At 41.3% G+C, this 288,358-nt stretch overlaps 1 protein-coding gene across 2 annotated transcripts; it reads right to left on the bottom strand.

The window, feature by feature from the left end:
* Window positions 1-55,281: 55,281 nt before the first annotated feature.
* Window positions 55,282-240,436, bottom strand: Bckdhb (branched chain keto acid dehydrogenase E1 subunit beta). Of its 2 annotated transcripts, none has more exons than XM_048435762.3 (11): window positions 240,213-240,436; window positions 230,614-230,691; window positions 229,055-229,123; window positions 195,553-195,686; window positions 195,183-195,338; window positions 192,946-193,054; window positions 175,753-175,850; window positions 173,627-173,737; window positions 109,841-109,927; window positions 57,163-57,311; window positions 55,282-55,550 (listed from the first exon to the last, which is right to left on the bottom strand). In XM_048435762.3, the coding sequence occupies exons 1-10, from the start codon at window positions 240,400-240,402 to the stop codon at window positions 57,171-57,173; spliced, it is 1,173 nt and encodes a 390-aa protein (XP_048291719.3). In that variant the 5' UTR covers window positions 240,403-240,436; the 3' UTR covers window positions 55,282-55,550; window positions 57,163-57,170. The 2 variants fall into 2 exon arrangements, with proteins under 2 accessions (XP_048291719.3, XP_087761572.1); XM_087905446.1 differs by lacking the exon at window positions 240,213-240,436 and adding an exon at window positions 240,091-240,127.
* Window positions 240,437-288,358: the final 47,922 nt, after the last annotated feature.

Below are 288,358 nucleotides of genomic sequence, written 5' to 3'. Positions count from 1 at the left end.
AAGGTATGATAGATATGAAGAAAAGTAAAGATTTTTCTAAACTCATATTTCTTTCTGTCCCATATCATGGCTCTTGACATGAGACAGAAACTCCAGAAACTCTGGGTTTTTCATTTAACAACAGACTTGGAATTAGAGAAGGACTGAGCCAGAGTCCAACTCCAAAACCAGCTCTATAAATTTAGAAATATGATTTAGTATATTGTACTTACAGAACCTATTCAGTTTTCTTGATAGTCCCTATTGGGCCGTTATTTTCCATCTGTCAGTATTCAAATATCCAAGGTCCCTTGAACTTTTCAAAGATCAGTGTTTTCCTGTGGAGATAAGAACAGAACCCTGCCCCCATTCTATATGTTTTTCTTACCACCTGTATGATTATCAGCATTGTAGATGAGCTCTCATTTCTCCTTTCCAAGAGGTTTCTCCTCTTCAGATCGAACCTTTATTAATTTTGATGGTACCCACAATTTTTCTTCTTCTGTAGAAACAAGAGGAAAACCCCTTCCTCAATGTAGCACATCTCCTGGCTTCCACTGAGAGGTCAGCACGTCTTTGAAATAAACAGGTTGGTTTAGTTCAGAAGTTTTTTCCATTATCCAATGCCTCTCTGCTGCTGATGTTCCTTTCTCATTAGCATTAAGAAAATTCAAGGTTAATAAAGCATTATGCAATCTATTTTTGGGGGTATCTTTCGTCCCTTTCTGTTTGTTTAGCATATCCTTTATAGTACGATTTGATCTTTCTATAACTGCCTGACCTGTAGGATTATTTGGTATACCTGTAACGTGTTTTATATTATAATAAGCAAAGAAGCGTTTCATTTTCTTAGATACACATGCTGGACCATTGTCTGTCTTTATTTGTGCAGGTATACCCATGATGGCCATAACTTCTAATAAATGTGTGATTACTGAATCAGCCTTTTCTGAGCTCAGCGCAGTTGCCCATTGAAAACCTGAATACGTGTCTATGGTGTGGTGTACATATTTTAATTTACCAAATTCCATAAAGTGGAACACATCCATCTGCCAGATTTCATTCCTTTGAGTACCTTTTGGGTTACTCCCTGCAGGCAATGGTGTTTGATTATAGAAAGAACAAGTAGGACATCTCTTTATTATGTCCTTAGCTTGTTGCCATGTAATGGAAAACTTTTTCTTTAAGCCTTTACTATTGATGTAATGTTTTTTATGAAATTTTGAGGCCTGCAGAACGCTTCCAATCAATAATTGGTCAATTTCAGCGTTACCTTGTGCTAGAGGGCCAGGCAGACCGGTATGGGACCGGATGTGTGTTATGTACATTGGACAAAGCCTATTCCTAATTATGTCCTGTACCTGGATAAACAATAAAGTCAACTCTGTGTCATCTGGTATGAATTCAGCGGTTTCAATATGCAAGATAACTCTTTCTGCATATTGTGAATCTGTAACTATATTAAGAGGTTCTTTAAAATCCTTTAGCACCATAAGAATGGCATATAATTCTGCCTTCTGGACAGAATTATAAGGGCTTTGTTCCACCTTACTCAATTCTTCCAATTTATAACCTGCTTTCCCTGATTTATTTGCATCGGTATAAAATGTCCGGGCTCCAGTTATTGGAGCATCACGTACAATTCTAGGAAGAATCCAAGAAGTTCTCTTTATGAGGTTAAGTCTATCACTTTTGGGATAGTTGCTGTTAATTTCTCCCAAAAAATTAGCACAAGCTCTTTGCCATGGTTCATTATCTTTCCATAACTTTCTTATTTCCTCAGTAGTAAAAGGCACTATAATTTCTGCTGGGTGTATACCTGCTAGTTGACGAAGTCTCAGTTTACCTTCTATAATTAATTCAGAGATCTTTTCTATATAAGTTTTTAATTTTTTACTTGGTTTATGAGGTATAAATATCCACTCTAAAATAATATCTTCCCTTTGCATTAAAATCCCTGTAGGAGAAATTCTGGAAGGCAGTATGACTAGGATGGAACTAAGATTCGGGTTCACCCTATCCACATGTGCCTCTGGTAATTTTTCCTCAATCATTGTCAGTTCCTTTTCTGCTTCAACTGTCAATTTTCTGGTACTATTCAAATCTTTATCACCATCTAAGGTTTTGTTTAAATGAAATATTAGTACAGGTGTTATCCCAACAGCTGGTCATAGACTGGAAATGTCACCTAACAATCTTTGGAAGTCATTAAGAGTCTGTAACCAGTCTCTCCTAATTTGTGCCTTTTGCGTTTGAATTTTCTCTAACCCTATTCTGTAACCTAGGTAATTAATAGAATCTCCTCTTTGAATCTTTTCAGGGGCAATTTATAATCCCCACCTAGGCAAGACTTTCTTTACTTCTTCAAACATACTTTCCAAAATATCTTTATTTGAATCAGATAATAAAATGTCATCCATGTAATGATAAATTATGGACTTGGGAAATTGCTTACGAATTATTTCCAATGACTTATTAACAAAATATTGACATAATGTGGGACTATTGAGCATCCCCTGTGGGAGGACAGTCCATTGATATCTCCGAGTAGGCTGAGAATTATTATAAGTAGGCACTGTAAAGGCAAATTTTTCTCTATCCTTTTCTTGCAAAGGTATAGTGAAAAAACAATCTTTCAAATCAATAACTATAAGAGGTCATCCTCTTGGTAATAGAGAAGGCAAAGGAATTCCAGATTGTAGCGGACCCATAGGTTGAATTACCTTGTTGACAGCTCTTAGATCTGTCACCATTCTCCATTTACCAGATTTCTTTTTTACAACAAACACAGGCGAATTCCAAGGGCTGGTTGATTCTTCAATGTAGTTAGCATCTAGTTGCTCTTGTACCAGCTGTTCCAAAGCCTGTAATTTACCTTCAGCTAGAGGCCACTGCTTGATCCAGATTGGCTTCTCAGTTAGTCATTTTAAAGGTAGGGCTGTTGGTACCTCTAAAGATTTGCTACTGGCTGTATGTTCTTGTACAGCCTGAATGGCTGGTGACCTTTTCCCACAATACCTCATTATATCTTTCCCAGAATTGTGAGTTCCTGGAACTACAGGAATGTTAATCTGGGTATTCCATTGTTGTAGCAGGTCACGGCCCTATAAATTTATTGCAATGTTGGCTATATATGGCCTAAGTCTTCCTATTTGCCCTTCAGGCCCTATGCATTCCACCCATCTTGTGCTTTGTTTTACACGAGATAGGGTTCCAATTCCCAGGAACTGAACATCTACCTCTTGAAGAGGCCAATTCAGATGCCAAGATTCTGGAGTAATGATACTTACATCTGCACCTGTGTCTAATAAGCCTTCAATAAAAATGCCATTCATACAGACTCTTGGCTTTGGTCTTTGATCGTTAATAGAAGTTTGCCAAAATATATGTTTACTCTGTCCTACTGAATTTTTTGACTCATTCTTCACATGTAATTCATCATTTAGACCAGTATTACTTTTTACGGCAGACACTGGAGTTTTCAATTTTCTTGGTGAGACACATTTTCCACTGTAACTGGGAATGACTGGGTCACTTTTGGCTTGGGGGTCTGCGAGAGGCCCCTCAAGGAGTTTCCCGATGGTATCGGGTTGCCTTGTCTGTCTGTTCTTGACTTGCATTCGTTGGACCAATGTCGGCCTTTACCGCATCTCCTACATATACCTGAAGGCTGAGGTCTCCTACTTTTGTCATTCCCAGAGGAGATATTATTCCTAGAATTTCTTTGCCTGCAATCCCTTTTCAGATGTCCTAATTTACCACAATTAAAACACCTGATAGTTTGATGTCTCCTCATAGCTTTGGAAATCACTTCTCCTACCCAGGATTCATCATTATAGCTAAACGTCTCAACATTCATCATATGTTGTATCCATTCTTCCATAGGTGCTGATCTAGATCTTAAAGGCCCAATTATCTTTTTACATTCGGTATTTGCATTTTCAAAAGCTAGAGATTCAAGAAGTATTCGTCTAGCTTCTGGGTCTGTTACCCCTATGTCCAGAGCCTTAATTAATCTTTGCACAAAGTCAGTAAAGGGTTCTCTCTGTCCCTGCCTAACCCTGGTATATGATTCGACCCTTTTTGCTGGATCTTGTATTCTATTCAAAGCATTCAAGGCTGCTTTGTGACATAAGGACAGCACTTCTTCGTCATAAAGAGCTTGGACCTGTGGATCAGCATATGCTCCTACACCAAGAATTTGATCTTGGGAAACCTCCACACCTTTTGCTCTTCCTTGCTGTTCCATATGTTTGGATTCTTCTCTGAAATAAATTCCAAACATCAAGGAAGGTCCATCATCTAAAACTGCAGACACTAGCTGAGAGAAATCATGGGGGGTAGCTCTGACATTAGAAGCCCAAGTCCTTATCATTTCCTTAACAAATGCAGAGTGCAAGCCATAATTAATGACAGCTTGCTTAATTTCTTGTAAATCATTCATTGCTATTGGTGTCCTTCTAGCTTCTTTAACTCCCTTTGAGCTTTTAGAAGTTGACCCTTTGTCAGAATAAATTACAGGGTATGTTGTTAGAACCCTGGGTAAGCCAGTTCTAACAGCTGGTGGTGGCATTGTATCCTGTCCTTGTGCCTTCTTACCCTGTTCACCAGCTCCAATAATTTCTTCAATTATTTCTAATCTTTTTATCATTGTCTCCCTTAAATCTTGAATCTCCTGACCTACCTGTGTTTCTAGGAATTTCACTAAGGTATCAGTTTTTTGGTTCCCATTCTGGAGGTACATTCTATCTGTTACCTTATCAAAACTTTGTGGTAATGTCTGAACGTCAAATTCAACCACCTGAACCCTTTCAGGTAACTTCCTAGTACCCTTGGACATGGAGTCAATTTTGTCTATCATAGTATCCACTTGTTCAGATAACCCCTGATTTTCAATAATTTTAATCCTTTCAACTAGTTGCTCATTATTAGTCCATAAATATCGTGTCTTCCTTACTGATAAAATATTGAAAAGAAAACTGAAACCTAGTAACAAGCAAATTAATGTATCCCCATAGTCATATAAACCTTGCATGACATAATCCATCGTATTAATAAAGAAAACAGTAAAATTGGCGTTGGAAACAAAAACTGCCATATTACCTCTTGTCTAGTGGGTGGCGCTGTTGCCAAGTCGCGACTAGAACCACTGCAAAGGTGACGGAAACAGGGTCCTGTTTCAGTGTCTGCCTTAGTATTTGTTAAAAACTAGGAGATATAAGTTGCTCAACAAAGAAAATGTAATTAAATCAATTCCATACACGGAACCAGAAACCCAGAATCCAGGGTAGAAAAGAGCAACCCGGAAGCCGCGTATGCCTCCATGTGACTGAGTCGTTCTGATTCATGCCACTAAAGCGCGGCACTTACAAGGAAAATTTAAAAACAACTCAGAAAAGAGCAAACCAGTCAGGCAGAAACTGTTGCGAGCCTGTGGAGCTTGGGAGGCGTGGGGTTTAATTGAACTGCTGGCTCCATACACAGGGCACAGGCCGCAGCTGAGGGAGAGCTTGTGAGTAACCGAGCTGGTGGCAAGCAGTTGAGTGGGGGGGAGGGGAGGTTCTACAACCAAACGTGGGGCGCCAGATGAAGGTGTAAGTCACAGACAATACCACACCAGTTTGGAATTATGATTAATAGAATGGTTATTTATTCAAAGGGGAAAATGTTACAGATTACCGTCCCAGACAACAGCCCCTCCGGCGAACAGGAAAGGAGTCTAGAAGCCGGAAGCAGAGCCAGAAGCCAGAGAGGGAGAGGAGGACAACCACTGCTTTTTTTTAAAGCAAGAGAGAGACCATGCCCCAATGGGCTGGTAACTCAGCAGCGATTGGCTGAAGGAGTGGAAGGAGCTCCCGCAGCACACAGAGGTCTACATCAATTATAAATTGATTAGCCCAGTATCTCAGGCTCTTCTTATTAACTAATTCTTATAACTTTTATTAGTCCGTAATTCTTGTCTATGTTGGCCATGTGGCTTGGTGCCTTTTCAGATGAGGCAGTCACATCTTGCTTCCTCTGAGCCTGGGTCACGAATGGAGACTGAGCTTCCCTCTTCCCAGAATTCTCCTGTTCTTATTGTCCCAACTCTACTTCCTGCCCAGTCGCCCTGCCTATACTTCCTGTCTGGCTACTGGCCAATCATCATTTTATTAAAAATAATACAAGTGGCAGGATAAATGACCATTGTCCCACAGCACCTGTTCCTTACAACCCCTCCCCCCATCTTTATTCTCAGAGACACAGTAGTGGTTAAATTGATAAAAATTATTTTTGAAACTTTCACACAACAGTTTAGGTTTAAACATTATTTTTCTTAGAGAAAGAAAGAAAAAAGAGAGACAAAGAGAAGGAAGGAAGGAAGGAAGGAAGGAAGGGAAAGAGAGAGTGAGAGAAACATAAAAGAAATTTGTCATTTTGAAGCACTGTTGGTGACTTTCCTGTTTTTGCCATGTCTTTTGCAATCTTCATCAGCTGAGGTTTTCCATGAGCAGACTGAGCATGATGTTCTCACATTCATCAGGTCTTTTGCTATTAGATCCAAGAGCCATTCCTCAGTCCCTAACATACAAGACTTCTACCTACAAGGTATCAGGCTATACTAAAAGGCAGAACAAACACTGTGGAAAAAAATACTAAGTCCCTCAGCTAGTGGAGTTAACTGTGAAAACCAAAAATGATTCTCTGATAATAATGCTATAAAGAATAAATGTGGTCTGCAATGATGACCTAAAGCTGAAAATTTTATCTGGTTGAAGATATCAGAGAATTTTCTCTGAAAAAAATGTTTCCAAGTTTAATATTTAAAGTTTAATTGTTTACTAAAAGCTGATATACAACAATGTAGGTAACCTATCTCTCATTCAATCAAAAACATGAACCAACCAGTATGTTCACAAATACAACCCACAATAAGTTAATATTTAAATGTTTCATTGCATTTTGTTTATGTATTTTATGTGTGCTGAGTGTGCATGGGCATACTCATGCCATGGTGCTTGTGTGGAAGTCAAAGGACAACTTTGGAGTAGGAGGTCACTTGTTTGCTCCTGGCTGCTCAGCCCCAAAATAACTACATAGAAACTGTTACAATTAAACCACTGCTTGGCCCATTAGTTCTCGCTTCTTGTTGATAACTATTGCATCATACTTTAACCCAATATGTCATTTCTTTATCTGATAATGACAATGATATTTTAAATAACCATTCTAAGCATCCATGATTACCTAGCATATACTAGACATTGTGCAATGGACTTTTACCACCAATTGTTCAATCTCTGTAACAATGTGAGTTAATTTGTTACTTAGCTTGTGTTACTAATGAATCACTCTAAATGATTGGAGTGTTACAGTGAGTTTGAACAGCAGACATACTTTAACTACCAGTTAGGCAGGGTAATCATGTAGACTGAGTTCTGGCTTCAACCTATCTCAGTAGATCTCAGGTGTATAAACTGAGCACAGTGTATGATATTAAATAGCTTGTGTATACAATGAGGCCCATTTCAAGGGACATTGAGTACAAGAATAAACAGGGCCTCCAACTACCATCTCTCCCATTATGTAGGGTGCCATCTTCAAGCCTAATCACAGACAGACAAAATAATTCCAAACTGTGAAGAGGAGATCAAAAGGTCCTTAAAGACCAGTTCAGAACACACAGTGGTGTAGGAGGTCCTTCTGTTTATGTGTTGCTTTCATTGGTTAATTAATAAAGAAACTGCTTGGTCTGATAGGGCAGAACTTAGGTAAGTGGAGAACACAGAACTGAATGCTGGAAGGAAGAAAGCAGAGTTAGATAGCCACCATGGAGCTGCCAGGTCAGACATGCTGAATCTTTCCCAAGAAGCCACAACCTCGTGGTGATATACAGATTATTAGAAATGGGTTAAATCAAGATGTGAGAGTTAACCAATAAGAAGGTAGAGCTAATGGGCCAGGCAGTGTTTGAATGAATACAGTTTCTGTGTGATTATTTCGGGTGTAAGATAGCCAGGTGGCCAGGAGGTCAAGCAGTCCACTCCCTGTAACAACACAGCTCCCACTTCGTACCTCCCACCCCCTGCCCTCCACCCTCCTACCACAGTACATCTACTAGTTTGGGACACACCACCTTACTCTGACCACAACACATAGCCTGTAGCCAACCACCAAAGTCTGAGCTTGATGAGTAAAGGAATGAAGTCCTTATGTTGAGAAGTTCTTTGAGTCACATTTCAAGATCATTAGAAAAGTAGAAGAAATCACAAACATTTTTCACAAGATACCATGAAGTAATACGATTGGGCTCTATTTTACAAATTACAAACCAAGACTGAAGAATAGCGCATAGTGTTCAGCACAAAGCATATGTTCAATGAATATTATAAAAATAAAAGAATAAGGTTGTGGGTTGAACAATTAATGAATATTTAGATGGAGCTTTGATTCAGGCCTGGGTTGCCTGTGTCCATGGATGGATACCTTTCCTTTATTTTACTCTATCCCAAATATAAACTTAAACAGAAAATGAAAGTTGAGGAATACCAGTTCAAAGCCAGCAAAATCTGATTCTCCATAGCTGGCTTCTCCTGTTGTTGGCCTTGAAAGATCTATGAATGATGAGATGACTTTAAGACATGTATAGCCATCTCTCCAGCTTACTGTCTAGAAATAGTTTCCAGTCTATAGTGCAAAGAGTCTTCCTATGTGAATATCAGATTACAAAAAGGCCAAGATAACCACAATCGATAGTCAAAATATCTGAATAGGAAAATTTGTTCAGAGCCGAGAATGATAGCTATAATACCAGCACTTGGAGGCAGTGGCAGGGGAATGGCAAATTCAGCAATAAATAAACATGTGGAAAGTTGCACAGAAAGAAATCTCTGATTATCTATGTAAAATATAACTTTGTGTTTTTGATAAATATATATGTGAGTACAGAAACAACAGCAACAGCATCAAAGAAAGCACCCAAATCCAGAGCAATTACCACTGAAAAGCTATAGAATGACCAAGTAGTAGAGCAGAAATGGGGTTGAGTGCCTTTTCCCATCAGTGTAAGGCCCACATAACAGAAGGGAAAACATGCCTAGTACTATAAGCCTAGTCAGTTATCCAGGGCTAGTGAGGTCATGGATTTGAGAAGAGAATCTATCGCTGCCACTATTCTAGACCAGCATAATCCCTTTTTACATTCTAAATTTTAAGCTTATCCCCACAGATAAATATAGCTACCATCCCTCATCAAAGAAACTACTCTTTACACAGATAGAAAACCACAACTAGACACAATGCAGAGATCAATGGATCTTGGAAGCCTTGTCCCAGTGGATACATCTATAGCAGAGCTCCTGAAGTTAGTGCTCAGTGAACATGGGAGAAAAGGTCTGCTGTGAAACTGGCTATCTTGGAAATGGCCGGTGAAAGAAGTCCTGAGCAATGCAGATACCAATAGACATGTCAGCACTGGAAGTGTATTTTATACATAATGTTTATATGTATATCATTTAAGGAAAAAAACTAATGAGGACAGAAATGGAATCTTTAGGAAATAATTAGATGCTGAAACCAGTAAACACATGGGAAAAGATAAAATTCTTTTGATAATATTTTTCTTACTGATGAAGCTATTTAATAGAAAAATTTAGTACAAAATCAGCAATAATATGTAAGGGTTGTAATAGAAGTAAAGTATCTGAACATGATATGAAAATACTGGGAGGAAAAAGATGAAAGGATACTTCTATGTCTTTACATTTGGGTCTGCTACGGTGCCAAAAAATCTTTTAAAAACTATTCATATAAAATATGTTCCTTGATCTCAAGATAACAAAACTCAAAACTGATAACAAAATTAACTTTTTATTTTTATTTTTTTAAAAAGAAAAACTATCTTTTTTCATTATACATACCAATTCAAGTCCCTCTCCTCTTCCCAGTCCCTTCACTTACACACCCACCACCCAACTCCTTTCTACTCCACAGGGAGGGTAAGACACATTGCTTTGTGGAATGTCCAAGGCCCTCCTTACTATGCCTAGGCTGAGCAAAGTATCCATCCAAAGAGAATAGGTTCCCTAAAAGCCAGTACAAGCAGTAGGGATAAATCCTGTTGCCATTGTAAGTGGCCCTTCAGTCTGCCCCAACCATACAACTGTCAACCACATTCAAAGGAGCTAGTTTTGTCCTATGCTTGTTTCTTCATAGTTCAGCTGGTGTTGGTGATCTCCCATTAACTCAGGTAGACTGTATCAGTGGATGAACCCTTCATGGTCTTGACCTCTTCACTCATATTCTCATTCCTTCCACTCTTCAGTTGAACTTTGGGAGCTCAGTCCAATGATCCAATCTGGGTCCTTGTCCCTGTTTCCACCAATTTCTGGATGAAGTCAGACCAGATATTCATCAGTCTGACTACAGGGCATAGCCAGTTCAGGTACCCTCTCCTCTATTGCTTAGGGTCTTAGCTGGGGTCATCCTTATGGATTCCTGGGAATTTCTCTAGAGCCAATTTTTAAAAGCCCCCAAATACTTGAAAATTTATAAAGCATGCTTCTAAATAACTAAAGCACAAAAAAACACAAATGGAATTTTTAAACATTTAGCTTAATTAAAATACAATATAGTAACCTTTGTGGGATGCAGCTAACAAAAGTATTAGAGGGAAATTCATAGCATTGTACTTATATTCAAAAGAAGTTTTCAAATCAAACATCTAAGCTTACAACTTAATAAACTTCAAAGAGAATAATGAAGTAAGCTGAAATTAAATAGAAAGGTACACTATAAATGTTATAGGAGACAGGAACAGAAAAACGTTGAAGTAAATGAAACTGAGCTCTCGGTTTCAGATATAATTGCATCCAGCTCACAGCCAAATGAATGCATTCTCCAGACATGTTATCAAGTCATGTTCATGTAACATCATCACTAATTACCAAGGGGTACTCTTGGACAATGTTCTCCCCATTTACCCTTATTTGTAAGAGAAAATCCATTTTTCTTTCTGTTTAAGGGAAAAGCCAGAACAAAAAAGAAGCCTGTATCCTCTAAGACAACTGAAAAGTAGAACACTCCGCAAACAGGAGCTTTCTGTGGGATACATACTTAGCTTTCTGTGCTAAATACAGCTTGCCTGGAAAAGGCTGAGCCCTTGGGGACCATGTAGGTGATGTCTTTGCCTGGGAAGTCTGAAATGAAGCAGAGGACTGGTTCTGCCTTCCATCTGAAAGCAACATTTTATCTCAGTCTCCATGCATGTAACTAAAGTCTCTTGCGGCGCGCTTCCTGACCAGCAGGAATGAACGCCACGAAAATGAGAATTCCTTCCCTATCACGTCTTTATTCGGAGCACTCGATTGAGGAAAATTGGGGGAAGGGAAGAGAGAGAAAGGACAGAGAGAAAGCTTAGAGAGAGAAAGATGAGAGAGTGCAGGGACAAGAGAAAGATTTAGCCGGAGAGAACCTAGACAACCTAGAGAGAAAAAGTCAGAGAGGAAGAAAAGGCCAGAGAGGAAGCAGAGCCCAGAGGCAGCTGCTTTTAAACAGTGGAGAGGCTTGAATGCTGTCCTGATTGGTTAATGCCATTTGCTGGTCTGCGCATGTGCAGGCAAGGGTTCTCAGCCCCACGTGGCTAAGCCAGGTATGGACTTGTATACCTCCAAACTGCAGGACCACCTGTGCTTCCAGGTGGCTCCCTACAGTCTCTCACTTTAAAAACTGTTTGAATGAACCATTTTTACACTTAGAAAAAAAAAGCAGGAAACATAGACTCCAGTCCAAACACCTCAGTGGTGTTTTTAAGATCATCATGGGTGCTTGTATGGAGATGGTCAGTTCTCTTAAGTTTCACTGTCTCATCTGCTAAGTGACTAAGCACCCAAAGCTGTTAAGTTCTCCTTGAGAACAAAAGAGCCTGTTCCAACACACACTATTTTAAGATCCTCTGTACATGCTTGTGAAAAGCTTTTATTTCCAGACACTCCAGCTGGAAATCTCCACTGACCACACAGTGGTTCACTCTGAAAAATGCTGTCAAGAGCAAATTCCTTGAATCTATATTTCTTCCCTCGACAAGACCGAGTTGTTATGATTTTCTCAGTGAGGTGTGGCAGCTGCATCTGTACCAAGGCACAACCCGAGGAAACTCACGCAGCTCAGTGGTTGCACAGTTTATACTTAACCATTGAATAAGTTAAGCATTTTAGTCTTGAATTCCAGTGTGACCCAAGGAATGTTAGCTGTCTCTTTTTCCAAATCTGTGGCGTTCACACAACCCAGTCAAGTCCCTTACACTGGGCTTCCCACGTAGTTGGAGAATGTTCCGTGTGTGGCAACTTGGTAAGCTCATCACTGTTTGGCTTGTTCCAAGCTGTGCTTTGTTAAGTTTCATATCAGTGACTTGTTCCACTTCTTCTGTCTCAGAGAAGTCTTTTTCAGACAGCCCTCTGAAATTTTGGCTATTCTTTTTCTTTGCGTAAATACAATTGAATTAGTAATAAATACCACAGGGGGGGATTCATCCACACTCAACAGCTTCAAACTAAGGAAGGCGATGATGACCTTCCCTGGACTGGTTCTCCACTCCAGCTACCCCAGAGCCATTTGGAGGACTCAGCCTTTAATTCCTTGGTTATGACATTCTCTTCAAACATAGAACCACTACAACCTTTGCTAAATAAGCTGATAGCTTCCAAGACCTTCAGACATGTATTGAACTGACTGGAAACAATATCTCCCATACTACTAACCAAAAATGACTTCCTATTTCTAAAGGAAGACTGATGGAAATCATGGTGTTTCCTCCAGAAAAAAACCTTTCATGCTTGCACGAAAGAAACATGTATCCCATCTTCAAATGTGACCTTCAGTTAAATACAATGAGAACCAAGCCCAGCAGTTCTCTCTGTTACTTTTTGGTATCCCAAAGCTATTTCAGAACTTTATACCTCTATTTTGTCTATAACTCTAGTCTGATGAATAAAAATTCAGTCATTGAATGAGTGAAATTTATTATTTTGAAAATGTGGTAAAATATTCCTAGCATACAACTCTTCTTTCTTTTCTATGAATTTGACTCCTCTAGACACCCCCATGTAAGGGAATGATACAATATTTGTCTTTTTTGACAGGCTTATGCCCTTTAGCATAATGTAATATTTCACTAATATTATACCATGTGCCATGGTTCTCATTTTTTTAAGGATGAATAACGTTTTTGTAAACCATACATTTTTGGTTTATGTATTTATCAGTGATAACATGAGTTGTAAGAAAAAAGTTTTTATTATCTTACTGTTGGTGGACTTGCAAATGAGATTTTCTGCTTTATAGTAAAATTACCTTGAGGCTTTTAAAAATGTGAAGTCCTACAATCAAACTCAGAACTACTCAATAGCAATACACACAGTAAATAGAATCAACCATCTGTATTTTCAGAAAGCCAGTATGGTATGATGGCTTCCAGGGAATTGAACCTGCCTGGGGTAATGAGAAAATAAAGAAAAGACAGATGCAGGCAAAAATAAATAAAAAATTAAAAAGTGGTATTGGATGATCTTGTCTTTCTGCTGAAGAGACCACAGCAGTCTAAAAGCTCAGCATGCTTATTATATGGAGTTTTATGTAGGAGGGTCTTCTGTCTTTGTGTTACTTTCATTGGTCAAATAAAGAAACTGCCTTGGTCTTTTGATAGGACAGCAGCTTAGATAGGCAGAATAGACTGAACAGAATCCTGGGAGGAAGAAAGCAGGGTCAGAGAGAGCCGCCATGAAGCTGCCAGGTCAGACATGCTGAATCTTTCCCGGTAAGCCACTGTCTCATGGTTCTACACAGATTATTAGAAATGGGTTGAATCAATATGTGAGAGTTAGCCAATAAGAGGCTAGAACTAATGGGCCAGGCAGTGTTTAAATGAATATAGTTTCTGTGTAATTGTTTCGGGTGTAAACTAGCCGGGAGCTGGGCAGCAGGAAGCAGCCCATCGCTTCACATTACAACAGGAGTTGAACAGGCAAGAGGGATTATTACCTACAACTGAACCACAAGGCAAGATTATTACGTACAGATAGACACAGGCTTAGCTAATCTCAGTAGGACCAGTCTCTGTCAGAGAGCAGTCTGCAGGCCATAAACATCCAGATGAGAAAGTTATGGTGGACACTTCTGCACACACTGTCAATATCCAAATATGAACCAGAAGAGAAGACTCCCTTTCCCTCTGAGCCTCACTCTGGGGAAAATACTGCCATTTTCTGCATAGGTCTAAGGTTCTGGGCTCCTTACCTTGGGAATGTCTATGTCAATAGCACATATTTATTCAGGATTCCACTTACCCAGGGCTTTTTTTGCTCTGTACAGCAGTGGCCCAAGTCCATATCAACATACAACTGTATTGTTGTTATTACCTTTGACAAGGGCACTATTAGTGAAATGACCGAAGCACTCTCTAGTCACTGCAACATCAATATGTGTTGGGCCACTTGTCTTAGTTAGAGTTTCTACTGCTGTGAAAAGACACCGTGACCATGACAACTCTTGTAAAGAAAACATTTAATTGGAGTGATTCTCTTACAGTTTCAGAGGTTCAGTCCATTATCATCATGACAGGGAACATGACAGCAGACAGGCAGACGTAATACTAGAGAAGTAGTTGTGGGTCTTACATCTTGCAGGCAACAGGATGTTGACTGAGACACTGGGCAGTATCTTAAGCACAGGAAACCTCGAATCCCACCCTCACAGTGACATACTTCCTCCAACCCACTCCATACCCACTCCAACACAGCCATCTCTTCTAATAGTGCCACTCCCTATGAGATTATGGAGCCCAATCACATTCAGACTACTATACCATGGGAAATTGCATCATGAAGAATAAAACAGGGCATGATGAAGGGGCATGTGTGAAGAAAATGGGTGAATGGTTCGTTCTGAAGCATTGCATCTGATGTGGCAATAAGGAAATCCTGGTGGCAGCAGATGTTAGAACAGCATGGCTTCACAGTGTTTTGTATGTTTGTTTATGTTACTACAAGCCCAGGAAATGCTAGAAGGTGAGTACTGCTTCTTAATTAATGTCTCTGGAAAGATTTTGAGCATACAATAAGAATAGAACTAGAACAGCCAAGTAAAAACAAGGACTAAGGCCTTGTGTAGACAACTTCTCTGCTGAATAATGTATTCTTCACAGATAAACAGAGAGACATTTACCATAGATTTTCACACTGCACAAGAGAAAGGGAAGGTCAAAAAAGACTAAGATGGTACTCAGGGACAATTAGAGAAAAGTGACCACCTCAAAAGGATACCAAAAACATGGACTTTATAATCAGAGGCCTCAAAGTATAATTAACAATTTGAATACAAATGTTAATTATAGAACTACTCCATGACAAATTAACTCAACACATATCAGGGGATCAAGAAAGTGAATTCTTCTCAGACCCATGACTCTGAAACAGAAGTTTCTAATTAACAAGCATTTCTCCTTCACCCAGTCATTCAGGGAACCATAACCTACTACTACTGTCCCATCACAGCTTCCACAGCATGGGAGCCATGGGAGGAGCATTTTTTAAATTGATTTTATTGAACTATGCATTTTTCTCTGCTCCCCTCCCTGCCATTCAACCCTCTCCCATGGTCCCCATGCTCCCAATTTACTCATGAGATATTGTCTTTTACTACTTCCCATGGAGATTAGATCCATGTATCTAGGAGGAACATTTTTTATGAGCCAAGTCTGGAGGTGATTTCAATTGTTTTTTTTTAAATATTCCACCAGCAAATGTTGATTGTATGGAAATATGCAGCTTCAAAGAGGACTGAAAAAAATATTGTCTCCTTGATTTAAGAGAAAGGTAAAATAGGTTAGAGAACAAGCAGTCAGTGTCCAGGAGAACGAGTTAAAAGTCATAGAAAAATACAAATAAAGTTGGGTGCATGAGGGAGGGAAGATGTGGATGTAAGGGGAGATGGGTAGAGAGAAGGGAGAAGGGAAGGATTCAGGAGAGCTTGGGGGAATGGGATGGGTGGAATGGAGGAAGGGTGGACATGGGAGCAAGGAAGTAAATATCTTAATTAAGGGAGCCATTTTAGGGTTTGCAAGAGACTTGACTCTAGAGGGGTTCCCAGGTCCAAGGAGAGGTCCCCAGATAGTTCCTTGGACAGCAGAGGAGAAGGTGCCTGAACTGGCCTTGTGCCATAGCAACACTGATGAATATCTTGCATATGACCATAGAACCTTCATCTGGCGATGGATGGAGATAGAGACAGAGACCCACATTGGAGCACTGGACTGAGCTTCCAAGGTCCAAATGAGGAGCAGAAGGAGGGAGAACATGAGCAAGGAAGTCAGGACCACGAGGGATGTGTCCACCCACTGAAACAGTGGGACTGATCTAATGGGAGCTCAGCAAGGCCAGCTGAACTGGGAGTGATGGAGCATGTGATCAAACTGGACACTCTGAATGTGGCTGGCAATAAAGGCTGACTGAGAAGCCAAGGACAATGGCACTGGGTTTTAATTCTACTGCATTGACTGACTTTGTGGGAGCCTGGTTTGCTTGGATGCTCACTTTTATATACCTGGATGGAGGGGGAGGACCTTGGACTTCCCACGGGGCAGGGAACCCTGGCTGCTCTTAGGACTAGAGAGGGAGGGGGAGGTGGGGGGGGGAAGAAAGGCGGGGAGGAGGTGGAAATTTTTAATAAATAAATAAATTAATTAATTTAAAAAATACAATTATAGTAACTTGGAGACAATAAATGAGTGAGAGAAATAAGAATGGAATAGACATACCAGCCACAGACAGTGAAGATAAAACAGAAGCATGTAACTGGGATGCCTCCTATTTTCCACAACACTGAAGAAAGTTCTACCAAGGGGCCAGGTAGTAATGAAAGAGGTGGGGATCAGGAAATGAGGAAGGATAATGTGTGGGTATCGACAGGCAGTATGGGGTTTATGAGAATTTGTGGTTTTGGGATGTATGTATTGTGTTATGTGTATGTCTGTAGGTGTTTGTGCATGTAGTATGTGTGTATGTACTATAAGAGTTTGTGAGGGTTTGTAGTGGGGTGTGTGTGTGTGTGTAATGCAGTGTGGAATGAGTATGGAATGGTATGGTGTGTCTAGTGTAGGGGCAAGTATATACAGATTTGGGAGCTCATACCTGCCTGTGGAAGCTGGAGAAGTCCTGCTCTATGATGCTTTAATTCTTTACCTTGAAGCAAGGTCTCATTGAACCTGAAGCTATGCAAGTGGTCAGCAAGTCCAGTAATTTTTGAGGAAGTATATGTTTATCTGTTGTTTGAAAAAATGTTTTCAAAAGTAGAAACAAAGGAAAATATAGAAAATAGCAAATGCTTAACTAAATTAAAACAAAAGATATAAGTAAGCAACCAAATGTGAAGTCAAAACCAAAGTCAAAAGTAAATGCAATAAAAAGATACCCATGCCTAAGAAGTCATAGAATTACTTTGCAATTTGAAGGATAAATATAAATAAGGTATTCAAGACTGAATACAAGCAGGTCAATAAACAATAGATTTTAAAGAAATCAAAAATATCATTCTAACAAACATTTTTTTTCTTCTACAACATGATATAGCAACAGATCTTGTGGTGACATCTTGAAGAAAAATTCTACAAGAAGAATCAACTCATAGGTCTGGAGGAATGGCTAAGAAATTAAGAGCATTTTCTGCTCTTCAGAAGACCTGGTTCAGTTACTAGACCCCACATAATGGTTACAAACACCTATAACTTTAGTTCCAGGTGATCTAATGACTCCATCTGGTGCCTACATGTATGTGATGTACATGCACATACTTAGGCACACATATGTAAGTATAAAAATAAAAATTGAATGATTTAAAAAAGAATCAACTAATCACTCGTATGAATTGAAAGAATAAAGTCCTCAGAAATACAAGAATTCAGAAATATTTGGCTCAAGTAGAACCTCACAAAAAGAAATAAAGAGCAGAAATAAAAATGTTCCATGTATTATACAGCTTAATGATTTGTTAAGATGGCAGAGCTTACTAAAAGGTTGTGATCACAGAAAACCATGGTAATCATCATCACCATCATCACTATCACCATCATTATCCTCATCACCACCGTCATCATCACTATCATTGTCGCTGTCATCATCATTGTCATTGCTATCATCAACATCATTGTCATTATCATCATCATTACCATTGCCACTATCACCATCATCATCATCACCACCACCATTATCACCATCATCATCACTGCTGTCATTATCATCATCACCACCACCATCATCACCACTATCACCATCATTATCATCACCACCACCATCATAACCACTATCACCATCATTATCATCACCACCACTACTACCATCAGTACCACAACCACTATCATCACCATCATCATTATCATCACCACCACCATCTTCATCACTATCATCATCACCACCACTACTACCATCAGCACCATAACCAGTATCATCATTATCATCACCATCATCATCACCATCATCATCGTCATCACTATCATCATCATCATCATCATCACCATTAGCATCACAACCACTATCATCATCATCATCATCATCATCATCATCATCATAATCATCATCATCATCATCACCATCACTGCCATGATTATAAGGAATAAGGGAATTTTTTAGAGATAATGGATATTGCAGTAATACTTTCAAAAATAAGTAGTTATATCCAAATTTATCATATTATATGCAATAAAAGTGTACAGATTTTAATACATTAGTCATATGTTAATGCCATGATACTTTAAAAAAGAGAAACCTCCAAAATTTCTCATTTCACAGCATAGTCCACATAAATGGGAATAAACCAAAATTCTCAAAAGCGGGAATCTGGGTCAATTTAAAAAAAAACAGTGCTTAAAAATAAACATTGACCAGACTTTGTTAACACCCCAAGGAGGCCTTACCTCCTCTGAGTGGATGGGGGACTGGATGAGGAGGAGGTGATGGAGGGGGGAGAAGGGGAGAGAGGGGAAACTGGGGTTGGTATGTAAAATAAAAAATTTTAAGCAGAAAAATAAGCATTGACACATGAAGCACAAAAGAATTTTAATGTGAATATTTATAATAGTGAATGAAAGTATCAAAAAATAGTTAACCTTAGTAGTAGATGATGGTTACAAGAATAAACAAGTTGGGATACAAATAAACATATTTGGTCTTGACATTAGCAAAAAACATTTGAGAGTTATAGGCTGAGAAGTCTTTATTAAGTTAACATTTTTATAACTGAGCCACTTGTAACCTTATGGAATGCAATGTCTTGTCCTGACTCAAGTGTACATTAGGCAATGGTCAAACCATTCGACACCTTGAATCTTGCTGTTTTTCTTACAGTGCTTCTGCTCACAATCCTCTCTGCTACAAGAGTCTTGATGCGTTATTACTAATTATGTTCACCTTATTGTGCTATACACAGACCTTATTCAGTGGAAATAATGAACATAGTATCCATTAACCAACTTCTCGGAGTGACCAACTTCTTTGAGCAACCAACTCCTCTGAGCGCTCCTCTATCCAATTTACCACAGTGTCTGGTTGAAGTTTCAAGTTAACCACAAGAATATTTACTAATGGGACATGAATTTGAGCTCTAAGGGAATCCAGATGGCAACCCCCAATCATCTTAGCTCAGCTTCTCACTAACAGCTGCAAGAGAAAAAAAAATAGAAAATTCTCAATAAAGTAGAAGAGACTGGATGATAATCACAACGTAAGAAGAATTAGCCCTAGCTAAAGGCAGTTCATAGAGCTATAGTTTCTGAGATGCTAGCTTTGCTCCATGCAACAGAATTGCTAACAATTAGTCCCAGAATTGATGCCAACCAGGAAACTAAATTATCTGCTTCTCCTATAGCAAAACAATTTCTAAATCTGAGTATCCTTTGTCTAACTCCAGATACTGCACACTCCTGAGAGACAGCCAGGCACAAAGCAGAAGCTCATTGCTAGGCACACCACATTTTTAAGGGCAGATAGAATTCCTATATAAAGTATTCGGTGGGGAAGAACAAATGAACCATAAATTAGTATCTACTACTTTAAATTCACACAAATAAGAATTGAATTTGTGTGACAAAGAAGAAGAAAACCCAGAAAAGAGTAGAACACCCAAGGACCCCATAAAACAGGTAATATGGATCTATTGTTCATTGGGGACTAGCCTGCCCTGAAACAATGTGAAGACAGCGGAGTGACTTTGTGACTTAATAGACTTCACCAGTTACAAAACACAAGAGAATATTCTAAGACAAAGCTCCTTATGGTGTTAGCCATTTCAGGACTGTGCTTTTGGTCTATGTTTTACCACATAAAAGTCACTGAGAAGGTAGCTGCTGCTGTCAAATGCAAAGTACATTAACACTGAATTAGTAGGACAGAAATCAACTTTTATTGTGCAATGGAACACATATGCAAAAATGAAGACTCATTAAGGAAAAAATGGCATTTAAACTATGAAAACAATGGCATAAAAGGAGGGAGAATCTAAGATGCAAAATTCTAGAGTTTTTTTTTAAATCTGCAAACAAAATTAAATTATCAACCTAAAGTGGGCTTTTATAGCTATGAAATGTTTTATGTAAAACTCATGGAAGCCACTTAGTGAGACCAAAAAAATAAAGGGAAAGGAACTTGGACTCAGCTGTTAAAGGCTCAGCACACAACTGAAAATAAAGAGAAAGGAACTTGGGTTGGGGAGATGGCTCAGCCGTTAAAGGCTAAGCTCACAACCAAAAATATAAGAGAAATGAATTCAAAGAATACTACTACAAAAAAAGAAAGGAAGAGAAAGACAGAGGATATCATAAATACAGGAACTACAAAACATCATCTTTATCAGTAACTTTTTAAATATAAGTGGGTCAAGGCCTCAAGGAAACAGTATTTTACAAGTCTATTTTTTAGAATATATTTTTAATTGAAATGGAATTACACTACTTTCCCTCCTCTCTTTTCTCTCTCCACCCCACCCATGCCACTTTTCAAATTGATAGTCTCTCTTTATTTATTATTGTATGCACACGTATGTGTAAATACAACCTGCTGAATCCAATGTGTTGTCTGTGTATATATGATTTAGGGCTGACCACTCTGCACTCAACAACCAATAATGGGGCTCCTCCATGGGAGAGGCTATTTGCCTTCTTCTAGAAGTCTAGAGTTGCCTGTAGTTCTTTTTCTAGTGATGGAGCCCCATGAAAATTTTCCCATTCCACATTAACATTGCTGTTCTTATTTCCACATTCCAATATTCCACACTGATGTTGTCATTGTTCTCATCTTGGTTTTTGCAGCCATTTCTAGGAGAGACAGTTTCACAGCAGACTTCCTGGCATTCTGGCTCTTTCAATCTTTCAGTCTTCTCCAGTGTTCTTCCCTGAGCCGTAGATGAAGGAGCTGTGTGTGTCATAGATGTATCTGTTGGGGCTGGGCTCCCACAGTCCATTGATTTCCGCATTGTTTCCAGCTGTGGTTTCCTGTGATCGTCTCCATCGGCTGTAAAGAAAAGCTTCTTTGAAAAGGGGTAGTAGTTACATTTCTCTGTAGGCATAAGATTCAGACTATATTAAGGAATTATACTAGTCTAGCAAAGAGGTGACAATAGATTCTTTTCTAAGAACAATGGCCATACTTACCTTAGGAAACTGGCTAGGTTTTCAGTACCAGGCATGATTTCCCTTCAGCTGAATAGACCTTAAGTTCAACTAAACCGCTATTGCTTACGTGTGAATGCTACTTATTGCACTGGCATATATTGCCCTGTTGGTCACTGTCATGGTTCAGGGGTGTTGCGGAAGGGTAGGACTGTCTAATTGCTTCCTTCCCTTGGCAGTGCCATTGTATTTTCCAGAACCATGGAAGCCAGACCTTAGGAAAGAGGATTTCTGTTAGATTGAGAGCTCATATCATCTGAGTCTTATGTCCTAGTTATATTGTTTGCAGCAACATGAGCCCACCTTCGACCTCTATAATCTATATTGTTTTAGGAGTCACATGGTCTACCTTGGCCTACCATTCCAAAGAATGTTTCTTGTGCCTGGTACTGGGGTTTTGTTAGTTTATGGTTCTTGTGGACAGCATTGTCAGAAGAAGTGACTTAACTTGTGTGTGTGTGTGTGTGTGTGTGTGTGTGTGTGTGTGTGTGTATTTGTGTGTTATGGGTTGTGTATAATTTTAGGTAAATATAAAATAACCTGATTATTTGAGACTTTACCAAACAGTGTTGATATTCTTCATCTCTTCTCCCTCATTCTGCTTCTATATTGACCTCCATCCTGCCATCCAGTTGGGTCCTCCTATTATTTCATTTCCCCCTTCATATCATTTGTATAGTGCCATTCACCTCCCAGGTACTCCCCCGCCTACAGTCTCTTTATACTTGCCTGGGTTCTAAGGTTACATCATGTTACATACTTACATCTGAGGATTTGGAGTTAAAAACCACAAATGAGAGATCATATAGTGTTTGTCTTACAGTTTCCTCATTCAATAGAATCTTTTCAAGTTCATCCATTACCTGAAAATGAATTTGTTTTTCCTCACAGCTGAGTAGTATTCCATTGTGTATATATACCACATTTCCTTATCCATTCATGGATGGAAGGACATTTATTTTGCTTCAACTTCCTTGATATTGTGAGTAGGGTGAATAGGAACCTTGTTGAGCAAGTATTTGTGGAGTAGAATGTCAACTTCTTTGGAAGGAGTGGTATAGCTGGGTCATATCGTAGATTTACTTTTTAAGATTTTTGAGGATTCTCTGCATTGCACAGTGAATAATGAGGGTTCCTCCTTCCTGCAAACATCACAAGAAACTACATAAATAGGAAAAAGTGGGCTGTTAAGATGGCTTAATGGCTAAAGAGACTAGTCACCAAGACTAAGAACCCAAATTCCATCCCCAGACCCACATGATGAAAAAAGAGAACAAATTTCATTAAGTTCTCCAGTGACTTCCACCTGTGTGCACCGATGTCCTGCAAATTAAGAAATGTAATTTTGGAAAAGAATAAAGCAATGTCTCATGTAGTGCATTTTTATACCTCCAGGAACTTGAGAAAATAAACCAAACTACAGCCAATGTCAGCCAAGAAAATGAAAGACTAATTATGAGCATTGAAAGACATGAAACAGAGAAGAAAATCAAACAATAAAAGTGAACAAACTCAGTTTATCTTTTTTAAAAAAAATAATTAAAACTGGAAAACCTGCATTAACTAAGAAAAAGGAAAAAATAGATCATCCCCTGTAATTAGATTGGTGAATACCCCAACTATCATCATAAAGCCTTCTTCCAGCAACTAACGGAACCAGAGGCCGAGATCCACAGCCAAGCACCAGGCCAAGCTCCGGGAATCCAATTGAAGAGAAGGAGAGGAATATATGAGCAAGAGAGGTCAAGGTCATGATAGAGAAACCTATAGAGACAGTTGAACCAAGCTTTTGAAAGCTTATGAACTCTAGACTGACAGCTATGGAGGTTCCATGGGATTGAACGAGGTCTTCCATATGTTGGAGACAGTAGTGAAGCTTGGACTATCTCAGGGGCCTCTGGCAGTAGGACCAGGATCTATCTCTTGTGCTTGAACTAGCTTGTTAGAACTCATTCCCTATGGTGGGATGCCTTGCTCAGCCCTAATGTAGGGGGCAGAGGCTTGGTTCTGCCCCAACTTAAGGTGCCAGACTTTGTTGACTCCCCATGAGAGTTCTTACCCACTGTGAAGAGTGGAGAGGGTGGGATGGAGAGGAGGCAGAGAGGGCAGGAGGAGAGGTAGGGAGGAGAACTGTGGTTGGAATATAAAAGGAAAGTTAAAAAATAAATTAAAAAAAAATCACCCACCAGAAAAAGGCCGCTAACCTATTGAACTCACTCCTGAATTCTAACAGTGTTTGAAGATTTAATGCTAATCCTCACCACACTCTTCTCAAAATAATTAAGAAGAGAAGCCACCTCTAAATTCCTAATACCAGGCCAGCATTAGTGTGATACCAGAGTCAGAGGATGTCTTTATAAGACGTGAAAATTAAAGGCCAATATCAAAAGAACACAAATGTAAATATTCCCAAGAAAACACGAATAAGCCAAATTCATCAATATATTCATAAGCTCATACACCATAAGGAAGCATAATTTATCCCTCAGGTGCAAAGATAGCTCAATATACCCATAAATTAACCTTGTGGGCTGGGGCCGAGTGCAGTAATTGAGTACTTGCCTGTCACATACAAGGCTCTAAATTCAACCCCCAGCACTACTAAGTTACATAAATCAATAAACACAGCAGGCAATATTAACAGGAGGGAGGACAAAAACTACCACACTGTCATCTGGAATATCACATACAAGCAATAATGACCAAATCTGACATCCCTTCAGGGCAACAAATCTAAAAGAAAAATGCAGGACTGACAGAAGAGATGTACACTCACAAAATTATTGTAGCCACATGTGAGGTGTCTGCAGCTCACACAAGTAATACGGAAGAACTGAAAATCTTCCCTCCAGGATTACGTAGACAGTGATGCCCACTGCTGTTTCAACTCAGCACCATACTAGAACTTGCAGCCAGAGCACTTAGCCCCAAAAATGAAATTAAAGGCGTTAATTTTGGAATGGAAAAATAGTAAAGTGGTCTCTTTGCTGATAGCATAAGCTTATATATAGAAGCCTCTAAATATTTAAAAAAAAAAATCTGTAACTAGATTGGTGCCTGACCCAGTTGTCATTAGAGAGGTACCATGCAGCAACTGATGGAGACAGATGCAGAGACCCATAGTCAAACATCAGGAAGAGTTCGCGAATTCTTCGGAGGCAGAGAAGGGACTATAGGAGCCAGACGGGTCAAGGACACCATAGGAAGATTCACACACTCAACTAACCTGGGCTTATAGGAGCTCACAGAGACTGAATCAGTAACCAGGGAGCCTTCATGGAACTAGGCACTCTGCTTATATGTTACAGTTGTGTAACCTGGCCTTCTTGTGGGACTCTCTAACAGTGGGAGCAGGGGACGTTTCTGACTCTTACTGGCTTTTGGGACCCTACTTTTCATACTGGGTCACTTTGTCTAGCCTTAATTCACGGGGAAGTGCTTACATGGCATATCGAGCTTACTGCGCCTTGCTATGTCATGTTTTACTGAGACCTGCCCTTTCCTGGATGGAGACTGAAGAGCAGAGAACTGGGGAGTAGGAGCAGGAGGAGGGAACGGGAAGGGAGAACTAAGAGGGAAGGATGGGAGAGGCTTCAGCCAGGAAAGAAAATAAATAGATGAATATTTTTTTTTATGTCTGGTAGAGTTAAGAATAGTGGGAAATTGCAGGGTATAAAATCAACTTACAAAAAGTTTTATTTCTATACACTACCATTAACTGTATGAAAAAGGAGTTAAGGCCAGCAACATGGCACAGTGGGTAAAGTGCCCATAGCACACAGCACAGGACTGACTAGCTTTCATTCCCCCGAACCCAAGCAAAAGGAAAGAGCAAGGGTAGCCTTCTGAGGGCTGCCTTCTGACCTTAACATATGCACTTTGGCATGTGCATGTGCACACATGTGTACACACACAAATAATAGATTAAATATTAAATGTCTCATATCTTAAAAGAAATTAATAAAACAGTCCCACTTACAATAGCATCCAAAAGTTAAATATTGGGTATAAACTTAATTAAGGAGGTAAACAATTTTTAAATTAAAAAACTAGAAAACACCAATGCAAACAATTAATGTTGACAAATATAAATGGATTGATACACCATTCTCATGTGTAAAATTATCAGTATTGTTAAAATATTCATGCTAATTGAGGTGATCTGCAATACACTACTATTTCCACCAAAACAGGGCAACAAAAGCAATTCTAAGATTCGCAGGAAACCACAGGAAAATCTAAAATAAACAAGATAGGGTTGCATAAGACAAAAAATTGCTACAGACTTCTGACTTTCTAATAAATTATACTGCAAATATCTCAGGAAATCTGGTATTGTACTTTAGAAAAGACACATAGGCCAGTGGACTTGAAAGGAACCCCTGAAATAAGACAATGCATATATATGTTTGGGCAGTTTTTGAAAAAAGAATTAAAAATTGACAATGGATAAAACAGTTTCTTCAATAAACATCATTGGCAGACCTGGATATCCACATGCTAAAAAGGAAAAGTATGAACACTTATATCAAATTAAAAGCCAAGCCAAAATAGACTAAATTTTAAATGTAAAACTAGAAACCACAAGCCCCTGAAGGAAATAGGGAAGACACTCCTTCACATTGGTCTAAGCAGTAACTGGGGACAGGGAGCCATAACACCAAAACAAAAGAGGTAACTATGGGAAAATGATGAGTGAGAAAACTCTGTGTGTGTGTTTGTGTGTGTGTGTGTGTGTGTGTGTGCGCACGCGCGTGCACGCGCATACGCATACACACTACAGCATAGAGAAAGGTTGTGTTACCTTTTAAAAAAAAAGCATTGGATAATGAGAATAACAATGTCCAGAGAATACTGGACATTAATAAGTTAACTCTGAGCTTTTATAGCTTGAGATTGGCAGTTGAGACTCAAAGGCAGAGACACAGTGTTATTCTTCTTGCCAGGACCGTGAAGCAGCTGTAGCAAACAAGATAGCCTTGGTGGCTTAGAACCATGGACATCCTTTCTTTCGTAACAATGGAGGCCAGGACTCCAGAGTTAAGGTCTCCACAGAACTGCATCACCCACAGAGGAATCCATTCATTGCCTCTTGCTTTCTGCTAAAGCCGCGTGCAAACCCCAGCAAGAGCAGATAAGTGGGTGGCCACATCGTCCAAACTCAGCAAGCTTCTATACGCACTGAAACTACTGTTGTTGCTCTAAGAAAACACTTAGAGAAATCTGGATTACTTTTCCCATCCAGATTCTCAACTGAATCTCACATCCATGTGCTTTGTCCTTTCTGCTACAATCCACCCATTGTATTGCTTTTGGAGCTCAGGGGAAAAAAATCTAAAGAATGAAAAGCTTACTTCCAGATGTTAAAGGAAGAACTCATGAATGAAAAAATAAAGGTATAAAAAGTATTGGTTAAAATATTGACAGATAAAATATTTTCTAAATATTTTTTTTAAAAAAACTTTTTAAAATTTTTTATTCATATTTTTTATTTAAAAACCTTACTTTTCATTATACATACCAACCCCAGCTTCCCCTCCCTCCCCTTCTCCCATCCCCTCACCCACTTCCTATCCCCAATCCACTCTTCAGAGAGGGTAAGGGCTTTCTTGGGTAGTCAACAAGGTCTGGCATACCAATTTAAGGCAGGACCAAGCCTCTCCTCCTCCGTCCCCCACCCTGTATTAAGATTGGGCAAAATATTCTACAATAGGGAATTAGCTCCAAAAAGACAGTTCATGCAGGTCCTGGAGTCACTGCCAGCCACTTCCCAACCTCCGAACAGATCTAGCCACATAACTGCTACCCACATTCAGAGGGTCTAGTTCAGTCCTGTGCAGGTTCCCCAGCTGTTAGTCTATAATCCCTGAGTTCCTACTAGCTCAAGTCAGCTGTTTCTGTAGTTTTTCCCATCATGGCTGGAAGACATGGGTTTGGCTGTTAAAGGGTGGGCTCACAACCCAAATTATTTTTTTTAAAAAACCCTTCCTATTCAAGTAAATACAGAATAATTATTCTCAGTATAGGATGTTGAAAATAACCTACACTGCACTCACATCAGTTTAGGACTAGCTATGGGGTGGGGCATTTAGAATGAGGAGATAAGCTATGTTCCCTGGGAGTGGCTCTGTCCAGGATTAGCTCTCTTCATGGCTTATGATGTAAGGTACAGGAGGAAAAGTGCCAAAATTTTCCACCTTTTGATTTTTGAGGTGTGCATATGAATGTACAAACTGGTCAAAATCATTAGATTATTTTTCAAAAGAGAGGCTATAACAGAAACTATTTCAAGGGGAGGAAAATCCTTATATCTATACCTAATGTCATAAACAAAAGGTTTAAATATACCAAATCGAGAAGCATAAAAGTTTAAGCTATGGAATATTTAAAAATGACTAATGAGCTGATGGACTTCACTATGCACAATAGTGTCTGTACCCTAGGCATGTGGAGAATCCTTGAATCATTTATGTAATTGCTATTTATGTAATGGCTTCTAGAAGAGCTCCGATTCCAACCGAAAAAGCATGAACTTCTCCTGATATCACTTAATGCGTCTCACATCTGGACGTTCAGTAATGTGAATGCTTCAGTAATTGAAACAGCATGGACCTGGCATACAAAAGACGACAGCAGAGCAGTGTATCACAAGAGAGAGCTTAGAATGGAGCTGCCAAATTCATACAGTCAACTGATTTTCAACAAATATGCAAAGAACACAATGTAAAGAAGGAACAAATTTCTGAGGAAGAGGGGCTACGATAGAGGATATCTGCATTCACAAACGTGAAACAAGGCCTCTAACTCTCATCAGCTACAATAATCAACTCTAAACAGACTAAAGACTAAAACTGAATACTTGAACCTATGAAATTCCTGGAAGAAAGACTATGAATGCTTTTGAATAGTGAAATTGGCAAGAACAGAAAATGAAGGCAAGCAAGAACAAGAACATATATTAAACCATAAAGGAAACAGGAGTCAAAGCAAAGGAATGACCAACAGAATGAAAGTATTTGTCATCTATATACATGACAAAGGGTTAAAATCCAGAACTCCAAAAAGTTGAGAATAATAATATTTTATTAAATAAATAAATTAATTAAAATAACCTCTTCTAAAAATGGCCAATGAGCTCAAATTCCCTCAATAGAAGGCATACAACTGCCAGCAGGTATTTGTGTAATATGCTCAACATCACTCAGCATCAGGGAAACAACAGGTCAATGTTGTAAGGAGGCCATTGGCTTGTTTTCCAGTCACCCAGTAGCTCAGACCCAAAATAATTACACAGAAACTATATTATTGAAAAACAAGCCAAGTGAGCTGTGGTGGGAGACTTCTGGGCTGTGGCCTGGTTCAGCCTTTAAGCCGGTCAACCCGGTAGGTGTGGAGTTCCGATTCACATGGGCGCCAGATGAAGACGAATTGCAAAAAAGAAATATTTTACCATGAGGTCTGTGACCTACCAGCAAGGTTTCAGTGTGTCTGTCTCTGGCAATGGCTCCATGGCTTCTCTCTGACTCCACCCTTCTTTCTCCCAGCATTCAGTTTAGTTTTTCCTGCCTAGCTCTGTTCTTACCATATCAGGTCAAGCCAGTTTCTTTATTAACCAATGATATTCACAGCATACAGAGGGAAATCCCACATCAGATCAAAACCACAACAGGAAATGATTTCCAATCAGTAAGAATGGTTTTTATCAAAAAGAGACATAGAAGTGATAGCAAGTACTAATGAGATTGTGGAGCACAGGGAACCCTAACACACTGTTTGTGGAAATACAAATTAATACAGTCATTGTGCAAAATATCACTCAGTATTCTCATAATATGTAAACAAAGACTCCTCACTTATTTCCTGGTTGCCCAGGCCTGAATAATCACACAGCCACTATATTAATTGCAACACTGTTTTGCCTATTAGCTCAGACTTCTTATTAACTGACTCTTACATTTTAAATTATCCCATTTCTATTAATCTGTGTATCGCCACAAAGTTGTGGCCTACTGGTAAGATTCTGCAGCATCTGTCTCCTTTGGCAGTTATATGGCATCTCCCTAACTCTGTCCTCTCTCTCTCTCTCTCTCTCTCTCTCTCTCTCTCTCTCTCTCTCTCTCTGTATCCCTTCCATCCTGGCTATATTCTATCTTATCATAGGCCAAAATAGCTTTACTCATTAACCAGTAAAAGCAACACATATACAGAAGGACACCCCACATTAATATTATGGAAAACAGAACTATCATATGACCTACACTCCAACTACTGGGTATAGTATAAAGGACATGAAATCAACGTGTAACTAAAATATCTGTACTCTTATGTGTATTGAACTGTTATCCACAATTTTCAAGAAATAGGAATACATAAAGTGTCAATTAACCTGTAAGGAGATAAAGAAAGGTACATATACATAATAAAATACTATTCAGTCACAAAAGTGAAATCTTAGAATTGGCAAGATGTCTCAATTATTAAGAAGGCTTAATGTTCTTGCCGAGGATGCACATTTGACTCCAAGTACCTACTTTCAACAGCTAAACCACTTGAAACTCCACTCTAAGCCTCCTCAGGCGCCTGCACACACACACATAGCACACACACATTCGTTATGGTACACATATGTACACATAAACCTAAAAGTAAATCCTTTTATTTTCCTGGTTTCTGCAATAACTCTATGTTATCTACTTACATCTGAAGACTTAGAGCTAGGAACTGTTAGTGAGAGAAAACATGTGGTGTTTGTCTTTCTGAGTTTGAGTTACCTCAGTAATCTTTTTTAGATTCAGCCATTGACTTTTCATAATCAAAACAAAAGAGGGTATCAGTTTGAGAGGGGAATATGGGATGAGTTGGAGAGAAAAGGCATGGAAGGGGCTAGAGCATTAAAATAGTAAAATTATTAGAAATAAATTTGTCAATGAAGGGAAAATAGTTTGAACCCTGTAAAACACTGAGACAAAAGCTAAGTAAGTAACAAAGCAATGGAAAATTCCCATGTACATGAACTTCTAGACTTAACCTTGTTAAGATGAAAGACTCCTCAAACTAAGATGCAGTCCACGTCAGCATCATAGCTAATTGCTTTGTGGAAATGACAAGCTTATCCTAAAATCTGATTGTATTGCAAGAGGCTCAGAATAACTTTTTAATTTTTTACATCTATTTTGGTGTGTGAGAAGATGACGCAGGCATCATGGCCATGTGGCGGTCGGAGGGTAGCTTGCAGGAGTTGTCTCTCTGCTACCATGGCTTTCTCCTCGTGGTGCCAGGAATTGAACTGTGGCAGCAGGCACCTTCAGAGAAGAGCAAAGCAGGGTCCTTAAACATTCTAGTTTCCTAACTGACAACAAAGCAGAGGATTCACCACTTATGATGTTGTCATAAGGATCTGATATGGAACAGGGAATCAAAAAGAAGTCAGAAGCTTGGTTGTTCCTGCCTCCAGGAACAACAGTACATCACGTCCACACCTCCAGGGCCAGTTGATACTTGACAAGTGTGCTCGGGCCATGAAGTGGTAAAACAAACAGTGCTGGTCAACTCAAGAGCTACACACAGTAGGGGACAGCCTCATCCAATAGCCTCACATAGTACACAAAAATTAATTCAAAACAGAATCAAGATGGAGATGGGAGCACTTAATTAAAACTTTTAGAAAAACACAGGAGGAATAGTTTATGACCTCGTTTTGGCAAAGAATTCCTATGACATCAAAAACATAAGTAGTGAAATAAGAACATATTAATTAGATTTTAAAAAAAATCTTTCGTACTCCAGAGAATACCATAAGCTTGAGAAAGTGCTTAGGTGCCCCCCTTATAGTTATTTACTATTGATAGATACAGGAAGAGGGGGATTGTTGCCTTTCAACTCTGTTCCCACTGGTGACCCACCAAGCTTTAATGGAGATGGCCCTGATTATAATAAATGGATCACAAAAACAACCCAAAAGTCATGAATCTGATAAAGGGACTTATAGAGATCAGAGTGGAGTTGATAGGGCTGGGAGGGAGAAGAGAGAAGGTATGGAGGTAAGAGTGATCAGAAAACGTTGTATGTGTGTATGAAACTGTTCACCAACAATATGATTTAATTAATATGTTCAAATGAAAATATTATACATGATGAAAACTTCTATTTACACAGGGTTCCTGTTATTCAATGTAGGAAAACAAATGCACATTTAAAACCTAGAGGACACAGGTATATTTCTCTTATCCCCTCAGCATCTCATTACCCTTAAGAAGCAAGTTCTTAAAGACAAGCTACTCTTCAAAGTTTGTAAGTCCCTTTGTAATGGAGTATGACCCAAGTCTTCATTACTCCTCATAGCATCATCTATGCAACTGAACGTGCTTTCAAAGCTAAAGAAACATGAAATAATATACAGAATCATCAATATCTGAATCTTCTTGCATAACTTATCTTGCAAAGGTCCTCACCACCTTCCAAAGAGAAAAGGCCCCCGCTCCCCCTCGTCTTGCTTGCTTACTGCTCGCTCACTCTCATTCTTGCTCTCGCTCTCTTACCCACTCTCTTTCCCTACACAGGGCTCCAGTTTCTTCCATCTCTAGTCACTCTCTCTTGCAGAGCTACATTTTATGCTGTGTCCTCCCTTAACTACTTATATGTATATATTCTTGTTGCCTTAAAACGGTTTATCTTTTGAAGGTGGGAGTTGCTCATTTTACTTCTGCTTTAAACTTTAAATGTATCAAGTGCACCAAGGAAATCAAAGTAATCTTTGATCAATATACTACGTGTTTGGCTTTGATGTTGTCTAAAAGAATGTCACTGAACTGTTAGTAGTATTTGAAACAGTGCTATGAAAGAGATCGCTTTTAATTACATTATTACTATAATTACCAATTTTTTAAAACATAAAAAAGTCTACCAGAGAGCAGTTGGATGGAGAAGTTCATCATGGATTCTAAGCTGGATTTCTATTTCTTGGACATAACATTTTCTGGGCCACTCAGGCGGGGTATGCTATTTTGGTATGTCTTTGGATTTATATTACAAGAAGTCCACTGTTTTCAGTGTCTGGGCCATCTGAAAAAAAGGAAAATTCTTCTTTGGTGTTACAGGCAGTTAGTGACTGAATGGGCATAGCCAGCCAGGACAGCAGTGTTGGTGTTCCATAATGCCAAGCCCAAAACAAAGATTTGGGAACCTGACCCGGAAGGTGATCCCCAAATAAAAACCAAACTAAACCTCACTTGAATATAAACTATGTAGCACCATGAGGTGCAAAATTCCCTAAGCCCCTCTCTTTCTTTATAAACTCTGTTTGTCTTTATTTTTATCACTGTTGTTTTTAATACCCTTTGAGTTTTCCTAGTTCCGATTTTAAATTAAAAGTGCCAGAAAAATACCACAAATACTGCCACTGTACTTATGGTTTAACCAGAAGTAGTAAGCAGTGGAAATATCAAGACACCATAATTAAAGTCTGTCAACTTACAGTACTTGCAGGATACAAACACAGCAGTAGCCAACGTGGCCTTAACACAGACTGAGTGTAAGGCCCTGGGTTAAAGTCTTGGGAAAGTACACATATATGGAGAGAGGGAAGAACTGCGAAGAAGAAAGGGGAAAGAAAAATAGGAAATACAAGTGTATATTTGTGGATGATTGAAAGAATCCATTAGCTACTAATATCAGTGCTTTTCCTTTTACACATTTTTTTTTTTTTTTTTTTTTTGGTCAGCATTGGGTAGAAGTGGAGTTAAATTTCGCTTTTATTCCCTGCCTCCTCTGTCCAGCATCTTAAAGATTATCATAAAAAATAATTTCGAAGCATATCGTCAGGGCCTAGATGGAGAGATGGCTCGGTGGGAGCACTTGCTGCTCTTCAAGAGGACCCAAGTTCGGTGGCCAGCATGCACACATCAAGCTGTTCCCACTTACTGTCCAGCTCCAGGCCATCCAATGCCCTCTACTGCCCTCTGCAGGCACCTGCACTCCAGTATACAATCCTTCTCTCTCTCTCTCTCTCTCTCTCTCTCTCTCTCTCTCTGTCTCTCTCTCTCTCTCTCCCTCCCTCCCTCCCTCCCTCCCTCCCTCCCTCCCTCTCCCCCCTCACAGACACACACAATAAAAAAGAATCTTTTTTAAAAGGTATCATCAATACGACAGGGCATGGGAAATTCACAGCAAATATCAACTTAGAACTGATTAAGAGTGAATCCTAGCAATCTGTGGCTCCAGGCAGATTTTTCAGTGTGGCGAATAAACCAGGGCACTCAGCACTTATTGTGCTGTCAGCATCCTGATGTCTGTGACCCCAGTGACAGAGGATTTGGGTTCTAGAAACTAAACCAGGAAGAACAGATTTAGGGGGGGATGGCAAGTTTTATTTCAAACCGGGTATGTATTAAAATGTGTTCAGCATGCGATACGATCGTCAGAGACTGGGAAAACCTTGGGAGCACAACGGGTGTGAATTTACTTCATAAAGGTAAATGAAATCTGGGGGGAAGATGCTGGTAGAGCCGCCATGACAGCTGTCAGGTGGATGGGGTGAAACTAAGCAGCCACAATGAGTTCGGGGACGGCTTCATGAGTGTGAACCACTGCCATGCAAGGCTCTGTGCTCATCAGTGCTCTGCAGTTCTGCTGTGCTTTGGGTGTCCTCCAACAGTGTATGTGTGAAAGACTCAGCCTCTATGGTGGGGGCATTGGGAGGTGAGAGTGGTGCATATAACAGAAATTTAGGACATTGAGAACACCCTCGTAAAGAGTTAAATAGGATTATGGGACACCACACACACACACACACACACACACACACACACTTTCTTTTACTTTTTGTCTTCTGTGTAGTAAGGTGTTTGTTTACTTCTTTTTTCCTAGCACACACTCCTTCCATACGTTGCTGCCCCAGGGGCCAAAGCAGTGAGACTGCTTGACCACACACACTGGAACCTGTGGAATCAGGACCTGAAGAAAACCTTTTTTTTTTTTTTGCAAGCTTATAGTTTCAAGTCTTTTGTTACAGTAACTGTAAGCTGACTAATACAGAAAGCTGGTAGCCCATAATAGGATCATTGTTGTAACTATGATTCCTTATAATATATAGATAGGCAAGGCCGTTAGAGACTACTGAGTCATCATTCGAAAAGGCCCAGCTACAAGTGGCATCTCAAGGCACTGTCCAAGTCATGAGGATTTTACAGTCATGAAAAATGCAAGATTTGGGGGACTTGGATGCTTCCAGAAGAACACATGGATGTCAGGAAATGTGCTGTTATATCAGAATCCTTGCAAACTGCCAAAGCTGTAGTGGAGACCCTGGAAAGGAAAAGGAGCCAGAAACACTCAATGCTCACAAAGGAAAGTGGAGACAACAGGCAAAACAATCTCAAGCCAGTTAAGTGCCCTGTCTCCATGGCTGTAAAGCAGAGCTACCCAAGCCTTTGGGAGCCCACATCTGCCACAGTGTGTCCAGATGCTGGACATGGAACTTGACAATGTAATCTGCCTGGATGTTTTGGTCTTGCTCTGAGCTTATCCTATTCCCCCTGTTTGTATTGTGCCGCCATTGACTTTTATAAGCATTCATCTTTCTTCTGTATCTTCCCAATGGCTCTCAGCTGTGTCCCCTTGAGTCTCGGACAGATGGCAGTTCGACTGTTGAGAGATGCTGGAGCATTTAGTAGTTGGATAACTCTTGGAAATGTAATGAATGCACATTGCACTGTGATATAGACATGACCCTCTGGAGCCAGGGATGGCACATGATGTTAACAGGCCCCCAATTTTCATGTGTTAAAGGCTTGGTGCCCAAGTGGCACTACTAGGGCAGAATAGAATGCTTGAGAGGTTGAGAGGTAAGCCCTTTCTAGTAGGTCCCTAAGTCACTGGAGCTGTACTTTCACAAGGCATTGTGGCTCTCCAGAACTTATGTATGCCGCCTTTTGCTGTCTAGATGATAAGGTAAGCAGTGCTTCTTTGGCCACCATTCCCTCCAGGAATTTCTGCCTTGAAACAGGACAAATGCAAAGCATCTTGATCATGAACTGGAACCTTCAGACCTATGAGCCCAAATAACCTTATTCTTTTTAACAATTAAGCATCTTGTGCTGTTGTAGTGATGGTTACAAGTCTAGAAGGGTTAATAACTGTATCTCTGAGTCTGTGCTTTGTAAGTAAAGTTGCATGATGCGATGGGGTGAGCATGTGAGGAAAAGAATCACCTATATGCACATCTTTGGTTCTTGTCTCCCTAGTCAGGTGCTGATGCACACTCATAATGCTTCAAGCTTAAACTTCTAGTGAATTCACTGTGTGAGAAGGTAGCAATGATACAACACAATACAAATGTTTTCTATTTTAAACTGAGTAAGGGAAGAGAAAGGAAAAGACTAATGGCCTTTAGAGGCCATGTTACTGTTCAGTTTGCAGGTGCTGGTTAGAGCAAAATCAGTCATAAGAGAAGAATGCCAAGAAAACCAAAAACTTTTTCTTAGTCCAGTTGCTTCTTTATAGTAGCAAAACACTTAGAAAGAGATGGGGATGGAAGAGAGAACAGGGCAGTGTCAGGCTCTTTTCCTCCTAATCTTCCATACTCATCAATAAGCTAGCTACATTGCTGGTTGTGTGTGTGCATATCAATTCACACATGTGTAATATATACAGATGAAAAGCACAACAGAGCATGAATTTGCAGTGGTCCCCACTGTTCTGGTAGCAATAGAACACAGACTTTATGAGGTACACAGTAAGAGGTTTCTGAATTGAAATATTTTAGAATTTGAAATTAAAGCTGACATTGTAATACAACAGCGTAATCCAAACTCCATGCTAGTAATTTGCAATTTTAATTATTTTCTTACTTAGAAGGATGCTAAATAGCAAATAAAACGCTGCCAAGACAAGTGGAGAAAGAAAGGAGAAGCATCATTTTTAGTGGTAACTTAATGCATTTTAATAGAAGCACTTGCGCTTCGAATTTACTCTGGGCTCCCAATCATGGAGTCAGACCAGGGAGGGTTATTAGCACAGACTGTGCAAATACAGTTCTGTTCCTGAGATGGAAGGCTGGACTTTCCATGTTTGCCCTCCCAACCGGCAGAAGACTAGGACTCTAAGGAACATTGCTCACTTCCCAAGTCTGCCCTTCTTGATGCCTATGCAAAGACCGAGGACTGAAGAAAGATGTTGAATACGGGGGCAGAGTTGGCATGAGCTGTCTTGAAGAAAGAATATGTGAAGAGTCACTAGTGGGAAGCCAGGTTTCAGAAGGTCAGGGAATGAGCAAAGAGAAGGTTAGTTGCTAAAGGGTTATTTCACCATCAGAAGCTGCTGGGCGGACTGACAAGCCCATGGAGATGACGTGTATGCCTTGCTTTCCACTGTGTGTACAGTATGAAATGTGAAATGAAGAGATTGTTAGCAAAGAGAGCTCAGGCTGGTGGTGTACAGTTCAATGGTAGAGCACCTGTCTAGAATACACAAGGTCCTAGGTATAAGTTCCATTACAAAACAAAAAGACACATGAAAAACCAAGACTAATACTCAAAATCTTGTGCAAAGCACAACAAAACCTCCCTTTAGGATAGATAGTAAACTTGAGCAGGACCTTCTAATTTTTTTCCTTTCTTTTTGATTTTTGTTTAGAATTTTCTTTATCATTAAGGAAAAATGCTGCCAAATATGTCAATGAACACCACAGCAGGCTATCCTTGGCACTAAGGCAGTTTTGGTCTTATTTCCAGGTGTAGTTGTAGGCCATAAAACACTAAACACCTTCAGTATGACCTTGAGATCATATTGTATAATATGATAGACAACAGCCTGTTGCAGCCTAGAAATGGGAATTCTGCCTGTGTCTTGAGAAACTGTCTCTCAATCACAGGCCAACCGGCCCATATGGGACTCGGGTCTACAACCCCTGCTTCATTAGCAGCTAGTAAGTAAAAAGCTCAGAACCAGAGAAAAGGGAAATTCCTGCCTTTATGATCCGAGACTCAAGGTTAAGGCATTAGTTTAAAGAGTGAAACTGGCTTGCAGAAAACCAAAGCTCACCCTGCACTAATAAAAACAAACTGCACAAACTATGAGACATCTTTGAGTGATTATACCTAAAAACTAATACCGTTTGTATGGAGCTCATTAGATTTCCAAATGTTTCCCAGAGTGTCATATTATAGCCTCCTACTCAGAACTAATTCCTGGATGCGGCTTTGCCTTTCAGCAGGTTTACTGATCGCACAGGCAAAGCCAGAGCGGGAGCAAATTTGTTTCTATGAATTGCCAGCACTGGCAGCCATGATCAGGAGGCTGTTTCTACAGTGTGAACAAGTTGGGATTTTATCTCAGCTGAAAGCCACAGAATTTGATGCCCTTGACAAATGAACCAGCTTAGTCACTCTGGTATAAGTTGGAGTCAACAGATTTAAAGAAAAAAAAAACATTGAGGGAAACATTGTTATTTACATCTGAGATAGACTGGGAAACTCATTTGACATGCACGAGAACACTTGGCTCAAAATTACTTGAAAAATCAGGGTATCAGGCATGGTAGGTCATACCTGTAATCCCAGTACTTAGAATGGCAGGGGGATCAGGAGTTAAAAGTCATGTTTGACTATACAGCAAGTTTGAGACCAGCCTGGACCATGTGAGCGTATCTTAAAGAAAAAAAATCAGAGATCAGGAGACTGTCCTTTCATTAGCACCTCTTGCTTAATAACCTGATTCAAGGGAGGAACAGACCTCCACCCTGTCCACATCCCTCAATGCCCTTTCCCTAGCCACCAGCAAGGCCAGAGTCAATGATCTGGTCAGCTCTATAAACCTCCTGTATTCCAGTAGTCTGATCCAGAGCCCTTGTTGTTTGCCATGTTTGTCAGAATGTTGGTTAGATGTTTTCTCTGCCATAGTGGGTCCTACTAAAATTCAAACTTAGGATAATTACATATTTGATTATAAGTGAAAATATACATATGCAAGTAACATCTACTGTTCAAACTCTATTGCACATGAATTATACAATCACATCAACAGAGAGGAGGGGAGAAGGGAATGGAGGAGGAATGAGGGAAGGTTGGTGGGTTGTAGAACACCATCTTGGGGTGTTAATCTGTCATTCCAAATTTTCTAAAGAGTGTTGTGGGCAAGTTCAAGTATTTGTGAACTGTTGCTGTTGTTTATCACACCACCCGCGTCTCCCTATGCATGGAATAAAGAACATCAGAAGCCCACCAGGCGTGGTGGCACATGCCTTTAACCCCCACACTCGGAAGGCAGAACAGGTGGATCTCTGTCAGTTTGAGGCCTGCATGGTTCACACAGTGAGTTCAATACCAGCCAAGGTCATCTCAGAAGCATATCAGGAAGACTGTCTTTAGGATTAGTGCCAAACCACAAAATCTCCAGCAACATTGGGATTGTACAAGCGTGCCACTCATAAGCCACTACACAATTTTCCATGTTAATATGGATTTTATACTGCTAATCAATTGATATTTTTAGTGTGGATCAACTTAGACTTAAGAGAACCAAGGACATTTTAAAGGAAAGTGTTAAGGTGCAACTGTGCTTCAATCTCAAAGGACTGTGTCTTAGAAAGTATAAAATTTAACCTTGTCTATATTTCTGTAATTTCATGGGTCCCTGGCCCAGTGTAATGTTTATACTGATAAAGTCCATACAATGCTCATGGAATGGGCTCAGCTTTTCTGACCTCACAGGTCTTAGCACATGAATAGTTTCTACACAGAAGGTCTAAACAACTCAAAATTTTGTGTGTATGAGAGAATGGGAATAAGAAGAAACAAACAAATAAACAAACAATATGACTTCAGGCTTTGTCATTCTGTAAAATCTACGTGAAGAGAGAAGAAAATGAACATTTGCTAATGAAACATTCTTGGAAATACTGTTGCTTGTAGTAAGAAATATTAACTTTCAGAAAGGGGTGCCTTGTGCAGCCTTCCAAAGATGCTCACGTCAAGATGCTTGATCAAATTCTTATTGAAGGTTGGGTGGAGAAGAAAGGACAGGACAGATGGACAAAGCAGCGGCCTTCGTGGAACCAGTACCGTTTGTGCTCAGATTGAGGAACATTCCCTGTTTTCTCTGCTATATTTTTTTCAAGTGCCATCAGACTGAGAACTGGGGGCATCTTGTTTGGTTGTGAGTAAAGGGTAATTACCATCTGTACCCCATAAATGTGAGTTAGCCCGCACAGAAATGAGCCACCCAAGCCCATGACGAACGTCAAAATTGTAGACATACGGAGCAGAGCAGAAAATTGTAGCGTGACAAAATAGCTACATTTAATTATGTGAAATTACATAGAATTTTCATCTTCTGTAGAGGTACTTTATTTAAACTTACATCTAAAGGCACGTCTTTTGGGTAATTCAACTTTCATTGGATGTGAGGAAGTTTATAGAAAGGAACAGGACTCACGGTTTATATCACAGTTTCTAATACTTAGCACTTTTCCAAAGTTCTAGACTCACCTCTTCCCTTTGTGAGAAAATACTTAAAACTCCAGGCCACCTGATATTGTTTTCTTGCATCCAATATTTCTTGTCTTCCCCTCTTTAGGGAGGAATTTCTGTGCTTTTCTGCAGAGTAAATGTCAGTCTTGAGTTCCAGCTTCTACGGAAAACTTTCACTTCTGTGGAACATCCTAAGAGAAGGTATCCCTCCATACATGGCAGGGTGAGCTCCTGAAACTTCACTTGGCAGCCCTGATAGCTGCGTCATCCCAGAAGAGGGACAATGTTGACCCAGTATATTCTTATCAGGACAGCTGTTCTCTGCGGCTGTATAGCAGCAGGATGGAAACATCAATGACATCAACTGCACAACTCAGTGAGCATCATCACATAGCAGCTCCCATGATCCCTTGCAGAGAAAAACATCAGCATGCTTTCTGTGATACAATCTCTGGTCTTCTGCCAACAAGACATTGACTGAATCAGGGACTGGGAACTTAGGGTCACTCTGAGGCAAAATGTGACTTGATTAAAAGTAAACTCACAAATAGCTAAAGAAACAGGAAAATAAGATTGAGTTGGGCATCAGAAGAAAGACAGCAGGAGTTACTGCTTTCCCAGTGTCTCCACACAGGCTTCCTTGGAGTGCATCTCTGACTTTGGAATCACCTGTGATTTCTCTCTGATGCAGAGACACATTTCAAAGCAACTCAGAAAAGGCTCAGCCTACATATGATAACTAAATAAATTTACAATAAATTAAAGAAGAACTGCTTTAATTATGCATCATCTAAGACCCCTCTACATATGGTGTGGGACAATTCTGTATTCTGTCAATTGTTTTAAATAAACGCTGATTGGTCAGTAGCCAGAGTAAGTATAGGCAGGACAACCAGACTGGATGTAGAGGTGAATCAAGAAAAACAGGAGAATTCTGGGAAAGAGGAAGCCCATTCCTCTGCAGCCCTGTCCAGACAGCGAAGAAGGAGGATGTGACCCGTCCTGCTGAAAAAGGTACCTAGCCATGTGGCTAACATATACTAGAATCAATGGGCTAATATGAGTTATAAGAGTTAATAAGAAGCCTGAGCTAATGGGCCAATCACTTTATAACTTATGTAGACCTCTGTGTGATTTTCTTTGGGGCTAAATGGCTGTGGGACCAGGTGGGAGGACAGAAACCAGGCAGGACAGACAATCTCTGACAACATACATATTCTGTGGGTTTGCTCTGTAGAGCCACTCTAGACTCCACAACAGGCCAGGGGCTTGATATTGTAGACAAACTGGATCCCTTCTTTTCTTCCCATTTGTATCCATGACGTGTGATCTGTGTGCAAAGGAGAAGCATCCCAGAGACACAAATTCACCCAGTTCAGCTCACTTTCAGCTTCTACGCCTTACTGTAACAGAGGCTCAGTTTTCCAGACTTGCCGTGTAATGGTTTTGTTAGTTGGCTGTTTCTTAATGATCATTCAAGGAATTTTCCTGAAGCAAAGAATAAGTACTGTGTCTCGTGGGTGTGACTGCCCTGTTTGATGACAGAAAAGGAACAGAAGAGAACTCCTATTGCCAGCACCAATTGTTTTCCTTCTGCATAGTCTTCTAAAGAACACGTGAGCCACACTTCATCTTGGCCTTCGTTGGTAAGCTAGATAAGACACTTTCTTAAGAAGAAACAACTACCTCTTTCAGGGAAAGTGACTTGACAAGCATACCTTGTGGAGACACCACCTCTCTCCAGTCCTCCCCATGCCAATATACCTACATCTATTTCTGGTTCCAGTCATGGACCAGGAGAAGGAGCCTAACCTACGCTGGATCCATTAGGCCCATTATTCTCACTGTGGGAAACCTGGAATTAGATAGACACATACTGAGCTTATTAGTGATGGGAAACAAAGTAAGAAAGTCACTCTTCAGGGAGCAGAGTGCAAGGCAATGAGTGGCTAGAGAAGTAGTTGGCAGTGGGGGGTGGAGAATGAAGTTGGCTTGCAGTGCAGAGGAGACATGGAAGGTCCAAGAGCTGGAGGGAAGGCCAGAGAGGGAGAAAGCAGAAAGATTACACGGTGACTTTCTCCTTTATCGGTCTTAAAGTTCTTCATAGAACTGGATGTTTTAGAACAAATTTCACCTTCCTGAAACCAACACGAGTGGACTTCTCGTCTTCACAGTGGAAAGTTCGCGTAGTCATCATTTCTTTGAATAAAAAAGGGATGACTGAACAGCTAGGTGTAAACATCAGGATGCTAACTTGACTCACAGCTGGCCCTCAGCTCTAAGGTTGATTTACCACCTTGTTTTATTTCATTCAAATTATAATTGCTGTTGCAGGAAGGCCCAATGTTGCTCACTGTGCCCACGGTGATGAGTATATCAGAACTTCTTCCTCCTGAGAACAGATGACGCAAAAGATGATGACAATATCATGAGAGAAACTCGGCACAGAGGCACAGGCTCTTTACAAGAGGCTCCTGGAGACACGGTCTTATTTAATTTTCACTTCGGTCAAAGAGAGTTATAATTACTACCTTGTAAAAAAAAAACGATCACACGATACAGTCTAATTTCTGTAATTCGGAATGGAAGAATGAGAACATAAAGATTGTTCATTGGATACATAATCAGGACTTAGTAGCACTGAGTCCCCTTTCAGAGTCTTCTTATCTACCACCAACTCCTATCCCTTCTCCCTTGCCAGCTAAAAGCCAGGTACATGGAAAGACTGGGCAGTCAACCAATCTGGCTGGAAACATGGGTGGGTGAGACCTGACCTTTGGGCAGCAATCTTTTGCTCTCAGGTAAAATTTCCAGGGACAAGAATTTCTAAGTAATTAGCACAGCATTTTAACAAGAGTCTGGAGCCACACAGGCTTGTCCCTTCCCCTTCCTGAGGAGACATGATGATCACAATGGAGAAAAGGGTTGCTTTCAAGTATAAAACTCAAAGACAAAACTGAGGAGCACACAAGGGTATGGATCAAAAGTTAAGAAATGAGAAGCTTTTAGGGGAATAAGTCCCAGTCTGTGACATAAAGGGAGGTGGGGGAAACATGGAGAGGGGCCAGGAGTCAGGGGTGTATTGTTCTGTCAAACCTTCTGCGAGGCTGACTGCATCATTGAGGGAAGGGATGAAGGGCAAAGAAAGGCAAGGAGTGTCACTGACCTATGGAAGGTGATGCTGCCCAGTCAGAAGGTAGAGTGGAGCCATAGGATCAGGGAAGCCAAGTTCAGACAAATGAAGAACCCCAGACCATGCCAGGCTCTACAGCTGTGCAGGGCTTAATGACACAGCCTACTACACTGCAGAGGGAGACTGGGATATTTTCTTTTGCAACAGTCAGGAAGGAGTCCCCTCACTATAAATATTGAGGTGATCTTAGGGGACAGGGCTGATTGTAAAATATTTGAAAGAACAAATAAAAGATTTAGACAAGCGTGGTGAGGGAAGCAATAACCGAAGAATCCTGAGAATAAGAAATATATTTCTTAACCAAATTATTGCCCAAGGACTAGAGTCAAGGTTTTCTGACATGAACTCTCTCCGAGAATGCACTTCTTCCAACGACACTGTAGAAATCTACTGTGTGTTCCAGCAGAGTGACACAGTAAATGGAGACCCAGCAAGCAGCTGCACTCTAGTGGAGCTGCCCAGTCCCGCACTGATGGCACAGCCAGGTATGTTTTTGTTTGTTTTGTTTTTTTCCATCAAGAATGGGAACTGAGAACCAATGTTCAAAGAGCTATAGAAGACCCTGCTGGCAACTTCCTCCAGCAAAACAGACGTTTCCAGAGCAAGGGACGCAGCAAGAAGGATTCACAGGCCAATGAAATGATTCTGCTGATAAAGCCTGGCAGCCTGAGGTTGGGATTCCTGAACCCCAATTTAATGGAAGGAAGAAAAAAAAAACCAACTTTCACAAGTCGTTCTTTGTCCTTACAGGTGTGCTGTGGCATGACCCCACCCCACCCCAATTTAAATATAACTTCAAAATAAATAAAAATGATCCATGGTATCAGCAGGTTTAGAACAGTGAGTCTGTGGTCCTTCGGGAGCTCCTTCCGCTCCTTCAGCCAATAGCCTTTAAGATACTAGCCCACTGGGGCGTGGTCTCTTATACTTTAAAAAGCAGCAGGAACAGGTGCCCTCTCTCTTGCTTCTGGCTCCTTTCTGGCGACTAGACTCTGTTTCCTATTTGGGACGAGAGGACTGTTGTTTGGGACGGTGATCTGTAAGTTTTCCCCCTCAAACAGATAACCCTTTTTATTATCCCTAATTCTTAACTGGTGTGGGATTGTTTTGCGGCTTCACTGTGACTGAGCAGGTACTGACATCGGCCATGCCCAGTTTATTCTCTCTTTACCCTTCAAATCCATCTCTAGCCTGCCCAGCCCTGTTCCCAGAGAGTCTGACATGAAGGGACAGAATCACCAGGCCTCATGGCTTCCATATGCAGACGAGTTAGTCCAATGGGAAGCACCGGCAGCCTTGAGGAATTAAGAGGGAGCCCCAGTGACACAGACCCTTCCCGGCCAATCTGTTTCATTGGTTGTACCTTGTCTTTGTGATCACATCTCATCCGCAGCTTTTCCCTCTTCCAGGGTCCACTGTGGCTTCAGGCTACGGGGCTCTTTCCTGGGTGCTCCAACTTTCCATTCCTGTTCCTTTAACCTGCTTATGTCTTAGCCCCTTATATCAAAGCCCCTTTATTAAGTTCCATTCAATTAAAACTATGAGTGTGACCTTTCCCTTGTGCAGTGATCTTAAATAATGAACATTTGCATCTGAGTAGAATGGGCTAAACTTCCACAGCGTCTGCTTTCGTATTCTGTAGAAGGTGAATTCTTTCTGGGACTCTCCCTTCTGAGTTTCTCTAGCAGACTTCTGTAGGGTGTATATGCATGTGACAGTAAGAAAACTATTGTGTTTTATTTACTGTTTTTGAAAAAAAGACATGGAAAACAAAAAGATTCCCTGGTGCTGGTGTTCACTGACAGCTCCCTTGAGGATCAGGAAATCTATGCAATGGGAAAAATTGGCAATATTGGGTAAAGTATATATTAGGAGGTACTCCATTCTATTAGTAACATACATGCTAACAACTGAATCGTGTCTTAGTGTGGAATTGCTCGTGTATGTCCTCTAGCACAGCTGCTGTGCTCTCAGGATTCCTTTACAAGGAAAGTCATAAGTAATAATCACTATAATCACAAGAAAGAGCAGTTATAATCAATATACACATATAATTTTGAAGCCTGATTTTTTTCCACTTAAAGATACATAATGACCATGGTTTCCATGCTTCCACATAATTTCCATAATCATTACTTGCAAATTCTGCATCGTATCTGACCACGTGACTACATCATGAATCACAAACCACTACTGTTCTATTTTTTTTTCTTCCAAGCAGTTCTTCCATAATCTATATGAAGTTTTGCTGTGCACAAAATAACAGGACATAAACTGAATAGGTCTGAGTTCTTTCCCTAGGGGATTATGCTAAATTGGGTCTTTGTTGTAGGATCAAGCTGGCCTCTAGGATGAAGGAGTCCCATAGAGAAGTCTCTTCTCCAAGAAAAGGGAACTGGAATCCAAGCTCAGCCCAGTACCAGTACCTGTGCCCCAGAGATAGGCAGAAGTTCTGATACAACAGTTGACAAGTTACTTAATGGTCATGACATACAATTCTATGAGCAAATACCAGTGAGGCTTTTGGGGAAACGTAGTTCACTATTTGGGAGCCGTTTGTCTCCATGGGAAGAGAATGGGTTCTTCTGTTCTGGAGACCTCCACAAACCCAGCAAGAACTAGTGTCAACCAAGCTCATCCTGTAGGCAGATTGGAGGGCTGCTTCAGGGCACCGCACTACAGTGGTCCTTGTGGCAGGAGTGACATGCGGTGTATGTCTATAGCTGCAGACGGTGTATATTTCTGAAGACAGAAACAGAGGGAAGCATGAACTCAGTACATCTCAGACGCCAGGGCATGAAATTCCCCCAAATAACTGTGGAAAAACCCTTGAGGAGTTAGCCAGCTCTGGGGACAGATCCCAGTGGGAAAAACCTTGTGAGGTTAGGTAGCTGTAGGGACAGAATTTTTTTTTAAAGTACCACTTATGCTAACAATGGGGACTTAACTTCTCTCTGCATAAAGGAAGGCTGGGAAGATAAACTGTGCTGTGAAAGTTTTACACTAGGTGCTGGGAACACAGGCCCTTCTTTGTTCTCCAACATTCTGAAATCCTCCTTTAAAAAATAAAGACATTGGGGTGAGACTAACCATTCAGTTCAACAGAAGGTGGGGCAATCAGAGTTTACACAAAGTTTGTTAGAGACTTCATACTAAGCTGGCAACATTAACATTCTTTGCAAAACAAAATGTCCTAGGTCTGCGTTTGAATTCTCTGTTTAAGGTTAGCGACCGTGCTAAGATCTCATGACTGCAGTAAGGGACGTCACGGGAACAATCATCAATCAACATGGTCTCTAGAGGACAGCTGTTCACTTCCGGGGGCGGGGGTGGGGTGAGGAGGGCAGAACGCAGCACTCCAGGTCACAGTCTGACTTCACTTATTTGATGGCGAAGACTCTCAACATTCACAGAGTATCTGCAGCTAATTTGTGTGTCACAGATACAAAAAGAAAACTTAAGCACAAGACAAAACTAATCCCAACGGCAGAGGATTTCCCCAAATGTACATGATTGAAAACACGTGGGCTTCCCTCTTTGGTTTCCATGTGTGCTGAATTGCCAGGATGGTTGTTGAATCAGGATGCTCTCAGCTTGCAAGCTACAGAAGCCCAACTTGAACGAAGGTAATGATGACTTATTACAAAGACCTTGATGTGACCCCTCAGAGAACGTAAGCATGGAACACTTCTGGGTGATCCTGTTAGAAGAGGAGCCAGCCTGGAGAGCGACAGCCGCCCCTTGCCCTGTCACTGGAGTGTGACAGATGCCACCTTGCCCTGCTGCTCTTGCTCACTACAGTACAGGTTCCACCCCAAGGCAACTTATGGAAGAGTTTATTTGGCTTTTAGTTCCAGGAGGATAAGAATCTACGATCGGGGAGTAAAGTCGTGGTGGCAGAAGCAGGAAGCTGAGGGCTCACATCTTGAATCACAAGCAAGAAGCAGAGAGTGCAAACTAGAAACAGCTTGTCTTTAAACTCTCAAATCCTGCCCCAATGCGGGCTGTACTTTCTCCTACAAGGCCACACCTCCTAAGTCTTCACAAATACCATTACCAATTGGGAAGCAGGCACTCATATGCCTAAGACAATGGTGGGGGACATCTTATTCAAGCTACCACAAGCCTCTTACCAGAATAGTTTTGAAGATTCTATTTTGCCCACATACATACGCACTTTTTTTTTTTCTCAAAGGAACTGTTTACTATTCCTTTATTTGAAGGAACTTGTTTTATAAAGACTGCACTCAGCAATCAACCACCTGTGTCTCATGATGAATGACTGGATAGATAAAAGATGCAAAGTTTAAGCTGTAAGGATCTGTCTTAGGTAGGGTTTCTAACTGCTGTGAAGAGACACCGTGACAACTGCAATTCTTATACAGAAAAACATTTAATCGGGGCTGGTCATACGTACGCACTTTTAACACACAGGGTTGTCTCAGAGCCCTTTAACAAATACACTTCTTTGTTGTTGTTGTTTTTGTTTGTTTTTCGAGACAGGGTTTCTCTGTAGTTTTGGAGCTGGTCCTGGAACTAGCTCTTGAATATAACAAATACACTTCTAAATCTATCTGACAAAACAAACTGGAAACAGAGAGGAAACAGTGTCCATCTCCTGGGGATTTCCAACGGAGCATCTCTGTGGGGCCTGAAGGATGCTGTGGTTCAGCCGCGGGTGGAGTCTGGTGCCACACTGATGAGTTAGCCTGAACATGCATTGTTCACTGTATCATTTGTTTTAATAATAAGATATGGCTCACTGTATTTATAAATTAAGAATCAGCAAAGACGGCGAGGCCACGTGGGCATGGGCTGTCCTCCTGGATGACAAGGGTCCTGGTACCTATGCTTTTTGAAGGCTCAGTGGACGTATTTTTACTCACCCCCCTAAAGCCTAAGTTACTTTTAGGCTTTGTGTATGAGGTGCATATAAAATGTAAATGAATGCTGTGTTTCAACTTATATTCCCTGCTATAAGATATCACCTATTTATGAAAATATTTCAATCTCCCAATGTTTTGAAATCCAAAACACTTAGGGTCTCAGCATTCGAAATGAGGAATTGATAGTTTCATTCTTCTGATGGAATTAGTGGCAAGTGCTCTGGAAAAAGACACAATGTCAAAACATTAAATCGATTGTGCACTTTAAGCACAGGGAGTCAAGTGCTACTTGGGCGCACGCTTACATTTCCACTCTTATTCGGCCAGTAACACCCCGAGAACCTGGCATGATTCTAGGCCACTCCAGGCTTCTGTGGAACCACCAGCAGCAAGGTCATACTGTAGACTCTGCCCTTCTGGAACCCATAAAACTCCTGGGTCTGGAGGAATGGGATAAATCCAATGATGAAAAAAAAGTGTGAGTGTGTGTGTGTGCGCGCGCGCACGCTCATAGATGTGCCTGTGTGTAGAGGTCAGAGGCCAAACTTGAATTTTATTCCCCAGGGGTTTGACACAAGCTCAGTAGGCTAGTTTGGCAGGCTGGTAAACCTTGGCCACCTACCTCCACTGCAATGGAATTCCGCCCTGGTGCCACCATGCCAGACTTTGGTTTTACACAGATTCCGAGGGCTGAACTCGAATCCGCATGCTTACACAGCAAACATGGTATAAACTGAGCTGTGCCCTGTCTCTAGGCCCAAGAAAACAGTTTTGAATCAATTATTCTCTTTATAGTTTCTGACTATGGTGAGAGCTTTTAGTTCAAGCAGAACTCCATCGAGAAATTAAAGAATTTTTAGCAAACCAATGCCCTGGTAAGTCGTTTGATTAAAGCAGTGGGGTGTGATACTCTAGTAATGAAGACCTAGTGTGGCAACACTAGGCGGCAAAACTACTCAGTTTTGCAAAAGTATTCCCTCACCCCTAAAGAAAGAACCCAGGCAGTATAAGTATTCATGGCATTATGGAGTCCTTAGATGTACATGCCATGATTACACTAAAATAACTTTACCATCACAGGATAAAATAAAATGAAAAAAAAATTAACTTTATATTCCCTATTGGAGATTTCTACTTTTAGCTTTCTTTCTCTGTGCTCGTCTTTATTCTTTATTTTCCAAGTCTTATGATTCCAGTTTTCTATTTGAAAAATTTCAAGCCTATGAATTTACTGCCCCCAAATCTCAGCTGACCCATCTGTGAGCGAACACTCTAAAGATCTGGTAACTGCTTTCCATTTCCGTTTTGGTTTCACAGTTACTAAGCTGGGTGCTTTATTATTTCCAAGAAGCTGGAATATTTGCTACTAATTTGGGCTGTGGTGAGAAAATAAGGTGCTTTTTCATATGCTTTCCTTTGGGGAGCATAGTGCTACTTTCCTTTGTGCCTTGGGATGTGATTAAACGCTTTCGCTGCCATGCCCCCTTGAAAGGCTTTGCATTTTATGTGAAGACACACAGCTTAACTATGCAGATTTACCAACCAACCTTTTACTTATCCAACTGAAATTTGTGTACGTTTTCTTCTGACTGTCTTCTGTCCAGACCTTCAGTATTTATGTCTTTCTTAATTTTTTAATGTTACCCTTTTAGAATATAAAGGATTTAACTGTCACACCTTCCCTGTGGTATAGTCCTTGTGTCAATACTGAAAATATACTTTCCTTTCTCTACTATTTTGATTATTACTAATTTTGTTGAAAATTTTCACCTTACCAGTGCATGCATGTTCTTATGTGCAGATGCATGTCAACACGAGGCAGCTTCCTTCCCCTCTCACCCAAATTTTGAGACAGTCTCTCATTGAACCTGGAGCTCTCTGAGATTCAGTGAGACTGGCAGGCCAAGTAGCCTCAGGCTGTCTCCTCTATCGGCCTCATCAGTGCTGGTTTTATAGGCGCACACCAGCATGCCCATACTTTTACACGGGTACAGGGATCAAACTTGGGTCTTCGTTCTTGCCGACAGCACATCACCAACTGAGCAATCTCCCCAGTATTCTATGTCAACGTTTTAACCTTTCTACATCAACTTTAATGAAGACTTTACCAGATAAGCAGCCTTTAAATGGGTTTTGTTTCTTAGCCCAACCTAAATTCTTCCTGATTAACCAGGAGTGTATCCGATTCCATCCATTGTCCTATTATTTCCTGTGGTCTTTCTTTATATCCCCCCATCCCCTTTTTCTCTTGTACTTTTGTTGTTGTTGTTGTTTTTAATCGAGATTGTGTTTTCTTATAGAGATTGTTGCTCTGTTAACTTTGCATTTTAAACTGTAACCCAGTGCCTGGCTGTTGTGCAACTCAACTCAACTCCTGGGACAACATGAAGAAACATCTACTCACCCTAGAGAGGGAATGAACAGACGACAGTAAAGATACTGCTACTGTCTAGTTTAGTGAACCAATACGTTTTATTGGGTTATCTGAGTATGGGTGAGGGGTTACTTACAGGAACAACAGAAATAACACAGAGATAGCTGGGTGACCCTAACTTGGGTGACAGCTCATAAGAGCTAGAAGCATGAAACACACTGCAACCCGCAGGCATCTGCACAAGCCGGAGAGTAACTTTTCTAAGTAATTCAGTTGGTTTGAGCCTCTTTCCCAGTTTGAGTTTCTTCTAGGTAGCTCAGATACTCTGAGAGTCTTTGTCAGTAATTCTTACAGTTTATATATGCGAAGGCATAGGGGGTGGGAGCTAAAAGAATCCAGTCAGTTTCAGGGATTCCTAAAGCCTCTGAGTTATGTATGTTATGCCTATGAGCTTAATAGGCTTCCCTGTGGGATGCAATGCTTCACCTCCCCTCCACCACATGGAATAGCCAATGTCTTCAGCAGCTCCCTGCAGGATGGGGTGTTTCACCTCCCCTTAGAACATCCTTTATCTTAACAAGCTTCCCTCCAACAAGGATGGTTTTATTCCCAAGACATTACTGCTACCCAACACTGGCCCAGTTCACACACCTACTATACATTTATGGAAAATTAATAAAATATAAAATATGCAATGATGTGTAAAACAATATACTGGTTCAAATTCTATTTGTGGTTAGTTATTTTTATTTTACTGAAAGTGGACTTTTTCCACACAATACATTCTAATTACAGTGTCCCCTCCTGCAACTCCTCCCAGTTCTTCTCCACCTCCCCAGATCCAGTCCCTTTCTATCTCTGTTAGAAAACAAAGCAGCATCTAAGTAACAATAATAAAACATAAGATAAAACAAAACCAAACCAATAGGAATAAGACAAAACAAGCAAAAGGAAAAGGGTTGGTGAAAAAGCATAAGAAACACATGGACACACACACACACATGATCATATACACAGGAATTCCATAAAAACACAAAACTGGAAGCAAGGGACCTGTAAGGTTAAAGAAAAGACACAATAATAAAGACAAAGAACCTCCAAAGGTGTTGAGTCAGTTATCTGTGGGACACCTACTGCGGGACATGGTCCCACCCTTAAGAGTAGTGTGTTTCTCCACTGTGACTCCTTTGCAGAATACTAATTGTTTCATTTGCAAGTGGTTGTCAATTGGAAATAGCTTCTGGATTAGGGCTGGGAGCATGTGTCTACTTCTTTTGGCTCAAGAACCCCATCTGGTGCACACCCATGCTGACCCTGTGCATGGTGCCCTAGTTTCTGGGAATCCATAAGTGCATTGATCCCACTCTATAGAGAAGGCCTTGTTTCCCTGGTGCCCTCCATCTCTGCTAGATCTTACATTCTTCCAGCCATGTCCTCCACAGGGTTCCCTAAACCCTGAGGAGAGGGATTGGATAGAAACATCCTGTTTAAAGCTGAGGGTTTCAAGGTCTCTCACTGTCTGCATAACGCCTGCTGTGAATCTCTGTATTTTTTTCGAATTGCTGGAAGAGGAAGCATCTTTGATGATAGCTGGGCAAGGCATGGATCTCTGAGTATAGCAGCATGTCACTAGGAGTCATTTTATTGCTATGTTCCTTCAGTAGAACAATAGTACTTGATTTTCCCCTAGGTCCCTGGCCTAATGTACACAGGTCTGTTCCCCTACACTGTCTATCAATTTTGTAACGCATTTGTATTATATATTTCTATTTTTTTTAGATTATAATATAATTACATCATTTCTTTGCTTTCTTTGAAATTCATGGCCTCTCTTTCCCTTCATTGTTTTGTGTGTATGTGTGTGTGTGTGTGTGTGTGTGAGTGAGTGTTAGTTGGGTCTACACATCCACAACTCTCCATTTTGATTAATTGTAGTTTCATCTTATAATAGTCTTATCTGTTACAAAGAGAAGTTTCTTTAACGGGTGTAATGACTATACTTATCTCTGGGTGATTGGGAAAATATTTAGAACATTTAGAATGTAGTTAGGATGTATGCTTGTTTAGTAAAGTGGCAGTTGTAGGTTCTCCAAGATCCATGACTTCACTAGTCCTGGGTAGTTAGCTAGGTCTCCCATACCTAGCATAAGCAGGTCTTAAGTCTAAACAGAGAGCTGTTGATTACTACCAGAGTATGTGTGCCACTATTACACCCTTGGGGTTACTGTTCCATGATGGCTGCTGTTGTGGATCATAGGATAAGACTGTTGATTGCTTTTATCCTTTGGGAGCTTGCATGGTGCCTTCAACTTCCATAAAAGCTAGTCCTCAGGAAAGAGGCATTCATGTCAGTTCCAGCCGAGAGGCCTCTGGGCCCAGGGTCTGAAATGCATGGTGTTTTCAGCAATAGGATATTATATTTTAAAAAAGACTAGATCAATTGGAACTATGAGAGGTTAAACTAACATATATAACCATGCTGTCAGAGGGAGCAGACTTATGCATAAGATCAGTCTACAGTAGTGGGATTGGCATTTGTTTACTACCCCAAGTGCCATCTTGACACCATTCTCCTTGCTTGTACAATATAGAACATTTGTTTTGCAAAAAAAGTGATTTTTTTTTTTTTTTTTAGTTATATGGTGATGTGAGATTCCCCTTTGTATGCTACGAATATGTTTAACTACCATTGGTTAGTAAAGAAGCTGCTTTGGCCTATAGTAGGGCAGAATATAGCCAGGCTGGAAGAGATATAAAGAGAAGGTAGGTGGAGTGAGAGAGATGCCATGTAGTTGCCAAAGGAGTCAGATGCTGGATTCTTACTAGTAAGCCACAGCCTCATGTCAATACACAGATTAATAGAAATGGGTTAATTCAAGATTTAAGAGTTACAGGGCTGGAGAGATGGCTCAGAGGTTAAGAGCATTGCCTACTCTTCCAAAGGTCCTGAGTTCAATTCCCAGCAACCACATGGTGGCTCACAATCATCTGTAATGAGGTCTGGTGGCCTCTTCTGGCCTTCAGGCATACACATGGACAGAATTATGTATACATAATAAATAAATAAATATTTTTCTAAAAAAAAGATTTAAGAGTTACTTAATAAGAAGACTGAGCTAACAGGCCAAGCAGTGCTATAATTAATATAGTTTCTGTGTGATTATTAGAGTCTGGGAGGCTGGGAATGAACGAGCAGCCTATGCTTACAACATAGATATGTTTGTTTTGAGCTTCAAATTGAATATCATCTGTTACAGCTAGGGCCTGCACGGCTAATTAGAGGAAGGATGGTGCTCTCAAATATCACACTTAGTACACAGATTGTCCCCAGACTCATCCTGTACTTTCCATTTCTAAAAGAAAAATTAGAAGAAATTAAAACTTAAGTAGCTAAGGGAAAATCCTCAAGTCTCTACCAGTGAGTAGAGACATTAGTATTAAAAAATATGGTAGCCAAGTAACTAATAATAAAGAGGTTCACGTTATCCCAAGTAGCATCAACTGAGGAAACAAGCTCAACTGGAGACATCCTGTTCTCATAGGATGTACTTAGGCAAGATGTAGCTGACTGTGGCACATATCTTGTTCTGCTGGACCAGGGGAGTAGAGGAGGCCTACTCTTGAGCCCGTGGGAGAATAAAGAGCAAAGCCAAGGTCTAAACAGTTTTGGCATCTTAAACCCAGAACGTCCTGCTCAGCAAGCCAACTGGACTTTCTCTTATCCAAACTGTGGCTGACAACCTGCACTGCTTCCCATCTTATCTGCACAGGGCTTGCTATTTTTAACCCAAGGAAAGGGCTTTGTTTTCAAACCTAACAAACTACTGGTCCATTGCACAGAACCTGTGGTACTGCCTTTACTCTACCTCCAAGTTAGTAACAATCTACCAGTTACCTTCCGTAGCCTTCTCCAATTATTGGCAAAAACAACTAGGGTGCAACCTTTACAATTACAGTCCTAAAGAAAAACACATATCTGTAATTATAAGGAAATATTCAGTTTTCGAAACAGGACAATCCAGTTTCGCTGCTTTGTCATGGACCTTTCTGCCAAAACTTGAATGGGGCAGTTGTTTGGGGACTATGGAAGGGAAGAAGAGTCAAACTGCTCAATTTCCAAGAGCAGGCCAGGGTGATGACTCTGTGGGGAATTCCTGAGGCTGTGTTCAGATCTTCTAGAACTATGAAGAGGGGCAGAGAAGGCAAAATGAGGCTTGGCCAGTATCCCCAGGAAAGGGCCCAGCTGACAGAAGACATCGCTGCTTGCTAACACTTTCCTCTTATCTACACAGAAATAGAAATAGGAATAAATAAAAAATAGAATTTGTTTTGCGAACTCTTTGGGCAGGGGAAACACCTACAATTGTAGCTAGAGCTTAACAATGTGATAGTAAGCAGGAGAATGCTCTACTGAGTAAGGAAGTAATACAGAGATGATTCAATCCCTCTAACCCAGAGGAACCAGGTCCGCAAGTAACCTTGTTCAACCAAGACGGAGCGATGGAGAAACACATTCCAAAAGTTTTGCCAACTCAAAACCATCCTGACCATAAAGAATTAAACCAAGTACAATAAAGAGGAAACGTCAGCATTTCTAGAATAAATATTTTACTTTAACTCAAATTCAGTTAGCAAGGTAACAACCCATTATTCTGCAATGAGAATCCTTTTTAACCAACTGAAGAAGACACACACAATTTGAAGGCAATGTGATTTTTGCTTTATTGAATACAACACTACCCAATATTTATAGTTATGAAACAATTACAAGGCCACCCACGAAGCTCTTTAACACGCTCAATCCCCCCAACCCACTCATAATAACACAATAAGTGATTTGCAGCTCTTCAGCCAATATCCATCATAGTTCATTTCAGAAAATGTTATGTAAGAAGAATGAAGTCTAAGGAAATATAAAAAAGTTCAGAAAAATATCTCCATATCTAGTCATAATCTTCCAGGTTTTCTGTAAAAGAAATCAGTAACAATTATAAGCATTCTTAGCTCCGTGCATACTTACTTTCCTTAGTAACATATTTAACTTTCAACACAGAAAAGCTATTTTATTCCTTTATCACATTGTTAGCATAGGCTAACATATTTTGTTTACACTTAAAATCAAATGCGCAAGCCGAATTTAAAGACAACAAAATTTATTTTAAAATATTTTAAAACTAGCAGTAAGTCAAATGATCACATTTCCTTGATTTTCCAGCACAGAGTCCATGGAGAGACTCCCCCAGAGAGGATGAAAATCTCCAAAGAACCCTAGGGGCCACTGACCACAGAAACCCAATACTTTCATGGCATCAGAAATGCAGGCTCTGTACCTACAGGACTGTGTAGTCAACACCTCTAATTGACACCTGGAACAATAGTCTCAAAACACAGCTATGAGACTGTGGAGACTGTGGGAATGTAGTAACAAAAGGGGACCTTATTTAGATAAATTCTTTCTATGATCGCCTACAAGCTAGCTCCGTAACCCACGAACAAAATTTAAGAATTGCATCATTCCGTATTATTGCAGGAAAAGGCTGTTGCCACCATGCCAAATTTATTTTCCTTTTATCTTCTGAAAAATCTTGGTCCCTCAAAGTGCATTATTATTACTTTCTGGACAACTAAGATATTAAAATATAAATTCTGCAATCTCATCTCCTCATTTTGGAACACATTAAAAGCAGGGTGTCAGTGTTGGCAACTTCTATATTAAAAAACTTGAAAACCAAATAATTCTTAGCAATATTCTTTTTTTTTTCTTCCTAGAACAGCACTGCTGACAGGCTTGGGAAGGCCAACCTAGAAAACACTGAACAAATAGGATCTCTCATCCAGCTCTCACAAGACACTCGCAAGCTGGGTGTGGTGGCACACGCCTGTGAGTCCAGCACTTGGGAGGCAGAGGCAGGATAATAGGAGACTTTAAGGCCAGCCTGAGCTGGAATTAGATCTTGTTTCAAAACCAAACAGGCCCTCCCTCCCACCAATGAAAACATTCACTTGTCAAAAAATATTCCGCAAACAGCAGTAATGCTAGGTTTTTTTTCTTTCGATTTGTTTATTTCTTAGTAAAAATTTCTCTATACTAGATAGGCTTTCTTGTAAAAAAAGAAAAGGAAAAGAAAAGAAAAGAAAAGAAAAGAAAAGAAAAGAAAAGAAAAGAAAAGACTTCTGGATAAGATGAAGATAAACCTCTGAGTGTCATTTAACACATTATGAACAACTGGAACCTGATCTGGGAGAGGTCCCTTTCAATAAACAGAAATCACTTTCCTACATAGGCAATCTTCAAAAGCTGGAACAATAGAATATGAAGGGGAAAACTGGGACCAGAGTAGGAGACAGTGTATCTGATTATTTAATACCAGCACACTGATGCCGCCTATAGATCTTACTACTCTTGACACATGCCTACGGGGTGTAAATGTGCTAGCAGAAGTTTGAGCATTTCTTATGAAGTAAACGCTTTGCTATCAGGGTTACTGTTCACCAAAATAGAAGACACAGGTGGCAGTTGACCCTGGGTAACAGGGCACAAACGCCATCTGTACACATCAACAGAAGGTAACACCTACCTCTGTGGTCAATAGTTGATCATCTTGCGAAGGGCGTCATAGCACTTCCATTTGTCCGGGATATAAAATGGCTCAAAAATGTGAGGAAATGGGGTGTCATATCCACACACTCTAGATATTGGAGCCTCTAAGTTCAAGAAACATTCTTCCTACAGAGAAAGAACAAAACAGGCGACTGTAACATGTTCCCTCTCACGGAAATAAAAACAATTGCACTTAAAATAACTCAACTATGTAAAACACAATTACTGCTACGGATATCAAAATGTCTCAGCATGTTGTCACTTAAAAGCAGGTATGCGTAGCATGTTGGCATGATCCCAACTTTCCTTGAAATGTTTTCATATATGCATGTGCTGCTATTGCCACATATAACTAACTATCAGTAGCACCAAAGTAGGCTCATAGCAACCATACTCCAGCGAGTATAAATGCCGAGCGACACCACACAGCAGATTCTTATAGCACTTACCCTGCCGCTTGAAATTAGTGATGATGTATGCTTTCTCATGTTGCCCGTACTTTGCTTTAAATTTATAGAATGGCTGGGTATTGCTTTTGTAAGTTCATGTCTGGGGTTGCTGCTGTGCACCAACTATCTATCAAGGCACTTGACTATCCTCATTACTCTCCCAACCTGGCTTGTGAAGATGCTGCTGGCCCGTGGCTACTCATGGTCCAAGTCCACTACATGACTGGTATGTGCTAACCTCTCAAGTGTTAACTTTGAGACTCCTCATTGGGACAGTCTCTTTTGACTATAATTTCTCAATTACACACGCAGGTGACAGAGGAATTTCGGCCCTGAGCTCCCAAAGTGATAACCTAAGCATGGCCCGTGGCAGTATTCAACTTCTTTGTCTTGGGTAGACATCTAGTGCAAAAATCACAAAATCTAAATTCCTGTAGAACAAACAGTGCACAAAGTTATACTTCAGTGAAACTGCTATTTAATTTTTAAAAATCAAATTTGAATAAAACGTTAAAGATGAATGATAGAAGATGTAACAAAACTACTCTGGAGAAAATATCATTAATTTTACTAGTAGCCATTATCTGAAATAAAACCCTTGGATTTAAATTAAAATAGTCGCACACTGAATTGCCTCCCATAGGATCGGTTGAGTGCTCATTATTCTTACATGTCATAGTGTTTCTAAATTATCTTCTGAACAAATATTTTATATAAAGATACCATGAGACCATATTCAGTCTGTATCTATCATGGAAACTATTATTGTCAGTACAAGTGCTGACAGAAAAGACGTGCAAATCAGGTAAGTAAACTTCAGAGAGAGCTAGCTGGACATGTACAGACCTCTCCGGGGTCCCATTAGCCACAACAACTTCAGTAACAAATGCCAAACCAGTGTTACATTTCCGGGCAACAGGAATCTTCATGAACAACCCTAGAACTTCACCACATAAGCCTACAGAGTCTTTGAAGAGGTCCACGGACAGCAATCAAACCAGGAAAAAAAACAGGGTGGATAGTCCTCCACTGGCTTCAATGCAACAAGGAATTTTAAAAAGGTTTAGTTTGTCAGTTTGGGATGGACTCAATTTAATTTAGAGGACTCCGACTTGAATACTGCATTCTTTGTAAAAAAAAAAATAGCTTAGGACACAGGATGGAATTGAAAATGAAAGACAAATCATGTCACTAACCGCCTTTGATTTCACCCCTGTTGCAACCGGTGACTTACAAAAAGTCACTTGTCAATGTTACTAACATTGCTCCCTTTTGCATACCGACAATAGCAAACTTTATTGTTCTCAAACAGCACGGCTCCTAACTCAAGAATGTGATCTTTGATTTTCCCAGGAAGTCATCTATGCTTTTACATGAGCACAGACAGAAAAATCTACCACCCAGTCCTACTGGAACTATAAATGGTGTGCCCTCTGAGGCTGGGAACAACAAGGAGGGAAAAGATTTCACTTTGTACTTTATCAGATCTATTTCAGGTTTTAGGAGACAACGCTGATCCTGCCACCAAGCAACAATGAACAGAAGAGTAAAGAATCAATTTCCGTCTGAATGAAAGTCCCTCTTTTAGATTTCAGAGATTTGCAATTTTATGCATAGCTTTTCCTCACCTCAGAAGCCACGCTGTAAGTTAAGTGAAAAGGAATTAAATGATTATATGCATAAAACTGCTCTCTACAAATCATGGAAGAGAGTTCAAGGATTTTGAGCAGAAGACTACAAACGGAGCTTTCAGTGTAGTTAGCATGTGCCCTACGGAGGTGGTCGAGTTTGAATTCTACCTTTTTTTTCTAAATAAAAGACATTAACCAAGACCCTTTAGCTATTTCTTCTACAGACTTCAAGTGGAACACATTGTAAAGTAATTGGAAATAAGATGTCTGGATCAATCAAGGAGCTGGGCTGGTGCCCAATGACCTGGCTTATATGCAAATTACTTGTACCACTATATTCCTTTAAACTCCATCCAAACAGCACAACCTTGGTCAGTACCCGGCTTTTCATGAATCTATATACACATGCCAACAGACAGAGGCAGACACACATGTGTGCACACGCAAACACACACACACACACACACACACAGAGAGAGAGAGAAGAGCGTTTTGGAAAAGAAATGCCTGAATCTCATTATCAGACATACAGGCTAATGTATGAAACTAATCCTTCAAATCCTCTCTCTCCATTCTAACCATACAGATACCACCATGTGTGCTAAATTTTCAAGACAATCTAAGTTAATTACATTTATCTGTTCTATTGGCTACTTAAGTACAATTATTTTTTTTTGTTTCATTTTACTCTACTTTGGTTCTTTTTTTTTTCTTTTTTCTTTTTTTTTTTGAGCCAGGGTCTCTCACTGGGCAGCCCAGGTAGGCCTTGAACTCAATATATAGACCAGGCTAATCCTGGACTCTTGCCAGGCCCAAGTGTTAAGATTACAAGTATGAGATGCATGCCCAGCTTAAGAAAATACATATTGAAAAATTATATTTGCTGACATTTAATTCAGCAATAGTAAGTGCATAGAGTGAGGAATTAAGTAATGGCCTAGCCCACGGGGCTGTAAAGAAGGTTATATGTAATGTCTAGGGCATGGCCAGAGCTGGCCTGGACCAGTATTTTGTCTTTCTCCTCAGAGAGAGCAGCATGCATGGACTGGCAGCATCCCGTTCCAACACGGTCACCACGTAACAAGGGCCAATAAAGAATCCACACAGGAGCCACAAGAGGCTTTCCTCAGGCCATCGGAGGTCCAGTGGGAGAATGGACGTGAACCCTGATGTCATACAGTGACAGTTGCGTACTGTTTGCTCATGGTGAGTCCTTCTAGAAGACCTGCGTGAAACTCCAAAACAGCATGTGGATTTATTCTGAACAGTGCTCTTGCAACTGTGGGGCTTCCCCCCTCAAAATATGTTAATAATAACAGTGACAGCGCTCACACTGTGCCAGGCTCTGTGCTTTATCTCCCTTTTATCCCATTTCCTGAGCGAGGAGACATAGGAAACTGTCCGAGGTCAAATATTTACTTGCACCGATAAGCAGAATCCAAGCGCCGCGGCAAAGTCTGTGGTCTCAGTCTCTCCTCTTCAAACTTAGAGTTATTACTTTAAATTTTTTATTAAAAATTTATGTTGGAGGGATTTTCGTGCCACAGAGTGCACATGGAACTCTGAGAATGACTCTGGGAGTCGATTTTCTCCTCCTGCCACAGGTTCTGGGAAGTGAAGGCGAGTCATCCGGCTGATATGACAAGTGCCTTATCTGCCGAGCCATCTCATCAGGCCTCGATGGATTAATTTTGAGAAGAGAATAACGACAGAAAAAAAATGAATTAGGAATGCATTCTAAAAGGTAAAATTGAAGACAGCTTGGGTTACACAGTTTTACAAAAGAGTCCTAAATGGTGCAAGGCGTTAATAGTGCCAGACAGGCTTGGGAGTCTCTACCTTCATGTACGAAGGGTGAAGACCATGTAACGTGAAGAAAATGAAAGCACAGCATGTGTGAAGGTAAAACACAAGGCAAGAAACACACGTCCTGGGACTGGGAGCCTCTGAGCTCCTAAGAGATCTGAGCAAGCACGGTTCCTGTTGTTTATGTATTAGCCATCTGGATTGGTCTGCACACCACAGCCAGGAAGGGAAGCAAGCACTCAAAAATAATTCCAAATCACTAAGATCATGGGCACAGGCAAAATCCGTCTTCATTTGCCCAATTCCTATAATATAAAATACACGTTTATTTCCTTGTTTTGTTTTTGGAAAACAAACATCATGAGATTCAGAGATAACAGAGATTCTTCAAAGTTTTAGGCAGGTAAGAAAAAACAATTATAAATTCATGGAATTGGGTCCATTACAGTTTAAGACAGAGAAAGTATTACTGAGGTTTTAGCTATCCTGCATTTATGTCTGTATTTTGCAAGTGTATTTTGTAAGTGCAATAACTTGAGTGTGTCCCACATTGGAATCTTCCTTAGTTCCTATGTCAGCTTTATTTGGACTTGGAGGTTTGGGAAGCAGACTAGGGTTAGATGAGGTCATGCAGATAACCCCCTCATGGACCCTTTGAGAGCAGCAGTGGCTTTAGAAAAAGAAGAGAGACTGAACATAGCGCTATTGCTAGGTGTAGCCATGATATCCTCCAAGATGTTATGTCATAATAATGGCCCTCAGCAGATGCCCAAACAATGCAATTAAACTTTCCAGCCTCCAGAAACAAGAGCCACTTTATCTATTCCTATAAAGTCAACGGTCTCCAGTATTTTGTTACAGCAACATTAAAACAGACTGAGATAGTAATAAATATTTGTGTGTGTGTGTGTGTGTGTGTGTGTGTGTGTATTTGCATAAATACATGTTAGGGCTTTCATGGAATCCCTCGAAACCTCACAATAGACGACATCACTTTCTCCATTAAAAAATTAAGTTCAGCAGCCACTGATTTTCCTGTCTCACTGAAAAGACTATTTAAGCGTTCCAGAACACTGTGGCTACTTCAGTAGACCTCAGCAAATCTTTAAGTTGTTTTTATGGTAGGGTTGCATAATCTAATTGACATAGCACGGAATTTGGAATTGTATCTGGAGAATCTTTATTCTAATATGATTTAATCTTTTCAAGTCTCCATAAGCAAAAGCAAAATTAAAATCCTTTGTATTTTCGCATTACTGTAGTTTTCTAACACTCTGTAACTCTTGTCTATGTGCCTCTTTAGATGTGCGGTACCATATGAAAGGTTGCCTATTTTCAGGCCTGATACGTCAGAAAAATCTCTGGGTTTTTGTTTTCCTCTTAAGATTTTCCAAGGTAAAGAAGTCCCTTGTTTATAATAAAGCAGGGATTTCAAACAGCATTGAAGAAATATTCTGCTATGCAAACAGTCAAACCTGAATTGTGTCAGCCACAAAAGCACACAGCCCAGCAGCTCCTTGCAAGGCCTTAAAACACATAAGAAATCACCCCAAATACATTAAGAGGCCCATGAAGAGGGTGAAGGTAGCTATGCTGGACCACTGAACAGGCTGCACTTAGCCCACAAGTCAGGGTCTAGTGTTGCCACCTTGTGGGGAGCATAGATCCTGGCTACTAATTGCTAGGCCCTGGAGCTAGTGACAAATCAAAGTGTAGTGAGACAGGTAAATCAAGACCTCAAGAGATGGTTAAAATATCCTGCATACCAAAAGAACTTCTCTCCGCATGGTGAGGCCATGGAAACGTGATGTGTCACCACACAGATGGTGCAGTCCAGTGGATTAGAGGGTGTCATGAAGGCTAGACACTTGGAAAACTAGTCAAGAGGACTATACAATACTATTCAGTATGTCTTTTACACACCGCTTTGGTTTTTGTTTATATTTTAATTCAAGGCCATTCCAGGCTCACATTTCTTTCTAAGAGGAATTCTGGAATAATGTGGACTCAGTTCTTTTGGTGATAGAAACTTGGATGTAGCCCATTGTGCAAGACTCACCACCGCCAAGGGCTGGAAAGCTGTGAAGTCAAGTTCAAAGGGAGCGTAGAAACTATAGGCCTTTCCTATGTGTTTTGCTTTCTTGCAGCTAGTATGCTGGCACCACCAGATAAAATTGCTGAACAAGAATTAACTAATTTTTCTGCGCATTTAATCGAATTTGAGGAAAGCAGAAACAGTGGGGAGAAACAACTGGTTACGTCAAATGGACAAGTGTCACTGGTCGGGTCTAATGGATCAGGCTTCCATATTCTAATAAGAAGAAACGTTACTCTATAACCTAATTCCAAGGGAAAGACAGAAGATTTCATCTTAATTGGCTTTGTTAACAAACCAGTCCAGTACAGATGGTCCCTCAACAGCACCCATGTCACTGTAACAATTTAAACTATAGGTTATATCTCATATGAGGGTGGGAGTAGATAAAGTTGCGGCTGTCAGGAGCACTGAATGAGGCAGACAGATCAAAGAAGTACGACCCATTTCTAGGAAACTGTATTCTGAAACAGCTTGAAGTGATTTGTGAGTGTAGTGGCGTTCACACTTACGCCCTAATATCATTTGGTCCATGCTAATTTACTAGTAAGTAAAACAACAAATTTCCTCTAAATAGTGCTAGTTGTTTAGACACACATAATTAGAAGCACAAGGGTTAAATACTAAAAACACAACAAAGACTAAACTAGTTTTCCAAAACTACATGTAGTGGATAGCCTGAAAGTCCACGAACTTTATATTAATCCCAGTTATGTAAGGCTAGACATCACCCAGCTTCCAAATATTATCACAGAATATTTGTTTTAAATCTGCCATGAAAACTTGCCCACAGTCAAAACATGAGTTTCAGCAAATGAGAGCGAGGACTCTGATGTCTTGAATAACACTTCCCCAGCACATGAGTCACGGGGACCTGCAGAGGGCCCTGTGCCAGCAGCTCCAAATTACTGAACTAAATAAATGCAATTGCACCAATGTTCAGTTAAGCTAAAACTTTAAACACTGTGCATGATGTTTTTAAAACAGAGCTTAAACTACATATATGCTATAATGTGCCAATTTTCCATGGGATTAGGCATGAAAGTCATTCTTCAGTAGTCACAGGGTCCTGCCCTAAACCCAGGTCGGCAGGATATCCTCAGAAATTAGACATATATGTCATTGTCCCAGTAGTATGCACAGGTGATGCAGACCACTAACACCAATACGACTCAACAAGACAGTGTACGAACAATATCATTTTACCCAGATTTATAAAATGCTGAAAAATATTACTGCTAAATTAAACTATTTCGACAAAGTTTCTAAAGTGTAAAATTATAGTTATAACTAAATTCGAATCTGATGTCTCTAGTATATAAATTCACTGACATATCTTTGATGTCTGCCATTAGGACTCCATTTCTTCATCTTTAACACAAATCACTGGCAGTTTGATATGAAATTTTTCAGCATTCCTTTTAGCTACTTAAAGAACGCAGTGAATCCCAAATTAATGTTTTTTATTTGATATCTCTCTCTCTTTCTCTCTCTCTCTCTCTCTCTCTCTCTCTCTCTTTCTCTCTCTCTCTCTCTCTCTCTCTCTCTCTCTCTATCAGAGAGATATATAAAGTATTCTACTTAAATTCCAAATATACTTTTAAAATGGAATTGGGTGTGGTGGTACACACCTTTAAGCCCAGCACTGAGGAGGCAGAGACAGACGGATCTCTGGGAGTTCAAGGATAGCCTGGTTTACAGAGAGAATTCCAGGACAAAGATATACAGAGAACCTGTCTCAAAAAGCCAAAAGTTAAAAGTTTTAAAACTAAAAGAAATAGAGGTTAAAATAAAGATGGAAAATACACAGAGAATCTTGATACTGTATGCTATTATGCTCTCTTTAAATTGTTTAAATGCTGAGGAAGGAGCAACAGCTGCTAAAAGATATTTGCTTATAAATGCTGAAGCCATTTTCTGAAGCTGGAAACATACTGTTTCAGACACCCTGGGTTTCCCTGGATACAGCCAAGCTACCTAACACCCAGTTGGAAATGACATTAAATAGGCAAAGAAATGCTTCGCAATTCAGAGTCACAATATGCCACAATATTAACATCATAATATGAAAATCTCAGTGATTCTTGATGTATTGCCTGTACAAACTGAAGTAGTACAAATTCTAAAATCACCATTATATATTAAATCAACGCCTCACATACTAATATAAAAAGTGTTGTTTTGGAGAGTAGCTTCCTGCTTTTCAAAGATTGTTTTTAAATTTTGCTATTTAAAGTAAGAGCTGATAAAAACAAGGCTATGATAAGCCACTCTTTCACTTAGAATATATCTAAAAGGATTTTTAAAAACATGACACCATACTACTATGGTCTAGGGACCCAGACATTTTAAAATATCAGCTCATTTTAATTTTCATGAATTCTAAACCAGGCATCACAAACATAAAACCTAGCACCTCACCAATACAACTTCGGTTTCCTAGTTAAAACCTGCAAAGGTTTTGTCCGACTTCAGAATTCTCCCTGGAGTCCCGAACTATGACCTGGGACGCTCACCATTTTCAATAAATGACAGAGTAAAAATAATGACTTAAAATTAATTTCATCATTAAATCCTCCTGCAACAAAGTTACAGCCTCTGTGGCTGCTTTGGGGCTTCACAATTTCTCAGCTCAAGCCCGAGACTCCTTTGAGATAAACTATGTGCAATTTGACATGTAGAATGCACTGGGATGCAATGCTTTTGTTAAAATATGTTATATGCGGAAAGGGGGGAAGGCAAGGCTCTCAAATTTCTACAGACGCCAAAGCTTCTCAAATTTTATAGTTCAAATTCTTCCTATAGAAAAGAGCACGAAAGAAGCCAGCAGCGGCAAGAGGAGGCGGAATTTCCTTAGCATCGGACACATAATGATAAACATAAGGGAGCGGCCGTCCGGAGTCTCTCCGGGAGCAAACAGCTCTGTTCTTCATAAGGTAGGATTCCTGGTGTGCTTGGCACCTGGAAATTAAAATCCTCCTCAAAAGTGACTCTGGGTGATCTCAGAAAGCCATGCTTCTGCGGGTTTTTCCACAAAGGTCTTGGTGTCGCAGTCTACAACCGCCAGATGTTCAGAAGTCGGGCTTTAGACATCATCCCGCTAAGGCGACCTTTGCCTGAAAGGAGATGCCTTGCTTAGAGTCTGGCTGCCGAGTAAGTTAGGAGTTGTCATTTCTCCACTTCTGCAACCTGTCCTGAAGTCTCAAGCCTAGCCATAAAGTGAAACTAAAAGGAACAGATGGATTCTTCTCCAACTGTCCCCGGTTTTGTAAAAAGAAAACCTGAGAAACTGGATTTGTTTTTTAAAGGTGGCTAAAATAAGTTATTTCAAAAATTAGACTTGATAAAATATCAAGGTTTTGAAAAGCTATTTTTTCTTTTCTTTAAACACATTGAATTTCTACATTGCTGTTTATGTTTAAACGAGTGTGAAAATAGCTTGCTAAACATACACACGCAGAAAGCAAGCTGGGGGAGAGTGACCACGTAACACATATGCATGATGCCAACAGACAATGTCAATGTTTTATGAAATGAAACACTTTTCTTAAAAATTACGGGTGCCATAGCAACGTAACCTTTCCAGTTTGATTTTGCTGAATATATTAGGCCGAGCTATTCTTCAGCAGCTTGACTCTAGCCACTAGATAGATTACTTTAATTTTAACAGTAAAGCGTAGCAGAAATAAATGGTACATGTTGTTATCCATCATTTGGAAGATATTTGGTCGGAAACGTGATGCTGTTCTCGTCTGTTGCGACTCGTAAAGTTGTCTTTGTCCTCACGAAATTTAGTCACTGAACGAGTAACAAATTAAATTCATGGCGGAGATCTGTGTCAAGAGCTAGAAAGGGGCATGGGAAACCCTCACCCTTCAGACGCATCTGACTGCAGTATCATGCTAAGCTTAGCGTGTTCACGAAAACAAAGCCAGCAATTACAACGGTTGCTAGTATCTAATTCAAATGAGATGTGGGATTCCAAGTGCATTTTCTCCCCCACAGATGTTTCTGCCTTTACAATTGGTTATATCTTTCAACAACACTTTTCAGGTTGAATGCCTGTGCATTTCAAACACATTTTCCTGCTAGTACTTCAGGAGTCAAGAAAGGGTTCACTTCCATGTCATTCTGGACCCCCGTGATTGAGAAAATTGGGTGCTGATAACATGATTTCGGCTCTGCACACAGCCTTACGGAGGCCGTACTGCATGCTCAGGGCAGATATATGTCCAACGAAGAGGATAAGATCGAGATTTAACAGAGGGGCGGCGGGCGACTGACATCAGGCTCTCTTAACACTTTCATGACGGAAGGCGCTGTTAACAAGGGGCTTGAGATGACCTAAGTTAGTAGCGATGTAAAGGCTAACATTCACGTGTTTCTCTTTAGATAGCTCAGAACATTTGCTTACTGCCATCTTTGTCTTTTAAAACTGCTTACTTACTTGGAGCTGAGTTCCAGGAATTAAATCAGGTCCTCTAATGACAAAATCATGGCTTAGGTAGAAAATACTGACCCACTGCCACCCCAGGGGCCACAGGGGTTCACATATTGGTCATATGTCAATGGCTAATGATGTACGTAAGCACCAACGGCCTCAAACAAACAATCTGGCATATAACCAACACATGCAAGGAGCAGCCAGAAAGCCAACATGGAGAAATACAGAGAGGAAGGAAAAACGAAACTGTCGATGTGCCTATGAGTTCGAGGGAGGAACATGCATATAAACACGTAGAAGCAGGCCTGCCACCAACTAACCCAGACTAACCAGTGACTAAATGGATGCTCCTCCTCGATAACAGGTTAGCATTAACTACCTATACAGTCTGATTTAATCCTTCCATCATCTCTATGTGCTGTGAGTAGAGTTGATCTGGGGGAAGCAGAGGAAAGAGCCGAGCTCACACCGGCACGCACACTGGCGATCTGAACCAGTGGCGCACACCTATCACAGGGGCATCAAGAGAGATTCAGGTAGTCAAAGACCCTTGCCCAAAGGCATTCTGTCGATACTGCAACTACCGCACCTGTGAACAGGATTCATGATTTCTTTCAAGTTGAACTGGGATCATTTTATTTTCTTAAGTTTTCTAAGAAGCAGAAGAGTTGGAGGCAGTTGTGGGGAAGAGAGCTCAGACAGTGGGAACTCGACAGCACTCTCATCAGAACTGCAGCAAGCCAAGCTTGAGTTTACAGGCTAGGACTTTTTTTTTTTGAAAAGGCTTTCTGAGAAGATGAGTATGGGAGGAATTTGTTTGTAGTCAATTCTGAGCAGGTTGCATTAATATGTGAACGTGAGAGCTCAACTTGATTTCAGTTTCTGGCCGGCCATGGAAGTTTGACAGTTCCTACAGAGCGTTTCCAATCATTAAAGCACGCCATAGGAAAACGAAATCTGTCCCCTTTCATTTATTTCCTCATTTACAAGACAGTCTGGAGAATTTATGTAACTAAGTGCTTTGATTAAACTATGACACCTTTTTGATAGGCTGGTGAAATACTTTAAATGAGCATAGTTTGCAAATCTTACCTTGGCATCACCTTATATCGGGGAATAAAATTTAATCTCCTCATAGTAAATAGTTTATAGCTGTTCTCCACAATTAACTCACTTTTTTAGGACTCTACCACCGGAGAATCAAATTTCTAAATTATTTTAATAAATAAGAATTAAATTAAATGCTCCCCCTTTTTTTCTCAATCAAAACAATGGACAACAGAACAAGCCACTAAAATTGCAATCTTAAACCCAATGTAAACGTAAGTATGACACAGGGTCCCTGTCTCAGAGTGCATACGCCAGTCACAGTCCGGGCTTATTGGCACAGCCCCACGGTGACACTGGGTGTTTACTAGGGAGCTGTAGGTCCCCCTTGGCAGTGGAAAGCTGCCTGAACATATACTTAAGTTTCATCTACTGGACACTGTCATGTGCAGATGGAACCATCCCCAGCATTAAAGCAAATAAATCCTAGTTTACTGAATGGATACTCCAGACAGCCCTGGAAGAGTTTCACTTCTAAAAGTGTTCTCTCTTTGAGTGTGTGTATGTGTGTTGTGTGTACATATGTATGCATATACACACAAACATATACATGTCCACACATACATGCATGCATATATGTATACATATATATGTGAGTGTGTGTATGCATGTGTATATGTATCAGAGTTTCCGATGCATTCGAGTCACATTGCCTTCAATTCCCAGCCCCCAAAAACGAGCATGCTTCCATTTGATAATAACAAATCGCTAACCCACAAGGATTTTCCCTAGGTTTCCTCCAAGGCTAATTACGTAGCCAATCTAATTAAGTTCATATGATTCATCTCAGCAGCAGGTACTTTAGTTACTTCAGTCCTGCCAAGAGGGGTCTGAAGCGTGTGTTCTCCCTCCAAAATAATCACGCTGCGTGCCAAACTGATAACCATTAAACACAGCTGCGGAGCAAATGTGCGGTCTCGGTCCTGTAAATACAGTGTTCGCACATCAATCTGCACTCTGAGCAATTGCTGGTTCAGAACTACCGACTGCAGGAAGTGCTGCTGCGGAGTGCTCTGTGCACGAAGGTCCATCTGTAGGTTCACTTGTGGCTTTGTAGTGACAGGGGAATTCCCTGCTCTTAGGAGCACACCTCGAAACGGAAAACCTCAAATGCTGAAATGCATTGGACCAACACCTTGTTGGACTGCTTTGCTTAAGTTCGATAGCTGATGAATAAGAACATGGGGTTTTCTGTGTATTTGAGAGTACATTCATGGAGTAGTCCACATGGAAGATAGTTAACCTCATTCTTGAAGAAAATCGCAAAAATTCATCAACACACATTGTTTTTAACTCCAGTCCTTAAAAGTACAAAACCAAGATATGACAAACTCCCTCTGCAGAAACTGAACTCCTCTGTATTTGAGTAAAGCAAATAATTTCCGTGGAAGGAAATCCTTTGCGGAGGGGTGCTTCAAACTCAGTGGGTTGTGGGTTGTTTAAGGCCATGATTGCATTTGCTCCAGAGACTGCGAGATCACCATGGCAACTACCCTTCCCCAAGACTCGCAAGAACCAGTGTTCTGAAAACATGCTTGCCTTTCTGCACTGATAACAATATGACCTAGGTTTAAGAACAAAATCTACCTATTTTTGTGCAAAGCTAACAGTGTGTTTGCTGACTAAATCATTGCCGTAGAATTCAGCTTTGTTAATAAAAGGAAAAACAGTGAAATCAGCCATTGTGCGCCAGTTTCAAAACAAAGCAAAATTTGTGACTTCAGTAAGTCGGGATGTTTCGGTTGGAGTAGCTAAGTGTGTGGGCCCAGGCCAAAGAAAAATGGCCGTTAGAGAGGAAAGAGCTTCTCAGGAGCAAAGCTGGCAAGCAGAAACACCACATGCTTCCCCAGAGCTCTTGGAGTGTCTCAAAAGGGGTACACATTTCAATAGTTGTATTAACTATCTGTAGTTGTTCCTAGCTATCCCATTCTTGATGTGCAGGGTAAGTGTAGGGTAATAAAGATTTCTGAGTGAAGTATCTCACTTTACTTTTTTGTTGTTTTTGTTTCTACTGGGTCAGGTATCACTTGCTAACTAGGTGTTGACTCAGTCTAAATGTGCAAAGCCAACAGTGCCGAGTATACACTCTTTCACAAGCCTTTATATTAGCGGTGCTCAGTTCAGCCAGAGCTCACCTTGAGACATTAAAGAGCTTAATTAGTGTGCACGCGCGCGTACACACACACAAACACACACACACACACACACACAGAGTTTAGAAAACAGCCTGAAAATATTTTCACAATGCCTAAACACCCCTCTCCTTCCTGGAACACATGCTACACTGTTGACCCCATGATTACACGCCCTGAATGAGTTTCCTAGATCCCCAAGATTACTCTTGTCACCTTGCTCCCCAAGCCCAGAACAGATATATATGTGTGTCAAGGAAAGGACAAAAAAAAGGGGGGGACAAAATCAATGCCTTCAATAAAGCCTCTTTAATCTAAAATTGTTTCTTATTTTCCTATTTCCTGCTATGGTCAAATAGTTTACCTTCCAAATTTAGCTGCAATGCCCTTCTCCAAGAAATCATCGTGGAACTTAATAATGAAATTCTCTTACAAATGTGTTCATTTTTCTCAATTACTATCAGTTAAATATGAGACCCCACTTTATCCCTCCCTGTGTGCACAGGAAACATGTTTAAGAGGGACTGAAAAGGAAGGGGATTCCAAAGGAGGGGTGCAAGAAGTAGATGAGGACCACCAGATGGCCACCAGACCAGCCGTGCCAGGAAGACAGCTGCGAGTGTTTCTGATATTTCACACATCCACATCTACACTGTACTGAGTCCATTCGTGTAGCTCTCGGGGCTCCTTCACGGGGAACCTAAAGGTATCGTCAGAGGTGAATCATGGCACTGCTGCTGCTTCGGACGGCCACAGTGATGACAGGAGCCAGCGAAGGGATGCAGTGGTCACAAGCAGGTTGGAGGCCGTTGTAATTGGAGGGCAATGACCTCATTCTCTTAAAAATATCGGGATGAAAACTAAAATGTCCACTTGAGAAAGTCAAGAAAAACAAAACTGAGGATTTTAGAATTAAAAATATTTCTCTGTGGTTTGTGGCTAAATGGAATCCTTTCTTGGCTAATGTTCAAATATCTTTTCTCTGCCAGTAATCTAATATATTTATTGTTGTATCCAGGGTCCTAATGCTAATATTACTCTCCCATTTACTCATGCTACTGCCTTCCTTTCTCTATTTTTTCTCCCCCAGTGTTGAGTTTTTAATGAATATCTATTGTAAAGGAAAAGACTCAAAACCAAGTAACCTAGCAACGCACACAGAGGCCGTACGGTTAATGCTGCCTGCTGCTCGTCTGGCAGAAGTATGTTTCTACCATGCATACACTGATGCTTTGCTGAGAGGCATGGGAGGAAATCCATTCTCTCTCACCGGCACCCTCAGGGTTTCCAGCTGCCAAGGTTGATTACAATGCAGCAAATTGTGAGCTGAGCCCATCAGAACTTTGTTACCTGAAAAACTCAAGGGACTATGAAGTAACGCATAAGCTGAAGGCCAGATAAAAGCAGAACACTTTCTATGTGGCAAATTGCACAAAGTCCATAAGGGCATGCTTGCTTCTCCTTAGCATTTAAAACTTCTGATTTATAAAAATTCTTGCTGTTCGAAAATTCTATTATTTGGTCTCTGGGTATGCACTAATTTCCTAGACCATTTAAGTAATTTACAACTAGCTTTCCATTCACGTTGTGAAAACACACTTCTCTCTGCCAAAGAATAATGAACAACTCACCATCTTTGACTGTCGGGCGAACATTGTACTGGGACGCAAGAACCCGAGTCTCTGTCCCCTCAATCTGTTGTCAAGTAGGTGAGTGACAGTATGGCTCTCCCTCTCCCACTCAGTCCTGTATACTGTGGATTCACTAAGACCAACAGAATTGCAAAAGAATTCACACTTCAGGGATGGTAAAAAAACAAATCCTAGCATTACCACACACAAATCAGTGCCGGGTTCCATCAGCAGAAGGCAAAGCAGCACCCAAAGTCCGGCAGCCAATAGGCATGCAGTAATAAAGGCTTGCCTGAAAAATCTGAATTCTTGCTTATCTTCACAACTCTTGGGCTAGGAGAACAACGGAAGTTTAAGAGTCCTTAGGCCATTGATAAGGGAAACGAAAGCTAGAAAGAGATGAACAAGAAGAACCCAGCCTTGAATTCCTGGCAAAATGTTAAAGAGTCAGAAGATTTTCAACACTAAAATAGCAGGGGTAGGGGCTGAAAAGGAAGGGAAAACTATGAATGGCTAAAGAGCTAAGTCTGCCGAGTACCCAGGTCACAGTGCAAAGAAAAACTGGCCGTACTGGGAAAATGATCTTAGCATCATAACTAAATGGGAGAGGAAAGTCACACCCATGGGAAAACTATAGAGAAACTGCAGAGATGGCAGAGAAAGCACTGTCTCTTTTTATGAGAAAAACCCATAAAGTTTAACAAAATCATCCAGAGAAAAAGAAAGGAAAAAATATAATGTCTGGAGGCTAAAGAGGGTTCACTTTTTTTGTGGGTAGATGAGACTCTCTGGGAAACTGTAAGATATCATGTATTTAGTATAAAGAAGGCACAGAACACGCTAGAAGCAAGCATTATAAGCCACAAATCTGACAAAGTTCTTACATTACAAAATGTCTAAATAAGTCTCAGGACTTAACTGTAAAACAAGAGAAAAAAAAACAAAACAAAATACAGACAAACAATTAGAAAGTGGTGGGAAAATGTTGGAACAGACATTTCTCCAAAGAGGAAATATAGATGACCAATAGTCACATGAAAAGATGTTCCACAGAGTGAAACACGTGTGTTTGTGTGTGTGTGTGCACGCACGCCCGCGTGTGCATGCACATGCATCTCAGCAACAAGACCATGAGATGGAAGCATCACTCTAACAAACATTTCGGCAGTTCCGGCAAAGTTTCTTATACAAATAAATACGCACTTCCCAAGACTGCAGACAAACTCGTGGGCAGTTATCCCAGAGAAATGAAAAGTTATGTCCACACAGAAACATGCACACAAATATTCGTGACAGCCTTTCCATAACAGCAAAAGAAAAAACTGGAAGGGACCCAAATATCCATCAAAGGAGTGAGCGATGGAAGAACTATGGTGCAGTCACACCATTAAAAACTAATCAGCAATAAAGAAATCTACCGATATAACCTGGGTGAGCCCACAGACACAGGCTTGCAGGGGAAACGTCTCAATGACGGGCCTTACGATTCCATCTACACACACAACCTTAGACTGGGAAAACTGTAGACATGGAGAAAGATGTGGAGCTGCCAGCAGACTGGGGAGCTGGGTGCAAATACAAATGTGTAGAGCAAGGTAGTTTCGTGCGCCGAAAGAATTCCAGGTCTTGTGGCAGGAAAAGCTACTTAAATCTGCATGGGGTACAACTGGATAAAGCTAGATGCTTGCATACAGAACGTGCAGTTACACACAGAACATACAGTTACGTACAGAAATGCACGTTCGGCAAATGGTGAAAACTGAGGGAGGCTATAGTCTAGTTCATACTTTTATATCCATGTCAAATGTCAGGTCCAACAATTTAATAAGGTTCTATAATTACATAAAATAACACAACTGAAAAAAAGTTGGGGGAAGGGTTCTCAGGACAATACGTACCAAAATTTTTGCAGCTTCCTGAGTGCCTATAATTATTTCAAAACATTTTACAGATTTAAAAATGCATGTAAATTTTTTTTAAAAAAATAACTCCTGTTGATCTGTGGCTTCTAGAACAAAGGCAGGAGATGCATAAGGAAAGAGAAGGAATAGGAACCAGAGGGATGGATCTTCTCATGTATTTTTGTCAGCAGCATCTCAAAGACAACACTCAATGCTTAATCTTCCAAGTCTTCATTTCATCTTTGTAGCAAATATGAACTGGCTGTTCACAGATAAACCATAACCATCACCCATGGATTCTGAAGAAAACGGAAATCTCCCCCAGCCAAGGGTAGGCCTGAGGTGACTTAGCAAATCAGCAGTCTTCACCCCCTCAGCACTGGCTGAGGAAGGAATGCGACCTTCCTGGTCTAATCAAGATGAATGTAGAACTCTTGTTTAGAATTGCTGAAGCCATGTGGTCAGACTTCTGTGCATCATTCCCACCAAGCAGCAGTCTCGAGAATGAGAAAACATCTTTGCCAATGGTACATCTGACAGAGGGTTAGCACCTGGGACACATAAAGAACTGCCCCTCCCCAATGAACTGAACATTAGAAAAAAAAACCAAATAATACAGTTCAAAAATGAAGTATGGAACTAAACAGAGAGTTTCCAAAACAACATATAAATGGCTGAGAAACAGTTAAAATGTTCAACATTCTTAGCCACCGGGGAAATGGAAACTACAACTGCTCTGGGATTTCAACTTACCACAGAATGCCCATGATCAATAAATGGTATCAGATGCTGGGGAGGATGTGGCAAAGGAGAACACTTGCTCATCGCTGATGGGAACTGCATTTTCATTTATCCATTTATCAGCTGATGGATATCTAAGCTAGTTCCATTTTCTGGCTATTATGAAGAGAATAGTAAATGGGTAATAAAAATGCAATACATTTACACAATGGAATATTATTCAGCTAAGAAAAATGAAACTTTTAATTTTTCATGTAAATAGGTGGAGATAGAAACAATCATCCTGAGTGACCAAAGTGAGGTGACTGAAGCCAAGAAAGGCAAATATTACATGTTTTCTAGGTGTGACTGTTAGCTTTTAAGCTTTACTGTTCCATTTAGAATATCCATGGAGGTTAAGTAGCTGGCAAAGGAGCAGGTGCATGTGTATGGGTGTAGGGGTGTGTGTTTTCTAAGTAAGGGGAAATAGAATATGTTGTGATAAAAGAGAAGGGGGCAATTAGAATACGATGATCAAAGTAGGGGGTGAGATATCAGGGTAGAGGAGGGAATATGGAGAGCGACAGCAAACGCTAATGGCCATTTTAAAAGTCACTTAAAATCTAACTGAATTAAAAAGGGAAAGAATAATATCACTGGTGGCAGGAAGAGGTAGGGGGCTTAACTTGGGGTGTGGAGGGCTTGAGAAAAATGTGAAAACTGAAAGGCAAAGAAAGAGTACCAAAACTACCCAGGAGCTTCTGCTCGCTTCAAACACTTGAAAATCTAAACTCAGACTCCCATACCTGTGTGTGTGTGTGTGTGTGTGTGTGTGTGCACGCGCGCGCGTGAGCACAAATACATACCTACTGGTAAGAACTCGTTACATTTCATTTTGCTATTCCATGAGCAACAGCCTCATCTCTCTCATTCCTTTTAGCACCCAAACCTACCAGCATGGCACCCAAACCGATCAGCATGGTAGTCTGCACTTCCTGGTTCCCGGCCTATCCACCTCACTCCCACAAGCCTACCTTGGACTGCAGCCCCTTCCTAAAGTAGCTCTTCTACTTAGTTGCTCTTCTACTTTAGTTTCCCTCAGAGCTTTGAAGACAGAATCTGGGGCCCTCCACACGAGCACTGATAAAATAGTTATTCTGGGGTACAGTCAGGGCATACGATTTTAAAAGATGTTTAAAAATTCCAAGGTCAGTAACGAATGACCTCTGAACCCTGGTAGTCTAACTTTTTCAGCTGTGTGTACCTCAGGCAGGAAAGGGAGGAGCGAGCCACAGGGAGGATTGCTTCCTTGTAAAGTTCCACACGGCTGGAAGAAGATGAGAGACAGAAAATCACTATGCAGACAGCGTCCTGGAAATGAGGTGATTATGACTGACATGAGAATTTTAAGGAAAAAGACACTCTGGCTAAGAAGGCAGATGCCAGGGAAAGACTGAAGGGGAACAGTTAGGAGAAGCTGCCAAAACCAAACCTTACCAAGATATAAGCTTCTCTCTACTCTGGAACACACTAGAGTATAAACCTACTCATTGAACTATGATGAATGTTCCACAAGGGATTTTAATATCTCAAAACCCATGTACACTGGGAGTTAGTGTGTATGTGGTTAAAACTGAGAACTAACCATTTTACCACTTTTCTCTGGTACTTACGAAAAGTGATAATTCTCAAGCAGTAAACGTCAATTTGTATTGTGTTTAGAAGCAACACAGTGATCCAAAAAGCACTGCGAGGACAAATGGAAAAGAAAGTGAGCTTGTTTAACCAGACACTAAAAACATCATTCCAAATACGAGGCAGACCTCAGGTACCCACGGGTCACATGCAAGAGCTATGAAGGAGGGGACTTCACCTACAAACTGAATCTTTTTTGTTTTTGGTTTTTCTTTTCTGATATAGGGTTTCTCTGCATAATAATCCTGGCTGTCTTAGAACTTGCTCTGTAGACCAGGCTGGCCTTGAACTCACAGAGATCTGCCTGCCTCGGCCTCCCAAGTGCTGGGATTAATGGCCTGCGCCACCACTGCCCGGCTTCATTACCCGAATCTGAAGATGAGGACACTGAAGCTCAGGGGGCAGGTGACTGGTCTAAGTTACACAGTTCACGTGAAACAATAAAGGCAGGGCAGGGTTTAAAAGCATTTCTGGGGGCTAGGAGGATAGTTCAGTCAGCAAGTGCTTGACTTTTGAGTCCAGACTTCTGAGTTTGAGCCCTAGAACCCACACTTTAAAAGCCTGGAACAGTAGAATGGTTAACTGTAGCACTGGGAAGGCAGTGACAGGCAGGTCCCCAGGGAGCACCCTTAGCCTGCTTGATGAAGTCACAGGCCACTGAGAGACTTTGTTCCCTCAAAATAGATGGATGGCACCTAAGGAATGACCCTTCAGATAGCCACTAGCTTCCTACAAGAGGGCACACATATGCACATACATGAATAAAACCATTTCTACCCAGTTCCGGAGCCCACATTCATAACTGTTCCAATCTATTTTCATAACCTATATTCAACCTGGTCCAAAGCCAGTCACTGGGTTTCTCCACAGATGCCGGTTGGTGATGAGGGAGAAATTAGAAATGTTATATTCCTCTTGATACAAGCTTTTCTGCAATTTCCAAGTCCTCTTTTGGAAAAACCGCGTGCCCTGACAACTGCAGTTCATTTACACACCACCACAAGTGACCCCATGGAAATCCCCTCTAACTGAAGATAGAGGAACAGGTGCCAGCTTTGAATGAACACCCCTCAGTTTAGAAGGCATCACAGGCAAGCTTTCAAGAAAGGCAATTTCTAGTAAATAAAGAAGAAGCTATGAGAGTTTTCTGCACTGGAGCAGACCTCTCAGCTGCTGAACCATGAACATATACACATATGTCCTGGAGAACCAGAGAGGAGCATCGCTGCTCATCAGCACACACCTCAGAGGCAGGTACCATGCAACATGAACCACCCTTTTCTCTGCTCAGCCTGGAGCCTCTTCTACCCACTACATGTGAATCAACTCCATGAGAACATCTGCCGGCCTTAGTTAGCAGATAACATTAGTCCAAACACAACGCACACAAAGTGAGAAGGCACACCTGACTTGACTGTGCCATTTTCCCTAACAGAGCATCAGGTGTAACAGTTTATAGTTTATGAGATTAATGAACAATAGGAAATCAGCAAATGAGTAATTCATGTTGTGGTTACTATTTCTATCTGGGGAGGCCATTAGACATTGCTCTCCTGTTTCCTATAATGTGTGTGCTGAGGTCAACCCTTCTTTCCCTGCTTCAGTGGGGGAATGGGGTGCTCATCAGGCTGGGGCTGAAGAACCAACTATAACAGATGAGAGATCAGCACCACTGAGGCAAAACCCTATTGTGCCTCATTAAGACAATAGGAAAGGATCTTCTCAGAGTGGGCACACGAAAACCAATTCAGCCATGATCCCAGGAAGTCAGGCTACACCTCAAACTCACACCAGAACTTGGCAGTGGAATAGTCAACTATGTAGTACTGGTTTTGAAGGAATGAAGGGGTCATGGAGAGCAGCTAAGACCAAGTACCACGTGAAAATACTCGAGTCCTGAGAAAAAGCACCAAAAAGCCACTGATGAAGGGGAAGACTTGGTTACAATGGAGACCCCAAGATATTGGAGATGCCAGGGACACGAGGTGTCCACCAAAGAAAGCTGTCGGGAAGGAGAGCTGGAGAGGTGGGGGCTGTGCAAGCCCTTTGGAAGCCAGAAGATTACACTATCTGTGAGTCACAGGTAAGTGGACACAGAGGTAGAGGATTTAGATTTACGATGCTGGGTTTTTGTTTTGCTTTGGAGTGATTATATTTTGCTCAGTTCTTCTCTTTGGAATAAGAAGATTTAAGGACATCACTTTTTTTTTAATCTTACAGAATACTATACTTTAAAAAAGACTTCAAACTTTTGAAGTGTTGGAATTGAAAACTGGAGGCATTTGGAATTGAACTGTATTTTATATTATGATATGAACAGGGGTGGGAAATTACGGCTTCAAGTGATGTGCTTGCGCATCCATTTAACAAGGACGGATGTGCTGGCTAATTTTAATTGTCAACGTGACATAACTAGAACCACAGGGGAAGAAAGTCATATTGAGGAATTATCTAGATCAGGTTGGCCTGTGAGTCGAGTCTGTAGAGGACTATCTTGTTGGTGAATTGGTGCAAGAATATCCAGACTATTCTGGACACCACCATTGTCTACATAAGGAATTCTGAGCAATATCAGAGAGGAGAAAGTCAGGTGAGGGAAAGTAAGAAAGCAAGTTGTGATTGTTTTTGTTCTTGACTGCAGATACAGTGTGAGTTGCTACTTGAATTCCTGCCTTGACTTCCTCAAAAATGCTGTACTAAAACTTCAAATTGTAAGCCAAATAAATCTTTCCCTTTTCTAACTTGCTTTTTTTGGCAAGATGTTTATCATAGCCAAAGAAATCAAACTGGGATGGTGAGATACATTACAGAGACAATGTCAAAACAAAAATATAGTCTTATCTGTTTCTTTAAAGTGTAGTCAAATCAGGGTTCTCTGAAAGTTCTATGGATTCACAAAAAAATAAAATAAAATAAAATAAATGTAGGCATATTAATGAAACATGTTTATGTATTTAGGTGTGTTTAAAAGAGCTACTGAGGATTGACCACAGAGCCCCCGCCAAACTCACAAGAGAATCTAACATCATCCTCATGACTATCAGCAGAAACTCACTGTCAGTGTGCATTCCACAGAAGCCCAAGGCAGACTGCCCTCCCTCGCGAGGAATGTGGTTACAGTGAGCATTTAAAGAGACTTGGGAAAATTCAAGTCACAGTTCAGTAAGGTCCACTGGTACATGTGTCCCTTCTCATCCAAATTCCTCCTAGTCCACAGCTGGCACTGTGTACCCATGCTCAGCACCACTGACCCATCACAGCATTTTCCCACATGAAGTCTAGGCAGCTCCTCACAAGGGGAAATAGGCTGCCCATGAAATGGACCCGTCGGCCTTCTATAGACTATACTGTCTTAATGATTTATTAGGACATCACCACCTTGCCAACACATAAGCTTGTCTAAGTGGAAGCTACACTTGCCCAAGCACACTGCCTTTCTAGATAGTTTTAATTGCTCATTGCTCAATTCATACTTTAGGTGTGCTGCATCAGGGTGTGATAAGAAGATATTCCACTTCTGTGATATTGAAAAATTAATCTCAGTCAAAATTATTACCTTTTGTAGAAGCTCTTTTTGCAGTTCTATTTACACTACATAAACATGGTAGCTGTTGCACATGGATGAACATAAGAAGATAGAAGATATTCACTAATTTTATAAAGCAGGAAGACAATAGGAACACACCCCCTATCATTCACTGTAGTCAACAAAACTAAACTCTAAACAGCTAACAACCCATCAAACTTGGGAGGAGGGGGATGACTCCTTACTTTAATGAATCCATAGAAGTTTAATTCAATCTTTTTCTGTGAAAATGTTTAACCTGATAAAATACATTTTTCATTTAAGACTAACATGAAAATGTTTGTATTTACTGTATACTTTTAATAATATGTGCACTTAATAATGCTTACAAAAATGTTTTCTATTTCATTGAGGATTTAGAAGCAGATACAAACATGTAGCTGGTAAGTCAATCCTGAAACTGACAGATGGTTTATTTTGTTCAAAAATATTTTAAAAGAATTATGTTCAAACATTTTAATTAGGTAAAATATATTTTAAATTAATACTCTCTAAATTATCTCATCAGATTTACCAACAATAACAATACATAAATTGATAAAGAAAAGAACAACATAGAATCTTTGATGTGTAAATTAAATATGAAAAATTATCTTATTAGAAAACAAAATTCTTACACTCTCACATCTAGAAGTTGTTGCTACCTGATTTCTCCCATGCCTCCACTTCTGCAATACAGTCAGTATGCAACTCCTCAGGCATAAGTAAGAGAGAAAAAGCTGCCTTAAACCAAGAAATCCATTTTACATATTCACAGTGGAAACGTATTGAACAACTGAAAAAAGCGCATGATGTTCAATGGTGGTGATATAGTCTAATGATTTAGCTGAATATCCTCCATACGGGGTCTTTCTGGCTCTCTGACAATTCAGTGAGGGAGAAAGTACAAATAGAACTGAGGATTATAGTGAGGAATGTTGCTTAAGGCTACACACCTAGTAAGAATCAGCCTGCATTCTAATTCCTGTTAGTTCCTTCCAAAACTAACGAGTGGGAAGAAACATACAAGTTTTATTATATTCTTTCAACATCAAAAACTTCACCAGTGGAATATATCGCATGAAGATTCTCTGAAAGTTGAAAATCTGCCAAACAAGACTATTGTTTTTCAGCTGTATGATTCCCTGAATACCTACAGAGAAATCTTAGGACTTAAACTGTGGTGTGCTAAAGCATATATCACAAGTATGTATATAAATGCACACACACACACACACACACACACACACACACACACACACACACATCTGATAGATAGCAATGTTAATTGCAAGTCTGTCTCCCAAGTAGACAGCTAGAAACATGAAGGCAAGGACTTTATTTTTTAACTACTGATTGTTATATCTTGCAAACATAAACGAGCAACTGAAATTAATTTAGTCTGAGTTTCCACAGCCATACCTACAGAGCATGAACAATACACATGAGGATTTGAGGAATGTTAGAGAAAAACACTGACCAACGAAGGACCACAGAGGGAAATACCTCAAAATAAAACCTGGGGCTTCTGGGAGAAGCAGGCGTAGGAGATAGCAAATCCATTTTGCAGTTAATAGGGAAACCCAGTTCTAGACATAGTTGTACAGGACATTATGTCTTGAAAGCAATTCTATCCTGGGCACACAGTCAGAAGGAAGAATGGCTCATCTTCTTCAAGTCTCTAGACTTGCACAGCCTGAGGGAGGAAAAGTGAAGAGAACCCTGTACCTAGAGTACCTACCTGGAAACACCTGTGTAATTTTTTTTCCTATGAAGACATTGCCTTCTATGACAAAGGTAACTCTGAAGGCTTAAACTAACAGGAAGGACATGGAAGCAGCAGCTTGGATCATGCAGGTAGGAGCAATGTAATCTGAAATCCTTAAAATTGAAAAATATTCCAGACTATGATCAGGGATAAGAGTCCTAACTATAGCAGAGGGTTCAAGAACACAACCTCATCAGCTTTTAAGATGGATAAAGAATCATGAACCCAGCATGCGGTCAGCCTCCAGCAGTTATAATAGAATCTTCCAGAGTGGAATACTATTCTGTCAACACCTTGCCATTAGCCTACAGAATCATGAACTGGATTTTAGTCCTATGGAATTATAAGAGAATAAATTTGTGCTGGAGTAAGCTACTAAATGTGTGGCAGTGTGTTCAGGCACTGATGGGAAACGTGCACGGAGATCTGTATTCTAGGGCAAGGCTACCCCTTAAGGGTGAAGGAGCGAAACTGCAGAGGCAAGAGAGAGTCAGTACAGTCAGGGAAGGAGACCACATCTGACCCCAATGAGCAAATCCAAAAAAAGCAGCGACGGGCAAGGCTGATAGGGCCAGCCCTTTTGTCTCTGGAGAAACATTCTAGTTCTAAACCCCACCCCAAGATTCTGTCCTGAGAAGCCTAGTGAGAGCCAACCCAGAGCATCTGAGGACAGCCAGAGTCAAAACGACACCGCTGAGTACTCCTTGACAGTATCTCCTCTATGTGGAGTCTCTCTGCCTCTTCAGAGTTGCTAACAATTCAGCAAGGTAGAAAATACCAATACGAGAACTGAGCATTATAGTTAAGAATCAGTCCTCATTCTAATTCCTATTAGTTCCTTTCCAAACCAAGAAGTGGAAAGAAACACGCAAGTTGTGTTATATTCTTTTCAACATCAAAAACTTCACCAGTAGAATACAGTCCATGAAGATTTTCTGAAAGTTGAAAACCTGCCAAACAAGACTATTGCATTTCAGGTGATTATTGAGAAGCAACATTCTGAGAGAAAAGAATGTATTTTTTAATCTTGTGAAGAACTAGGGTCCTGGTAAAGGGGAGAAAAGACTTAGAAAAAATGGGGAGGGAAAAAAAAAAGAAAACCAGCAGATTGCACTGAAATTTTGCCGGCTGTTTTGTCACGTGATACAGAAAAGTGGTCAGTTCTCACATACACACTAAATCATTACAGTTCACGGAAAATCTAAGATAAGAATGTAAGTAGAGCTTAAATACTGAAGGTGATCAGGCTGCCAATTAAAAAGCAACTCACTGGGCTTTGCAAATGTTTTAACATCTGTTTTATGATTTAACTGTCAAACTAAATTATGCTAAACTTGAAATCACACTACCTATGGAAACCCGCCAGCTATCTCCACTCTTCCAGAATCTAGGTCTCACAGCGCATGGAGGAAATCGCAGAAACTACCCGAGGCTGACGGCACGCTTGATGGCAGAGACGGCCCGCACGGCTACTTTCACTTTTTAAATCTCTCGAAAGCGATTTTGCATCACAGACCAGGTTACGCTCGAACTTAGGGAGTCGTCTGGAAGGGAAATAACGTTTCACTCATTCTAGGCTTTCTATAAGGCGAGATATAGTGGTGCTTCCTACTTATTTAAACAGTTTATTCTTTGCATCGCCCCAGTGAAGAACAATGTCAAACAGGAAACCACTATTTAGACTTCAACTGAAACTACTAGAATTTATTGTTACACGGTGTTTCAGAGGCAATAGTTTAATAAGATCAAAAATGAAGCATGAAAGTATGAAACAAAAACAATAGATAAAAATGCACTCTGAACAGCTCCAATATTCAGATTGATTCTCAAGTAACCTGTGTTTTTAAAAGTAGACAAAAGTGATTTCATGAAAAAATGTGGGTGTTATAAAATAATGGCAGGTGTAAAGTATATTATTTCAATTGGGTTAAATTAAGCATGCATGTTTATAATAAAAAATAATCATTGAGAAAGAAACTCTACTCACAGGGCTTTCCCCCATTTAATCTGAGGAATAATGTTTAATAATCGTATGTACAAAACTAAGCAGCATAATGTAATGACTGATGCTATCTCTCATGTGTGGCATGACAGGGAAGCACGCTCAGTGAACGTTTGGTGAAAGTTTCCTTCATCTTTCTGCTGAGGCTTGAAGTCCTGAGGAAGTTAACGAAACAGTCAGCCACTGTGTCAAAGCTTTCAAATGATAGAATGTCATACCCACTAAAAATTTTAAATGAAATTAGGATATGCAGTGATGTTCATGATATGCAGGAAACCAAACATACACAGTACAACCTTAAAGTTATTAAAATGAAGTGATACAAATAAATACTTAGGCATACGAGGGAAAGTGGAAAAATTAAACGAATGGTTCTTTGAGCATTTATGGTTCATAGCAGACATTTCTTGTTTTCTACGTGTAGGATCTTTTCTATCTCATAAGTAACGCTGTATTTGTTTTTTTGTTAATTATTATCAAAAATACTACTTTGAGGTCAGTGCCCATCTTTCAGCTAGGTGTCCCACATTCTATGCAGTATTTTGGATTTGAAATTTTTTTGCTAGGTTAAATTAACTAAATTATAAAGTGGTTTGTAAGTTTACTTTGGGGATGATTTTTATTTAATTGCTTTTATTTTAATTCATCACATTAAGTGCTCAAAACAAATCCAGATAGACATAGCACCATGAATGAATTTCCTAAAACCTTAATAACTTTTTCCCTTTAAGTGATTTACACACAAATAAAAATTTTCCCCTATTATGAAGTGTGTGCTTCATATTCTGTTAAAATGAATGAGATAATATTTAATATATCAACTCTGACACTACAGTACATTTCATAGAAGAACAAATATGCCTTAAGTAAACACCATACTTAATATGTTTTCTATAACAGCTAGAGATATGATACATTCTGTTGCCTTTCAATGATGGTCTTGCTATTTTCCACAAACTTATTTTTTAAAAGCCAATAACAAACACACCTAAAGACTACTAAATCCCAGTTTACTGAACTGAAAACTAAGGCTCTTCCAAGGGGATATATATATATATCCCCTTTCATATATATATATATATATATATATATATATATATATATATATATATATGAAAAAGAGGTAACAGAGACTCTTAGCTTTAAAAGAAAAATGCTGGCAGAGAGGCTGGATGAGTGGAGTTTTGAGAAGGACTGAAGGAGAGACAAGCTCACTACATCACTATTATTATACCATGTGGTGGGGACTCTGCAGACACTATCACATGCATCCCTGTCTGTTAGGTGTGATCATCTCTGCTTTACAGATAAAGAAATTGTGATGTAATATAAAATACCTCAGAAGAAGATACCGTGTTAAGCAATGTTAACCCTAGTCCAATTGAATAAAACTGATTTCCCCAGTGCCGTTCCATTTCTGGGAGAGAAAAGCTGGATATGAAAACCTCTTCAAAGACTGAGAACACATTTCTGACTGCACTGAAGTTATGTAATTTAACTGGAAGGGGAGGTTGGAAAGGCCAGGGCTCTGTGGCCAGCTCAGAAAAGTAGTTTCAGCCCTGGTCTGGGATGGGCGGGAGCCCGGCTGCATGAATCTCTGGAAACTGGTCTTCACATCCCAGGAACCAGCTGTGGTTTACTTACACAAGTTGTTCATCAATTCTCCTTAGCCTCAAAACAGTGTCCCATAGACTTGGGCATGACACCAAGCCACAGGGAGAGGTGAGGGTCAAGAGGAAGGCACGGGAGCACTGATGACTGCCATCAATCCACAGCAAGTGGCTCACGGGAAAGTTAAAGCCCCCCCCAACACACACACACACACACACACACACACACACACACACACACACACACACACTTCCTGATTTATCTGTTTCTAGAAATTTCCAGATCATTTCTCATTAAAAAAAAAAAACTCTTTATATTTACATGTGCTTGATGGTAGTTTTCCATCAACATATACATTGTCACAACATGTACTAAATACTTGCATTTTCTATAATGGCTAGTTTAACTAGACACTTGTTGGTGTATCTGACTACATGTCTAGGGTATTTTTACCCATTCCTCAAATTGTAGATATAATTTTTTATTCTCTATGATGTCTTCAGACACTCCATCTCTGTTTAGCCTGTATAGTTGATAAATTTTGTACTAGTAACTCATGTTTAAGTAAGTATTTAAGGCGTCTCTCGACTAAACTGACAGCTCTCTTTTAAAAACAAACTCACGGCACTTTAAACCCCAATTATTCCTGGGGTTTGGTCTACACAGGTTAAATAAATCTGCTATTATTTTCTTAACACTTACAGTACAATTAAACCAAATGTAAAGTGTCATCAAAAAGTAATACGAAAATAAAAGTGTTTTGAGCAGTAAAACAATGCAAAGAATTAAGAACAATAACTAATATTTGCTGTACAATGAATTCCAGGCACTGTCCTGCCAGCTTTATGCATGTTGATTCATTTTATCTTAACAACAACTTCACTCAAGACACACTATGAATTTTCTGATTTTCCCATGAAGAAACAGAAACCAAATAGTCACCTACAGCCATTAGAAGAAAGGGGGCAGAACAGGCCTTTTGCTTCCTCTGTATCACTCATTATATTTCTGTTTACACAGTCCCTGCTGGAAGCAGCTCAGGATGCAAGAGGAAGATGGTAAGAGCGTCAGTGAAATGGAAGCAACTTGGCTGGGTATCCTGGCTCTGTGGGTAAGGGGTTGAACAGGTGCAGTCACGGCGGTAATGTGTCCAGAATCATGTAAGGAACGTGCAGAGAGAGTGTTGGCCCATACTCTTACTGCAGGCTGCTCTTTCTACTTCAACATGCAGCAGAAAATTCCTTTGGTGTAGCTCGACTATTAGGGTCCTTACTCACTTCTAAAACATGTAGGGTCAACTCAATAAACTCAAGGAAGGGGTGGTAAGATGGCTCTGAGACTAAAGGACTTGCCACCAAGTCGGTTGACCTAAGTTTGATCCTGGGAACCCACTTGACAAAAGGAGAGAACTGCAAGCTGTCCTTTGACCACGGTACATGTGGCACACACACATAAATGCATGTGAAAAATGAAAGCAAAAAAAAAAAATAAACTGCAAGAAAAACAGGCTAAAATTTGTTTGCAATGGAAATGAGTCTGGAGATGAACCGGACATTAGCTTACTACCCTAATGAATTCACAACCTCTGAACTTCCTTGAGAATTATTTGTAAATTCTTTTTCAGGGTTTTGCATTTGTCTTATAATTTTCTATAAAAGTCTCCAATGAATTTTTAAGCATTATTAAGTTCCCATAGTTGCTACTATAAATACACACATGAAAATTATAGTTTTGAAAAATTGTATTTTCAAGTTCTACTTGGTTTTTATAACAACATCATTAAATTCTCAGATCAAATTGAGTCTTCTATGTAGAAATCAATTTCTTTGTCAATAAACAACACTTTATTTCTTCAATCTTTTTATGTTTTCAATTCTTTCTTACATTAGTATGCTGGCGAGGACATCTGGTATGACGGAAATATAATTAATTTGAGTTGCCTACTTTCTGATTGTAAAGATAATTCTTTTAATCTTTTGTTATTACATATGTTCTTGTCATAGGTTTTTTGGTAGGTAACATGTACTAAGTTGCTAATCTGCTAAGAATGGTTCTGTCCTTTCACTGTTAGTGGCTTAAGATTACAGAGCAAATCTTCATGTATTCAGACTGTGCGACTCCCCTCCTTGAGCCAGCTAGTTTAAATTCAAGTTACAAGTTTTTTAATGTAAACCAACCTGTCACTTCTAGAGCAATTCAACTTGACCTTGAACAACTCAAGATTCAGTTTGTTATATATTCATTTATACTTATGAATGAGATTCTTCTACACATGAATCTTCTTAAACTGCCATTGTCAGGGTTTGAAGTTATACTAAATTCATAATTTAATTTAAACCTCATAAAATAAAATGGCTTATGCTCTCACTTCTATTTTAAAAGATTTTTATATGTCAGTCTTTGACAGCCAATGGAACTTAACAAAAGCAAGCAGTGGGGTCTTCTGCTACCTTCAAGGATAAGCTACTGACCCAGTATCGTTGATGTTATATGAAGATTTGAATTTTTGTCTTTCCTTTAATAGAGTCAACTTTGAAAATTTTTACTTTGAAAAAATCAGAACTCCAAAACTGGCATTTATGAAATTAAAATCATAAGTTCTGAAGGACATTAAAAGAGAATACATATATTGTATGTTAACTAAACCAAGCACAGAAATTCAAATTCACAAATGAAGCAATGTAAAAGAGATATTATCCATTCTGATTCTAGCAATGATAATAATGATCTATAAATTAGCCAACACCTTTCATCAGACTGTTTAAAGAAAAATTATGAAAATGCTGAAATTTTTTAGTATGTAGATTTTCTGTTGACAGTTTCAGGGGTATTTTTATATCATTATGATAGTAACTACCTTTGAATCATTCACTTAAGCCCATAGCTTTTCTTATTTTCAACAAAGAAGAGACGATTTTCTAAACCTTGTTTCTCTTTAATACTCCTTTATGCTTATTTAAAACAATCATTAATTCTGCTTTCCTCCCCCCCCCCAATTAAATTACAATTCTAACTTTAGGAAGACATCGGTCAAACTGATCAAAGCTCTGACGCTAAATGCATATCTCACTGTATGCACTCAGCATCATCTAGGAGAATCAAAAACATGTTCTTTCTTTTTCTACTTCCCCCCTCATCCAATAGCACATCTCCCCACCCTACTTTAAATGTCTGAAAGAGATGTGAGGAGACGAAGCATCCCAGGGGAGCCTGACGGTGCACAGAGCCTCTACATCACACTCCTAGGCAGCTTCCTCTCCAGCCGAAGTTGTACACCAGAGATGTGTTTGTTTACCTTAAACAGTCATTTAGAATCCGAGAAGAAAAGTGCCACTTGCAGTGCGTCCTAGAACACCATAAGGAATTTGCAACATGAAACTTATACTTTCTTAAAGCTTCCTAAAATGCAGTTGACCTCAGCCACCAGCTATCTTTAAGGGGAATGGCATCTGTTTATCTTTAAGACCAAGATCAACCAAATCTGTGGCCATCTGGTGCTGCCAAGGCTCAGCAAAGGCATAGACTTCAAGGTGACTTACAAGCCCGGAGCACTGCAAATAGTCTCTGAGGTATTACACGTTCAAGACATGTAAGGAAACAGTTCTAGAAGCCCATATGTAAAGATGTGTGGGTGGGTGGGTGGGTGGGTGAGGGCAGGAACGGGGGGCAGGCCTCTCTTTAATTGGCAGGAGGGAGAAGAATGAAAGGGTTCTGATGAAGTCGCAAAGGCATCTGCATGTGCCGTTTGGCTGCATCCAATTTTCGTGAGCTGTTAAGAGGCTGTGTACAATTTTCCCTTTGACATTTGAGAAGTTCATGCCACCTCCTTAACACTTTAGGATGAAAAGAGGATACACTGATTTCCCTGAAATACCAGCCCAGGCATGCAGCATCATCTAAGCAGTTACGTCTATGCCCTGCTCCCATTAATCCAAGCATGACTGGTAAAATATGTGTGTGCATACATACATATGTATATACATATGTGTGTGTGTGTGTTAATGACATTAAGGGTGAGAAGTTTCCCTTTTCTTCCAGATGGAGCCACAGGCCCTAACAACCCAATACCCAGATAGCAGCTTCACCTACAAGTTGACAATCCCCCCACCTCTATTCACAATTAATGCAAATAAAACTCCCTCTACTGAAACTAAAGACCAGGCACACATGCCCTTGAGGCCACTGCAGACAAAGAACCAGTTGGCACAGAAGACCAGCTGCACTCTCAGTTCTTTCTGCAGAGTTACACACCTGAGAAACAAATGCAAAAGCACAGCCTTGGAAAACAACATCACCACTGTGAGCTTCATTTCTGCAAGATTTCTGTCTCTGTTTCTCGATAATGAGGGGGCAGCAGGGAGTCAAAAGAGGAAACATGGCATTATTTTGTTGTGTATACTCTTATTTTCTTTTTAATGTTCATTTTGAATGGTGTGTGCATTCCTCCAGAAGGTAATAAATAAGGCTTTGAAGGACAATAAGGTACTGTTAAGATCCCCTGTGCTATAACTCCAGGCATTCTGCCAGGGAGCCTATGAACACTGGGAAACACCAGCTGAATAGCAAAGTCAAGACCAAACTCTCTGCACTCAGAACACAGTCTCGGGTCAGACATCTATGTCTTTGAAGAACTAAGCACTAAGGCGGCAGGCTCTCCAAATTCTCCTGCCAGCAGTAGGGATGTTTATTGCAGTTTGAAAACCTGGGTTATCTATAAACTCCTGAAGTACATGGTATAAAATCGGACTCTTGTAAACACAGCGAAATGACACTAAAAGTCCTTCCTACTTGTGCTTGTTAAAATGGATCATGTGACAAAGCAATACTTGTACCACTTTTTATCATTTTATAACCCTTGTATACTTTACCTTGCTGATTAACCAAAACAAAAACAAAGATTATTCAGCTGAAGATTACATAAAAGTCAGCTTTTTTGTCAATAAAACTTATATCAGATATACTTAAATGACTGAAAAGCTATCACAGGATTAATTCCAGTGTTCTGAACACAATAAACACGCTGACAAATAGTTAATTGAAATACTTATCAACGTTAAAGGCAGCGATGGCATGTTTTTTTCTATAAAAAGACAGATTTAGAGCAATTCAACTATGTAGAAATATATGACCACAGCTGAAATCAGCTACCTACTTGCGATGGGATTTCTGGTCGAGTTGTACACCCTTTCTGTATTCAGTCATTTCACCTGTGCAGATGATAACAGTTCCTATTTCATAGTATTGTTTTGGGTTGTACCTTTAACAATACTAAACACAAAATAATCCTGATAAAGAGCTTAGAGTCTGATGGGAGATAACTCAATAAATACTGGCTCTGTGTTCTTCACTGTATTTTAACTCATATGGTCTCTATCTTCTCTAAACAGAATATTGGCAAATCAGTACCTTGTGGGTTAAGAGAGAAATAAAGAAACAAAGCTTTTTCAGAAACAAAAAGGTATCACTTTGCCTTGGGTTTTTAAAACATGAGGTATGTGAGATCAAGTAGTGGAACATTCTCAGACCCTCTTCTGAGAGCACAGTATCCCTGTGCAGTGCATTCTGGGAGATGCACCTAAGTGGATCCTGAATGATGGAAAACAGTGATAATAAAAACAGAGGCAGCTCTTGGCACCTACACTTCTGCATGGCACTGAAAAACACTATATAGTGCTGCCATCTTATGAAGAAGTTCTGAACACAAAGAAACTGGCAGTGGATATCAGGCTATGTACAGACAAGGGTATGACAAGAAACAGCAGAGGAAATCGTGTCGATAAAACTTTAAGAAGGACAAAAACCAGACTAAATGATTGAGCTTCTTAGGGAAGTCATTTGCTTATTGTCGCTCTCACCAGCATATTGGATTTGATGGGTATGTAGGTTAAGCCAGGTTGGAAAACATCATCTGCAGTCTCCCAGACAGTGGCATTGTCTCTATTACTAGTGGATTCTGATGTAGATAATGGAAATTCAGCTGTTGGAACCATTTAACAAGATAGAATCAGAGCTCAGGGATATGGAGCAAACACGTTTCTTTATATGACTGTATCCGCTTCCTGGAAGTCCATCTCCCTGCGCACACTCACATGTCCACTTTATAAAGCATCATTGTGCCACTTACACATGTGTGTGAATCAACGCAAAGTGTAGCTGCTAACGCCACAGATCTAAGGACTCCAAGAAGCGCCACATGTCTCCACACAGCTATGCTACATTTGTTCCCAGCAAAGCTCATACTTTGCCTTAGTCCATGACTTTTGTTTCAGCAAAATTCATGATATATATTTCCTTTAACATTGTAACCAGGCAAACTCAAATTGTAATTTGAAGTTAAACAAACATAAAAACACAATTATGGAAAGAGCTGCCTGCTTGCTTCAAATCTGAGCAGCCAGTGGGCTGCTTCTAAGGCACTGACACCTAACAAATGCCTGCTGTTTGCCTTCTCCTAGAAAACAATTTAGTTTCTCTTCGACAACACAGCTTTTTCCAGAAAGACACCACTTCAAATGCCTAACGTGCCAACAAGTCCCAAGGTGACCATGTTAATGTCATGATTAGAGAACTCTGTTTACAAAACAAGAAAAAAAGTGTCTATTAAACTTTTGGCATTCTGAAGAGATCACTTACAAAAATCATAAAACATCTATGATTTCTTGTAAAAATAATATGACATCTTTTTGCAAGGAGGACCCGCTTATTCATCCCAGCCTCCCGGCTAGCGTAGCCCCAAAATAACCACACAGAAACTGTATTAATTAAATCACTGCTTGGCCCATTAGTTCTAGTTTCTTATTGTCTAATTCTTACATCTTAATTTAACCCACTTTTATTGATCTGTGCATCGCCACCTGGCAGTGGCTTACTGGGTAAAATTCCCAATGTCTGTCTCTGGTGGATCCACGGCATATCTCTGACTCTGCTTTCTTCCTCCCAGAATTCAGTTTTGTCTTCTCTGCCTACCTAAGTTCTGCCCTATCAGGCCAAGGCACTTTCTTTTTTAACCAATGAAAGCAACACAAAGACAGAAGGACTTCCTACACCAACATTATAATCATACAGTGAATGTAAAATACAGTTCAATCCTTGTAAGATTTCCTGCAGCTTTTCATTGTGACCTTCCCACACAGTTCTGCAATGAACCACTGAAGCACCACAATACACTCTAACTTATTTTTCTCTTGTCTTTTTGTTTTAAGACAAGGGCTTGCTATATAGCATAGGCTACCCTCGACGCTACTCTTCCAATGTCAGCTACGTAGCACAGGCTGCCCTCAACACTACACAAACCTCAGCCTCTCAAGGGATTAATGATACATGTTACCATACTTCAGTTCAGTACCTAATGTTAATAATGTTAAATATTATATGATCAATTGTATTATTTAAAAAAAAACAAAAATATGTGTTGTTTCACTCTCCTTTTTTTTGAGACAAGGTTTGTGTACCCTGGGCTACCCTAAAACTCTTGATCTCCCTGGGTGCTAAAGTGGGGAGATTACAGGCATGCACCACCACATCAGGCTGAGAAGTTTTCCCTTTTGAAGATAGGGTCTCATGGAGCCCAGGCTGGGTCCCAATTCACTATGCAGATGAAGGTGACCTTGAACTCCTTCACCTCCCAAGTGATGGGATTACAGGGGCATGGCACCATGCTCAACTGAGAAATCCTTTTTCTGGATATTGTCTACTTTTGGATACAAAGATATAGTGCCCATTTGAGAAGGAAAAAAATCTCCTTTACCTATTAGAGGAAAAAACATGCATATCTTGAGGGGCATTTAAAATTTAGAAAACTTAGTGTTGCAGAAAAATACAAAGCAAAATCTTTGTCAGATACTGTTGTGCCCCACCCATCTACAAAGAACCATTGGATTACTTCAACAATGCTTGTGTCAATGTACGGGAACTCTGTGACCATCCTAGCAAGACAGAAGATATTCCAAAGAGACACACTTGGTCCTCTCCTTTCTTAGATTGGCTGTCAAAACTATGGACATAATGGTCCCCAAGTAACTGGATGACCCCAGGAAATCATATGCTGGTCACCAGCCAGAGCAGGAACTCGTGCTCCAGGAAGAGACTTCACACAGCTCAGACAACTTACAACTACTCCGCAGGACAGACCGGAGCGGAGACAAAGATGCATCAGTGGTGGACTGGACGGCACCTTGACCAGGCAGGACTCTGTGTCCTCCATTTAAACCCCAATCTCATGTCAAGGCCCTGAAGATGAACTTGGAGGTCACTGGCCTCTGTAGCTCATCTTCCAGATGTAGTCACAATGAATAAATCCCTTTCTCTGCTTTGCCCTATGTCTTGGCTCTTTAACAAACGGGAACTGTGGTTAGACCAGCATTCAAAGGCTTCCAGAGTTCAGACTTTCACTCTAAAAATTCAAGTAACATAATTCCAGATTTCATAATTTACAGGCATTTCACTGTACAACTTGCAAGGGTGTGAGAACACTAAACATAAAAATATGGGTTGATTTCAGATTAAAAGTGTACAGAAGTGTTGGGAGCCACCTGGAGGCACAGGTGGTCCTGCAGTTTGGAGGTATACCTGGCTTAGCCATGTGGGGCTGAGCACCCTTGCCTGCACCCTTGCTTGCACATGCTCAGACCAGCAGAATGGCATTAACCAATCAGGACAGCGTTCAAGCCTCTCCACCGTTTAAAAGCAGCTGCCTCTGGACTCTACTTCCTCTCTCTAAGCTTTCTCTCGTCCCTGCTCTATCTTCCCTTCCCCCAATTTTCCTCAAGGGAATGCTCCGAATAAAGACGTGACCAGGGAAGGAATTCTCGTTTTTAGTGGCGTTCATTCCTGCTGGTCAGGATGCGCACCGCACAGAAGGGAACAACTTCACTAACACTCAAGGAAGTCACTTCACATGTGTCCATGCTAAGTACAAACTGTGTTCCATCAAAATTCTACATTGAAACCTAATTCTCAAGGAGACAAACACTGTGACTATGTGATCTTTTTTATTGTATTTTTTTCTGGTATTTTTAAGGGTGTTCAACAAAAACAGATTTGGGGCCAGGGCATTAATTATTCTTCTTGTCTTTTAAAGATGTAACTGCCTTCTGGCCTCCATTGTTTCTAAAGATAAGTCAGCCATCACATGTCTGTTGTCCCCCGTATGTTTGCTTACTTCTAGCTGCAGGCTAAAGGTGAATTAACTTTCTATAGTTAACTTTGATAAATATTTAATTCAGTATGAACTATATTAATATTCATATATTCAAAATATGTGGTCCTGGAAAAGAAAGCAACACAATATTGTAAGAAACAAAGCCCACATGCCTAGAACATCGTTGTCTTCTCTGGTACATTTTTCCATTTTTATCTGCTCTGTAACTTTCTTAAAGCTCTTTCTTCTAGCCTGTGTGCAGTTATATTTTAGCCACAGCTATGGGCGGGGAGTAACACCCTTATATATATATAAAATATTCATTTGTTCATAAGCTACTATTTTTTTCAAATGATTTTGATCTTTCCTGCTGTTTTCTTTCTCTGAGGCTATATGTTACTAAACATGTTTCTATAGAATAATTTCAGACCTTTGGTAAAAGAATTAAATGCAATTAAGAGGAAGTTTGCTGAAAAATAAACACACAAATGGCTAATGATTTCTCCACAAAGCTCTGATTTGCCATGAAAGAACAATGTGGTCTGCCCTTTCAGCAATTATTTTAAAAAACCCAGCCTCATAAAAAGAGAAAGTAACTACTAATAGGTTCATTTTTTTCCTGCAAGTACTGTTTTGTAACATTATTAAAAAGTTAAAGGCATATTAAATCATTGGAATATATTTTTATCTTCACTTTGTGCATAATACTAGCTCCAACATACCCAATCTGGGAGAAAAAGTACATTTTAATTTAAACACATAGAAAATACTGATGTTCTGTAACTATTCAGGATCACCGAGTTCCATTATAGTAAACAGGCTATCCGGTGTCTCCCAAGGAGCTGCTGCTAAACGTATGGAGGAGCAGACTCTCATTTCCAGAATAAGAATCCACTGCAAATTTCATCTACATCACATTTAAAAGAAGGGATCACTGAGACCAAATCTAGCACTTAAGTTATTGGTCATGTATCTCCGGTTATTGGGCATTAAGAGACTCAAATGTGATTTACAGAAATTGCTACTTGGCTCTACCTTCATCATCCTGGAACCTTTACTTTAAATGTAATGGCACAATGTGGAAGGTGGCACCTTCCATACAGCAGTTTAAGGGCATAAGGATGCAACCCCACTTGTGTGGATGAGCCCTGGTTTGTGCTGGGTATTCTAGCATAGAAAAAATGAAGCAAAGGAACACCACTCTTCCCTGACCAGTCAGGTCCTCTATGTTCCCAAGCCTGGTCAGCAGATACATAGAAATTTAGGGGCTTCCTGGAAATGCAAACAGCATTTTCAGGACCTGAACCAAGCACGGTACTGAAGGAAGCAGCAGATGCAGGTTCCCTGCAGCCTTCAGCTCATCTCCCTGACACAGGAGCAGGGACTCTGCAGTCGCTCGGTGTGCAACTGAGTCTCTCCTTCATCAAATGATCTCAGGATAGACAGCATCTGCGTTTGACACCCCAGTAACTGAAGGCTCATGAAAACCAACGCAATAATAAAAAAGCCGCACTTGAAATGTTTGCCTTGCATATCTCTAGAATATAAATGTGATGGTCATTTTTCATCATCAATATCTGGGATTCAGAGATGCTTGATCACTGTGAAAGCACAGCTTTCGTGTGTGTGTGTGTGTGTGTGTGTGTGTGTGTGTGTGTGTATGTGTGTATAAAATGCATCTGCAATGATGTCTCCAGATGCAATTAGATCATGAGGGTTCTAACACACACACAAAAGTGGATTCAGCCCTTAATAGATCATAATATGCTAAATTTGGATCTCTAATGACTAAGAATGCAAAACGAAGACCAACAAGATAAAGAATGGTGGTGAAAGATAGGTGGGGCCTTACAGAAGAATGTAGACTGCTGGAAGTGTTTCCTTGAGGGGTAAATCTGGCTTCTCCCTTTGCCCCCCCCTTTCCTCTATTTCTGGCCACCACAATATGAACTCTTCTGTTCTGCAATGTCCTCCAACTATGGACTGAATCTCTGCACACACAGGGAGAAGACCTCCCCCCTTTAGGAGATTTATGTCAGCCATTCTGTTCTAGCAACAAGAAAACTAGTTAATGCTGCAGGAGTATCTTCCGCTGCTTCAGCCAATAGTTGCTGAAGCACGAGCCCACGGTGCTGTGGGAGCGCCTTCCGCTCTGTCAGCCAATAGGCGCTGAAATACCAGCCCACTGGGGCGTGGTATATTTCTCTTTTAAAAAGAGCCACAGAGCTCGACTTGGCCCACTTGGTTCCGGCGCTTGGTCCCGGCTCCTGCTCCCGGCTCCTGCTCCAGCGACTAGGCTCCCTTCCTGACGGTTTATGGTGTATGTAAGTTTTACCCCCCAAAATAAATAACCCCTTAAAACATAACTGGTGTGGGATTGATTCACCGTTAAGTTAATACATAAAGTACACTAGGGATAACTGTATTTAACTTTTCTCTCTCTCTCTCTTTCTCTCTCTCTCTCTCTCTTTCTATCTCTCTCTCTCTCTCTCTCTCTCTCTCTCTCTCTCTCTCTCACACACACACACACACAATCATGCTAATAGAAACTCACTAGTGACTGCTATCTACAAAAATTTAAAATGTTAGAGATGGTGGAGAGGCAGATAGTTCCACAGTCCTAAGTAACACTTTCAAAAACAAATTATCCTTCACCATACACGCCTATCTACGCTTCCCCTAAACCCACAAGCAGAACAGACTCCTATCCTCTCCCATCCTCACCCACAACGTGGAAAGTCAAAAGTCACTATTCTATCAGTGAACCAAGCCCTAGTTTTCAGGACAGGGTTCTCAATGAGATACTATAGTGATGATGTACGTCAGATTATTAACAGTGCTTCCTTGGCAATGGATAAACGTCTTCCCTAATCTTGAGGAAAAAGTGGTAAGAAAAGACAGCAAATGAGTAAGTAAGAACTTAGGAAATTACTTCAAATAGTGCAACTAGCACTTTAAATTGAGGGCTTTTTCAAAAAGGAATTGAACTAAGTGGCAAGTTTTAATTTAGCTTAGTCTTATGACTAAAATTTTTTATGGATCCCTGTCTCGTATATTTTTCTTCATTTTATATTTCTTCATTTCATATTTCTCCAAAGATTTGTGTGTTTGCTAAGGCTGACATGGAGAAACTGTCAAGAAAAGCAGGAGTAAAAGATGGGTCTGGAGATGCAAGAAGACAGGAAAGGGGGAAGGAAAGAGCAAGAGAAAAGATAGGGTTCTCTGAACAGCTTACACGGTGCCCATGTGGCATCTTCCTACAGCAGAATGAAGCTGACACCTGTGCTGCTGTGGCTCCCAAGACTCAATTTAAACACTGGTCAATCTGGGTCCTATTTTGTTAAAACTATGTAGGTCTTTCTAGAACAAATATTGCATTTAATTTATTAAGTTATTAGCTGCCCACATAATTAAGCATTCCATCACATTCGACATTCCATAATATTTTATCAACATATGTGCAGTACTTATTTTAATGTACTTGAACCGCTTTTTGGAACTGCTGCATGAAAGGTGGTTTTAATAAAATATATAGGATTATGCGATGTTAGAATATTAGTCACAAAATACGTTCAAGATGGTCTGCTATGCACACTTAGGTAGAAGCCTATGCCTAGAAATATACATGATTTAAAAAAAAAAGAGAAGTATAAACTTGAAGGTTGAGTGCAGAGACAGGAGACTGTTAAGACATGAGACGAACAACAAAGCTACATTTCAGTTTCTTTAACTGCTGATTAAAAGTCTTCATATGAAAAGTAAAGAGTATCAGGACTAAGGAGAAAAATGATTTAAGGACAACTGGAAAGTCAAAGCCAGCTCAGCAAAGACCAAGACTTCATGGGTTTGTTTTAAAGTATGTATTTTATACCATCAAAACCATCAGCTGGAAATTTAAAATCGATCCAGGAAAGAAATGGAGGGGAGAGAGAAATCTAACCCTATCAAAACACAGGCGTCGCTCTGACTTATCTCAACGAGGGGCCTCATCACAACTGTGGATGCTTCGGATCTGGATTTGGAAGTGTGAGGCACACAGAGCATTCTTTAAACAGAAAGATTCTGAATACCTTTAAAAATAGTCTAAGTTAGCCGGGCAGTGGTGGTGCAGACCTTTAATCCCAGCACCTGAGAGGCAGGGGCAGGCGGATCTCTGTGAGTTTGAGGTCAGCCTGGTCTGGCAAGTGAGTTTCAGGACAGCCAGGACTACACAGAAAGACCTATTTGAAAAACAAACAAACAAAAAAACCGAGTTATACTTTTCAATTCTCTTTCTATTTAAAAATATGCATTATTTGTACACATCACAGCTCACATATGGAGGGGAGAGAAAAACGAGAAAAACTCTGTGAAGTCTTTCTCTCCTCCTCTAGGTCAGTTCTAGGACGGCAGTTGGGTCATCAGGTCTGTGTGGCATGTGCCTCTGCCTACTGAGACCTGTCACTAGCCCTGAATTATACTTTTTATCGAATAACTTTAAGACAATTAGAGATTTCTTGTGTACCCTGGGACATGAAACTATTTTAATTAGCTAATATCAGTATCCAATTCCTCTGAAAGGACTTAAATTGGAAAAGCACGGCTCTCCAAAATGCATTAAGAAATAAAATCAAGTCTACAGAACTTGAAAAAGAAAAATCAAGGCAGTCAACATTTCTCAATCAAATGCAATTTTTCAGACATTTCTGCAAATAAAAATATTATTTTGAATATTTGCATTAGTACTGAAAATCAAAAGAATAGTAAACCATTTGGTTAATGTTCGTAGCCTTCATTTTCGACTATTTGCTATTTATTGTTTTTTTTGCAATAAGTACTGACTTAGTGTTTAAAGGATAGCAGGAAATTCATTAGCAGAACTTAATCTCTAATTTAAACATATTTCTGGTGAGCACAAATTCCCTCGTGAAAGGAGATGATGGCCCTTACAATCATACAGGGACTACCTTGAGCTATACGTTGAATAAAAGTACCAAATCGAAATAATCTTCCAACATTGCAAACGTTACTGTCTACCAAGAGGCAAGACAAACAGAAAATTCGCTGTTTTGTTGGGAAGCACAGCCAGCCTGAACAAGAAGTAAGCATGCAAGGCTGGCAACCCCTGCCTAGCATAGCTTGGAGAATTTACTATGCTGCTTCACTTTTGCCTAACATGTTGTGCAAAGAAGACAACAGGATTGACCAGATCATATAGATGCATCCTGTAATGTTTATCATTTACAAAATTTTACATGAATTTATTGTAGTTTGGAAAAAAATGACTTTTTTATTTTTTATGTAGATTATGTAAATGTAGAGTTATTTTATTTTATGTGTTTTGCCTACATATCGGTCCGTGCATCACATGCCTGCCTAGTGTCCACAGGGGTCAGAAGAGAGCATCCTGGAATCAGAGTTACAGATGGGTGTGAACCATCACGTAGCTGCTCAGAACCAAACCCAAGTCTTCTGTTCGATCAACAAATGATCTTCAGTGCTAATATTTTAAATGAAGTCTTATATTCAACATGTAGAAAATATAAGAGATCATTCCATTCCAAATAAGGAAGTAAAATCATGATGGTGAACGCTGGATATGTGACTGGGTTTAGAATCACCTATAAGACTGTGAGACACTCCCAGGGACATCTGAGAGGGCACATGCAGCTTAGCTGTGGTGGGAAGACCGATGGTGTGCAGCCCTGTCCAGACGGATGGGGCCCTGGATGATGGAAAATGTGAAAAATGAAAAAAACAAAAGCACAGCAGCTTTTCCCCTCTCAGCTTTCTGGCCTGCATTACATGGAGGCTCTCGTCTTAATTCCTTCCTTCTGCCATGATCTCCTGCCCAAGTATGTGGACTAAGCCAACCAGAAACCAAACCCTCAAAAACAGTGGTTCTCAAATCTGTGGATCACAACCCCATTTGGGGTCACATGTCAGATATCCTGAACACCAGATATTTACATTACGATTCATAACAGTCGCAAATTTACAGTTATGAAGTAGCAACAAAGACAATTTTATGCTTGGGGATCACCATAAACACGAGGAACCAACTGGGTTGTAGTATTAGGAAGGCTGAGGACCACTGCTCTAAAACCATAAGCCAAGACAAACATCCTTCATTAGTTCTGTTGGGCATTTTGGTCATAATGACAAGGAAACTAACCTATAAAGAAATATTCTAAATCATTTCTAATTTTCCTCAAGGATACAAACTAGATTTTTTTAAGGACACTAACACTAGGTGAAACATATAACTCTTTGGGTATTAAAAGAACTATATAAAGGTACCAATTTATAAAAGTCACTATAGCTAATGACATATAATGACCCCCTCCCAATAACTGATTTTCCTAGCCTGTGAAACTTCAGTGACAAACACATGAATACAAATGCTTCCCTTAGACTCGCCAGAGACAGAGAAGGAAAAAAGCTCCTGCAGTTTATCATGAAAAAACTGCTGAAAGGGTCACAGAGTAGGCAGTTGAAGCACAGCTGCCCATAACGTCAAGAGTCCACTCCCCAGTTTACAAACACATGCCACAGTGAATTTTTGCTCGATGGAGTGGTGATGTAAACATAAGCCGCTCTCCTGCCATTTTGTCCTAACAGAATTTTTAGGTGCGGCATAAGCCAGCAAGAACATCACTCATCTTCAAACAAATTTGCCAAGCATGACGCTGGGACACAAACAATTCATTGACATCATTTACTGAGTGTGTGCTTAAATGCCCTCCATGGCTCCGAGCGCCAGATTTGCTGAAGGGAGCAAAGAGGCCCTCTCTTTTAAACTCAGGAAGTTTGACGCCCATAAACTCCACAACATATTACGAAGATCATAAATTAGGATAAGATCAAACTGGCTTCATTCCACGGATGGACAGATGGTTAACATATCTGAGCTAATCAGAATAATACACCATATACACAGAACCAAGCCCCTGCATTACAATATTGTCCCAACTGATGCAGGAAAAAAAAAAAAACTTTGACAAAATCCAACATGCCTTTAACATAAACGCTCTAAATATTCTAGAAATAAGAGGAGGATTCCCCAATATAATAAAGGCTATTTATGACAGACCTACAGTCAACACCGTACTGACCACAGGAAAAACAGGAAGTTATTTGTATTTTTTTAGAAAATTCTCCCGTTAGTAGCTGCTATTTCCCACCTTTTTCTTTTAGGTTTTACAGCTTTCTGAGGTCATTTAGAATTACTGGGGGAATACAAGAGGAAGACGAATCTGAGAGATATTACAAGTTTGATTCCATGAGCTGGCAGGCAAGGGGAGAAGGCAGTGACTATGAGAAGTTAATGAGGTTGCCAGGGAGGATTCACATCAAGAAATAGCCTTCTTTGCGAAGCAAATAGCATCACAGGATTAAGTCTATTTCTAAGCCCAGTAATCCTTCCTTTTCCACACAGAATGCTCTAAATCGCCCAGTGGATGTCCCAAATCACAACAGCAGCAAGTCACAATGTGCCGTCTGCCCTCTATATGGATACCTTTGACAGAGCTTGACTCCTCGCCTGTCTACAGTGACATGTACGATAACATCTTGATCATATGGTGAAATAATTCCAGCAATATCCTGTAATAAAATCCCAGCATGACTACCACTGAACTCTGAGGGCACTATTACATGAAGCAAGGCTTACTTAAACAAAAGAGAAGGGCAGAAACGACAGAGCAGAGGGAGTGATGCCCCTCACCTCTCTCCTTACTGAAACACTAATCTGTATTTGTGTTTAAGTCTTTATTTGTCAGCAGGCCACACCCCATCAATAAACCTAAGGTGCACTTTCTTTTGACCCCTAGACACTCAACCAACCTCTGCAGTCCTTGCCTCAAGCCTTTCTCTTGAGTTGAGTCTCTCTTTCAAATCCATTCTCCTACTCTCTAAAACCCACTTTTCTTACCAATCCTACCTCGAAGTTGTTGGTTTGAAGACTGGCAAATCCCTCAATTAGATTATGGAGATAGTATTGTGTTGTCTTTTTTTTTTAAATGAACCTTCCCAATCTACCTTTTCTAACTGAAAAATTCATGTTAGTCCCCTGCTTGAAATCTTTTAATTATATGCCACTGCATTAAATGACAACAGCAAGCACTATTTTTTACTTCCTACAATTCCTATTTGCCAAGAAGTTTATGAAGTGTATTTTATGTATATTACATGAGAAAATTGGAATTAGTATGCAGGTGATCGATGTCAGTTCTGTGATTTCTGCCATACAGGGTCTTTATTATTGTGTTTAAGGGTCTCTGGGTTCTAAATCCTACTTGTCAACCCTTACCTCATGCTATAGCCTTTCATATTATTCTCTAGCCGTTCTTGTCCCTAGACTTGTAGCCTCCTCCACCCAGATTGGATCCTTCTTCATTTCCAGGGTCATGTTCACCCTCAGGCAACATTAGCTACCACATATCAATTACAGAGCCAAAGAGTCGACAATCTTACAGTGATCTGGTTGACTGTATCGGACTGTATTTTATAGCGGGTCACTGTTTACCATCTGTTCCTTTTAATAAATTCAAAGTGTCTAAATGCAAGTACTCCATGTCTCACAGCAATGCCCATATTAAGGCATTGCCTAAAATATTGAAAACAAAAACAAAAACCTTATAGGAATGAGTTATCACTCAAGAAATGGTCGGTGCTCCAGCACATAAGAAATAGTCAGGGCAACCAATACATGGGGGTCACACAAATATACAGGAAGCCTAACTTGACCAACTTTAAGCAATGAAGGTTTTTGCACAAGTAACTTACTGCTGCAATACAAGATAGTCCTTGGAGCTTTTCAAGCAGAGGGTGGGCAAATTGATATTTTGAAAAAATAAAGAGTAAAATATGATAAGGGGTAAGAGGTTGGAGACAAAGAAGAAAAAGTCCACAAGAAGCTTTGGGAAGCAAGTATTCACAGCGAGAGAAGCTGATTTCCATAAGCTAAAAAATACCCCACCTTCACTGCTCCCTGTTCTCACTGTTTCCTGTTAATTCCTTCCACAAAAATCATTTTATTATAATTTGTATCATCTGAAAAATTAGCATGGAAAAGGAAATTATGTCTAAAGCTTAACAGTAGGTCAGAGACGAAGGTTCCAAGAACAGCCATGCAAACAAAGACTGCCCCCCTCCCCCAAAATAGAGGGAAAGCAGGGAAGGCAGGTGGTGGATACTGAGTACAGAAGACAGAGAGGGAGAAATGGGCCAGAGTACAATAGGGGCTTCATTCCAGATACTTAGGAGCAGACCATCGTCCACAGTGCGACCTGGGGAGATCCAGATGGGACCATTGGACCGCTCGCTATCTGTGGCCACAGAAGCCATTCACAAAAAGTACTCAACAGGCTTTGGTGCGAATGCTCTTTACAAAGTCCAGCTCAAGTTCCTGTTTCTTCTTCTCTGAGAACTACTTTCTGGTTGTATCCCCATTAATGGAAGAATTGGCCCACCTCTGAGGGTCACCAATCCCATTCATGAGGGACTACCCTCATGACCTAATAACATTCTAAATGTCTGACATCCTAATGCAATCACTTTGTGTCTATGACATCTACATAAGAATCCTGTGGGAGCCGGGTGGTGGTGGAACATGCCTTTAATCCCAACAGAGGCGGAGGGAAGTGGACTTCTGTGAGTCTGAGGCTAGCCTGGACTACAAGAGCTAGTTCCAAGATAGCTAGGGCAAAACAACAACAACAACAAAACCAAAAACACCCAACAACAAAAAAACACCACTGTGGGAACACAAGCATCAAGTAAAAGCTGGGCTTGGCTGCAGTCCCCTCTGTGCTGGAGAAGGGAGACAACGCCTGAGGCTGTCAGTTGTTTCAAAACAGATCTTCTGCATGGAGCTTTTAAGGGTTTGTATTTTTACATATAATACATAAAATTTCTATTTTTATTTTTCTGTTCTCCAGCACACTTTTCATTCATATTTAAGAAATATATATAATATGTATATATATTTAAATGTGAAAATGTGAAATAATATGCATATATTTTTATATGTATATATATATGATGTGATATGATTACATGTCACACACATAATTTAAAAAACAGAAACAAAAACAAAACCTAGCTCACAGTCAAACATTATATGCTGACCCGTTATCTTAGGGCTCCATCTTATAGCAATGAAGTACAATTCCCCTGACTGCTTCATTTGTTACTAACATGTTGTTAATAAACACTTTGTTTTAAATTGAAATGACAAAGTTGTAGTAAACTCATCAAATTAGTGTCTTGATAACTCTTAATTGATCAATATGATAGCTACATCTACCACAGTGGCAAAAACTCAAAATCCTTTAGGATCTGTTCTCTCTTTCATACTGAGAAGCTTAAATATCGTTATTTATATATTTGGTAGTAATGGCTTTACATGGGGAAACATTGCCAAATCAACCTTTACAACATGGAACAGTAAGAAAAGCGAAACTCCTTCTGTGAAAAGCTATGAAACTTTCCTTTCACACAATGATTCACGGGGGCTCTATAAAAACCCTCTCAAAAGATCAGAACCCAACCACATTACAAAGTGTGTGTGAGAGAGAGAGAAAAGGAGAGGGTGTGTGTGTGCGCGCGCGTGTGTGAGACAGTTCATATCCTCAGCAAGGAGACCGCACAGAAAGGATAAAACAATGGTGTGGAAAGTTCCCATCCTCCCCAGTTGGACTCTCGGTTGTGGAGTTATTGCTTCCATGTGTTTAAAAAAGAAAAAAAAAAGGAGAGAGAACGAAACCTTTAAGGAACCACAATCCCTAAAATTATTGGCGCCCTTATTGAGTATTGAATCCAGAGGGAGGATAAAACTATCTTTTATGGTCACACAATTAGATCAGAGTCAAGGATCTGTCATTATGGGACTGCGCGGGAAGCTAATAGTAAAGGCTGCTTTTCAGGATCTTTACAGAAATCGCACTATGCATCCAAAGCTGTGAGAGTGCCCCCGACTACGGGGTCTTAACATTTAAATGTGTAATTACTGTGCTGGGCACCAGATTCACAAATATAAAATATAACGTAATTGGGGGGGGGATTAAAGGGATGAAGTTAACGCTTTTTTTTTGTACAGTAAAGATATTGTTTTTGAAAATCTGTGGTTATACAAAGCTGAGGAACATAAGCACGACATAAACTCATTTTCTGAAAAGAATGAAATTGTGGCTCCATGCCACAACAAAGGGGGTCAATGAATTACCTAAAATATATTGTCTGTGTACTTTTTTACATGCCGGGATTCAAATGTAAGATATCCAGGCTTTGAGGGTTAACGCGTGTCAAAGGAAAGGCAAGGGCGGAAAAGTTCCCGCACCCCAAAGTGAGAACAGATGGGGATGTAGAAGTCGATGGAAGGAGACAGTGATATTCTGAAGGAAGAACCACGAACTCTCTCCCAGAGGGTAACAAGCATACCAGACCTCAGCTTCTTCCTCCTACTTAACTTCCAAATTAAATCCAATATTTTTGAATAAATATTTTTCTTTAATTCTTATCAGTGTTTTTCGTTACATAGAAATTTTAGAATAGACCATTAATAAATGTGTGGATGATTTCTATAGACTCAACATAAGGTCGTCACTTCTCTGAATTTAGCATTATTACACAATAAAATTATTTATAATGATGTCCTATATGAAGAAGAAAAAACAGCTCTAAAGAGATTGAAGATGTGGACTCCAAACATCTTGCCTGATCGAAAAGCCATCTGCTATAAATTAAAGTTGTGTAAATAAATTAGGACTATATTTCATATTCATTCTTCTCATATTTTATTTGTATAAGTAAAATAATCTTTCCATAGTAATGCCAACAATACCATGATACTGTTAAGGTGTTCTTCTGTCAGATATTTAATTTTTGTAGCATACTCTGGTGTTTCTAATAAAATCAATTATAAAACTTAAGTTATTTTTGTGTGATATGAAATTCTCGGTTTTCTTTTTACTATGGGTAATAACTGATATATAAATAAAACATTTTCAGATTGCTAAGAGTTTTCATATTTCTGCATACTTAAAGACAGTAATTTTACTATTTTATAATTGCTCTCTTAAGGCATTGTTTTGTAAGAAATTTTCCAGAATTAGCCATGAGTTTATAAAAAGCTGCCACGTATGTTCCACATAATAACATGTGATGCAATGCTGTAACTTAACCATTTTATATAAAACTTAAGATTCTTTGATACGATGAGAGCCAGACACTTGAGCATGAAGTGACCAAACCCAGAGCTCATTATTGTCCACAGTCTCAAGCGGCGTCCCCTAACAATGGGGAAAACATTTTCCTTGGACATTTCCTTCTTCTGCCCAGAAAATTGACTTTCAATTCCATAACCCTATTTCATCCTTCCTAACCTTACAAGGTCCAAACATCAAAAAGAAATGCAGGCATATGAATCACGCCACGTGTTGAAAGCAGCTTTAACTCACTTCAGTGACTTCATTTAAAACAACCCACAGCACCGGCAACCTGATCCAGGTTTCCCAGGCGGGAGGCTGAAGAGCGTCCACCCCATTTAGCTGGACGTGTGCATAAAACAATTGTAAAACCACTCCGACTTATTTTTACACTTGATCTTAGCCAAAAGGCCGAGAGCAATTCGACTTGTTTTTAAATATTACTCTGAAAAAGGAAAAAGTCCACATCTCTAGCTTCCTTTCTGTTAATCTTCTTTACCAATAAATAGGTAAAAACAATAAAAGGCAAACACACCCATCAAGACTTATTTAGATTCATTTTCTGGATTCTGTGTTTATGCAAATAAAGCTTGAATTAAGACAAAACAAAATTCTAATTAGCTAAACCGTTAAATGCAAATCCCTTATAAATTTATCAATATTACCTAATTCACCTTGTCATTCACTAGTTGAATGATTTCTCTATAAAAACAGACAATTTTATAATGAATTCAAAATTTCAATGTTCCTCTTGGGACTGATGAACTCTAAGAAAAGATTGCATATTTATTCTCTGAGCATTGACTCAAAATTTCTGTGCTAGTTCAAGATTTTTCCCGTCTTTATAAACCTGTCAGTCAAAGCATTTTAGCGATGAACAAGCATCTGGTGAAAAGGGAACCAATGGAGGCTATTAAGTTTCAGGTGCCAGTGAACACCTAAGGAGCTGGGGTCAATCTGTGAGCGTCGGGGTGTGGTGTAAGCTGCCTTGTCTTGGGGCGTTCATGCTATGATACAAATCCGATTGCACAGTGGGTACGCTCTCTGTCAGCTTTCACCACCGTGAATCATCCCACATTTGCAGGACCCGACTGTGACACATTCTTCGTGATTTTGGGGGTTGGCAAGCTGCAATGGCCATGTTGTTAAACTCCTAACCCTATGTTTCTGAAATGAAGATTTGCTAATGTATTCTTGGGGCTGGAGAGTCATTTTTCCATAAACATGAGACCACATATTATTCAAAATAAGGAGACACCAGATTAGATCATCTTTCTAAGTCCATTCCAGTCTGAAAACTGTATTAGACTCCACAGCCGCCGACCAATAGAGATCACATTTGAAAAGCAAGCTCAGAGGAAGAAATCTTTCCAAAGACACACAAATTCTAAGCTCCACTACCTTCTAGTAGTTTTCCTTGTACAATTATATGCAAATTACATTTGGTATAAGCCATGAGCTTATTATCCAAACAGCGGGTTTGTCAGGGTTCCTATCGGCGGCAATCACTCTGTTCCTGGAGGCTTCAGTACACTACAGAGTTATCAGGAGTCAGAAAATCCAGTTTCTCTTGCCAGTTCTGCCTCTGGCTTGAAACAACATCTTGGTATTACAGTGACTATTCCTGCAGCCTTATTTTTAAAAGATTTGGTACATTCTATCACTCAATAATTAGTGTATAATGCAAACCGAGTATTCATGACACTCAAATGGTATTAGGTAAACAGGAAAACAAAAATTGACAAAACTCAAGTATTCACGTTTTGCAGCCTTTCCGTAGCTACAGAAGACGAACGGCTTCATTCCCACTGAATACAGCGATTACTTAGATCTATTTTTAGAATATTTTGTTCAAATCTGCTTCACAGTATTCTTTTAAAACAATCTATGTAATTTAACTAACTAGCACATAAACTATTTTATTGGAAAAAGTCATTTGCTGATTAAAAATTTAAAATGAATTTGCAGCATTATTCTTTCACCGTAACTTCTATGAAACTATAACCCTTATGCATTTTCTACAGAGATGTATTTTAGTAATTAAAGAATCATGGTATCAGAAAAAAGAAGAAAAGCATTTAAACGATAAACACATTCTGAGTTTAAAATGCATATGGTATACATTTTAATTACTTTTAAATTTAAAAAATAAGGAAAAGTACAATTCCTTCACATTGTACATATTTATGATATATATACAAATAGAAAGATTTTAAGTGTAAATCCTTTTGAAATGAAGTTTATGGGGCTTTCCCCTGTTACCCGGTATCTCAAGTGAACACTTTAAAAATGAAAGTATTTATATTATTCCTCAAGTACTTCAGACAATACCCCACAAATTGATTACTAATTAAACTGATAAATACTTTTTGAAATTAGCTGCTTTTGACAGGTTTAAGGGTGAGTACTATGAATTTCTGAGATGACTTTCATAACCAACTTATTTCAGAACAACATTAAGCTTTATTCCGAAGAAGACTGGGTTGATATTGAAAAGAGGTCCCTTCTCCTGTTAAGGTAGCAAACACAACTTATTTTATTCATCTCAAGTTTTTCTTCTTTCATAAAGGATTTTTCCACTATGATTAATTTAAATTGTATTATCTAGAGATATAATCACACCATGAGTTCAAAGACAGTACAGCCCTGATGGGAGGAAATGCTCATATTCCAAAAGTTCATACTTTGGAATTTGGCGATAAGCAAGCTTTCCTTCTGGAGTAGATGCACAGAACTGCACAGATGTTACAGTTGGCATCGTGGTACTCTACCTGGACTGTGGAGCTGATCTCGGAAGCAAAGCCGCCTGTCAATGGAGCCTCGTGACTGATCAGCAGTCGCCCTGTTTTGATCACAGACTGTGAGAGACAAAAGTGGAACATGATGTTGAAGAGAATACATATTTTAAGCATATGATGGCATTTTAATTCACTAATAAAAACAAATTGCTTAAATTCCATATTTAAATAAAAAGCAGTGAGTTGATTTTATGCTTAGTAAGCTACTACAAATGACTTTCAATTGGGCAGGCTTTTACACTGTCAAGAAATTTTAATGTAGCTTATAATCTTAGCATGAAAGAAAAATTAGATTTATAACTCCAGGTAATATATAATTTAAAACACATGCCTTCTTTATAGGAGTTTTTTTGTTGTTGTTATAAGTGGATAACTGTTTCATAAGTCCATATCTTGGTATGATTTTTTTCCATCTTTTTACTTTAAGACTCGAAATGCTTTTTTGGTTGGGGGCATATGACATGCAAATACAGACAATAGTCTGAAGAAATACTGGTTGTGAAAAAGGGAGAATGCAAAAACAGCATGAAAACACCATTGTGAGGAAAGAGACAAGCCAGTGCAACCTTGAGGGACTTGCCAGTAGCAAACCACTCTGAAAATGAGGGCTTACAGCCGTCTTCATAGTGAGCACTGAAATCTGGTTAATTTCAACACAAAAAGTGTCACAATGATGTAATCTCAGTGGCTCCCAATAGGCACAATAGACTAGGTACAAACACATCTAAGGGTGTGGCTACAATACACAGCAGGATGCAGCTTTGTTGGGAGGAAAAACGACTGAAATAGACAAGTTATTGCTTAAAATACATTAAACCATATTAGCAGAGAAGAGGTGAATTCTTCTCTAAATTGCTATCAATGTTACTACCCCGTTTTTAAAAAACTTATTTTATTAATTTTAAATGAAATCTTCAAGCAAAAGATATACGTCTAAAAGAAAAGGTTTCACTCAATCTGGGAGATTCTAGTTTAGACTTCAAAGAATGGCAGCAGCCTCAGCCAGCAGGTGTTAAACCTCACGACCTGGGCAGGACCCACAACCAAAATAAATCACTGTAGTAATTAAGTAGTGACTGAAGAACATGAAAAGGTAAGAATACCATTAAAAAACAAAAATAAAAACAAACAAACAAAAACTACCACCTCCGGTGATTTGACAGCCTGAAGAACTGGCATTTGACTTTCTACGGATGCAGTAATTTGACATTTTTAAAAATCACAAATACTTCAGTGTGCCATGCGAGAAACGATAGCATACAAACATTCTATAATCAAGGCAAAAAAAATAAATAAATGTTTTCAAAATATCCTCTAAGAAATTTTTCTGTCTTGATTAAACAGCTTGAACAAGCCATTGCTGGGCAGGACTCTGTGAAAGCTCAGTCATGCAGAACACTGCTGGTATAACAAGACCAATGAAGCAGCTAATGCCATCCAAGCTAAATGGTGTAGATTAATGTCTAAGAGGTCAGAAGGACAGGCTTCTCTAAACATGCTGCTCTTATCCTACAACTCATAAAATGTGCTAGTCCTTTGTAACTCAGGTTTGGACCTATCCAAATGACAACATTTAGAATGAATATTGAAATCCAACAAGCAATCAGGGCATACAGTCTATGGTTCCAGCAACCTAAAGACCCAAAACTCTAGGTGGGGAAAAGAGGGAGAGGATAGATAGAAAAATAGATAGATAGAAGGATGGATAGGCAGACAGACAGACAGACAGACAGACAGACAGATACTTTCTAACTCCGACAATTCAAGCAGTATAATATGCAAGTACACAGAACCAAGACCTTCTGAGCGCTGTTCAGGAGGAAAATGGCTACACAGATGGAGGTCCACACCATAGAGTACTCTGGAGCCATAAAAAAATTCGACAACACGGAAAGATGTCCAAAGATAATTAGAAAAATAAGCAACTTGAAGGACGACAGCTCATTTTTATGAAAGCTGATGAGACATACCCTTTTAAACGTATACATGATTAGAAATATTCCTTCTATGTGATCAGAAACTGTTTCTCCTAAGAAATGGTTGTTAAGGGATTCTAAATATTATCTTACATTATTGAAAGCATTCTCCATAAGACTAAATTTTTAAAAAAAGAAAAGCCCATAAATTAATGCTAAGTTGACAAATCACTATAGTCATAATCTCAAGAAGCAGAACCATTTTAAATAATATCTTAGGATTTCTTTCAAAAATAGAGGAACCCTTGGGTCATAGACTGCAGGAGCAAATAGCCACAATAAAACCACTGGAAGCCAACCTCTACCTGCCACCATCTTACAGGACTGTCCATGCAGAACCTTTATGGTGTTTCTTGCTGAGACTTCAAGACAATGTATCCCAGACAGAATGATAAATAGCCCATTGGTGTGAGAAGGTCAAGCCTAATATCTCTGTCTGTGCCTAACATAGCAATATGCTGTCATTCTCAGATATCGAATATTGCTATCAGAACTGTAGAAGAAAGTCCAGAAATTCCTGAAATGCCAATCTAGAGGCAGACGAAACAGAATGCAACTTTACTCTGGATGTGTGGAGATGACCGCTTGCACTCTTACAAGTCAAAGAGAGCATGCAAAGAAGAGGTATACAGAAGTACTTATTAGAACCACAAGTATTATAGACACTACTGGGGCCCCTGCTCTGAGTCACAGATTTTGTGTCCACTATTTTATTTAATTTGGAAAGTTCTCAAGTTTCCTTTTTTATGCTTAAAAATATCTGTGATCCTTGAAAAAGCATTTACGTGCATAAAATAAAGAAGAAACACTGTGATTTTCATCCACAGTCTCTAGGAATTGATATCTATTTGATTGTCTGCATATAGTCCAATCGTTTCATGAGGCAGAGCAGAAACTCAATGTGGCGTATGCTTTTCATCCTTCACATTTTCAGTTGGCTAACACTCGCAAGTTTCTTTCTATTCCATTTTATTATTTTCTACTTTATTAATATTTTAATCAATATTAAAATCACTCCAAATTTATGAAACAGAATTCTATTATTTGTGGTTCAATTAAATATCTGTGAAAATCAAGTTCAGTTTTCAGTGATCATAAACATACCTAGTCACACTTTAAAGCATGTAAGTGCCTAGAAATCTCTTCACAAAGTTGGCACTTTCCTGAACCCCCTTAAAATTAGTATGGTAGTTGCTACCAGCTTTTCAATAATATAACATTATTAAAATAGAATAATATAATAATAATAATAAATAGACATAAATGCTAATACTTTGCTCTAAAGAAAGAGATACTTAAAGTTTTAAGATGTCAAGTTCCCATCTGAGAGAAGTACTTCTTCGTTTAAAAAAAAAAAAGGATTTAAACAACTTTTTAATATGAAAGCTAAATCAATCAAAGCCAGGAAAAATCACATAGGCTGGATTTTCCAGTTCCTGCTTCCCCAACTTTGTACCACTAAGAACTGCCCCTGGATTACGGTCTATGGCACATGGGGCACCGCTGAGCCAGAGGCGAAAAATGGTACCAGCCAAGGCTAAGCCAATTAAATAATAGGATGGTGAAAAGCTTCTCTGCGCTTTTCTCCATATTCCAAAATCCGGAAACTCTGCTCCTCACCTGTTAAAACCTTAATGCTACCCCCCCGCCAAGGTTACTGACCACTTCAAGGATCTTCCACCACACACCAGCAGCCTCCTGTCACAGGGGAGGGAAGCAAAATGGGGACAAGGAAGGACACAGATAAATTTTAATGGAGACCTGGTTTGGGATTTATGACATTTCCTCCACCTGTTATGCTCACCCTAAGCGTCACAGAAATGATGAGAAGCTAAGTTTATCTATACATGACAGCTAACACAATTGATCTGAATATGGGAGACACTCCAGCAACCCAGATCAAACTCTACAAAAACAAATGTTTAAAGATATTGCATATGTCATCTTTGTACATTTATACTATCACAAAATCCATTTTAAAGTAACATCAAAATACACTTCAGCACACCCTGCAAGGGTTTGAAGTAAAACTCCAAATTAATGGAATCTTAACATAGCTTTTATCTGTTGATTTAGAGCAATTTCTAGCAGTTAGAGTAAAGCATAAAATTCATACCTATATATACAGGGCCCCTGTGATGTGTCATACATGCCGGCTAATGTCACTTCAGCACAAGATACCAATCACTGCAGAGCTAAGCTGTACTCCACGAAAATGGTCACGCAGACGCTGGCTGCCCAAATGCTGGACATATGTTTTAGTGAACGTAGCCTTTAAAGATTTAACGCAATCCAACCGGGAAAACTATTAAGATGCCATTCCAGGGGAAAATGATACAGACAGGCAGACCATTAAGCTTATATATGCTTGGAAGTACAACACCAGCATTCAGAACGGTGTGTGCGTGCGTGTGTGTGTGTGTGTGTGTGTTATTTCTTATTCAAAATCTATAGCAACACTTCTCCCTAGAAACAATTCAATCCTAACCAGTAACAACGTGAACAAGATATTCAAGTTGGCAAGATGCAATAAGAATATAATATTCTGGAGAGGGAATTCATCAGTTTCTATGTAAAGATGAGGGCAGCAAACGAATCACCAAAGCCAGCCTTCCCCAGTCATCACAACAACTGGCAGAGTCACAACACATCTCACTTATGGAACACGTTACTCAGCAATTACACAATCTAAAATTTGTCAAAGACACGGTATCGATGAGCTTCAAATATCAATGGGAATGAATTAGGTAAGAATTTTGAAACATTTTCATGTGTAGTAGCCAAACACATCTCACAGGGAAAAAAAAACCCACAATTAGTCACAGGCTGACAAATGTATCACTGGATGCCTGGAAACCAATATTTATCAGCATGCCTGCTGCACACGACTGGCCCGCTGGCCAGTGTTCCACTGGAGAAAAACCAACACTAAAAAGAGCCATCGAGTGCTCCGGGGAGTTCTGAAAAGTCCATTTTGGCTAAGATAGTGCTGGCAGGGTTACAAATATTTAATAGTGTAGGAAAGTAGTGTAAGCGGAGACAAACTGCATCCCTGTGGCTTTGTCACCCCTGTGGGAAAGGAGGTAAAGGACCGAGCAGTGAACAATGGCAGCTGAATGATACACAGAGGGGGAAGACACGGGCATGCTCCCCCTTCCATGAACTGCTGTGAAAGTTCCAGATACTCTCCACGGTTCGCACTTTCCTCCATGATTTTTAAAATCATAGTGGAAATCCCAAAGAACTTTGGAAAATCGACTCAGATAAAATTACGAATGTCCATGATTCTAAAAGCTACTTCCCAATACTCAGAGTCAGCCTGCTGAGGCCGGATTGCCCTCTAATCCCCAAGCATATGAGCCCCAGCCTGTGAGAATGTCTACTTCTGCCCTCTCCTGAGAACCATCTCTCCAACTCTCTGTCTGGTCCCCACAACAAGCTGGACTGCTTCTGGCTGTAAACTCCATGGTACTATTTTTTTCAGATTATTATCAGATTTTTCCATCTGACAATGCTAGGACCTTTCATAAGGCCCAAACCAGGATATACGGCAAGCCTCAAAGAGCAGGACCCAGGCAGCACACATTGCTACCTCCCTCTTTAAAACATCACTTTTCTTTGCAACCCCCTGCAGCTGTCCTACCCAGCACACCAAGTTCTCGACACAAAGGCAGAACCTAGTGCGTAGCACATTATGTATTCAACTAGGCTGATATGCTCATTTCATGTTGCTTGGGAAGACATACATCTATTATTTAAGTATAGCAGTTTAAAATTTTTATTTAAGTGGGTTTTTTGTTTTTGTTCATTTTGTCTTTTACTTTTGAGAAATGTTCTTTTTTATTGAGGCTCTATTATATATATATATAATATATATAAATATATATATTATATTTATAGAGGCTTTATTTCACCCCCTCCAACAAGTATTATCTCGCTCATTCACCACCATGAAATTCACTATGTGATTTTCTGTCTCTAACTAAAATATGTAACACAGCGGCTGCTGGGTTTAAGGGTGTTCAGCATATTGTACTGTGTTGATTTTAAAAATATAAGCAGGGTGACACCCACTCTGAAGCCTACAATGGTCTTATCTCACAGCAAGGACTCCTGCTGTTATACAAGCAGTGAAAGGGAACCCTGAAAACAAACGTCCAAAGGTCCTAATCTGGCGGGAGAATTGTCTGTTTTCTGTCAATCATATTTTAATAAAATGCTGATTGGCCAGGCAGGCAGTATAGGCGGGAAAGCCAGACAGGAAGTAGGGGTGGAGCAAAGAGACTGGGAGTATTCTGGAAGTAGAAACTCTCTCAGCATTCCTGCACAGACCACCGAAGAGGCAACATGTAAGCTGTCACACTGAGAAAGGTACTGAGCCCATGTGGCTAAAATAGATAAGGATAATGGGGTAATATATGTTATAAGAGTTAACAAGAAGCCTGACCTAATGGGCCAATCAGTTTATAACCTTATGGAGTCTTGTGTGTGATTTTCTTTGTTGCTTGCCGGCTGTTGGGGTACTGGGAGGGACAGATTACCCCAACAAGCCGGCCCTCATGCTACAGATGGCGCCCACGTGGATAACTGCATCCACAGAAAGCCTGAGAAAGTTTGGGAAAGAATGGAGTAAAGCATGTTTTCTTGGTGGCAGCAATTTCTCGGGTCTGCTCTGCTTGCTAGAGGCAAGCAAGGCTTTCATCTAAGAGAGGCTTCCTGACTCAGCTTTAGCTGCAAAACTTTGTGGCTCTTTTAAGAGGTCCTGCCACAAAACACTTAAACGTTGATGAAAAGCTGAACGCACGCTTTTCAGTTTTCAGCCATAGCAGGAAAAAAGCTGTGCTGCTCTAAAATGCCGGTTTTCTGGGCCGTCCTGCCAGGGCAAACTCTGACTCTTTCAGGCAGGCAGTCCGACTGAGTGTGGTCTGTGAGCAGAATGCTGCAGCTTGCTTGCTGGCAAGGACCTTGAAACGCCATAGAGTTGTGGCAGTGAACACAGCTCTGGCTGGTACCTCTAACCATGAGTCTGGAAAGCTAAGAAATGAACTGGGTCTAGCCATCAAAGCCACGGTTTTAGACTCATGTGGTCAGAAAAAGAGATATACAGTAAAAAAAAAAGAGTCAAAGAGAAAGGAAAACCTCTAAATGATTTACTATGAGTTAAAAATATATGTAGGCTAAAGGTTAAAGTTCTTAGGGTAAAAAAGGAAGAAAGAGAGTAGTTGGGTGTGGTGGTAATACACCTTTAATCCCAACACAAGGGAGGCAGAGGTAGACTGACCTCTGTGACCTCAAGGTGTGGTAGTACACACCTTTAATCCAGTGCCCGGGAGGCAGAGACAGACAGATCTCTGTAAATTCAAGGTGTGGTAACATATACCTTTGAGTCCAACACTTGCGAGGCAGAGACAAGTGGATCTCTGTGAGTTCAAGGACAGCCTGGTCTACAGAGTTATTCCAGGACAAAGATATATACAGAGAACCTGTCTCAAAAAGCCAAAAGTAAAAGTAAAAAATAAAAGAAATAGAGGTCAAAATAAAACCTCATAAAGATGGAAAATGCACAGAGAATCTTCATACTGTATGCTATTATGCTCTCTTTAAATTGTTTGATTGCTGAGGAAGGAGCAACAACTGCTAAAAGACTTTTGTTTATAAATGCTGCTGAACTAACCCAAGATAGGAATTTTGAAAATACCTTGGCTTCAAAACTGAAGTCAAAAGGTATGTTACTTTGGAGAAGAGATTTTGCTTTTGTTTCCACAGAAAACGAGAGACTCTGGATTTATTCAGAGTTAAGAATAATCACCTTTGACCAAGGGAGGCCACCTGAGAAATCTCCGACAGGAACAGATGGCCCAGATGTCTGAGTTCTACATCCAGAACAGATTCAAGACTGCTGCCTGAGATGATCAAGATTCACAGGATACTTCAGTCAGGACTTGATTATAACTCTAAATTTTCTTTAGGTCCCCTTAAGACTATCAGCGCCCCCAACCAGCAGGAAGTAGCCTGAAATACTACGCCCACATTCCCAACAAATGGATTATGGGTATTTTCCTTTGTTTTAAAAAAAAAAAGAGGGAAATGGTGCGGGAGAATTGTCTGTATTCTGTCAATCATATTTTAATAAAATGCTGATTGGCCAGGCAGGCAGTATAGGCGGGAAAGCCAGACAGGAAGTAGGGGTGGAGCAAAGAGACTGGGAGTATTCTGGAAGTAGAAACTCTCTCAGCATTCCTGCACAGACCACCGAAGAGGCAACATGTAAGCTGTCACACTGAGAAAGGTACTGAGCCCATGTGGCTAAAATAGATAAGGATAATGGGGTAATATATGTTATAAGAGTTAACAAGAAGCCTGACCTAATGGGCCAATCAGTTTATAACCTTATGGAGTCTTGTGTGTGATTTTCTTTGTTGCTTGCCGGCTGTTGGGGTACTGGGAGGGACAGATTACCCCAACAAGCCGGCCCTCATGCTACACTAATCCTAGAAAAGTAATGGCCAAGCCACCCCACCTACCTTTCCTGCTCCAAGCAAAATACATTGCTATTTTTATGCACCTTTTTATAAATGCACAATTATAGCCAATCGACAAACATAGGGTTGGTACTAAACACAAGTTTTCTTCTTGCAGTTGACAAACGATCACTATACTGAACTGGACTCGTGGATATCTTCAGACATGCAGTTAAGTGTGGGGAGGTATGCAAGTATTGTAGCTTAAAGTGTTTTCTTGTAGTACACCTGTCCTGTTTGCTTAAACATCATACAAACCTTAAACAAATCTAATGAACAACATTTTCTTTTTTCTACCAAAATAACTCTTCCAAGACTGAAGCAGCAGCTTCATGTTCTCGTCTGATCGTAGGGTTAAAACAGGCTGAACGTGAATGCAAGAGACCTGCCTGACCCTGCCCTGCCCTCTGCCCTCTGCCCTCTGCCCTCTACCTCTGCCTCTCCAGAAGTAGACTGGCTGGATTGTACCATAATTCTATACTTAAGTATGCTGCACCACTTCACATATAGGACATGAATTCTAATCCCAATGCTCGCTGTCTTCTGTGTTTTTAATGCAGTCATACTAATAAGGTCATAACTACTTTTGGTTTGTTTGGCATTTCCCTAAAAATTAGAGGTGTTGACCATCTTTTCATATGTTTATTGGACATTTGTATACTCTCCTTGGAAAAATATTATTCAAGTCCCTAATCTCTCCTTTTTAACCACCAGGCTTTTTTTTTCCTGTTGATACTGAAGATTTCGATACATGCAATTTTTTTTAAAACTGGTGTCTTTGGGGACCGTAAGCAAACTGCTTCAGTTGAGGCCATCCTGATAAAAATAAAAAGCCTCAACTGTTCACCATGCCTTCTATCCTTAAACATCTGTCACCTAGTTTCTTCACCACTTTAAAACAAAAACAAATAATGTTACCCCTAATGGCTCCAATAGTCATCTACCCCCATGTTGAATGTCCATGACAGCCCTTCCCTCCTGAAAATCATCACCAGAAAACCAGCTACTCAAAAATCTCAGTTGTAACAAACGACCAGTGTCCACTGCCCATAAAACTGCTGTGCCAGCTTATTCCACAGCGCAGACCCCACCGAGGATCTAGTGACACTAGTTCCACACAGTATCAGTAACTAGATACTGAATGCCAATCAGGACAGCTTAGAACATTAGTGTAAACAAGAAAACCACTTTCCTCACCATTTTATTTACGTAGGATATAATTTCTCAATAAACTTTTAATGTTGTATAAATTCCAAGGGTCACTAGTTCACACCAAAACATCCTGAGTCATGAGTTAGTACCAGGGAAAGCAAGCAAGTTAACTCAGGTCCCCAAAGACTAATTCATTACTTCAATTGCCACAGCCTCCTAGGGGAAAACGTTCCCTCAAAACAAAGAATTTTAAAGACTGTTTTAAGAAATAGAAGATAAAATGGAAAGAAAGAACGCGATTAAAATGAAGTTCATTTGTTCAGAAATTCCTTGAAGACTTTGAATTTCAACACTTTTGTCCTTTTCTAAAATAACGGCAAAAAAAAATCTATTTTTCTCTCCTTAAAACAACAACAATTGCTAATGTCTTCTCTTTGCAATTTGTATTTCCCCATTTGGCAAACTTCTCTCAAGTGTTGACAACAGGGAAATACTACGTCTGGCCACCAAAGAATGATAACTGGTAGAAACTGACATCATCCATCATGCTCCCAGCTTAACCTGAAGACTAAGAAAGAGACCCAAACCCAAACCAAGGCATCAGCCAGTTACATTTTACATGGTTGTTCGAAGCATGTATCAAGGGTACAATTCCCCCAGAAGCCAGCTGGTTGCCTACCAAGGTAATACTTCTCCACAAAATGATCAAAAGTACAAACAGGGCTACACTTCTGCGTCACCATGGATAAACGGTTTCATTTCCTAAAATGTGGTCCAACTCTGTTAGAAGAAATGGATTTTTAGTGCATTACAAAATGAAAATCATGTGTAGTTCATAATCCGTAGTCAAGGTTTTTTTTTTCTTCTGAGTCTTTCTTGGATGCAACCAGTGTTATAGGAAAATATCAAGAATGTTTCAGCAAAATTACAAATTGAGTATCTATAACAAAGATGGTATCAGAGTAAACTACAAAACCTTCATATTTTCATTAAATCCAAGATCACTGAAATCAACTGTTAATATGACAGGAGGACTCAGAAAAAGGATCCCATCAGAGACAGAGTGTCATGTGCCCACAGAACACTCACCTACCACTTGGAAAGGAAAGTTAAAAACACAGAGGCATGCAAACTCCAAGGACAAGAATTATAGCCTCAGAAACTCAATGTCCCTGGAATATCAGTACTACCTGATATCAAGATGATTTGGCATTTTTAGTCAGTTTATAAGTCTAAATTTTTTCAGGAATTTTTACTTCCTGCAGAGTCAATACTTCCCTGCTTGATTACTAACTCTCTAGTTTTAAGGTTTTTGTGGGCAAGGACTGGTAGAAATGTTCGAAGATGACAGTCTTCCTTCCTCACTTTCCATAAGAACTGATCAGAAAGAGGGAAGTCTTTCCTGGTACTAGAAACCTAGCCAACAGGGCTAGTAAGGTCATGTGTAACATGATGGGCTGGCTTGTTGGGGTTTTCTGTCCTGCCTGGTTACCACAGCTGTTTAACCCCAAAGAAAATCACACAGAGGTCTCCATAAGTTATAAGCTGATTGGCCTATAAGCTCAAGCTTCTTATTAGCGCTTATGACTTATATTAATCCATTATTCTGATCTATTTTAGCCATATGGCTTGGTACCTTTTTCTGCTGGCAGGTCACATCCTGCTTCCTCAGTGATCTGAACTGAAATGGGAGGAATCAGCTTCCTCCTTCCCAGAATTCTCCTGTTCTCATTGCATCACCTCTACTTCCTGTCTTGTTTTCCCACCTATACTTCCTGCCTGGCCAGTGTTTATTTAAAACATGATTGACAGAATACAGACAATTCTCCCACACCACTTCAAATACTTTCCTGCTTGATTACTAACTCTCTAGTTATAAGGTCTTTGTAGGCAGGGACTGGTAGAAATGTTCAAAAAAGACAGTCTTCCTTCCACACTTTCCATAAGAACTGATAATAAAGAGGGAAGTCCTTCCTGGTACTAGAAACCTAGCCAACCCCCCAGGGCTAGTAAGGTCATGGTTCTTGGAGGAGAAGCTACAGCTGCCCTTGTACTAAGCCAGCATAATAACCCCTAACCACATTCGAAGTATTTGCCCTTCTACCCACAGAGAAGTGTAGTTCTCCCTACTCATCAAGAAAATGTCTCTTTGCAACAGATGGAGACCATTACAAAAACCCACATCCAATCAAAATGAAGAGCTGTGGAGCCCAGTCCCAACGGATGTATCTGCATATCTGCATTCCTACTCCTGCACCTAAGGCTCAGGGGACACTGGAGTAAAGAGATATAAGCTGTAAGATTTAAGAGCCAGAGGGAGGTTTCTGTGAGAATATCTCCTAAAATATCAAAAGCTAAGCCATCAAGTCTCTCCAACATGGTTGCCTAAAATCAACTCAACAAGAAAGCAAACAAAGACATGCTAGCATGAACAGGGAAAAGGTCATGAGGCCTCAACCCTGGGGAGGGGGGAGTTATTGGTAACTAAGGAATACTGGAGAGAAATAGTCTTCCATAGGGAAAACACACCAACTGGTAATCCAATACTAAATGGTAAGCCCTGAAAACATAAACACACAAGTAGCATAACATGAGCAGAACAGGTAGTATTTATATATTTAGAAATACAAACACACACACAAAAAGAAACACCACACATATACACCACACAACATACCACATTTGTATGTAACAATGATTAAAGAAAAATATTGGGGGAGGCTGCTTGTTCGTTTCCCAGCTGCCCAGATTCCTGAAGTAACCACACAGAAACGATATTATTTCCAATGCTGTTTGGCCAATAGCTTAAGCGTATTGCTTGCTAGCTATCTCATACATCTAGAATTAACCCATTTTTATTATTTTATATTTTACCATGAGGCTTGTGGCATACTGGCAAGATTCCAGATGGCAGCTTGCATCTTTCCCCTCTGGCGGCTACATGGCATCTAGCAACTCCACCTTCTTTCTCCCAGCATTCAGTTTAGTTTTCCCAGCCTAGCTCTATTCTCCTCTATTGCAGGCCAAAACAGTTTCTTCATTCATTAACCAATAAAAGCAACACATATACAGAAGGACTTCTCACACCAAAAAAAAAAAAAAAAAGGGCCACAAATTTGAAAGAAAGCAAGTGGGTGAATGCATGAGGAGGTTTAGAAGGAGGAAAGGGGAGGGGGAATTATGTAATTACAATCTAAAAAAAAGTTTCAATGTCATTGATGAATTCCTAAATCAAAAAAAAAAAGAAAGAAAAAGAAAAAAAGAAATATTTCAGATAACACAACCAGGAACTTTGAATGCTCAGGAAGAGAAAAAAAGCACCTTCCAAAGCAGTAGACAGCAGAATATGACATAGATCAGCTCAGTAGGAATCAACTGGGAAACTGAAAGAACAAAACAAAGGGTCAAAGAAGCTAGGAGCCACTTATTTGGAAGAAGAATCATCCTCTACCCACCAGACCAACGCTCGCTGAGAAGAAGGCACTCATAAAATCAGATGCAAGAGTAGCTGATAACGGACACTCCCCAAATTCAGAGCATTCAGGCTGGGGAGACTGTTCAGAAGTTCATAAAATTTACTACTTGTGCTGAGGACCTGCTTTTAGTTCTCAGGACCCAGATCAGGTGACTCACAACTGCTCTAACTTCCCGCTCTAGGAAATCCTACACCTCTAGTCTCTGAGGGCACCCATACACATGTATACGCCACTCCCAAACAAATGGTTTTTAAAATTTTAATGTTCTGAATGTTTTCAGTATATGAGATGCATTTTCACTGGTGTTCTGTAGTAGTTTTCACTGAGACTGAAACATTCTGTCCTTCAGATAAACACCTTAGGAAGGTACACAACTCAAAGAAGCTTTAGAGAGTTCCTGAAACTGAACAGATGCATTAAGTCCATCCCCGCAGAGTAAACAACAAAAGCTGAGAGTCCCTCTCAGAAGAAAAAGCAGAGCTGCAAAGAGGATTCTGAGACCAGATCCACTGCCTAAAGAAGCAGAAAAGCAGCCGAACTGCCTGGAAGGGGTTTAGACCAACTGAGGTACCTGGAAAGGACATTCTCCATCCTGTTGAGCTGCCTGGAGCCTGTGCAGTGTGCTCCAGGTTCCTAGCTTTGTGAGCTGTCACTTATGCTTTCATAGGACTCAAAGACAGATACAGTTGCCTTGGAGTCATTTCTGTTCCTGTAAGTAACCTCTCACCCTTATTCCTGTATGTAACTCCAATAAAACTCATTGAGTCACCAAGTTGGACTTTGATGGCATCCATACTTTGGTATGCCATGGGTTCCCTGTCTGGAGTGAGGAGACATGATTGCATGTCCCCAGGAAAAGTTTTGTCATACAACTTGAGAAAGTCTAGATTCCTTTGATAGACAAAATTCTCAAAACTACTTTATGACCTTAAATTACATTTATGGTCCTTAAGTGTATTAAGTGTATATAATCTCTTGCGCATGTAGCTCAGCAAGATGGTTACCTTTAAATGTCCACTTGACACAATCTTGACACCTGGCTGGAGTCTTAATGAACTTAATAAATATATTACCCTGCGGATGTCTGTGACGGACTGCCTTGAGTACACTGGCTAATTTGAGAAAGTTCAGACTATAAATTGGTAGCATTATTCCCTGGGTTTGGGTCGTTGACTATGTAAGAAGAGAAAATGAACTGAACACAAGCATGATGCATTTGTTCTCACTGATCTTGGCTGTAGATGTAATTAGTTATTTCAAGTTCCTGCTGCCTTCACGTGCACTCAGTGATGAACTGTAACCCGGTGGGGGGAACTAGACGACATCCTTTCTCCCCTAAGTTGCTTTCATCAGGTTTTATCACAGCAACAGAAATTAAACTAGGATACATTCAGGTACAACCAGAAACCAAAAAAATATCAAAATGTCTATATAGGACAAAATAAAAAAAATCTATTTGTGTCTTTCCCTTAGGCTTAGATTTTGAAGAAGTGGTAACAAAAAAAAAAAAAAAAGGAAATCAATGGACTGTTCAACTGTCTTAACTACCAGGTTTTAATACAGCCCAGTCTAAACATATTACCTATGCTCAGAAGGCTAAAACAGAAGAGTTGTCAAGACAATGGACAGATCTTGATGGTTCCTGGCATTCTCCATTCCTAGTCTCCCTGACAACATGACACTATTCCTACCCTGGGACCTCTTATAACAATGGTGTTGTATTGACAGAACACATGCAAACAAACTAAGAGTCATCACAACCTGGGAGAAGGAACGGAGGACTTTGGGAAAGAATCAGAACCCAAAGAGTTGGAGGACACGGGATACAGCTGACGACTGTGTAGGTTTGAGCATCAGTGGCAGAAATGTATGAGTGCTCCTAAACTTTATTTAACTAACTCTTGTCAAATAACACTTGAAGACTAAATATCCACACTAGCCTGTCTGCTTTCCTCCTCACCAGTATGCTACCACTGCTTAACGAACAGCCACCCAACCAGGAAGAAAGCCCCTTGCGGCCCTGACTGAGGGACTGCGCAGTACCATCAAGGTAGCTCAACCATGCTCCTGTGCCTCAGGCCCTTAGTGCTAGCTCAGAGGCTTCGGCTCGGTCCTTTGCTGGTTCAGAATACTTTATTCAGCAGAACTACAGGCAGGCTAATGATGAATAGATGGCTACAAGCTGACTTTTCTCTCTTTTTTTTTTCAAGAAAAAGTAAGGATTTAATTTTTTTCCCCTGATATATTCTAACAAAGAAGGAAATATCTTCTGCCAGGCCTCTACTTGAAATAAAGGTCAAATTTAAGCTGGTTATCTGTGATGAGTAAACCTGAGCAAACAATAAAGTCCCTTCAAGTTCCCCAACATGTGAGGCCTCAGCTCAGCTTGCTGGCCATTCATCCCTAGATGACCTACCTACCAGAGGTGACCAAGAGTGGGGAAACTATTCTTTGACACTTCTGGACATTCAGGTTTAACTACTATTCATCTGTCCCTGTGAGGTATACTGTTTCAAACAAGAAAGGGGAGGGTTGAGTCCACAAGGGAATTTTAAAAAGTTAATATGGAAGACACACATATACAGCCAAAAATTTAAATGAAATAAAATTGGGCTAATAGGGTATGTAAGTGTGGCAGTATTGCAGCTCTTAAAGCATGTGTTATTCCCATGCATAATGAATTAATTCCTTGACTTATAAGAACAAGATTATAAAAATAAGTGTGAGTGTGTGTTGCTCCACACAAAATATGTAGTGAGGCGGCTGCGGGCAGGCCTGCTTTTCGCCTCACCCGGCTCCCACACGGCTAGCTTAGTCCCAGAAATAACAACACACAAATTGTATTCATTTAAGCACTGCCTGGCCCATTATCTCTAGAGAGTTAGTTACTGACTAACTCTCATATCTTGATATTAACCCATTTCTATTAATCTGTATCACACCACGAGGTGTGGCTTACCGGGAAAGATTCATCATGTCTGACCTGGTGGCTGGCTCCATGGCGTCTGGCTCATAGCCCTCTTCCCAGCATTTTGTTCTGTTTACTCCGCCTACCTAATTTTCTGTCCTATCAAGGGGCCAAGGCAGTCTCTTTATTGACCAATGAAAATAACACAATAGACAGATAACCCTCCTCCATCATTTCCCCTTTTTCTGTTTAAACAAAAAAGAAAGGCTTTCATTTTAACATAGTAAAATTACACATAACAAAACAGTTATTAAGCAAGAATTACAGTCACAATATTTATAACTATATCTTTATCATAATAATGGAAAACTATAACTACGACTATCCATTCTTTAACTCCATCAAAGACTCCAGAAGGATATTACCTAAGTAAACAAGAAGTAAGCAACTTCCAAAACTCTAGAAATGACAGAGACATCTCGCTGCCTGGACAGTCACCCAAAGTTCCTCTGTATCGTTGGGGCATCCATTTTTGGCCTTCAGGCCCATAATATCCAGAGACATTTCCATGAAGCAGGAAATTTCAAAGGCAGTTTAGTCACTATCTGTTGTGTCCTGCAGAATGTCTCGCAGACTCTTTCATGAATCAGGAACCCTGAAAGATCATCTCACCTTTAGGCAAGTTCAGCAGTCCTCTCTCTGCGGGTTCTGTGTCCAGTTTATATAACAGTCCAGGCAAGAGCAGTTTCTTGCCCAAAATGGCTATCAAACTCCATAAGGAGCCTCTTCGATGCCCATCTTCCTCTTGAAGTAGATTGGTGCTGCCAGGAGCAGACGTGTCTCATTGTCATGAAAAGTCCTAAGTTATTAAAACATTAAATGCCATGTTCTGTAGTCTTTGAAAGATATGAATGTCTATCTGAAATATATCTATGCACTTCTAGAAAATCAGACTAACATTACTACAAGCTAATATTATCCATTAACAACCTATATTTTTAATTATACATTGCATTTTTAAATAAACTACACAATCACAATACCTCAATCAAGATCAGAAACATATATACATATAACAAAATTGACCTTAAAATCCATAACAAAGCAAATTATTCATATCTATATCATATCCCCCTTTAAATGTAAAAGAACATTTATAAACAATATTTGGGAATATGGACGTAGTTATTTCTCTCCAAACTTCTTCCTGCTGTATAGGGGCGCAGTTAATCAGGTCTTTTATGGTATAACCTGTCTGCCAGGTTTATCTCAGTCGGCAGTTGAGTGAAGAAATTTTTTGAGGGTGTTCACAGAAACCTTTCAGGAGGGCGTGGTCTATCATACCATATTGGGATAGAAGCAATCCACAGGGTCTCATCCTCTGTGAAAACAAAAGAAGAACCTCCTTTTCAAAGTATCATATTTTTAGACCCAAATTTAGAAGTCAAGGTATTTTTAACATATCTATCTTGGATTAGTTCAGTAGCATTTATAAACAAATATCTTTTAGCAGCTGTTGCTCCTTCCTTAGCATTCAAACAATTTAAAGAGAGCAAAATAGCATACAGTAACAAGATTCTCTGTGTATTTTCCATCTTTATGCAGCTTTATTTTTAACCTCTATTTTTTTTATTTTTACTTTTACTTTTTGACACAGGTTCTCTGTATATCTTTGTCCTGGAATAACTCTGTAGACCAGGCTGTCCTTGAACTCACAGAGATCTGTCTGTCTCTGCCTCCCCAGTGCTGGGATTAAAGGCGTGTGTTACCACACCTTGAACTCAGAGATCCTCTGTCTCTGCCTCTCAGGCATTGGGATTAAAGGTGTGTGTTACCACACCTTGAAGTCATAGAGGTCAATCTACCTCTACCCCTTGAAGTCAGAGGTCAATATGCCTCTACCTCCCGGGCATTGGGATTAAAGGTGTGTACCACCACACATAACCACTCTCTTTTTACTTTAAGAACTTTAACTTTTATCCTGTATTTATTTGTAACACACTATAAACCATTTAGAGGTTTTTTTTGTCTTTGAATCTCTCTTTACTGTATATCTCTCCTTTTTTTCTGACCACATGAGCCTAAAACCGTGGCTTTGACGGCTGGATCTAGGCCATTTCTTAGCTTTTCAGCTTTATGGCAGAGGTACCATTTTTTATTGTCACAACTCTGTGGCATTTTAAAGTCCGTGTCAGCAAGCAAGCTGCAGCATTCTACTCACAAACCACACTCAAGTGCTTCAGGCTGCCTGCCTGAAAGAGCCAGAGTTTGTCCTGGCAGGTCGACCCAGAAAGTCGGCATTTTAAAACGACGGAGCTTTTTTCCTGCTACGGCTGAAAACCCGAAAAGCATGCGTTCAGGTTTTCATCAACACCGTTTAAGTGTTTCATGACAGGACCTCTTAAAGAGCTGCAAAGTTTTGCAGCTAAAGCTGAGTCAGGAAGCCTCTCTTAGATGAGAGCATTTGCTTGCCTCTAGCAAGCAGAGCAGACCCGAGAAATTGCTGCTACCAAGAAAACATGCTTTACTCTATTCTTTCCCAAGCTTTCTCAGGCTTTCTGTGGATTCAGTTATCCATGTGGGCGCCATCTGTAGTGAGGAGTTGCGGGCAGGCCTGCTTTTCGCCTCACCCGGCTCCCACACGGCTAGCTTAGTCCCAGAAATAACAACACACAAATTGTATTCATTTAAGCACTGCCTGGCCCATTATCTCTAGAGAGTTAGTTACTGACTAACTCTCATATCTTGATATTAACCCATTTCTATTAATCTGTATCACACCACGAGGTGTGGCTTACCGGGAAAGATTCATCATGTCTGACCTGGTGGCTGGCTCCATGGCGTCTGGCTCATAGCCCTCTTCCCAGCATTTTGTTCTGTTTACTCCGCCTACCTAATTTTCTGTCCTATCAAGGGGCCAAGGCAGTCTCTTTATTGACCAATAAAAATAACACAATAGACAGATAACCCTCCTCCATCAAAAATACTTAACACAATATACAGTATTATGTGCATAATGCATGTATGTGTGTACACGTGCGTTTATGTGTGTCTGTGTAGATATTTGCTCTTTGCATATTTTTGTGCATGGAAGGAGACAGCAAGATAAAAGAAACAAGGATTTTGAACCCAAAGCAGTGAATCATCTCAGTGTCAGCCAAGAAGAGCAACTGTGCCCGGGCCCTCAAGACAGAGCAGACAATCAACTCACTAGTCAAAGGAGTAAACACTATCTACTTTTCTTTTCTTAAATTGTCCCACAGACATAATTCTAAAGAACTTATAACTCCAGCGGGGAAATGTATTCCTAATACCCCGTGTCTTCCCATTTGCAAGCAGTTCACAAATGCATTGCATCAGGAAACCACAAGACTCCAGAGTGAAACCATCCACCGCTGCGTTCACAAATCTGAAAATATTCTTTCCTGCTCCCCAATAATTGCTTAATCAGAAGTCTCTGTTTTGAACTATGTTGCCATTTTCAAGAATGTAGTCAGACAACTACATTTATTATGAGTCAGTTATTAACAACTACACCTCTTTTCTATGCTATGTTATGTCTATGTCTATGCAGACGCCAGACACAATAGTTTGTTTAGAAAGTAGGACAGAAGCGTACTATGAAGAACCACAGACTTCATCAGCACTGGGACAAACCCTACTCAACTGAGTTGAGCAAGAGTCCACCTCAGTTTGTTCTTTCTTTTGTGTGTGTGTGTGTATGTGTGTGTGTGTGTGTGTGTGAGAGAGAGAGAGAGAGAGAGAGAGAGAGAGAGAGAGAGAGAGAGAGAGAGAGAGATTTAAAGAGTAATTCAATAGCATGAGACATTTTTATTAATACTGAATGTTACTGACTTAAATTTATTATTTGCTGCCGGTCACAATCTCCACGGGAAAATGAACAGTTTCTCAAAGTCAAGCATATGAGAGAACTTCCAGCCCTGACGATAAAATAGCAAAGGCAGGGCGTACCAGGGCGATCATCTTTTGTTTGCGGCAGTCATACCACCAGACACCTGTACTCAAAGCCCTGCTACTAGCTCACTATCCTGCCTATCAGTTGTCCATAAACAACCTCACTCCTGGAAATCGTGCACGCGCTAAGATGAAGAAATATTAAACTCGGCACGCTCGTCACTTTGTTTCCTCGGGAGCCTGAGATCCACAGGAAATCATACACCGTATCCAACTTGGGAACTAGATCCACAATGTGCTCTGGGCATAAAGAGCCCAGTCCACAGCTTGAAACAGCCCTGCCCTCAACCCCACCCCCACTCCCTTAGCCCCAGACCCCCACAAGAAGGATGAAAAATTCTTCTGTTTCTGTGATCCTGTAACATACAATACTGCTTGCATTTTCGAAGTCCCTCTTCACCATACATTGAATAATGATGTTGGAACTGCTAGTTCAGACGATTTGGTGGTGACTTAAATAAATTTTTGTCTTTTGTTTTTTATAAATAAAAATACTTGAGGACTTAATCCCCATATTATTTGTTTGTTTGTTTTGCCTTTTAACAGAAAAAAATGGAAGCCTGTACCAACAGAAACACAGGAATGAAGTATCTTCCACAGAAGATAACTATGCCTACCTTCAATAGTATGCTAGAAAAATAACATCAATTAGTATGCCACATTCTTCACAGATAATTACATCTGTTACTTTCTTTCCATGTTGTAGTTTGTGACACCACAATGTACAGTTGGCAAAAAAAAAAAAGTAAGGCACATAGTCAATAGAAACAGGGCTTGCCAGTACCTTTAAGGGACGTATAATCCAGATTTCTTAATCTTTTTTTTGGGGGGGGGGAGTTGAGACTAGGGCTTCTCTGTAGCTTTGGAGCCTAATCTGGAAACTAGCTCTTGTAGACCAGGTTGGCCTTGAACTCACAGAGATTTGCCCACCTCTGCCTCCCAAGTGCTGGGATTAAAGGTGTACGCTACCACTGCCTGGCTCTGAATTTATTTCTTAAAGTGTAGACAAATTAATGTATACTGAAAATGTAATATGACTAATGTTTAAACAAACAGTAATCACCCTTCAGACAACCTAGCCATTCATTCTACAACAAAGCACTGGCTTCACACATCATTAGGTTGAAATTATCTCGTATCCATGAGAAAGGACACTGCATGGATTAGAAGAGATGGTGTTCAAATAGGTGCCTGTAAAACATAATAGTGACAGATACAAAAACAAAACCCTTATAAGCCCTGAGATGCTCTTCAAAGCCTGTATGCACCCAAATCAAAACCCATAGACATTCTTCCAACAAATTGTATGATCCTATGATTAACTCAGTCATGGTCCACTTTTGCTGCTTGGCGTAAAGGAAAGGATGGAGACGGTAGTCATGGTGATAGCTGCCCTGATAAGGATGATGCTGACGAAAGGAAGGAATGCAGAGGAGGAGGAGAAGCAAATACAGCAGGCTATGAGGGATGTCACACGTGAACTTGCTTAACTGATGTTGGTTTAAATGTGAGAATATGGTTTAGAAGTCCTATTAAATTGTTATAATAGTCTTATTTCTTACTCCAGTTTTACTTAGTGAATAACTGAAAAGAATCCTACGTTAAGAAATTTTACATGGATTATTTAGCATACTGAACAAAGAGATGCTTGGGGAGTGAAGGTGCCTGCCCCCAGGTCTAGGGGCTTGAGTTTGATCTCCTGGACCCACCCAGAGGAAAGAGTGAACTGACTTCTTGACTACCTAAGTAGTCCTCTCTTGCACACACACACACACACACATATACAAACACACACATAAATTTAGTAAGGAACAAAAACTACACGAAGATACTTAAAATATCTTTGCTAAAAATAAGTAACCATTTCCAACATTGGCACCCACTGCTCTTGTTTGATGCAAGGACGCAGCTGATTTAGTTCATCCGATACTTTTAAACACAATTTTACATTTTATAGCTTTCTATTACTCCAAAACTTAAAGACAGAAGAAGTGTTAGAATAGTTACAGTGGCCATATCAAATGTGGTGTTGCGAGGAACTCACTAATGAGCAGAGAATTGAGGTACATTTCAGAAACTCCTTTAGTCTGGTTCAGGACATGGCATGAGTTTAATCACCAAATGAATGATAAAAATAATATAAATTGATCTCAGTGGTAACTATCTGGACCTAGATTTCCCAGAAACCACTGAATTTGCCACAACGCTTGATAGAGACAAAAATAAATGCCAGGGCTATAACATAGAAATTCGGGTTAGTGAAGCACAACTTCAGCATGGAATTGGGCAGCCTGGGTTCAACCCTGACTTCTGTTCTCAGCCCATCAGTTACGGGAATTTGACTTTTCCAAGCTCCAGTTTTTTCATCAACAGCCTGGAGAAGTCACCTACCAGTCCTGGCTGGTGTTAGATTCAGAGGTACAGCACACAGCTCCCAGCATGGTGCCGACAGTGAACAGTCTGTGGTGCTAGCTTTAATTTTGGCATAAAACAGAATTTTTTGCTCTGTGTTAATCCGTGTTCTCTGTTTGCTTTCAGGTTTTAATTATTTGCAAGACAAAGTCCCCACTGCCTTTTTCAACAGCAGATGAACAAGTTAATAACTTAACCAAAGAACTGTACACAGCTTGTTAAAAAGTACTTTTTGTTTGCTAGATTTGAAGTTTAATAATGCCATATCACAGCTGTCTTTTAAAAAAAAAAGGTGCTGGGGCTGAAGTGATGGCTCAGTGGTTAAGAGCAAACATGCTCTTGCAGAGAACCCGAGTTCGATTCCCAGCACCCAAGTCAGGTGGCTCACAACTGCCTATACCTCCAGCTTCAGGACAGCCAATGACCTCTTCTGGCCTCTGTGGGTACCTGCACTCTACCCATAGAATTAAAAATATTAAAAGTAAATCTTTAAAAACTGGGCCCCAATACACACACAAAATGAAAGAATAAAATGTAATAAAAATTTTTACTTATAAAAGAGCCAGAAAGATGGCTCTCTAGGTAAAAGCACTTGCTACCAAGTCTGATGACCTAAGTTCAATCCTCAGGACTCATATGGTGCAGAAAAGAACAGACTCTGCAATTTGTCCTCTGACCTACACATGCTTGCTGTAACATGTACCACACCCTGCGCACACACACACACACACACAAACATGTGCGTGAGAGTGAATGCACACACACACACGAACTAAATGCAAAATAATTGTTTTACTCATATATGGGAGAAACAAATGTTGCACACATATAGAAATACAAGTAAGAATAGGACAGCCTTTCAGAGAATAGGGTCAGTTCTCCATGAGAACAGAGAATACAAATGGCAAATGAAAGTCTATGCCTAGAGTAAGGGCTGTCCTTTATTAATTACTTATAATACCCTTGCTTAATGCAATGAACAAAAGTCTCAGCACAGAAAGAACACAGGGTTCATATTCCTTTTTATGAAAAGACTACTTGGCAAAATAAATAAATAAATAAATAAGAAGAGCATTGGTTAAAATATTATTTTTTTTAAAAAAAAAACCAATATCTTAACAGAGCTTTAACTTTTCACACACCCCTGCTATAGACTGTACACTGAAGTGGTCTTACGTAAGTCTCTGCTACCTTCTCGCCTTGACCAGGGATCTCTAAGGCGGGAGTAAATTATCAGACATCAATCAAGCAAGTCCTTCCATTTGCAAGTCCTCATCTGAAAAGCTGCAGGGCTTGTGAAAAGATTTGTGATCCCGTGGCTGTTCAGCAGCTGAGGCAGGATTCAAGCCAGTTGATGTACTTAATTTTGACAAAAAGACACCAAGGTTTTCAAACAGGAAAACAAAATATAATGTCTGTACCTTGAAAATAAAAGATGCTACAGCTGAAATCTGAAATGTCTCAGGGGGGGCGACATTTTGAAAGCTTCCTTCTCAGACAGTGGAACTGTTTTGGAAGACCCTAGAAACTGTTGGAGATGAGACCTAGTTGGCAGCAGTAAGTCACTGGGGAGGGAGGGGCTTTGAAGGTTATACACAGAGCCCTGGCTCCAGCTACTCTGCCTTGTGGTCTGTGATGATGGGAGGGGCCTCTGCTCACATTCCTGATGTCAGGAAGGCTGCATCCACCCTGAAAGTGTGACCTAACATACATAATCCCTCCCTCAATTTAGTTAGTAACACCTGATACTTTGACCACAGAGAAGTAAAAAATAACTAGTACAAAAGATCTTCCATTTCCACAAATTCTAATGTATAAACTCCAGGGTCTTTAACTAAAGTCACTTAGCTACTTAGCAATGAAAACTAAAAAGGAATCCTAATCCCCCAGGACAGCCAGAAGAACAATTCTGAAATATTTCTCACATATTTCCAGAGCAAATAAGGAATCTATAAGATAGAGTCAGCATTTAAATTGTACAGAACTGCCTTTTGTGGTTATCATATTAAATAATCTTTACTACTAAGTAAACTGTACAGCCTGGGCACTGGAACCAGAGCGGGTAAGGTACCAGCACTGTACATCTATGGAGTCAGTAAGACTGTCGAAGCTCTTACATCAAGTAGAGTCTTATAGTTAATTCATACTAATCATGCTATATTTAGCCCATTGCCTATGTGGTACCTAAGAACTTAGTTCTGTATTGAGTGAGTGATTAAATGGGGATTCTGATTTCTGCGTGACCTTAGTCATCCCGATCAAAGCACAGCAGAGAAGGTCACAGAGGCCTCCATCTTTTCCATAGTCTCCAGTCTCACTCCTTCTTGCCCACAAGAAAAAAAAAAAAAACCAACTCCACTGATCTTTCCGGTCTCCTTTTTCCCTCCCAAATCTATCAATCAAGGGCACCGAGATCCAGACCGAGATCCAGACTTGATAAGGATTGTCATCTCAGTGGGGACTGAGTGTACATAGCAAAGGCTGGAATGTACCTCATTTCTTTCCTCCGTTTGATTCAGACTGAAACTGGAGCTCTGACTGCAGCCCCATTACTAGGCATATAAAATGTTAACATCCCCACTTTATGAGCTTTGGGGATAACTGCTGGATTTAAAGATCAATCCATGAAAAGTGGTACCACTATGGTCTCAACTACTTGGCTCCATCCAGCTCCCTTTCCAAGTGGAACATCAAGAATACTAGCCGAGGACAAAGAGTGGGGAGAAAGGGCAAAGATGGAAGCAGCAAGAGAACCAAGCTGAAGCAAGATCCCGACTCCTCCCTGGGACTGCTAGAGTCCACTCTGCCCCATCCGGTACCACAGTATAAAGCAGGTGTGGGACATGGATCAAAACCGACACAACAGAGCCTCTGCCTCCCCAAGCATCTGAAAAAGTAAGGGCAGCAGCACTTCAGAGCAATGAACACTCGGGGTGCCACAATTTATAAATAATCCTTGGAAACCTAAGGAAGATTTAGAGCGCTAAGTCAATTTAACTTCAACGGTAGGGGACTAATTACGCTACCTTCTTACATTCCTTCTCTTATGAACTGTAACCAAGATAGCAAGTTTAAAAATATTGAGCTCTAGCTCTCAGGGTGCAAACTTTGTACCACCACACTACTACTGCAAGGTTCATGTGCGTGTCATCTGAAACTCACCCTCCTGCTTCTACCCCAAGAGTCCTATCCAGTAACTTCTGGATCGGCTCCCTTAGGGTAGCTGACGTGTAGAGAACTGACAGCAGTTCCTTTGAACTGGCTGAGCCATAACCACAGGCCATTCCACCATTTGGAACACACCGTCCCCTGCCGCCCTGTTCCATTTACATAGGATGTGCGCAGGCAGAAAAGCAAGTGCCAATAACTGCCATCTATCAGTGCTATTGCCCCACAGTAGGCAATTGAAATGAAATATTATCAAATTACTACTCAACAGATCCTCCAGAATGAATAAGCTGCTGCCTAAAGGCAGGTTAGGATAATCACAGATGTAACAGCATTATTCTGCAATAGAAATACTAACACTTTCTAAAAGTCAGAGAATACATTCCAGTGGTATCTCAGTGCCCATAGGACACTGAGGAATGTTTTGAGACCTTTGGAGTTGTCATGACCTGAGGAGGGTATCACCACTGCAGAGAGGAGGCTGCACGTAGGGGTGCCAATAGCATCAGTGAGCAGAAACCAGAATTACATTCAAATATCCTTCAGTGCCCAGGGCATTCCCCATAGCTAAGCACTACCTGGTTAAATGCGCAGATAGTGCATATTTAATTTTTAAAAGTGTAATTTCTGTGCAGTTCACTAATACATTGAACACGAGAATGCCTCAAAGTCACCTGAGCCCCTTTCAGACACAAACCCCTGCCTCAAAACAGGATGGCCTTTTACAGGAGAGTCTAAACAAGTCAGTGAAGATTCAACAGAGAATTCCTCGTCGTTCTCTTTCATTCTTGCACCTGCCCTCACCATCCCCCAAATTTTGTCTCCTACTATTCCCCCATTCTGTCGGCCTAACCATGATGCCCAGTAGCCTGGGCATCTCCACTCAGCCCAGACAGAGCCCCACAATACCACATTTTGCTCATAATTGACACTTGATTAAAACATCAAATGTTGAGAGAATTTAATCTTTTCAAGCCAATTTATAAATAAGAATAAACTTTAATCCCAAAAGGACTAGAGGAAATAAAATCCATACAGCCTAGAAAAACTACACTAAAACAATAAAATAAAATAGCAGTATATTTGGAAACACATGCACATTTAAAACACACAGTCTCAGCCGGGCAGTGGTGTGGGTGCCCACCTTTAATCCTAGCACTTGCGAGGCAAATCTCTGTAAATTCCAGGACAGCCTAGTTCTACAGAATGAGTTCCAGACAGCTACACAAAAAAACCATGTCTCAAAACTAAACTAAACAAAACAAAAACAACTACAAAAACAAACAAACAACAACCCACAGTCTCAGAGTCAAATAACCAAAGCAGCCAAGCTGTAGACCCGAGGGTAGACCCAGCACTCAGATAACTGCCACCTGACAACAAACCGTGAAGTGCCATTGCTGAAGAGAGATTTTCATATTTTTAAAAAAATCAGGCTTTATGAACATGGGTTTCACAAAGTAAGGGTGGGGGAAACACAGGGCGCCAGTGATGGACGACTCAGGCGAGTTTGTAAAATTGCTGACGATGATGTACTGAGGCCTGCAGGTCAGGTCACCGTGAGTAGAGTCATCACTGCAATAGAGCTGCAGGTCACGTGCGTGCAGGTAGCATTTCTTCCGCAGAGCCACAGGGAAGCAAGTCTTCTCGTTACTGGGCAATGACACCTGAGGCTCTCACTCAGAAGACATCAAGAGGTTTCTCATAGCAATTTAGCACCAGCTATGTCATGATAAATAGCAAGTGGCCGAGAGCATGGGAAGACCCTGACAGAGAGTGTTCCTCTTCTCCTCATCTCGCAGACCCCACCAATACAGCAGCCATCATCAGGCAGGGCTTGTGGTGATGACCCAAGGAGATGCTACTCAGGACTAAATGGAGACCACTTCAAGTCATCCTGTGTCTCGGATAACAGAATGTGACTGGCTGGTGACACTGCTCCTTTGAGTTCCAGAATGTACAGACAATATATTGTGTCGTGATGAGTCTCTATGCCCGTCTCAAAGATTCAGGATTTGAAATCAATGTAAAGATGTCCAAATGACTCAGAGGAATCAAAGCTTAATTTCCTCACTGAATTCATCTGCTCACCTGTAACACAGCTTTGAAAAGCTGCTAATTCTATTCAGAAGGATGTGTGGAAATCAGCCTGAGTCATCAACACAGTGTTGGGGGCAGGTAATACAAGTACAGGAGATGGGACTGAACAGCTCCAGTTTGCAAAATATCATGTGATTGAGTTCCTTCTCACCAGCCTAATTGTTCTCCCTACCAAAGCCTGGGCAACATCAGAAGGAGGCAAATGCTGCTAGGAATAAAGATGCTGCTATTCAGCTCCCAGGGTTCAAATAGGAGGTGAAACATGAGAGCAGCAGGAGCAATTAACTGTCCTGAACCCAAAACTTTGCTGCAAAAGAAGAGAGAAATGGTTTGGGTTCAACAGCCCAAAGGCTTTTGGCTTAGAACACACAGAGTTGAGAGTTTAAATGGCCAATAATCATAAAATACGGCAACAGTACAATAGGCAAGAGTCATTTCCCTGGCTCAAAGACAAAGAAGTTTAGTTGGCTGGTAATTAAAAGGTTAAGAATCAAAGAGGTTTTTTTTTTTTAAAAAAATGTAAGGCTTGTGGCCTGTGAGACACACACACAGGTAAATCTCAGCCTAGTGGAGAGGGTGGACAAAAGGTAAGGTTGCTAAGACTATGGGAGGTTATCCCCAAATGTTGGAGGCTTGTGCACGGCTCCTGAAACAACGGGGAGCCTGTCTGAGTAGCCAGAGAAGAACAGAAATGGAGGAGCAGGATGCCAGGGCTGCATGGCACTAACTCTTCCGTGTCTTCCAGGCTCTGTGGGCATCAGTGAGACCCAAAAGCAACAGCCAACCCCCTTCAAGGGAGGCCTGTGGGGGTGTTGTTGCCGCAGTCGAGGCGAGAAGCTGGAGCTGCTGCCCGGAAAGCATTGGGGCCAGACAGCGCAACAGCAAGGAGGGCCTTGTTATGGCTTGGCCTCACCATGAGACTCCCCAGTTATTGGCAGAGCAAAATGGAAAGACACCAAGAGGGAGGCCAAGGCCCAGTGAGGATAAGATACAAGAAGCCACACAGGACCAGTGGATTACAGACCGGGTAGATGGCTTCCTTCTCCCGGTGTGGCCGCCACACTGACAAAGTCATATTTGCCCACATCTGGAACTACATACACTTTACATGACCTGAGAGCTCACAATCCTCCCAGGTTAGCATCTAAAGATGGCCGGATGCAGTCATGACCAGCAAGAAGGAAGTTCAGTGAGGCCTGGGCCCTGTCTCCGGCTTTGCTTACTTCTTCGTTTCTGCTGTTTAAGAAAATTTCTTTTAATGTCCTTAAAGAAAAGCCTGGGGTTTTATTCCAGGAAACTAAGGTGGTTATTTGTTCGACCTTTACATTTCCTCGGTCTCCTCTGAGTAAATATTCTCTTGGTATCATCAGAAAATGATAAAGTTACTGTTTGCTTACCCACTGGGATCGTGTGAGTAGCTTTCAATCCCAGTTCTAACCCAGAGGATTTTCTGTGTCAAACTGACAATGTCCTAAATACTCGATATACGTTAAAACAAAGGAACAGCAGAGTAAAGAATAAAGTGGGCTGCCCAGCATCAGAACAAAGGTTCAGTAGAAGTTCTCCAAATCAAATGGAGCCCACGCTAAAAAGCATATGACCCAGAAAGCCAAAATTCTTTTCTCCTAGATACTGCATTTGGTCAGCACATTTTCAACCAGTATGCCATGGGAATCCAATTAAAGGAACACTGCATCTTTTGTTTAAATAATGTGTCTATTGTGTTCGGGGTATCTTTCTTCTGCTGTCATAGTTCTTCACATTTTCCACGATATCATTATTTTCTCAAGCCAAAAATCATTATAACATAATGACTTTTGTCAGCTTCCATAGGCTAGCTTTTGGTCAAGAAGAAACTAATTCTTTCCATGGGCTGTTAAAAGGCATTATCTGCTACAATTACAGTACATGCGTGCACACATAGCACAGACCATACAAACAAACGCTTGTTACCCAGTCACCCTCGAAACAAAGACAGTTCTGTTCCCTGTTTAAGTAATAATGAAACAACCAAAAAACAACTCTATGTCTAATTCCTTTAACCGTCATTTTTAACAGCGCTATTTTTTTCCTTATAATTACATTGGAGCCTTTCAAGATTTGATTTATGAGCAAACCCTTGTAGAATCTCTATGGGATATTACCTCAAAAGGAAATTTAATTTTATAATGAATGTTTTTGAAACCATTCATTGCCTAGTTATTATGTCCCACTACACATACTTCTTCTAGCCATGCCGTTTTAGGACTCAGGACACACACACACACACACACACGCACGAACGCACGCATGCAGACTCACATGCAAGCACACACATACTCTCTCTTGTGCCCATCCATCTCCACTCCCCTCCAGTCCTCCACTTCCATCTGTCATCAGACCCCTCAGCCTTTCCCACACATTAATATGTAACATATGCTTCCTAGTCAGAGTCTCCCAAATGTAACAAGCCAGTAGCTTCAGCTATCAAACTTTTATAGACTTGGGTTTATAGAGCAGGCATCAGGAAATAACAGGGCATTTGCTTAGATACTTTGCTCATAATTAGGCTGAAAGCATCTTACTGTCAGAGATATCCCTGCCCCAAAATGTGAGCTATTCATTCATCATCATATAAATTCTTTCTTAAAAGAAGCAAATATTAACATAATTCTTATATCAAAGCACATTTAAAGTGAGGCTCTTAAAATGTACAGGTACTTGAGACCTTTCCCATTAAGCCTGAACTATTGTCAAACCACACTGATTTTAACCCTGTTCTTCTCAAACATGCATGTAACATGTTCTAGCACCCTGAGCCTATTGTGTCAGAACTGGCCTAATCCAGTTCATACTCTAGCTTGCTCTTGCCTCATCAAGTATCAAAGGCTGTAAAGAAGCATGGGCTCCCCACTTCTGACCTGTTCCGCTGGACTGAGCTAGTCCCTCACTTTGGGTTTACATCCACTGAAGCCACAGCCTTCCTGTTCATGCTGAAATAGAGCCTGCAAACCTTTAGCTGGGAGTGAGCAGGCTCAGTACCATCCCACTCCCATCCTTGTACCTCTAGCTGGGTCTCCGTGCACAAGATCTAATGCTTTATACATTTGCACCCAATTTTATCCAATTGTCCAAACTTTTAGAAACTTGGTTCTGGCCATGCTGCCCCAGTAGTCTGTAGCTGAGAGGTGGCTCTCAGGTCCCAGAGCTCTGGGCCTGCGTTTTCACTTAACCCCCAGTTCAGAGGTAGAATCTTTGGTCTGATGAAAAACACTGGCTGAATTGGTTACTTGTCTTCATTGTGACCACCTGACACAGATGACCGAGGAGGGTTTGTTTTGACTAAAGGTTCTAGAGATCATTCCAACATGACTGTGGGTATAGCCAAGTGCTGCAGATCACATGAACGCACATCAGGAAGAAGGAAAAAGGGGAATGCGGTACACTCTAGTTTTCTATATTTTCTCTCTGTTTCATCTTGTGGAATGAGGTCACCTACCTTAAGGGGAGATTTTTCTCCCTCAGTTAATCCTACACTGAGGCCCGCACAGATGTGCCTCATCAGCGAAGACTAAACATCACACCAACCTTTCCCTCTTACCAAACATTCCTACCTGAAGCTCAGCCTAGGGAACAGCCATTACCCATGACTAACTGATCCCTAAAACTCAACCCAAATGTCACACTCTGTCTGTTCTCTTATATTTAGCCTTGCCTCGGATTACCAGTAAACTACCTATGAACATAGTAGAGGTTCCACTTTACCGTTACAATACCCGAGGCATGTCAGAGTACATCTTGCTTGAGGGATACACCGTCAGAGACTCTGTCATCTCTCAGCAATATAACCAAATAATATATTATCCAAACTAAAACACGTTCCAGAGAAAAGGTGCACTGAAAATTGTTCTGAGGTAATAATGATGCTGAGCAAACTGGAATTGGCACATTACAAAGGACTGAGCCAATGATGAACACCTAATCAAAATAAAAACAAATAAGAGAGAGGCCAGCCCCTCTGTGGGTAGGTCAGCAACCTCAGGCCTGTGGAAGGGATGAAAAGGATGACAGGGTCAAATATATTTATGGTTTAGAATTTGGATATAAGGAAAAGTGTTCATTGGTCTTAGGTTGTGCGGCACAAAGGCCGGATTGGCACTTAAGACAAGGCAAACAATCACGATGCTGGTCAATAGCAGATAGGGAGTGGAATCAGCAATCGTCAAAGCCATTCTGATGAAGAGCTGGAGACCTGGCTGTCCTACCCATTCAGGCTGTATGCCTCCTCCAATTCTACCCGTTATATCCAGCCATGCTCCGCAGACTTTTCCTGAGCTAACTCCAAGAATTGCAGTTCTTAAAACCAATTAACTAGAAACTAGTCCCCAAATGAACTCCAATCGCCTGCTTCAACCTTACGCTGATGCACCATCTCGCACTGAAGAAGATTTTCATCCACATTTTGCTTTCTGTCTAAGTCGTCCTCAGTCCACTCAGTCACCAAGTTGAAGGGGTGGCCGAAGTCAGTGACGAAACAGCCTGGGTTTCATCTAACTGAGGCACTCGGCAGCCCTCACCATGGGCTCTCCAGTTAGGAGCTTTGGGAGGGAAAATACCCTTTCCATTACTAATCCATCCAGCTTCAGATAGCTCAGAAGTTAATGATAACTAATGTTCCTCTGGACCAGTAATAGGAAAAGAAAGAATAATTGAGGGGGAAAAAATTACATTCATCAGAGCAATTAAATCTCTAAGGTATCTGGGAATGAATCTAGCCAACCATGAGCAAAAGGTTTGTAGTGGCATTTTATACAGAAAAGAAGAATACAAAGTTTGACAAACTGAAATGATACAGCATTCATAGAAATGAAGAACTGACATTGCCAAGATTTTATATTCCCAGGATAATCTATAAAATACCAATAGATGGCTTCATGTGTTCTCTCTCTCTCTCTCTCTCTCTCTCTCTCTCTCTCTCTCTCTCTCTCCTTTCCCTCCCTGTGTATATGCGTTTGAAAGAAAGAGAACTTGTCAAATTAATATTCAAATTCATACAGAAAATAAAAAATATAAAAGTGATTAAAGTTTTGGTTTGAAGAGTAAAACTTTAAAACTGCCCCCCCAAATACAAAAGACCATCTCTATAATCTTGTCATAAGATTTCAAGGTAAAAGAAATACAAAACATAAGTGAAAAAGAAAATGAATAAATCTAGTCATAGTACAATTTAAAATTACTATGTACCTAAAAATATTAAAAGAACAAAACCGCAAGGCATCGAGCTGAGACTATCACTCCATATAATGAGTTATGTGTAGTGATAAAATAAAACACAACAAATCAGTAAGATTTATTTTTTTTTAATTTTCCCCCATTTAGTAAAAGGGAAAAAATTCCAGAAGCAGCACAGGAATGCTCTGGATGTTTAGAAAAGATGCTCAGCCTCATACAATCTGAGCCCAATAGGATATTGTATCATCTCACACACATCCAGAGATGGAGCAAACGCAGAGGCACAGCCACAGAGCAGAACGACTCAACACTCTCTGTCCCAGTCGAAAACGCAGACGATGTGTGAGCCAGAAGCTGCTTTCCCAGGCATTGGCCGGAGAATTACTGCATATGCACATAAAGAAGCATGCACAAAAATAGTCCCAAAATCGTTGTGCAAAATGCAGGAATATGAAAAACATCTTAAATATATGTTAATAAGGAAAAGCATACATTTTGAAGCATTCATATAATTTTATACTAGCGAGAGGAATGAGGAGAAATGTGTAGGTGTAAATTAATCATAATTATGCTCTCACACCCCCATTCTGATCCCTCTGCAGCAGGCGTGACATATTATATAGGAAGCCAACACCACCATTCTCTGGACCCAGACCCCGAAACATCCTCCCTTACTTCTCTTTGCTACAAAACTCTTTGGTAATTTTCCATTAGTGGTTTCAATTATTCCCCTTCTCTGTTTCCTCTTCTACACCCTGGGTTTGGACCTCTAGATTTCCATTTAAATTTGCCCATGACTGTGGTGTTGTCAGCCAACTGTTCAGTTCTCCCCAGTCTTTTGGAGACTCGGTGCTTGCAGAAGATCCTACCTTCACTGTGCTTTCAGACCTTCGCACTGCCCTATATGCGCTACCCAATGGGCAATTTGCAGTGTCCTCTGTGGATCTGAGATCATAGTGTTTCTCTGTGCCCTTTCTGGACTTATCTCCTATACCGGCTATACTCTAATTAAATTATTACTCTCAGCTGTCTGTTCCATGCACACCCACCATGGGATACCACACCAGCACAGGCACAGTGGGCTCTGAAATCGTCAGCAAAAATAAATGTTTTCTCCTTAAGTTGTTATCCCAGGTATTCTGTAACAGCAAAGGAATGCTAAGACACATACATATACAAATATATATAAATATACCACAGAGATAGAAAAATGGGTTCAAGTGACAGAAAACGGAAGTTCTACTGTCAATAAAAGAAACTTACATTAAATTCCTTGATACAAGAATAGACCTCTGGAAAGTTACTCATAACCAAATATCCAGGATCAATATGTAGGTAGGTCTATTATGGAAACACAATGTGCTAACTAGCTATAAGGAATGCCTGTTTTTCTTCTAGTCAGTGGCTTAGTTAGAACTGTGAAATCGTCATAGCTGGTATAAGGACCCAACTTATCCTTATGTGGTCATAAAATGGTTAGCATTGCTGCTTTCCCAACTAGAAGCAGAAATACAAAGAAAGTCGGCGAAAAAAGATGCAGTGTGTTAGATATGACAACACAAGGACCTGACGGGGCAGCACAAAAATGCAAGAGAAAACAGGGACACCAGTAACAGCCAAGGTGTCTGCAGCAGCTCTCGGTAGCTCCCACAGAGCAGTTGGTACTTTAACCCAGGTGTTCTTCAATGATGAGATCAAGCTCAAAGGAGAGATAAACTCAAATGATAGGAACAGAGGCAGGCAAACAGCAGACACACACACACACACACACACACACACACACACACACACAGAGAGAGAGAGAGAGAGAGAGAGAGAGAGAGAGAGAGAGAGAGAGAGAGAGAGAAAGAGAAAATGTTGATCTGATAAATGTATGTACCAAAGGTGTATGGGTAGAAGGCAGTGAACTCGCCTTTGTATTGTTCTATCAAGACAGTGATTCCGAGTAGGTGGATCAAGTATCTTGGCAGTAAGTGCAAACATTTCCTTCTGACATTTTATAAAACTGAAAATAATACCTTCATTTTCCTAAAATTTGTTTTCCTTCTAATCAGCTATCAATGATTGCTGTCTAAACCTCTGGATATAACTCAGTCGCTGGGTCTGAGGCTGTGACTCAGTGGTACGTCATTGGACGGCCGGGTGTGAAACCTTGAGTTCTATGTCTAGCACCATACATGCTCATAACTTAACTTTATTATTTTAATAACTGCATAAAATTCCCCTAAAAAATATCATCTCCACTGACAGAATGTTCCATTTATTTCCGGTTACTCACAACTACATTCCCTGTCAATTTGTACACTCACACTTTTATGTTCTACAGACTTTAAAAAAAAAAAGCACCATTCTACTGAGTTTATATTAAGAGCCAAGCACTGTCTTATTCTTTATTTGCATTATCCGGTCAGTCCCACCTAAAATACCTTATGAGGTGGGAACTAATATCCTGCCTCCCCTGAAGGACGCAGCTTCCAGCAATACTGAGTGTAATCTAACATAACTAACTGCCCACTCTCTTTTTTGGAATTCTATTCTTTGCTCTGTTTTCACTGAGTCAGCTGGAGATACACTTGAAATGCTGTGGAATTTGTTCTTTGTCCTGGGATACATGCAGTAAGCATTCTTTTTTTTTACTGCCTGCCGTTTTATTTCTTTGTTTACAGTTAACTTGCCATAAGAAAAATTTCACTTCTTACATAGTCAAATGCCTTTATTTTTCTTTATCATTTTTATGATTTTAGACTTATTTTTAAAAATCCCTTGAGCTCTAGGTTACAAAAAAAAGTTTCTTAATTCTCCTGTGACTTTGTTGTTCAGTAGTGTTTATATGAACTAGGAATAATGTCATGTGGGGTGAAGGGAAAATGGAGTGTGTTTTGTCTGCAGATTAATGCATGTTTATACAATACCATTTATTTAATAAATTATCTTCCCAAATAATTTAAAATATCACCCTTGACATACGCAGCACTGGCTCTTTCTCAGTCCTGTCTTAACATCTACATCAACAACTATCAGAAACAGTTGTAGATCTTTGATTCAGAAATTATCCATCTCTGTTGTTGAACTAGAAGGGCAGAGGCGTGAGACAAAGAGTGTATGTCCACAGGGCTGAAATGTCTCTATCAAGAAAAGGCTTGCTATTCCCCAATCTGCACATTTGTTTCTAGCTACAGACTATTTACAAGACATAACATGAAATTTAAATTTCACCTGACAGAAAGTCTCCCTGTCTTAGCTATGTTTGAGGATTAATTCTTTTATGCAAAGTTTCAAATGCTTTGGGCAGTTAAAAAAACTTACAGACTCCTTGAGGATGTAATTTGGGTTTATACGGAATGGTGTTTATGTGATACTGCTCCACCATCCAGAAACACAGTCTGTTTGGGCCTAATGTGATGGCCTTCTATGGGGCTTTATTCTTTTGTTCATCTACTTATCTATCATTCTCGCAAAATTTATTCTGAAACATTTTTGATTCTTTCTATTATGAATTAGACCTGTTTTATCATTTTCCATTTCTGTCTATTTACCAATATAGTATAGAAAAGGCTATTGATTTTATAAATAGTCATGATACAGCAAACTTCCTTTAAATAATTTTTCATGTGTATGTTTTTAGAAGTTTTTGCTCTGTTAGCCAGGCTGGTCTCCAACTCCCAGAATCAAAGAATTCCCCCCACATCAGTTCCCTCAGTGACTGGGCACAAATCCTACTGCCCCACAGCTCAAATTGTGGTGACAGACTCCTGGGTCTCACCAGTACATAATCTCATCCTTTAATACAGAAATAATTTTTTCCATATCTGTTCCAACTCTTTAATCATTGTCCCTATACAACAGCACTGCTGACAAAAAAAAAAAATCATAGTGTGAGCTGACATCCATCTTTGGGTCCCCATCTGTTGACTGATTACTTCCCTGGCCCCGACATTCAACAATCCTTGTTCACACTAGTATAACCACACCAACTTTGTGCATTCCTCCAAAATGCAAGGAACATTCCCGCCTCCGGTCCTGTGCATACGCCACTCACACTCCCACATTCATTTACACAGCTCCCTTCTTTACTTAAGCCAAGCACTGACTCCAACGGCACCGGCTGAGGGCCAAGGTCAGTTGCTTGGCACTTTTCTCTGCTTTTCCTTTAAGTCATTCCTTTTACTTCTTAGTATTTACCAGCAGCTGATTAGAAATGCTAGTATATTTATTATCTCCCCAAATAAAATCTAAGCAACAGGAGGGCAAAATATTCCATGTTCTGTTCCCTGCTGTGCCCTTTATGTCTGAAATTCTATGTGGTTTTCAATGAATATCTATTATAGGAATAAGCATAATGAATAGACAGTTTTAACAAGAATGCCTTCAAGAGATCCTATTTTAGTAGGGTGTTATCTACAAATTTTGTACCCAAACCTCACTGTAGAATTCCTTGGCAAATACTAGGCTTCCCTGAAAGAAAGACTCTAGGCTAGCTCCTTTTAGTAACTTGGAGGTGTAGGACCCTCTACGCTTGTGTCTCCAGTATTAGTGGGGTTTTGTTTTGTTTTGTTTTTAAACTCCCATCTAGGAGGAAGCCTTCGGAGAGAGAGCTCAGGATGGCTACAGACTAAGCCAGAGCTGATCTCAGGTCTCTGAACACACAGAGAGTAGTGGAGGTTTGCCCACAGCTAGCTAAGACACGTACAAAGCTAGACATCTCATGTCCTGGGTAAACATAAAGTCAAACTCTCAGCACTGCGTGCAACAAAACTGAAGAAGAGTCCTCCCCCTGCCCTGTGCCTGGCCCCGTGCCGGCCCCCAAGGCCCTTCTCTTGAAAATTCTGAACTTGTTCGTGCCTGGCAAGACACTCGGGGATATGGTTAGACTGCCACCTTCAAGAATCCTGCCAGAACTGAATTTCTCTCTACACCATGTAAATGATAATCTAATATACCAAAATTAGATCAGTTACAGAAAAGAATCACATCAGTTACTAACATTCAGGGAAACAAACCACACCTACTTACATACTCTGCTCTTTGAATATTGGAAATGAGAAATCAGTACCAGTTCAAACCGAGTTCACTGGCGTTCTGAGGATTCATTTCATCCGTGCATTTTCTAAGAAATCCCAAAGATCATATGAACAGAATTTCAATGAGGTATATCCTCACCTGGAAGCGGGAAAAGAAGCCTGCGGTTCTAACAGCATGACTGCCTTCTTGGTCCAGCTAGCATTTCCAACGTTTCCTGTGGGAGGGCACTGTAAATTTATTTCTCTACTATTGAACATTACATCTGGCTGGGGAGATGTCTTGCATACTTTATTTATTATATGCTATTTGGAAGGCGTGTGCTGTTTGCTCAGAGAGTACCCCAATGTCATTCCAAAAAATCTAGTCACCACATATGGTGGTTGGAAAAAGCCACTGCTCTCTCATCCCACATCATAGGGATGCTTGTGACTCCCTCCGCGGGTTTCTTCTGCGCATGAATAAAAGGGAGCTGCAGTGAGTTGCAGGACGCGCTCCCAGAAAGGTTTCGGTTCTACTAGCAGAAGATGCCAAACAATTCCCAAAATTTCTCCAATTAGGCTCCAGCTCTGCCATTAGCACAAGCAAAAGGCTTGCAGATAGACAAAAGCAAGACTCCTTGTAAGGTGTTTCTTGGTCACATAACTAAGAACACATTATAAACTTCAGATCTCAGTACAAGTTACTAAAGTCTATATGTCTGTAAGGCTCAAAAAGAATGGTGGGAATGTCAAGCTAACTGGAGCTGAGTGACATCGGAGACTTCTGAAATACAAAACTGAAGTTGGATTTACATAAACGGGAACCCAAATATTTTTCTGGGGTAACCATAATTTATCCACCACTTTCTTTGAAAAAAATAGCTAAGTTAAAAGGAGATGAAATAATGGTGATGCAATTTTAAAATGTGGTTAATTAGATCATTTTGGAGAGTTCGCATGAATTAACTAGACCTCCCAAAGGGAGTTTAAGGGTTCAAGTGACTAAACAATCCTTCGGTGTCCTCTGAAGCTCTTCAAGACTACAATACAACTTACAAGGGCAACATAATAACTGCTTTCCCCCAAAAGAGATTGAAATGATTTATACAAATCCAACACGACTTACATCTTTCATTTAACATAGGCCATCTGGAATACATATTGAATGCATTTGGCGCATTTTCTTTAACTTACTTTAGTAATCCAAAGAGTCATTCTATCTACACAGCAATCCACCAGCCTCATCCATGTCTCTATTTGCGACAGTTTCATTTATCCATGGTCAACTGACAAGCTACAAGGTCAAAAGTAGCCTAATGCCATCATGTGTCTAAAGTCACAGCAGTTCTGCCGTTCTCCTCACTCAGCACACAGGCATCGTATCGTCTCCCAGCAGGACCAGGCAGCGGACAGACCAGTACGGTGTTTTAAGAGAAACCACATCCACTTAGCTTTCATCATGACATATTGGTGCAATTATCCTATTTATTAGTTATTGTCCTTAATTTCTTCTTATCCCTAATTTATAGATTTGCTGTTCACAGGTACATTGTGCAGGAAAAAGCACAGTCCCCCATGAGCTCCAGTGATCCCTGAAGTATCCAAAAGGTTCACTGGAGGAATGGAACACATCTCCATTGACAAGCAGAGGCTCCTGTATTAGCAGAAGTATCCCAAGAGGTGGTAACTCACTCGAGAAGCCCATTTACCTTTTCTTAATGGCTATGAATTTTCACATTTTAGTATGAGAGAGAGAGAAAATAAAGTCTTGATTAGAAAGTGGAAAAGAAAAGGGAGAAGAGGCTGACTCACTAGCTCAAGGTCATCCAGCAGCCAGTGGAAAGGGCACAGCCAGTGATCTGATTGCTCTCCGTGCCCCAGAACTCCACGAGCTCACCACAGCCCACAGCCTGCCTTGCATTCTGGGGGCCTACAAAGGCCAGGGGAGAACGCTTAATGGTAGTAGAGGAGGCAGGCACATATGGGGTTATCCTCAGGTCTGGCAGCTGCGTGCCGCAGGGGAGAGAAGTGACAGCTCCAGCTGGAAATCTTCCTCACCCCTTCGCCAAACCAGTTTTGTGATCCAAGCAAATTCATGGTCTTGCTGTGCATTTCTGGTAAGAAACTTTGGGGAGACAATTGGTAAAAAGGAAGAAATGGGGAATAGCCATGACTCACATTTGACTTGTCAAAAAACCCAATCCACTATCCAGGCAATCCTCCATCTTTATTCTGGTTAGCTGAGCCAGAAGGAATGCAAATTTACCCTACTTATGGAGCCCTGCCTCGATAAGATCAGGAGAGGCTCCCAAGGACAGCATGCACGCTCTCTATCAACATTAATAGCCATGGAAGTTACGACCAGCAGCCTGTCCCCAAGGGTGGAGCTGTTACAGACCACAATTTACTTGAGCAATTCTGTTTTTTTTTTTAACATCCTTGCCTCATAACCAAAGAAACTTCTCATCGAATTATCTTTCTATGTAGTATACTATTGGATAAAACATCTCAGGAGAGTGCGTCATAGGAGAAAACAAAAGAAATACTCTGAATACTACATAAACTGTTACAACATACCAACTGAAGAATCGCACATCCTAAAACAGACAACACAAAAATTCTTATTGCCATGATTTAACAAAAGCCTCTACCTGGCACAAACCTTGATTTTAAGATTAAGCATAAAGAATGGTCCCTTTACAAGACTGTCATGGGTAAATATCCAAGAACATCTAACAGATATTATCTAACTACTCGGTAGAGACAAGGAGTGAAAAGGAGGGCTAACAGTCAAGACACAACACAACACTACAGGTGCACTGCCCAAATGCTGACCATATATAGATAACGTGAACGCAGACCAGTGTGGATGGAATAAAAACCGCCATGTGATGAGGGGAAAATGATAAAATTTTGTGAAATAATTTTTTTTAATAAAAGATGAGTTTTTACAGATGCAAAATAGGTTTTATTTACTGACTGAGCAGAAAAAAAAAGTACCCAAAAGCCCTTCAGAAAGGAAGCTTACTCGGGAGTATTCCTAGAAATGGACACTGCCACTTACCCTATATTTTATGATTGATACTACATAAACACGTAAAATAAAACCAAAAATAAGCCTGAAAGATGGTTCGGGGTGAGGAGGGTGATACTTGTTGAACAAGCCTGGCAATCCAACTTCAATCTTGGAACATATGATAGAAGAAAAACAACTTATAAAGTTGTCCTTCAACTTCTACATGTATACCATGGCACACACTGACACATGCACAGACACACACACACAGACACACACAAACACACACACAGTAAAAACAAAATTTAAAACTAATACCATTTGAAGTGTTTTTCAAGATCACTACTGTAGTGATGAGGCAAGCAGGCCTGCTTTTCGTCCTGCCCAGCTAGCTTAGCCCCAGAAATAATAACACGGAAACTATATTCATTTAAACACTGCCTGACCCATTAGCTCTAGCCTCTTCCTGGCTAACTCTCACATTTTGATTAACCCATTTCTATTAATGTGTGTAGCACCACGAGGTGGTGGCTTAGCAGGAAGATTCTAACCTACGTCCATCTTGGGTCGGAGCTTCACCGCGTCTGTCTGACTCTGCTTCTTTCTCCCAGCATTCTGTTCTGTCTACTTCACCCACCTATGCTCTGACCTATCAGGCCAAGCAGTTTCTTTATTAATTAACCAATGAAAGCAACACCTACATCACACTACCCTCCCAACACATTTTCTATGTCTTTAATTCAATAGTACCTAATATCCAGATACTTCTGGGTGAGGGTTTAATGTAGCCAACAGCAAGGAACTCACAGCCTTTTCAGGTTTTTCAAAAATAGAAGCATAAAAAGCACGAGCCTCCTGGGTCATAATAGACCTGAGGTCACCAGAAACTGTCCTGAAAGCCTTCACATCTCTAGAGTCATTCTTCAAGGCCATTTTAACTAAAAAGAGTCACTGGGCATTGAGACAGTGTTCTTAGAATGGTAGTTAGCACCGGGGGACCTGGAAACCAGGGCACTTAGCTAACAGCTGGAAAAAATGAGGGACAACAATGGCCTCCCTCACTCAGAGGGGACAGCCCACCCCCAGGGAACATGGAATACCAGAAGTCCCAGAAAGACCACCAATGTGAATTCTACATATCACCATTTCTCCAACATGCCTTGCAACACACTATTACACAGCACTGAGTTATCCATGTTCTGGGCCTTGGTACCTCATCTGTAACACTATGACCCTCCTTTGCTGCAGGGCCACTGTTCATTAAAGCAATATGACACAGTGAACTCGTCATCAGAACAGTCATGAAGTGACCAAAAGGCGCTATAGGCACCTAGAGCATGACCAAGCTGGAGAGAGTATGACGTAAGCCCTGGGAGAGACAGCAAGGGGCAGTGTGTCATTTCACCATGCTAGTCAGAATGGTGTACAGTTTAAACACATTATTTCTGGAATTTTCCATTTAATAATTTTAGACAATAAGTAACTGAAGCCACGAAAAGGGAAACGAAAATTGAAGAAAAATGGAGGTGGGGAGGGCAGGTATTGGGAGGGTCTATACGACTGACCTAGAGAAGACAACAGCTAGGTCTGGAAGCTGTCTAAATATCTGTGTAGAGGCTGTGCAGAAACAAAGCCTTCTGAGAGGGAGGAACAGAAATAAGTAAGAAAAGCACCTATCCTCTCAGCAAGGAAAACCCTCTCTCAGCCAGAACTGCACACAACAAAGGAACTGGTTGCCTCACTCATGGCAAGAGGCAAGAAGAAGCTCAATGGCCATTTGTCAGGGCGCCAGACTTCACGGCACTACGGCTACCCTCCCTGATTTTCCAATTAGATGCTGAGCAAACAACCCACCTGCCTGAGTCTCCGTGGTAATACAGCAGCACTACAATTTTATGATGGTGTGCAGCCTGGAAAAAGATGTTCCGCAGATAATAAGGTGTCACACAGCCTTCTGCCTGCAGCCTGGTTAAAATGCACAAAGGAAGGAATGGAGACTGCACTTTGGAACGTGTGATAGGAGAGTAAACCCCACGAGAGCCCTTCAAACTACTAAAGGATGAAGCATAGATCTCCATGAATGCCAGGCACTCTAGAGAAGACCCAGACTCCTGTGGCCTGGGAGCAGAAATGCAGGACACCCATGCTTCTCGGTCTCAGCGAAGCCATGGGAAAGGCTGGCTTGAAACCACTGTTGTGAAACCCTTCTCGGCTGCCAAAGGTCTCTTCAGTCACACGGAAAGCAGGCTTGTCAGGCTTCCTTAAAATTCCATTCCTCAAAGTAAGCCTCTCATCATCCCTAGAGATACTAATTAAAAACACAAACCTGCATTCCCAACCAGCCTTCTTGCTGCTCAGAAATACTAATGAAAAACTAGACTTAAAGATAAAAGGCTATTTAACAGATTAGTCAATCCCCCTCCGCCCTTTGGCTCTACCAGCCAAGCTCCCCTTGGAAGAAGTTGACCACACGGAGACACAGGAGCATGTCTCCAGTGATTCACACCAACAGACATCATTCCAAGGCCCAGCGCAGGGACTTGTGACAGCTGAGACGCCCCATCTGTCACACCTCAACATCTCAATTGACACAAAGTGGAGGACTAGCTTCCCCTCTCATCCCTTCCCAGAAGTGGAACTAAAGAAAAGTTTGGAATCTGCTAAGAGGAATTAATACAAAGTTGTGTCAGAATTAGCAGCACACAGAGGTTTGATCCGGCTGAGCTCTTCAGCAGCAGCAGCGCCATGACTAAAAGAAAAGACAAAGAGAAACAGAAAATACATATGTAGTGCCAAGGAGCTATTGTCAATTGATGGCTACTGGAGGGGAGGATCAATCTATTTTCTTCGGGGTTGTGGCCCCTGAGAAGCTACCCATGTCCAGAGATGGCCCTACACTCAGGCACATGTTGGTGTCACTGAGAGAGCTAGGTGGCGTTAAAAGTGAGCACACTGAGTAGGGAAAGAAGGGCAGGGCTGATAAAGGAGAAAGAGTGGGGGTAGATTTGGTCAACATATTATATACAAGTACAAAATTCTCAAACAATCAAAAGGTGGGGAAAATAAGAACCAAGGAACATAGCTATTCTATTATTTTCTAAATCTGGTGTAAGAAATTAGAAACTAATAGAAAAATACCCTTATAGAACATCAGTTAATGACATCATTAAGACTGGTATGGCTTCCTGGCTGTACCGCTAGTGCAACCTCTGGCTTTTCTAGGGGGTCAAGCATTTAAATGGGGTTTGTGAACAGAGTGCTACAACTTCCTTAATGGCAACATAGACTGGCTGTGTGCCTAAAATGGGGCTATGAGCATGGCTCTCAACGGCAATAAACAGCTCTGCCATGTCAGACTGGGTGGGGCAAGCAGGCAGGACCATATACACCCTAGTAATGCTGCCACTTAAGTTCTTAAGAAGCGCTTAGCATTTTAAGAAGCACTCCTGGGACAGTAAAGAATTACAGATACACAATAGGACAGATTCCGACATAAAGGACTCCTAAATGGGTCACAGTGCTGAATAAATGTACGTAGTCTTGGAAAAGAGAGGGAAAAGAATATAAAAAGTTGTAAAAAGAAGTAAATGATATAAAAAAGGCAAAGTCTTTAAAGAGACAGTACAAACAGTCATAGATTAAAAGAAAAAAATAAGCCACATAAAAATGAAATATACACAGGGAGTCTGGATTATGTATATTATTGTGTTTTCTTTTAAGTTTTTGACTGTGAAGGGGTTAAGTAACCAACATATATACTTTAAAGGTGTCTTGACTTCAGAATTTGAGTCTAAGAATATGTTGCTTTGGAAAAGAGGTTCTTTTGTTTCCACAGAGGATGAGAACCTGTGGATTAATTCTAGACTATTGTAGTTTGATGGAACAAGACCCCCCCAAAAGGTCACTTTGAACACCCCTCAAAAAATTACTTTGCCCAACAAAAAGCAGGAAGCAGTTTGGAGAGAATGACGACCATATTCCTAAATGTTGTTTGTAAATGTTTGTTTACATTAAAAGTGGAATATTTTATAGAGATGGATACTTTGCATTGGTATGAATCTTGATCTACTGTTACAAATTTAAGGTCAATCTTGCTATACATACATATATATATATATATATATATATATACACACACACACACATACATATATATATTTCTGCTCTTGATTAAGGAATTCTGATTGTGCAGTTCATTTAAAAATGTAATGTATAATATGTATAATTAAGAAATACAGGTTAATAGATAATTATCTGTAATAATCAAGCTTGTAGTTATGTTATTTAGGTTTTCTAGATGTACAGAGATATATTTCAGTTAGATAGGTATTCTTCAAATCTCTCAGAGACCTTCAGAATATGGCATTTAAAATGTTTTAAAAACTTAGGACTTTTCATGACAATGAGACACATCTGCTCCTGGCAACACGAATCCACTTCAAGATGATGACAGGCATTGAAAAGGCTCCTTATAGGGTTTGTTAGCCATTTGGGCAAGAAGCTGCTCTTGCCTGGACTGCTTGATGGTATGCTATATGAACTGGACATGCAGGGCCCACAGAGAAATAACTGCTGAACTTGCCTAAAGGCGAGACCATCCTCCAGGGTTCCTGCTTCATGAAAGAGTCTGCAAGACATTCTGCAAGAAGAAAGTGACTGACAAACTGCCAATATAGGCGAAACTGTCTTTGAAATTTCCTGCTTCATGGAAAAGTCCGTTGGATACTAGGGGCCTATAGAATGAAGATAGATGCCCCAATGACACAGAAGAACTTTAGGTGACTGGTGACTCCAGGCAGCAAGATGGCTCTGTCAATTCTAGAGTTTTGGAAGCTGCCTACAATGCACTTTCTGTTTACTTAGGTAATATAATATCATTTTGAAGTCTTTGATGGAGTTGAAGAATAGGTAGAAAGTAGATATAGTTTTTGTTAATTATGATAAAAGATAACGTAGATATAAATATTATAAATATAATTTCTGCTTGATACCTGTCTTGTTATATATAATTTTACTATGTTAAAATTAAAACCTTCCTTTTTATTTAAACAGAAAAGGGGAGGTGGTGTGGGATTCCCCTCTGTATGTTGTGATTACCCATGGTTAATGAAAAAAAAAGTGGTTTGGCCTGATAGGGTAGATAAGTGGGGAAAATTAAACTGAATGCTGGGAGAAAGTAGACAGAGTAGAGGAGACGTCAAGGAGCCTCCACCAGAGACAGACACGCTAAAATTTTGCGGGTAGGCCATGACCTTGTAGTGATGTACAGATTAATAGAGATGGGTTAAGTTAAAATGTAAGAGTTAGCCAGAAATATGCTTAAGCTATTGGCCAAACAGTATTACAAATACTATAGTTTCTGTGTGATTATTTTGGGGCTGAGCAGCCAGGAACCAACAAGCAGTCTGCTGCACCAAACTGGAGTAACAAAAGGAAATGAAGAATTATAAGCAAAACACTAGTACCATGCAGGAACCCAGCAAAACTTGTTTATCTAACACTGGGGTTGAGGGGGGGAATTATACAACATACCTGACACTTCACCCTACTCACACTGTTAAGTACTGTCATATACACACAGGAGAGAAATGAACCTCTTCACAGTAAGGATATATTTAGAACATCAGGTAGAACGCCACAGTAGCAAGATAGGCGTTTGTTCTTATACAAGCACTCTAGCACAACAACTTCTAAGTGCTCAGAACATTTATTTTTCTCTACCTTCTTAATAATCTTTGTCAAATGCTAGGAAACTGAGACTCAAGGAAATCTCACCTCTAGATAAATAAAAAGCTTGACTATCATGGGACGCGAAATCAATTTCTAAACTGAGTGTGGTAGCACACTCTTTAAAATCCCAGCACTCAGGAAGCAGAGGCAGAGGGATTACCAAGAGTTCAAGGTCAACCTAATATGGTGGGGGAGAATTGTCTGTAATCTGTCAATCATGTTTTAAATAAACGCTGATTGGCCAGGCAGGAGGTGTAGGCGGGAAACCCAGACAGGAAGTGGAAATGATGCAAAGAGAGCAGGAGAATTCTGGGGAGGAAGAAGTTGATTCCTCCCACTCCTGCCCAGATCACAGAAGCAGCAGGATGTGAGCTGACCCACTGAAAAAGGTACTGAGCCACATGGCTAAAATAGATCAGAATAATGGGTTAATCAAGATGTGAGAGTTAGTTAATAAGAAGCCTGACCTAAAAGGCCAATCAGCTTTATAATTTACAGAGATTTCAGTGTAGTTGATTTTCTCTGGGGCCTGCTGGCTGTGGGGTACCAGGCGGAGACAGAAAACACAAACAAGCAGGGCCCTACATGTTACACTAATCTATTTAGTGGGTTCCAGACCAACAGAGCTGCATATACAGCAAATCTGTCTCAAAACCCCAACACACAAATGTATTTCAAGTCATGTACTGCATCACGCTACATCCACCAGTTGTGAAGCACAGAGACAAAGCACAGAGTAAGAGAAATGAAATGGATGAGGAAGTCAGAAACTAAAACGCACAGAGATACCTGCTCTATAGAGCTACAAGGAGCCTGACGACATGGGACATCAAGCTGAATAGGGGCGAGAAGACAATGGGAAAGCCAGTCAGAAGAAACAGGTCCTCAGAGGAGAAAACCTGTCAGCTGTGGTTTCTAAGACTCATCAAATCTCAGCTCCACCCAGGAAGAATGTGAACTTTATTTATTTGTTTGTTTGTTTGTTTGTTTTAGCGTGGATATGCTCTACCTACAACAATAGCAGGGTGTTCATTATGATTAGAGAATGATACAACTAGCATAGAAAGGGCTAAAGACATAAGACTGACTACAGAGACAGAACACAAGAGGTAAAAGAGGAACTCCATTATCTGCAGTCTTTGATTAGACCACGTGTGACAAGGCATTTTGATAGGAAAGAATGCTGCCCTGAGCAAAAAAAAACAAAAAAAAACAAAAACAAAAACAAAAAACCTGACACAGCTGACCTCTTCCCGAGGCACAGAAAAAAGTCAGACAGTGACAGAAGATGGACAGAACAGTGGAACTACAGGAAAAACACAAGGAGTTGTCCAGCTAAGAAAAACTATTCAGGTAGACAGTGGTGGCACATGCCTTTAATCCCAGCACTGGGGAAGCAGAGACAGGTGGATCTCTGTGAGTTCAAGGCCAGTAAGACTACATAATAAGGACATACTTATAAAGTAATAATACAAATTTAAAAACAAAAGTAATGATTTACTACTAGTGGTTTGGAGACTTGCACGATCAGGACATGGGAGCGCCCTCTTCTGGCACACTGTCATTTCCTAGCCTTATGTAGCAGAAAAGCAGGGAGCTCCACGAGGCCCCTTAATAAAGGTGCAATACCATGAGAAGTCTACCCTTATTACTTAACTAGGCTCTGCCTACACCCATGTAAAGTCTGGGGGACATGAAAATATTCAGTCAGTAACCCCAGTAAAGTAAGAAAGTCTTCAAAGAGGCAAAAGGACAGAAAGGCAAGAACGGCACTGGCCAGGAAACAAAGCCAATCGTCCCTGAACTGGCATGGTTTTTAACTGGGAGTGCATGTAGGCTGACAGAGGAGAGGGAAATTAAATGAAGAGATGACAGAGATGTCACTGGGAAAGTGCTGTGCCACATGGCCAGTGGGGTGTGAGCTACCTACAAAGAAGGGAAAAATAACTCATTACTGTTTAGGGAATGATTGAAAAGATCAGGAATATCTAAGTATTAAACGACAGATGTAAAAGAGAAACTGTGTAAAACAAAAGCACACAGAGAGTTCACACATTATCAGTACTCTGATTTTCCTATAGAATATTAAAATATAAGGCTTCTATTTCAGAAAGCTGAAGGATAGTTTTCCCTTATCTCACAGAGTTCCAGTAGGAGGAAGGTTTCTTAGGGCACAATTCCTAATCTTTGAAGATTCCACCAGCAAGTTTCACCTGTTAGTACAGAGGACTCACAACTACAAAAGACAGTTCACTTTGTTTCATTTTTTGTTTTGCTTTTTTTTTTTATAATTCCAAATGATTGAAAGTCCCTTGTTGGATAAAATTGATTAAATGTTTTTATGTTGAGAAAAAAAATCACCTCCCTGCAACTTCTATCAAGCACCAAATTCTATAGTTTGAAGTTTTCTGTTGAGAGTCTGCCATAGAGGCTAAGAAAGGGGCATGAGAGGCAGAATGCAGGCTGTGAGCCGGGAACTTGGGGACAGTGGGACACATGTGTTATGAAGTGGAAGGGAGTGGGGAGATTTGCATGGCAATAGGGGGAGCAAGGACACTGAGGGAGAAAGAAAGCCCAGACTAGAAATAACTAGACAAATACCATTCATTAAAAAAAATAAACTATTTTTAAATACCTTCAATGCAATTCTTAAATTGCATTTTTAAATGCAGTTTTGTTTTTTTTTTTTTTTTAAAAAAAAGAGCCTTTTTAAAAGATCAAAATGAATCAAGCAGTCGACTTCTCCAGGAGAACCACCTAGTCTCCCGGCTGCAGCGACAGTCTGTGTCACCCACGTAGTCAGGATAAGCTCGCTGCACACTGGTGACCTAGGACCACTGCTACCCACACTTCAAAAGTTCTCTAGGAAGGAGTCATTCTCCTTGTTAACCATCAACTCTAAGCTGTAGCTACTTATAAAAGAACATGATAGAGTTTGTACTCTAAGTACCACATTCTTTGCTTTAAAACCGTAAGTTCTGATTTTTTTTTTCAATAAGCTAGGAACTTGTTTTAAAAAAAAGTTAATATTTTCCATTTCCTTTGCCTGAGAATTCAGTGAATTGTTCAAGCTTGGGCTTTCCAGTCCCAGGTACGTAAGACCACAGAAGCCCATACATTAAAAGGTACAAAATCTGACTTACTTGCAGAATGTAATACCAAGCTAGACTATGGGTGGGGAGAGGATCACAAAAAATCACTAGGAGGAATAGGATGCTGGTAAGAAAAGACTACATAGACCAAAATACACAATCACAAAGCTTCGTGTTAAGAAATAAGGAACCATTCGATGACCCCTGCTGCCCAGGGTGACAAACGTGCATGCCTTCTACAGAAAATGACTGCAAAGGGCAGGTGGGACCCAGACGACAAAACATAAACAACACCTGGAAAGGGGAGTGATCATCAGACACAAGAGACCGAGGGAATAAAGGAAGTGTACACAAGAGCAGAGGAAACTCCATTCCCCAGACAGGAGAAACAGGGAGAGAGGGAGCTAAGGTCTCCAGGGGCAAGCAAATCAGCAGATGCAGAAGGTAGGTGTAAAACCTGAGACTATTGCTTGTTAATCTCTACAGATTTTATGATTTATGGATCAATTTCAATTTTAAAAGTTCGACTTAAATTTAAAAAGAATTGAAGCCGAGCTGTGGTGGCACAGCCATGAAGCCCCAGACTTGGAAACCGGAGCTAGGAGGACAGCTCAAAACCAGTTGGGACCACAGAGCAAGAGCCTGCTGCCACTGAAAGAAAAAAAAAGAAAAGTCTAATTAAGAATGAAAATAGCGGAATGAAGAGAGCAGCTGCATTGCCCCAGTTTTCCTACTAAAGGCCTGACTCCAGCGACAGTTCAACAAGCTAATCTCTACTAAAGCTATTCAAATTGTTGACAAGGGTGACATCATCCTGTGAAAGTGAAGATCACCCCATCTGAACACCAACTAGACCCTCCTGAGGGAGGAAGGATTTCTCGTCCATCATGTCATAGAGTTGGCTTTACCCCTAGCACAAACCAGAGCATTTTCCTCTAGGAGAAAAAGCAGTGGGAAAAGGTATGTATATCTAGGGAAACCAGCCAGTTAGCTGCCCAGAATAACCAAGGATTATAACACCAAAAAACCAAAAAAAAAAAAAAAAAAAAAAAAACCGAGAAAACATAAAGTATAGGACGCCTTTAAGAAAATTTAAATTGCATAATCAGAATGCCCTAAGAAGATACAAGGCAAAACAAACATCATCTCACAAAATAGAATGGAAGAGTAGATTTGATTGCGGAAACTCAAATATTCAAAGAAAGAACTGAAAGAATGAGAGAAATATACAAAATGTTGTAGAAAGGAAGGGAGAAAAGGAGACAGGGAGGGAGGGAGGAAGGAAGGAAGGAACTAGGACAGAAAAGATAAGAGACACATAAAATCCAACACAGGTTTTTATGCAGCCAAAAAGAGTAGTTTTTAAAGAAATTACAGAAAAGGATTTATATACTTTACTTAAGAAGGTCCCAAAGGACAATGAATAGGCCAAACCAAGATGAAACAGACGTTCAATTATGCTCACTCCTGCAACATGCAGAATTAAATGGGGGGAAGAAAAACTACAAAACTTTTGGGTTAACAACACACAGAGAAATCATTTACAAAAGAATAAGAAACTTGCAGATGTCAAAGTCTTCTTCTCCAATATGATACAAGTGTAGAACCAAACGATTTTCAAAGCACCGAGTGCAGCTTGCTCTGATCCTAGCCAGAGCAGGTACGGGTGGGTGCAGTGTGTCAGGTAGCATCGTTGACACCCCATGCTCTCCACTTAAAGAGGTCATTCCTCTAGATGGCCCAGCAATATGAGGGAGAAGCCAGCAGGGCAAACTGGGAGATGCCCACAGCACTTCCAAATCAGGGTGATGAGGGCTGGTGGAGCAAATCAGAGCGCTCAGGGGTCAGAAATCAGAGAGGACCTTCAAGGGGGTCTTCAAGACCACTGAAAGGTTTTTTAAGCTATTTTAAAGTAAAACAGGAAAAGTCATCAAAAAAAAAAACTCCCCTAAAATCCAAAAGGAGCTAAAATAATACAACAGCCCATGTCCCAAGTGTCAGATGAATGGCAAGAATGGACAATTAGCACGCTCTGTGAAAAGCTAGCCATGTGATGGGTAAGGCAAGAACACCTCCTTTTAGGAGCCCAAGGGCAGAGATGGTGGTGCCATCCCAATGGTGACAAACAGTTACATTATCATAGTATCTAGAGCAGCTCCTGGTTCTCCAGCAATGACTTGGGACCAAGGAACAAGATGCAATGCCACAAGTCTCACAATGCAAAAAGTGGCGAGCAGGCAGAAAAGGGATGTGGCAGTGACAACAGAGGTGGCATGAGAGCAGAGCACTGCCATCATCTTCTGATGCAATGAGAGACCGGCAGATGCTGAGAATCAAGCATGGTGCCTCACACCTGCAATCCTTGCACTTGGCAAACCAAGGCAGGAGGATTACCCTGAGGTGCGGGCTAGCCCGGCCTCAGAGTAAGACTCTGTCCAAACAGCAAAGGGGAAGGGGGGACTACTGAAATGTATTGACATAACATACAGTATCTGAAACAAATAATTCAAAACCAAGGTTTGAATCAGCAGGAGAATACGTGCAGGAAAGAGTAGGTTGCCCTCATAGGGTGACATCCGCAGGGACAGCAGTATGTCAAACAGGCACTGTGGTCCATTTCAGCGTGACAGTACTGAGAAACACGGGAGGTGTGCCTTCCTGTGCATCTTTAAGGGTTTTCTCCAGATGATGAAGTGAACAGGGAAGACCTGCTCAGAATATCAGAGGCACCTTCCCATAGCCACAGTCAGAAGAGAAAGCAAGCTGAGCTTCCCTTCCAGTGCCCTCTGATCCACTGAGATGTGAACAAACATTGGGATTTTCAGGGCCAAGGGGCAACCTGCTACCATGCCTTCCTCATCGGGATGCCTGCATCCCTTCAAACGCTGGTCCAGAATGAATGAGTTGTTGCCATCAGATATCAGCTCACAGCAACAACGACAAAGACAACTACATAGCCCTGGTACTGAATAAAAGTTTAAAACCGACCAATCAAAAGATGACGCAGACACTGAAAACTACATACACACATGTCAGTTTATGCCTCTGCATGTGCGTGTTCATGTGTAGTGGACATCGCTTACCCTTGTGAAACTTTTTAACATATTCTCCGAATTTGAATAGCTCCCTGATTATCATACACATTCAAAGACAAAAGCCTAAAGGAAATGATGTTTTCCAATCTCCATCACAGTCAAGATAATGACATAACCCAGACTCAGGCCATCAAAGCCTACTGAGCATCGGGCACAGGAACGAAAGGACTCAGCCAAAGGAGTCCATTTTCCGGGCACTCATCTGAAATGCACTTTCCAGAGGCTCGGAGTGGACAGTAATACTGTAACAAACCCATGTTGGCACCACGCAGTTTGCCCCAGCACATTAATGCTTGATGTCACTTTGGAGCAAAGCACAGCCAGCGTGCTAACTGGAGCCCTGGAGTAGAGGTGCCATCCCCCTGCTGCTTGGCTCCAGTGGGCCCGTTTTAAAACATCTAGCCCTGCGTTAGAAGTGTTGATTACACAGCTCCACCAACTCGACCCTTTGCTACATAACTCAGCAAGCCACATCCCGGCCTGTCCAACCTAGTTTTTTATTTTGTTTTTTGACTGTCAGTTCTTTTTGATTTCCACCCCCGACAGACTCTGTTCTTTCTAGTGAACATAGGTGGAAAAGCCAGGACTTTGCAGGAATCCTTCATTGAGGTTACATCAGAAAGACTGGCCCAGCATATTGCCAGTCATCAGAAGAGCACAACAGAGAAGTGGTTAAAGGGAGCTGTGTGCTGAGACCCAGGGCAGGGAGGGAAAATGGGGGCTTTCATTATAAGCTCCACTGTATATTTTGTACCTGTGTATAACTTTAATTTTTCTAGTCACCCCCACAGCCACACTGAAGAAAAGCAACAGCAGCAGTAGAAATGCAATGATAATGATTGGACCAGGATGTCCTAGGTGAGGCTTCTAAAGCTGTGGGAAACACCATGACCAAAAGCAACTTGGGTAGGAGAAGTTTTATTCATCTTACACTTCTGGGTAACAGTCCACCACAGAGGGCACTCAAGGCAGAAACCTGGCGACAGAAACTGAAGGGGAAGCTGTAGAGGAGTGCTGCTTACTGGTCTGTGTCCCATGGCTTGCTCAGCCTGCTTTCTTATACCATTCAAGACCACCTTCCCAGGGGTAACACCTCCCACAGTGCACTGGGCTTGTCCACATCAGTCATTAATCAAGAAGATGACACACAGGTGTTGAAGGAGGCCACGTGTTGGTCTCCGACTGCTCAGCCCCAAAATAATCACACAAAAACTGTATTATTCAAATCACTGTTTGGCCCATTAGCTCTAGCTTCTTCTTGGTTACCTCTTACATATTAGTTTAACCCATTTCTATTAATCTGTGTATTGTCACATGGCAGTGGCTTATCGGCAAACTTTCAGCATGTCTGACTCTGGCAGTGGCTCCATGACTTCTCTTGACCCCGCCCTTCTTCCTCCCAGAATTTAGCTTAGGTTTCCCCACCTAGCTAAGTTCTGCCCTGCTATAGAGCCAAAGCAGTTGGTTCTTTATTTATTAACCAATAAAAGCAACACATAGACAGAAGGACCTCCCATACCACACAGGATTACCTACAAGCTAGTCTGATGGAGGCAATTTCTCACCTGAGATTCCTCATTCCAGATAACTCTAGGTTTTGGAAATCTGACCAAAAAAAAAAAAAATCCAACCAAGACACATGATATCATCAAAAATACATGAAATGTTAAACAGCAACTTAAAAATAAACCAAGAGAAGAGCCAAATTTCAGAAAGAAACAGCTATGGAAGACTGTATAGAGGAGTGTATGTATATGGAAGGGGCTGGCTATCCCTGACTGATGAGGGTAGCCTGGTGGCAGAAGAAATTTGAGAAATAATTAAGCAAAGCAACTTTTAGAACACAGTTTCATTAATATCCATGCTAAAATCACAGACACTGAAAAATCAGGGCCTTATTGCAGCAGGAAAAGGTGAGAAAAATTCTCGCTGTGACAGTTAAAGTGCTGCTTGAGTGTGAGTAATGCAGGTTCAGTGGGACAGAGTGAGCTAAGTGGTCATCAAAGAGAAGAACAAAGGCCAACAGACAGATTTCTTGGGTCTGCGACATGGCTCAAACAACACTTTCTATGCAAACCTGATGACGGGAGCACAGCTGCAGTGTGGACTAGGAGATGACAGTGCACAGCTGCAGTGTGGACTAGGAGATGACAGTGCACAGCTGCAGTGTGGACTAGGAGATGACGGGGGCACAGCTGCAGTGTGGACTAGGAGATGACGGGGGCACAGCTGCAGTGTGGACTAGGAGATGACAGTGCACAGCTGCAGTGTGGACTAGGAGATGACAGTGCACAGCTGCAGTGTGGACTAGGAGATGACGGGGGCACAGCTGCAGTGTGGACTAGGAGATGACAGTGCACAGCTGCAGTGTGGACTAGGAGATGACAGTGCACAGCTGCAGTGTGGACTAGGAGATGACGGGGGCACAGCTGCAGTGTGGACTAGGAGACGACAGTGCACAGCTGCAGTGTGGACTAGGAGATGACGGGGGCACAGCTGCAGTGTGGACTAGGAGATGACAGTGCACAGCTGCTGTGTGGACTAGGAGATGACAGTGCACAGCTGCAGTGTGGACTAAGAGATGACAGTGCACAGCTGCAGTGTGGACTAGGAGAGGACAGTGCACAGCTGCAGTGTGGACTAGGAGATGACGGGGGCACAGCTGCAGTGTGGACTAGGAGATGACAGTGCACAGCTGCAGTGTGGACTAGGAGATGACAGTGCACAGCTGCAGTGTGGACTAGGAGATGACGGGGGCACAGCTGCAGTGTGGACTAGGAGATGACGGGGGCACAGCTGCAGTGTGGACTAGGAGAGGACAGTGCACAGCTGCAGTGTGGACTAGGAGATGACGGGGGCACAGCTGCAGTGTGGACTAGGAGACGACAGTGCACAGCTGCAGTGTGGACTAGGAGACGACAGTGCACAGCTGCAGTGTGGACTAGGAGATGACAGTGCACAGCTGCAGTGTGGACTAGGAGATGACGGGGGCACAGCTGCAGTGTGGACTAGGAGATGACGGGGGCACAGCTGCAGTGTGGACTAGGAGATGACGGGGGCACAGCTGCAGTGTGGACTAGGAGATGACAGTGCACAGCTGCAGTGTGGACTAGGAGATGACAGTGCACAGCTGCAGTGTGGACTAGGAGATGACGGGGGCACAGCTGCAGTGTGGACTAGGAGATGACAGTGCACAGCTGCAGTGTGGACTAGGAGATGACGGGGGCACAGCTGCAGTGTGGACTAGGAGATGACAGTGCACAGCTGCTGTGTGGACTAGGAGATGACAGTGCACAGCTGCAGTGTGGACTAAGAGATGACAGTGCACAGCTGCAGTGTGGACTAGGAGAGGACAGTGCACAGCTGCAGTGTGGACTAGGAGATGACGGGGGCACAGCTGCAGTGTGGACTAGGAGATGACAGTGCACAGCTGCAGTGTGGACTAGGAGATGACAGTGCACAGCTGCAGTGTGGACTAGGAGATGACGGGGGCACAGCTGCAGTGTGGACTAGGAGATGACGGGGGCACAGCTGCAGTGTGGACTAGGAGAGGACAGTGCACAGCTGCAGTGTGGACTAGGAGATGACGGGGGCACAGCTGCAGTGTGGACTAGGAGACGACAGTGCACAGCTGCAGTGTGGACTAGGAGACGACAGTGCACAGCTGCAGTGTGGACTAGGAGATGACAGTGCACAGCTGCAGTGTGGACTAGGAGATGACGGGGGCACAGCTGCAGTGTGGACTAGGAGATGACGGGGGCACAGCTGCAGTGTGGACTAGGAGATGACGGGGGCACAGCTGCAGTGTGGACTAGGAGAGGACAGTGCACAGCTGCAGTGTGGACTAAGAGATGACAGTGCACAGCTGCAGTGTGGACTAGGAGATGACAGTGCACAGCTGCAGTGTGGACTAGGAGATGAGAGGAGAAAGGGCAGACCAAGCACAGCATGATAGAAAAAGGTCTGAGCAGTAAAACATGCGCTTCTGTCCTATGAGAAAAACACCATAGACCAGTCTCCTCTAACCAATGTGCATGTCTCCATTACTAAGCATGATCATTGGGTTTTCAAGCTTAGTTAGGTAAAAATGTTATGGAAACAACATAAAAATTAAATTTAGAAAGCAAAACAGTAAAAACTAATCACAGAAAGTTATTTTTTAAAACCCATCAAGACCAGTTTGTGCTGCCCAGATATTTTTGGGTGTGTGGCTTCCACTGGAGCATGACCTGCTGAGTGGGAGCTAATTCCCGGACACTCGCGGGGAAAATGAACTCTCCCTCACTTTCCCTTCCAGCAGCTAACAACTGCCAGGATGGGGTTCATGTTCACTTCCCCCTCTCCATGTCAGATTTGTACTGGCTTGGACCTGCAAAGGGCTTGTGCATGCTGGCACAACCGTTGTGAACTTATATGTACTTCTGCTGTGTCCAGACATTCCATCCTTGTAGTCGTCCATACCCTCTGGCTCTTACACTCTTTCTGCTCCCTTTTCTACAATGATCTCTGAGCCTTGAATGGGGACGGCATGCATATAGATCTTCCACTCAGTGCTGAGAATTATGTAGTCTCTAATTCTCTGAACCTTGCCAATGGTGGTTCTCTAGGAATCTCTTTCTGCTGTAAAGAGTAACTTCTCTGATGAGGCTTGGGAGGTGGGTTAATCTACAGGTGTAACAATAAGTCAGTACAAGTCAGCTTAACTATGTCCAGTAGCAGCTTCTTTCAGTGCTGCTGTTCTTGCAACTTACGGACTATTTCTTGGGAAATTTAGGTGAAAATAGCCTACAGATATACTGCCATAAAAGTGCAAGGAGATCTTAGAAGAAAGTTGTGCTGAGATTGAGTAGGTATGAGACTAGCAAGGGTTTTTGTGAACCTACTTGACACCAGTCAAACAAGTTGACTTGGATACAAGTACTTTTAACAATATCTTAAACCCTTGTAGTTGTAGTTAAAATAAAATTATTTATGGTTGCATGAAAATAATTGAGGCTTTGTCAAATCAAGTTAGACACTGGGATTTCTCTCTTTGAGCAAAGGGTCAAACCCTAGCTAAAAGGCAGTTAGCCTCTTGCTTGCAACATTATCTTTCCCGCTTGGGCTTGTACTGTTAGTGTAGCTGGTCCTGGTGCGATGAGGAAGTCTGTGCTTTGAGATGTAATCAGGAAAATTATTTTCAGCATTTTACTTAACCGTATTTATAGTTTCTATATTCAAAACGGATTTAAAGACCTTCAGAGCAAAACACAAATGTAACATACCAAATTCATATCATGAAAGCAAAGAGAGGCAGCCAGAGGAAGAAAGGGAAATTGTTGATACGTCTATCGATTTGGTTTGTGCCTCTCTTTAGTAGATGTACTAGTTGCATCTGTTTGTGATCCTAGATTGAAGAGCCACTGTTCTTCAGGCTCCATTCACCTCAGGAAGATGAAAGACAAGACCAGAGGTTTCCGCAGAATGAAGCCTCTGGCTTGTTAGTGTCATTATCTTGGTTTTGTGCTGGGCTACTTTCATGGTGGTGATTTTTCTGGTTGATGGCCCTCCAATTTGACAGTGGAAGGCAGCTTGGCAGTCCTTGATGGCTTTGGGTCTGTTTGTGACTCTCTTCATTGCTTATCTTGGTAGAATTCCCATTTTCCTTTCATGATATCAAAAGGGAAAAATTTTTAATACTTAGCCTTTTCTCCTAGGAATTAGAGATAATCTATTTATTCTTATTTTGTGAGGGTTCTGCATGTATGTATGTGTGCCAGGTGTATGCCTAATAACCACAGAGGCCAGAAGATGGGGTCCAAGGCTCTGTAATTGAAATGACAGGCAGTTTTGAGCTATCATGTGGATGCTGGAAATCAAACTCGGGTCCTCTGCAAGAACAGCAATGGTTCTGACCCCGGAGGCAATCCCTCCAGCCCCTGGAGATGGTTACAAAGAGGAGGACCCTATAACGAAGCGTACAAAAATATGGGCTCTTTTTGTTTTTGTTGTTGTTGTTTTGCTTTTGTTTGTTTTTGTTTTTTGCTTTTGCTTAATTCAAGTTAAGTTTTTTCTCATCTTTATGAATTCTATAGCTACCAAAATGTCATCAAATTTTTTTAGTAGTTGTGTTTTTTCAGAGGACAAAATTGGATTCCCCAGCTTTATTCATTATATATTAGCATAAGCATGCATCTTTTGGAGTGCTTCATCAGAAAATGTCATTAAAAGTAAAAGTGATATATGCAACACATGGCTCAGCACCTTGCATAGGAAAGTGACTTTGGAAAAGTTGATTTTTTTTATGCCCTGGCTTATTATTTATAAGGTGTGTGCGTGTGTGTGTGTGTGAGAGAGAGAGAGAGAGAGAGAAAATAAGTATTTGTGTGTGTATAAGAGTATTGTGTGTGTGCATGTTAATTTGAGTGAATATAAGAAAATGTGTGTGTAAATGTATGTATAGGTATATGTCTGAGTACATACGTATAATTCTGTCTATGTATGTGAGTGAATATTTGTGTGTTGTGTTTGCATAAGTGAATGTGTTTATGTGTGTCAACATGTATATCTGAGTGTATGTGTTCATATGAGTATATGTGTATATGTTTATGTCTGAGAGTATAAGTGTATGTTTGTGAGTATGTATATGTATATGACTATATTTGTGTGTATATGTGTGGTAGTTTGAATGTAATTGGCCCCCACAAGTTCATAATGCATCATTAGGAGATGTGGCTTTATTGTAGTCGGCATGATCTTGTTGGAGGAAGTGTGCCACTGTGGGGGCGGGTTTTGAGGTCTCCTTTACTCAAACTTTCCTTAGTTTGATACTCAGGCCATTTACTGTTGTCTGTGGGTCAAGATGGAGGACTCTCAGGTCCTTCTCCAGCACCATGTCTTCCTGTATGACACCATGTCCCACCATGATAATAATAGACTAATCTCTGAAAATGTAAGCTACCCCCATTAAATGTTTTTCTTTATAAGAGTTACCATGGCCATGGTGTTTCTTCACAGCAATAGAAAGCTTAAGACAGTATGACTATCTGTGTGACTATTACAATACACATGTATGTGTGTGACTGAATGATGTTGAATTCCCTCTGTATTCTGTGAATACCATTAGTGAATAAAGAAACTGCCTTGGCCTGTTGATAGGGCAAAACTTAGGTAAGCAGGGAAAACTAAACTGAATGCTGGGAAGAAGAAGGCAAAGTTAGGAGAAGACATGAAGCTCCACTAGAGACAGATGCTGGAACTTTAGCTAGTAAGCCACAGCCACATGGCAATACACAGATTAATAGAAATTGGTTAAATTAATATGTAAGAGTTAGCCAATAAGAAGCTAGAGCTAATGGGCCAAGCAGTGAATTAAATAATATAGTTTCTATGTGATTATTTCAGGGCTGAGCAGCCAGGAACAAGTGGCCTCCCTTCAACAACTGAATGTGTGTTTATTTATCTGAGCATATGTGTGTGCATATGAGTTAATATGTTTGAGTGTATGTATGTGTGAAAAATATATATAGTGGGTTAGTGTGCATGTCTGAATATATGTGGATATGTATGTATGTAGGAGTGTATGTGTGAAAGAATGTATATAGTGGGTTAGTGTGTGTGTCTGAGTATATGTGGATATGTATGTATATATGAGTGTGTGTGATAGAATGCATATAGTGGGTTAGTGTGTGTGTCTGAGTATATGTAGCTATATATGTATGTAGGAGTGTGTGTGTGAAAGAATGTATATAGTAGGTTAGTGTATGTGTGTGAGAATATGTGGATATATGTATACATAGGAGTGTATGTTCTCTGCATGCACAGCTGAGTTTTGGAGGTTGCCAAGGGAATCACAGGAATGGAGTGTATCAAATAAACTCAGGATTAAGGAAAAGTTTTAATTTATGGTAAAAACTTGACTGCCCAGTTTTGAGACTGTGAGTGAAGTATAACATATTTATCATGATAATCAGGGATGCATGTTATAATCGCTAGTGTAATAAATGAAATAATAGTGAAAGATTGCAGATTACCAAGCCAGTAGAAACTTACATGTAAATTACAAATAGCTGCTCAATCCAAAAGAACAGATGAAAATACATACAAAAAGCAGCTGGGGTCAGCAAAAAACAGACAGTGGATGACAGATATACACTCACATAGAAGCAACTAAAGAAATACAAACAGATTAAATGTTCCTAACAGTTTTATGAATAAATTCTGGATCAAATTCCTGTAAAAATACAAAATTGCTTAAAATTAATAAATAAAGAATTAGAAAACCTTCATTGTTATTATCTGTGTGAGGAACTGAGTTCATTTCCAATAACCATATATAAAGAAAACCCTCGACCCATATGACTTTAGTGTGAGCTCTCCAGAAAAAGTGCCATAAGAAGTTAAAAACCTAAAAAAATTAAAACCTGTAATACATATAAGTCTGTGTTTAAATTACATAGAGTTTAAATAAAATTTTCTCATTCTCTACAAGAGCCAAAAATCATTTAACAAAAAAAGCCCAACACCAGTCCTAAGAACCCCTTGTTTGAGTCTTTGGTCAGGGTTGTCCAAGAGACTTCCAAAGCATTACTATTGCTCTTGCTTGCCCCACAGAGAGGGAAGCTAAGGTCGTATTGCTGAAGACACCATGCACATCAAAAACAATATCCAGAGGCCTCTGAGCTGAAACTGACCCAAATGTCTCCTCCCTGAAGACTAGCTTTCATGGCACCAGGAGGTACCATGCACTCTTCCAAAGGAGGAAGCAACCAACCGTTAACCCAGCTATGACTCCTATGAACCACAACAAAAACTAGTGTAGAGTGATAGCCCTGAGGGTGCAGTACTGGTTCATATGCCTTGGCAGTAACCAATGGCTCTTCTAATTGGACTAAAGACCAACTCAACCAGAAGGAAGCTATGCTTGGTACTAGGAATCTAGCCAATTACCCAGGGCTAGTGAAGTCATGCCTCTTGGAGGAGAACCTACAACCACCACTTTACAAAATCAGCATAATCCTTAACTACATCCTAAATATTTGTCCTTAAACAAATAGAAAAATGTAGCCCTTCCCTTCATAAAGGAAATTTTTCTTTGCAATAGATGGAGACTATTAGAAATCAGATGTACTCCCAGGCTGCCCTCAGGGACTCAACCACTCAGCAGCTACGTCATCACTTGTCACCAACTCTTACAAAGGTCTCTGGCATCCTAGATCATTCTCTTGCTTCTTCTCTGTCTTCTAGTCTCTTTCTCTCTCTCTCTCTCTCTCTCTCTCTCTCTCTCTCTCTCTCTCTCTCATCCCCACTCCAATATGGTCTTTCACTCTCCTCTACCCCAATAAACCTCTCGCATGATTATATTGCTTGGTGTGATCTCTTTGAAGCACACCTTGGCCCCAACTCGTCAAGGTATTCTGTCACTAAATCTTAACAGAGACCATTACAGATAACTACAGTCAATCGAAATGCAAAGTTGTGGAGCTGAGTACCAAAAGAAACTGTGATAAACCATTCAGGGATGGGGGTAGCAGAAAGATTGTAGGAGCCAGAGGATCAGGGAGTTTGCTATAAGATTATGTCTCCCAGTAATGTCAGCAGCTACACCAATAAAATCTCCCCAACATGGCAGACCAAATGTGAGCTGAAGAAATACAATAGACATGCTAATGAGGATGGAGAAAAACCCAAGAGGCTTCAACCTAAGACAAGGAAATAGGCAACTAAGGCATGTGATGAGTAAGAGAAATGGTCTTCCCCACAGAAGAGTAATCCAACTGAAACATATATACAAGTAACATTATACAGACTGAGAAAGTTGTATTTATATATTTAGGACTATGCACATACATATTTGTATGCAACATTAATTAATGAAAAAAGAGGCCATGAATTTGAAAGAAAGCAAGGAGGGTTATGTGGGAGTATTTGTAGGGAAGAAAGGGAATCTCAAAAATAAATAAATAAATAAATAAATAAAACAGGCAATTGTAATAGACACAATGTTGGGTGGATACAGAAAGGGGGAGAGTGTGGGAAGAGCTGTGGGAGTGAGCAGGATCTAAACACATTACATGAAATTCTCAAAGACCTAATAACAATATTCTTAAATTTCAAAAATAGTAAATGTAAAATATTTTGAGGCTTAGGATTTATTTGCTATAGTAGCAAATACAGAAAAAAAAAGAATTATCAGCAACTGTTAATTAACCTTCACTTGATGAGATTATCACAAAACAGGATCTGAACTCCCTTGGGCACCTGTGAGAACCAATGTACTATTAGCCATGCGGAAGTCAGTGTGTGGGATACCAGTTATAAAGTACCTGAAAACTCAGCTCTGTTCTTCAAAGACAACTTTGTGAACTTACTTAGCAATACTGGCATCAGTAATCTAATCTAAACATCAGGACAGAAACTCTAATTCAGAGTAGTCATAGTTATACAATATAATATTCAAACTGTGGTCCACAGGATCAAAGAGATATAACTAGAGCTATATAACTATTTCCTAAATAACAATGTGCTTTATTATAGAGAAAAGACTTTGAAAATGGAGCAAAACTATTTACCTTACTAATTCAAACCCAGGTTGCTGAACCTAGCCAATGAGATGTTAACTGCACAAGTGACTCCAACGGTCCTGATACCCCCTCTCTGCACCGTTCTGTTTCTCAAAGATTTAATCTGAGTTGCCTACAAGAACAATATTGAGCTATTTTAAACAGAGAAAACCATGGAAGGATAAAGATAGACTACCGTATCGGGTTGGCCGAACATCGAGCTCATTACACAGTACCTATTTCCATTCCCATCTCAGGTGTGAAAGTCTGAAACTAGCAGAAAATGCTCATGCAACTCACGATTCCAAAATGGTCCTTTGTAAATATTCAAAATATTTAACATATGACCTTAAGAAAATGACAGTGCAGTGGTTATAGATTTATACCTTGCAAACTGTATCCATATCCCAAGGTGTGATTGTCCGCAGGTCAATGATTTCGCAAGACACTCCAAGCTTTTCTCGTGCCATGGAAGCCACCTCCCGGATGACGTGAACCTGAAAGTGAGGGGAAATACACAGAGAATAACTAAAATAATTCAGCCCTGAAAGTCTAGGTGGCTGTCAGCGTCATTCACAATGATACTCTCTGCAGCTGGAGAAATGACCTTCTGGCAGAATTTAGAAAGGTGTTTTAGGTATGTTGATCCCGATGTCACAAAGACAATCAAGGAAAAATATCTAGAAATCAATTAGAAAGAAGTGCTAGTAAAAGGGAAGAAATACTCATTCCAAAAGCTCAGAAGGCAAATAAAGTCAGAGACAAAGGCAGGTTGTCTAGGGAGCATATACAGAGAGAAAACCCACAAGACCACCAACGTTTAAAGAAAAAAAATGGCAAAACAAGAGTTCTAAAAATAAACAAACAGCTAAAGAAACTGAAAAGGTTAAAAAAACAAAAAAGGCAATATCTCCCAAAAGCTAAAGACAAGAAGGTTTCAGAGACAAAGTAACCGGTATCCACACCAAATAAGAAGTGGCAGGTTTCGGAACTAGAACAGGACTAGAGAGAAGGCTCGGGGGTAAAGAGCACTTGCAGCACCTGCAGAACACCTGGGCTCAATCCTCAGTATCCTATGTGGTGGCTGACAACCAGTCCAAAAAAAAGAGGGAAAGTTGGTTTGGAAGTAGAGAATTATGACACCAAGCCCTGCCGCAACAGCTGGAAGAAGTCAAATGAAACTATCACTGGGTCATTTGAGAGGGGGGGTCCACAGGTCAGCAAAGCACTCCTGAGAAGGAGCAAAAGACAAGGTAAGAAAGCTATCAAGGCAACATGTTATACGGACATGCAATATGAGCTGCAAAGGTGTTCATAATGGACACAGCTGTGTACACCCATTTAGTACCTCCATAGGACTGAACAGGCACCGCCCCCCACCCAGAAGGCATTACTACACCTGCCAGTCACAAGATGAGTAAATTCCGAGGAATGAGTGTGCAGCATAGAGACGAAGCTAACAAAACTGTGCTGCTTATAAACTGGGCACAATGATGGTGAGAGTCTGTAATCTCAGCGCATGGGAGGTATAGGCAGGAGGATCAGAAGTTCCATACATAACTACGAGGCAAGACACCCCCCATTAAAACCATGACCCTGAACAGCTGTGGATGGCTGCACTTGGTCTATCAAGGGCCAGTCACAAATGGATGACGAGTTTAGGGGAATCTCACTGTGGGAACTATTTCTACTGACAGATTAATGGGGAGGGAGAATCTCTGCTTTCAGACTGGCGAGCCCACTAGGATCCAATGGAGAGTTCCAATCCATTGCTCACATGGATGCCCCTGTGGTGAAACTAAATCTGTGGGTGACAGAACGAAACCCAAAGTCATAAGTCAAAGAATGAGACTGAGCAGCATAAAGGGGGCGGAGTAGCAATAGGATGAAAGAGAGATGAGAGAGGGCTAGGGAATGAGAGCAGTCACAAAGCATTATATACTTGTATGAAACTGTCAACATAGAAAATTAACCAAATATAAAAATAAGTTAAACCCTGCTTTTAAAAAAAATTGGAGCCAGGTGGCAATGGCATCCGTACGCCTTTAATCCCAGCACTCAGGAGGCAGAGGCAGGTGGATGTCTGTGAGTTTGAGGCCAGCCTGATCTACAAGAGCTAGTTCCAAGTCAGGCTCCAAAGCTACAGAGAAACCCTGTTTCTAAAAACCAAAAAAAAAAAAAAATTTTATAAGTTGGCTCATTTACTTTAAATTTGTTCAGAGCAGATTATATGTCTCGGTCTGTACACACACACATACACATGCACTGCAGTAACGAACTGTTCATCAATTAAGTCATCACTTGGCAGCACAGGCCTACGTGGAATCGCCATGCTGTGCCCCTTAAAGCATTCTTATCTGTCAGTTACACCTTACTAACGTTGGAGGTGAGGATGGACATCATCAGCACGAAGAGACTAACTTCATCAGAGAGACAGAGAGAACACACCGGAATCACAAACCAAAGAGCCCCCAGCACAGTGTGGGCTCCGCGAGTGGTCAGGGTGACTGACCTGAGTGCCCCAGGCAACCAGAGTCACATCACTGCCCTCCTGGATGACTTCAGCCTGAGACAGGGGGATCTTGTAGGGTTCAACCGGGACCTGTTCCACTAAATACAGAAGAGAGAAAAACAAAAGTTAGATAATGCTCCTCATATGACACTTGTGTCTTAAGGACTGTAAGAATCTCACCGCAACAGGTTCTCATTGAACCTGTTCATTCAGCATGAACATTTCATGCTGAAAGCTTCATGTAAAATACAAATTTATTATATAGTTCCATGATATCACTACATAGATAAATATATGCAATTCATAAAATATAGCATCTACCCTGAAACATGAAAGACTACAGTTAGAAACTGAATATATCTTATTGACAAAAATCTAATATTTTTTATTATTTTTGGGGGGGGGGGTTGTCAAGACACGGTTTCTCTGTTCCACAGTCCTGGCCATCCTGGAACTCATTCTGTAGACCAAGCTGGGTCAAACTCACAGAGATCCACTTGCCACTGCCTCCTGAGTGCTAGAACAAAGGTGTGAGCCATCACCTCCCAGCTGAAAGTGAATAAATCTTAATGGTGCATGTCTTAGACCAACTTAACTCATCAGTGTTGGCTAAGTATAAGAATTTAGCATACAATGGTAAGATGATGGCAAAGGAAAACGGATGGACTGTGGCGGATGGGATTCTCTGCATTTTGTACTTCTTGCATTTAAATTTAAAACCGATATTTTTAAAATGCTCATAGTGTGGGTCCAGTGGAACGGCTCAGCACATGACAGGTCTTGCAGCACAAGCCAGGTGACCTGAGTTCAATCCCCATGACCCACATAAAGATAGGCGAAGAAAAGCACCTGATTAATGTCCTCCACTTCCACTCACACATTGTGTCAAGCACACATGGAATAATGTAAAAGTTAACTTTAAAAGAATTTTAAAAATGATTACCAAATCTGCCAAAACCCTATCGGAGAGCCGTAAACTCTCAGATCAGTTTTTCTTTCAAGCAGAAAATTTACGAGCCTTTGAAACATTGGGGGGGGGGGGGCGCACAAAATAGGATTAAACTTGTATTTCATTTTTGTACTATGCATCAATGAACAATGTTACCCATAAGTGACCAACACCCTACAGACCTCACAAAGATTAACCAAATCAGTTTCACTAGGCCAAAGAGAGAAGATTAATCCACTGGTATCCCAGGGGAAACAATTCTATCATTTTTCTAGTAATCAAGCATGAGCAATTGTCAGGTGAATTTTCAAATGAAATTAAGTAGGGATTTGACAAATCTGCCCAGCTTAGACGCTCTGAGGTTCTTCTGTGAAAGCCGCAGTGTGGTAGGGGCACTTGGGAAAACTGCTGCTCTCCTTTCTCACCCCACCCCCTCGCCGCATGAAGCTGATCTGTGTACTTCTGCTCTGCATGCAAAGAGCAAAAAGGAGAAGATAAAATACAACCTTGCGTCTGCCATCAATGCTAACAATTTCCTGGATGTCTCCAATATACAGCACCCATTTCCCCCTCTGGATTTGATTCTCTTTCCACATTTGATTCTCTTCCGCTTATTAGGAGGCAGATTCCTGAGTTACACAAGCCTCCTCCCCCAACCCCCGCTTCCCTTGCAGCTATATCTGGAAACTCTCTGCCGATCTATAGATTCTAATTTGGAAGCTGAAGACATGAATGAAAAAGCAAGTGTTCAGAATAATTCTAAAGTGCTTCCTGCAGGCTCAGTGGCCTCAATAAAGCTACTGCAGTGCAGCACACAGCAGGACTGCTGAGGCACCTCTGCAGAAAGCACTATGTTGACAATGGCTGCCAGATACGCAGTCTTCCAGCATGGTTACCAACCAATTCAAAGCCAGACACACAGCCTTTCAGCATGGTTAGCAGCCACTTCAAAGCACAAGGTGCTACGCAAAGATCCTTCAATAGATGTTTTCTACTTATATTACGTGAGTTGACATCATCTGTTTGGAAACTCAGAACTCTGATTTAGGATCTGTTCTGATATTGACAGTACGCAAGTATACACACACATGCAAACACCTTGCTTTTCTACTTTCACAAACAGACTCACACTGTATATACCACTAAAAAAATCCGTATTCGTATTCTATTATCTTCTTAGCAATATATATTGACCATTCTTCAAGCCATATTTGTAAGTTTTAAAAACTGTTAAACTGAGTAGTGCTAAATCACTGATGTATTACTGAGGATTGTCATTCCTTGTGTGTTTATTTGTGCTATTTCCAGTCCAATCACATATCAGCAACCAGAACCTAAGAGAGTCACTCAGTCTTTTAAAAGATTAATATATCTAAATAAATAACAAAATGGAGAAAATTTATTAAGTCTTTTATAGGTAAGTGTTGGAGTAAAGAAAATTTTCGGGGCTAGAGAGATGGCTCAGAGTTAAGAGCACTGGTTGTTCTTCCAAAGGTCCTGAGTTCAACTCCCAGCAGTCACATGATGGCTCACAACCATCTGTAATGTGATCTGTTGCCCTCTTCCTGCCTGCAGGCATACATACAGACAGAACATAATAAATAAATAAACCTAAAAAAATTTTCCACCCCTCTTTATATGTTCTCTCCATGTAACTTTCTCTCTTACTAAAAGTCAAGCAACATCTATAATGCAACAGGCAATTGTTCAGATTAACAATTCAAGAGACAATACTGACAAATCAGGCATAGAAAATTTTACCTTGGAGGATATAACTTAGAGTCAAACTCTCAGACAAAAAAAAAAAACAAACCTTACTCGGGGGTCTAACAGATGGCGAAAAAACACTACACCCCTAATTGGTATTGCTTGTTACTTCTAATTAACCATTTAACTAGACTGCCTGAGAACGCAGGCAAGGGCCAATAATGTTTTTGCCACATTCTCCCCCAGCCTTGAGGGTTGGGAGTTCAGATTCCTGCCTATTCCAAAGGGCTGTCTTTACAATGATGCCTGAAGGCTAAATGGTTCAATTTTGCTCTAAAACTCTAAAACTGTGACCTATTACTGTTGCTTCTCATTTAAATAACAAACCAAGTTTCCCTGACAGGCTTTCAAAGTAAGGCTGCCTGAACAGACTTATTTCAGCTGCTTTGAAAGACTCAAATGATGATTTCTAAATATTCCATAAAGCATTCCTATGGTTTTCTTCCCATTGCTACACTAAGAGTCTGCCTTTCTCTCTTTACGGGTGAGGCTAGTCCCGTTCCTAAGTGGCCACGTACAGGAGCTCTGGTTAGCTCATCCTCTCTCAGCGATTTGTAAAACTCTACAGGGATTTCTCAGTTGGATTGGAGACGCTCAAGGAAACTGAACAAATCTCCCTCTAGAACGCTTATTAATTAACTCTTTATGTCTCTGCCTCTAACTGCTCTTTACTGTCTGTCTCAGATTCAGCAGTCTGCATTTCTCAGGTCAGCCAAGAAAAAGCATGCTGAAGCTTGCTTTTAAATTTAAATCCTACCCTCTTAATTTTTCACGCTAAAAATCTCTCATCCTAACACAGAAAAATTTCTTCAGCTGTCTAATTGTCTCCTTGTTAAACACCATCTACCCTACAGGTATAGACAGAAATGTAGCCACAAAGTATCTGTCCTTCTCAACTGATTTTTAAAAATATCTGAGCTCACATGTTCTTTGTTACCCTCACAACAGTATAAAATACTTTTTTTTTTCTTTCCTTTACCTATAAAGGAGTTGTTTTGGTCTCTTTATTGTGCCTGATTTAGCTCATGATACATTATAAAGGATTCATAATTACCAATATCATTACATATTGTATTTCTGGGTAATAACTTTTGTTTCCATATTAAAATAAATTCATTATTACCTTTTAGGCTAAATTTAATGGAGATAAAATATAAGGGTACAAGTTTATAAGGCAATTAACTTATAAATTGCTAACAATAACCTTACTTAAATCATAAACTATTAAAAATAAGCCTAATGATTAATTATCTAAACAACTGTTTGGATAATTTATTTAATTATTGTAACAATATATTATATATATAATATAGTCATATGATATATGGTATATATAAATATATGTAATAATAAACTTGAAAAATAAATTTACTTTAACTGTAAACTAAACAACTTATTAATAAAAAATTTTACTTGATTTATAAGCTAAAAACTTTTCTACTTAATTTATAAGCTATTATTAGTTAAAAATACAAATTATTGACTAATCTTATAAAAATTATTCAAATACATTCAAGTAATCTTTGAATATATTCTCTTATATATGTTTATATATTTATAAACATATTATTATTGATATCAATAACTCCTTATAAGCAAAACTATGCCTTGTTCTAGTTTCTGCAAAAGCTTTATTCTAATTATATATACTTTGGAGTCAAATGCCCTTCTTTATCTACTAAAAAGACAGGGTAAATTCCCCACATTACTACTTTCCAAAAATAATTTCAAAAATTTAACATCGATAATCATTACAGTGAATGCACAGCTGACAGACCAATAGGCAGAACCACGGGCAGTGTGTACGAACTCGTCCACATGGGATAACCCATTCTGCAGAGCTGCGGGAACACTTATCTTTTGGAAAAGTCGTGGTAGTATCTGTGGAAACCTTGTGAAGCCATGATGCTTCCCTTCAAGATGGGAGTCGTTCCCAAAACATCTCAGCAGTATGACTTCTGCTCGGGCATTGGAGTAACCTTGCTCCATTAACCCACACCATGAGGCCTTGCTCTAACAGTCAAATTTACATAGAGTCAGTCCCACAAAATTACCTGCTAACAGACTACATAGAAATTTCTAAAGAAGACAGGCACAGACCTGGAAGGCAGCATGCTCCACCTTTGCTAACAAACAGATCTGGGTGTCCCCAAAACTGGTTATCATAAAAGAGATTAGATGAGGAGAATGGGTGAATCCAGGATTCAGGAATGTGTAGTAACTTTATCTATTGGTTTGGAATGTCAGGTACTTCCCCTTGAATGCTGGCTCTTTCCTAAGCCGGGCCACCTACTCAGGTATACTCTGCTTTATCAGGTTCTACCTACCCCTTTTTGTGATTTCGATATTCATATTATCATTGTTCTTGCCTATGGAATTTCCCAACTATGTCTGCAGAAACTAGAAACCTAGTGGAGATTAGTCCTTACTCCTCCTCCTCCTCTTCCTCCTCCTCGCTACTTCTTCTACTTCTTCCCCTTTCTCTCCTTTCTTCTCCTTATTCTTATTCTTCTCTATATCCCTTCACTTCACTTTTTCCCCTAGCACAAAAAAATAAAGAACATGCAGAGGTAATGAACTTGAGTTAATTTTTTTTAACCCTCAGATCCTCACCTGTCATAGACATACAATTCTGAGCCCTGAGGATGCTGAGGCTGGTACTCAATGCCCCCGATAGCTAAGTCCCAAAGCAGATGATTATGAAACTAACAAAGCCAAGACATAAAACAGCAGCAGAAAACTTATAAGTATTAGAGTAGCACATCAAATACCTTTAGAAACTGGCACACTGTAGTTTACAAGTCAATTTATTTTTAAAGAGCATGTTTTTTGGCTTACAGCAAAGTCACTTATGTATTGAACATGGTTGTTTTTACCCTACAACAGAGCTAAGCAGCTCAACAGAGACAACGTGGTCTTACACCTAAAATATTTATTATCTGTCCCTTTACAGAAGATGATACCAAGACCAACTGTATATGACCCATTCAGAGAGTAACTCTAGCTTACTCACTAATGGTCTAAACCCATATAGGAGAGATGGAAAAATAGATAGGTAGATAGACAGATAGACAGATGGATAAATGGACAAATGGAAAAATGGGCAGACACAAAGACATATTTGACTATGGTACTATATTTTACTTACTAAGCAATTAACCAAAGGTCAAGACCACACTGAGGACACCTGGCCAAAGATAGCACCCTGGCCCTCTGCCATTACTTCATGCTCTAGCAGCAGAGTCACAGGCCAGCAGAAAAGGCATGGAGCCAGTGCACATTCCACTTTGCTTGTGAGTCAGTGACCAACATGCAAGAACCCTGCTTTTCTGCCTTGTAAATCAATTGTCAGCTGGTGAATAGCAAATCCCTGGAATAAGGACCCTGAGGCTGGCATACTTACATGAATGGGCTGGAATCTTGGCACATCTTCATTGCAAAGTTGCCAGCAATGACTGCTTTGTTGTCTTAAGTAAATTACCCAGAACAATAAGGCCTCATTAGTTTAGCAATTAAGGAACAGCATGGCAAACAATGCTGTATATATTCTCTTTCTCTCTCTCTCCCTTCCTCCCTCCTTCCCTCTCTCTCTTTTCATCATACAGAGAATTTGATTCAGGAGAAGGCATATTAATACCAAATTAGGGGGCAGTAGACCCTCTATAGGGGGCAAGTGAAGTCCTGAGTGACTATCCAGGATCAATATCTTAGTCACACGAGAGTGCCAAAACCTGACCCAAGTAAGGCTTGGAGGGATGGCAAAGGCTTCCTCTGGTTCAAGTGTGAACGCTGATGTGTGTACAGAAAATGTCTACTGGATTTACACTTTCTACACACACACCCTGGTATTTACAGCCTGGAAACCACTCCCCTACACAGACTAATCCTACTGAGATTAGCTAAACTTGTCTCTTTATTCAGCTGTGCATAATAACCCTGTCTCTCTGTTTATCTGTATGCAATAACCCCACATCCCTGTTCCACTGTATATAATAAACACACTGAGCTTCAGGGAGCTGCAGTTTCTCCATCCAAGAGCTCAATCCTCCGATCCCAGCTGTCTGTTGTGTCTATGTGGAAGTCCTTTCTTCATTACCTCATCATCCCAGGCAGCTCAGCCCCTGGAGCCAAGCTGAACGCCGCAGGTCTCTTCAAAGTTCTTTTCAGATGTGCATCAATCCAATCGTAAGCACCTGAAAGCACTTGAATATACCCATTTATCAACGAGCCGAGCCCGAAGAGCTAGTGAAAATTACAGGAACTTTGTAGTTACCATAATTGAAATGGTAACACATTCCAGGAGAAGGTCATTTCAAACAAGCAAGTGTGCATTCCTACCCTGTGGCTATGCGCTTTCTGAAGGGGCAAGTGACAGGAGTTGGAACTCTGACATCAGAAGCTAAAGAGCATCACATGTGCTCAGAATGTGGAAAGCAACTGAATCCACTCCCCTCTGTTTCATGCTGATGACAGTCACCCCCCAATGGTCACTGCATAGAGAGATCAGCACCGGATACATAGTGATGACTGTACAACCGAGAAAGTAAGAAGTCATTCTAAAGCCAAACAGAGACCATGAACATCATCAGGCAGAGCAGGTTTTATAAAGGTACTGTACATTCTCATCTCCACACTTGCTTGCACATGAGAAAACCTTTGCATGCACAGCACACATCCATGTACAGATTCATGGCATGAATAAGTTCATTTTATTTCCAAATAACTCATTTCATTTCCCAGAGCAATGCTTTTGCCCCCTTCCCCCAAGTTACTTGCTAGTAACCCATCTTAAACAGTTTTGCAAGAAACAAAATGCATACATAATATATACACGATGCATAATTCAGTCAGTTAACAATGACAGCGCATCCAATATATCCAGGCCTCAAGTAAAATGTTGGACCAAAAAAAAAGAAAGAAAGAAAAGAAAAGAAAATGAAGAAGCCACTTGTGGTATTAAGAAACACAACCTTTTCTGGGAATTATAACGATGAAAGATACTGTTAGACAAGAAACAAAAGCATGATTTTGACTACAGATCACCAGCCACTCTAGAAAACCAGAAGGAAACAATAGCCTGCTGGTGCGGGAGAATTATCTGTATTCTGTCAATCATGTATTTTATAAAACGCTGATTGGCCAGACAGGAAGTAGAGGCGGGGCAATGAGAATAGGATAAGGCTAGGGAGGAGAAAGCTCCCTCAGCCATTCCTGCGCAGACCACCGAAGAGGCAGCATGTAACTTGCCCAGCTGAGAAAGGTACGGAGCCATGTGGCTAATGTAGATAAGGATAATGGGGTAACATAAGTTATAAGAGCTAATAAGTAGCCTGACCTAATGGGCCAATCAGTTTATAGTCTTATGGAGTCTTGTGTGTGATTTTCCTTGGGAGTTGCCAGCTGTGCTGCACTGGGTGGGACAGAACCCCAACAAGCCGGCCCTCATGTTACAGCCTGCCTACAGAAATCAAGGAGGTCTCACCAAGTATGACACAACAGAAGGAAGTCTTGGGGACAGAGACGCTTGACAAGTGAGACAATAAAGAAGGATTCAAAGAGGAAGCAAAGACATGAAATTGTGCAGCCAAGAATGTGTTTAGACAGGCATCTAAGAAAACAGACTTACAGGGTTTTAGATGAGGGGTATAGCAGTTTCAATAAAAATGGCACCCAGAGGCTCATAGGAAGTGGGACTCTTAGGAGGCGTGGCTTTGTTGAAGGAAGTATATCTCATTCTCTTCCTGCTGCCTTCAGGTCAAGATGTAGAACTCTCAGGTCCTTCTCCAGCACCACATCTGTGTGCATGCCACCATGCTTCCCACCGTGACGATATTGGACTAAACCTTTCAACTCTTAAGCCAGCTCCAATTAAACATTTTCCTTTATAAGAGTTGCTGTGGTCATGGTGTCTCTTCACAGCACTAGAAACCCTAACTAAGACAGAAGTTGGTATCAGAAACTGGGGTATTGCTGTGATAGACCTCAGCATGTTTTTTTTTCTTTTTATTTTGTTTAGGAATGTAGCCTTTGGGTCATTGGATATAGAAAGCAGTTGATCACTTTAAGTGGTCTTACTGTATGGAGTATAGAAGACAGTGATTCTGAAGGTGATTTGAACTGTAGAAGCCTGACTCAGGAGGTTTCAGGGGAGACAAATATTTGTATGTGGTCTGCTTTACAGTTAAGAGATTGCATGAGTCTCAGAAGAGACTTTGGACTTTGGACCTTTAAACAAGTTTGAGACTGTTATAGAGTATGGAGACTTTTGAAACTGGACTAAATGCATTTGGCATTATGATATAGCTACAAGTCTATGGGGGCCAGGGAATGTAATGTGGTAGCTTGAATAAAAAGGGCCTCCATAGGCCCATAGGGACTGGCACTTTTAGGAAAAAGGGCCTTGTGGAGTAGAAGTGGCCTTGATGGAGTAGGTGTGGTTTTGTTGGAGGAAGTATATCTCATGCTCTTCCTGCATGCCAGACAGTGATTCCCTTGATACCTGACCATTAAATAAAAGCAATCCAAATAGACAATCCAAGAATCAGCAATTATCTTGCATGTGACGAGAAGACGTCCCATGAGGCTATTTTTATATATAAGAGAATGAATTTAAGGTTGCGTTTTTATACAGTGCCATTTTTGCAAGGCCATGTTTTCTTTCCATTGAAATATCATTAAAGAACCTATTGTTTCTACAACGGCAATATGACTTCGGAACAAAAGTCTACACCTTTTTATATGCACCTGATGTCACTTTTGTGCATGTATGTGGTCATGTGTGTAGTGTAGATAGAGCACAACCTCAGGTGCCATCTTTAAAAACACAATACACCTCTCTCGAGTCAGGGCCTCTCATTACTCTGGAGCACACCAATTATACTTAACTGGCCAGTGGGCCCCATGACTCCTCCTGTCTCTTCCTTCCCAAGGTTGGAATAACAAGCACACATCACCATGTCCAGCTTTTTACATGGATTCTGGCAATCCAACTCAGTTCCTCATGGTTTCAACACAATTACTATTACTTTAACTGAATCTCTCACACACAAACACACACAGAGCGAGAAAGAGCTCTTGAGATAATTTTTAATAACTACTTAACAGAAAAAAAATCCCATATTGCCAACTTCTCTGTATGAGGCAAATTAGAGAGCTTCTCAAGATGGCTGCCAAGCATGCGCACAAAGGTGGCAGTGATGTAACAGAACCTATCTGCTCTTTGCAAGACTTGCCGTTAACTTCATTACATTTTCCAGTCTTATTAAACATGACAAAGAAATGCTTTCACAGGATTGATCCTTCATAATACAGAGGGCAGCAAACTTAACCATATCTACAGCCTGTTTAATCTTCTCAGCGACTCTTGGAGTACTTGGACTGATCCCTCAAAATACAGAGTGCAGCACACTTTAACCATGTCTACAGCCTGTTTAATTTTCTCAGTGACTCTTGGAGTAGCTTTTTTCATGCAATTATCAGTATGTTACATTACTAGGTTAGCAAAAGTGTTACCAAATCAATGGTACTGACAATTATTCCTTCTTCTTTAAAACATTTGAATTTCTTTGGGTATTCCAAATGATACACAGACATAGCTGAAGATTCAAAGCTATCATCCACAAATGAGAGAAAACACGTGAGGTCTGTAGTTCTGAATCAGAGTTTCCTCATGTAAAATGGCTGTCCCCATCTCCATCCACTCACCTGCAAATTTCATTTTTCTTAGCGGTTGAATAATATTCCATTGAGTAAATGTACCACACAGAAGTCAAGAAATTAGTAAGGGTTCATGGGGAGGGAGGCTTCCAAGGGAGGGAAGAACACAGCAATATATTAGGGGAAGGGAGAATAATGGAACAGGAAGGATTCAAAGGGGTGGGATTCAGAAAAGAACATGGAAAAAAAGTGGGGGGAGATGGCAGACACTAAAGACTTCCTGAAAAAAAACATGAAAAACTACTGTGTAACATGAAGAGGTCGGGCCTGCTTGTTTGTGGGTTTTTCTGTCCTCCCACCAGGTCCCCACAATTATTTAGTCCCAGAGAAAATCACCCACACAGAGATTTCTGTAAGTTATAAAGCTGATTGGCCCATTAGGTCAGGTTTCTTATTAGTTAACTCTCACATCTTGATTAACCCATTTTTCTGATCTATTTTAGCCATGTGGCTCAGTACCTTTTCCAGCTGGCAAATTACATCCTGCTGCTTCAGTGATCTGGGCAGGAGAGGGAGGAATCAACTTCCTGCTCCCCAGAATTCTCCTGCTCTCCTTGCATCATTTCCACTTCCTGTCTGGCTTTCCCGCCTAAACCTCCTGCCTGGCCAATCAGCGTTTATTTAAAACATGATTGACAGAATACAGACAATTCTCCCCCACCACTACTGAGGAGGCTTCCTAAAATATAAAAATTTTCATATATAAAAACAACTTAAATGTAGCTACACTTCACTGGGACAACTGTCTCGCTACTAGACATCACGAGCTAACTGTACTGGCTGGTATTGTGTATCATCCTGACAACAAGCTAGAGTCATCAGAGAGGAACAAGCCTCTATTGAGGAAATGTCTCCATGAGATCCAGATGTAGGTATTTTCTCAATTAGTGATCAATGGGGAGGGCCCATCCCATGGTGGGTGGTGCCATTCATAGGTTGGTGGTCCTGGGTTCTCTAAGAAAGCAAGTTGAACAAGCTTGGGGAAGCAAGCCAGTAAGCAGCAACCCTCCATGGCCTCTGCATCAGCTCCTGCCTCCAGGTTCCAGCCCTGCTTGAGTCCCCGTGCTAACTTCCTTCAGTGCTGAAGAGCACTGTGGAAGTATGGGTCAAATAAACCCTTTCCTCCCCCCAAATTGTTTTGTGGTCGTGGTGTTTCTTAAAGCAATAGAAACTGTAACTAAGACATTAACCAATAAAAACCAATGTCAGGAATGGGTTGCCTCTCTCAGAGTTTTAGCCAGTTAGGTCCTATAAACTCCCAAGTTCTATAGATTATTACTGCTGCTCTTAGTTACCCTCCAGAACTGGTGGCAAGACTATTTCGGAAGATATCATATATTTGAGTCAGAGAACATTGAGAGATCAAGCAGGTACCAACCTGAAAGCTTAATCCTTACTGGTTAGCATTCATAACAGAAGTGCTAGGTACGCTACTAGAGGAATGAAGTACAACTCAGTCTTATCCAGTTGTAAACCCCATGAGCTAAATTACAAGCCTGGCAAGACATACAGACTAGTGCAACAGTGGTACATATAGCGCAGGAGTAACCAACCCCTTCTAATTAGACTTAAAACCTGTTTAAAGATGGAACCCATACATGGCACAGTTATCAGGGCCACAAACCAGTGGCTAGACAAGTCATAGACATTACTACTCTGCTAACGTGGCACAGCACTGAACCAACTCCTAATGATGTCTCAATATAACCATAGTAGTGCATCTCCCAAACCTCATCACAGAAGCTTCCTTTTGTAATCACTGGTGCTTAAAGCAGAGATCCACAATTAGTCAAGGTGCAGAGAACAAGTGACTGCAGAGTTTCCAGGCCTAAATGTGCATCTATGTCACAGTGCCCTCCTCCAAGGCTCAGGGGGTTGAAAGACTAAGAGCCAGAGGAGGTAGGCAAAGGGAAACATTTTCCAGGCACAACAGGGCATCTGCACATACGAACTCCCAATGATTGTGGTAGGATGCATAAGATCTATGCAAGCTCAAATCAAACAAAACCACAGCAAGGAGGGGGGATGCAGGGCCACCCATAGCTGAAGATCTATTGGTAAGTTATAGATGCTGAAGGAGAAATAGCTTTCTTTAAGGGTGTGGCCCCAGCAGGTCTCACATGCTCCAGCAGGTGGCCATACACCAGTGTATAGGCAACAATAATGATGTTTGATGATTTATTTAAAAAAAAAAAAGCATAGGTTGTGGGTTGTGTGAGTAAAATTGGGGGTAGATAAAGAAAAGAATGGGGGATGGGATGAATATAATCAAAAATCCAATGTAAGAAATTCTCAAAGAAGTAATAAATATTTAAATTTGAATTTTACTTTCAAATGGATTTCTTTAGCAAGGAAAAATATGTAAACTTCACACAAAGGAAATTGGCAAAGAAAATAATTAAAAACTAAATTATACTCACTAAACATCAGCAATAGAAAGCTGGGAAGAGAAAAATCGCTTAGCACAAGAATTAAAGTACAAAAAGTTTATGTTAACTGCCAATTTAAAATGGGACACTGGTTTGTAAACTGGTAAGAAAGAAGCACCAATAAATTGGTGCACCTTTTCAGAATTTTTGATTTTTAGTTTAAGTAACGTTGTTCTTACCGGGGAAAAAAAATAGGGGCTAGAGGGTTGGTGATTAAGAGCGCTTAATGCTCTTATAGAGAGTCCAGTTTTGAATCCCAGCACACACATCAGGCAGCTGAGAACTACCTGTAACACCAGACCCAAGAGGTCCTCATCTGGCCTCTGCAGCACATGGGGCGCACATACAAAGGAGGGAAGGCAGGTAAGACGGGAAAGAAGAAGGGAAATTCGACATGGAGTTTTCCTGTCTACCAGCTTGATACACACCTATGAACCAAACACAAGCTAACAAACTGGGTTATCCCTAAAACGCTTCCACATTCCCAAGTCAGCTGTTGTCAATCACTCATGCAGTTACAATCATGAGTACTCATGTTTCTCCACAAAACACTGGTTTCTGCCTTAGTGACACATTTTAAAAATGTATCCCCCAAAAAAGAATTAAACAGTTGTCCCTAGAGACTCAGGTTATCTCAGGCATGAGGCACAGCCTCATGCTTTTGCAGGTTGGTAAACCATTGAATAACTCACTCATTTCCGGCACATTTTCACATCCCCACAACCATTGTTAAGAGTAGGTTTCTAGTGCTTCTAGAATTTTTGTTGGGCATATTGATTAGGTTTTTGGAAGGTCTTATTATGTAACCTTGCCTGCCCTTGAACTCAGTCATTCTTATTCCTCAGTTTCCCAAGTAGAGGGACTAGAGGTGTGTGCCGCCACATCCAGCTTTCTGGAACTTTCTCAATTGTGGGTACCTATTCAGTACAGAACCAATATTGTCTTTTATATTTGCACGTGAGAGGCAGTAGCAACCGCTGGCCCCTGGAAAAAATGACTGCAAGATACTATTGCCTTCAAGCTCCATGCTCCAAAGAATACATGGGGATTAAAAAAAGCAGGAAAGAACTTGGCACCAATTTTATGAGTTTCTAATTTACAAAAGAATGTTTATTTTTTCTATTAACAAATTAATTCTCTCAATGAACTAACAGAAATATGTATTTAAAGAAAAGCTATTCATAGAATATTTATAGCTTGCTCTTTAGTACTTGAGTAGACAGACTACACATTTATAAATTTTTGTGCAGAGATGCTTTTAATGCAGACTAATTTTCTTTTCTCACATACTTTTAAACACATATAAACATACTTTTCTTGCAACACTGTTTAAAACAACCAGAATTTAAAAGCATTTCAATGTTCATTAGCAGGGGAAAGGGAAGGGTAAGGCACATATTTTATGAAGTGAAAATCAATGACACCTAAGTTAACTGACAGAAATTAACTGTACGAAAAGTTATTTGATGGATGTGTGTCTCAAGAGGCCTCACCTGAAAATGAGGAGCTATTGGCTGTTGATGGCTTCTGGGCAAGGTTTTCCTTAAAGGTGTGACTCTGGGTTCATCCACCAAGCGAAAATGCATAGCTCTATACCCAGGAGTATATAAGTGCCACAAATTGGACCTGATGGGCTTTTAAGAGGGTAGGGAAATCACAAAATTGGGATGGTGGGTAGGAGTGAGAACGAATATAAGCAAAACACAATATATGAAGTTCCCAAAGAATATATATATATGGTTTATCGAGACAGGGTTTCTCTGTGTAGCTTTGGAGCTTGTTCTGGAACTCACTCTGTAGACCAGGCTGGCCTCAAACTCACAGAGATCCACCTGCCTCTACCTCCCGAGTGCTGGGATTAACAGCATGCACCACCACCGTACAGTGTAGAAATATATTTTAAAGAAAAGCTATTTGTAGACTATTTATAGCTTGCTCTTTATTACTTGAATATATAGCCTATACATTTATAGACTTTTGTAAATTTATAGAAGATTTTGCAAAGCAAATTACAGGAACGTGCTTATATTGTTTTTATGCTTCATAAAACAAGTATGTTCCACCTCGTCATGTGTACAGAGAAATATAAATACACAGAACCAAAGCTAAGGAATGAGTTGGGAACAAAGGAAATGAAAGGGGGACTTCTTGCTATTTTTAATCTGTGTCTAAACTATACATGACTATGGGGCTTTAGTGGGTAAACTTGTTACAAAATGCTATGACTCATGATCCTAAACTTTACACAGAAACAAAATGCAACACTCTATCACATGGCATAAGCTTAGTCACTAAGAATATAACTAACTTAAGATTTGAAAGACACATGTGTCCAATGCTCAAACTAAATCTGGAAAGTAAGCCAGAAAACTCTACTGGGCCCAATGCCATAAAGAGTACAGTTTACCAATCACAGAAAACAGGTCAACAAATTTAAAAGTAACTTTGCACTTCAAGTTAAAAGAAAACCTTTGGTTACCCTCCCTACTCAACATGTAATCAAGGCCCTCTTCTTAGTAGGGAAATTAAGTTCTTTTTACTGCAGTCCCACTTGTAGAGATAAAAAATTCTCCTAAACAACTAAAATAAAAACAGAAATCTATGTGAACATTTCGTAAGAGAACAGAGACATATAAAGAAAAAAACTAACTTGTACTCAAATAAATGAATAGTTCATGGTCAGGGAATATATGCTTCCTAAGTAATACACAGATACACAAACCAAAATAACATAGTATAGACAATACATATACAAAGTGAAAATAATCTGCCAAATTCTTGAGAGACAACAGGTAACTTTTTTAGATGACTGACATTTTAGCTTCCTAAGGAAATCTATGTCTAGAAGCCTTTTTTTTAAAAAAAAAAAAAACCAATTCCAAGAATTATGTAAATAACAGTACTTCAGATTTGGGGAAATCTCTCTTTTCTAACAACACCATACCAGCATACAAGTCAGTTTCCAAAAACAAAATGGAAAAAGTGAAAGAAGAGCCCAGTGCATAAGCCTTCAATTAATGACAGTGGATTCATACAATGAATATTCACTTAAGTTTATACTAATACAACAAAACTGCAGGCGCCTCCAATTTCCAGGTACCTTCTTTCTTCATTACCAAGATGCATTTCCTAATTAACTCATTAACAATCATGTTAACAGCCAGAACTAGAGGTGCAATGTATTAATAATATTTAAGGGTCATTAGCTTGTTGGAGAGGAAGTAACCCACTTTCCTCAGTAGAAACAATTATTCTTAGAAGAATAACAAATATATTCAGTAATAATAATGATGAACAATAACTATTCATACAATTTAAGGGTAGTGTTCATTTACTAAATAATGTTCTAATATTGTATATGGCTGTGCAGTATTACCACAATAGTAACAATAATCAACAATGACTGTTCACATAGTAGACTGCTACTTAGCAATAGAGATGAACTAGACACAGGCAATAACGTGGAAGAAATCTCTGTAACACTAGGTTGGGAAAAAGAAGACAACACAGAGACCATATGTAAAACTCCATCTCCACAAAGCTCAGAAACATGAACAGCTAATCTAATCACAATCAGAAAGCAACTAGGCTTACAGCTGAGCGGATGGACAGGCAGAAAGCAAACAGGGAAAGGCTTGCAGGACTGATTAAAATGTCCTGCATTTGTTTTGTTCAGTGGCTATCTGAGTATACGGGGCTGTCAAAAAAACCATCAAACTGAACACAATAGCTGTGTATTTTAGTGTACACAAATTACATCACAACAAAGACATGTAGTTTTAAAGCTAACTTGCCAAAGTAATGTTCTTGAATTGAAGGGGGGGTGGGAATACACTTTAGACAGAATAAATCATTTGATATTTCAATTTTCCATTACAGCTGAGAAATAAACAGTCACAGATGTGTGCTCATAGAATTATGATGGCGAGCTACAGGGAGGGTAACCAAGACCGCCAGGGAAGACTGATATCACCACCCATCGTTAACAGTACCTGCTTCACCACAGAGTCCCCTGGCCTACAGAAACTTCAGGGTCACGTCTCTAAAGGGGACTTTCAATGTCATGTAGCACAAGTGTCCTCACTTTCCCATACAGCCCACAATGACTAAACAAAACTCAACACGATCTTTTATTCTTGTTAACATTTCGCATTCCACAATCAGAGTCTAACTAGATGGGTTTCTCTAAAGTTTACATCTGAGGACAAAGTTAAATGTCACAGAGCTCAATCCGAAGGGAAAGGGGAAATCAAGGGAGGAGAAATATCTAAAATGTTAACCGTGTAAAAGAAAGCCAGGGTAGTCACAAAACAAAATGTAAGGAATCTTTACCTGCTGCCCTGTAAAGAATTTTAGGTTCAAAAAATATACACGGGTCTTTATCTTCTATGCATGACAATAGAAGACCCTTGGCCTGGAAAGGGCTCCTGGGTATCACCACCTGCAAAAACAAACAATTTTAGTAAAGTACACCCCAGTAAACTCACTTCTAAGGGTTGAGATTTAACCAATCAAGTGTAACCAACTCAACTAGAAGACTGGGTATTTCTATTTATTATAAAATTTACACCACAGTTCCTCAGAAATCTCTTTGTCCACAAGTATTTCTATAATGCTTCCCATGTCCTGATAACTAAGATACTAGTCTTCCTTCCAGGCCCTCACCTGGCCCATAGCTCAAAGAGAACCCGCAAGGCACATAAAAAGAAATTAAAGAGAAGTGTCCACCTTGAAGTGCCACCCCTCCTACTAACACTCTGCTCTCACTTGCAAATGGAAGTGCCACAGTCCCCTTTGTTCTAATGGGCAATTGCAACCTGCATCCTAAGGGAAAGGGCGATCCACTGAATTTTGGGGACCAGATATTACAGCATCCAGCTGCCCAGACAAGAGAAAGTATGGCTAGCCCACATCTCTAGTGTGGACTAGAGACAGTGGACAGTGGACAGGCAAGGGCTCTGAGACTCAGGAGGGGGCTGCTGAAGAGGATGAGAGGCAGCAGGAAGTACATGATATAACTTGGCAAAGCACTCTGAGAGGATCATTTCATCTCTCCTTCCCAGTGACCTCAGGAAGTGGCTACTATTCTTCTTCCCACTTAGAAACAGAGACTGTTGTCTTCAGAGGGGTAAGGAAACTGCCAAGGTCACAGATCGTGTTAGGACAGAGATTCTTACTCAGTTCTGATACACACAGGAGACCACACTCTTGACCATGTTTTCTCAAATCACAACTTTGTGTCTAAGCTTTCATGATTTTAAAAGAATGGGGTAAGAACAAACTTTACTTTGGAAGAATTATTAGAATAAGCCTGGACCTACGACAAAGATCAAACACCTTGAAGGTGTTTGTTTGAGAGGCAGAGGCAGAGGCAGATAGATCTCTATGAATTTGAGGCCAGCTTGGTCTACAGAGTGAGTTTCAGAACAGGCAGTGCTGTTTCAAAGAGAAACCTTGAGTCAAAAAATAATAATAATAGTAGTAATAATAATAATAATAAATAAAACTGTATAAATCTCTTTATTAACCTCATTAAACAATGCCTTTATGCTTCTCTTCAGTTTCTCTTCGCTTTCTTCATATAGTTATTTGTATTAGCCTTTTAGTATGTATATTTATATTTTATATTATATATAAAATATATTTCAAGTTTTATATTTTTATAAAATATAAAGTTTTATATTTCAAGTTTAAAAATAAGAAGTAGAAGATTAAAAGTTCTGTTATTTAAAAACTCTTGCATATGGTGTAAACATTAAGTATGATCAACATCCAGTTCAAACTCAAAAATAAGTGTTGCCTCAGAGGGGCTCTTGTCCAAAACTCCCATTTCTAGCTTTTATCAGAAAAGCATGCAGCCTCCCTTCAACTGGGCCACACCTTACTATTATGAGCCAGCAGAAAAAAAAATAAGGAAAATATAAACATATTGATAATTGATAAATGTTGTCAAAAACAAACATGTTTCTCTGGTTAACACATCTGTGAGTTTCTATGATTCCCTGGAAAGTTGTATGGTGAATATCAAGAGACAAACACATGAAACATTTGCAACATCAAAAGACTTATGCTATTACAGGAGAAAGACTCTTCCAAGAAGACTGGGAAGTTACTATACTCTAGATTGGAAAAGATTCCCATCTATATAACAGCTTTCTCTCTGTCTGCGTAAAAACTGAAAACTGAGCTATAAACACACATAACTTTGAGGTAAATATTGACTGAACAGTGGGTTTTATTAAATGTACCTCAAGAAGAGTTCAAAGAGAAAAACACACGAGAAAGAAGAAACTGGAGCTTTAGGAGAATGCCATACACCTTAAAATCTGTAGTCAATTAATGCCAGCATCATGCCAGTGTTGCTTCAGGAAAAACATTCTAGAAAACTGGGCATCAGCAAGTTAATTTAAAAAGAAACGCTACCCTCCTTTCACAAATACAGTTAACTTCCTATCAATTCCAAAGTCCTGTTTGTCTTCCTTCAGGGAAGGTCATTGATTAACACTAACAGCGTAAGCGAAGGTGGAAACATCAAATGATGACCAAATAAAGGAAGTAAACAAGAATACCTTGATTCCTGGGCAATGGGCAAAAAAGGCTTCCGGACACTGAGAATGGTAGAGAGCCCCGTGACCCACACAGCCCCACGGGGCCCGGATGGTGAGGCTCCCACAGTTGAAAAGATCGCCAGAGCGGTAGCGGTACTTGGCAGCTTCGTTGACAATCTGCAGAGGGAAGGGACACGCTACAGTGACTCTTTCCTGCCCAGCGCATATCCTAAAAGCATGCCGTTGGATCTTCAAATGCATTTCTATTGCAACTGTGAACACCACCGTGAGGCAACAGGTGCTGAAGGCAAGGCGGGGATGGGTGGGCAGAGCCAGTGTCTGAACACTCAGGGATCGAGATGCCTGTCCCAGCAAAGCAGAAGCCACCTACCTGATCAAAGGCAGGGAAGATATAGTCGGCAAACTGGATTTCCGCAATGGCCGTAGCACCAGTGACGGCAATTCCAATCCCAAATCCAACAATTCCTTGTTCACACAACGGGGTGTTAAACACTCTATCTTTTCCTTTAAAAACATAAATTAATAATAATAATATAAAGAAAAGAAATAGAAAATAAATCTAAAGTAGCAAATTAAAGCAGTGTAATATACAATACATCTGGTAATTGGGTGGGATGAAGAAACAGGTAGAGAAACAGTAGACCGCAGTGTAACTGGTTCAGAACATAACAGCATGAAACATAACAAACCTAAATATGCCAATTAAGGGAACACTGTCACACTGAGGTTTTCTTTTGAAAAGCAAAATCCTGCTATTTGATGGGAAAATCATAATTAAAAGTCTATACAGTAAAAACCATAACAAGAGAAAATAGACATCACGCTGTCCAATGGCAGACATTAAGGGGAAAGGCCCTGCCAGACTTAATAGGGCAAAATTCATATTGTTGAAGGGTTGAATTCACAAAGACTTGAGAAAACACAGAACAATGAGCGCCAAGCAGTTTGGAGTCACTGACACGACTAAGTGGGGGCACGAGCAAGTACATAGTTCAGTGTGAGATTTTTGAGATACTATCTGGGCAACAACAACAACAAAAAGAAAAGGAAGGGGCTTTTAAAATATAGCTATAACACAATAACTGATGGGACTCATCTGACATACGCAGGATGCTAGCTTCTACGCCGAGAACTCCAATAATGACAGGAATGGACCAGCCATATCCTGCGCTACCAAACGATTAAAATCAAATCCAGCATGTCTCAGAGCAAACGACTTGGATGTGGAAAAGAGACTTATTGGGAGAAGTGGAGACAGAGGATAGGAAGTAGAATCAGGATGTACTTCGGACATGTATGACATTGTCAAATTGCAAATTCAGTAAGAATTATTTATAAGAGTATGTCCCCTGGTGGGGTTATACTAGAAGTCAGTAACAAAAAGAAGTAAGGAAATCTTTATGTGGGGCTGTGGCTTTCTGTAGCTCTTGCCTAAAATATAAGAGGCCTTGGGCTCAAGCCCCAATATTCAAGAGAAAAACGAAATATAAAGGGGAAGGGAAGGGAAGGAAGCAAGAAAGCTAGCTAATTACTTTGCTGTGGTTTGATTGTAAAATATTCCCTTTGGGCTCATGGCTTGAAAACCATCACCTCACCCCACCAACCTCACGCCCAAGCTAGCAGCCCTGTTGGGAAAGAATGTGCTACCCTGAGAAGGTGGAGCCTTTCTGAATGAAACAGGTTTCTGATGGCAAGCTGTGAGGTCATCCCTCTTCCTCTTCCCTCTGTACTTGGGTTAAGATGCAAGGTGACCAGCCAGCCTCCGGCTCCTTCCAGCCTGCTGCCATGTCTTTCCTACTATGATGGACAGTCCTTCTCTCCTAAACTGCTTTGATCAGGTTATTTCATCACAGCAATAAAAAAAAAAGAAATAAAAGAAAGGGAAAGAAAAGGAAAAGGAGAAGGAAGATGCAATGAAGTTTGTGTTAGGTCTCTGGCCATACCACCCTGACCGTGCCCAGTCTTCTCTGATCTCAGAGTTTGTGCTAGGAAGCTTACTAAAAGCATATCTCTAATATACAGCTCAAAAAAGAAAAAAATGGAAATCATAAAAAGTGTTTGAACTGAATGACTAAGCTCTATATCTCAACTTACAGAACTACTGAAAATAACTGCAATGTTGTTTCTTTCAAACCAACCTTTCTGTATTTAATAAAATTCCAGGCAAAAAGCAATTAAGTCTTAGAAGCATTGGAAAACTAAAAGCAGACATAAACTGAACACTTGAACTTCAAAAAAAAAGGGACCCAGAGTAAACGACGACAGTTAAAAGTCTGGCCCAAAGGGACTGGCCACTCTGTGTCAGAGACTATAAGACTCCAGATGGACAGACTATATTGATGGGTGTCAAAGACATCATCTAAAGAGGCCAATAACTGAACACCAAGAACATATATCTCATTTATGCACCGATTAATCCAGAACTCACTGACACCTGTACCTGCGCAACCCTCTGTATACAACTCAGTAGAAAACAACCTCCGCATGTTAAAAGAGCTGGGCAGAAATCTCTCCTGTGTCCACTAACAAGAACAAGGGAGTATGGAATCCTAGTCTCCTTAAGAGTACACTATGGAATGATGAGTGGGTCACCAAAGGAACTAAGAGGGAAATTCAAAAATTCCTAGAACTAAGCGCAAGGAAAAACACAACATAGCAGAAATTCGGGGGGAGGGGGGGGAGTAGGAGTTTCTAGGTACCATCAGAGAAATCTCAAATAAATAAGTGATGCTTTGAACAAGCAAAAGCAAGTCAATCCCAGAAATGGTAGATGGGAAGACAGAGATTAATAAAATGAGAGGAAGAAAAGAAAGAATCAAAGAAACCAAGAGTTAGTTCTTTGAAAAGACAAATAAGGTTTTCATGTCCATAAACTAACCAAAAAAGAGGAAATTACAACAGATACCAAGGAAATTTAGAGAATCATTATGACAAACCTTAACATATCCCATTAGATGGACATGGTCACAGAGACCTTCAACACCAGCATGCAGAAAGCAGAAGCAGGTGGATCTCTATGAGCTCAAGGCCAATGTGGTCAATAAAGCAAGTTCTAGGCCAGCTAGAGCTCTAAGCTGAGACCCTGTTTAAAAACAAAACATACCTCCTTAAACTGGAAAATCTAAAAGAGATGAGTGGCCTCTAAATGCATATGCCCTACCAAAATAATTCAAGATGACTTTTCATTGGAAACTCTGAAAGTCAGAAAGGCCTGGATAGATGTTCTACAAGCATGAAAAACCACAGATCCAGCCTGGATGCTCTACCCAGCGAAACTACCAATCACAATTGATGGAGCAAGAAAAGCAGCTCACAATAAAACAAATTTAAGCAACTTATGTCCACCAACCCAGCTCTACAGATAGCACTAGAAGGAAAACTTCAGTCTCAAGAGGTTAACTATACCCGAGGACACAAAGAATATATAATCCAAGAATAGTTAATCAAAAGAGGGGGAACACACCCACAACAACAAAATGAAGGAATTAATAAACACTGATCAATAACTCTCTATATTAATGGTCTCAATTCTCCCACTAAAAAGTCACCGATCAAACGACTGGATTTGAAAACAGGTCTCATCCTTCTATTGCAACCAAGAAACACACTTCACCTTAGAGTCAGAGGATGGGAAGTGATCGGAGTATCACTCACCCCTCACCAGAATAGACTCCTCTTGCAGTAGATGGCAATCAACACAAAGACCAAAAACTGAACAGTGTGAAGTGAGTCCAAGACTTTAGAGCACTCAGCCCTAAATGGGATCCTTATCGACACCCCACCCCTGCCCCAGTGCTCCATAATCCATGCCGAAGAGGAGGGAGAAAGAGTGTAAAAGCCAGAGGTGGTAGACGGCTCCTTGGAAACAGTGTCTTCCTGATACATGATTGATCGCATATTAACTCACCGAGACTGACAGCATACACAAGGCCTGCATAAGTCCAAACCAGACAAAATCCCAGCATGGAGAGAGGCTATCCTGCCCCTAACCAAGAAGTTATTTGTGACTGATACCTGCTGGGAAAGGGAAAATCAGTTTTCTCCAGTTGACTGTCACTGGATGTATCAACCACACTCCGAAGCAGGGCCCATGACCAGGAGTAGGTGGCCAATGCACAATGGACTCACAATTTGGGGGTGCTTTTTATTTGCCCACCCCTACACCCATCTTACAGGGTTTTTCTTTGTTTTTTGATTTCAGGGGGGTTGATTTTTGAGTTTTAAATAGAAAAAACATGAAGTAGAGAGGTGGGGAGGAGCTGGGAAAGGGAAAAATATAAGCAAAAGAAATGCCATGAAAAAAATTAAAATAAGCAAGCATATTGGTATAATTCCAAACAGTCAGAAGGCAGAGGCAGGAAGATCCCCAAAAGTACGATAGATGGCCTATGGTACTTGGCAAACTCCAGGCCAGTGGGAGATCTCATCTCAGAAACAAGGAGAAGGATGTCTAAGGCCTGACACCCAAGGTTGTCCTCCAGCCTCCGCACACGTACAACCACAAACGCATGTGTGCATACACACAAACTCCCAGGCTACAAATGGTCCAGGGTCAAATGGATTCTCTACGCAATCCTGTCACAGCTTTAAAGCAGAATTCACAGCAATCTTTCTCAAACGACCACATGAACTCTGTATGAAACCAGCATGGCCCTGATGCCACTACCAGATAAAGATACAAAAGGGGGGATAAAATTATAGTCCCGTCTCCCTGATGAAGGAGATTGGATGGAAAAATTATCAATATAGTATTTATAGACCAGACAGACGATGACAGTCTTGGCAAGGAAGTGGACAAAAGGGAAGGACCAGAAACGAGAGTGCTGGGGTAGGAGGTGCCTGATAAACCTCTTATCTGGCTCTGCCTTCAAACCCCTGTGTACACTTACTAATACACTACTCACATCTCAGTTAGAATTCCACCGCTTCTCAGCTACGATCAGCATTTTATGACATGTTCCAATTTCAGAAATCTGATCAGGAACCCAAACATTCAGGGAAGGACCTGGTTGGTATTCATCCTCCATTTCTATAGCCCAGGATATCAGTTCATCTTGGTATGCAGAATTCACTTTCAGCTCAATCATTCCCTTTGAACGTGAGTCACAAGTCGGGCAGGTGCTGAAATGCCGACTAGACACATCCTGTGCTTCGCAACTCTAAAGACAGCTGTAGAAACTTAAATGTGTGATTCATACTCATAATTATCTGAGACTGTCTCCTGAGCCTATGACATCTATACCTCAGCAGCACCCTACTCCACTGTAAGTACCTGGATAATTTGGGGGGTGGGGTGGGAATTGATCCTATTGCTTGAGTGGTCGCAAAGGAACACAAACCCCAGATGCTCCCAGTGGGAGCCAGGTCCAGCAAGTCCGAGCCACCTTAACCAAACAGGCAGCGCCCACTCATTTGCCCCTTGCAGCTTCAAGGTCACAGGACTTTTCTTCTTGGTAGAGAAAGCACAGACAAGGTAAATTTCTCAGAATTCTTACTTTAAAGGAAACAGTTTAACCAATGACGTTTTTATATGCTCCAAGAGAAAATGCTTCAACATGAACTCGTGACTAAAAATCTATTTCTGGCTTCTGCCTAATATTGATTGACTGGTGGGAAAAGCACTAATAAGACACACAATTGATGACTTCCTGTTTCCCACAGAGCAGTTACCCACTGTAAAGTTCATGTACGTAACATCCTGATAGATGAATCAGGACAAACAGCCAGAGCGGTTGCTGTGAGGCAAGGCAGAGCAGGGTAAGACAGATCAGGATAGCTAGCGCCACAAATTGCTACATTACCTAAGGTTGTGTTCTTATCTGCAACAGAAGAGTCAGGATGCAAAACAGACTAAACTTATTCACACTGATAGTTCTCTCATGTTCATAAAGTACTTACCATTACATTAACACCTTTTTCCATGCTAGGGCTGTCCTAGGTTACTTTCGATGGCTGTGCTAAAAGCACCATGACTGAAGGGACTCTAGTCAGACTGAGCATGGCAAACAAGGCTGGAGCAGGTCTTGCTCTTCTCCCCCATTCCCTATGCCTTGCTAAAAACTGTTGGATTGTAATCCTAAAGCTAGCCACCAGGGTCTATTCCCTTATTTGACCACTTCCTCTTCCTGAGGCTGACTACCACAGTCTAGCTATCAAAGTATTGAAGTCCAGCAATCAAAAGTCCCCTTTAGTTACTAGAATAAACATAACCAATTAAATTATTAAACACCTCATCCCATTTTACCTTTATAAACAACCATTTTCCCACAGGCCATGTCTGTCTCCTCTCTAGCCAGAGGCAACCCTTCCTCACTCAGGAACAAATATTCCTCTCTCCCTTGTTCCCTTCCCCTTCTCCCTCATCTTCACTCTCCTATCTTTGTCTCTTATTCCCCGCCTTCTGTCTCTCTGGGTCAAATAAATTTCCCTCTGTCCCTCTGGGGCAAATAAACCTCCCTTATGATGAGAACTTGGTTTTAGGGGCCCTGAGCCAATACCGATCCTTTCAATGACTGAAAACATATTGGGAGGTAAGAGTTTATTTGGGTTATGTGTCCAGATCACAATCCCCCTGGAAGGGGAGTTAGGACAGAGCTCCAGGCAGGATCTGAAGCAAGAGGCAATGAGGAACATTGTTTACTGGTCTGCTCTAAGTGACTTGCTCAGTCTACTTCTTTAAACAACTTAGGACCACTTGCCCAGGCTATCTCACAGCATTACTCAAGAACACACACACACACACACACACACACACACACACACACACACAAATACTTTCAGGCCAATTTCATGGAGGCATTTTCTCAACTGAGGTTTCTTTTTCCTAGGTTTGTCTACGCTTATGTAAAGTTGACCAAACCTAACAAGCACTAGGTAAACAAAAACCTCATCTCCTCACGGCTGAAGCTTACATTCTAGACAAGGGAAACTACAATAAAAACAGTTGAGTAAAATATGTGATGTGTTTATTACAATATGTGACGTGATTATGACAGTATGTCATCTGAACATGAAAAAAAACAGTGGCAAAAGATGAGCTGACACGAAGAGGCCAGAGAGAGGCAGAGTGGGTCAGGCAGGGCCTTCCAGGCCTTTGTCTTGCTTTCTTTAAAAGCCTATTGCTGTAATCAAATACTCTAGCAAAAGCAAATTAAGAGAAATGAGGTTTATTGTAGCTCACAGTTCCAGGTTATAGTCCAGCGTGGCAGGGAAGTCAACTCGAGAGAGTGGGTCACATTCTAATCAAGGTCAAGAAGCAGAAAGTGAGGAATGCATGCCAGGGCTCAGCTCACTTTCTACTTACACAGCCCAGGGTGCTAAGGACACAGAATCATCCCACCCCCTATTAACATGATCTGCCCATATCAGTTAACATAATGAAGATAATCCCCGACAGGTGTGCACAGAGGCCTATCTCCAAGGTGAGTCCGGATCCTGTCAAGTCCACAGCATCATCAAGCCCTCCCTTGTAAACACTGAGGATGAGTCAGAAGGCAGGTGAGTGGGAGAAAGAGGAAGTCACAGAGCAAAGCCAGGCCACTCTGAGCCCCTTCTCCTCAGTGTCGTTCTGGCTGGTGTTCTATGAATAGTCTATAAACAGCAAAGGGAGGCTCAGCAAGATTGATTGCAGGATATTGAAACATTGCAGTGAAAGACAGAGAAGCCTAACAGCAGAGGAGGTGGGAAGAATGGGCCAGTGAGATGTATTCTCAAAAGTGAGTCAAAGGATCCGCTGATGAAAAGAGCCTGCAAGATGAGTCAGAGACACACAAAGAATACACAAAGTCAAAGACACCATAGCCAGTAATTGAGGGAAAAGAAATAAATTCAAGGCCATGAAAAAGCTTCTCGAGCTAAGATTCCAAAGTTTTGTTTTGAAAGTGTGCGTCATGCCTGAGATATTTAGGTAGCGTATCACAGGACTGCTGAGTATGAGATGTGTTTGGCAGAAGCAACCTTATGTATTAATGGCCTGGGATGAAGTACAATTACTTAGCGGCGAACTGAGGGAAGCAAAGGGAGAAAAGAGCAAAGAATAGTCATCTGAGGTCTTAGTTAGGGTTTCTACTGCTGTGCTGAAACAACAGGTCCAAAAATCAACAAGGTGGCCAAAGCCTTGGAAGGAAAGGGTTTATTCAACCTTACAAACTGCAGGTAACAGTCCCTCACTGACTGAAGCCAGGGCAGGGACCTGCAAACAGGAACTGATGCAGAGGCCATGCATAAGTGTACACAGACCACTACTTATAGACCTAGTCTTTATGGCTTATTCAGCCTGCATTCTTATTGCACCCAGGCTGCTACAAAGGGAACGCCAGGCCAGCCAGAGTTACATCAGGTAGCTACAGCTGCCCTGTCAACACAAAATTGTTTTGTTAGGATGGAAGAAATAACAACTTTGCAGACCAATAGAAGTGATCAGCAGAGAAAGGGAAACTGGTCTGAGAAACATTAATGAAATGAACTGCTAGAGGTAACAACTAGGACCATACCTTGGAGCAGGTGACAGGGGAGGCTGAACAGCACCCTGACATCCCTCACGATCTGCTGTGGGACAATGGTCTATACCCTGTCACTTGTACTTTAAATAAATGCTGATCGGCCAGTAGACAGGCAGGAAGTATAGGAGAGGCGACAAGGCAGGAAGAAGAGGTGGGGCAATGAGAACAGGAGAATTGTGGGAAGAGAAAGAGTCAGTCTGCAGTCATCACCCAGATGCAGAGGAAGCAAGATGTGACCGTCTCACTGGAAAAGGTACCAAGCCACATGGCTAACACAGACAAGAATTATGGACTAATGTAAGTTACAAGAGTTAATAAGAAGCCTGAGCTACTAGGCCGGACAGTTTATAATTAATGTAGACCTCTGTGTGTTTCTTTGGGACTGAATGACTGCAGGACTGGGTGGGACAGAAACCTCTGTTAACACAGATCCAGAAGGATGCCAGCAGCACACAAGCACTGGGACCCACACAGGGACCGGAGCAGCAAGGGAAGGCGAGCCTGCCCAAGTTCTCGGTGGCATCTACTTACCTTTTTATTCACTCTAAACTAAATAGACCCTGCTTTCTTTTTTGCAGTGCTAATGACCCAACTCGGGGTCTCATGTGCACTAGACAAGTGTTCTTCTTACACCCACAGAACAGGTTAGCAGAGTGAAGGTGGGGAAGGCGGGATTGAAGTAAGAAGGACGAATGAGTCAGGAGCCTGCCTGGAAGCCAGGCAGCAAGGATGGTCCGCAGAGGTCACTACCTGCCTTGAGCCCAAACCGAGAGCGGCACTCAGTTCAGCATCCTTGGGATTTAGACATCCAGGTTGATTTAACTAGAACTGGATTTTAACAAGCAAATATTATATAGAATTCAAGATGGGGATAAAAGGAAGAAAGAACATCAGAGAAGACAGAAACAGGACAGGGGAAAATGTGTGGCTTTAAGAACTGGACTTGGTAGAGGGCTCAGTGGATAAGCACTCTTCCAGAGGACCCAAACCGAATTCCCAGCACCCACATGATGCCTCACAACTATCTATAGCACTAATTTCAGGTAATCCAATTCCCTCTTCTGGCTTCCCCTGGTCCCAAGCTCACATGTGATGTACATATTTGCTCTCAAAACACCCATACACACAAAGTAAACTTTTAAAATTATTTACTTTTATTTCCCGTAGGTTGTCATTTGCCTGTGCATCACATGCATGCCTGGGGCTTTCGAAGGCCAGAAGGTGTCAAATCACCTGCAACTGGAGTGACAGTGGCCATGAGCTGCCTTGTGGGTGCTAGAAATCAAATTCGTGGAATTTGCCTACTGAGTCGTCTCTCCAGCATGTAACATAAAATTTTTCAAATCAAAACTAAAAGAGCCAATAAGGTCTCGGCATGCAGAGGGGAGGTGGGCATAAAGTCCCACCCCTAGGAAAGGAGCTCCTGGCGACAGATAGCTACTGTGAGTGGCTGAGTCAGTCTTCTTTAAGGATGGGACCCCTAGTAGGTTAACCATGTTTCAAGACAGACTTAATACTTAATACCCAAGGGTATTTGGGCAGCATATATTTTACTCAATGGACTTTAAAACAAAAAAAGTACACAAAGTTGTATTGAGGAGAAAGGAGGTGGGTCTGGTAGGAGTTAGGGGAGGGGAATAGATATGATCCATAATATATTATATGAAATTCTGAAATAATCAAGAAAATATTATTTATTTTAAAAGAAATAATTTAAGAAAAAAACCTACTACGTCAAAAGATCACTAGAGCGGCAGTCCTTGAATCAGGGAGCTGGAGAAGTTCAAGGCTGAGCTCAAGATTTGGGGAAGCATCAAAATGAGATGACAGAGAGAATGCTGTTATTGACAGGAACAAGAATGAAATGCCCAGAAGGAAAACAAATAAGAAACGGAGTGACTGGGATGTTGGAGAGACCATCTCTGAAGACTCTAGAGAGATGATGGAGAATGACAGGAGCCAGCCTGCCCTCGGCAAGGACTGGATGGGGCCAGCAAATGACAAAGGATAATAGTGCACATGCCTGCCACTTACCACACACTGAAACCATTTAATAGATGTCTGTTTCTAAAAGATAAATTAGATAACTATCTATTAGGTAACTATTTATTAGGTATACTTCCTCTGCTGTAAATCAAATTAGCACCACCTTAGGCAATTGGGGCGGGGTAGTTCAGTGGGAGAGCCTAATATGTTTGATCCTCAGAGTTGAAAAATTAAAATAAGGGGAAAAAAATTGATGTTTCAGATAAATATATTGGTATAGAAAATTGGAGTAAAAGAAAAAAATGTCCACCTCACATGTCATTTACCTATATTTTGCTGTGCCCCCTTAAATTTCATAATCTCTCAACTCAGTGAAAATAGATGTGGAATATCAGCTAGATGTCTGTTCACACATTGTATCAACTTCATATTTGTGGGAAAGCATGCATCAGATCACAGTACCACTTCCCGACAGTATTACTTTGTAAAGGACACAGGACAAAGGAAGTTTTGCCTCCCCAATAGGGCACTGTCTCTAATGATGTCATCTGTCCAATGCCAAACATCAAAATAAAACCAGAAGTTGACTTCTCCTGCCAAAGAAGTAGAAGGTCAAATCTGAACTAGCAATGAGTCCTTTTCTCGCCCTGACGGACAGCCACAGTGCAGAGCACCAGCAAAGCAAAGAAGAAACAGCTGGAGAAAGGGAAGGACCTTGCTTGGGATGACAGCTGGCCAGTCACCTCCAGGGAGAAGAAAGTCAAGGAGCCTCTCACTCTCCTCTGCCTAGACAGGTTTCAGAACCATCCTCAATTTTAGAGTTTACTCTGAAACCAAGTGTTCCTATGAAATCTTGGAGTGACCTGGGATAAAATTAAATTTTTCTTTTCCCATAAAAAATTCATAAAAGGCAGGCTAAAACTATCCATCCCTAAGCAGCTTCTATAACCTTGGTAGACCAGAACACCCTTTCAAAAAATGGCCAACTTAGTCACCATCTGTTCCAGAGTACTCAAGCAGAAAACAGAAAAGACATGAATATATGTCACTAAGGCACAACACAAATCAGAGAACTAGAAGTCATCACAGGTACAATTTTTTTAAGATGCCTACTTTATTTTGTTTTTAATTGTGTGTGTGTGTGTGTGTGTGTGTGTGTGTGTGTGTGTGTGTATGTGTGTGTGTGGTAGAGGTGTTGGCAAGAGGGTATGGACAAGTGAACGTCTCCTGCGAAAGCCAAGAGAGGGTGATAAACACGTTGGAGCTGGAGTTCCTGGTGATTGTGACCCAAATGACATGTTTACTGGGAACTGAACTCAGCTCCGCTGCCGAGGGCAGTATGCACTCAGAATCACTGAGCCATCTCTCCAGTTCCTACAGGTATAATTTTAACAGTGGGGAAAGAAATACTGCATCTTTATAATCTCTGTCATAGACTTTTGGAATATGTTGCAATTGTTCAACAATTTTTTACATCTGTCCAAAGCTTTGACAAAGATGAAAAGCATTTCTTAGGGTTGACTGAGGCCAATACAAAGCTAATCTAGATCATTCTGCTTCCATTTTTTTTCCTATATTAAAAACAGAAAATGGAATATTCTTAAAGAATTTGTTTTCATTCTAAAATGAGATGACTATACGATTTATCTTCCAAAGTGGAGCACTTCTCAGGATGTTAGTCATTACTTAAAAGCAATGGATGTTAATTATCTTCCAGAGCTGTTCTAGACAAAAAGACAGCCCCAAGTAACAAAGACTTCCAGTCCCCTTACTACGAAATGTCAGTAATAGCAACACCCACAAAACAACTAGTAAGGAAAAATGGGGTGTTAACTTCCTCCATAAGATGCTCAGTTATTCAGTCCTAGAAAAGAAGAGGGACAAGCAGCCAGTGATGGAGGCAGAGTCCCAGTCAGTGCCAGGACACTCACTAGGACTCCTAGGTGACACTCTCCCAGTGTGTTCCTTTGGCTGCTAAGAATGATGCCGAATGGGAGGCGTCAACTGTCAGCCCTTCCTCCAAGGCTGGCTCTACCAAAGGAGACCCATCCACAGTCCAAGGCCATGGCAGTCCACACACACTGATGAATCATAGTTGAGGACAAAGGCCTGGCCATTTCAGGCCAGCTGAGTTCACTCGGAAGAGTCCCTCTGACTGAGCATTCCATGTGGCTGTCAGGCGCTACCATGGGTCCTACGTCATCCTGGTCATCTCCTACTGCCTGGCTCTACTTTCAAGAAGGAACAACACTGTTTTTGTCATCATAGAAACATCAAGTTTCAAGGTTCACAGCATGGGAAGTTCACTTACATTTATACTAATCTCCCAACAGTCTTCCAAACACTTCAAGGAGCCACCATTGCAAACGACTTGTGAACCTTGCCCTGCAGATTCTAAGTCTTACCCCAAACACTCAGACAAGCGGGCCAGCGCATGATTGAGAGAGAGGAAAATGAAAGGAAATCGAAGTCAAATGAGGGCATATGCACATGCCCAGGAAACATCTGTTAAAAGATATCTACTAAAGCACAAATGTCCCTTTGTGATCAATGAGTCTGTAATTCTGGGTGTGTGTGCAACAGTGCAGACAACCAGAAAAGGCCAAAGCAATTCCAGTGAATGACAAGGAAAAAAGCCATAAACTTCTCTACTCACAACACTAACTCTGTGTCCTTTGGAAACAAAGAATGGAGTAGAAATGCCTTAAGCCTAGCAGTTATTTGATAGTACCTAAATAAACAGCTTTATATGCACCAGGTACTGGAAGCTAAAGGCAATCATGTCTATGGAATTCATGAACTAGTCATGTCTCATATCCCATCAAGTACTAAGACATACAGACACAGCAGCAAGGCAGACAGGAGTTGAGCTGGGTGCCTAAGTGGGAAATTGAGGGAGTAATATATACATGAAATATTTCATTTATATAATGGGAAATGTGACAAAAAAAAAGCCACCCAGTCACTCAGGCATATACTTCTGAATGTATCCAGCCTTTCTCTAGTATACAGAATAGTATCTAGGACACAGAGAATTGTTAAGATGTTTGCTGGATGGATGAATGAACAACTCAAAAACAAGTACCAAGAATGGATATTGTTTATCTGAAAAGAGGATGTTTTACATGCCCACAATGGCAACTTCAATCAGCTTTAGTATATTATTTGGATGCATACAAAATTACCACTTGGCAACAGAGTAGCTTCAGGTCTGATTCTACAGTTTACCTCTCTGGTTTGTTGGGTTTTGTCTATTTACTTTAATCATTGTAAGAGGGGAAAAAAGGAATAAATTCATGACTACACTTACAAGGATTCTGGAAGATTCAAATGTGTTCTTTAAGTTAATCACAAGATAGAAGGCAGGCAGAGAACCAGAGAAATGATGTAATGAGCTGTAAACATTACAACTGAGCATAAAAAGAGAAAAAGAAACAAATTACAAAATCCTAGCACTCAGGAAGACTTTCCAACCAGCTGTAGGCTCTCCTGGTACAGCTCGAAAGTCATTGCAGCAGACTTTCCTGCTAGCGATAGGTTCTTCATGTATGGAACAAAAGTCATTGCAGCAGGGCTCGCCCAAAATCCACAGGCTGTAGTCTGGACCCCTCAATGACAGAAATGCTCTCCCTAAGTTTCCTACTGCAAACTACTCAATTCATAAATGTTAAAACATATCAAATTTGACCTTAATCATCTGGCCACAGACACAAATACAAAATGATTTTAAACACTGACTCGAAATGTCATACATCTGTGAGTGGCATCCTAAAACTCCCTCAGATGTTTTTCCAAAACGTTAAAACAAATAGACAGCTCATTTAAACTTTCACAGTATGTGACCTAGTTACCAACAATAAAATAAAATTAAAGAGGCTGTTTAAACACTAAACAATATTCAGAATGGTCAAAAAACCTCTTAATTGAGGGCATGTATTAAACAACCTTTGAAAAAAGTCTTCCTTTAATATCAACTGCATAATAATTTGTACAGGACTGAGGGACTGATATCTTGTAGAGATGTGGAACATGATGGGCCGGCTTTTTGGGGTTAATGTCCTGCCCAGCACCCCACAGCTAGCAAGCCCCAAAGAAAATCATGCAGAGGTCTCCATAAGTTATAAGATGATTGGCCAATTAGCTCAGGCTTCTTATTAGCTCTTATGACTTATATTAACGCATTATTCTAATCTATTTTAACTACATGGCTCAGTACCTTTCTCAGCCGGCAGGTCACATCCTGCTTCCTCGGTGATCAGTGCAGGACTGGGAGGAATCAGCTTCCTCCTTCCCAGAATTCTCCTATTCTCATTGCATCGCCTCTACTTCCTGTCTGGTTTGCCCGCCTATACTTCCTGCCGGGTCAATCAGCGTTTATCTAAAACATGATTGACAGAATACAGACAATTCTTCTACACCAGGGATGTTAGCAGCTATGTTATAGAGAGGGACACACAGCAAACTCTAAGAAGAAGTATAAAGACTCCAAACTTTGGACATAGTTAAGATGCCCTAAGTCATAAATTATCAGGATGTTTTTGTACAACCTACTTTCATGTAGAAAAAAAAAAGTGGGCTGAATATGGTAGAATGCACCCAAGACCTTGGGCTGAGGCAGGAGGATAGAATACAGAGCCCACCTAAGCTACTGAGCAAGTTCAAGGCCAACTGGGGCAACTTAGTGGGACCATAACTCAAAATATAAAATGGGCTGGGGATACAGCTTAGTGATACAGTGGTAGCCTATCACTTAGAAGGCCTTAGTGTCCATTCTCAAAATCAGAAAACAAAGAGGTAAGGGCAGAGGCAGACAGTTACAAAGGAAACCTCAAGCAAGGCCTCACCTAAGTTCAGAGTCTCTGAAACCTCCATCCATCCTATCACTTGTATAACTCAACAAATGGCCACAATTATAATACGGTGATTAACAAAAAATGTTGAGCATTTTCTTCTTGAAATCATATTTACCACAGCAGTTCAAAGTGGACCCTTTAGAGTCAAAATCCCTGGGTTTAAGAGTGCCTCTAACAACCTCCCAGCGAGGTGAGCTTGCATCATGCTTAAATTTTCCCATCCATAAATTAGGATAAAAAAGAATTAACCTGTCGGCTATTCATGGACTATCACAGGAAAAAGCAGGCTATGGAATGCAAAAACCAGTGCAGCATTATCATCTGGAGAGTGGCAAGAGAAGGAGAAAGTGTGAGAGACACTGTGTAACTCAGGGGATTCAGGCACATGGAGCTGAGATTCTCTGACACTCAGAGGCACTGGGGCACACAGTCCCGAAAGCCAACAGACCATCAACTACAAAAGGTCACTCAGCACTGACTACACGATGCCTGTCCCCAGCTTCAATAAAGTCCAATCTGATGGCCGTGGCACCTGAGTCATCAACGACAAGCACTGTCTCTCCGTTTGGAATGAAGGAAACTCACAAATGATGCAGAGCCCCAACCGGCAGTTCTAAACCAGGAGCCTCACTCAGTTCCTGCTTCTTCTAAGAGCCCACACGCAGGAGGCTTAGAGGTATCAGTCTTTAGGAGGCTGCCTGTTAGATGGAAATTGGGTCACTGGGGCTACTCCCCACAAGGGGGATGTCAAGACTCTAGCCCTTTCCCCTCACACTTTGCTTCCCAGACTATTCCTCCTCAGCCACTTTTATCATATACTATACCACCCAAAAGTACCATAAATAAAGTCAAACTGAACCTTTCCTCCCTCAAGGTCATTTCCCCAACACTGAGTCCTAGCAGCAGAAATATCGCATTGTTCCAATGGTAAGGCAATGAATGGGCATGCGGGGAGGCTCCTAGTCATTCATCCAGAGAGCATGTGGACAAGCACTGGACAGAGAGTGCTCTAAGCAAGTCTCAGTCATGGATGAACAGGTGCAAAAGAGATGCTGAGTGGCAAGAATAAAGAGCCAAAGACAAGTCAGGATTACAGAGTAAGGACAGCGCCTCTGCTGCTTGTTACTATGTGCCTGCAAATGCCCGGACACTACACAGGCCACACACTGGAAAGAGGAACGGACAGAGACCCAGAGCACAGGAGAAGAAGCGGTGGGCAGATGCTGGAAGGTGGGCAGCCCCAGTTAAGCTAGCGGTCCCTTAAAAACCTGCATTCCTTGCCCTCACTCCTTACCTGAGCAAAATAATGTCTAACGGCTGAGCATGCAGCTTGCCACACACTTAGGTAAACACCTTATGCCAAGGTGGTCCACAGAGAAACAGCATGAAGGCGAAGCAGGCACGCCCAGGGCCTCGGACAACCTCAGGGATTTTTCCAGCAGTGGTTTTGATATGTATGTGTTGTCATCCCACAGAGGATATGGTATTGGCTAGCAGTCAATCAACTGCTCGTGTCCCGATACTCCATCATAGGCTGGAACTGTGCTTCTCCACGTGACCTAATCAATGTGACTGAAGGGGATGAAATTCCCTGAAATCAGTGCATTGTGAGCGACTCCGAGTAGGAAGCTAGGGAGCTCTTCCGTCTTTATCTTTACTACAGGTGGAGACAGGCCTGACGGCTGCCGAGTGCATACTCTAAGATACCTCAAACCCTGGTTCTCCTCTACTTTTTTCTAAAACCAAATGGACACATTTATTGATGGGATAATGTAAACTTCCCTAGTGCATTCAACGTATGAAGAAGGCCTAGAAATGTAGCTCAGAGGTCGAGTGCTCACCTCCCTTCCTTTAGAGAAAGTTCTGGATTTTATCCCTAGCACAAAAGAGGGATGAGGTGGGGGGAATTAACATTGGAAATTAAGAAATTCACACTGAAAATTAATTTTTCAAATAACTGTGCACATAGCTGATGTGCACTAGTAAACAGAGGCCAGAATATGAGCAGAGCGCATTTCTGAATGAACTTGTGGGTATTTCACGGCAACTGACTATAACTACAACCAAAGCCCATCTTTCCATAAACACACACACACACACACACACAAAAAACCAGATTTGCATCATCCTTGTGATGCCAGCTGGAATTTAAGGGCAAGCCAACTCCATTTTTCTTTTTACTTTCCCTTCATTTATATGGAAATGAGATGTTTCCGAAAATGTATCTGTACCCAGTACCTACGTCAACAGCTAAGCTCCGAGCGCACAGATTCCTCCAGCTGATTCCTGACTGTAAGTGAAACCAGCCAGGCAGCATCATCTGAAACCCGTGTGCGTCATTCACCAAGAGGACATTACTAAGCTGTCAATTTCCATTAACCTGCCTCGCTTTATAAATAGCCTAAACCTCCCTATCTAAATATGATGCTGCCCTTTTCTCCGAAGCAAAAGGAACAGGACATGGAAGTATAAAAAAAAATAAATGAGCTTTCTCCCTTTGTAAACAGGAGAAGGCTGACAGCAAACCAATTCTGCATCCAAACCGAAGAGCTATTAATAAAAGAAAGCACAAAAAAATGAAGAATCCATTTTAAACAGAAAATAAACAGTGTTCTCCAAATGCCACCAGCCATTTTTAAAAGACCTGCCAGTTTCACAGCTAGGAACAAACTCAAGGCCCACATGTGAGCAAAACCAAACACAGCTTATTCCATAATTATGAACTTTAATATAGCCCCAAAGCTCCACAGTGTAAAATGCCCCCCAAAGAACTGATGTTTGGCCAAAGAGGAAAAGAGAATAGTTTTGAACAATATAAATTATCCTCCTCCAAATCTGAAGTGTTTTCTGATTTTTATAGCTAATCACATCATCATCTCCTAAACTAGTTCCAGATATATTTTTTTCTCTAAAATGAAATACAGCCAACAAATCCTACAGCCCTTTTCTACAGCCCAATGGCTTGTAGACATCACTTTTCTGTCTTGCACGCCAATGAGCAGATAAATGTAGAATCCGAAAAGTAGCAACAAGAGCTGGAGGGAAGGCCCAGTGGTTAAGAGCACTGACTGCTCTTTTGAAGGACCCAGGTTCAATTCCCAGGACCGACAAGGAAACTTACAGCTGTCTGTAACTCCAGTCTCGGGGGAGCTGACTGCCCCTTCTAACTTCCACAAACACGAGACATAAACATGGTCCACAGACATACATGTAGACAAAACAGCCACATATGTAAAAGTAAAATAATAACAAAAAATCATCAGCAGAATTATCAAAAAAAACACAAAATAAGCAAGAAAAATAATTAGTCAGGTTAACACATGCATGAACATATACAACTAATATTCCACTGGGGGGTGGGAAACACATGTTCCCCATTTAATTTTAGGCAAGATGCATATGAATCTGGGTGTTTTCTATACACACATATTCACACACCATCCAGGAAATGCTTAAATTTGTCAAAACCAGAATTTATTAACACAGTGAGATCTCATAAGTTAATGATAGGCATCAGCTCAACTCATCCAGGGCACAGTCAAAACCTAGGAATTTGGTCTGAAAATAGCACTGAGCAATCACAAGAGACGGCAGGGTTGACTGACTGCACATACTTAGTGGTCCATTAAACCCTCAGCCACGGCACGTGTAGAAATTTTCACCAGAAGTCAGACAATTCATTACATGTTCTTTCTCTTGCTTGCACTAAATCATGACACCTGGCTTCCCACTCTTTGATTCATGCCATCAGTGTTCATGTCTAACTCTGCTGTGGGCACTGGTGACAGGAGGGCAGATTGTATTGGTAAGAAACAAGCAGACTAACTTAGAGGACACAATGTTAAATTCATCCAGAAGAGACCATTTGGGAGGATTATTTAGAGGTGACAAAGGTCATGGGGAGGATGGACAGGGTCTTGAAACAGGGTGGATCTGAAGGAGAGGGCAGGCTCTCTGAGAAGAGAGGCAGGAAGGTTGGACACAGTTAAGGACATGGTGCCCAGAAAAACAAAAGCTTGAAGCTGAAGATGAGGCCAGATTAATTTAGGTTCTAAATGCTAAGCTAAGAGTACAGATATTCACTGCTCCACTCAGGGGAGATTTTAAGGGAGTGTTGACCGGAGCAGCATTTGGGAAAATTAATCTTACTGAAAAATTAAATTAGGATGGTGAAAATAAAGATTCTCATGGGCCAAGGATATTCAGATGAGCAGTAGGGAGAGCATGAACTATGACAGTGACCCCAGAAACAACAGCAAAACAACCCCCAAAGTAAAGACCACACAACTTGACGTCTCTGAAGTCATCTGAGTCTACCAAGCTCCCAGAGGCAGGTAGATCTTAGAAGTCACTATCTATCACTAAACATAGCAGAAAGACTTCCACGTTGGTCCTTAGGCAGGACCAACAGAGCAACAGAGAAACAGAGAACAGCAACAGCAACAGAGAAAAGGGTGTCACTTGAAATGAGGGGGATAAAGACCCTTCTGTTCAGTGTCAGAGACATCTGGGAAGATTAGGTTTTTCCTTTTAGAGATAAAATTATAATTACATCATTTCCCCTTTCCTCCCTCCAAACCCACCCATATATCCTTCTTAGATCTCTTTCAAATTCATGGCCTTCTTCTTTGTTAACTGTCATACACACATGTGTGGATATGTGTGTGCATTTCTTTTTCCTAAAAACATGCATACAACCTGCTCAGTCTGTATAATGTTACTTTTCTTTTCTTCTTTCTTTCTTTCTTTCTTTCTTTTTCCCCAAAACAAAGGTTTCTCTGTAGCTTTGGGGCCTGTCCCAGAACTAGCGCTTGTAGACCAGGCTGACCTCAAACTCACAGAGACCTGGTTGCCTCTGCCTCCCGGGCACTGGAATTAAAGGCATGTGCCGCCACCATCTCCGGCATAATGTTGTTTTTCAGGCCTGACCATTTGGCACTGAATGACCAGCTGGAGTGCTCCTTCCTGAGGAAGACAATTGTTATAAGTATGATCCCAGTCTGTTTCAAACCAAACAGCCAGCTAAAGCAAACCGGAATAGAGACTCTAACCCAGTGTTCTGCGATTAAAGAAATCTCCTCTCATCCTTCATGGCATGAGAGGATTTAGTCATAACATCTTGAAGCCTGAATCATCTAACATATTTCGGACCATGCTTTTCCACGAAAAGTGCCTTCATTTGGGTCAGCAAGTCACCAATGGCCTCTAGTGGACTCCATGGAAATGCCCCAGCCTACCCTTCCTTATTTCAGCCCTCACTATTTCCCCAAGCCTCATTCTTCCCCATTTTTGAAAACTTCCAAAGACTCACAGTCCTTATCAAGTCACCCTGACTAACGCCACCATCAGCCTTCCCTGCTGCCTTCCCAACACTGCCATAAACTAGCTCATGCCCTGCTCAGACACCGTGGTCTCAACCAGGAGTCACAAATTATGCACTTTCCAGAAGTAAAAATTCCCAGGTCTCACCCCAGATCTATAAGTCAGAATTCTTAGTGTGTGGGGGGTCCCACAAGCTGTGTCCTCACAAACCTCCAAAGTTTCCCTGTCCTAGAAGTCACCTCACCCCTAGTCTGCCTGCCTTTCTTCTCAGCCCCCAGCCCCATGCTGTAGCAAAGTCAGGGATAACTTAACAATTTCCACATTTCACTTACTCCTTCCATGACAAAATTCAAGATATATGAGCCTCCTTTTTTTTAAAGATTTATTTATTTATTATGTATACAATATTCTGTCTGTGTGTATGCCTTCAGGCCAGAAGAGGGCACCAGACCTCGTTACAGGTGGTTGTGAGCCACCATGTGGTTGCTGGGAATTGAACTCAGGACCTTTGGAAGAGCAGGTAATGCTCTTAACCTCTGAGCTATCTCTCCAGCCCCATATGAGACTCTTTTAAACAGAAAAAAGTAGATCTCGGATTTTAAATTATGCATTGCCTATTGTTACTTGGATTTGTGCAAACAAACAAACAAAAAGGCTTAATGAAGCCAACAACAATGTCTCATGTTGATTAAGCATGCATACCAACAAAATTGTTTTTTATGGAGAAAACCTCTGTGAAGTAGTTGAGCTGGTTGTGCCTTAGTTTCTACGCCTGCAACGTGCGATGACAGCAGAACTAAGTTCACCAGACAGGGAGGACGGTGCTGAGCGTGGGAAAACATCATGAGAACCGATATGCTGATATAATCACCATCGTGATCACTGCCCATTTGCCCATATTAAGGTGGCAAGTACTTGGGCATGGAAGTGTAACATTTAGCTGCCCCCGATACTCACTCCCTTGCACCCCTACATGCCAGGACTCTGATCCCCGGCTGCCCACCTAGCCACAAAGCACAGAGGGCATCTTTCAGTCACCCCTATATCACTGCGCATGTTACCTTTCCTATGTAGACTCAACCTCAACCTCTGCCAGCTGGTGCAGAGAAGCTGAAGGTCTGAGAGCTTCCTCAAAAGACTTTCTACCCATTCTCCTTACTCCATCACCTCCCCAACACCCTGTTTCCAGAGGTCTCTGATGTTACCAAGTCCTGAGTCTTTGAGCAAGCCTATGACATGAACTAAGCTAATTCTTTAGAATCTGTTTTCCCACGCCAATGAAGCCTTTACATTTGAGCTTCTAAGAGTTTTGTCCAGGCTATCCCTGGTGTCTTAGTTAGGGTTTCTATTGCTGTGAAGAGACACCATGACTATGGCAACTCTTAGAAAAGAAAACATTTAATTGGGGTGGGCTTACAGGTTCAGAAGTTTAGTCCATTATCATCATTATCAGCATGCAGGCAGACATGGTGCTGGAAAAGAAGCTGAAAGTTCTCCATCTTGATCCACAGGCAACAGGAAGTGAACTGTCACGCTGAGCATGGCTAGAGCATATATGAGACCTCAAAGTCTACCTCCACAGTGACACACTTCCTCCAACAAGGCCATACCTACTCCAACAAGGTCACGTCTCCTAATAGGGCCACCACCTATGGGCCAAGCATTCAAACACATGAGTCTATGGGGGCCCTACCTATTCAAACTACAACACCTGGTTCCACCATTCATATCAATGATGATCCCTTTGCAAAGGAAGACCCTTAGATTTCAGTGAACTTCGAGGAGGAAGAAACCAGATCCCTACATTAAGATGTGTCTTTTTACAGAGGACACAATTGCTATTTGCTATCAAAACTCTTGATATCCAGTTTAAACTTTACACAATTTAACTTACCCTCTTTTATCTAAATTTTGTTCTAAAGAAAGAAATAAAGGTTCTTGGCATTTCTTACGTGGTTTTATATTGCTATTTTATGCTTAACTATGGTACTCCCTATGTAATATTATGTTGGTCTATTCAGTACACTGTGATTTCCTTAAATGCAGAAATGACATCTTAAAATTTTAGTACCTTCAAGGGCATCAGTTCTCATTCTTGGCTACATATGTAGATTCCCTAAGGACCTCTTAAAACTCCAGGACCACATCCTGCTCCTTCGAGAGCCTCAGCATCGCTGAGGTGAGGCTGGGCATCGGAGATGTAGAACATGAGCAAAACCAGGAAGTGGTATTCAACAGGACTGGAGCTGTGGACAGACCTGTTCTGGATACTCACCCTTCACAATGTGCACACACAACCATGAGGCATCTACTTTCCTCAGATGACATCACCAACAAACTCTTGATCCTAATCAATTGACCGTTAAACCAGAAAGGTAACTCCACTGAAGTCCATCAGTCTAGCAAAGTCCAATCAGTTAACTCTCTGCTTCCCAAGGCCACTAGTCAGGGCACTGATGGGACTGTCCATGCCAGTCTTCCCACTCTGTGTACTGCCAATCACTCACCGCCTTGTTATGTCCTCACGATGTGTGTCCAACAGTCCAACAATCATATCACGTGCATGAAGAGAAGCAGAGATATTTGGAATGGCAACCTTCCAGTTTTTCAGATACTATAAAACAGACCCAAATAAACAAAACAGACAGAGTTGCCAGGCAGCAAGGGTTCCAAAATAGCTATGCAGCATAAGCTCAGGAAACTCACTCCTGCCAGAAACTAAAGCCAGAGGGCTTGTGTTGAACTTACATTTCCATAGCAGGCCTATTGCGGTTACTGAGATCTGAAGTACTCATAAGGTATATGGAAGAATTACCAAAGACACAAGGCCCCCTCAAGCACTCCTGGAATCTCAGTTTCAGCAAAGGCCAGGACCTTAGATGCCTGTGTCACTGGCCTATCAAAAGACACCTCCTCACCTCCCTTTTTTTCTAGAAAATGGACAGTAGTCCACCAAAAGGCAAGAAGAGTGAGGCAAGACAAGACACCAAGTAATCGCTGAATCCTCCAGAAGAGTGACTGGACCAGAGAAAGACAGACACCATGTGGTCTGGATGGAAGAAAATCCATCAAAGCCTAACCACTGAGCCTCGTCCCTTCAGTGTGCAGCAGAAATCAACCACCAAAACAGACACCAGCAACACGAGAAGGAGATCTGAAAAAAGAAAACAGACAAAACCTGAGCCGAAACCGTACTGCATCAAATACCGTGCCCTATGGAGTCACATGTGAAACGGCCCTCAGTAACAACGTGCTTCATGGTCCATGCTTCCCTGGGCCCTTCTAGGTACAATGGGAGGTGGACACCAAAAAGAGAGCGGTGGCACTGTCCTCTGGAGGCGACTTCGAGCAGTGAGAGAGGCAGCCGGGCCTGCCTGTCACTTCCTTTGTAAATGACTGGGTAAGCATCCTTATGCTGGGAGAGTTAGGAACAAATTTTACCTGGCTAAAATCATTAACTGCAATGGGAGCTAACACTGAGAAGGCACTGCCTGCTACTCCACGCTTCAGAAAAAACATCTGCTACCCATGCAGCCAACAAAGGTAACTGGCAAGAACAGAAGAGCAATCATCCATTGGAATTATTCAGTTCTAAGTTTGCTTAGGAGTATCAGGGAGCAATCAGGAGAAGATGTGTAGGTCGGAGCCTCCCAACAATGGGACTCCTTCCAGTTTACCTTCAGCATCCTGTGTGGTGAAGGAAGCCATTAGAGAGAACATAATAGGAATAGCGAGTGCTTCTCTTTGTACGTAGTCCCTCCACAGGACTAAGCTATTCATTGGTATATATGAACAGAATAATTCCTTGAACAAAACCTCCACTGAATGATTATTTAACAAAAGAAAAAGTATACCTGTGGTCCCAGCACTGAAGAGACTGAGGCAGGAGGATCACAAGATTGAGGTCACCTGGGGTCCTGTGAGAGAAGGGAAGAAAAAGAAAACGAGGAAAAGAGGGATGCGAGAAGAGAGGGAGGGAAAAAAGGAGACAGAGAAAAGGAGAAGGGAGAAATGAACATGCCATCCAGTTGTTTAACTTCAATAGAAACACACACAATGGACTTGGGACATTCAGTGTGCTCCGTTTCTTGTTTGAATTAGAGAACGAAGATGCAGTGATTTTAAAGTTTCCTCCTGAACTTGACAAATCCCAACTTTTTCTAAAACAAACGCTCAAACCCAGGAAAGCAGAGACCTCATCTAATTGAGAGTGCAGCACGAGGTGTGTATGTTCCCTTTCAGCTCAGAAACAAGTTTCTTCTTTGTTTCTCCTGGACTCCCCACTAGCAAGGACCAGAAAAGAAGATGGGTTAAGTAAGCAACCTGCCCAGAAAACGAGCAGCGAGTCCTTATTACTAAAGACACCCGTGCTTCCAGGAGCCAGAACAAGAATCAGAATCTGCTGGCTAATTTATGGCTGGCCGCATGCCACTACTTCTGGCTGGAGGCCAGAGGACATGGTGGCAGGATGCCACAGAGAAGGTCACGCACTGCATGGCTAAGGCTGCTGGTGGGTGTAGCTGCTCACCAGGAAACTGAAAACTTTCAGTCCAACCCGCTTCCCAAGTGACTTCTTAGCTCATGACATTTGCCAACCTTTACCTAACTGATCTCCATCAACCCTGCCAATCAAAGCAAGCGAGAAACCCCATCTATTTAAATGGGAACCGAAAACAAAGCCATGTTCTCCAGCCTTCGGTGGCTGTCACAGAGGAGTCTCACTCAGCAAATACCTGGCAACCGACTAGCACTGGTGCTGTCCCCTCCACCACACAGGTTTGTTTTTACTGGCTACGCCTAGTCTGAGCAGAAAATGACTTTTTTCCTAGTGAATTTAATCATTATTACCATGTGATCTTAGGGCTGCATTACACACACCAAGCAATGAAATTCCAAGCTAGGATTAGGGGCAGAGACCGTGCCTCAGTGTCTAAGCCTGTACATTAAGACTCCTGAAGTGACCAAGCATGCGGCAATGTCAGCTCCGTGTCAAGCCGCCCCGAAGTTGCTACAGCGTGTGTGTCGTGCATACAGCTTCTGCAGGGAAAACATTCTCCAAAGAACTCAGCAGACTATGGGATTTGTTTCATGTTAAACAAATACAGTGGGAGAATCCAGGCACTCATAGACACCACAGGTCAATCGGAACCACTCAGCAAAAATGGTTGTACCCAGCCTCTTAGCCTCATAATTCGGAAGTCTAAATTGCTAAGGATAGTCTTTTAGTAGCTGATGGCTTTTAATTTTAAGGAATTTAATAAATGGTTAAACTGTTAATGCCCAAGGAACCCTAAGCAATTGAAACCAAGGAATCCACAATGGTACTTGGTTGGAAATGTATTCTGTAACCACCCTGACCCCACCTAAACTGACCTTCGAATCTCCAGGTCAGCAGTGACAAGTCTGTTTTTAATTCTTCAACACTCATGATTTTTCTTCGAAAAAAGAAGAAAATGATAATGACAGAATACATAAACAACCCTGAACAGTTAAATCAAGGAAGCACAGAAAGCAAGTGCTGGCCTTTCCCAAGCACAGCTGGTACCATGGTGTGAAAATCCAAAGGGTGAAGAATTAAATCAGTTTTACTTCTTCAATGGTGTGTGTGTGTGTGTGTGTGTGTTGTGTATGCGCCATGTTGTGTGTGCGCCAGATTGTGTGGGCATTCTCAGAGGCCGAAGATGGCTTCAGATTCCTTGATGCTGGAACCAACCAACCCTGTTTCTGGGACTAGAACTTGGGTCCTCCGGAAGAGCAGCAAGAGCCAGCTCTCTTACCCACTGAGCCATCTCTCTTACCCCTCCTGTATTTTTTAAATGTGTTAAATTCACAAACTGCAAGTGTCTTTAAATGGTTGTCTTCCCATTTCTACACGGGAGTCCCCCCCCAGAGGGCTATCTAACTAATTACTACAACTGAAAGTGAAGTACAAAATCCAGATGCGTGGGTAAGACTCTGGGTACCACATTCTAGTCTGCAGACAGGTCAGCCATACCCAGGAGGGCAGCCAGTCATGGTGCGTTCAACAAGGAGGTTTTAATGCTTAAGATTAGCAGAAGTCATCTTTTTGGTGGGTACGATTTTATATTAAATCTCTCTTAAAATACTGCCAGGCAGGATGGGACATGTCTTTAATCCCTATTCAGGAGAGAGATGCAGGTAGATCTCTGTGAGTTTGAGGCCAGCCCGGTCTACATATGGCATTCCAGGCCAGTCAGGACTATGACATAGTACAATCTGGTTTAAAGATTAAAAAAAAAAATCAATGTATTTATGCTATTGGTAATCATTTGTTTTTGTTTGTAGTGCTGATGAATCCTCACAGGGCCTTACACTAGGTAAGTGTCTAGAACTAAGATCTAGCCCCAGTTTTACCTGTCTTCCAAGTCTCATATTTACCCACCATAAAGTGAAAGGTTTTATATCAAAGACTACTTTTGAGTCGAACATCTCTGGAGACATAAAAAATAAAGAAAAATGAAATAATTAGAAACATTTAACGCCTACTAATACTTACTACAAAGTAACAAACAATGCTTCCATCTGTTGAAAGGTATCCACAAGAAGGAAGGCATTCAGAGGCTCTGTTCCAGATCTAGGAGGGTTCTGTAGCAAATCCATCCCAAAAGGGACATGTGAAATACCTTTAACAGCCAAAGACACGTGGCATGTCATACTTGAAAATGTAAAGACCGCTTTTCATTTAACATATGGCTTTCCATAAAATATGAAGTCTTGATTTTCTACTTCTAAACTGCCAACTTCCAAAGGATCTATGAGTCGATGCTGTTCTATCGAAAGTCATTACCTGCTCCCTCTGATCCCAGCCTACCTCTTCGTGATCACCTTTGAAAACTTTAAAACTGTGCCACTGTCAAAGAAGCTGAGAAAAACCGGCTTAAGGGCATCACATTCTGTATGAGGCTTAAAATGTCAGAGAGAACACCTGGTGGCAGCTCTAACATTTAGTGTTTAATCAATTAAGGGAAGGAAAATGGTGAGAGCACCAGCCGCCAGCCAACGACTTAAGACTCAGAAAACAAGACTCAGAAGACAAGCCTAGAGTTCTCAAGCTTTATAATGTGAGGTTCTGCTAGCTGCGCCTCACTCCACATTGAAATCAAAAAACCTTAAGCGCTACTGAATTAGAATTCCTTCACCTTTTCTTTTCTTTTTTCTCTCTCTCTACATGGGACAGTAACTCATGTAGCCCAGGCTGGCCTCAAACTCAGCAAGTAGCTAAGGATGACTTTGAACTCTTAATCCTCCTCCTGCCTCCACCTCCCATGAAGGGATGAGTTTATAAAGTGCTGGGGTTTGGAACCTCCTGCATGCTACACAAGCACTGTCCACTGAGCTGACATATATATATGACAAATATAAAGAATTCTCTAGTTCCAGAACTGTTTATAATTTTCTCTCCCCCGGTCCCCAACATGGGGAGAGATCTCGCTGGACAGTCCCGGACGGCCTGGAACTCACCGTGTAGATGAGGCTGGCCTCAAACTCATAAAGATCTGCCTGCCTTGCCGCTACCTCTCGAGTGCCGGAATTAAAGATGTGTGACACCATCTGGGGCTACAACTCTCGATATTTCTAGTTATTTTTCTAGAGAGCTGACCCATTTGCACTGGGCACTCGGAATGATTAACTTCTCGGAAGGCCCGTTTCTGTGGCTTTTTGTGAGAGATGAACAGATCGGAGCTTCTCAGCCTCAGAACGGCTGAGCAGAGAATCTCTGGACAGCATAGAGCCTTCCCGTCTCTCCAGCTGGGATACCCTATAAAACGTGAAGCTTATCCCCTTACACACTGTTTGTTGAACCACTGTTCAGAAGTATAGTTAGGAGAACACTCACTTGATTTTGGGAAAATTAAAATGCAGTGGCCACTTTGGACAATTTGAATTTCAGTAGACTCTGAAGTCGTCACTTGTAATAAAAAATTGGTAAAAGGTCAACAAAGTAAATAAATGGGGGGAGCAAACTAAATGAAGTATGGATTAACAAGATTTCATCTCATTTCTGAGGGTAGTTGATCAAACGAACAAAAACATCAGAAATTGATAAAAGACACACACACACACCTCAAAAGGACAAATAACATAGTCTATTTCTCTGAAGAATTCATGTTTTTATAAATTGTTTTCTTTAGCAAAATGAGCTTTAGTTTTCTAGACACCAAACCTTCACCTCACTTACACTAACTCCAAATGCACGGCTACCAGTCAGACGAGCCTGTTCACGGGAGAAATGTATAGCAGAAGACTATTTACTCTATTGAAGATATTAATATCATAATTCAGATAAAAATATGAAACCTGTCAAAAAAAAAAAAAGCTGTGCTTACACCCCTCAGGTTTGAAACTTACTGTGCTGGGAAAGATACTTCTTAAAATAATTTTAACAGTGCCTAAGGCCGCTCAGAGAGTCACACAGGAGGGGGAACAGAAGAAAGTACAATATATTGCCTGAAAGCATCTAGAAGAGTCTGTGGGGTTTCACTGACCTTCCCCTCTACACTCTACAAGTGAGGACCCCAAAGTCAACTCCCAAACACAGACATGCTACAGATGAGCATTTCCCTCTCCTTACAATTCCCATTCTTTTCCCTCTGGACTTGAGCCTCTAAAGTTTCTGGTTATACAATTTCAGTGGTGTTTAGAGACAAAAACAACTAAGTGGTTATATTAGCTTCCCCAAGCTGCTACAGCAGCCGCACTTGTACATAAAAAAAAAAAAAAACGGATACAGAACTGAAAATCCCCTGGGACAGAGAAAAGGCAGATGTTTGGGCAGGAGACTCCTTCAACTTCTCTCTCTCACCTATGCTTCCTGCAGTACGTGGGCCAAAGACGGCCGAAGAAGCACAGTCCGGCAACATCGACAGCAGCGCAGAATGGTACTGTGCAGATGCTAGCTTTAGGAATCACGTGTGTGTTTATGCATGTGTGTTGGGTGAGGGAGGTAGAGACCGGAAAACTGGAAAGCGGCCCATGAGGGGATGGAGGCAGGGGGTTCGGAATCAGGGTGGGGAGAGCAATAGAACCCACGTGGTATGAAAGTGAAGTGAGGATTCTGCGGAGGGGAGGGTTTATAAGCAGCGAAGTTTACAGGGGCAGAGGAAGAGGGAGACCAAAAGAGGAGGGCACCATGAAGAGAATCAGCCAAAACTAAATGTGTGTGAAAACGCCATTATGAAATCTGTTATATTGCATACTAATTCAACAAATGTATTTTAAGGAGAAAATTTTTAAATTAAAAATGCACACACCAGTCTCATTTGAACACATACAGCTCGGACGTGTTAACGCTACATATGCATATGACCTTCAAGAGAAAAATCACACCTTCCCCACAGAGCCCGCTACATAAACAACCTTCTCGCCCCTCGCTTCCCTAGCAGTCCATGAGCTCCATCCGAGCGTCTCAGCAACAGGTCTCCACGCTTACAGACTGAAGCTGCCGTTTAGGACAGAATGAGTTGCTAAGGACGTATCACTCTATTGCTTTTAATGTCCAAAGCTCTGGGTCGGGGGAGGAAAAGAGAAATTGCTTCTAAATCCCCAGTCATCCTGGCCACCTGAGTCAAACACAGCCCTCTAGCTTTTGGGGTAACCTGGTCGCTGAGTGGCCCTTTCACTGTAACACGAAGCAGCGTCCAGCTTTCCGATACTCCATCAGTAAACCTGCAAAACTTCAACCTTTACTTCCTGGTGGAATGCCAAAAGCTCGGCCGCAGCTCCAGACCAGTACAATGCCCAGAGGACCAGCTCTCATTGCAAAGCACAGGCTGCCACCTACTGGCCATGAGCCTTCCAGCACCACACACCCACGGTTTCAGAACAGGAAGAGCTTTCCCCGCATCTTGGTCAGCTTTCTATTACTGTGATAAAACACTGTGGCCAAAAGTAACTTGGAGAGGAAAGGGTTTATTTCACATTACATTTTAAAGCCCTTCATGAAGGAAAGTCTGGGAAGGAGTTCAAGGCAGGAATCTGGATGCACGAACTCAAGCAGAGACCACAGAGGAAAGCTGATTAGTAGCCTGCTTTCATACACTTGCCCGGGGTGGCATCGCCCACAGTGGCCTTCACCCTCCCACATGGATCATTAATCAAGAAAATGGCCCACAGGTGTGTCCACAGGCCAATCTGACGAGGGCATTTTTTCAACAGAGGTTGTCTCTTCTCAGATAAATCTAGCTTGGGTCAAGGTGATAAAAAATGAACACAGTCAGCTCATTATTCAACACAGTGTCTTCAACTATATTATTATAATTTTTAAGTCACTCTAAATTATTTGTGTCTTTATAAAATAAAGCCAAATGGACTTTTTCGGTGCCATGCATCAAGTATAAATATTTCTGTAAATACAAGGAAAACTATTTTCATAGATATACATTCTAAACGACTCTGTTAGTGACCTTTCTCCTTGCCATGACAAAACACCTGACAAATGCCACCTAAAGGAGGAGGAGCCCTTCCCTTCGTTTGGACTGAGTTTGAGGAGTCACAGCCATTATGGGAAGGATGTCACGGCGGCAGGAACATGAGGCAATTAGTCACATGGCATCTAGTCAGGAAGCAGGGTAATGAATCTAGATCTCAGTTTTCTTTCTCCTTTCTCGTCTTTTATTCAGTCTGAGACTTTCAGCCCATGGAATGGTACCATACATCCACATGCAATGTGGGTCTTCCTGCCTCAGTTAAATGAGAAGGGAAAAGCCCTCATGGGTGTGCCCAGAATTCTTGTCTCCTAGGTGATCCTAAATCCACTCAAGTTGACACTAAAGATAAGTCACCATACTGTGGGACTTTAACATGAACATTCGGGGTAGAACAGTGATGCCGTGGCTCTCAAGCTCAGGAAAGAGGTTAGAAAGAGAGAGATTAGAGGCAGACATTCGGAAGCAGCTAGTTTGTCAACAGCAGCGAATATGGATGAAACGCCCCAGAGAGAATGGATGCAGTAAAGAGTCACACATGTGATCTTGTGGGAAGAGCCAGAAAACTCTCTCCAGCTCAAATACATCACACTGAGTCAGACAAGAAGGGACTGCCCTCAGAGCATGCTGCTGCACCCCACAGAGAGTACATCAAGTTTAAGAAAGCAAAATTCTGTACCTTAAGTATTAATATATACAGACCTATTCAAATATGCCCCAGAAGCACAACTATTCAGATGCCCCCATGAGTATCTCCGGAAACACCTGAGCACTGTTTCCTCTCTCCTTTACGCTTCCCTACTTCCTAAAATAGTCTACAATGCATACACCTTTCTCCAAACTCAAATGTATGAAAGTTTTCTTTGATTTTTTTTCTAATGATCTACAAGTTTCTAGGAGTCTACAGTATGGAAGACAGCCTTTTGACCAATTTTTTCTGTCTCTCAACAGCTCACAGAACACAAAGTCAGGAGGAAGGAGAGGACTGGAGACCTGTCATCACTGGGAGAAAAAGGAACACACTGAACGTCCTCAGTACACCACATGGACCATGACACCACGTACCTCAGAGATGGAGCAATAGATACACAACTGTAGTTGGGGGTTTTGTTTTGTTTTGGTTTGTTTTTTTTGTTTTGTACAGAGACCTATTCTTACTTATGAATGTCTGGTCGTAGCTTGGCTTGTTGCTAGCCAGCTTTTGTAACTTATAAAACTTATAACTTTAAACTTAAAACTTATATATAACTTATCCTGCTTCTCTTTAACTATATTTTGCTTCAGGCTTTTCACCTATCTTTATTCTATATATCTTTCTTTCCTTCTTACTCCGTGGCTGGCTGTGTGGCTGGGAGGCCGGCCCCTGGCGTCCTCCTCTCTTTCTCCTTTTCTCACTCCTCCCCTTTCCTAGAGCCTAGATTTCTCCTCCTATTTATTCTCTCTGCCTGCCAGTCCCTCCTGTCCCTCTCCTGTTGAGCTATTGGCCATTCAGCTCTTTATTAGACCAATTAGCTGTTTCAGACAGGCAAGGTACCACAGTTTTACAGAGCTAAACAAATGCAACACATCTTTACATCACGAAACAAATATTCTACAGCGTAAACGAATATAACACATCTTAAACTAAAATTCCACACACAATAATTGTGTTAAAACTTTTAAGGGCCCTTGCTATTCAGCCTGAACAGACCTGAGCACTCCAGGGCAGAGGAGTCTAAGAATATGAACACTACCAACTGCTCCTCGGCCTAAATGTACCTGCTCTGCTTGCTCTGAGACTAGGTAAGAGTGAAAGGAAATAAACACAAGGCACCACAAAGGAGCCATTAGCAATAAGGGTAGAAGCACCTTCCTTAGCTAGTCATGGGGGTGAGCACTGCTAAACCAACCGAGGCCCATTCTGATGGTTCCACCTCTGAGTGCAAAGACAATGAAGCAGCAGATAGAAAGGAAGGCAGCTGAGAATGAACAGAGTGAGGAGGCTACGGGGGCAGCGATGGCTTTCAACGCCAACTTGGCCAGGCTACAATGCTATTAGTTTAGGCAAACACAGGTCCAGACCCTGTTGCGGAGCTATCTATTAGATATGAATAACTTTAAAGTTAGTGGCTCCAAGTAAAGAAGGCAATACTTCACAGCATGAAGTGAGTGGGCTCTCCCTGGTCACCCCAAGGTTTTAAGTCTGAGCTTCACAGCATGGAATGGGCTCTCCTTGGTCATCCCAAGGGTTTTAAGTCCAAGGTTTCCCAAACAAAACTGAATTTGGCTCCAAGATTGAACCACAGGAATCCTGCCAAGTGTCCCTAGAGACTGGCGAGCGCCCCCCTCTCCACAACCATGTGAACCAATATTGTAAGAAAGGCTAATAAATTTCCACCACCACCACCAACAGCAACAAAAATATACACTCTGACTACCACAGACAAATGGGCAGAGCCTTGAATTAAGGACAACAGAGCTGAGCTTGGCTACGGTGTGTGCCAAGAGGAAGCCTACCGCTCCTGGAGAGATGAATGATCTGACAGCTCACGTCATGAAATGTTCTGGGGTTTTGCAACCTACGACTTATGCAAGATAAACTACGTTAGAAGATTCTAGTGAGAACAGATTTGGAGAAATCCAGGCCAGAGAACTCTGCAGGATGTCCTCAAAATAAAAGGAACCCAACCAAACAATAATATAGCAATGGTACAGACATGTTTTATGTTTTCCAGATCTTTGAGTAAATATTCTGTTGAACGCTCTTTATACAGCTAATAACTTACCATATTTATCTCGTAAGCCAACAGTGCATCGGAAGACTCCACCAAAGGCAACATCTTCACCAAATATTACTGGAAAATGATATTCAGAGACTATATTTAGTAATCCCTAAATTTAAAGTCATGGCAAATAAGGAACTTAAATATTTAGATTTGAAATTATACATATACTCACATCTGTGTAATAAAAATGTGATATATATGTATATATAATATCCTTGTTTGCATAATTCATGCATGCACAAATAAGTATATACACATAATCCTGTGTATTTGTAATGCATACATGTGTATACACACATACAAACATATGTATAAGTAAGAATATATATATAAAGTCAATCAAACTTTAAAAATGCAGCAAGATAAAGACTAAGTTGCTGGGATAGAGAAATAGCTCAGCAGATAAGAGTGTACACTGAACCTGCATAAGAACCAAGCTTGGTTCCCAGCACCCACATAAGGCAGCTAGCAACTGCCTACAACTCCAGCTCCTGGGAGATCCGACACCTCTGGCGCCTCTATCCTTCCTGGGCGCTAGCGCTCAAATGTGCATACCCACACACAGACACACACACAGAACTAAAAATAAAACTACAAAATAAATAAACATGAGTTACCTATAAAATTTTGTTTAGAACATATGACACACTACACAAACACAATCAAATTTTACTCAGCCACAGGGCAAAAATAAAATCATGACATTGACAGGAAAATAGGCAGAACCTTAAATCGTTATACTGAGTAAAATAAACCAGACTCGGAAAGACAAACACCCTGCTGTCGCTCATATACAGAATCTAGATTTAAGTGTATGTGTGCATGGCTGCACATCTCTGTGCGTGCATGTGTATGCATGCGTGTGAATCTGTGTGTGTGTGTGTAACAGAAAGTTTATCATGAGAGAATTGAAACAGATCTTAAGGGAGGGGAGAAGAGGAGAGAGAGAGAGAGAGAGAGAGAGAGAGAGAGAGAGAGAGCTGACATTTAACTTGAAAGCAGGACGGGGGACTACCTAAGGGTAGGAAAGCAAGAGAAGGGAAGTGCTTGTGGGGAAGGAAACAAAACAGAACAAAGCAGGACACCTGTGGATGAAGCAGCTATAGTAAATCCCACTGCTTTGTATGGTAACTTAAAAACTGATTTTAAAAAACAGAAATACTAAAATGATTTCTTCCAAAACTGATTAACACATTCAATGTAAAAGTAATCATAAACGTGCATATATATTGTACATATTTATATAATATATGACATATTTATATTATATTTTTATATTTAAATATTATATATTTATATTATATACAAATATCTAAACAAAGTGGCATTTTTTGGTTTTTTTCCTACACACAGGAGTAGCCAACAGGTATCAGTCAGAAACCAACATATAATAACAGGGCCACACACGCTGCAAAGAGCCAGCTAACAAGGATACACGGGAGGACGTGTCAGAAACTAGTGGAGAAATGTATGTTCAGACTCTAAGTAGATCCTTTTAATAATTTGCTCGGGTCTCAGAATCTGGAAGGAACAAAACTGCATCCATGCACTAAGTTTACCTGCAGTGGGGTCTTTGGCCAATGAATTATCCAAGGCACTTGTTATTGACTGGAAGAGGTTCATTTTCTGAGTTTGTCCTGTGAAAAGTAAAGTTACATTATATCAAAAATTGTAAAATATGTAAAAAAAAAATAACCAGTTTCTTAACAGTTGATTATAACACAGCCAAAAAAAAAAAAAAGCAAGATGCAAATAAGTAACAGAATCTATCACAGGATTTGACCAGGTTATTTGCAGGGAAGACAGATCCATTAAAGATACAAGTGAAGTAAGCATCCAGAGACATGGGGGAGGTAAACCCTATGTACATGGGGGAGGTAAACCCTATGTACACTAAACAATGCATATAAAAAGCAAACAAATGGAGAGAAACAACCAATGGTGACACAGATAAAAGCTTGTAGGCTGTAAACATTTGTAGATTTGTAATTGTAAAAATTGTAGATAAAAGCTACAAATTTCGGTAGAAAAGAATCGAGTGGGAGCCAGAGAGTACTGAGGACACCAGACAAGTGTTATGAACTACGGGCATAACGAATGTTAGGACTGCCTACAGCAGCCAATGCACAAAGCCCGTGAAACAAAAGGCCAAATTGTTGCGCTTGGAGAATACTAAAATCTCTTCCCTGAACTTATCAAACTGAGGCCTTCCTATTGTCTTATTGCTTAAATATAATTCCTGTAGACTAATGCCCGTTTCCATAAATAGACTTTGGGAGGGGGCCACAAGACGTAATACAGGGAAGGAACTTAGATAGCGCCTCACGAACCAACAGCACATTGGAAGGTTCCACCGAAGGCAATGCTGAAAAGCGATGTTCACAGCATATATTTGGTAATCTCCAACTGTGGGTTGAAAGCTAACTGCTACGGATGGTTAGCTCCAGCACGGCTCACGGCGCTCTTGAGCGATACTGTAAAGCTTTCGCTGGGAGAATTCCTGATGCTGAAAATTAGGAATAAGCATGGCTTTGGCGCTCTGAGCAAACCAAATGCTGGTCAAGCACCACAGTTAGTGGAACTCTAGGCCACTCCTCTCCAGCAGCATCCAGAGCACAGGCAGACTTCCCATGAGCCTCCTGGTGAGCAGACCGGTCTTAACCTTAGCACATTATCTACAGCCAATTGCTGTCCTACTCTGGCCTTCCCTTCCCTCCACCTCCCCAAATCCATGCCCGTTCAGTCACCAAATGTGGGGCAGTCAGGGTCTAATGACCAGCATGGGTAATAACAGCTCCTGTTGGGTGGCTTCAACCCTCTGCCTGTGAAGTGCAGTCGCTAGTGCTTTCCTCTCTGCCCAGTCAGACTCCTCAGTGAGCTCTGGCCTCCCCCAGTTCTCTCTCAGCCTGGCCTCTGGCATGCTCACGCTTGACCTCGGGTATCTCTCTGATCACTTCAACAGTGCTGCATGCCCAAACTTCAGGCCTTGGCAGTCCCCTGTCAGAACACCTTGCCTCCCTCTGCATCCAGAATAATGGCCTGTTTATACTCCTGTCTCTGAAGACGGTAGCCACCCGAATCTGCGCCACCCTCCTCCCTGTACGGTTTGCGTGCCTCCGTACCTACCACAAGCTTGGGCGATGGCCTGGGGATTGAACAAAAGACACACACAAAGAGACCTGGGTCATTCGACAAGAGATCACCGAATGCCAATTTATTTAGCTTTCTGCGAGGTTAATATACCTTTGCCCCAGTAAAGGAGATACTCTTCCAGCCAGACGGGGAAGTGTGTGGGAAATTCCTCCCAGGCTGGGGGTTGGAAGCAGAGAGACAATGGAGAGGGGACCTGGCGAGGGAACTCTCCTGGGCAGGTGGGAAATTACCATTCCAAAGGTAAAACAAAGCCTACAGCTAAATCACCAGGCTAAAAGCAGAAGGAGCACAGAAATTAGGAGGAAGCTTTAGCTGGCTAGCCAAAACAGTCCTTGTGATTTGCACCTCAAGGAGCAGGGGGAAAACCCGGGGCCCTACAGAAGACAATAAAAATTCATTCAGAAAGTATCATTACATCACCCACATCAAAGAACACACAAGCATACCAATGTCCAGAACCACTTCATCAAGTATTTTTCCTCAGACTGCAGTTGTATCATTGACTAGTTACCGTGCTCAAAACTTTCTCTGCCCTGTTGCTCTAGTTTCCTTTACTGTTGCTGTGATAAACACCAGGACCAATAGCAATTTAGGGAGGAAAATGTTTACTTAATCTTACAGGTTATATAGTCTACCACTGAGGAAAGTCAGGCTAGGGACTCAAGCTGAGGCAGGAAGCACAGAGGAAAACGGCTTCCTGGCTTGCTCTGTGGTATCCTTATACAAGCCAGGACAACCAGCTCAGTCTTCCACAGCAATTAACAATCAACCAAATCCCCACGGGCCAACCTGATTGAGGCAATGCCCCTAGGCTTGGTCAAGGTGACAGCTGACATTGACCAGAAGACCTCAAAGTTTTCCAGTGGCACAAAACATCAGATAACAGTTTAGGGTAAAAATTTTTTCCCTAGTGACAATAACATATCCATTTCACACATGTAAGAACATACCTACTTCATAAATGTCACAAAGTAATACTTTGCTTATTTCTTAGGATTTTCATAGTTAAAAACGTAGGGAGAATAAAAACACCTTAACAGCTAGTATTATTTTTGTTTTAAATTTTGCTGACCATTTGAATTAATAGCAAATGCCCCCACTAGATATCCAACCCATATGTTAGCCAAGTGCTCCACCTTCCAGCTCCTCCCCCAAACCTCTTGATTCATCTTATCACATAGCTACTCAGTAAGTTGTTACTAGAAAAACAGTAAAAACATCAATAAAAATCACACAAAACTGAGGCTGGAGGATTGTGGGTTCAAAGCCACATGCTCTAGGCTATATAATAAGCTCCTATCTCAAAATAACCAAAAATAACAACAAAAATTACAGAAAGTAAATCTAGAATGTATTCTTGACTCTAAAAATCTTGCTTCGCCTTATGGGAATAATTTCAAGTCATTTATGTTTCAGTGTCAGCACACAAATTACATTTTCACTAGTAGATATTTTTGCCAAAGACTATAAAGTTTAGGTTTGGAGTATGCCTCAGTGTTATTTCAAGCTACAAAAGACAAATTTGATATGCCAACATCCACTTTCAATTCTTCTTAAAGCTGATGCGTAGGTGGTATGGAAGAAACCATACTATTCACAGGTACAACATTGTTTTATAATCTCACAGTGTAGCGGGCCTTGAACTTAAGATCACCCTGCCTCAGCCTCCAGATACTCTGGTTCTTCCAGCTTTGCCCTCTATTTGCCAGCTATACATCTGTAAATCCGTATCCTTCTGGAACTCCTATTAAAACACATCCCAAATATCTCCCCACACATTAAAATTGAGAACCCAAAACTAGACACAGACAGACACACACACATATATATATACACACACACAGGGTTTTTACTAAAATGTAAATGAAAGGGCTTGGATACAGCTCAATGAAAGAAAACCTTCCCAGCAAACATGCTTGGCTTCAATCACCAGCACCAAAAACTAACATGAACAAGATGTTAAGACTATAAATCCAACTGTGTGGCTCTGTGCCTGAGTGGTGTCTATGAAAGCCAGAGGTCAACATCTGGTATCTTCCTTCATTGCTTTCTCACCTGTTTATTTATTTTAATTTATTTGTTGACAGTATGTAGCCCTGGCTAATCTAGAATTCACTACATAGACCAGCTCGCCTCAGACTCACAGAGATCCACCTTATTGTGCCTCTGAGTGCCAGGATTAAAGGCATGAGCCACCACACCCAAGTCTGCCTTAATTTTTAGAGTCCTTCATTGAACTAGAAGCTTACCAATTAGCTAAACTGATAGCCTTAGGATCCTCCTGTCTCAGTCATGCTTCTTACTCTGACTTTACTCATGATATTTCTACTCCTACAATACTGGGGGGTGGAGGGAATAACCACATCCCTACAAACAAAAGGCCTTGGTTTACCCTGATCATCATGAGACCTGCACACCCTACTGTCCGAAGTATGGGATATTTGTACGCTGTGTAAAGAAGTGTTGCTGGGATTGGCATAATAAGAAGCTGAACAACCAATAGCTAGGCAATAGCGTATAAGTGGAACTTTCCTACAGTGAGAGAACTCTGGGGGATAAAGGAAGGTGGACCCACCAGCCAGACACGGAGGAAGCAGGATGGATAGTACCAAGATGAGGTAACAAACCATGTGGAAGACCACAGGATAAAAAATGTGGGTTAATTTAACTTATAAGAACCATTTAGGAACAAGCCTAAACTGAGGCTGAACTTTCATAATTAATAATAAGCCTCCATGTAGCTATTTGTGACCTGGAGGCCCAAAGGAAAATATGAATACATATGGCGCCCAACACCTGGCCACATACATCCACATAAGGCCTGAGAAAGGTAAAAAACACAAATGATCCTAACAAGCGGCTTCCTGGCACAGCTTCCTGGCAAACATGCTCTTGGGTAGACTCAACCACAGAACTGTGGCTTTTCTAAGAAGCCCTACTGTGCAGATGGACACTTGAGCAGCCAGCACTAGATACAAACACCTGCTACAAGCAGACACAAACATTCCCAGAGCTGGGGCAGGTAAAAGCAGCTCAGGGGTCAGTATCCACAATCATAAGGCTAAACTCTCAGAGAACCAAGGGGGTTAGAACCAGCCATCAGAATGTCATGTGCTAGGCAGAGGTTTGATGTAGCCTAGCAGTGAATTCAATGCATGAGCTAGCTTTTTGGAATGCATTCCCCATGTTGGGATGCCTCACCCAGTCTTGATGCAGGAGGAGGAGCTTAGTCCTGCCCCAACTTGATATGCCACGCTTTTTTGACTCCCATGGGAGGTTTGCCCCTTTCTGAACAGAGGAGGAGTGGATGGAGGGTACACAGGAGGTAGAGGGGCAGAACGGGAAGAGAGGAGGGAGGAAAAACTGTGGTTGGTATGTAAAATAAATGAAAAAATGTAATAAAAAAGAAAAAAACAAAACCTCTAAACAGATATATGCTGTATGAAGGCCACTTGTTTGTTCCCAGCTGCCCAGAACTGAAATAACCACACAGAAACTGTATTAATTAAATCACTGCTTGGCCTATCACTATAGCATATTCCTAGCAAGCTCTTACAAATTAAACTAATCCATTTCTATTATTTTATATTTTACCACGAGACTCATGGCCTACCAGCAAGGTTCAGGCTGGCAGCTGGTGTCTTTCCCCTCTGGTGGCTCCATGGTGTCTCTGCAGCTCCACCTTCTTTCTCCCAGCATTCAGTTTAGTTTTCCCCACCTACCTTTATTCTGCCCTGCCAGGCCCAAGACAGATTCTCTATTAATCAATGGTATTCACAGCATACAGAAGGGAATACCACATCAAATATTATGCTTAGAAATGTGCTGACATGCTGAAGAAAGAAAAAAAAATGGGTATAGAAAAAAATAAATGTTTAAAAATAATAAAGTCTTTAAAGAAAGAGTAAATCAATATTTAAAAAGACACATAAAATGGGAAATACATAGAGTCTCTGGATCCAGAATGGTGCTATGAATTTTTTCAATGCTAATGAACAAAAAAATAGTTGCTGAGAGGCATTGGATTACAGACATGCCAATTTAAAGAAACCTATAGATTTTAAGAGTGTCTTAACTTCAGAATGAATATGTTGCATTGGAGGAGAGATTTTCTTTTTGTTTCCACAGAAAACAAAAAGATATGGATTTCTTCAAAATTAATAAAGACCAGATTTGATTGGGGAAGAGCTGAAAATCGTAGCTACAGACATGAAGAAAAAGACAAAACAAGAACGACTAGAAGACAGGTGATGTGTGACCTGGTCTCTCACCATGGAACAGCTCTGAGACTGGAGGAGACATGATAAATCTTATTGGCTACAGAGTCCTCATGACATTATTACATGCCAGCCTTTCCTACGGCATGGGAAGAGGTTTGGTTATACAGTCCAAACAGATTTGTAAGACTAACAGATGCCTTTTATCAGCTCAAACAAAGAACAAAAAATCTTTAGCTGACATGTGCACACTGCACAGTCCATACTGTGTTAATGCAGATGTGTATGTTACCTTTAAACGTTTGTGCGTTTTCACAACAAAACAACCAGACACCAATGAGGACAAGTAGCCCAAGTGACCCAGCCTTTCGGAATTCCTCTGTTACTGTTTCCATAAAAATCTACATCCAAAGTATCTTCAAAGCTGCTAGCTGAGAGGTTTCAGCCTCGCAGGTAGGTAGATCCAAGATGGATGCCCCAATGTGGCAGAGGAGCACTGGGTAACTGTCCAAGCAGTCAGATGTCCCTGTGATTTCTATAATTTTAGAAGTTGTTTGCTCTGTACTTCCTGCTTACTAAAGTAATATTTTATCCTTCTTTGATCTGGTTAAAGACTAGATCATTATAGTTACAGTTTTCCTTGTTAACAAATTCAGAAAAAAAACTTACATACGAGATATAAAGTTTCTAAGTTTGAAAACGTAAAAATTTTAAGTTGTTAATCTAAGAAGATATTTTAAGGTCTAAAAAGATATTTTTAGGATGATAATACAAGTTATGATAAAAAATGGTTTAGGTATAAAATTCTGGACTCACCAAAATGGGATAGATAATAAAGTATTTTTTTCCAAGTATATGCCAAATACAAATGGATTGAACACTGTAAATGTAATTCTTACCTGATAATTCTTATTGCATACAGATTTACTATGTTAGAGTTAAAGCCTTTCCTTTTTATTTAGACAAAAAGGGGGAAATGTGGTGGGATATTTGTACACTGTATGAAGATGTGTTGCTCTGATTGGTGTAATAAAAAACTGAACAGCCAATAGCTAGACAGGAAAGTATAGAAGGGACTTCTGGGAAGACAGAGCACTTTGGGAAGAAGAAAGGGAGAGCCGCCAGACAGCAGAAGAAGTAGGATAAGTAGTATAGAGCCATGTGGGGAATATAGATTTTAAAATATGGGTTAATTTAAGTTATAAGAACTAGTTAGGAACAAACCTAACCTAAGGCTGAGCTTTCATAATTAATAAGAAATCTCCATGTTATTTGTGAGCTGGTGGCCCAAAGGAAAATCCAACTACAGTTTTCTCTGTTGATACAACACAGAATGACCATACTCAGGGCCTTAAACCTATTCAGTCTTGTTTCTACCTAAAAATAATGTTCCAGTGGCCTTTGCAGAGATAAGCCCTTGTCCCAGTTTACTATGTAGCTTAAAAGTCACCTCCTTGAAGTTGACCATGGCCACCAACTAAAACAGTCCCTTTTCCATGTGAAATCAATATTGCTGAATGAAAAGCATGTGCTGCACATGTGAAGGGCAGACAATTGGTATCTTCATTAACAGCCATAATATGCAAAGTTTTAGCACTACTCGTGAGGCCTTCGAGGAAGACACAATGGGGTCGGAAAGTTGACTCTGCTCTTGACCACACTCTGGAAGGCCACAAACATCTCTGAACCTCGATGTCCAATGAACATAACACCATCTATCTCACACGACTATTGAGACGGTAACAGCCCACCACACCTGGATAGAAGCAATTACTCAATAATGGAGGGTAGCGTCAGCACTGACAGGAGAAAAGACATCGGGCACAACTTTTAAAATAGAAAAAAAAAGAAAAAAGGAAGAGCATGAACTAGTGAGCAAATATATGGGAAAAAATTCCTCAGCAGAAGTGAAACACATGCCAACACAAGGTGCCGTGGTTAGCACAAAAGCGCAAGGAACCACCTGTTCCTGGGACTCCCAGCATCAAGCCTAACACAGTCTTACATCCTCCCCTCTTACACTTCATACAACAAACACTCTTATACAGACTGAGCAGAAACCAGGCATTTAAAGTGAACATTTAAAAACTCCACTAAACCATTCACATTTTGAGTGAGAACTGGAATCTCAGGGGCTCTGTCATGGGGGGGGGGGGGGGGGGTCATGCTCAGGGAATGTATCTTTATGCATATTTTGTAACATTGTGAAACCACCACAAGTGCATGATGGTAAACTTGCCTGTTACTGACTCCCAAGTTGTCACATGCTGAGTTAAATATATTAGTGACATTCTTACTCAGCCCTTAGCTCCCCTTGTTATGAAGTAGCTATTATCATTAATCCCTTAATTACAGAAACATTGAGGCCTGTACAAGTGATGACTTCAAAGTCTCAGGTGATGGGAGACAGACAAAATTCAAGACACGGAGTCTCACTACCGAATTCTGCAGGTTATCAACACTCTACAGCATTACAGGAACCTTGCTTCAGTTAATGCAAATTGGACTTGTGTTAAAACTACAACTACGGAAAACACAGTGAGCTGGAAGAATGAACCTCAAAAGGCTTAGCAGCATTTACAATGAGTGGTACCAAACACATTTTTGCTTTCTCTAAATTATGCCTTTTGTCTGTAATATGCTTGTAGCATTTTTATAATAACAACTTAGAGACATGACCTCACTCGGATTTTAGTAATTTCACAATTGTGGAAGGGTGAATTAATAAGACCTGTGCTCTATTTCTCTATTACTAGGCCAAAGTTCTTTGCTGTGAAGACAGTATTGAAGGCTGGGAGGGAAAAATGCACTGCTATTCATCATTCTAATCTACTATTTCACAAAACTGGGAAGAAGAATCAGTAAATCATTTCCAAATGCCTTTCATTGCCTTATGTAGAGTGGCAGTTCTGAAATCCAGCTTCCTCGATACACAACTTTGGAGCGACCTGCCATGAACTTCTATCTTGTGCACTCTTGAATAATCTGTTTGAAGGCTTCGGCTTATCTGACCGCAAAGCAAAAATTAAGACATGGCATATCACATTAAATTAAAACTTGTCCTATGAACCATAGGAGACAGGGAATGTAAATTTCGCCAATAGCAAGCTCTCAATAATTACTGTTCACAAATAACACAGGCTTTCAAATATACCAGCCCCAGCGGGGAAGAAGTTATTGGACAAGAAAACAGGACAGGTGTCCTTACTCTGCAAAGAGACCTGGGATCTTAGGCAAGGACACAAAACTTGCAGGAGAAATAGTCTGAGTGTAACAGAGTAGCACATAAAAAGCCCGACCCCTCCCCTTCCCCTTGCTCTTTCCCATCACCTGTGTGGATTACCTCTGCTCCGCCAAGTGACAGCAGAGTCCAGCAGAAGTCTGGATTCTTTCCACCTCTAGGCAGAACCTGTTTCGTGACCTTGAGAAAATTAAATTCTACTATTGACTCCCTAGGTTTACTCTTCCCTTCCAAGGGGGAGGGGAGGAAAAAGAAAAAGAAAAGTCTTTTACGGGCTGCTGCCTCAAGTTACTGACCCAGTCCTGGTAAGGTAATCCTAAAGGGCCTGATAAGGAAAAGCAGGGGTGGAGCTCAGAGAAAAGAGGGACGCTCTTTGGACAATTCTAAACCCTCAGGGCCTCGCAGAAGGCAGGGTGCCCTCTCACCTATCTTGTAGTTGCCTAGGGGTTGCATCTGAAGGGAAGAGTCACCAAGAAAGAGCAGCAAGATCGAAAGCGGACCCGAGGCGAGGATGGACTCGGGATGCAGGAAGATCGCCCGGTCTCACCATACTGCAGGGACTCCGGGTCCGGCTGAAAAGTGAAGTGGGCCACCCGCCGCTTCTGGGTCGCGTCCTCGCCCCCGGGTTGCAGGAAGTCTTGCACCAGTCCAGAGCAGCGCAGTCCGCACCACCTCCGCTCCGCTCCAGGAGCTCGGAGCCGCAGAAGCCCGCACGCCCGCGAAGCCACCGCCGCCATCCCCGGGTCTCAGGCACAGCAGCCCACGCTGCCGGCAGGGAGGACGGAGAGGCGTCGCGGGCCTCCTCATTGGGCGGTTCCGAGGGGCGGGTCCGTGAAAGAAACCAATCGGAGATGGAAGTTCGGGGGCGGGGATGGAGACGCTGTGACCTGGCAGCCTGAGCAGACGGAAGCGGGACCTAAGGCCCTGCAGCTTGAGATGCGGTCCCTGGATGTGGAGCCACCCACACCGAGACTGGCTGTGTCCTTATCCACTATCATTTTTACAGTGTCATTTCCAGTAGCTTTTGCTTATTTGGCTTTTCGAGACAGGGTTTCTCTGTAGCTTTGGAGCCCGTGCTGGAATTAACTCGTGTAGATCAGGCTGGCCTCAAACTCACAGAGATCCACCTGCCTTTGCCTCCGGGGTGCTGGGATTAAAGACGTGCACCACCACCCCCTGGCCAGTATATATAGATTTTTAATTGATTTTGTTTTTCCTTATTTAGATAATAGCAAATAAATAAATAAATATAGAAATTTCTAACTTCAAATCCACTAGGAATTCTTGTCCGGGTACATACAGTAAGGCCTAATGGTCTTACTCTATGTAAGTTTGAAACGTGCAAAGTTGTTGAATAACTAATTTAGACAAAATAATCAGCTTTATAAATTTTAATTTAAAATGTTTAAGTGTTTAAAAGTATATATCCTCCTTGGTCATGAGTTGGCAGATAGCCATAAAAATCAAACACAACACGGACAAACAAGAAGGTGTTTCAGCCGCAGAATGGTTCCAGAATGGAGTTAGATTCTGGTGACGAGACTGAGAAGGAAATGAGGAGGAAGGAGCCATAAAGGATCATTCCTTTCGTAGTATTTGGGACCTCTAAACAGATCTTTTGTTTGACTAAGAAACATGGGACAGAGTAGAAAAGGATCTTAATGTTCAAAATGGTACACAAAGGAGTCAGCTTAGACAATAACACGCATGCTTGCAGAGGTAAGACCAGATGGACCCAGAGGACCAGAGGTCACCAGATGGGTACAGAGAAGGACAAGCATCCAAAGCAGGTGTGATGGGCTCAAAGGCTCATAGGCTTGAAAGAAAGAAAGGTCTTCCAGGGAGAGAAAAGAAAAGTCAACTAAGCAGTGCTCATAGGGGCTCACAGAGACCAAGGCAACAATCATGGAGCCTGCATGGGTCTGGCCTGATCCTCTGCACATACAATATGGTTGTGTATGGCATTCATGTGGGACTCCTAACAGTGAGGGTGGGACTCTGACTCTTTTACCTGCTCTTGGAATCCTTTTTCTCCTTCTGGGTTGCCAAGTTCAGCCTTGACATGAGTATATATGCCTATTATAATTGTAACTTGTTAGGCCAAGTTCAACTGATATCCCTGAGAGGCCTTCTCTTTTTTTGAAAGAAAATGGAGGAAGAGTACAGTAGAAGGAAGGTTGGGGGAGGGGACTGGGAAGAGTAGAGGGAGGGACACTGTGGTCAGGACGCAATGTATGAGAGAAAAAATAATTTTTTTAATAAGAGACCCTTTAAGTCACATTAACAAAAGGGGAAACAGAAGAAAAAAGAAGAGGAGGAGGAAGAAGAAGAAGAAGAAGAAGAAGAAGAAGAAGAAGAAGAGCAGGAGGAGGAAGAAGAGGAGGGGAAGGAGAAGAGAGCAGGAAGAAGAGGAGGAGGAGGAGGAGGAGAAGAAGAAGAAGAAGAAGAAGAAGAAGAAGAAGAAGAAGAAGAAGAAGAAGAAGAAGAAGAAGAAGGTGACTAGCTAAGAAAACCAGGAAGAGAAAGCCAGTAAACAGCATTTCTCCATGGCTTCTGCTTCAGTTCCTGCCTCTAAGTTCCAGCCTTGAGTTCCTCTCCTGACTTTCCTGAATGATGGAATACAAGCTAAAAACTAAAATAAATGCTTTCCTCCCCAACTTGCTTTTGGTCGTGGTGTTTTGCTACAGCAGTAGAAACCAAACTAAGACAAAAGTATTACTCATAAGAAAGCAAAATAGCACAGACACCTTGGGAGACAGTTTGGTAGTTTCTTAAAAAAAAATTGCATATATGATATAATCTATTACTCACATGTTGAATCCCAAACTAACTCCAAGATAAACCAATTATATTTTCTTTATTATAAGGAGCAAACTCAAGAAACAGAAACAAGAAGTCCCACCTCAGTTGTGTAGTACAGAAACCACACAGAGAGAGCAAACCCTGGGTATGTCAGCATTTTTGTTTGGGTACCCGAAAGGTCATTACCCTAACCTGGTCCCACCTCTTAAAGATCATTGGCTGACAGAAATTCCCCATTAGTTTCCCATTTGTCTAAATAAGAGAGTTCTAAACCCAATACAAATTATATACACAAGGAACATATATCAAGTGTAAAATAAAGATTACAACCAGCATAAACAATATTAAGCAAGGAACACATGCTAAATGTTTTAATAAACATTCTAGTCTAAAGAGTCTAAGCCTTGCATTGGAAATGGCTTGTCTAAATCATAAGAGGAAGGTAACCATGACTATCTATTCTTCAGCCCCATCAAAGGCCTGAGAAGTGAGATAACATTACTTGAGTAAGCAGAAAGTGCAGTCAAGCAGCTTTCAAAGCATGCAGAATATGACAGAGACAACTGGCTACCTGAGCAATCACTCAAAGTCTCATTTGCAATGTTGAAGCAACCAACTTTGGCGAATGGTTTTGACAGATCATTTTCAGAGGCAAAAAAATTTTCAGAACCGTCTTACCCTGTCTTGGCAAGGTTTGGCAGTTCTTTTCCTTGTGTCCTGCTTATTCAGTCCAGACACCATGTACTTTGTCAGTGGTCAAGGCATGGGCAGTTCCTTGACCAAAGGCCAATTGTGCCAAGAAGAAAACAAACTCTAAGTGATGTGTCTTTTGTGCTCAACATTCTCTCAGAAATAGATCGGTGCTGTCAGGAACAATAGTGTCTTGATGTCAATAGAACCCTAAATTATTTAAATGCCATATTTTACAGATCCTTGAAGTGATTGAAGATTACCTACCTTTGCAGAATATAATCTCTATGTATCTAAAGAATCTAATTAATCTGGATATAGGTATAACAAAAATGAGTGACTATTAACCTATAATACTTAATACCTATATAACTTAAAAACCAAGACTTCATATCAGAATATTAAATAATCTTTACACAACTATGCAGTTAAGGAAGATAACCACCTCAAAATGTAAACAATGTATAAGTATCTTGCTACAGATAGAAATATATAATGCAATTTGATAAATAAACCCTAAAAATTGACTCAATATACAAAATGTCTTAAACAGAGGTAGAAACATGCTTGCATACAATCTGACAAAATAACTTTACATAGATATACAAATATTGTAAACAGAAATAACAAATATAATCTGAACTTGTATCAATACACAAGAAACTATACTAATGTAAATTATCCATAAAAATAGCTCACAAGTATTCACTCTATTGCCCACTATTATTATTATTAGTGTGAATAAATCCACACTAAATTACCTATTATATCTGGTGAGACATGTTCTCTACAGTAACTGGTACTGATTGGACCACGTTTGACATGGGAGCCTGCAAAAGGCCCCCAAGGAGTTTTCTGATGGTATCAGGTTGCCTTGTCTGTCTTTTGTCGACTTACATTTATTGGTCCAATGTCAGACATTGCCACACCTCCTACATATAACCAGAGTCTGAGTCTTCCTATTTTTGCTATTTCCTGAGGAGATATTATTTCTAGAATTTTTTTATCTACAATCCCTCCTCAGATGTCCTGTTTTACCACAATTAAAACATTTGGCATTTGGTGTCTCCTACCCAAGCCTCAGTACTATAGTCAAATGTCTCAACATTCATTGTATGCAAGATCCATTCATTTATTGGTACTGATCTGACCTTTAAAGGCCCAAGGATCCGTTTGCATTCTAAGTTGGTACTTTTCAAAAGCTAAAGATTTAATTAGTACATGTCTAGCTTCTGGGTCTGTTACTCCTATTTGTACAACTTTAGTTAATCTTTGTAAGAAGTTGGTAAAAGGTTCTCTCTGACCTTGTTTAACCCTAACATATGATTTAGTTCTCTTTTCTGATTTTTTAATCCTGTCCCAAGCATTTAAAGCTGCTGTGCTTCATAGGAGCAAAGTGTGTTCATCGTAAAGAGCTTGATCCTGAGGATCAGAGTAATATCCTTCACCCAGAATTTGATCTTGAGAAATCTCAAGTCCTTTTGCTTTTTCCTGTTGTTTTAAAATTTTTGCTTATTCTGCTCAATAACACTTCCAGAGAAGCTGCCATCTATCTTTTAGGACCACTAAGATTAATTGGAGCCAATCTTGTGGAGTTGCCTTATTGCTTGAAATATATGTTTTGACCATTTCCCTAACAAACAGTGAAAGTAGGCCATAATTAATTATTGCTTGTTTAATTTCTTCTAGATGACGCATATGTATGGGTTCTCATGTATATTCTTTGACTACCTTAGGGTACTTGATGCCAGATGGTCTTTTTGAGGAGATCACTGTACTAAAACTCCAGGATGGAGTTAGAACTCTGGGTAAGCCATCCTGGAGTTTGGGACATACTGACGATGCTAAATTCTGTCTTTGTACATTTTGTCCCTACTCATCAATTTCGGTAAATTTTTCAATCTTTTCAAATCTTTTTACCACTGCCTTTTGTAAAGTCTGGATCTCCTTCCAGTGTCTTGTTCTACTGCCCTCACTGAGGATTCCAAGGAATGAAGCCTGTTTCAGTAAAGATAATATCTCATTCTTGGAAGTAATTTTTATAGTGTACATATTACCTTCCTGGAGAGACATCCTGTCTGTCAATCTATTATAACTGTTCAACAGATTCTGATTAATACATTCAACACCACAAATTCTCTCAGACAATGTCTCAGCACCCTTCATCATTGACTGGGTTCTGTCTGTCAAATTGGTCATGTCCTTCTCCAGAGTACTGATTTTCCCTTTTAGCTAGTCATTATCAGTCTATAAAGACTGTATCATTTCTAAAAGTGCCTCATTCTTGGCTCTATTGTCAAACTAAAAAAGCTGTTGAATGTTCTTGCATTGTTAAACTGTCACCTTGACCTTACAAATTATCAATTTGACCTTCTAAATCTCACTTGTAACAAGTTGGAGTAGATGTAATAACCATTACCAGCCAGTAGGTGTCACAGTTGTAGCCACATGGCTGGCTTGAACAGTTAGAATTGGTTTTAGCGAGCATTAGATACTGAAAAAAATATGCTTAAATTAAAAGCAGTTGTTTAGTACAAATCACAGACTATGTGCTCCATGGAAATCTCTGCCTGGGCAGCAACAGCACAAGGATGGCAAGACAGTAATGCCCACAGAGACACCCAGGGAAGGCCATCACCAGCCTGAGCTTCTGTGTTGTGCTGGGGAAGTTGGACCCAGAGTAGCTCCAAGACACCACTGAGGCCAGAGGCTGCTGCAGAATGGTTACTCAGGGCAGCCCTGCAGGGATGGTCTGTACCCAAATGCACCACATGGAGCCTGGCAGCAGCTGGCGGGAGCTGTGGGGGGTCCCATATCCCCAAGCCCCATGTTGGGCACCAACTGTTGAAGGTTGTGGGTCAAAGAATCGCAAGCTAACTCCAAGATAAACTGAATATATTTTCTTTATTATAAGGGGCAAACTCACAAAACAGGAATGAGAAGTCTGACCTCAATTGTGTAGCATGGGAACCACATAGAGAGAGCAAACCCTGGGCGTGCCAGCATTTTTCTCCGGGTACCCAAAAGGTCACACCCAAACCTGGTCCCACCTCTTAAAGATCATTCATTGGCTGACAGAGATTCCCCATCACTCACACCTCTTGATATTTTCTCAAGTGACTTAGAAACTCAAGTCAACACAATTTTGTTCTGTTTTGTTTTTCTTTTATAGACAGGGACTCTTTAAGCCTGGCCTAGAACTCACCAGGTAACCAAATATGACATTGAACTCAAGTTCTTTCATCCCCTGCCCACTAAATGCTGTGATTATAGGTATGGGAACCATATATAGCTTTGTACCAAACATTATGCCAGCTTTGCTTGTGCTCACCAAACTTGAATGCAGACAATGTGAATTTGAATCACAGAGCACAAAAATAGACTATGCTACTTTCAGGCAACAGAATACTGTTCAGCACCAAAAGTAAGTTAAATGCAAATGAAAAGGTGACAAGTTGTGAGGGTTGTTTCAGTTGTCAACTTGGCTGTATCTGGAATTAACTAAAACCCAAAAATGGCTGTGTTGTGAAATGTTTAACTATGTAAAGGTGTGTTACATTATGCTGTGTTTAATCATGTAAAGAAGTTTTACCTTGTCTGTCTAAGACACCCGATTGCTCTAATAAAAAGCTGAACAGTCAATAGCTAGGCAGAGAAAGGATAAGTGGAGAGAATAAATAGGAATTTAGGCTTGGGAGAGGAACGAGAAGAAGAGGAGAGGATGAATGAGGGAGAAAGAGATGGACACTCCTGAGGCCAGAAGCCAGGCAGCCAGCTGGTCAGACATGAGAAGCAATGAAAGTAAGACAGAAGGAAGAAAGGAAAAAAAAAACCAAGGCAAAGGCAAAATGTAGATGAAGAGAAACAGGTTAAGTTAAAAGAGCTAACCAGAAACAAGCCTAAGGTAGGCTGAGCATTTATAACTAAGGAGAAGTCTCTTGTCATGGTTTGGGAGCTGGTGGGTGGCCCCCAAATTAAGCCTGGTACATCACTGTGCACACCTGTGAGGGATTTTTGCTTAATTAAATCTTTCAGAGTGGGAAGATCCATTCCTTTGAGGTGGGATGACACAACTTTGACACAACTTTAATCTAGATTTTTGGGGGAGGGAAGGTTCACCTCTAATCTGAGCCACACTGGCTGGAAGTTCATGGAAAGGATATGGAAGAAGAAAGCCTCACTCCTTGCCTGCTGTTTCTACCCTTGCTAGCAAATCCATTTCTTTACTAGCATTAGAGCCTACTTTTTTGGGATTCCAGCATATACTAAAAACCAATGAGACATCCCAGCCTTGTGAACTGAACAACTATTGGATTCTTGTACCTTGCATTCATAGTCAGCCACTGGATTAGCTGGACCTCAGCCTGTAAGTTATTCTAATAAACCCTCTTTATTTATTTATTTATTCATTCATTTATTTATTTATTTAGACAGACAGACAGAGAGAGAGAGAGAGAGAGAGAGAGACAGACAGACAGATAGATAGATAGATAGATGATAGATACAGAGAGAGAGAGAGAGAGAGAGAGAGAGAGAGAGAGAGAGAGAAATTCATTCTTTAAGTTCTGTTACTCTAGAGAACCCTGAGTAATACACAAGCCAACCTGAAAAAGCTACATAACTATACAATTTCAATTATATTACTTTCTAGGAAAAGAAAAACAGTAGAGAGTTAAAAATAAATAAATAAATAGTTACCAGGGGAAGGGATGGATGGAATTTTAGAGTACAGAAGACTTTCAGGGCAGTTAAAATTATTCTTTGTATTATAATGGCGAATAAATGTCATACATTTTCAAATTCATGTACACCAAGACAACTACCATTTAAGGCAAAATTACATACATTTCCTGGTGTGGAGCCTCTCAGCTTAGAGAAGTATTAGACTTATCTTAGGTCCCATTCCAGAAAAGAAATGCACAACCTACCTCCACCCCTGCTGCAGCCAGGAGCCACCTGATGCACTCCATGCTGCCCCTGGCATCCCAGTAGTAAAGCACGGGCTTCCCTGCCATGGCTGCAACTGTGGTTTCACTGTGAATGGAAAAGCAAAGAAGTCAATTCCTGGGAGACTGTGCTCTGGGATATGGTCAATAATACAGCACTAGGGCAGGGCAGTCTGCTTCTTCATGGATGACTTGGAGAAGCCCACGAAGGTCTATTGACTAATTTCTCACCCATCAATGACCGCCAACCTGCAATTGCACCGAACAGGCCTCAGCTGGTCAAATGCCTTTGCTTTGAGGACATAGACAGAGCATACCAGATCCTATAGTGATGGACTGGGAGCCTGTTGAGCTTCGAAAAGCAGAGCCATCATGGAGGGGATGAGACAAAGTCCCTCCCCAGCCATTGGTCCCTGGGTTACTCAGTTCAGAAGCTTTTGATGGCTTGGCTTCATGTCACCCTGGCTGTGCCAAACCCTCATTCTCCCCACAGGAGAAAGGCCCATCTCTTGGTTGCAGGTCTGTTTCCCACTGCTAGACTGGATCCTGTTCTATGGTTCAGAAGGCGGTAGTTGATGCATCAACTTCTTATCACAGGGACATCACTGCCTTTGGTGCACACCACATAATGGGCAGTAGCTCATGCAAACTTCATGTAATCACCACAGAGTTTGCGGGTGAGGAGCTGCCCCTGTTTCCAGTTTCCAGGAGAGATAGATGTCCAGACAGTCACGTGCGGAGGAAACCCTGGTGAGTGCACCTCAGTTCCTGCACAGGGAACCCACATACTGGGTCCTGCTGCTCAGTGGGCAGTAAGTCAACATCATGGGTCATGGACAGTGTCTCTTTTTTTTTTCTTTTGATTTTTTGAGACAGGGTTTCTCTGTAGCTTTGGAGCCTGTACTGGAACTAGTTCTTGTACACCAGGCTGGCCTTGAACTCACAGAGATCCGCCTCCCAAGTGCTGAGATTAAAGGCATGCACCACCACCACCTGGCCATGGGCAGTGTCTTTAATTTGTGATATGACAGGAAATTTTAGAGTCTGTATTTTAAAATGACTCTATGTGTGCATGAGTGTGTGTGTGCTAGTGTGTGTGTGTTAGTGTGTGTGTGCACGCACGCATTAGTGTGTGTATCTGTGTGCGCTTTAGTGTGTGTGTATGTGTATGTTTGTGTGTGTGTCTGTTTTGTGTGTATAAGTGTGTGTGTGTGAGTGTGTGTGTCTGTGGTCTGTGTGTCTGTGTGTGTGTGTGTGTGTGTGTGTGTGTGTGTGTGTGTATGTGTGTGTGTGTGTGTGTGTGAGTGCCCATGGCTGAAGTGGCTAAGAAGGCTAGAAGAAGACATCAGGTCTTCCAGGGCTGTGGGCTCTGCCTACCAGTTCAGCATCACCAGGCCTCGGCAATATTCTTACCCCTCAGATATTGGTCTCCCAGCCCTCAGGTCACAGCTGCTTCTCTTGGGCACCTCACACTTTCCTACAGCACTTTATAATGCTCTGTTCTTTCTGTCTTTCTGTTTGCTTTTCTCTGTTTTCTCCATGAACTCTCCTTTGCCCTGGAGAGTTCAATACTGGGGACTTCACAGATATTCTGAAATGCTGAGGCTCTCAGATCCCTCCCCATACTGCAGAACCTTTACCCTCCCGGTTTTAGAGCTGCACACTGTCTCAGAGTCCGCTGGCCTTCTCCAAATTAGCGATGAATGTTTTTACCCTTAGCATAGGGTTGGCCACATAACTGCTGAGGGTCAGAGTTTGGGTTTAACCTCACTCCTCTACAGACTCATTTCTTCATGCCATGTCTTCCTACAGAATTTTAAACTGTTTTCTGGTCTCGCATGCATTTCCTCCCACACACAGTTGTGATCACATAAGAAATACGCAAACAACCATCTCTCTGGTATATGTTGCAAAGTTAAGTCTACATTCCTTGGACATTCCATGGTTCAATAGTTCAAGATTCACACTTTTTTTTCATTTCTTGGGATTACCATCTAAAACAAGGTTTTGTTGTTTGTAATTAAATAATAAGATTATAATAATGAAACAAATCCTAAGTATGGAGACTACTGTTATGCTATTTAAACAGAATCATCAAAGCAATCAGAATTCACAGGACACAAACAAATGTGGTAGAAATCAAAACTGGGGAAGGGCTTTGGGAGGGAGACCTGGAAGAGTCTGGGTGAATTCAAGTTCTCAAGTGAGAGGAATCTGCACGTTCTCTGGGAGACTGGAACACAATTCAAGAGAAGAATTGATCTTAGGTTTGCCTGAGAGCACAATCCAGGTCTGCTCCTCACTATCATAAATCCCACGCATATAGATTCCCTTGTAAATACCTTAAACCCCACCCTTTATCTCCCTGACACAGAAGGAGGAGGAAGAAGGAACAGAAGAAGGGAAGAATGAAGACCAGGACAGAGGAAACAGGGAGTAATGGAGGAAAAAAGGGAGGACAGAAAGAGAGAAGGAAAAGAGGAAGAGAAATAGCTTGCTACTCGGTGTTCAGCCACAAAAAATTAATATGAACCAGAATCAAACAGAGATAAAATCAGTAGTACTGAGCAGTGAATATATATATATATATATATATATATGGAAAATACATAATAAAACCAGCTCTTTTGTACAATTAATGCATACTAAATAGAACATGGAAAAGCTGTTTTCCACTGATGCAGACACAGACATGGAACTTGTTACACAGGTTATAAAAGAGAGAACTGACCTAGTGAGTATCCAGACTTCCACTCTGTTCAGCTCCCCAAGTTCTGCTCCAGATGAGTATGGAAGCTAGTTTAATAAGGTGACCATTCTCACCAAGGGGGTAGGGATCCAGAGCCACTCCCACTGACTCCCACAGAGTTTAGGATTTCAGCATTTCATGATAGACTAGAAAGCTGACAAATCACAGAGGGGCTCACAAGCCACCACCCTCTCCAGAAGATCTGGAGTCTTTAAATGTTTTCATTGGTCTAATAGTTCTGTGTCTCTAGGTAACCTCTCATGCGTGTTCCTGTGAACAACCGTAATGAAGCACATTGCTCAGGACAGAAGAAACACAGGAGGGACGACGGTGCTAGAAGAATGAATGGTGTCAGAGAGTCAACCACGGAACCCTCAGCTATGATGATAAGATGTGACTTACATCTACTGAATTTGGGGAAAAGTTTGTTAAACAGCCTTAAATTACATAATTAACACATTGCCTCAAATACAAGGCTAAGTTGAAGTTCAGTTTACACTGTCCCCTCCTTACTGTATCTGATGACAATGCTAATATCCTGTAATAGAATATTTGTCTCAACCTTGGTCCTGCTTTAATCAGGAACTGAAGTGCAGAAAGGAATTGCACAATTCACCCTTACCTTCACCTGGATGACCATCAACACACTGTCCCAGCATGCTCTGGGTCTCTGTGCATCTGTGCATCCCTGCAGTGATTGCTGTGGGAAAGCTGTCATGTCACCATTAACAATGTCATTACAAGACAGTGAGAATTACGGTTACTTCGTGCCAAGTTCACACTCAGGGATCTTATCCACAAGCAAGGACTTCACTGTTTCTGTCTTCTGACTTCACTCACAGACCCACAAGTTCACTTGTGATTTTAGTTATAAACATTGGTCCATAAGTCTCGGGTTATTAATCATTGCATGCTGACCTCGGTGGCCTCAGAGATGCACGTCACTGCCTGAGTGTGCACGCCCTCCCAGTGTCCAGGGCTGGCCCCTTTGTACCCTGGTGTGCACTGCTAATTTCTCCTCAGCTGTAGAATCCGCTCCACTGCTCTACAAACAGCCGGCAAAGCAGCAGAGCTGCACTCCAGGGTGATGCGCATGTGCACAGCACAGGGTCTCAAGTCCCTGTGTCAGTCAGTTCAGGGACGAGCTGTGTCTCACACTGCTCATGAGAGAGTCCATATCACAGGCAGCGAGTTCCTGGAAGAGGAAGAAAGAAAACCTGCGGGGAAGGCGAGTGTCCCAGGAGAGCACTGTGGAGACTGCTGGGGAGACCTGGGAGATCTCAAGTGCACAGCAAGGGCTGAGTCAGGAGCACTGCTGAGGGTGCTGGTGCCTCAAAACTGAGTCCATTGTCCCAGCCCTCAGCTGCCTGCCTGTGGTACTATTTTCCTGGGACCATGTCCCTGTTCTTCTAGCCTCTCTGCACTTTAGTCTTTCTGCAGCCCAGGCTCTGCTCTCACCATTTCTTCAGCTGGGCCTGCTCCTCTTCATCCACACGCTGGGCTTCCCCATCAGGTCCCTGTCCAGACAGCACAAAGCCCCTATTAAGAAACTTTCCAGGGCTTGGTCCTGAGTTCGCAAGGCTTGCCATGTGCTCAGCACATTGGAAAGTCTCTGTTAGTGTATGACCAATTTTTCTTTAGTGTTTGAGATGTGTCACCGTGTGCAGGTGTAGAAAGGACTTTCTGTGGCCCATGATGTGCCCACATTTGAAATAAGAAATGTTAAAGTTCTGTGATGCAAATCCTGAACTTTATAATAAAAATGGAACAAGTTCTACAAATGTGTTCTTTGAAACAACTTTGCCTGGGGAAAAGATTACAGGGCTCATAGTGGGGCTTGCATGTAATATGTGTTCTGGCATGATCCCAAGAGCCTGGGGTAGAGCCAACATGGAAAAGAGAAGTTCAAAGGCTTAAAATCCCAAAATACTCTTCCCCACCATGATAGTAGTGTGGACACCAACACCCCTGTGTCATCTCACTCTGAGGCTGTTTCTCTTTGCCTTTTAAACATTTGTGCTTCTGAAAAGTGCTAGCCATGTTTTTGATCATGCTTTGGGCCTTGTTGAGAGTTCACCACCCTTACACAGACTAACAGAACAGATATGAGAACAGGATCCGTCCTTCTGTGGCATACAAGAAACACACCTGAACTTCAAAGACAGACTTCAGCTCAGTGTAAACAATTGAAAAAAGATTCTCCAATCAAGTGGACATAAGAAACAAGCTGGTACAGCTATCCTAATATCTAACAAAATAGACTTCAAACTAAAATTCATCAAAAGAAAGGAAGAAAGATATTTTATATCCGTCACAGGAAAAATCCATCAAGACGATATCTATACCCTAAATACAAGGACACACACATTTGTAAAAGGAACATTACTGAAATTCCACCAATCTAAGGCTTTCTCAGAGACCCCAATTAAGGACAAAAGGAACCTAGTTCTGTGCCCTTGCTCAGGAGTGGACCTGGCAAGGCCAGTTTTGGGAGGAAGCCTGAACCTCAAAGAAGTTAGGGTTTTGGTTCCTGGGAACGTGGCTGTTCTTCCTGAAAAGACTTGAGTTTCAGTCCCAAGGCAACTGTGTGCTCCATCTATAATGCTCTTGAGAAACCCTGTGTTCCCTTTGGGTGACGTCATTGATTAGCCTCCTGCTGACTTTGTCCCATTTCTATTTTTTCATCAACTGTGGCAGTTTGTACATTCCTAGTAGGAGTGGGAGGATTAGAAATGTTAAGCAGGAGGAACAGAGATAAGAAAGAAACACAGTCACAGGATCGTGTTGGGAAGGCAACTCATTGACTGCGGCATACTGAGTTCTGCATTCTGTGTTCACCCGTGGATAATTTTCCCTAGACTTTTATACCCCAATACTAAAGTGGAGTAAGAAGGCAAAAGACTGCTTTACCATGATACAAAAGACAACCAGAACAGTCACTTTCTCCAATACCTTGAGCCATCTATCCACTAACTGCTGATTAAAGCATGTGTTGGTTGGTGCAGTGAAAATACCTTAGGCCAAGTATCCTGCAGTCAGCCATTCCCCAAGTCAAACCTCCTATTTCAAGAGAAGGAGCAGAGGATGCTTGAATTCTCTGATCTTTGGTCAGGATGGAGCAGATCTACCTCTATGGGCCATCTTAATGTCCAAACACCAGGTAACCAACCCAAGGTCAGGGTGTGTAGACAAACTGTTGTCAACAACTTTGAGCAAGCAAAATAATCTCAAACTCTCTGACCTTCTGATAAGGTGGCATAGGCTCACATATTTGGGTCTCCACAAGGTCCTGAGACTTAAGGTGGGAGTGAACAGGTCATGGAGTCGAGGGAATGCTCAAAGTTCTGGTAGAGACTGACCAGGCAGAATTTAACCAAAAAAGTAGTTGAGCCATGATAGACTGTCAAAAGATAATCCAAAGCAAACAGTATGTCAACTTTTAAAAGACATTGGAACTCAAAGTCACAGGTCATTAACATACGAGGTCCTTCAAGTTCAGTTTAAATGATCCCATAGGATGAAACAAGAGGTCACAGTACCAAAGTTAACATGGGGTCTTAAAGGGACAGGTTGAAGTCCGTCTTGGAAAACAATAGATGTTTGGAGGAATCAAGGTGAAAGACCCCTGATTTGGGGAGACTCTCACTCGAGCCTCAGGATAACGCGACCCCCCCCCCCCAGTAACTCACGAGAGACCATCCTTGCTGCAATCACAAGAGGTTTAATGACAAGACAACAAGACCGGGACCAGTGCACTGGGGCTGAGACTCATAACCCATGCAGGGGAAGAGTTCAACCCTGAGTGACCGGGAGAAGTAGGGTTTTTTTTTCAAAGTTTATCAAATTATAAAAGTTTCCATTTCCGCCCCTCCTCCCAACACCTTCCCACTCCCCCTCCAACTCCCTCTCCTCCTCCCTCTCCATCCCTAAGAGCAGTCAGGGTTTCCTGCCCTGTGGGAAGTTCAAGTTAGAGAAGATAAATGAGAAGTAGTTTTTATAGGAAGAAACCATGCAGCCCAGTAATCCAAAAGGGGAGCAGAGAGGGTGTCACAGAAAATTCCGAAAATTCCAGTGATGATTACAAGGGGGCAACTCCCTGCCTCTCAAGATCATTCTCAAGGTCATAATCAGCTAGTTCCTATACCAATGATAATTGCTAGGGGGTGATAATTAATAGGGGGAATATCCCTGTTTCTCAAGATTACTCTCAGGATTGCAATCTACCTTTATCTTCTGAAATTGGCTAATCCTAGATTTCTGATTCTTCTCTTCCTGCTAGATTTTTGGCTCTGTTTTCCTGCTAGGGGGATCTGGATTTATCCAGGTCTTTCATCTCCCCACTTCTTCTAGTGCCTAGTTCTAATCACAGAACTAGATTTCAGTATCTTTTTGACATTGTAAAGCACTATATTGGTGGCATAACATCAAAATCTGAACAGCACTTCTTCTTTCTCTAATGAAGGTAATTAGTCTGTTTAATATACATGGACCTAATATCAGTAGCAGAAGCAAAATTAGGAGTGGTCCCATAAGGAGGATATCAAAGTAGTCATCCAGGGAGATCTATTAAACCAGCTCTCAAACCATCCCTGATGTACGTCTCTGTCTTTCTGTCTTTTGTCTAATCTTTCTCTAAGATTGCTCATGGAATCTTTAATTACTCCTGAATGGTCCACATAGAAGCAACATTCCTCTTTGAGAGCAGCGCATAATCCTCCATCCTTTAAGAATAGCAAATCTAATCCCCTTCTATTCTGTAAGACCACTTCTGAGAGGGAAGTCAGTGACTCTTTGAGTTTGGAAACAGATTGTTCTAAAGCCCTCAAATCTTTATCCATGGCTATTCTTAATTCATTGAGGTACTGAGGAGCCTGTATTAGGGCAGCAGTACCTGTCCCAACAGCGGCAGCTACTCCAAGGCCCAGGATTACTGCTAGTGTCAGAGAAATAGGTTCTCGTCGAAAGCAAGCTGGGTGCCTGTCAAACTCATACCAGTTGTACAAGCACACAGTAATCTTTGGCATCATCAAAAACTAACGTTGACATGCAAGGCATCAAGCCTGTACTACAAGCCCATCATCTACCTAAACCAGGAACGAAGTACCTGGTGTCAGGAGTCTTAGGGCTCTTAGAGTCTTATTACATAACCTCAGTAAGAGTCCATCTATGATTAGTCCTCCAAACACAAGCCTCTTGACTGGTAGTGTTGTCAAAAGCCCCAGATACTGCAATTCAGATAGTTCAGGAGCTCGCTTCATGTGGGAGGCGTGGATCCAGGCAGAGATGCATACTTCTTTCAGTTGTTCCCAGATCTGGCGTCTCACCACTTCAAGGGCCTTTAGATGGGGAAAATAAAGGTCTAGAAAGAATAGCATCAGGATTATACATTCCACCCAACTCAGTGAGCAGTGGCGGTCCTCCACATAGGATCTCATAAGGGATGAGTTTAAATCGCCCTGGGGTATTCCAAACCCGGAACAGGGCAAAGGGAAGGAGGGCTGTCCAGTCATTCCCGCAGGTCTCTTTTTGAATTCTATTCATCCTTTCTACCTGTCCTGACTCTGGGGTCGATAAGCACAATGTAATTTCCAATTGATCCCCAGTTGGGCGGCCAGTCCCTGACTTACCTGGGCAACAAAGGCAGGTCCATTATCAGACCCAATTACCTTGGGTATCCCAAACCTTGGGAAGATTTCTTCTATGATCTTCTTAGCCACCGCATTGGCTGTCTCAGTCCTGGTAGGAAAAGCTTCTACCTAACCTGAAAAGGTATCTATAAAAACTAATAAGTACTTGTTGCCATTTCTGGCTGGCTTAATTTCTGTAAAATATACTTCCCAGTAGGCTCCAGGCCGATCGCCCCTGAGCCTCTTCCCAGGAGCATATATGGAGTATCCTGCATTAATCATAGCACAGGCCTTGCAGTTTTTGACTACTTCTTCTGCCAAGACACAGAGTCTGCCATCTGATTTCCTTCAGCCACAGCATCTCAACCTTTTGGTGTCTTGGACAAGTATATGTCGTTTCCTGCAGATGTTAACAGTCCTCTTCGTCTGTATATTGCTCCATGAATATGGGCAGTGGCAAAAGCATACCTGCCGTCAGTGTAGATGCTGAGACTTTTCCCTCTGCCATTCGTAGAGCTGGTATCAAAGCCACAAGTTCGGCTTTCTGCGCCAACATCCTTCAGGGAGGCTATGCCCAGACTACTTGCTTCCCATCCACCACTGCTCTCCCCGCCTTCCGCTTACCTTCAACCACGAAACAGCTGCCATCCGTATACCAGCTCGGACTTCCAGGCCAAGGCTGATCCTTCAGATCATTTCGGGTACCAGCTTCTTCTGCCAAAATGTCAGCGCAGTGATGAGTAGATGAGGTGTCATCAGTCTCAGGCAGTAGGGTAGCGGGATTGAGGACAGCAGGGGGAGCGAAGGTCACTGGTTCAGTCAACGAAAGGCTTTAATCACCTCCAGCCTGGTTCGAGTAAACCCGATCTGGGCCTTCAACTTTGTTAACAAGTCTCTTTCTAATAAAGACATAGGACACTCGGGGATAACCAGGAAGGAATGAGCCACTTGTCCTCTCCCCAAATCTACAGTTCGTAAGGTAGTCCACAGATACTGTTTCTGTCCAGTTGCTCCAATTACTATAGTCTTTTTATTCTTTAGCTTCCCCAATGGTTATTACAGCACAGAGTGCTCAGCCCCTATGTCTATTAGAAAATCCATAGGGGTCTCCTCCACAGTCAGGGTTACCCTAGGCACGGGGAAGGTGGTCCAAGCCCCGTTCCCTCTAATCATCTTCTTCTAGGGCCAGTACCTTAGAGGCCCTTCCTTTCTTCTTTGGGCATTCTCTTGCCCAATGTCCTTTTTCTTTGCAATAAGCACATTGTTCTTTGTCCAAGGGGTGTCTCTGTCCATCTTCACTCATCTTTGGTCTTCTGTTGCCCAGGTTCCCTATCTGTCTAGGTCCTACCTTCCCTTTCTCTCCTACCACTGCGGCCAAAATTCTATCAAATTTCTTTCTTGTCTATGATCCCTCCAGTCCTCTCTTTCTTCTGCCTCCCACCTCTTTCTCTCTTGCTTCTCTTCCTCAGTTTCTCACTTATGAAACACTATCTCTGCCTTCTTAACCAAATCCTGCAAGATATAATTCTGCAACCCTTCTATCCATTGTAACTTTCCTTAATATCTGATGCTGACTGTCCTATAAAGGCCATAGCTACCACTGACCCTCAGAGGTTGGGTCAAAGGGAGTATAATGCCTGTAAGCCTCCTTTAAATGCTCAAGAAACACAGATGGCAGAGCCCTGCGGTGATAGACTGTCAGCTGCTCCCTACCTGCTTTAAGTCTGACCTTAAAAACATACACGGGGAACTAGATAAGGCCCATCTGTTTACATATTTTTTAACCAAAATCTCTCTTGCTTTTTAGACAACACAGCAAAAATTTCTCTTGCTTTTTAGACAACATAAAAACTCTTACCAAAGTCTTTCTTGTGGCTTTTCTCAGTGGAGATATATGGCTATATTTTAAACAAGAACAGCATATAAAATCCTATACCAGTGTGAAACATTTGAGATCAACAATAGGCTCTTTTTTTAAAAAAGATAAAACATTAACCAATGATAATTTTTAAACAAGAACAGCACATAAAATCCTGTACCAGTGTGAAACATTTGAGATCAACAATAGGCTCTTTTTTTAAAAAAGATAAAACATTAACCAATGATAATTTTTAAACAAGAACAGCACATAAAATCCTGTACCAGTGTGAAACATTTGAGACCAGCCATGTTTTTTAACATTAACCAACAATAATTTGTAACCAGCCTCTATAAATGATGACAGATACTTATAATACTTATAACCCATAGAATCTGAAAGAGTTCTTCACAGGTGGAGTTAAGCCTTGGCCAGCTTTGACCAAAGGTTTGAGGCGCACAGCTCCCAGGGCAGACAGAGGGAACTCATCCATCAGCATGGGGGGGGGGGGTACACAGAACTGAGGAAAACAGATTGTTAACCTCTTTAGGTCATAGCAATTACCCTCAGAATTTTTTGTTTGGTGTTTGAAATCCTGTTGGGGTACATCCACCTTCTACAACTGTGTCTGGCAGCCTCAATACTTTGTAACAGCAAAGCTGAATGGCCCAGCCATCCATACAAGCATGCTGCCCCGCAGCCACGTGCTTGGGGCTGAGGCTGACTCGTTTTTTTTATGAAATATACCCCCATGCTTATGGCTGTATCTCTAAAGTCTTGTAAGTGGTCACAATATCAAAGTCAAAGAAGTCATTACTTGAGTAGTCAGCGTCAGTCTAAGTCAGGACAAAAGCACAACACACATTACACAGACATACAGGACAAAGGCGCCAAACAAACTAAAAACTTCAAGCTGCTTCACGGGTGTGACCAGCCCCACTTTTGAAATGAGACCGCTATCCATGCAGTCTCTACAGAGAACTGACCATGTCATTCATGTATCATACCACAGAACTGAGAAACGCCACCCGTATCTCACCAGAGAATTGAACATGCTACTTGCATGTAAGACAAAACAGAGACCGAAGATACACAAGGGCTAACAAAGCTTTAGAAAGGCAAAACTATTGACTCAAGAGTCAATGTCACAGTCTGTTCCAGTCATGAAAGTCACAAGTAAGACAAAACAAAAGGCACACAAGACACGCAAGCAGATGTCCGTCTCCACTGACACAGACAAAACCATTCCAGAAATACAGACGGCTGAGAGGACATAGTTCCTCCAATCCAGGAGAACTTCCATATCCTCACCAGCACCCAGACGGGAATCTCCCAGGCGTTCCTGGGTCCCTTCTCACCTCCCGGGACGTCTCCCAGGGAAGCAGTCGGTGATCTAGCATACCTGTTGATCACTCCCTCTGTCTCCTCCTGAGGCACGGGCGACTGCAAAACCGAAAATACAGAACCTGAACCTGAATTCGACAGAAACACAAAGGCACGACTGTAAACCTGAATGTACTGAACTTGAATTCAACCAGCACAAAAAAAAAAGGCACGACTGTACAGAACCTGAACGGCACGGAAACACAAAGGCACAACTGTAACCTCTAATGTACAAACTCGAACCTGAATTCAGCCGGCACACAAAAACACAAAGAACCTGCCTGCACACAAAGACAAAGATACATAGACAATGTCTCACCTCCAAATGGGTCTTCGGAGACGAGGGTGGTCGCTAATCCCAGGACGAACCCCCAAAATGAAAGACCCCCGATTTGGGGAGACTCTCACCCGAGCATCAGGAAGACGCAAAAGCTAAAAAAAGCTGTGATCCTAGCAGATAAGGAATCCTACACATTCCTCAGAGACTGTTTTTACTGTTTACAGGCTGTGTGACCTGGGAGACTGGAGGCAAACTGAAGTCTCATGCAAAAGAAAGCTCAATCCAGAGCATCAGATTGATTTCATTCTAAGGGCTAAGAGAAGTCACATGAGTCAAGCATGCAGTCACAAAAGAAAGCCACACGTGATGGTTAAGCCTGAAGTGCCCAAAGCATGTTTTTCCACAGAGGCATATAAAGAAACATTAGCCTGTCATAAAGAATAGTCTGAGGTAAACTCACTTTTCTCCACTATACCTGGGGGGTGGGGCATAAAAGTGTAATGCAATACAATTCAACAATTTTTGAAGAATCTGAAGTCACAAGACTCTTTTGCCTTTGCGTCTTGGAGTTTTCTCACAAGCACTCACAAATCTTCACGTGACTCAATACTCAGACTGTGTTCCAACAGCGCTGACTGTAAACCTCCAGAGGATCACTTTGGGTCCCATTCCATCCCCTTACCATTCTCACACTGCTGCCCTAGGAATTGTCCAAGATCACACATGGAAATGGTCAAATCAAGACTGCACCCAAGGTTCAGCAGCCAGGGTTCTGCACACAGCCTTCCTGATTGCTTAGAAGAATTCTGACAACACTCAAGTCCCAGCAGCCCCTTTCTGCTGGTGTCAGAATTCACAGTCCTCTGTCAGGACTGCAGTATCCCCAGCGTGTGTATCTCAGACTCCTGTGTGCAACACACTCACAGGTGTAGCAAATTATTTGCTTCATCTGGCTTGTTAGTGAGGCAGGCAACCTGGAAACAGACTAAAAGGGTTAGGGCGATTCCAAAGCTTCAGGATGGATCTGGCTCCCATCACTCACAGACCCCATCGTGCTCTGGCAGGCTACCAACCATGGGCATGCGTGGTTGGGGACACAGAAGAAGCCAGGGTCCCAGTGGACAGGGGGACACAGGAGAGGAACAGCATGAAAACAGAAAGAGGTAGTGTTGTGTGTGCTGGGTTGTGGGGTGGCAGGGAAGTACACACCTGTGAGCAAGCCCACTGGCTTCTTCCAGGTGCCTGCTGTCTTGGAGACTATAAAACACACAAGTAGAAAGGATCCTGCATTCTCACCTCCCCTCAGACTTTGGGGCAAAGAACAGATTCTTTCCCTTCAGAAAGAGACTGTAAAGGGAGAGTAACTGTAAGAGAAGCACTGGCTTTGGGTGGAGAGATGGGAAGGAGGGGGCAGAGGCACCATTTAGAAGAAGGTGGTGCCTTACAAGATCTTCGGATGCTCCTTTCTTGCAGGGCAAGGATGCAGTTCTGGTATCCCTTGTATCCCCAGCACTTTGGTGGTGGTTCCCATGGGCTGTTACCAACTTTTAATGAAGATGTTAGTCTTCAGCCCATCCGCCTGGAGTTGTGGGTCTTCAAAGGATTATTTGGTGAGTATGTTTGGTGAGTATGGTGAGTACACAGGCTCCCACCATACTCACCAAACAATCCTTTGAAGACCCACAACTCTAGATGGACGGTCAGAAAACAAACATCAAAATTAAAAGTCGGAAACAGCCCATGGGAACCACCACCACAGTGCTGGAGATACAAGGGATACCAGAACTGCATCCTTGCCCTGCAAGAAAGGAGCATCCGAAGATCTTGTAAGGCCCCACCTTCTTCTAAATGGTCTGAGGGAAGGGCTCTGTCTGACCTTGGACACCACATGCCAAGAATCTAGAGTCAGGGGAGGCTGTGGTCAATGGAGCCCACACCTTCTTCTCTGAGGCGTCCCTTATCCCCAAAGACTCCATAGTTTCATGAAGGGAAGACATCTGCTCCATGCCCCAAGGTCTGAGGGAAGGTGAGAATGCAGGATCCTTTCTACCTGGGCCTTTTTGAGTCCGCAAGAGAGCAGGCACCTGGAGGAAGCCAGTGGGCTTTCTCACAGGTGTGTATTTCCCTGGCTCCCCTCCCTCAACCCAGCACACACAACACTACCTCTTTCTGTTTTCATCCTGCTCCTCTCCTGTGTCCCCCTGTCCACTGGGACCCTGGCTTCTTTTGTGTCCCCAACCACACATGCCCATGGTTGGTAGCCTGCCAGAGCACGATGGGGTCTGTGAGTGATGGGAGCCAGATCCATCCTGAAGCTTTGGAATCGCCCTAACCCTTTTAGTCTGTTTCCGGGTTGCCTGCCTCACTAACAAGCTTAATGAAGCAAATAATCTGCCATACCTGTGAGTGTGTTGCGCGCAGGAGTCTGACATACACACGCTGGGGATACTGCAGTCCTGACAGAGGACTGTGAATTCTGACACCAGCAGAAAGGGGCTGCTGGGACTTGAGTGTTGTCAGAATTCTTCTAAGCTGGAAGCAATCAGGAAGGCTGTGTGCAGATCCCTGGCTGCTGAACCTTGGGTGCAGTCCTGATTTAATCATTTTCATGTGTGATCTTGGGCAATTCCTAGGGCAGCAGTGTGAGAACGGTCAGGGAATGGAATGGGACCCAGAGTGATGCTCTGGAGGTTTACAGTCAGCGTTGTTGGAACACAGTCTGAGTATGGAGTCACGTGAAGATTTGTGAGTGCTTGTGAGAAAACTCCAAGACGCAAAGGCAAGACTCTTGTGACTTGAATTTCTTCAAAAACTGTTGAATTGTATTGGATTACTCTTCTAATGGCCACCCCACAGGTATAGTGGAGAGGAGTGAGTTCACCTCGACTATTATTTATTACAGGCTAATATTGTTTCTTTATATGCCTCTGTGGAAAAACATGTTTTGGGAACTTTCAGCTTGATCATCACGTGTGGTTTTCTCTTGTGACTGTATGCTTTATTCATGTGACTTTTCTTAGCCCTAAGAGTGAAAAGAGTCTGATGTTCTGGATCGAGCTGTCTGTTGCATGAGACTTCAGTTTGCCCTCATTCTCCCAGGTCCCACAGCCTCTAAACAGTAACCACGGTCTCTGAGGAATGTATAGGATCCCTTATCCTCTAGGATCACAGCTTTTTCTTAGCTTTTGCTTGACACAAGATCAAGTCAGACTGATGTGTTCGTGATCTTCCTCCAAAGAGAAGCCCCGACTAAGAGAGACACTACGTGTATACGGACACACCTTTATGTGTGGAGTGTGCATGGCTCTCCTCCCAAGCCTGCCATCTGTGACCCTAACTCCTGCAGGCCAGTGTTCCTTTACATCTCTTCATCAGCCTCCTCCTCTCCCTGCATCACTGTCCTAGGTCAGGTTCTCCTCCGTCTTTGAAGCTCTATCCTATTCTCCTGACAGCCAGTGACTCTCTGGCCTCCCTGTGTGATGTGACAGAATATTTTCCCATCTGTGTTTTTCTGCAGTTTGCCCTGGAATTGAAGCCCAGTGTGTCTGCAGGATCTAGGTCCATCTCTGGTGTGGCTCAGTCTTCCACAGATCAGGTGTGGTTATGATCTTGAACCCTGTTGAATGTGGACACTAGATTGGCGTGACCATGCAGTGCTCCTTCACAGGCCATTTTTATACAGCGTCCTGTGGGCAGGGAGCTGTACAGGGAGGCTCATGGAAGGTCAGTGCGCTAGCACCCTGTACCTTCCAACCTCTGCCTTTCTCTTGTCCTGGGAACGCAGAGTCCCCAGACTTCAAACAGCCTACTTACTTTTTCATAGGCAGGCAAGTACCGGGTTTTGGTCTTGCCTTTTACCAGGAGATCTTGGCTTCTCTTTGGTTAGGGGGACATTTGACCATTTACAGCACCTCTCAGTGAGATCTAAAACACCCTCTGTGTACATGTCAAACCTGAAAGACAAAATTTTTCAAAGGTCAATGGTTTCTAGGGATTCACTATTTGATATTTTAATCTAAAAATCAGAAAAATTTACACTGGAAGATGCTTCGGGAACTCCTTCTGCTCCTTCAGCCAATAGCCTTTGAGATACCAGTCCATTAAGGCATGGTATCTTTTGCTTTAAAAAAACAGATGCAGCCCTCAGTTTGTGTGCTTGCTTCGGACTTCCCTTCTGGCTTCCAGGCACATTTCCTCATCGTGCACGAGGTTGTTGTCTAGGACGGTGATCTGTAAGTTTTTCACTTTAAATAAATAACACTTTTATTAATCATAATTCCAAACTGGTGTGGGAATGTTTTGTGACTTACTTCATTAGGAAGGTGTTTGCAAAGTTACTTCATCTAGTGGGTACAAATATGAAAATTGTTATATTTATCAGATACATTAACTTTCCTCTAGGAAATCCTGTCTGTTCAGATACAGTTTTTAAATTACTGACAAAGACACTGCCTTGTCCTGTTGATAGGGCAGAACTGAAGTAGGGGGGAAAACTGGACTGGATGCTGGGAGATAGACGGGTGGGGTAGGAAGACGCTATGGAGCCGCCACAGTCAGACATACTGAATCTTTGCCAGTAAGTCACTGCCAAAGATTACTAGACACAGGTTAAATTAATATAAGTGTTAGCCAATTTTAAGCTAGAGCTAATAGGCCAAGTAGTGATTGAATTAATACAATTTCTGTGTGATTATTTGGTTCTGGGTGACTAGGATGAACAAGGAGCTCCTCCTTCTAAATATGATAAATCATGTCCTACCCTCAAAATAAGATTTATAAAAGGATTTAAAAACAATGCATTACATCTGCATTTCAATCGATGCTTTTATACATAAAAATGTACCTTGGTCTGGCAACTTGGTAATTTATGAGTCACCCAGGTGATAATGGTTTTGAAAACAAAAGGGGACCATAGGAAACAGCTGAGGTTTGCCAATGTATGGGAGGGAGAGAGTTCCAAAGACAGTCCAGTTGCTATGGTGACCTTAACAGTTGGAGAAATGCCAGTGCCAGGTGATAGTCACCAGAAGCAGCAGCCACAGTGAAATGGAGCAGGCTGAGAGCCAGAATGCAGGCTATGTATACACTGCTGAGGGTGGGGACAAAGAGATCAGCTAAACTCCTCTCAAAAAAAAAAAAAAAAAAAAGAAAGAAAAGAAAAAACCACGAAAGTATTATAAAGGAATCCCAGATGTCGATCTTTAAATTGCTCGAGCTATTTAATTTTGCCTTATACAGATTATGGCTATGCCGTGTTCTCTCCCTCTAAAGTAAAAGAGGGTTCTTCATGTTTTTGTATAGCAGGAAGACATGTGAGTGATTTTAAAACCTTTTCAGGACAGGTTTTAAGGTATTTAAATTCATAAGGCTAAGGACATTTTAAAGGTTATAAATCTTTTTTTATGAATTAACTAGGATTCATTTTATTTTTTTAAATAAAATGCCTTTATCAGTCTGCTCTCTCTCTCTCTCTCTCTGTTCATTAGGATACTACATTTCATTTTTATTCCTTTAAATTTTCTCTTAACATTTTACAGTACATTCTTCTCTTGAAATACATTTAGTAATGACTGATTCTTCCTCATTCTCTCTATGAAAGAATATCTAAAATTGTCCAACTATCTGTAATTCCTTTATGTCTTGTATTTTTTATTAATAATTAATAAAAATTTCCACTTGCTCCCCTCCTCCCAATACCCTCCCACTACCCTCACTCCCTCTCCTCCTCCCTCTCCAGTCCTAAGAGCAGTCAGGGTATCCTGCCCTGTGGGAAGTTCAAGTTCCTCCACCCTCCCTCCAGGTCTAGGAAGGTGAGCATCCAATCAGACTAGGATCCCAGAAAGTCAGTATGTGCAGACAAAAGCAGTCTCAGTACCATTATCAATGGCTTCTCAGACAGCCCCCACGTCAGCCACATTCAGAGAATCCGGTTTGATCACATGCTCGTTCAGTCCGAGTCCAGCTGGCCTTGGTGAGTTCTCATTAGATCAGTCCCCTTGTATCAGTGGATGATTGCCCTCCTCGCAGTCCTAGCTTCCTTGTTCATGTTCTCCATCCTTCCGCTCCTCATTTGGACCTTGAGGGCTTAGTCCAGTGCTTCAGTGTGGGTCTCTCTCTCAATCTCCATCTATAGTCGGATGAAGGTTCCCTCTGATCCTGACTTCCTTGCTCACGTTCTCCCTCCTTCTGGTTCTCATTTGCACCTAGGGAGTTAAGTCCTGTGTTCCAATGTGGTTCTCTATCTCTGACACCATTCATCGCCAGATGAAGGTTCTATGGTGATATGCAAAATATTCATCAGTATGGCTATGGGACAAGGCCAGTTCAGGCACCCACTCCTCTGCTACCCAGGGAACAATCTGGGGACCTCTCCTTGGACCTGGGACGCCCTGTAGAATCAAGTCTCTTGCAAACCCTAAAATGGCTCCCTTAGTTGAGTTAAATACTTCCCTGCTCCCATATCCATCCTTCCTCCCTCCCCTCCATCCCATTTCCCCATGCTATCCCCCATCCTCCATTTCATTAAATTATGTGAAAACATCATAAGGAATTACGTTATTTCATATTTACCTGAAATCACACGTGTGTGTTGGCTAGCTTTATGTCAACTTGGCAAAACTACAGTTATGTAGGTGAGTAAATGTCAATTGAGAAAATATGGCTTGTAGGCTCACCTGTAGAACATTTTCCTAATTAGGAATTGACGCAAAATGGCCCAGCTCATTGTAAGTGGTGGCACCTGTGGCAAGTGGTTCTGGGTGTAGAAGACATCAGACTGAGAAGCCTGCAGGAGCCAGCCCGTAACCAGCAATTCTTCATGGCCTGTGCTTCAGGTTCTGCCTCTATGCTCCTGCCTTGAGTTCCTATCTGTTGGGTCCCTAGGGGACAGGCCTTCACACCCCCACTTGATCTGTTTTGCACTCCTCCATTTGGTTGAAAACAGGAACAAAAACAGGAACCATCTGTTGTTTTCAGCAATGTTTCTAAGGATGTTTACCCCTAAGCCATTGAGTTACGTGATGTGCTTCCTGATTTTGCTGTCTTAGCCTCCCCTGCTGAGGGCTATATATACTGTGTGAGAAAGTGGAATAAAGGCTTGTCTGCAGAATCTGAAGTTGTGTTGCATGTTAATCCTGAGGTCCCTCACTCAGAAGAACGACAGTTTCCGTGCTGGAGCAACAAGTGGAGGTTCCCACCGAGATCTGAGAAAGAAGGGGTAGCGGACGGGGTTGTCCTAGACAGGTAAGGACGGACTGGGGTTAAATGAGATCCATAAGCAGTAAGAGAGACCTGATATATCAGATAGTTAAATTGTTAGAGAAACAAGGAACCGCGGTCAAAAAGAGAACTATAGAGGATTTTCTTAAGAATATAGCCGCAGCAAGCCCATGGTTTTTGACAGGTGGAGGTTTGAACATCTCCGATTGGAAACAGGTAAAAACAGATTTGCAGAACCGGCTGCAAAAGGAGGGTGCCGATAGCGTCCCTATATCTACCTTTTCGCTATGGCGCCTGGTTCGTGATGCCCTACTTAATGTTAAAGTGAAAGTGAGACAGGAGGTCGTAGCTGCTAAAGAGATACTGGAAGAAATATAGGAGGAGGAGACTCCCCAGTCCATAGGATCAGCAGAGTCGCATTGGGACCGAAAAGAATTGACAGAGGTACCAGGGGAACTTTGGAATCTGGCGCAGGACTAAGGCGCCAAAGTCTCCCAGATTTCGGGTACAAAATCAGATAGCAATAATCTCTGAGTCAGAAAATGGGAAAGACAGCCTCAGCTCTAGAGCAGAGAATAGTTTATCTGATGAGGAAGCACAGCTAATGCAGGAAATCAAGGTATTTCAGAAAAGGCTGAAGTGCTGTAAGGTGAAGGATTCCTTCTATGTGCCCTCAGCTCCACCTGCTTTTAATGCTGATTGCGGAAGGAGGGAGTCCCGTTGGGGACTGACAGATGACAGGGAAGCTGAAGAGGGCTCTGGAAGAAGAGGAGGTGTCTGTTTTCAGCCCCGGCACACAGTTGTCCCGGTTATAGAGGTACCTGATCCTAACAATCCAGGACAGATGCTGAGACAACATGTGGCCTTGAGCTTTAAGGAGATGAAGCAATTGAAAGAGGCCATGGCGGTATACGGCTCTCAGGCCCCGTTTACTCTTGCCATGGTAGAGTCTTTTGCGGCACTGAATCTTACACCTAGCGATTGGCAGCAGCTATGCCGTGCAGTACTATCGGGAGGAGATTACTTATTGTGGAGGGGAGAATATCAAGAAAATTGTCCACAAACGGTTAGGTTAAATGCGCAAGCGAGACAGGCACAGCGCAATCTAGACATGCTAACTGGAGCAGGAGTTTATGCTGACTTGGCCAATCAAATTGTGCTCGATCCTACCATACGTCAATTTTATGTTGCTGCTGCTTTGGAGCCTGTCCGTTGTCAGTTTCCACAGTTATATATTGTTCATTATATGGATGATTTATTAATAGCAGGGCCTGATCAAGATCAAGTGCTCACGGCTTATAATCAAATGCAACAGGATTTAGAAAAGACAGGGCTGATCATAGCTCCTGAGACGGTCCAAATGTAAGTCCCATATTCCTACCTTGGGTACCAATTGGCCGTGGGTGGAATTAAACCAAAAAAAAAAAATTAACTATTAACACCTCTCATCTTAAAACCTTACATGATTGGCAGCAGTTACTGGGAGACATACAGTGGATACGCCCCTCCCTAGCAATCAAAACAGGTGACTTAAGACCATTGTATGATATGCTCTTGGGAGATCCTGACCCAACCTCTCCCCGAATATTGACGCCTGCGGCCAGGCAGGCCTTAAGGCTTCTTCTGGACAACATTAAAAGGGTCCATCTCCAGCAGATTAATTATGATCAGTCATTAAACTTTGTAGTTCTTGCTTCCAATTTTGCTCCTATGGGAGTCTTTTGACAGGATGGACCTATTTTATGGGTACACATGCCAGCCTCTCCAGCAAGGGTAGTCACCCCATACTCTGAAGCTATATTACAATTACTTTGGAAAGCTAAGAACGTTGCTGCCCAGACATTTGGGGAGTACCCTGACAAGATTATAATACCTTATACTAATGACCAGCTAATATAATTACAACAGTACCATGATGAGTGGACCCTTTTTCTCACCTTCTTTTCCAGAAGTTTTGATTCTCATTATCCTCAGCATCCATTAATGGTTCTGTTCAAAAATCATCCCATTATATTCCCCCGAGTGATTAGAGGATCTCCCATACCTTCAGCTCGTGCTGTCTTTACAGATGCTTCCCCTAAAGGTAATGCAGTAGTGGTCTCTGGAGGAAAAGTATGGAAACATTCTGTGGGGGATGTATCAACCCAGGCTGCAGAGGTAACAGCCTGCCTCATTGCACTCCAGCTCTTCCCTGGGGAACCTGTAAATTTGTATACTGATAGTGTGTATATGGCCCACATTTTTAAGCCATTGGAGACATCTGCATATATATCACCTACCTCTAAGGTCCATCATTTGCTCGGCTGTGTTCAGTATTTGATTTGGCAGCGGACTGAGCCTTTGTTTGTCGGACATATCCGCAGTTATACTCGGCTGCCTGGGACATTGTCAGCAAGTAATGATTTAGCTGATAAATACACACATGTTTGCTTTACTTCTGACCGCGCCCAAGAAATACATGATAAATTTCACCTTAACGCTCACTCCCTTCGGCATCATACTCGATGCACACGAGAAGTAGCACAAGCCATTACATCTCCTTGTCCTCAGTGTGCTCCTTTCCTAAGCAGCCCCAATTTAGGCGTTAACCCATGAGGGTTACAACCAAATCAGTTATGGCAGATGGACGTTACACACCTGCCTGCCGCAGGGAAACTTAAATTTGTATTTAAGTATCATGTATCAGTAGACACCTTTTCAGGAGTAATTTTCATATCCTTACATTCAGGAGAACAAGCAAAAGATGCCATTGCACACTGCCTATCTGCTTTTGCCTATATGGGCAAACCTGAGGTTATTAAAACAGATAATGGCCCAGCATATATCAGTAAAAAAAATTTTATCCTTTTGTTCCTTCTATGAAATTTCCCATAAAACAGGTATTCCATATAACCCAATGGGTCAAGCAATCGCAGAAAGAGCCAATCAGACCCTCAAGCAATATTTTCAAAAAATTAAAAGGGGGAGTTCATATTCTCCCCAGCTACTCAATTATCCATCATTCTCTTTATTTTAAATTTTTTAACTGTGGATGCTGAAGGGCACTCGCCTATGGAGCGTCATACACAGGTTAGGGCTCAGAGTCTAGGATGGGTTTGTTGGAAATATTTGCAAACAGGAAGATGGATGGAACCAACCCCCTTGTTGGCAAACGTGAGGGGGGATGTATGTGTTTTTCCTCCAGGAGTTGATAAACCAATTTGGGTGCCAGAGCAGTGCGTAAGGCCAGTAACCCAGGATGAAGACCACAATGCTCCTTCTGCTTCAGGTGATGACTCTGGTAACAACAACAGAATTATGAGTGATGGGGAGTCTGCTGGGAAAACCCCCACTTTTAATGCCAGTTAGTATTGTATAATATCTATGGTCCCAAACCTGCTGCTTGGTGTTGGGATGCTGATGGAGATTTTAATCTCCACCCAACAGTTATGTGTGGAGAATGTATCACTCAAGAGTCTGATTTGTTATACTGCTGGACGCAATATGACTATTTGATCTTCTTCTTGCGTTCCTCCTCCATTTTTCTTTGTATTGTGGAATGGCACTTTGGGGGGGGGGCGATATTCTTAATTGTTCTTCCAAGATCTACAAGCTGAGTAATTGCTGGGACAGTTCTGATGGAGCTTTGATCGTTAGAGTGCCTGCTGTGATTCCTCTGCCGGTGCTGGTGTCTCAAGAACATCAGGAGATCATCCTTTATGGACAGCGGGCGAACAGCTGCAATTGTTGCTGCTATTGCTGTCACTGCCTCTGTGGCTACGGTTGCTGAAGTTGCCATTTCGCAGACAACTGTGACTACAGAGACTGTGAATCAACTGTCTGGAAGGGTTAGCAAGTCCCTGCAGACACAGAGTGCTCTGGACTCTCATATTGGACTTGGACTTTTAAATTTAAATCAACAAACTGTGCTTTTGCAAGAACAGGTAGATTCCCTTTGACTCCTGCAACAAGTGTCTTGTAAGTTACACCGGCTAATGTTATAAATGCTTCTTATGTGGCTGAACAGTTGAATGCATGTTTGAATGGCCCTTGGAATTTCTTTTTGAATTTCACCCTGCAGACAGCTTATCATATTGTTAGTATTAATAGCACATGGGTCCCTGCTGTGTCTGGATCCAGTCAATAGAATGCCATGGCCCAGCTTGGGGGCTGGGTCCAGCGATTGTCTGGAATGCTCACTTGTACTCATATTGCTATTGGGGTTATCTGTTTTGGGATTCTCTGCCGCTTTATGTGGCAATCCCACGTACAGCACACTGTTATTCGATAAGTGTTGCTTGGACTGTTTTCCGGTAATCAGGAAGTGATCCAAGATTGGCTGCAGATATTGCAGAAGTCATGATGGATCCCTACGATGGGCAACTCTCCTGGTATAGTGAGCTCGCCTAAGGCAGGGATTAAGGCCTCCCGTAGACAGGTAAGAGTCTCTATCTGGGGGAGTCCTAAGACAGGGGCTCTCATGCTTTTAAAATAAAAAGGGGGGAATTGTTGGGTCCCTAGAGGACAGGCCTTCCCACCCCCACTTGTTCTGTTTTGCACTATTGCACTTGGTTGAAAACAGGAACATAAACAGGAACAACCTGTTGTTTTCAGCAATGTTTCTAAGGATGTTTACCCCTAAGCCATTGAGTTACGTGATGTGCTTCCTGCTTTTGCTGTCTTAGCCTCCCCTGCTGAGGGCTATATATACTGTGTGAGAAAGCGGAATAAAGGCTTGTCTGCAGAACCTAAAGTTGTGTTGCGTGTTAATCCCAACGTCCCTCACTCAGAAGAATGACAGTTGGCGTGCTGGCGCGACACTATCCTAACATCCCTGAAAGATGGACTACAGGCTGTAACATGAAGTAAACCCTTTCCTTCCCAAGTATCTTCTTCTGTTGTTCACAGCAACAGAAACTTAAGACAACAGATGTGGTATTTATAGAACTATATTTTTTCAATGGAGTTATGTCACAAGGGGTAATAATGCTCTCCCTCAAGGTCCCAGACTACCTACTACAAGTCTCACTACCAGGTTTGAGGCACTACCCTTTGAGTTTTTGGCCAGAGGGGTGTAAGAGACTCCCCAAACAACATAGGCTCTTATGTTGTCCTTGAAGGTAAGTACCCATGGCTAAAGACATCAAACACTTCTGAAACAGGACTTGAAGGATTCAAGCTGGGACTTCCTTGAAAGCCTACCAGCTGAAAACTCGCTTTCATAACACCAGCTGGGACTGTGTAAGCTGCCAGGGGAGAAAGGCAACCGATAGCCCTACCTCGCTGTGATGCCCATGACCCCAAACAACAAGCAGCATGACAAGACAGACCCAAGGTTCATATCTTAACAGTCACCAACAGCTATCTAATTGGACCTAAGTCTTGATCAACATGAGGGAAACTGTGCCTGATAATGAGAGAATCAGCCAACCATCCAGGACTAGTAAAGTCAGGGATCTTACAGAAAAACATACAACTACCATCTTCCTAAACCAGTATAATTCCTAACTGCATTCGAAATACTTATTCTTATAACCAGATATTGGTATAACTCTAATGGAAGAGGAGGTGATACAAATAAATATTTTATACTCTTTCATATGCACCTAACAAAATCAAATTACTACTCTATTATATATAACCTAATGGAAATCTATGCTGAGAAATTATACAGGTATGTATAATTTTCTTGACATCACCTTTCATAATTGAGGCTTCTATTTGTAGCAGTTGGGAACCATAACAGAAAGTCACAATTGGTCAAAATGCAGAAAATAACGAACGATGGGCTTCCCAGGCCCACCCAACTGATACATCTACAACTCAACTCCCACACCTAAAGCTCAGGGAACATCACAGAAAAAGGAGCAGCAGGATTATAAGAGCCAAAGAGACAGAAGTCTGATGTAAAACTGTGCCTTCTATGTCAGAGAACGTACACCTGGAAAATCTCAAAATGGTTGTCTAAACAAGACCTGAGCAATTCCAACACCAGTTAACATCCCAATATTGATGAAGGAAAGCTGGTGGGCCACACCTATAAATAAGGAGCAACAAACATCATGCATCTGTTGAGGGGTAAGTTGGCTTTCTCAGGGATGTTCCACTTGATTGGATCAAATACCAGTGGTCAACCTTATTCACACTCAGCCAGGCAACACTAGACAGAGTCAGCAGAACGTATTTATGTTTATTTTTTATATGTATATATAACAATGATTAAAGGAAAGGAGACTGAATTTTTGATAGTTTGGGAGGAATGGACACTGGAGGGATAGTAGGGAGGAAAGAGAGTGAAGAATGATGTAATTATATTTTACTTAAAATTTAAAAGGAAAAATTACAATAAATACTGGTAGATGTGGCAGAGATGACTCACTGGGTAAAGGCATTGTCTGCCAGACCCACCCCCTGAATTTAATTCCCTGATCCCACACAGTGGAAGAAGAGAATCAATTCCACTAAGTTGTCCTCTGACCTTTACATCTACACTCTGACACACATACATGTGCGCACATTTACATGTAAATGCGGAAGGGTGAAATAAAATGGCTGGTGATCAAAGAGGAACCCCTATTAACTGCCTGTGGTATGTAAACTCGTATAGTCACTGTGAGGAGCAGCGGAGAAGATCCTCAGAGAACACAAAACCCTAAAATTCATGCCAATTCTTCACTTGTCAGGTCTTGCTGACAAAAGACCTAGGTCTCATGTCTGTCACTGTGCATTCTGTCAGCAGGCTCTGGTCACAGTTACTCCTGAAACTTTGTGTTGCCATGGTAAATGGCTCAACTTACCACTTCCCCTAGGAATGTGTTTTGACCACTGAGAGATAACTTCTGTGACTTTGTTCATTGCTTCAAGCCATGCATCAGGGTGAACTTTTGAGGCTAGAGGAGAAGGAGCTAAGAGGAATTAGAATTCGGACAGGAGAATTAAAAGAGAGACTGAACAAAAAAGAGACTTGTTTGGAACAGCATGGTATGAGAGTTTGCTCACCCTCAGATTCCCTAACTTCCTTTAGTTTGCTGTAGTGTTCGATTTGAACCTGTAAGATATCTTGGGCCCTCGTTAAGAATATAATACCACCATTATTCCATTCCTGGGTATATTTCCAAAGGCTTCAGTGCTATGACCACAGAGGTAACTGCATCTCCATGGTTCACACAGCAGGAAGTGTAAGCAGCCTAGATGAACATCACCAGATAAAGATCTATGGTATGGCTATACAACGGAATTTTATGCAACAGCAAAGAAAAATAAAATAGTAACATTTTCACAAAAATAGAAGGAACTGGACATTATTATATTAGGTGAAATAAGTGAGTTTCAAATTGACAAATGTCTTAGCTTCCCTCTTAAGTAAAGAAACGTGTGTGATGTGTTTGCATTTGTAGGTCACACACCAGAAAGAGAATTATGACAGAAGTGGAGAGATCTAGGGGAAAGCGAGAGGTTGATGAAAGGCAAGAAAATAGTCAAGCTGCCATGCCAAATGCATCTGGAAAGCAAGGGCTTTTCTTAGCTGGAGGGAGAGGGTGATGGGGCAAGGGAACAAGGGTGATGCATATGCTTGAAGACATCCTGATGAAACCCATTGCTTCCTGACTACCTACAAAGTCTAAAAATAGATTCCTTCTGCAATTTAAAGATCCATAAAGAAATAAACTCAAAGTTGTGACATTAACAGTGTTGTGCCTGGTTTTAATAAAAATTATTATAACCCATTGTGTGTTCACTCTGATAAAAGGCAAGATAGTAAGAGCCTTGTTCTGCCACTCACTGGCGTGTGGCCCTGAAGAAAGGATACAACTCCTACTCTATCTGAGGTTGCAGGAAATGACCAGGAGCCATGTCATCGGGGTTATTTCTACATTGAGAAAATCAGCAGAGTTAGCTCCTAAACGTCAGCAAAAACACCTGGAGAAGTAGCTGCTTAATTTTTTTAATTTCTTTTTTGAGATTATAATCTAATTATATCATTCCCCTCCCTTATTCCCTCCAAACTCTAAAACACACTCTCCATGCTCTCCTTCAAATCTATAGACTCTTTTCTCTCTGTTGGTACAGCATATACATGCATGTATATACATTTATATCTACTTTTTAAAAGTACTTTATTGCCAGGCAGTGGTGGTGCATGCTTTAATCCCAGAACCCAGGAGGGAGAGACAGGTGGATCTCCGTGAGTTCAAGGCCAGCCTGGTCTATAGGAGCTAGTTCCAGGAAAGCCAAGATTGTTACACAGAGAAGATATGCCTGGAAAAAAAAAATAAAACAAAACAAAAGAAAGAACCAACAAAAACCCCCAAACAAAGAAACAAACAAGAAATTACTTTGTTTGGTACTTAAAAGCAGGGTCATCCTATGTAGGCCTGTCTGACTGAGAATTCAAGTTCTGCCGGCCTCTTCCTTCCAGATGCTGGGATTAATGACGTGAGCCATGACTCCCGATTTAAGATTTTACCATTCAAGAGAGTGTTATGCATTTAAGATTTCACAACCTAAATTAGTAAGACTCTGTCTCAGATATAAGAAACCAGACAGTGGCACCTGCACTCAGGTAACATGGAGGGCACAGAAGCAGCTGGTTACAGAGAGGTTTACAGAGAGGTCAAAACAGAAAACCACAAAGAATACAGTCTACTTGTAAGGTATGTTTTGACTTCTTAACTGTGAAACTAGTTATAAAATCACTCTGCACCCTTTACTTTGGACCTGCTAAGTCCTGCTTTAAGTAACTCCAGACCCCACGTGCATGACAAGAGTCATCTGAACACAGTGGACGCTCTATCACTCATCTTGCCTCTGTTCTCAGCACCTGTCAATCTGCTCCCTCCACCCGGGCTCTGGCTCTTACCTCCTCTGCCTGTCATTGGGGCTTGAAGATGTCAGTTTTCCTCATTGTCCCTGGATGTCAGACTCCACATCCCATTGCTACTTTATTATCCCATTGCCATTTTTTCAGAGGTAAGTTTTCGCTTACAGCTCTCAACTTCCATGTCTAGACTGCACCCCCGGAAAGAAAGAAAGAAAGAAAGAAAGGAAGGAAGGAAGGAAGGAAGGAAGGAAGGAAGGAAGGAAGGAAGAAGGAAAGAAGGAAAGAAAGAAAGAGAGAAAGAGAAAAAGAAGGGAGAGATGGAGGAAAAGAAAGAATAAAATCTACTCCTAGATTTTCTCTCCAGTAAGATGTATTCTATTTACTATGGGGGAAAAATCCCATGCAAGCATCTTCATGTAAAATCTCCCTCACAGTTTAAGTCAGCTTCACAAAGGCTCAGACTGAAACGTCCCTGCTCCTGTGGATGCAGGCAGTGAGCCCTATGATGCACCACCCGGATGTGATTGTTTCCTTACAATTACACTGCTGCCATACCTCTTCTCCCATCCCCCAGTTACCTCCCGGAAACTCTGGTTGGATGCAGGCCCATGTGAGGAGCTCACCTCCAGGAGGGGGCCCACAAGACTCCTCTAGAAAACCTTTACCCACAACCCTAAACTCGAGGAGGAACTGAGAGTACTATGGAAATATGTATTTCACCTCTTCATCTCACCAGATAAAGATTAAACCGGGCAGTGGTGGTGCAAACATTTTTAATTCGAGTGCTTAGGAGACACAGGCAGATCTCCGAGCTCAAGGCCAACCTGGTCTAAAAAGTGAGTTCCAGGACAACCAGGGCTAGAGAAGCCATGTCTTGAAAACCAAACAAGCAAAAGGAAAATAAAGCTAAAAAAGCAACATTAGAAATCAATAAAACCGAGGAGTTCTTCCCAGAGAGGTGAGTGGGTGCTCACCTGGGCAGCCTGCCTGCCCGGGAAGAGAGCACAGCCCACCCCCCCAGCTTCTGCAGCAGGGTCTTCGGTGTTCCAAGGGACCCCTCCCCTCCCCCCACTGCTGCGGGCCCTTTGTCTCCTGAGTCCTGGGAAGACCAGCTAGCTCTGTTGCATTGCTGAGGCGCTCTTCCCAGAGAGCTGAGTGGGTGCTAGCCTGGGCAGCCTGCCTGCCTGTCCGGGAAGGGAGCACAGCCCTTCCCCCCTCAGCTTCTGCGGCAGGGTCTTCGGTGTTCCAAGGGACCCCTCCCCTCCCCCCACTGCTGCGGGCCCTTTGTCTCCCGGGTTCTGGGACGACCAGCTAGCCCTGTTGCACTGATGAGGAGTTCTTCCCAGAGAAGGCTGAGGAGCTCTATCCAGAGAGTGCTGTGAAGTCCTACCCAGAGAGTGCTGAGGAGTTCTATCCAGAAAGTGCTGAGGAGTTTCATCCAGAGTGGAGGAGATGGGCAGGCGTCAATGCAAGAATTCCTCCAACAACCTGAAAGGCAACATGACATCGCCAGAATCCAGGGAGCTCGAAACTAGAAGAATTGAACACCCTACTCCAGAAGAAATAGAAGAAATCGACTCTAAGCGCTTCTTTATGAAAATAATAGAGGAACTTAAACAGGAGGTGAAAATCTGCCGTAAAGAAATAGAAGATAAGTATAACAAAAAAATTGAGGAAATGAGTAAAGAAATGGAAGAGAAATATACCAAAAAGTTTGAAGAAATGAGTAAATCCGTAAATGAAATTCTGGGAAACCAAGAAAAAACAATCAAACAGGTAATAGAAACAGTTCAAGATTTGAAAACTGAAATGGAGTCAATGAAGAAATCACAAACCGAGGGCCGGCTGACTATGGAAAATCTGGGTAAACGAACAGAGACTTCAGAAACAAGCTTAACCAATAGAATACAAGAGATAGAAGAAAGAATCTCAGACTCTGAGGACACCATAGAGAAATTAAACACTCTGACCAAAGAAAACAGCAAATCCAACAAATTCTCATCACAAAACATTCAGGAACTGTGGGACACAATAAAAAAACCAAATCTAAGAATAATAGGAGTAGAAGAAGGAGAAGAATGGCATTTCAAAGGTCCAGAAAATATACTCAACAAAATTATAGAAGAAAACTTTCCCATCCTAAAGAACAATATTCCTATGAAGGTTCAAGAAGCATACAGAACACCGAATAGACTGGATCAGAAAAAAAACATCCCCTCGTCATATAATAATCAAAACACAAAGCATTCAGACTAAAGAAAGGATATTGAGAGCTGCAAAGGAAAATGGTCAAGTAACTTATAAAGGTAAAGCTATCAGACTTACACCAGACTTCTCGATGGAAACCATGAAAGCCAGAAGGTCCTGGATAGAGGTACTGCAGAAACTAAGAGACAATGGATGCAAGCCCAGACTACTTTACCCAGCCAAGCTATTGTTCACTATCAACGGAGAAAACAAAATATTCCAGGATAAAAACAAATTTAAACAATACGTAGCTACTAATCCAGCCTTACAGAGAATACTAGAAGGAAAATCACAACCCAAGGAATTCAACATTCCCAACACTGTCTACATTAACTCAGACATCTAGCGACCCTTCACAAGCACAACTCAAAGAAGGAAAACACATACACTCTACTACCCAAAAAAATGACCGGAGTCATCGATCACTGGTCATTAATATCACTTAATATCAATGGTCTCAACTCACCTATAAAGAGGCACAGACTTAGAGATTGGATACGAAAACAGGATCCAACATTCTGCTGTCTACAAGAAACACACCTCAACCACAAAGACAGACACCTACTCAGAGTAAAGGGTTGGGAAAAGGTTTTCCAAGCAAATGGACCTAAGAAACAAGCAGGTGTGGCCATTCTAATATCTAACAAAATCGACTTCGAACTAAAATCAATCAGAAGAGATGGAGATGGACATTTCATACTCATAACAGGAACAATTCATCAGGAAGAAGTCTCAATCTTGAATATCTATGCCCCTAATATAAAGGCACCCACATATGTAAAAGAAACTCTTCTAGAACTCAAGGCAGTCATCAAACCACACACGCTAATAGTAGGAGACTTCAACACTCCTCTCTCACCAATGGACAGGTCAATCAGACAGAAACCTAACAGAGAAATAAGAGATTTATTGGAGGTACTGAATCAAATGGACTTAACAGACATCTATAGAACACTCCACCCAAATAGGAAAGAGTATACCTTCTTCTCTGCAGCTCATGGAACCTTCTCGAAAATTGACCACATACTTGGTAACAAAGCAAACTTCCACAGATACAAAAAAATATTAGTAACCACCTGTGTCTTGTCAGATCACCATGGATTAAAATTAGAATTCAACAACAATGGTGCCCCCAGGAAGCCAACAAACTCATGGAAGTTGAACAGTCAACTACTAAATCACCCCTGGGTCAAGGAAGAAATAAAGAAAGAAATTAAAGTCTTCCTTGAATATAATGAAAACAAAGACACAACGTATTCAAACCTATGGGACACAATGAAAGCAGTGCTAAGAGGAAAGTTCATAGCACTAAGTGCCCACCTAAAGAAAACAGAGAAAGCACACATTGGAGACTTAACAACACACTTGAAAGCTCTAGAAAAAAAAAAGAAGCTGATTTACCCAGGAGGAGTAGAAGACTGGAAATAATCAAACTGAGGGCTGAAATCAACAAAATAGAAACACAGAAAACAATTCAAAGAATCAATGAAGCAAAAAGCTGGTTCTTGGAGAAAATTAACAAGATTGACAAACCCCTATCCAAACTAATCAAACGGCAGAGAGAGAACTTGCAAATTAATAGGATCAGAAATGAAAAGGGGGACATAACCACAGACACAGAGGAAATCCAGAGAATCATTAGATCTTACTACGAAAGTTTATATGCCACAAAGTTGGAAAATGTAAAAGAAATGGACATTTTTTAGATAAGTACCATATACCAAAGTTGAACCAAGACCAGGTGAACAATCTAAATAGACCTGTTAGTCGTGAAGAACTAGAAGCTGTTATCAAAAATCTCCCTACCAAAAAAAGCCCAGGACCAGATGGTTTCAATGCAGAATTCTACCAGAACTTCCAGGAAAAGCTAATACCTATACTCCTTAATGTATTCCACAATATAGAAACAGAAGAGTCACTGCCAAACTCCTTTTATGAAGCTACAGTCACCCTAATACCAAAACCACACAAAGACACAACCAAGAAAGAGAATTACAGGCCAATCTCACTAATGAACATCGATGCGAAAATTCTCAATAAAATACTGGCAAACCGAATCCAAGAACACATTAGAAAAATTATCCATTATGATCAAGTAGGCTTCATCCCAGAGATGCAGGGATGGTTCAACATACGCAAACCTATCAATGTAATCCATCATATAAATAAACTGAAAGAAAAAATCCATATGATCATTTCATTGGATGCTGAAAAAGCATTTGACAAAATTCAACACCCATTTATGATAAAGGTGTTGGAGAGACTGGGGATACAAGGATCATACCTAAATACAATAAAAGCAATATACAGCAAGCCGACAGCTAACATCAAATTGAATGGAGAGAAACTCAAAGCCTTTCCACTAAAATCAGGAACACGACAAGGCTGTCCACTCTCTCCATACCTCTTCAATATAGTACTTGAAGTTCTAGCAATAGCAATAAGACAACATAAGGAGATCAAAGGGATTCGAATTGGAAAGGATGAAGTTAAACTTTCGTTATTTGCTGACGATATGATAGTGTACATAAGCGACCCCAAAAACTCTACCAAAGAACTCCTAGAGCTGATAAACACCTTTAGTAACGTGGCAGGATACAAGATCAACTCCAAAAAATCAGTGGCCCTCCTATACACAAAGGATAAAGAAGCGGAGAGGGAAATCAGAGAAACATCACCTTTCACGATAGCCACAAATAGCATAAAATATCTTGGGGTTACTCTAACAAAGGATGTGAAAGACCTATTTGACAAGAACTTTAAGCCTTTGAAAAGAGAAATTGAGGAGGATACCAGAAAATGGAAAGACCTCCCCTGCTCTTGGATTGGGAGAATCAACATAGTAAAAATGGCAATTCTACCAAAAGCAATCTACAGATTCAATGCAATCCCCATCAAAATCCCATCAAACTTCTTCACAGACCTTGAGAGAACAATAATCAAGTTTATATGGAAAAACAAAAAACCCAGGATAGCCAAAACAATCTTATACAATAAAGGAACTTCTGGAGGCATTACTATCCCTGACTTCAAACTCTATTACAGAGCTACAGTATTGAAAACAGCTTGGTATTGGCATAAGAACAGAGAAGTCGATCTATGGAATCGAATAGAAGACCCAGATACTAACCCTCAAACCTATGAACACCTGATTTTTGACAAGGGAGCTAAAGGTATACAATGGAAGAAGGAAAGCGTCTTTAACAAATGGTGCTGGCATAACTGGATGTCAACCTGTAGAAGAATGAAAATAGATCCATATCTATCACCATGCACAAAACTCAAGTCCAAATGGATTAAAGACATCAACATCAATCTGTCCACTTTGAACCTGATAGAAGAGAAAGTGGGAAGTAGTCTACAAGATATAGGCACAGGAGGCCACTTCCTAAGTAGGACCCCAGTAGCACAGACAATAAGAGAAACAATGAATAAATGGGACCTGCTGAAACTGAGAAGCTTCTGTAAAGCAAAGGACACTGTCAGTAAGACAAAAAGGCTGCCTTCTGACTGGGAGAAGATCTTCACCAACCCCTCATCAGACAAAGGTCTGATCTCCAGAATATACAAAGAACTCAAGAAACTAGACACTAAAACTCTAATTAACCCAATTAAAAAATGGGGTACTGATCTGAACAGAGAATTCACAACAGATGAACTTCGAATGGCCAGAAGACACTTAAGGTCATGCTCAACCTCCTTAGCGATCAGGGAAATGCAAATCAAAACCACTTTGAGATACCATCTTACACCTGTCAGAATAGCTAAAGTTAAAAACACCAATGATAGCCTATGCTGGAGAGGATGTGGAATGAGGGGAACACTCATCCATTGTTGGTGGGAATGCAAACTTGTGTAGCCACTGTGGAAATCAGTGTGGCGGTTTCTCAGGAAACTGGGAGTCAGCCTCCCTCAGGACCCAGCAATTCCTCTCTTGGGAATATACCCTAGAGATTCCCGAACATACTACAAAAGCGTTTGTTCAACTATGTTCATAGCAGCACTATTTGTAATAGCCAGAACCTGGAAACAACCTAGGTGCCCCTCAATAGAAGAATGGTTAAAAAAGGTGTGGAACATATACACATTAGAGTTTTACTCAGCGGTAAAAAATAATGACATCTTGAATTTTGCATGCAAATGGATGGACATAGAAAACGCTTTACTGAGTGAGGTAAGCCAGACCCAAAAAGAGGAACACGGTATGTATTCACTCATAAGTGGATTCTAACCATAATTAAAGGTCTTTGAGCCTATTATTCGTGATCCTAGAGAAGCTAAATAAGAAGACGAACCTGATGAAGATTATTTAGCTATCCGCCAGGAGGTAGGAAATAGTCAAGAGTCCCAGGTAACCTTGGGTGCATGGGGGGGGGTGAGAGGGTTGTTGGAAGGGGAGAGGGTTAGAGAGAAGGGAGTCGGGGAGGAATGGAGAAAGCTCGGTTGACCGGGATGGGGGGAAGGGAGGAAGGATGAATATGGGATCAGGGAAGAATATATTTCAACTAAGGGAGTCATTTTAGAGTTTACAGGAAACTTGATTATATATGGGATCCCAGGTCCAAGGAGAGATCCCCAGATTGTTCTCTGGACAGAGGAGAGGGTGCCTGAACCGGCCTTGGCCCATAACCATACTGATGAATATTTTGCTTATCACCATAGATCCTTTATCTGGCGTTGGATGGCGATACAGATGGAGACCCACATTGGAGCACCGGACTGAGCCCCCCAAGATCCAAATGAGGAGCAGAAGGAGGAAGAAAATGACGAAGGACTGCGAGGGATGCTATCACCCACTGATACAAGGGGTCGGATCTAATGAGAGTTTACCAAGTCCAGTTGGACTGCGACTGAACAAGCACGTGATCCAACCAGATTCTCTGAATGTGGCCGGATTCTCTGAATGTGGCTGGCCTGGAGTCTTTCTGAGAAGCCATTGACAATGACACTGGGACTAGTTTCCTCTGCATATACTGGATTTTTGGGATCCAGTCTGTTTGGATACTCACCTTCCTGGACCTGGAGGGAGGGGGGAGGAACTTGAACTTCCCACAGGGCAGGAAACCCTGACTGCCCTTAGGGACAAAGAGGGAGGAGGAGAGGGAGGGGGGGGGGAGTGGGAGGGCGTTGGGAAGAGGGGAGTAAATGGAAACTTTTATAATTTAATAAAATTACTTTCAAAAAAAAAGAAATCAATAAAACCAAAAACTAAAGAGGCTAGGTCTTTCTTATTTGAATCATATACACAGGCCCCGTTTCTCAGCTGCACATTTTATTTATTAAAAAAATTAAAATTAATTAAAAAGTCGTTTAAAAGTGGAACATTGCAATAATAAAACCAGGATATAGTTCTGAAAACTGGTAACACCCACCCCTCCCACCTGCATTGGCACTAACAGATCTGGAGCTTGGCATCAGTCTCCTGGCGCAGGCGTTTCCACAGCAAGGCTCCTGTCCCCATGTTGAAGTCATGGCCAAACATCTCCTCTGAACAATGGATGCCGCACAGTCCTCTACCTTAAATGAAGTGTCTCCTCAAGGACCACCGCACAGGACTTTGCAGGCCTCTGGCCCAGGCTCTGGCTAAAAAGGAAGCAGCTGCTGAGGCCCATGCTGGCACAGGGTTTCTACTGAGTGGGTTTGGACTTGGGCAGGCCCAGGGCTCTGGTCAGCTTGTCAAAGCCCAGGCTGCTATGTCTTGCCTCTTCAGTTTCTCGTTTTGTGGTAGGGGAGAAGGTGCCTCAGTGGATTAAGATTTTTAATCAGTTCCCTGGTGACCCTGATGCTGCTGGGCCTCAGGCTGGCTGTTGAGAGGCACAATCAGGTGAAGCTAAGCCATGGGCCAGGCAAAGAGATTTGACAGATTGCATCCCTCTAGAGAGCAGCTCCGTAGGGACCCAATTCCACACCTGAAAACAACAAACAAGACCTTCCCTATTTGCATTAAATACATAATTCCTTAAATGGCTGCAATTTGCTGGTCCTACTCTGAAAGATCACACCTAGAGATTGTTAGATTGGCTGGTGGTTCTCAGAACTCTACTTTCAATGGAACTAAGACTGGGTGGTGTTTCTCAGAACTCTAAACCATGGAACTAAGTAAAGGGAACACATAAGTGGAAAATGCAACCTTTTCAGATCCCAGGAGAAGAAAATGCCTTCTAACAGGACACGAACTCATTTACCTCGATTTCGTTTCATCCGGAGTTTGCAAGCCAGTGACACAATGAGAACCAGTGTAAAAGCCCTTTCAATTCTCAGCCCATAAAGGTACAAGACCATGACATCTACGTCATGCATAACGTTTATAAAAACACTGTAGGTATCCTCAAAGAGTGGAATTAGTTCATGATTCAAACCTGGAAAGGCAAGAGGATGCTCAGCTAGGAGCAGCAGCAGGAGCAGCAGCAGGAGCAGCAGCCCCAGCAAGACTGCTGGGTAAGATGGGAGAAGAAAAACAAAAAGGGAAATTTTGTGGGGTCCCCTTAAACCTGGCTGACATCTATCTTTCTAAGAGAGGCTGGATCAGGAACCCACAGGACCAGGGAGTTTGATGACAATTACCAGATCATGTTCAACTGTCATATTCTCCAAGGGCACAGGCTCCCACCATACTCACCAAACAATCCTTTGAAGACCCACAATTCCAGACGGATGGTCAGAACACTAACATTGGATTCAAAAGTTGGAAACAGCCCATGGAAACCACCACGAATGTGCTGGAAAAACATGGGAAATCTGAACTGCATCCTTGCCCTGCAAGAAAGGGGCAGCAGAAGATCTTGTAAGGCCCCACCTTCTTCTTAATGGTGCCTCTGCCCTCTCCTTCCCCTTGCTCCACCCCAAGAAAGTGCTTTTCTTTCAGTTACTCTCCCTTTACAGTCTCTCTGGCCATCTGGGTCCCTAGAACACTACACAAATCTCCATTGTGGGTATTGAAAAGGGGCTTCTGCCAAAGAATCAGCCATGTAGGGCTCTATCTGACCTGGGACACCACATGCCAAGAATCTAGAGTCAGGGGAGGCTGTGGTCAATGGAGCCCACACCTTCTCTGAGGAGTCCCTTATCCCCAGAGACTCCATGGTTTCATAGAGGTCCATCTCCACCTCCCATAGGGTCTGTCCCGCAGTCCCAACCTTACACTAAGTTTCAGGGTCATACACTGTAGACCCTGGACACAGACATCAGTTCTGTTGTGATGAAAGTCATTCAGCTAATTGTTGGTGGAAATCTAGATTGCCCAGGAGGAACCCAGGTCTGAAACCCTGAAGGGAAAGAATCTGCTCTTTGGCCCAAGGTCTGAGGGAAGGTGAGAATGCAGGATCTTTTCCACGTGGGCATTTTATAGTCCCCAAGACAGCAGGCACCTGGAGGAAGCCAGTGGGCTTGCTCACAGGTGTGTACTTCCATGGTTCCCCTCTCTCAACCCAGCACACTCAACACTACCTCTTTCTGTTTTCATCCTGCTCCTCTCCTGTGTCCCCCTGTCCACTGGGACCCTGGCTTCTTTTGTGTCCCCAACCACGCATGCTCATGGTTGGTAGCCTGCCAGAGCATGATGCGGTCTGTGAGTGATGGGAGCCAGATCCATCCTGAAGCTTTGGAATCACCCTAACCCTTTTAGTCTGTTTCCGGGTTGCCTGCCTCACTAACAAGCTTAATGAAGCAAATAATCTGCCATACCTGTGAGTGTGTTGCGCGCAGGAGTCTGACATACACACGCTGGGGATATTGCAGTCCTGACAGAGGACTGTGAATGCTGACACGAGCAAAAAGGGGCTGCTGGGACTTGAGTGTTGTCAGAATTCTTCCAAGCTGGAAGCAATCAGGAAGGCTGTGTTCAGAGACCTGGCCGCTGAACCTTGGGTGCAGTCTTGATTTGACCATTTCCATGTGTGATCTTGGGCAATTCCTTGGGTAGCAGTGGGAGAACGGTCAGGGGATGGAATGAAACCCAGAGAGATGCTCTGTAGGTTTACAGTCAGCGCTGTTGGAACACGGTCTGAGAATGGAGTCTCGTGAAGATTTGTGAGTGCTTGTGAGAAAACTCCAACACGCAAAGGCAAGACTCTTGTGACTTCAGATTCTTCAAAAATCGTTGAATTGTATTGGATTACTCTTCTATGTGCCACCCCACAGGTATAGTGGAGAAAAGTGAGTTTCCCTCAGACAATTCTCTATGACAGGCTAACGTTGTTCCTTTATATGCCTCTGTGGAAAACATGTTTTGGGAACTTTCAGCTTGATCATCACGTGTGGTTTTCTCTTGTGACTGCATCCTTTACTCATTGACTTCTCTTTGCCCTTAGAATGAAATCAGTCTGATGCTCTGGATTGAGCTGTCTGTTGCATGAGACTTCAGTTTGCCTTCAGTCTCCCAGGTCCCACAGGTTCTAAACAGTAACCATGATCTCTGAGGAATGTGTAGGATCCCTTGTCCTCTAGGATCACAGCTTTTTCTTAGCTTTTGCTTGACAGAAGATCAAGTCAGTCTGACGTGTCCGTGATCTTCCTCCAAAGAGAAGCCCCGACTAAGAGAGACACTACGTATACAGGGACACACCTTTATGTGTGGAGTGTGCATGGCTCTCCTCTCAAGTCTGCCATCTGTGACCCTAACTCCTGCAGGCCAGTGTTCCTTTACATTTCTTCATCAACCTCCTCCTCTCCTCTGCATCATGGTCCTAGGTCAGGTTCTCCTCCATCTTTGAAGCTCTATCCTATTCTCCTGACAGCCAGCTGCTCTCTGGCCTCCCTGTGTGATGTGACAGAATATTTTCCCATCTGTGTTTTTCTGCAGTTTGCCCTGGAATTGAAGGCCAGTGTGTCTGCAGGATCTAGGTCCATCTCTGGAGTGGATCAGCCTTCCACAGATCAGGTGTGGTTATGGCCTTGAACCCTGTTGAATGTGGACACTAGATTGGCGTGACCATGCAGTGCTCCTTCACAGGCCATTTTTATACAGCGTCCTGTGGGCAGGGAGCTGTACAGGGAGGCTCATGGAAGGTCAGTGCGCCAGCACCCTGTCCCTCTCAACCTCTGCCTTTCTCTTGTCCTGGGAACACAGTGTCCCCAAACTTCAAACAGCCTACTTACTTTTTCGTAGGCAGGCAAGTACCGGTTTTTGGACTTGCCTTTTACCAGGAGATCTTGGCTTCTCTTTGGTTAGGGGGACATTTGACCATTTGCAGCATCATCTCAGTGAGATCTAAAACACCCTCTGTGTACATGTCAAACATGAAAGGCAAAATTTTTCATAAGGTCAATGTTTTCCAGGGGTTGACTATTTGATATTTTGTTCTAAAAATCGGAGAAATTTACACTGGAAGGTGCCACGGGAGCTCCTTCTGCTCCTTCAGCCAATAGCCATTGAGATACCAGCCCACTGGGGCGTGGTATCTTTAGCTTTAAAAAAGCAGTTGCAGCCCTCCATTCCTGTGTTTGGTTAGGACTCCTCTTCTGGCTTCCAGGCACATTTCCTTGTGGTGCACGAGGCTGTTGTCTAGGACGGTGATCTGTAAGTTTTTTCCTTTATATAAAAACCTTTTTATTAATCATAATTCCAAACTGGTATGGGATTGTTTTGTGACTTACTTCATTAGGAAGGTGTTTGCAAAGTTACTTCATCTGGTGGGTACAAATATAAAAATTGTTATATTTATCAGATACATTAACTTTCCTCTAGGAAATCCTGTCTGTTCGGATACAGTTTTTAAATTACTGACAAAGACACTGCCTTGTTCTGTTGATAGGGCAGAACTGAGGTAGGGGGGAAAACTGGACTGGATGCTGGGAGATAGAAGGGCAGAGTAGGAAGACGCTATGGAGCCACCACAGTCAGACATGCTGAATCTTTGCCGGTAAGCCACTGCCACAGATTACTAGAAATAGGTTAAATTAATATGTGTTAGCCAATTAAAAGCTAGTGCTAATAGGCTAAGCAGTGTTTTAATTAATACAATTTCTGTGTGATTATCTGGTTACAGGCTGCTATGACAAACAAGCAACTCCACCTTCTAAATATGATAAATCATGTACTACCCTCAAAAAAAGATTTATAAAAGATAGGATTTAAAAGCATTGCTTGTTTAAT

Source organism: Myodes glareolus, chromosome 4 (assembly GCF_982192425.1).
Source record: "Myodes glareolus chromosome 4, mMyoGla1.1, whole genome shotgun sequence".
Classification (NCBI taxonomy): domain Eukaryota; kingdom Metazoa; phylum Chordata; class Mammalia; order Rodentia; family Cricetidae; genus Myodes; species Myodes glareolus.
Note: the sequence above shows the minus strand (reverse complement) of the source record. Positions and strands in the feature narration are given on the sequence as shown.

Coding starts and splice junctions, on each gene's coding strand:
- Bckdhb (XM_048435762.3), bottom strand. CDS start 240,402: ATGGCGGCGGTGGCTTCGCGGGCGTGCGGGCTTCTGCGGCTCCGAGCT. Junction 195,339..195,552: donor TCTTCCCTGCCTTTGATCAG/GTAGGTGGCTTC, acceptor TTCCCTCTGCAG/ATTGTCAACGAAGCTGCCAA. Junction 57,312..109,840: donor AGATCAGCTCCACAGTCCAG/GTAGAGTACCAC, acceptor CTTTCTCTGTAG/GAAGAATGTTTCTTGAACTT.